This window comes from Taudactylus pleione, unplaced genomic scaffold, assembly GCF_031769625.1.
Source record: "Taudactylus pleione unplaced genomic scaffold, aTauple2 ptg000083l, whole genome shotgun sequence".
NCBI classification, from domain to species: Eukaryota; Metazoa; Chordata; class Amphibia; order Anura; family Myobatrachidae; genus Taudactylus; species Taudactylus pleione.
Window position 1 is genome coordinate 1,372,770 of NW_028284485.1, and position 288,358 is coordinate 1,661,127.

Below are 288,358 nucleotides of genomic sequence, written 5' to 3' on the forward strand. Positions count from 1 at the left end.
TTGAGAGATACTGTAACGAGTCAGGAGGTGGGATGCTATCATAACTGTTTCAATTGCAGGAAACCAGTATGCATTGCAAACAGGTATAGAAGAAGGGTTAAATGAGTTCAGAGGATGGACCTCAGTTACTGGAGCCAGACTATAACATTGACTATACAAGTAAAATTGTATAAGTAACAATGCAGGTAACTAGACTTAACAGAAACTGAAGTGAAGACAAAGGAAACTGGACTGGTGGATCACAAGGTATTGAGGTTGCAGATACTGTAACAGAATAGGAGTATTTGGATATACTGGTATGCAGGTAACTACGCTGTGCTGAAGTAGAAGGCTTGCACACAAATGGCAAAACAAGCCAATGTCAGGGATATACAACAGTTTTGCCCAACTCCAGTCTTTAGGAACCTCTAACAGTGCATGTTTTCCAGGTCTCCTAATTGGTGCACAGGTGTATTCATTACTGGCTGACACATTTCAAAGGATCCTTAGGTGGTGCTGATACTGGGATTGATGTACAGTATGAAGCAGTGAAAAGAGTGGACCAGTAGAAAAGTTGACCATAGCAACCAATCTGCTTCTACCTAGCATTTATAGAATGTACTTGATAAATGTTACCTTGATGCTGATTGATTGCTATGGGCAACTTCTTCACTTTCATGGCTTAATCTTTGGTTTCTTATTGGTCCTAAAATCACTCAGCGTTTTGAGGGCGTTTTAGGGGCGTATGTAAATTACCTGCTACGACCGACATAGAAGGCCGGAAGTAGTAAAACGTCACTCTGCGAGCAGGTCAGAGGGCTGGCTGATCGTACAGCTTAAGGTAGGGTAGGAGCTCCCGCAAGCCACACAGTACAATCGATAGTATCAAACGTAACTGATGTTAGGATTGATGTTTCTATTTTGAGCCACACAATGCAAGCAGCTAATAATCGATTGTTGAAGCTAATAACACTGCTAAATGGCTTGTAATTGATTCAGCTGCGTTTGCATTAGCGAATAATATGAATAAATAAATTTCATGGTGATGGCTTTCTCTATGCGTTTTTTTTTTTGTGGGCATCAACACAACACGAGCGGCCACAACCATCAGAAGAAAATTAACATACAGCGACTGACAACGATTGACTAGATCGCTAACTGCTATCACTCATTAGCTAGAGGAGGTGCATTGTTCACGTATGGGCGTCACTTTGGTTGCGACCGACCGGTCATGCGATTGCTTCCTTTTTCAGTTTCTCGGTCGTTAGGCGTACGACCGAGCGGTCGCTTACGACCGCCTCTGAATGAGGTCCTCAGACCCATGAGGAGACCACCAACCTACAATCAAATGCAAGATAGCTCCAGAACATTCAGTGAACAGTATTTGGAGAACCACTTCCTCATGAGGAACATTGAACCTGACGAATTTTAGACAAAGACTGAGACAATGGTCTACCACATAGAATCATATTTTTTCTTTTCTTTTGAGGGAAAGTGTAGACCTATCCTTTCCATGAGGAATAGAGAAAAGCATGGATGATAGAGAGTAACCCCAGGAGTGAGAAGTAGTAAAATCATCCAAATGAAGAGCACAAATGCACTAAGAAGTAAATATAAAAAATTCAGGTATTTTTAAAGAACTCACTAAAACACACGAATACCTTCTAATCAAAGGTCTGACTTTGCCCCTCCATGACTTTAATTGCTTTATAACCTGCATTGATGCTAACAAATGCATCAGAAACCTGACTTTGAAAAGACACTTAACAATTAGCTAAACACATCAAATGGGATATAGTTAGATTACCCGAGACTAAAGATAGACATCGATATCCCAATGCCTATCTTTAGCCCCATGCCGAAATCCCGATGTCCGACATCCTGAACGAAGGAAATTGGGGCTTTCTAGCTGTTAGCCGTGGGGGGGGGGAGGTTTAGGGTTAGGCACCCCCAGAGGGACTTAAGGTTAGGCACCCCCCAGGGAGGGCTAGGCACCCCACTGGGAGGGTTAGGTTTAAGGTGCGGGAAGGGGGGGTTAGGCACAGCCGGGGGGAGGTTAGTGTTAGGCACCCCTGAGGGAGGTTTAGGGGGGACAGGGGAGGGTTAGGGTACTTACCAGCCCCTGCTGGGATGTAGACTTTGGGCTTCTGGCGTCTGTATTTCATCCGGCGGCTAATGAGCCGCCGGCATTACATACCGATTCCCAGCAAACATTAGATCATCTACCACATTCACATTTGTCCATAGCAGTCTTAAACATTCAACATTCAATACCTTTTCATAAAAGGATGCTAATTAGAAATATTCCACAGCCTTATTCAGAAAGACCTGGATTTAATCAAACCAGCCAATCACAGGGAGAAAAAAAAAACCTCAGCATAAATGAACTATGAAGGAATCAAATCCTGATATTATCATGAGACCAGCTGACAAAGGAGGAGGAACAGTGGTATTTAATAAAACAATCTATGATGAAGAAATTAACTACTACAAGATAAAGGGCCTAATTCAGAGGTGGAAGCTAATGCATGCACAGCTGCAATCCCATATGCAGCCTTTGTGCAATAAAATGCAAATGGTATTTGCCGCTTGCATACACAGACACACCATCGGTCACTGCTTTGATATTGTGAGCAACCCTATGGTCCAGAGCCTAATCCATTGCATACAAATTCACAGTGGCAGGCATAGACATCCCTTTGAAACAGTTACAAGAAGCCTGCATTTGAGTCATCATCCTCTATTACTTCCCATAAACGCTCCCTGTCTGTAAATCCAACTGTGTCCAAGTCCACACTGTGACCACCATCGGTAATGAAACTCAACTGTGCAAACATCGACATTTTGTCTACCTCTGAATAAGGCACAGAGACACATACTGTATACAACTTTAGACGTTGATGCATCCAACTCCTTATGTCTCTTTTCACATATAAAACAAGCCCTCGTCAAATTAGTACTTTTAAAGATGGAATTTGAATATGTAAACACAACTCATTCAAGGATTCCACATATGTACTACCTCCTCAAGCTACACAATCACCAGATTATGCCCCCTGGCCGCCCAATCATCTCTGGCATAGAATCATTGACTACCGCTAGCAGAGAAAAGAAAATGAAGGTCTACAGGATGAGCTCAAATAGTACTGTATAATGTAGATACAGGTTGAGTCTCCCATATCCAAATATTCCGAAATCCGGAATTTTTTGGGCATGACTGTGTGTATAAGGTGTATATGAAACATAAATTAATTTCATGTATGTACACAAACTTTGTTTGAGCCACAAAATTATTGAAAATATTGTATAACATTACCTGCAGGCTAAGGCCCTCAATCAGAGCCGCTCGTAAGCGGCAGTACGCTCGTAGCGTTCCGATGTTGTGAAACCACGCATGCGCCGGTGTAACACTGCGCATGTGCGTACGGCTGATTGCGATAATTTTTTTTAGTCGTTCTTCGAATAGCGAACAGGAAGTGACATGTCAAATGTGATTGACAGAACAGGCCGTTTTTGGCCGTTGACAGGGGTGGAGATTGGAAAACGCAGGCGTGTCGAGGCGTTTTTTGGGAGTGCATAAATTATCTCATGCGAACGGCCAATGTGAACGGAACAAGTGATACGTCACTGTCTGATCCACTTTTCATTCTAACTGCTCGCTCAGCTTGTGGTCTGGTATACTCTACCACAATGACGATGGTCTCGTCCTCCTTCCCGTGCCTCTTCGATGTTTAATCGATTTATCATTTCTTGCCAGAAAAACAATCAACTAGAGAAAAATATTTGTTTATGCATTTTATTTTTGGATTTTTGTTATTGCAACAATATTGTCATCATGTTTGTGTTTTTGCAACAGTTTTAATGGGCCACGCAAAATCGCATCCATTTTGTTTTTGCAAAGTGTTCATTAAAACTCCTAAATGGTTTTTAACCCTTTGGATTCGGAATTCAAAATAATGTACATTTTTTTTTGTTATTTTTTTTTTTTTGGGGCGGGATTACCTATGAACCATTTTTAGAATAATGTCACAATACAATGGAGCAGATTTTCAATTTTTTAGACACATTTTTTTTTGGTTATGTGTATTTGCCAGATTTAAGCTCTGGCTAACGTAAATAATTTTGAAATAAAATAAAAAAAAACACAATAGTGGCATTTGCCATAAACAAAATAACACACATTAAAAACAATTCACAAGAAAGGAGAGGGAAGTTTTGGCCCTTAAGGAATATGGGGCAAGCACAGAAGGAATGTGGGAAAATTAGCCAGTGCTGTCATCGCCTTTTGGCCCGTTTGGCCGGGGTAGGGTGGGAGCCTGACCGGGTCCGGGATGTCCTTGGCTGGCCTGTCCAGAGGCAGATGTTGTGGCCTCTGGACTAGACAGAGGGCTAGGTGCATTTGGAGGGATGGATGTTGTTGTGCCAGAGGTGGAGGATCCTGATGTTCCGGCAGGAAGGGAGGCCGGCTCCACCATGTGCTGGCGAATGGGCTGCTCCAGGTCATTGGCAATTCTGATGTTGGCCCCGGTATTTTTGGCCAGGGCCTGAGCAATGGTCACGTTGGCCGCAGCATTTTGCTCCATGGCCTCCGCCACCCGTAGCAGACTGGTGTCCATCCTCAGCAGAATCTCTGTGTGGTGATCCGATTTAAAATTGAGATCTGTGAGGAGGGCCACTGCCTGCGAGGGGGATTGCCCTGGACTGGCTTCTGCAGGGTCCCCAGCCAGATCTACTGCTTCCTCCCCTGCAGAGCCAGCAGAAATTCTGCTGCCAAGGCTCCCCTCTGGAGCAGACTCATCCGCCTGTGTCTCTGTGAGAAAAATGAGAAAAGAGTAACATTAGAATCTACATATTGTCACAAACAGATTTGAGAGTTGGTAACATAACAACATTTACCTGGGACAACATGAGGAGCTGCAAAGTCTGGCATGTCCGTATCCATGTTGGACACGCCAAACACCTCCTCATCCTGCACACACCCCTGTGCCAGCTCTTCCAAGTCATTAAGCTCCAATGACACAGGGGTGGGACCCCCACCTGTCCCCCTTGCATGCCTAGCCCTCTCAGCCAGTTTTTGTTTCAGCCAATATTTAAAATCGGTCCATCTTTGGGTGAAAAAGTTGGCATTATTCCTGCAGTATTTGGCCCTGTAACCACTTTTTATTAAAATGTAGTTTTTACGTACCGGCGTTTGACATCCCGGGTTGCACGGTCAAACTCACCCACCCTATTGACAGCACTGGCTATATCATCCCACATTTTCCACTTCTGGCTTGCACCCATATTCCTTTCTGCCTGTGGCAGGTTGTCAACACACATTTGGACCAAAACCCCCATCTCCTTTCTTGTGAATTGTGGCTGCCTTTTTTTTTTGGTCTGTTTTTTCGGCTGACTAGGCCCAGCAGCCTCTGACATGGCATCCTCCACTCCTTTTGTTAAAAACATTGTTTAAATTTTGATGTCAAACGTTCTCAAAATTCTTGTTATAAATAATCCTTTAATACAAAAGAGACAATTACTTACCGGGCGCCTCTTGGCCATTGTTTTGCTGTTCTGCAGCCATTATGATCTCCTCAACTTGAACTACAGCAGACCGTTTGTGAATGTCCGTGACGTATTTATACATGCGTCCTCATTATTTGTCTGCATCATTGATTGTGCGCTCTTATGATCCGTCCTTAATTTGACCGGGAAAATAAAGACTATTTATGGCTTGTTGCGACTCGAGTCGAGGTGGCGGGTGATGAATGTTGGAGGTTTAGCTTGGAGGAGTGGATTGTTGGCATGATTAGTGGTTTGAGGCGGTTTTTGGGAGTTGGTTATTGTTTTTCTGAGTTTTGGAATTTCCGTTCGCTTTTTTTGGGGGGGGTTATTTTCTTCTTTGGTTATTTTTTGAGTAAGTGTTTTTAAAAACTCCTTTAAAAAAAATGGATCTACTAACCAAATGTTAGTACTTATTTTTTTATTTTTATAGTTATTTTGGCATTGCCCAATTGAAGTTTTTGGACTGTGACTTATTTGTCGCTTTGCGGTAAGTTTTTTTTGGTTCATGAAGTTACAATTTTGATATGTTGGTCTTCGCATATGTTTTGCCAAGTAATAATCATGTCTTAACACGAAATACGCTTATCCCCGTATTCAATATAAAATTAACGAAAACGGGAAACTCCGAAGTTGGATTGGCGTAAAGTTACAAAGTTTTCATTTAAATAATTGTAAGTCCCCCCTAAAGTTGTAAAAACATGGGGAAACACTGTGGGTACCCCCGTTTTAGCCTTTAATTGAAAGTCGGGTATTTAAATAGCCACAGCAGGTGTTTTTTTACCGACATTGAACAAGTGATGCAGAAGAGCACTTAGGATAGTTTTTAAATTATTTTAAGTGGTCCCATCAAATTTGAGGTACATGAAAATGGGTGCTAGCATATTTTGGTGTCCCTAAAGTAAGTTTTTTAAAATTCAGCATTTGTGCACCTGCCGCTATAATTCTATTCTTCAAAACACCTGCCGCATACATGCAGAATAGCCCTGAACATATTTGGCTATTGTTTAACAATTTTTGGCCATATTTTTTTTTTTTTAGTATTTTTACACAGTTCTTTGTTAAATGTCAATCTCAGGGGTGCAGGCTATTTTTCTAAAGTCTGCACCCCTAAACCCCAATTCTGCTCTTTTTTTCGACACCTATTCAATGGTGAAAACTGATCCCCGTTTTATCACTTCGACTATTCAAAAATGCGATGTCTTTGATATTGACTACGGTGTAAAAGTAAAACCTGCGATAATGATGTCAGAATTGCGATATTAACGCAAAAAGGGACTTATCGCTCCCATATTGAATACCAATGTAAATGTAGCGTGCATTTCCTAACTAATGTGTGCTCCCTTCTATATATTTTTGCTTTAAAAAATGTGTTTAGAATACATTTTTTTGTAAAAATAAAAATAGATTTTTGTTTTTCTTTTAAAATGTAGGTTTTTCAAAAGATGACAATACCCCGGCCTGTAAGCATCTTTGGATTTATTGGAAAAGATAAGTTGGTTTTTTGGTTCACATTTGTCTCAAACAATAACTACCTGGCTTACCATTTCAGGTTGATGTTGGTCGTATTATCTTGGCCATGTTTCCAGAACCCGACCAACCTCAACTTCGTCCCAGGCGTAGGCCTCGTAGGCGTGCAAGGCCCCTGATATATAGAACACGTGTCACCCTTTTTGGAATGCCAGATGATGAGGTCTTAAGACGATACCGTCTTCCTCCAAAAATCATCCTAGACACTCTCTCATTAATAGAGAGTGATCTTGAACGGAAAATTGACAGTCCTACAGCAATACCACCACTTACGCAATTAATGTCGGTTACATTTCTGTGCCTCAGGATCCTTTCAAACCACGGTGGGAATAGTTGCTGGAATCTCCCAATCCTCCTTTTCAAGGATCCTGAGGGCAGTGATGGAGGCCATTTTTAAACACCTCCATCGTTTTATTCAAATACCAGTGGATATGGGTTCCTTTAGTGTGGCGAAGGCCAATTTTTACCAAATAGCTGGCTTCCCACACATCATAGGGGTTGTGGATGGCACTCACATACCACTTCAGCCTCCAGCAAGGCTGGAGGCTATTTATAGGAACCGCAAACACTTTCATTCACTGAATGTAATGGTGGTATGTGATGCCTCCCTCCAGATCCTGTGCCTGAATGCCAAATTCCCCGGGAGTGCACATGATTCATTTGTCATCCGGCAATCAGGGATTTGGCACAAATTAGACAACCTACAAGCTGGTGATGCGTGGCTTCTGGGTAAGTTGACACCTTCCGTGGCAACCAATGCAAAGCTTGTTACACAATTGTCCCGATGTTTGTGAGGGGTTTTTTCACAGGAGACAGTGGTTACCCTTACACGCCCTGGCTGCTCACTCCATATTTGGCTCCCACACCAGGGCCACAAAGTGAGTATAATTCCTTTTAAAAGGCCGATTCAGATGCCTCCACCGCTCTGGTGGCGAGCCCATGTATTTGCCGGATATGGTTTCAAAAATTGTGGTCCTGTGTGGGATATTTCACAACATCACCATAAGGAGTGGTGTCCCAATGCAGCCAGAGGATGCCTTGCCTGAGGATGGCCCCCCCGAGGTTGGTCGGAGGTCAGTATGTGGGGGGGCCATACACGATGATGTGGTGGCCAGATATTTTAGGTAATTTTTGCTAATAATGTCTTTAATTTACACTATGTAGACATGTAAGATTTCAATGACCAATTGTATTTTTTTTTCCTTTTTCTTTTGGGTGTCTTTTATTCCATTAAATTACCCGAACAAACGATGCCTACTACCTGATCCCAAAAAATTTCTTCATGTGTCCACATTGGCTCTAACTTCTGGAACAATAATTTTTTTCGCCTCATTTTGGAATTCATGTTGGCCTGCTACTTCTTCAAACAGTTCTTGATTGTTGTTGTTGTTTTTTTTTTTTTGGTGTTGGTTGTTTTTTGAAGTGTGTTTTCACTGTGTTAATTGCTTGTCAAAATTCACTATGTTTATTTTGTTTGTGTGGATTAAATTTTTGGCTAACCTTTTAAAGACTTTTCCTTGGTAAATTACAAGCAAGTGTAACCTGGTCCAAAAAAGGCAAACTTGCTTAATGGCTAATCCTGTAATGTATTAAATTGTAAAGTATTTTAGCATGCTTTGTGGCTAAAAACAAACACCAAAGGTATTATGGTGAATCAGTAGGTTTTCTAATCTAGGCCTAAGCAGGTTTTAGAGAATATTTACATTACCCGCCACAAAATAAAAATAATCTGTGGTAATTCGACAAACCTATTGATATTGTTAGGTGTTTAATGTGCCAGCTTACATACTTACTTGAGCTTTCTACAAACACATTTACATGACTTAAAAAAACATGCTCCAATAGTCGACTTATGTAAGGTTAAAGAATGTAATATTTACAGACAAGGAATGAGACTTTAAGAAATCCAAACATATTTTATTTATCCCAACATTTTAAGTGTGTTGAAAAAAAAAAAAACAATTAGTGCCGCAGGACTGCCACCAAGTGATCAACGACAACAAGCATGCCGATGAGATGTGACCTCAAGGTTTGTAAACCGTCCAGCATTTCTTGCAAACGCCTCTGGTCCTCTGTGTTTTAAAAACAAAAAAGGGATAACTAAACTGACACCTTAATTTATATGTTACCAAACAACTACAAATCAGACTATAGTTTAACCAAATATCTACATTTTTCATTTAAGCAAACACAAAGATTAGATAAATACTAACTTGAAAAATTAAACATTTAAAAAATTAAAAAAAAAAGGCGAAGTAGGCAAAAACAATACATTTGTTGCTCCCGTAAAATAGATAGACACAAGTATGAGTGTTTGGACATGTGTGATATGTGTAAGGGAAAAACATCCTATACATTGTTTGGCCAAGATATATATCCAAAACATTAGAAATACTTTCCAAATTGGAAATGCACAGGCAAAAGGACAACATCACCCAAAAAGCAAAAAAAAATAGTTAAAAAAAAGGCAAACATACCGGTCAGATTGATGCCTGGTCCTGTAGGCAACACATCGTCCTCCTCCGAGGTGGGCCAGTGATGGTCCGAGCTAGGAGGGGTGATTTGACTCTGTGTGGAGGGGGAGGAAAAGAAAGGGGGGGAGGGGGGTGATGAAAAGAGAGGGGGGGTGGAGGGGTGGGTGATGAAAAGAGAGGGGGGGTGGAGGGGTGGGTGAATTGGGAAGGATGGGAATAATCGGACAGGGATGGGCCTCAGGCACTGGGCGGTCTAAGTTGGAGGGGGAATTTGGTGAAGGTTGGGGAGAGGAGGATTGTGTTGGAGTGGAGGATAGGGGACGAGGGCGATGACGTTGGATTCGTCGACGTCGGACTCAGAGCTCAGCCCCTAAATGTTAGATAAAAAAATGTTAGTGTTTTTTTTAGGGTTTTATTATCAATTTACACAGTCCAAAATTTAAAATGACTTAAAAAAAAAACAGGGATAGATGGCAAACATGCACACGCAGGGAGGCTTACATTGAAAAAAAAACCAAAGAAAACTTACTGTCGCGTATTTCCACAGGCAAATTCCCCAAAAGGTGGGGGGACCTGCGGTGGAGATCTGACCACCGCCTTTCCAGCTGACCAATATTGCGGCGGTAGCCCAACGATCGCAGGCGGCGCATCACCTCCGCATAGGCGAGCCGCTTGCGTTGGTTTGTGATGGGGGCCTGCAGAATAGTGATCCTCCGGTCCATCACTTCTGTGAGGACCAGGAGTTCGCGTCTTGTAAAGGCTGCGGCTCTCATGATGGCAATGATTTGTGTGCAAAAAAAGTTTTAATAAAGGGCCCAGAAAAAATCTGATTGGCTAATGTACTTTGAAATATAACAGAACACATTGTATTGGTTATTTTATGAGACATGTGACCTACACCCTCACAAATATAATGTGAATTATTATAGGCTTGAGGCAGTGACATGCGTTAGCTAATTTAAATATTATTTATAAAGATGAAAAATCTGCATATAAACTTCCGCAAAACAATAGTAGCATTCAAAACAACTTTGAAAAACCATCCCCTTGGTACAAACGAACGTATTCAGCGGAAGGAATGACACACACGAACAATAATAAAGTTTATTGACATTGAAAAAAAAAAACGGATTGCAAAGATGTGAATAACAATTAAGCTAATTAATATACTGATTGCTAGGAATCGATTCCAGTATGTGGGCAGAATGAAATAGCAAGCAAACGATAAATGACAGGCCCACTTCCGGTTTGGACTTGTGCGAGCGTTCCCTGCAACCAAATTTGGAGATGGACGGTCGCTAATATGAACGTTCGTTAGCTAGAGGAGGGGTTGGGAGACTTTGGGGCGGCAGATTAGCTACGAGCGAACTTACGAGCGAGCGCTTGAATTTACATTTTCTCGCTTGTACGCCGAACGAGCGAGCATCCACTTGCGTCCGCCTCTGAATCAGGCCCTATGTGTATAAGGTGTATATAACACATAAATGCATTCTGTGTGTATATTTGGGTCCTATTCCCAAAACATTTCATTATGGTATGCAATTATTCCAAAATACGGAATATTCCGTTATCCAAAATACCCCTGGTCCCAAGCATTTTGGATATGGGAGACTCAACCTGTACAATGAATATAATTTCACTTTTATTAGGTTGACTGAAAACAGCAAAAATATAAAAAATTAGAATAGAGGTGAAATTAATATAAATAATGTAATAAAAAAAGGAAAACTATGTGAAATGTCCCATCACTTATGTATCTACAAATTAAATGGATTTGTCCCCAAAATATAAAGGTAAACAGGAAATTATAAACTATTATTCTCTATATATTTATTGACATCCACTCTCACTAAGTATGTGGACATCTATATTTATAAATCCATGGTTTAACTTCCCTCTTATTTAAGGAATTCTATTTAGATTAACAAAGAAATAAAAAAAGATCAATTGGGATGAAAACGCTTAGTTTTGCACTGCAGTCGTGGTTTCCTTGTACACCTATACATTACAATCCTGTTCTACAAGCATCTGACCACTATTTACACCTAGAGAATCGAGTCACAAATAAAATTTATTTTAAACAGCATAATTCTTACTTTGATTCAATACTTAGCCGTGGGTACATGCATTGTTCTGAGTTCTGCAAACCTTTTTATGGGCCACTGGGAGGACAATTTTATTTGGCATAACAATCCCTTTTAGACAGGATTATAATTTGGAAAAAGTACATAGACAAAGTAATTTTTATGTGGAAAGGAGGAAAAAGATTTGTTGAAAAATGTCCTACTGTACCTAAATAATTTAAATCTTACATGTGAATTCTGTTATAGCAAATACATGATTGTCTTATTATATCTTGAAATCTATGCCAAAGAAGGAAGCATGAACACAAGGACCCATTTTAAAATGTGGATTTTAACAACTACATGTTACCATGAAGTTGCCACAATCCAAGTTGGATCTGCAACATCCCCCAAGGGACGAAAGAATGAATTGCACTGGAGATAAGGTTTACAAATCAGTCTCTCTTCCTCGCTAAAAGATTCAAGGACAGGGGTTACCCTGAGGACTTACTAGATCAAATATAGATCCAGCTCTGAGACTATTAAACAAGAAAAAATTTAGATGATTCTACCAAACACTCTGTACAATTTTACAGACTACAGTGATCAATCAAAACAAATAAAGTTCTCAATAAACATTGGAATATTAACTTACTTTACCCCATCCTTTAACCTATTTAACCTTCCAAACTATTTGTGATCTATAAGAGAGCACCCAACCTAAAACAAAACTTGGTGTCCTTGGTCACTAAAAACAAGAAACTTTGAATCCTGAAGGTATTTCCCCTGTGCAGTCCTTTAAATGAGGACTAAAAAGTAACAATTTCAAATCAAACATTTACTAGAAAAACTACCAGATAAAGGAAAATATCACAGGTTTGTTTGGTTACATCATCTGTTTGTTAAAATATCCCTCAAGTCTTCAATACATGGGAAAAATTCTAGATCCAGCAAGACCACATACAAGAACACCTTCTGGACATTACCAAAGGCCTAATGACACAGGGCCTGATTCAGATGCTAATAACTGATAGCCTCACTGCTGCATCATTGGACAGAACAGCCATGCTAAATCATGCTAATGCCGCAGTAGGCATCTGAGGATAAAAGACGCTCCCTGGCGGAATCACGGATAAGAGTGCTGCGTCTGAAGAAGCATCGGATCACTAGTCGTATTATCTGCCATCTGAGTGAGTCTAGAGCTACAGTACTCAGAATGGCCTTCACAGCTCCCTAGCCGAGGCCAGTAATCTGCTTCGGAAGACACAGACACTGACCTCGGCACTCACAGAAAATGAGAGTGAAACACCTCCATTTTCGGAAACTTGATCATCGCCACCCATTCCCCGACCACAAACCGCTGCGGCTTAAGGGCACTGTGACCGTAGTCTCAGTAGACTTGCACATCCGCGGTGCAGATCATGCGTGGTTTGCGTTCAACTCTGAAGCAGGCCCACATAGTGAATCTAAACAGTTTTGTGAGGTTCACCAGTGACCATTCAGGACAAAAGGTGGTGACCGGCAGATTAAATTGTCCAGGAGAGAAACTCTGTATCTATCAATTGAAACTATCACCAAACGGACTGAAAATTGATATTGATCGCTCTGCCTTTTTATAATGTTACTATTTCATGTTTCATTACCAGGTGTATTAGTCATTTTATTGCTTGCATAACCTGGATTTTATTCATTTATGCAGTCGTTGTGTTATTTACACAAGTTAGCTTTCATTCCCGCTCACTGGATGTAATAAATTGGCATACTTGCACAATGTATTATTTGTTGCACGTTTGCCGTGGCTCCTACTTAATCTATTGTGCCTACTTATATTTTGGAAACAGTGGGCCTAATTCACAGATGTACATTTACATACATCTACGATGGTTAGTGATCTTCGGACACAGCTGTTGATCACATAAGCCGGCAGGAGGAATCTATTTACACAAGGCATCAGCGGTGATATTTAATCGTTTGCATTCGCTTTGCGATCGCAGCCTGACATAAGGACGCCCACTTCCCCTTATTCACATACGTATACATTGACAACATAGCGAAACTATCGGTAACATCGGACCCATACGCACAGTTTAGGCAGGTCAGACCTCACTCGGGAATTGTTAACTTCAGCGCACGCTATGAGACCTCAGGAGGCATCTGGTATTGCAGTGGCTAATTTATGCATGCATGTGAAACAGCATTGAAACTCACTGGCATGCCAGCGTTCACCCGACCACCACCCCATCACCATCCACAAATGGCACTTCCTGTTATTCACTGTCATGAGTCTGCGTAGCCTCTGTGAACGCAGCGTCTGCCTCGCGCACCTGCACATGTGATGCATACGCATGTGCCATGCAAATTAATTGACTGATTGTGTGTGTTTACGCAACTGTGTTCCTTGCTGTATCAGGCCCATAGTTTGGTCATCTTCCCAAGCTGTCAAAATAAAAAAACAGCAACATGGATGGGAATACCAGGTTATAAGGGATAAAAGTAGTATTTTTAGATGGAGCAGCATGCCCTCAATGGGGTTCAATAGGAAGGACAATGTTGATCTGCTGTTCTGAACGTGTTCTTTTTGGAAAGGTTGGTACACGATGAAATGCGCCTCGGTGGTTCTTCATTTCTGGGACTAATAATGACAGGGGTTTATACTTAACTCTGTAGTGAAAACATGACTTAATACTCAGAAATATATTTTTTCAATACAGAAAAGAGGAATATATTCTATATTTGCCATATGATTTAAACATTGAATACTTCTCAATACTTTCTTTTCATACTCCAACTCTCATTAAGATCCTGGTTTTGCTTTTTCCTTTGCTGAGAAGATCCCAACAGGAACCACAGTCAGGGAATGTCAAAAGCAGATCCAATCACCTATACTTTCAATCAAGGTTTGAATCCTCTTCAGCTCTCACTCACCAGTTGTTGTTGTTATTATTATTAATTCTTATTATTAATAAAAGCTACTTATACAGCACTATTTCATTGTACTTTACAATTGGGAATAAACAGTAATAAAACAAGACTGGGTAATAACAAACATAGAGGTAAGAGGGCCTTGCTCGCAAGCTTGCAATCTATAGAGAAATAGGCATTGATACACTAGGATATGTGCTGCCTATTACATATTGGTCCAGCAAGATTGCAAAGGTTTTTGGTGGGCTGTATGATCCAGTCCATAGGCAAACGCAGGAGGGGGAGGGGGGTTCCGGTTGCCTGGACACACCCCCCTCCGGCCCACTACCTGACCACAATAACAGTATATAATTAAAATTTACTACAGCTATATGTTTTAAAGATTTTAATATCACAAATGAAATAATTGTCACAACTAGTAATGATTACCCCTGTGCACCACCTACGAAATCTGAAAAACATGCAGTTAGGGGTAAACTACTATAAACCATCTATAAGGATAATTTTTAATACTGTATACCTTCACTATCCACTGTATACAGTATATGTCCAGGGCAGTGCTAGGTTCTTCTGCTGCTCCCCCAGACTCCAGGACTCGCTCCAATGCTCTGGAATGGTGCCCACATTTGAAATAAAAGCATTCAGCTCAGGCAGAATGGCTCTACTGCTGCGTCCAATGGTTTACAGATAGCCAGTGAAGAGAGTAGAGAATGGGTGTTATGTGGCTGGACCGGGGCTGGTTGGTTAATAGCCTGGCAGCTGCATTTTATACCATCTGCAAGCGGTGCAATTCTTTTGCTGGGAGACCAAGGTAGAGGGTGTTTAGTAGTCTAGGCATGATTATATAAATGCATGTATAACTTTAGAAAGCTCTTCTGAGGGAATTAAGTGCTTGATTCTGGCTATGTTCCTCAGATGAAAGAATGAGGATTCGGTTGTGGCTGATACCTGATGTTTAAGTGTCAAACCACTATCCAGGACACCAAGATTCTGCACATGTTCAGTGTTTTGTTGTTCTGAACCCTGAAGCATAAGTCCTGTTGGACCTATCATGAGGACATCTGTTTTATTAGGATTCAGTCGCAGCCAACTGGCACTCATCCATTCCTGGAGCTCAGTTAGACAGCCATTTAGGGTTGTTATTGGGTTCTCAGTACCTGGAGCAAAGGACAGGTACAGTTGTGTATCATCTGCATAGCAGTAGCAGACCAGGCCATGATGTCTGATTATTTCACCCAGTGGTAGCATGTATAGTGCAAAAAGCATGGGAGATAGAATAGAACCCTGTGGGACAAACATGGAAGTGACACTGGTGAGGAAGAGTTTGCTCCAGAAGAAACGCTCTGTGACCTGACGGTAAGAAATGACTTGAACCAGCTAAGGACTGTGCATCCAATCCACAAAAATGTTTCAAGCGCTCAATTAGAATCCTGTGGTCCACAGTATCAAATGCTGCAGAGAGATCCAGAAGGATTAAGATTGAACACCTCTGTCTCGTGCCATCAGGACACATACCAAAGCTGTTTCAGTGCTATGTCTTCTCCTGAATCCTGGCTGGAATGGATCCCCACTTTCTCAATAACCTTTCCTAGAAAGGAAGGTTTGATACCAGGCTGTAGTTGGTCATGCAGTCGGGGTCTAAATTAGGTTTTTTAAGAAGTGGTCTAACAATTGCTTCCTTTAGTGATTCAGGAAAAATGCCTGTCTGCAAAGAGCATTGAACTATTTGTACCAATGCTGCACTTACTGTATATTGAATATTGAATAATGTAAATATACTAATTAGCACCTGTGCTGTAGGTTCCTTCTTTTCCCCTACCCTTCCTATTTAGTAGATATGGCCAATGCCAATACTAGTGGCGGCTCCACAGGTGGGGCTGCAGCAGAGTCCTAAATTCAAATAGGGGAGCTACACCAACTGCCCTTCCGAAAGCTGCCAAACATCGCCAGCTGGGACTCCCTGGCAGTTGGTGTGGCTCCCCTATTTGAATTTTGGACTGCGCTGCAGCCCAACCTCTAGGGCCGCCACTGGCCAAGACTGTTTGCCATAAATATTAAACAATCTATTAGAACCCATGGGTAGTGTAGTGAAAATGGAAGCACCACTGTAACCCCTACTGCTTCTTTTTTGATCTTCTATAGAGTGCAATCATTTGGGGAATACTCTAGATGACAATATTATGAAACTTACAGAGCATATATTCCCTTTATTCTGGGACCCCTGTGAATAGAACTGTATTGAAGGAAATTTAACCATTAGACCTATTTGAGGGAACTTGTGTACTTGAAGTTAGAAAACATTTGTGTGTAAGGCCCATCATCCTGGATGGACTTAATATAGACTGAAATAATTTGCTATCCTGTGGTCTTTGCTTGCAACATGAAATGCAGATATAAAATTTTGTCCTGTTCATGACTGGACTTTTGACACATCTGTCATCAAAGTCCTGCTTTTTGTACCACTTTAGTGATTTAGAAATACAACTATTGTATGTTTGGTGGAAAGGTTGATAGTGCTGAATTGTATGCCATACTGCCCTCATTTCTAGAATATTTCTATGAAGTCATCACTTGCTATAAACCCACGCTCTTTGTACCACTTCTGCAAGTAGATGAGAGCCCCACACTTTGGGGCTGGAGTTGGAGGGGCTGTAAATCCATTCAGGTTGTGAGAAGGCTACTCCATTATCTTTTAGTCTTAGAAGCTGCCGCCATTTAAATTGATTTCCTTGTACATACCTATAGTGCATGAGACAGAAACAAATCCTTATGGTCCCTATTTGCTGATACTGAGGTTGGTATACTAGATGATGTTGGTAATCTAGACATTGTTTTTTACTGTGTCTATCTGTACCCCTAAGAATTGTAGCTATTGAGAAGGCACTAGATGACCTTTCACTATCTTGGCTTTCCAACAATGTGCCTATAGGCACATTATCTGCGTCATACTCGGATATTCCTGATACTAGAAAGTCATACAGATAAGGCCACATTTTAATTACTTGTTTCCAGTTGGACCTTTGTGGTATTTTGATATGTGAAGCTCTAAATGGGAGACCCATGAACTCAATGTGGTGACCAAGCACAAAGAAGCTAAGAAACTGGTGATATTGATCTATAATAGGAATGTGGAGATAAGCATTTGTACATCTATGGAGCTAATAAAATCTAATTTTACCTCATTAAGAATGGAATGCACTGACTCCATGTGTAAATTAATTGATTGATCTGCCTCAGATCTAGAATGGTTCAGAAGTTCCCTGATTTGTATCTTTCATTTATGATTTTGGGTATCCAGTGATCTAGTGGTCTATTTACTAAGCTGTGTTAGGAGATAAAGTGAACGGTGATAAGGTACCAGCCAATTAGCTCCTAACTGTCAAGTCACAGGCTGTGTATGACAGTTAGGAGCTGATTGGCTGATACCTTATCTCCGTTCACTTTATCTCCTAACAAAGCTTAGTAAGTAGACCCCTAGAGTGGTAAGTATGTACGTTTCTGCATAGATACATTGCAAGTCATTTAGCTCCTTTCCTTAATCTTGAAGCAAAAAGGCTGCTTAAATGTGGTACCAATAAAAGTACTGTTTCCCTGTTCAATAGTTTGTGCTTCTCTTAAATGCTGGTAAAGAGGAAGATAAATGCAGAATTTTACTGTCATGTGGCAAAAGATGGAACTTACCTTAACTTTGAGACATGGAATTCAGTTTGTCAACTGACACAAAAAACTTACCAACAAATGCACGTGTAGATAAAGGTCTTAAATTGTGGGTCTGTCACTCATGGGCACAGTTGTAACACTCTATTCACAACTACCGCTAAGGCCACTGTTATGATGAGAAGGGATTGTATCCAGTGAAGCTTACCAAAGAAAATAAATCTCCTTTGATTTCACTCCAAAGCATGATAAATGGGTCCCCAGTATTTTACCTTTTCTCTTGTGTATCTTTGAATTGTCTATATATACCCATATATGCTAAGCACCCTGAACACTGAAGCAATAGCCAAAACATTGTACTAGAGCAAACTTGAAGGATCTTAAATAAACTTTCCCTTTTCCTACCTATAGGATTCATCAGTGCTCTTCCATTTTCCATTGGAATCGTGGTCCTCATAGGCTGACTGGTTACAGCTGCATCAATTGTCAGCTCCAAATACCATTTAGAAGCTTCTTCATAAAGAACAGGATATATACAGTTAAATCTCTTAAATTTGTTCCCATTCTTTATCTCTTTATCTGGCTCATTGCTAGATGACTAATTAAGCTCATTAAGAGAATGCAGGTACCCAGCAGCACAAGAGGGACCAGGCTGTAAATCCTCTCTCTCTATATTGTGGTCTTTATCTCTGAAGCAGTTACATTTATAAGCCGCTGCTTCCCGGGCTGAAGAGATATGGGGCATTATGTTTCCCTGAGGGTTGAAGGTGAAAGATTAAAACTGCACCCACAGGCAGTGGAAAGCACACCAGGCTTTACACTGACTGTGGGTGCCATTTTACATCTTCTCCTGCAACCCACCAGGAAGAATAAAGCCCCATAGCTCTTCTACCCTTGAATATTATAGAAATCATCTTTAATGACAAAAGCATCCTGCATTCATATCACCAAGATTTAATACAATTTTAAAGCATAAAAATAAATGTTAATAAACTTGTTCAGTAGAGTGAGTTGTGGTTTCTTTGTTCTGAGGTATACAAGCCACATATAATGACCATTCATAATCTTCAAATAAAATCTTATAAACGCTGCAAACAAAATTATGAGATTGCTGTTTTTCACCCTTCCACAGGCTCTAAATGCTGACACAGAAGGAAAGGGTTACATAGTAAACAATCGAAAAAATTTGGAGCAGGCACTTCTAAAAAGGGTCTTATTTAGAACTGGTGCCCTTCTGCTCTTTGGGGATGGGTCCATGCTCCATGTTGTAAAAACTTCTTTGAAACTGTATTTCTTACATATAAGTTCTAAGTGTTGTATCCAGCTTCATTGCCAATCAGCACAGAGTGTGACCTTGGAAGTGATGTTAAATAGGCAGCAGGGACCTCCCGATGAGTTCACCTAACACGGAAGAAGGGAGTCAAATCTATAAACTTGTATTGGCAATTAGTGTACCCGGGGAGTCAAAGTTGGCCCTGCTTGCACTCCCACAGGTGCATTGCAGAGGCCAACCAAACTTGCCAGGAGCAGGTAAGCCTCTTAGCTCAGAAAACATTGAAACACTCTACACTCACATAAACACACATTTCACACTTGTCAGCTGAGAGACAGCAAAGAACAGAAATAGGGAAGGAAAAGCAACTTTGCAGAAGTCTTCTTTATCTATTTAGCTGATTAACTAGTTAACCCATATATTATAGCTGCTATACAGCAGGGTGGTTTTGCATAGTATGCATTTAGGAAGCTTCGACATTTTCATTCGTTGGGCCTGATTCTAAGTTGGATGTATTGCTGATATTCACGGTTGATTTTTCAACTGCAAATGCATCTAAGCTGCTAAAAAGTTGCATAGCGCATGCGTCCCATGGTGTGTATGTACAGAGTCACAATAGCGTTTGAAATGCACGTCTCAGAAATGTATTGTATATGTATTTGGTGTTCCTGGGCTGTGGCAATTCAGACGCATAGAGATGCACTGCCTGATGGCCGTCTTATGGGAGTGTCGAGGGTGTGTCACATAACGGGTCGTGATCTCCAGCCTAATTGGCACACCGGAGGCCATACTCTGACGGAGATTCTGCACCTAGCATGGGGCTGATGCAAGTTTCCATAGATGCACAAAGTGGGAGCCCCAGTCCTTGCACATGAAATGATTTTGAAACATTACATTTTTGGAGTTTTCTTCAATAAGTTTTAAATGTAGGTGATATCCCCCTTTTAAATAATATGCATATTTTCTCATTTATACTGTAAGTGGGTTTGTACAAGTGAGGTATCATACTTTTGTGAGTTTGGGGGTCATGGGACTTTGAATATCATTTCAAAAATATGATTTTTACCATTTAATGAAACTTTTCTGGACATACAAATTTATAGTCAAAGAAAAAAGAAAAAAAATCTTTAAATATCTGAAATTGTATTTAAGTTTATTGGCTGTATTTTTAAAGGCTAATTTTTAAAATCTAATATATAAATTGACTGAATATTAGAAGTTACTTTAAAACAGTCCCAAATTGGTATACTGTCTGCAAATATTTACAATTTAGCAGGAAAGAGAGTTTTGACATTGTACGAAATCTTGGGGTGTATTTACTCATCAGTGGTAGATCACCAGTGGCTCTGATAGTTGGAAACAAATGCTGAATAAGCCTGATTTAGCATGTATTTCAATTGCAGTCTTAAATCTATAGGTCAAAGCCAGTGATAATTGGCGGCTTTAATAACTCACTCATTAGTAAACATACGGTAAACAATTGCCTTCTGTTGTCACCCAAAAAGGGTTCCTGTCATGTCTTCAGTAGGATTACTGAAATTATTCGCCACACCCCAATCAATTTGTTGCCTGAAAAATACTGTACAGTATTTATAATAAACTGCTAAAAGCTTCATGTATAGTGAATATGATTGCTACATTTTTATTTTCTATAATCAGTTTACTGTACATGAATTTGTTAGGTTTGATGGTCCTTTAAGTTTCCAAAAGCATAAAATGCTAATTTGCAAGTAAGTAAATTTTGAGACTTTAGATTGTTAATCCCAAATAGCGTCCAATAGATTTATTGGACATGAACAGAGCACCGGCTCAAGCACGTTAAATATATGTAACGGGTTCATTTCTCATCGTAAAAAATTTACTAAAAAATGGTCAGAAGAGAAAGCTTCAGTTGCATAGCAATAGTACAATTGTAAATCACGTGAGTAATAGATCACCTTCATAAAGGTTTGGGGGAAAGACTTATTTATAAGCTTGTCTCTTCACACACTCTAACTGGGACATTGTAATGCCGGTCATCTTCAGTTATAAGAGTTACAACTGGCCAGTTTGCCTGGTCATCAGGATATTGTGTAATAAATTCATCTGTTCCATATTTGTACAGTCTGTACACTTTGATGGTATACTGCAATGCGTATCCAAGAAGAAACATTTCTACCTAAAAAAGAAAAAAAAAATTGATTGGGTTAGTACTGTATAATGCAGTATGTCAAATAAATCTGCCATTTACTCATATATGAGGCTCTCTGAATAGGAGAGCGCAAGATAAAAAGTAAAATATCAGTGTATAGAGAAAATTGGCTTGCACAGTTGCTGAAATGCATGGCATGAAAGCTGAGATTTGGTTAAGATGACCACTATTACATGCACTGTTGTAGTGAGTGATACCTTACATGCTGCTTGTCAATTGGCAAATACTGTATAAGAACTATAATGTATTGTGAAATTGTATACAATAAAAAAAAATATCTATGTGCCAATATTTCCCTTCATTTAGTGTTCTCCTATCTAATAAAAACTGTTTTCACCAGTAGTGTTATGTAACCTGGGAGACTGAATCCCCTTTGGACGTGCAGATTAACAATTCTACCAAATCAAGGTAAACTCATTATTCCTTGAATGGAAAACTACTATTTTAATAACCATCACAGTTTATAATTAGCAGATACGTTGTGTATAATTGGGGGAAGTGTGGAGAATAACATGACATAGATATAATAAAGGAAGCAATAAACAGTCATCTGTCTGAGAAAAGAGCTTGAGTATGCATGAACTGAGGCAAAGGCAGACACCTAGGAGTATATTTACCAAAGTACGGGTTTTTAGAAGTAAAGATGTTGCCCATAGAGCAGCTAGTCAGATTCTACTTAACAGTTATCTAGCACCTTCTGGAATATAATAGCTAGAATGTGATTGGTTGCTACGAGCAACATCTCCACTTCTAAAAACCCGCACTTTAGTAAATATACCCCTAACATAGTTATGAGCAGATTACATATTAAAAAGGAAATACATATTTTATCTATAGTACTAAAATGTCAGATCCGTCTGCTCTAAAAAGGTGCGTCCTCACAATAGCATTACACCAGTGTATGTATATAATATATCCACTGAATACTCTGCTCTATCTCAATAGCACTGCTGGGATTTAGTTCTTACATACATGTTATTCCTATTACGTCATCCAAAACTGCAGCAGCCAATGAATCCCAAGATGTGACATAAGCTTCACTTCCATTTAGATAATTTTCAGATGTCTCAAATGTTTTGGTGACACACGGTAAAAGCCAGCCAGTCTAAGCTTAATGCTACTAGTATACACACTAACTATTTTGATTTTTATTAGTTGACTATAGCCAATATTTTGTTAAATGATCTGAGGTGTAATGAGATGGAACTGAGTAGTCCAATTTCAAACAAAATGTACAAATTATTACCATACTTATAAAAGTTACATTCCATAGAATTTTGTTTTTCTGTTAGGTATAAACAAGGAAAAATAACAAAAATAAACTATCACACTATGAAGAGACTTTAATCAGATCTAGGATTTTAGTGTGGGCTATACAGCACTAGCAAGAAACAGCTGATACAACCCGAAAGTATGTGGTGAGATGCAATCAGCCGCAAGATTAATCTATAGAAAAACAGTAGCTGTTGTAGAAACCTTATGACTTATGAAGTTGTGCTGTTCAACCTGCAATACCTAATATCCCAGGGCTGCCTGGTGCAATACCTAATATCCCATGGCTGCCTGGTGCAATACCTAATATCTCAGGGATGCCTGGTGCAATACCTAATATCCCAGGGCTGCGTGGTGCAATACCTAATACCCCAGGTCTGTCTGGTGCAATACCTAATATCCCAGGGCTGCATGGTGCAATACCTAATATCCCATGACTGCCTGGTGCAATACCTAATATCTCAGGGATGCCTGGTGCAATACCTAATATCCCAGGGCTGCGTGGTGCAATACCTAATACCCCAGGTCTGTCTGGTGCAATACCTAATATCCCAGGGCTGCATGGTGCAATACCTAATATCCCAGGGCTGCCTGGTGCAATACCTAATATCTCAGGGCTGCCTAGAGCAATACCTAATATACCAGGGTTGCCTGGTGCAATATCTAATATCCCAGGGCTGCCTGGTGCAATACCTAATATTCAAGGGCTGCCTGGTGCAATACCTAATATCCCAGGGCTGCCTGGTGCAATACATAATATGCAGGGGCTGCTTAGTGCAATACCTAATATCCCAGGGCTACCTGGTGCAATACCTAATATTCCACGTCTGCATGGTGCAATAGGGTGTAAAGAACCTGATAGTAAGATGTTGAGATAAGTTGGTGGGTGTATTCCAGTTATAAAGACCATTAGTTCAATGTTATGTCTGTCTGCCCAGATGAAAGAGTGATTCTCTGTGATCACTCTACTATTCTAAGTGTGGTTGAGCCTGCTGATTGTACACTGTGTACTGTTTTCCCAGTCTCCTCCAAATAGTGACTCAACACTGCCCAGTACAAGAGGTATCCCACAGCTGAAAAAGGGATCTTCCCAAAATTCAACCTAATGATGTTGTATTAAAATTGCCGCATCTTAAAAATGTATCACTTTGAGAGCTGACTGCTTAGTCATTGTCATATTATTCATTTGATGAAGGGCGCAAACAAAGTAGCTTCCACTCCAAATTATGGGGGCCATAACTACTTCCTTCTGGTGCTAGTTAAAGGGTTAAGGCAGGGTGCTGAGCAACTGTCTAGGTGTACACGTCTTACTCAGTATCTGGTTAAAGGCATTCTTTTCAGTTTTTTTTTTCCATTAAAAACTAAAAGTCTATAACAAATCCCTTTTTACTACCAACCTTCATTCTGTGTGTAGTTAAAAGCCTCAACCTCAATCTTCATTTCCACAGCATATTGTAATTAGTATAAATAAAGAATAGTGGCATAGGACTTGAATTTAAGAAAATTGCATAGACAGTGCCCTGATCCACACCATTTCAAATGGAGCTGGGAAGAAAAACAGTTCCCTAAAAAAGCCAGACTTTCCCACCTATTCCTAAAGACTATCCTTATTCTGTGTGGAGACAGTTACACTTGCCAATACTGCACCATTCAGTGATCATCAAGAACTACAATGACTAATCCAGAAAGCACCCTAACCACTCAGGTATGGGGGCATTACAGTAACCCGTACAGCATGCAACATGTGGCTGTTTTATCCCTGTACAAAGAGTGGCTGGCTAAGGTTGCCCTCACTCTTGTGCAATGTGTGGCTGGGAAGCACTGGTTTAGTCTGTGTGTGGCTGCACAAAAGGATGATGTATACTGTATATACAGTATATAGATCATAGATCTATTGTCTACTGAAGTAGGTTTAGGTTAATTACTAACCACTCACTCTTCTATCTCTGAAGTGTTTAGTACAATGTTTGATAGTTTATGTTCAATTTACATGTAATATGTTTATCTGTATACTGAATTGACGTGCTGATTCACTGAGCCCACACTAAGGCCTAGATTTATCTGGGCCTTAATCCTCCAACCAATTAGCTCCTTACTGTCATTTTTCAAACACATGACAGTTAGGAGCTGATTGGTTGGAGGCGGAGCACCGTTTAAGATTAGTAATGAGTAATAATAAGAATATCACTCGTTGATAAATCTGAGCCTAACTGTTAAAACAAATCTGTTACTGCTCTAGGTTTTCTAATCTTACCCTTTATGATTAGTACCAAATAGCTATCAATGGGCACCACGTTCTGTACTACAATGTATGCTGGCACATCATTCTAAGCTAACTATCCCTCTTAGGAAGGCCCACATTGTAAACTGTGTACAGTAAGTGTACAGATGTGTCCTCATACACATATTCCTTTTCCGCCATGTGGAACAAGAAGCCTGGCATGATTCCTGTGCTGCTTACTTCTTACTCAATGTTTCTACTTTTTCCTCAACTTTGCTACTTTTTTCTTTATTGTGCTAGTTTTTCCACAATCTTGAATCTACATCTACAAATAGTATACTCATTTATTTATTGCAAATAAACTGATATAAAGTCACAGATTAAACATAATGTTGCATTTGCTACTTTTTCCCCAACCTTGCTACACCCACCCAATCTTGCAACTTAGGGCCTGATTCAGAGCCGCTCGGAAGCGGCCGCTCGTTCGCTCCGAGCGATGTTCGCACAACTGCATATGCGTATGGGTCATAATGCGCATGCACCAACCAGTCAGTGCGATCGGAAATCGAGCACTCGCAAAATAGCGAGTGCTTGCTAATTTGAGTGACAGGATGAGGCGTTTGTGGGTGGTAACAGGGGAAGGTGCTTGAAAACGGGGAGTGGAGATCCAAACACAGGCGTGCCAAACTGTCAAAACGGGCGTTTTAAGGGTGTGCATAATTAACAAAGCAGCGTCATCGACCACGTCACTTGGTTGTTTCTTAGCCTGAACTGTTCGCATGATTGCGGTAGGATAAACCTACCACAAGCACTGCGAGCAGTTCAGATGCCTTTCGATGTACTCGATTAATCAAATAAATAGCGGAGATGGCGTAGGATGCGAGCGGCCAGGGGGCGTCTTTACAAAATAGCGAGCGCATGTTTCGTTCGCTCGCTCAGACATAGAGGCGTCAACAGACCTCAAAGAGCGAGCGCTCAATTTAAATAGCCGGCCCCTTTTTCTGACCAAGCGAGCGCAAATAGCGTGCGGCTCTGAATCAGGCCCTCAGTTCACAAATAGTACAGGAATTGGTATAAAGTCACATATTAAGCATAGTTATGCATGGTGTGGGTCATTGGTATTAAGCCCTCTTTGTGTACTTTTTCCTAAACTTTGCTACTTTTCCTGCTGTGTAAATTGTGGCCATATTAGAGAACAACCAGCAAAGCAAAGCCAAGCTATTTCTTGCAGTTTAACTATATTTAAAAGGAAAATATAAACAAAACAAAAATAAAATATAGTATTCAGCTAACTATATGGATGAATGGGGTAGGGATCTTCTAATAATCTTCACGCAGTTTGGAAAATAAACGTGCCTAAAACAGAAGCTCATCATCTCAGACTGTTATGAGAACTTGATGAATTGGAGGTAAGCGAGAAGGCTCTTTCCCACACACAGTAATTCTAGACAAAACAAAAGTCTAAGGTTTCCGGAGTACACCTTCCATTTTAAACATTTAAAGAATAAAAAGTTCTTTTTGTTGCATTTTTTGTTTACTTGGTTTCCATATTTCTTATAAAATGCTATAACCTTATAAATAATGGTCAATAATAATTTACAACATGAAGCAAAATGTAAACCATTAGTACATTAGTAAATCACTTGAGTAGAAAAGCAAATCATTATGTGTCACCCATTATATTTTATCTGGAATCCGTGTGGGTTTCCGTTTGTCAAGCTTTAGACAACAGTATATCACGAATGCCAGTATAGATTTTTTCATCATATAACTATTGCTCTTAACACTTCATACCTGTTCAAGGCCTCCAGAGTGCCCAACTTGATTTAAATGATTCTTCATAAAATCACAGGGATTACTAGATGTGTCCCTAGCAAACATCAGCCAAGAGAAGACAGGCACTTCCTGGCCATCCACATTGGCATCATATAAGTCAATAGCAGTTTTCAGCATTAAAAACTTAACTGCCTCATACAAAGAGTACTCCTCTTCACTCTGGAAGATCTCATCACAAGCGGCCTGCTTTTTATCTGGGATCTTCATTTCACTCAATGCAGCCCACTGTATAACAGAGACAGAAGATCATAACAGGACTGCACAGAATACAAGCACTGCTCTTCTCATAGGAAGAGAATGCTGCAATGTTCTTTTCATATCAAACACAACATTTCTGTTCTTTACAAGACTGAACACAATAGTAAACCAGTATTTATGCAATGATAAGATGAAGTGACTGCTACTAACTGCTACTATATATCTCAGCTCACAGAAGTAATCTGAATTTATTTGCTGATGACACTACTGCGCATTTTATCAGACTTCACTTCAAGCATTTCAACTATTTGATTCCAGGTTTTGTTCAACTTTGGTTCTCATGATATATATATATATATATAAATATATATAAAAGAAGGCAATTAGAGCGGCACTCGCTGGTCTTATTCAATGTCAATAAATAAGGACACACAGTCCGTGATGCTGCAATGTTTTGAGATTTAATCCTCGTCCTCAGGCAGTAGATACAAATATGAGAAAATGAAAAACTTACCTAAATAGATACCTCGTGCAGGTAAAAACGCCGGTCATCTGCCCAGGTGTTGGTGTCAGACGGATTTCCGGATAGCATCCAGCCCCGTTCAGTCAAAGACACTCCCACTGTTGCTATGGCATCGCGGTGTACACAAACAGTGACAGGAACCACCACCAACAATAGATCTAAAAGTGCTAAGACGTAAATGGGATATACTGTATATTCCAAACATATTAGTGACTATATCATGACCAATAGTATAATAGATACTATAATCAACAAAACTATTAGCTACAATGAAGAGAGATAATCAAAATGACTCTAACATTAAATATGACAACATGATTTTAAAGGGATATTGCTAAAATATCCAATAATTCAAAGAAAAATGTTCCAATTAAGGTGATCATTCAATCCTCGTGGCTTCAATGTATCCAAAGTGTAGATCCACTTGGATTCCAATCTGAGAAGTATTTTATGCCTATCACCCCCTCTAACATCCTCCGGGACATGATCGATAATTATGTGTTTAAAGCTAGATAGACTGTGCCGAAATTCAGAGAAATGTCGTGCTACTGGTTGCTCTGAGGTCTTGCCACCCAGTGCAGCTCTGATAGAGGACCTGTGTAACGCCACCCGCTCTTTAAAAGAGCGCATGGTTTTCCCCACGTAACATAATCCACAGGGGCATTTTATTAAGTACACTACAAAAGTACTAGTGCACGTCAGTACATGTCGTATATGATATTTGCGCCCATTATGGGGATGGTAAAAAATTTTGTTGTTAATCATGTGGCGACATGTGGTACACCCCGTGCATTTATAACAGCCACCTGCTTTTTTCTTTTTCCCGCCATCAAGACTTAGATGTTCCGTTACATCCGGGTGCACAGTCCAATCCCGTATATTTTTTCCTCTTTTGTAGCAAGGTCTTATTCTGGTATTCTTAAGACATCTTAACTCTTTGTCTGTTTGTATAATCGGCCACAGGGTTTTAGTTATCGAACATACAGTTCCTGACGAGGAACTGTTGTACTGCTGAACCCAATTTAATTTATCCTCTTTATGTTCTACCGAGTTCTTCTTAATCAGAGTTTTCTCCCTCGGGATCTTATCCACCTTACTCCTGGCTGTCAATAGTGTCAAATTTTTATAACCCCGTGCCTTAAATTTCTGAGTCATTTCATCTAGACTTGATTCCAATTGATCTTTCTCACTAGTTATTCTCTTTACTCTTAAATATTGTGAAAAAGGAAGTCCTGTTTTAGTTGTCACTGGGTGATGGCTTTCCGCTCTTAAAAGGGTATTTCTATCTGTTGGCTTTGAAAACAAAGATGTGATAATCTTATTATTTTGATTAGTAATTTTAGCATCTAATTATGTGATTGATTCCACACTCAGGGAGTAAGTGAATTTAATGGGACAGTCCCGTTTATTAATACATTCCATCATATCCTGGAATTCTCCAAAACTACCACTCCAGAACAGGATCACATCATGGATGTATCGTTTGTAGAAAAAATGTTTGTCCCTGAACTCTCTGGTGAAAAATAAGTCCTTCTCAACATAAAACATGTATGTTTTTGCATATGTAGGGGCTACATGAGAGCCCATTGCACATCCATAGCACTGTAAATAATAATCTCCATTATAAAAAAAATAATTTCTTGTAAGAACCATCTTCAAAAGTGTAAGGAAAAGATCAACGTCTGGTCCAGTATATAATGAGTTGTTCACTATCAAATTTCTAGCGGCCCAAATGCCCCCCTCATGTGGTATATTTGTGTATAGGCTAATGATGTCTAATGTGCACATCCAAATATTATCCGGCAGCTCTCCCAGTGCTTTCAATTGATTAATTAAATCTGTAGTGTCCTTAAGATACACAGATTCGGCCTGTACACATGGCTGTAGATGAAAATCAAGAAATTTTGAAATATTGCTAAATAATGAGCCACGAGCCGATATTATGGGCCTCCCAGGCAGATTAATGGGGTTCTCATGGATTTTCGGCAAACTGTATAGGAGGGGAACAATCGGAAAATCACATTTCAGGAAATCACATGTATCCGAATCCAGTAAACCTTCACGTACTGACATATCCAAAATCTCATCTAATTCAGTTTTGAAATTGATGGTCGGATCAGATGTTAGTTTACTGTAGACCTTGATATCATTTAATTGTGATAAAATCTCCATATGATATTGGGTTATATCCTGAACCACCACTCCCCCCCCCTTGTCCGCCGGACGACTCACAATATCCTTGTAATCTCTTAGATTTTTTAAAGCATCCCATTCATCTTTAGATAAATTATTATGAAAAGATTTAGAGTTTTTTTGTTTGTGAATTACCAGTAATGGAGGGATTATTTGTCACTGGGTCAAAATTCGATTTCTTTCTAAATATTTTATTAATTCCCATTTGCTGATTTATATCATCCTTGTTTTTAAAATAATCCCTCAAGTTCAACTGTCGGTATAAATGGCACTGGTCTATTTTCCATTGAAATTCGTCATATTTTGTAGTAGGCACGAAGCCCAATCCTTTATTAAGGACCGAAATTTCTGACCGTTAAAATCCTATTAGACAAATTGAATACTAGGTTCATTTCCTCCGACCCTTGGTCATTCTTGATGTTCCGGCGGCACTGTCCCCCCCGCCTCGTGCATTTATTGATTTTCCTCTGCCTGCTCGTGTCCTTACCCCTAAAGGGGACCTCTGTGTGGAAGTGGAAGTGGCAGAAGTTTCTTGCGGGGAATCCTCTCCCGAGGTAGTCACTACTTCACTTGAGGATTGAACATTGCGATTAAATCTATGCATACGGTACTGTGATCTAGTATCATTAGAGAACCTCTCATTGGGACCAGAAACCCATCTATAGACCCGCTGCTCAGCGTAATGGATTAAACCTCGAAACGTTGCAGCATCACGGACTGTGCGTCCTTATTTATTGACATTGAATAAGACCAGCGAGTGCCGCTCTAATTGCCTTCTTGTAAATTTTCTGGGGGTGAGCACCGTGGCTGTTTTGTGTATCATTGGAGAGTGCCGGCTACAAGGGATTTATTGCATGTGGACTGTATGTATATTGCCTGGTGGCTTCTACGAGCAGTATTAAAGCCTGCAGCACCTTCTGTTATTTATATCTAAAAGGAACCTCTGTGACAGTGTTATAACGTGCACCCACCTGGATTACAACTTGTCTGTGCAATATATACTTTCATTTATATGCACTTATATGCAGCACAGTTGCGGTGGTTTTAAATTGCAGATGTCTTTGGAATTATCTGTACACAATCAATATGTCTCAAGCTACAAGTATGGATGAAGTTGGAGGATTTAATTGGCTCAATTTAACCCCAGGGGAAATATTAAGTTTTTCTGAGAGTGAATCTGAGGCTGCTTTATTCAAGGAAAGATTTACTGATACAGAGGAAAGTGCAACACCGGATGATTTGTTTAATATCTTATTGAGATTTACGAAAAAGGAGACTGACTTTTTATTACATGGCATAACACTTTGAGTATTATAGGGAAAGAAAAATCCCAAGGGGTTTCCGAGTAAGGAATGTCCCAACAATCGGAAGGTTTAATAAGGAATTTTGCCGCCGCTGGATAGCGGTTTTAAATAAATGCTCCCTAGATTTCATGACCCTTGTAATCGAGGAATCTGCTCGCGAGTTAACTCTAATAAGAACGAAGATCACGGAGTTTGAAGAATTAAATAAACCAATATTATTGCAAGATCAGTCCAAGAATTGGATTGAACGCTTAAATCATCAAATTGCGGTTTATAAGGAGGAGTTAATATTTTTTAAAAAACAAAAATTTGAGAAGGTGAATAAAGATTACGCTGAGCAGTGGTCTATAGATGGGTTTCTGGTCCCAATGAGAGGTTCTCTAATGATACTAGATCACAGTACCGTATGCATAGATTTAATCGCAATGTTCAATCCTCAAGTGAAGTAGTGACTACCTCGGGAGAGGATTCCCCGCAAGAAACTTCTGCCGCTTCCACTTCCACACAGAGGCCCCCTTTAGGGGTAAGGACACGTGCAGGCAGAGGAAAATCAATAAATGCACGAGGCGGGGGGGACAGTGCCGCCGGAACATCAAGAATGACCAAGGGTCGGAGGAAATGAACCTAGTATTCAATTTGTCTAATAGGATTTTAACGAAGTCAGAAATTTTGGTCCTTAATAAAGGATTGGGCTTCGTGCCTACTACAAAATATGACGAATTTCAATGGAAAATAGACCAGTGCCATTTATACCGATAGTTGAAATTGAGGGATTATTTTAAAAACAAGGATGATATAAATCAGCGAACGGGAATTAATAAAATATTTAGAAATAAATCGAAGTTTGACCCAGTGACAAATAATCCCTCCATTACTGGTTTTATGAAGGCTTTGGATGCACAAGTAATTCACAAACAAAAAAACTCTAAATCTTTTCATAATAATTTATCTAAAGATGAATGGGATGCTTTAAAAAATCTAAGAGATTACAAGGATATTGTGATTCGTCCGGCGGACAAGGGGGGGGGGAGTGGTGGTTCAGGATATAACCCAAATATCATACGGAGATTTTATCACAATTAAATGATATAAAGGTCTACAGTAAACTAACATCTGATCCGACCATCAATTTCAAAACTGAATTAGATGAGATTTTGGATATGTCAGTACGTGAAGGTTTACTGGATTCAGATACATGTGATTTCCTGAAATGTGATTTTCCGATTGTTTCCTCCTATACAGTTTACCGAAAATGCATAAGAACCCCATTAATCCGCCTGGGAGGCCCATAATATCGGCTCGTGGCTCATTATTTAGCAATATTTCAAAATTTCTTGATTTTCATCTACAGCCATGTGTACAGGCCGAATCTGTGTATCTTAAGTACACTACAGATTTAATTAATCAATTGAAAGCACTGGGAGAGCTGCCAGATAATATTTGGATGTGCACATTAGACATCATTAGCCTATACACAAATATACCACATGAGGGGGGCATTTGGGCCGCTAGAAATTTGATAGTGAACAACTCATTATATACTGGACCAGACGTTGATCTTTTCCTTACACTTTTGAAGATGGTTCTTACAAGAAATTATTTTTATTATAATGGAGATTATTATTTACAGTGCAATGGATGTGCAATGGGCTCTCATGTAGCCCCTACATATGCAAAAACATACATGTTTTATGTTGAGAAGGACTTATTTTTCACCAGAGAGTTCAGGGACAAACATTTTTTTCTACAAACGATACATCCATGATGTGATCCTGTTCTGGAGTGGTAGTTTTGGAGAATTCCAGGATATGATGGAATGTATTAATAAACGGGACTATCCCATTAAATTCACTTACTCCCTGAGTGTGGAATCAATCACATATTTAGATGTAAAAATTACTAATCAAAATAATAAGATTATCACATCTTTGTTTTCAAAGCCAACAGATAGAAATACCCTTTTAAGAGCGGAAAGCCATCACCCAGTGACAACTAAAACAGGACTTCCTTTTTCACAATATTTAAGAGTAAAGAGAATAACTAGTGAGAAAGATCAATTGCAATCAAGTCTAGATGAAATGACTCAGAAATTTAAGGCACGGGGTTATAAAAATTTGACACTATTGACAGCCAGGAGTAAGGTGGATAAGATCCCGAGGGAGAAAACTCTGATTAAGAAGAACTCGGTAGAACATAAAGAGGATAAATTAAATTGGGTTCAGCAGTACAACAGTTCCTCGTCAGGAACTGTATGTTCGATAACTAAAACCCTGTGGCCGATTATACAAACAGACAAAGAGTTAAGATGTCTTAAGAATACCAGAATAAGACCTTGCTACAAAAGAGGAAAAAATATACGGGATTGGACTCTGCACCCGGATGTAACGGAACATCTAAGTCTTGATGGCGGGAAAAAGAAAAAAGCAGGTGGCTGTTATAAATGCACGGGGTGTACCACATGTCGCCACATGATTGACAACAACATTTTTTACCATCCCCATAATGGGCGCAAATATCATATACGACATGTACTGACGTGCACTAGTACTTTTGTAGTGTACTTAGTAAAATGCCCCTGTGGATTATGTTACGTGGGGAAAACCATGCGCTCTTTTAAAGAGCGGGTGGCGTTACACAGGTCCTCTATCAGAGCTGCACTGGGTGGCAAGACCTCAGAGCAACCAGTAGCGCGACATTTCTCTGAATTTCGGCACAGTCTATCTAGCTTTAAACACATAATTATCGATCATGTCCCGGAGGATGTTAGAGGGGGTGATAGGCATAAAATACTTCTCAGATTGGAATCCAAGTGGATCTGCACTTTGGATACATTGAAGCCACGAGGATTGAATGATCACCTTAATTGGAACATTTTTCTTTGGATATTTTAGCAATATCCCTTTAAAATCATGTTGTCATATTTAATGTTAGAGTCATTTTGATTATCTCTCTTCATTGTAGCTAATAGTTTTGTTGATTATAGTATCTATTATACTATTGGTTATGATATAGCCACTAATATGTTTGGAATATACAGTATATCCCATTTACGTCTTAGCTCTTTTAGATCTATTGTTGGTGGTGGTTCCTGTCACTGTTTGTGTACACCGCGATGCCATAGCAACAGTGGGAGTGTCTTTGACTGGACGGGGCTGGATGCTAGCCGGAAATCCGTCTGACACCAACACCTGGGCAGATGACCGGCGTTTTTACCTGCAGGAGGTGTCTATTTAGGTAAGTTTTTCATTTTCTCACATTTGTATCTACTGCCTAAGGACGAGGATTAAACCTCAAAACATTGCAGCATCACGGACTGTGTCCTTATTTATTGACATTGAATAAGACCAGCGAGTGCCGCTCTAATTGCCTTCTTGTAAATTTTCTGGGGGTGAGCACCGTGGCTGTTTTGTGTATCATTGGAGAGTGCCGGCTACAAGGGAGTTATTATATATAGTCCTTCAAATATTGCACATGAAGACCATAATTCAATTGTACAGTCAAAAAACACTCCCCTATATAGGGCAATGTTAATATTGTCAACAAAAGATTTCACTAAAACAATCGTCTACTACAGTTTTTTTTAGGACTATATTGCAACGATAACGAAAATCTAAACATTTTAATAACGAAAATTACGACGATTTCTGTGTCCAATTTGAAATAATGGACTAAGACTAAAACTACATTTAAAATCCTTGTCAAAATTAGCATTGGTTATAACAAAGTTAAGGCATTAATCTGTATAAAACATTCTCACTCAGCCTCGATCACTAAACACACTAAGTGGTCTATATACTAAGCAGTGTTAGGAGACAGAGTGAAAAGTGATAATGTACCAGCCAATCAGCTCCCAACTGTCATTTTTCAAACACAGCCTGAGAGATGACAGTTGGGAGCTGATTGGCTGGCACCTTATCACTTTCACTCTGTCTCCTAACACGGCATAGTAAACAGACCCCTAAATACTAAATACTAAAGCTGCATACACACACGATTTAGTAAATGAACGATTTTAGTAAACAATTTTCATTAATTTTTTCAAGGGAAAAATTAATGAAAATCGTTTTCTAAAATCGTTCATTTACTAAATGTAATGAACGATTTTTTTTTAACTACAAATGATTTTTGCATATTCCATTACTGAAAATCGTTGAGTTGGTCAGTCTGACTGAACTACAAACGTGAACGCGCATGAACGATAATCGTTCATCGTTTTAACTCAGAAAGTGAACGATTTTTTCAACGATTGAACGATAAACGATATCGTTAAAAAAAAATCGTTGTGTGTGTATGCACCTTACAGTTTTGCTGACAGCCCCCTTAACATCACAGTGCCTCTCAAGGGAATTTTAAAGAAAAGTTCTTCAGTAAAATGCATTACAGTATCATTACAACTAAAACTTTGACTTAATTTAGACTAAAATTTAAAATGGAGGTCCACTGACTACATCTTGACTACAACAAAGCAAAAAAGAAAGACTAAAATGGGACTAACTAAAATCTTTGTAAAAATTAATAGTTATATAGGGTGGCTGCTGTTCTCCAAACAACCATGGTTCAGCTGGTCCCAAATAATTCAGAAAAAAAAAGATGAGAGATAGCACCTCCTAATGTAGTATGATCTGATAATAAGTTTTCCCATAACCAGGTAATATCACTCATGAAATTAAGTTGTACCCAATTCATTGGTTTCCAACCACTTTAAATACGCATGTGAGAGCTTCCTTTCAAGTAGGCCTGTATTCAATTAGACATGAAAAGTCAGAATCCGCGGAAAAGTATCGTGGATGACGTCATTTCGCCAGGCATAAAGTTTCCACCGTATTCAATTCCAAAGACTTTTTGCGTATGCGAAAGTCAATGCAATGTAATCAGCGGAAAAGTTTTGCCTATGAATAGCAGGCGGAAAAAAGTGGAGAATTGCGATTAAGTGGTGCAAACTTCGGGAAACCCTCCTGCACCCTTTGGACAGTCCCATAAAGATAAACTGTGTGAAAAAATAAAATAAAAATACTTTAGAACACCCTAAAAAAGTACTTTCATTTTGGGGCAAAAAAGTTCAAAGTTGGGGGACAAACTTCAAAACTAGCTAAATAGACTTCTGAGGGGTCCCCAAGTATGGGGTAGGTGTTTTTATGATTGCAGGTGCTTGTGGCAGGTGGATTTTTTACGTAATTTAAAACTTTACTTTGGCAACTTAAAAATTTGCTAGCACCCTTTTTCAAGTACCCCAAATTTGCTTGGAGTAGTTCTTTTCACAAAAAAATACTGCTTAATGCTATTCTTCACCACTTGTGTTAATGTGCTAATTGGCACCAATTGACACCACTTCGGGAGTATCTATAGTGGTCCCCAATGTTAGTGCATCTTTTGGGGGGTGTCAGGCTGAGTTCCCCATTTTTAACAGGACTTTTCGCCTGTTTCAGTTTTGCTGGGTGCCATTTTCGCCTCCTTTCTAATTGAATACGGCGAATAGCGGGAGCATACCCGATACTTTTCCGCATGCAAAACTCGAGATGTAGGCGAAAAGCCCGGCAGGCAAAAAAGTATCGTGGGTGCAAAACTAATTGAATATGGCCCTTAGTCGTTTCAAACTCCATTGTGGTACCAATCTGGGATATTGTCTTTATAGGGTGATATTATCTGGTATCAGATCATAATACACTAAGAGGCGCTATTTCTCATCTTTTTTTCAGATATACTGTATTATTTATATATATATATATATACATACATACACATCTATATATCTATATATATCTATATACGAGGGTGAGTCAAAAATTATCCGCACTCCACTTATATTAAAACTTATGTTGGCCGCACTGTCTTATCAATGCTTTCCGTACTAGGTCGCTGTCTCCCCAGTCTCTACTGTGCAGGATTGAATGTGTTACATCAGTTCATTTGTGACTGCAGTGCAAGAAAATATGGCAGCCCCTCTTGTGATTTGCACGAAAGAGCATTTGTGACGAAGTTTCAAAGCTGATTAAGAGAAGAATGTATTATTCTTTCAAAATAAACCTACATGTTCCCTTCACCAACAGATCTTTATTACGTAATATACAGTAGACTTAGGGCCGTATTCAATATGAGGCAAAAAGTCAGTTTCCGCGATACTTTTTCGCCGATGACGTCATTTTCGCCTGTTTTGAATTACCTCCGTATTCAATTTGGAAGACTTTTCGCCTAGGCGGAAAGTCAATGCAATGTAATAGGCGAAAAAGTTTCGCCTATGAATAGCTGGCAGAAACAAGTGCAGAATTGTGGTTTTGGGGTACAGCAGTGCGGGAACCCTCATGCAGCCTTAAGACAGTTTTAAAAAGTTTTAAAATATTCGGGACAACCCAAAAATATAATGTTTAATTTTGGGGGTTAAAAAAAAATAGGGGAACAAAGTGCCAAACTATCTAAATTAATTCAGGTCGGGTTCCCATGTATGCGGCAGGTGTTTTCTTCATTGCGGGGACAAGCGTTAGGTGCAATATTGCAGATTTTTTTTAAAAAAAAATGCTTACCCCTATTTTCATGTACCCCGAATTTGATAGGAATAGTTATTATCCCCCAAAAAATAATCTAAGTGCTATTCTTTACCACTTCTTCATAGCCGCAAAATTGCATCTTGCGTGGCTATTACAAACCCCGACTTCCTTCAGCAGGCAAAAATGGGGGTACCCATAGTGATCCCCATGTCTGGACATCTTTAGGGGTGTTCCAGGCATATTTCCAGAAAATTCCCGTTTTTTTTCGTAAATGGAGTGAAAGGTCATTTAAAAAAAAAAAACAGGGATCATTTTTCAGTTATCTATAGCAGGTGAAAAAAAGTGCAGATTTGGGGTTTAAGGGTGCAGGCTTAAAAAAAATAGCCTGCACCCTTGGGAATGCCCCCTTAAAACGAAATGTGCCAGAAAAAAAAAAAGTTTTAAATTTAGGGGTGAAAAAAAAAAAAAAGTGAAAACAAAATGCTAAACTAACGAAATTAATTGTGGTGGTGTCCCCAAGTATGTGGCAGGTGTTTTTTTCATTGCGCAGAGTAGCGGCAGGTGTATTTTTGAAGAATTTTAAAAATTACCTTTAGGGACTTAAAAATATGCTTACCCCAATTTTCATGTACCCCAAATTTAATGGGACCACTTTTAAAATTAAAACAAAAAAACCTAAGTGCTCTTCTGCATCACTTCTTCAATGTCGGGAAAAATAACCACCTGCCGCATCTATTTAGAAAGCCGACTTTCTTCTGCAGGCAAAAACGGGGGTACCCATAGTGATCCCCGAGGTCTGGACATCTTTAGGGGGGTCTTACAATTATTACCCAAAAATTCTCGTATTTTTTCGCCGATCCAAGTTTTTCCTGTTCCCGATTTCGCGTACTTTAGAATTGAATACGGGGAATAGCGGGCACGCGCGCAATACTTTTTCGCCTAGAAAACAGGCGAAGGAGGCGAAAAGTCCAGCAGGCGAAAAGTCTGGACTTTTTGCCTCAAATTGAATACGGGCCTTAATATGAAAGTATGTGCTAAAATATAAAAGCAAAATAAATTCAATATATTCCAAGCCTGCATTATACAAAAAATATGTTCTCTCTGACAAAATTAATATTAGTTACAATAAAACCAAGAGGCCTACTTGAAAATTAGACACATACAAAGTGGCAGAGCATAATTTAACACAAATAAATATATATATATATATATATATATATATAAATAATGTGCTATAGGTGCCACTCCAAGGTCTTGTAATGTTCAAGTTAACAGAAATTCTTATTAACGCACACATATAATACTTGTGACACACTCACTCACTCACTTGTCAGTGCCTGCCTATGGAGCTGCTGAGGTTGAACCACAGACACTCACCTTGGGCACAGGCACTCCTCCTCCAGCCTCTCCTCCGAGCTCCGGGACCTGGCCGCCACCAAACTGAACAGAGCTGCTCTCCGCGCCAGACCAGCTCCCCCATCACTCCCCCTCCTGGATGTCTTACTCTCCGCGGCTCCCAACATGCAGGGTTGAAAGGGGGAGGGATCCGCCGCTTCTGCCATAGCCGCTGATGCTGGAGAAAAAAAGACACTATATAGTGTCTTCAAGCCTGCCCTGCCGTGCACTCACAGGCTCTGCTGGACGGCCGACGCTGCCTGCCCAAAAACCCGCGGTGCGTGGCCTGGACTCTTCTACATGCTTACACCATGCTCTGCCAGTCGCGGCCTTGCTCACTCATGTGCAGTGCGAATTTCAGACGGGGCTTCTGGATCCCGATTGGAAGGGATATGCGGGGCAGCGGGAGGCTGGTGGGTAAAACGGGAGCCTCCCGCCAGATGCGGGAGTGTTGGCAAGCATGCTCTGCTTCTACCAAAAGATTTTCTTTTCTCCCAAAAATGCGTTTTACTAGCGATGTGATGTGACCTAGGGGTCTATTTACTAAGCTGTGTTGAACGGAGATAAGGTACCAGCCAATCAGATCCTAACTGCCATGTCACAGGCTGTGTTTGAAAAATGGCAGTAAGGAGCTGATTGGCTGGTACCTTATCACCGGTCACTTATCTCCTAACACAGCTTAGTAAATAGACCCCTAAGATACACCAGGAGACTGCTTTGATTAATTTGATATGCGTCAATTGTTTATCTGTGTGTGACAGAGTCTGAAACTGTATGCGAAGTGCTACAATGTAGTGGGCACAGCTTAATTCCACGCCAAGTTCTGTTTTGGTTCATTTACAACCACTTGCACACAGATGTACAAGTGTCACATATCACATTAATCAGTGCTGTCTCCTGGTGCATCCTACCAGGGGCAGATCTAGACTGTTCTATTAGGAGGGGCGATTTAATGATTAATTATGACTCCTCTTTTCTGGATTGGCCTCCCCTTTCTGGTCCCAACATCTCCCCTTTCCATTTTTTTTTTGTGGCCACATTGATTATTACTATGTATAAATTTATGTATTCACTATGTCTGTCTGAATACACAGTTATAGCACCAGCCGCCATCTCCCTGCACCCCTCCCCTAACCATCTCCCTGCAACCTCCATTCCTGTTCTAGAGCAGAAGCCATTCTCCCCTTTGTGCAGGGGCAGAGTCAGCCATCCCCCTGCTCCCCCAGCCATCTCCCTGCCCCCCACTCCCCCAGCCATCTCCCTGCTCCCCACTCCCCCAGCCATCTCCCTGCTCCCCACTCCCCCAGCCATCTCCCTGCTCCCCACTCCCCCAGCCATCCCCCTGCTCCCCCAGCCATCTCCCTGCCCCCCACTCCCCCAGCCATCTCCCTGCTCCCCACTCCCCCAGCCATCTCACTGCTCCCCACTCCCCCAGCCATCTCCCTGCTCCTCACTCCCCCAGCCATCCCCCCGCTCCCCCAGCCATCTCCCTGCCCCCCACTCCCCCAGCCATCTCCCTGCCCCCACTCCCCCAGCCATCTCCCTGCCCCCCACTCCCCCAGCCATCTCCCTGCTCCCCCAGCCATCTCCCTGCTCCCTACTCCCCCAGCCATCCCCCTGCTCCCCCAGCCATCTCCCTGCCCCCCACTCCCCCAGCCATCTCCCTGCTCCACACTCCCCCAGCCATCTCCCTGCTCCCCACTCCCCCAGCCATCTCCCTGCCCCCCACTCCCCCAGCCATCTCCCTGCTCCCCACTCCCCCAGCCATCTCCCTGCTCCCCACTCCCCCAGCCATCTCCCTGCTCCCCACTCCCCCAGCCATCCCCCTGCTCCCCCAACCATCTCCCTGCCCCCCACTACCCCAGCCATCTCCCTGCTCCCCACTCCCCCAGCCATCTCCCTGCTCCCCACTCCCCCAGCCATCTCCCTGCTCCCCACTCCCCCAGCCATCTCCCTGCTCCCCACTCCCCCAGCCATCTCCCTGCTCCCCACTCCCCCAGCCATCCCCCTGCTCCCCCAACCATCTCCCTGCCCCCCACTCCCCCAGCCATCCCCCTGCTCCCCCAACCATCTCCCTGCCCCCACTACCCCAGCCATCTCCCTGCTCCCCACTCCCCCAGCCATCTCCCTGCTCCCCACTCCCCCAGCCATCTCCCTGCTCCCCACTCCCCCAGCCATCTCCCTGCTCCCCACTCCCCCAGCCATCTCCCTGCTCCCCACTCCCCCAGCCATCTCCCTGCTCCCCACTCCCCCAGCCATCTCTCTGCTCCCCACTCCCCCAGCCATCTCTCTGCTCCCCACTCCCCCAGCCATCTCTCTGCTCCCCACTCCCCCAGCCATCTCCCTGCTCTCCTCTTCTCCAGCCAAATTCCTGCTTCCCCTCTTCCTCTTCCCGAGGGCAGCAGGAGCCATCCTCCCTCTCCTCTGTGTGGGGGCAGTATAGCAGCAGTGTAGGATCATGGAGCCTGTAACGTCTCCCTGCACAGTGTCAATAGTGCACAGACCGTGCCACTGTGCAGGGTTGACAGTCTACTCTCCGGTCAGTCCTGCAGCAGCAGCAGCAGGGTGCGGGAGCTGTGCTCTCTTCCCTCCTCAGCCTGTCACTGACACCCCCCACCCCCGGATCATGCACTGAGGTGAGCAGGGTGTGTTCAGCCTGTGCTGTGATTGGAGCCTGTGTAATGCACTCTCCATGCAATTCACAGTGCATGATGCGGACTGTGCTAAGGGGGGACGATCACTTCAATCGCCCCCCTGGATCCGCCAATGCGTCCTACTAAGTTGCATTTTTAACTGAAAAAGACTCTGGGCGCTAGTAGACTCACATTGGGCCAGGCATCTCGCTAGGTGTATGAGGACACATCTGCATATGGGTATTATGTCTGCTGATGCAGCAATGTTTATAAACCTTGTCCATGTCCTGCAATGTTCGGTACTGTAAGCCACTTTATTGTTGTTTTGTTCATAATGTTTCTGTTTATGTACTTTTAAAGTGCTGCAGACCCCCTGTGGCGTCATATAGATAAAGGATAATAATAAATAGTAATTTCATAAACCATAGCAACTGCAACGCATACAAAAGCACCAGGGGCAGAACTATGGGAGACAATGGAGGCGCCTGCCGCCGGGCTCCAGCTCTGAAGGGGCACCTCCTCCATTGTCCACAACATATTCACCCCACTTAGGGCTGTTACTATGTACCCGGAGTGTAACGTCATGGCTGCCCAATACATGGCACCTCTTCCCGGCACCTGAGAAGCCACCATACACTAGTGGAGATCTCCATGTCAGACCATCAGCTGCTGCCTTCATCTATCTATAGCCTGTCTGCATGCGAATTGCTACATTACAGTGTCAGCGGCTGTGACGGGGGGCACAAAATTATAACTTGCGTCTGGGATGAACTTACGCCACTGCACATGTGCATGCATAGAAAAATAAGATTCATACATAATAAATAGCAAACAAATGCAAAAGGTGCATAGACAACAAGGGCAGACAAGATGGTAATATATTATTATAGATTTAGAAGTAACCTAACCTTATACAGTATGTGGAACCTTTGCACATATAAATGAAATACTTTGTGACAATTTACTTCATTATTTATATCAGGCTATAATCAAGACCTCATATAAAAGAGTAACATAGAAAAAGAACATAGTACAAATGTGTCCACATACATCTTACTTCCTAGTCGTGCCATGACGTGGCGTGACTTGGTACCGCCGAGCATCTTTTTGTGCAACTTTTTATCTTGAAATACATCTTATTCGCAAAGTGATGCGAATAGGATGCACAAGCAGCTTCAACTGATTAAAATGATATGCGGCATGCCTATATACTATGTGCGACTGCGAGGGTATCTGTATGCGAAACGCTACGTTACAGTGCCACAGCCGTATGTAAACACATCTGTAGTACATGTAAATGACTACATAGTACATTAACAATGGTGGGAAGTGTACAGTGCACAGGTATGATGCTCAGGAGAGCGAATGGGAGGTATTTACTACAAATGTGTCCTCATTTACAAATAGATTTTAGCAAGGGTTTTCAACCCATGGCCGTAGGCCATGCATGCTCCGCAGAGCTGTTCCCCGTGTCCCGCTGATCAGGGCGCCCGTGGTCTCCCACAGCAGCTGGCATTACAATAAGTCACACTGTATGCTACTGCACTGCCCACCGCCATTGTTGGTGATTGACAGTCAATGCACGGCTGGAGGGGGAGAGGGACAGCTCTTTTCTCCTCAACTCCTCCCCCCAGAGTGACAGAGCCTTACTGGAGTCCGTGCCCAGCTGGAGGGGGAGAAGGGGCTGCGCTCTCCCCTCCTCAGCTCCTCCCCGTTCCCCCTTATGTTCCCTGGCAACCTCCCCTCCCTGATAGGCTGTGCTTGGGCGCCGGGAATCTGACGTTTCGATCTTGTGACCGTCCCCGGCATTACGTCCAACGATTAGCCACCATCCACCTGCTGCACTGAAGTTCTGGGCCCAGATAAAAAATAATGTAAATACTGTACAGTATATTAGTCATCCACTGTCACCCTTTGCCTGTCACCCACTGGTTTCACCCTCTCCCTGTCACCCATTGCTGTCATTCTCCCCCTGTCACCCACTGTTTTCACCCTCTTCTGGCATCACCCTCTACCTGCCACCCAGTGCTGTTACCCTCTGCCTGTTGTCACCGTATCCCTGTCACCCATTGCTGTCATCTCACCCTGTCACCCTCTCCCCGTCACCCACTGCAGTCACCCTCTCCATCATAGCCCTTTCTCTGTCATCACCCTTTCCATCACCCACTGCTGTCACCCTCTCCCTGCCACCCACTGCTGTCTCCTTCTCCCTGTTGTCACCCTGTCACCCATTGTGGTCACCCTCTATGTCACCCAGTGCTATCACCCAGTGCTGTCAACCTCTCTCTGAATATGTATTTTTTATTATTTTCATGACGGGGCCTATGTGTGTGTTTTTTATTTATAATGTGGGGCCCCCCGCTGTGGGGGTTAATGTGTGTGTATGTTTTTTTTTCCCTTTTGGGGCCATTGTATATTATTACTAAGGATTCTGTATGGTCTGTAGCAGGAGAGGGTTCATGTAGTGGAAACCATGAGTTACTGCACTTGGTTACCCTAGTGACGCCACTGAGTATAGTATTAAAGTATAACCATATGTAGGACTTTTTCAGGGGTATTCAATATGAAACCTTAACTTCACTGTCGAAGTTAACGTTTCATATCGGAGTTTTTTCCTGCGTTAAAGTCTGGTGCGCGCTCCCGCTTATCCCCGTATTCAATATAAAATTAACGAAAACGGGAAACTCCGAAGTTGGATTTGCGTAAAGTTACGAATTTTTCCTTAAAATAATTGTAAGACCCCCCTAAAGTTGTAAAAACAGGGGGGAACACTAAGGGTACCCCCGTTTTAGCCTTTAATTGAAAGTCGGGGATTTAAATAGCCGCAGCAGGTGTTTTTTTCCCGACTTTGAAGAAGTGATGCAGAAGAGCACTTAGGTTATTTTTTTCGTTTTTTAAGTGGTCCCATCAAATTTGGGGTACATGAAAATGGGTACTAGCATATTTTGGTGTCCCTAAAGTAATTTTTTTAAAATTCTGCATTTGTGTACCTGCCGCTATAATTCTATTCTAGAAAACATCTGCCGCATACTTGCAGAATAGCCCTGAACCTATTTCCCTATTGTTTAACAATTTTTTCCACCCCAATTTTTAAATTTATTTTTTGGGGTGTCCCTATTTTTTTTTTTGACACAGTTCTTTTTTAAATGTCATTCTCAGGTGTGCAGGCTATTTTTTTTCAGCCTGCAGCCCTAAACCCCAATATTGCACTTTTTTTCGACACCTATTCAATGGTGAAAAGTTATCACCGTTTTTTATCAAAACTGCGATAAGTCTTTGAAATTGAATAGGGTGTAAAAGTAAAACCTGCGATAATGACGTCATAATTGCGATATTAACACAAAAACGATGTTATCGCACCCATATTAAATACCCCTGTTAATCTCCAGGTTCCCTTTTGTAATTGTTACATTATTACATGTACATAAATACCGCAGTATAGCTTAGTGGTCCTTGGACTTCGTTTAATTTTTTAATGTGGCCCACACTGTCTTAAAGGTTGAAGCCCCCTGTCTTAGAGGCTCGGCAGGACACAGGGGGTCATTCAGACCCGGTCATTAGCGCAGATGCGCTCGGACTGGGTCAATGGCCCCCCACAGAGTTTGCGCATGACGGCGCCGGCGCCGTCGTGCGCATGCGTGAGACCCGCTACGACCGACAGCGCCGGTCTTAGCGGGTCTCGATCCAAAGGGGGCGAGCTGTCGATGTTGATTGACAGCTCGCCCCATTTGGAAGGCGGGCCGGGGGGTGGTAGCCATGGGAACGCCTACCGTTTGGGGGCGGCCCCACTGACAGTGGAGAGCTTCCGGCTCAGACAGAGCTGAAAGCTCTCCGTGGCCTACGACAAGGGAGACCCTACCCTAGGGTCTCGTCGTAAGCCCCGACACAGCCTTACCACCGCAAAGGAGGACGTCTTGAAAATTCAAGAGGTCCTCCCCTCGTTCAGACCGACCGCACGCTCTGTGCGACCGGCTCTGAATGAGGTCCTCAATCTCTTGTATTAAGTCAATATACAATGTAAAACCAGTTTTCAGACTCCAGTAAATTCCAACTTCTCAGGTGTTCAATTCGTGACAGAGGCCGGGATGTACTAAATGGAAAATACGGTAAAAACCCTGTTTTCGGGGTTTTACCGCATTTTCCGTATGTACCATCACCTGGCTGCCGGCTCTCCGATGCGGAGGGTAACGACAGCTTTTGCTGGCATTACCCTATAGAAGCCTATGGGCTTCTACCGCACCGTGCTGGTATGAGGGATCCAATCGGATACCTCCCTCCCAGCATGCCCCGCGACCGTCGCGTCAGTCTGTGCATGCGCAGATGGACTCCCGGGTCATAAACCCGGAAGTCCACGTCGAAGAGCGGGTCGCAAAGGACAGCTCTTATCGGAAGAGCTATTCTTTGCAGTACTGATCGCATATGTTAGTACATATGCGATCAGTAGGGACGCGGTGTCTGGCGGTAAGTAGCACCACTGTTAGTACATCCCGGCCAGTGCCAGCAATAAATAACACTGCTTGTTAACAACAGCTAATTGTCAAACCAGCTTTCTATGATTACAAAGATATTGCTTAAAGCAAAAGAGTCTCCAAGACTGTAAAAACCTACACACAATAGTACAATTGTGTAAAAAAAAAAAGTGCCATATGAAGTGAATCTGGCTGCAAACACAATATGGTAGTTCAGCTCCAGTACCACATCTGCCTGCAACATGGGTAACTATGAAAGATACCTACAGTAGAAAGGACACTGTTGAAGGCTTTCTGCTCATCTACTACTGGTGGTGTCCCTTTATCTCTTTCTGCTCAGTCACAAGGAGTCTAATGAAACCCTAAAGAATACTAAACTTGGTGTAAAATAAAAACACCTTGAAGGAGTCTCTGGGGAAGAACAAACACAAAACATATCTATTGTATGACAGTACACAGACTATCTGCTCCTGGTTAAACATGTCACTCGATTTTATGATGTAATTTTATAATCATTATAACTTAATATCATCCTAGCACTTGCAAACCCTGGAATACATTTAGTAACCTGATATGATTGCACCTATTTTATGGCTTCTAAAATACACTATCTCCAATAATAAAATCTCATTTTCTTTGCACGTACCTTTTTCTTAAGCAACTCCAGAAATGTCTTTATCCGCATCCAGGATTTTTTGCTCCCATGGGAATGCCAGAATCTCCACAACATAATCCATTCATACTTCTTAACAAGCTTTTCAGGCAACTGTGAATAAATTGTAATTAATAAATCCTAAGTTTCATAAATGTATATTAAATTAATTCATAAAAAACATCACACTGGGCTTGTATACTGGAGTTAGATTTCATAATATACATTCAGTAATGGTAAAGCTAGACTTTAGTTTCATTAAGCAAGGCAAAGTAAATCCAGAAAATGTACATATTTTAAAACTTCATGTGATAATAATCAGTTCATACATATAAAGATTGCTAAATGAGTATTTTACACAGAGTTTCACTAATTGTAAATGTTTAAGATCTGATAGGAGTCAATTACAGAGTGATACAGAGCAGTGTATAGCAATGAACCAATGAACACAGGGCCTGATTCATAGATGGACGCTGCGGCTGTATTTATAAATGCAAAAGCCGCAGGATGTGTCTTAAGTAAAAAGACACAGACGACTCTGATCTGCTGCTGCATCCGAAGACACAGCATCGGATCAACTGAGTGAATGTTGGACATCTGAGTAATGCTAATGTTACCCTGGATGCCTGGCAAAATCATGTTACCGGGGTCAGTGAAGCAGTGTCCAAAGACGCGACCACTGGCTTTGCACCCCAGAAACCGGGGAAGACACGTCCCTGTATTCTGAATGCTCCCTGTCGAAGCCCCCATATGCCAGAAGCTTGTCAATCACAAAAGGGTTGGGTACGGAATGCCGGCGCTCGGGTTTCCGATGCCGGCATCCCGACTGGATCACAATGCCTACAGATGGAGGTAAGCTTATTACCCTTCTTATGCTTAATCCTAACCCTCCCTCCCTGCAGCATAAACTTAACCCTTCCCCCCCATAGCCTAAACCTAACCCTTCCTCCTGCACATGGGCAATGCGGCTCCTGCACATGTCCAATGCGGCTCCTGCACATGGACAACGCGGCTCCTGCACATGGACAACGCGGCTCCTGCACATGGACAACGCGGCTCCTGCACATGGACAATGCGGCTCCTGCACATGGGCAATGCGGCTCCTGCACATGGGCAATGCGGCTCCTGCACATGTCCAATGCGGCTCCTGCACATGTCCAATGCGGCTCCTGCACATGTCCAATGCGGCTCCTGCACATGCCCAATGCGGCTCCTGCACATGCCCAATGCGGCTCCTGCACATGCCCAATGCGGCTCCTGCACATGGGCAATGCGGCTCCTGCACATGGGCAACGCGGCTCCTGCGCATGCCCAATGCGGCTCCTGCGCATGCCCAACGCGGCTCCTGCGCATGGACAACGCGGCTCCTGCTCATGCACAACGCGGCTCCTGCTCATGCACAACGCGGCTCCTGCGCATGCCCAATGCGGCTCCTGCGCATGCCCAATGCGGCTCCAGCGCATGCCCAACGCGGCTCCTGCGCATGGACAACGCGGCTCCTGCGCATGGACAATGCGGCTCCTGCGCATGGACAATGCTTATCCTGCACATGCCCAATGCGGCTCCTGCACATGGGCAATGCGGCTCCTGCACAAGCCCAATGTGGCTCCTGCACATGCCCAATGCGGCTCCTGCACATGGGCAGATCTGGAAACTGAGAAGATTTAAGTAAATATGAAAATGTACAGAAATCTCTGAAGTAGGCTCACATTTACTGAAATTGCAGGTGCAAATTATGCCAGCATGGATCTATTAATAATGGGTCTATAGAATAAAGGGATATTTTCCCAGCAAAGACTCAGGTCTGCATAGAAGTTACTCTCTACTGATGTCTCTGAGTCACTAGACAATGTGTACCCAGCCCGACATCGGCAGTGACCGTACCCGGCGGGGAGCCGGCATCGGCAAGTTCATACACACTGAGTGATGGCGGTGACCATGCTGCATTCGGCGGCATGGCCCTCGTTAACTACATCCCCCGTCGGACCTGCATGTAGGGCCAACGAAGGATGTTGCTGACGACCCACAGGAGCGCGCATCATCAGCAAGTCAGCGACATAGTGCGTACACACTTGATGATTTGAACAATTTGTCAATCCAATGCGTCGGAATCTGCCAAATCATTAAAAAAAATGTCTAGTGTGTACGGTGCTTAACTCTGCAATGTGGTTCTCAATTGTGCAAACAGAGCCCAGATTTGAACACTACTTGTAAATATTGTAGAACCAGAGACCTACTTGAATAGTTTATGGCACAATGTGTTAACATGCTTTGCCAATTACTTAGTAGCGGTAAGATAAAACACTATTAAATTGATATAAAAAAAGACAAATAATTAAGTAAAATTGAAGAAACACATACATAAAAGCATAGTAATAAATAAAACTGACTTATTCTAGTTTTGTAAAGTTCAGAAAAAATGTGTTTCAATCAATCCTACACAGCCAATAACAAAAACTGAAAGGTGCAATGCTGATCTCGTCTATATTTTAGAAAATGTAATGCCCAGCAGTGAACTTCTAAATAACTCTACTAGCTACTTAGTGCCATCTGGTGTTTCTAAAAGTGCAGTACAGACCAGCTTTACTGTATGATGAAATTATTATTTTTTCTAACCAGTGTGGGAGTTTTAAACTCTATTGTAAACACTGGCATTTGGCACACTAGTTTAAGATAAGAAAGTAATAGAAGAAAAAGCTTGTTAGACAGTACACAGTAATGACACTTCAAATAAAAACCAGTCACTAGCATCGTTTGCCCTTCCTTTAAAGTTCTCCATATAAAACGCCATATTACTACGATCTTTAAATGTTTAGCTGTGCTTTTATTGGAGACGAGCAAACATTTTACAGAGAACTGCATAAGACCACAACAATTGCTAGTAACTATAAATATACTTTCAGTATATTCTGCACACATATAGGCAGGGCTGCCATCAGAAATTGTGGGGCGCAGGACTGAAAAACAGGCAGGGCCCCCCTCCCCCGATATTTATGAAACTCCAGCCCGCAGCATCTTTCCAGTACCAGCCAGGCCCCCTTCCGTCTCTGCTAGCCTGCCCCCCCTTATGTCTCTGCCAGCCAGTCCACCCATTGTCTCTGGCAGCCAGCCTCAACCTTATGTCTCTGCCAGCCAGCCCTCTCTTATGTTTTAAAAAAAGTAGAATAAATCCAATGTGCTTCCAAAGGAACAATCTAGAAATCTACCAAATCCAAGACAGACTGCCGCAGATCTATTAAACCTCCTGCGGGGATTAAGAGATACACAATACACACTAAGTATGATCTGCGCTGGGTGTCTATGGAAAAGATGGTGTAAACCACAATTATAACATATTAAAAAATCCATAAATTGTAAACATAAAATATTTGTAATAATAAGTAGTATATAATCGCCTGCACAATTGTACTAAAATAGCAATATAATGTATAATCTATTAAAAGAATAAAAAATGAAAAAGGAAACAGCGGCATAGAATTACTGCACTAGTCTACATATAATACAATGAGACAGGGTGTGAACATGCCATAGACAATGGATACAATATAAGCTATATATAACAATATTGTTGCAATATGTAACTGCTTATTCCAGATAGAATGCCTTCTTTTACAAAAATACACGGTGGAAATGATTCAGTGATATTGCAAACTGTATCAGTCAGTTTCCAAGTGAGAATCAACTTTTGTATAATTGGTGTAATCCCATATATATATATATATATATATATATAAATATATATATATATATATAAATATATATATATATATATATATATATATAAATATATATATATATATATATATATATATATGGGATCTCTGTTAATAGCACACAATCAGCACAATGGCAAAATCAGTGGCAAGGTAGATCCTGAAAGCTTACAGTACGTTCACATAAATGGGCTGCGTGAAAGGAACTTGCTGGACTGTTGTAAATAAGGATAATCCAATTAAGCAGTAGCAAGGAACTTACAGTCAGGTACATAAATATTCGGACATTGACAGAATTTTCATATTTTGGCCTCTATTCACCACCACAATGGCTTTGAAATGAAACAAACAAGATGTGCTTTAACTGCAGACTTTCAGATTTAATTTGAGGGTAATTACATCCAAATCAGGTGAACGGTGTAGGAATTACAACGGTTTCTATATGTGCCTCCCACTTTTTAAGGGGCCAAAAGTAATGGGACAAACTAAACAATCCTAAATCTAACTTTCACTTTTTAATACTTTGTTGCAAATCCTTTGCAGGCAATTACAGCCTGAAGTCTGGAACGCATAGACATCAACAGACGTTGGGTTTCATCCCTGGTGATGCTCTGCCAGGCCTCTACTGCAAATGTCTTCAGTTCCTGCTTGTTCTTGGGGCATTTTCCCTCCAGTTTTGTCTTCATCAAGTGAAATGCATACTCAATCGGATTCAGGTCAGGGGATTGACTTGGCCATTGCATAACATTCCACTTTTTAGCCTTAAAAAACTCTTTAGTTGCTTTTGCAGTATGCTTCGGGTCATTGTCCATCTGCACTGTGAAGCGCCGTCCAATGAGTTTTGAAGCATTTGACTGAATATGAGCATATAATATTGCCCGAAACACTTCAGAAGTCATTCTGCTGCTTTTGTCAGCAGTCACATCATCAATAAGGACAAAGGAACCAGTTCCATTGGCAGCCATACAGGTCCATGCCATGACACTACCACCACCATGCTTCACTGATGAGGTGGTATGTTTTGGATCATGAGCAGTTCCTTTCCTTCTTCATACTCTTCTCTTCTCATCACTCTGGTACAAGTTGATCTGTGTCTCATCTGTCCATAGGATGTTGTTCCAGAACTGTAATGGCTTTTTTAGATGTTGTTTGGCAAACTCTAATCTGGTCTTCCTATTTTTGTGGCTCACCAATGGTTTACATGTTTTGGTGAACCCTCTATATTCACTCTTGTGAAGTCTTCTCTTGATTGTTGACTTTGACACATATACACCTACGTCCTGGAGAGTGTTCTTGATTTGGCCAACTGTTGTGAAAGGGGTTTTCTTCACCAGGGAAATAATTCTTCTGTCGTTCACCACAGTTGTTTTCCGTGGTCTTCCGGGTCTTTTGGTGTTGCTGAGCTCTCCGATGCATTCTTTCTTTTTAAGAATGTTCCAAACAGTTGATTTGGCCACACCTAATATTTTTGATATCTCTCTGATGGATTTGTTTTGATTTTTCAGCCTAATGATGGCTTGCTTCACTAATAGTGACAGCTCTTTGGATCTCATATTGAGAGTCGACAGCAACTGATTCCAAATGCAAATGTCACACCTAGAATCAACTCCAGACCTTTTACCCGCTTAATTGATAATGAAATAACCCAGAGAATAGCCCACACCTGTCCATGAAATAGCTTTTGAGTTGATAGTCCCATTACATTTGGCCCCTTAAAAAGTGGGAGGCACATATAGAAACTGTTGTAATTCCTACACCGTTCACCTGATTTGGATGTAATTACCCTCAAATTAAATCTGAAAGTCTGCAGTTAAAGCACATCTTGTTTGTTTCATTTCAAAGCCATTGTGGTGGTGAATAGAGGCCAAAATATGAAAATTCTGTCAATGTCCCAATATTTATGCACCTGACTGTATATATCCAGATTGAATAAACCAGCATGAATATGCATAGTCCCATCCACAATAAACCGCTTAGTTATAATGCCCACTTAGAATGAGGAATCACAATGGATGTAAAATTTTATGCACAATCAGGCATTTGTGCCATAAGCGACTAACTTTCCTGTCGCATTAGAGTGTTTGAGCCCTCCGTCCAAGCGTCCTCAGAGTTTTCAGGGAGCGATCCTCCTGATGGTAGCTATATTGGTCCTGGCGGTTGCGATATACTGGGCTATTTTTCAGCAGGAACAAGCAGGAACTCTCATTAACTATGATGTAATATCCTGGGCCAAACTGTATTTTCCATAAGATAAGTCTCTTTTGTATGCCTTCTTTTCTAAATACTATATATATGTGCATATATAATGTATACAGTATGTATGTGTATATATATATATATATATATATATTTATATATGTTTTCCTATAGCTCCATTCCCAATAGCTTCACCAACGGTTCCTGAACCTATTTTTCCAGGTAGATATTTTACCAGATAGAAAAATAACCCTGGATATATGCAATGCACTGATTGTTTGGGTAGATTAGCCATATGTAATCAAGCGTTGATAGCTCCATCTCCTATAAAGCAACACAGGGCCTGATTCAGCTTGGATTGCTATTGCGATCGCAGCTGCGATTTGGCACGCAGTTCAACTGCGATAGTATGCTAATTCATTGTGATCGCTATGCCATACATACTAGGGATGAGCGGGTTCGGATGTTCTAAAATCCAAACCCCCCGAGCTCCCCCAATCCGAACCGGATCCGGCTCGGGTTTTCCCGCCAGACTCGGTTCCCAAAACGAGGCAAAACGTCATCATCCTGGTGTCGGAGTCTCGCGAGACCCAGACTTTGCACATTTCATGCCTCCACTCCATAAAAATAATGCATTCCATAAAAATAATGGAGGACAAAAATTTGGAGGATAAAATAGGGAAAGATCAAGGACCACTTCCTCCTAGTACTGAAGCTGCTGTCACTAATGTTGATATAGATGATGAAATGCCATCAACGTCATCTGCCAAGGCGGATGCCCAATGTCATAGTAGAGGGCATGTAAAATCCAAAAAGCCAAAGTTCAGTAAAATGACCTTAAAAAATAAATTTAAATCGTCTGAGGAGAAACGGAAACTTGCCAATATGCCATTTATGACACGGCGTGGCAAGGAACGGCTAAGGTCCTTCCCTATGTTCATGACTAGTGGTTCAACTTCACATGATGATGCAAGCCCTCCTCCTCCCACTAGAAGAATGAAAAGAGTTAAGCTAGCAAAAGCACAGCAAAGAACTGTGTGTTCTAAGAAGATATCACAAATCCCCAAGGAGAGTCGAAGTGTGTAGGCGGTTGCGATGCCTGACCTTCCCAACACTGGACGGGAAGCGGTGGCTCCTTCCACCATTTGCACGCCCCCTGCAAGTGCTGAAAGGAGCACCCACAGTCCAGTTACTGATATTCAAATGGGAGATGTCACTGTTGAAGCACAACAGGATGAGGATATTGGTGTAGCAGGCGCTGACATGGAAGTTGACGAGGAGGATTCTGATGGTGATGTGGTTTGTTTAAATCAGGCACCAGGGGAGACAGTTGTTGTCAGTGAGATGAAAAAGCCCATCATCATGCCTGGGCAGAAGACCAAAAAATACACCTCTTTGGTCTGGAATTATTTCTATTCAAATCGGGACAACAACTGTCTTGCCATATGTAACTTTTGTAAAGGTGTAATAAGTAAGGGTAAGGACATTAACCACCTAAAAACATCCACCCTTATATGTCACCTGCAGCGCGTTCATAAAAAGTCACTGTCAAATTCAGAAACTGTGTCTAAGACCGAAAGCAGTCCAGGGACACCTAAATCCCTTTGTCCTGTTGTATCCAAGCACCTGCAAACCACACCAGCAACTCCCTCCTTGTCAATTTTCTCCTCAATCAGGATCAGAAGTAGTTCTGCAGGCCATGTCACTGGCATGACTAACTCCTCTCCTATCTGGGATTCCTCCAGAGGATCCTGCATTGCCACGCCTACTGCTGCTGCTGCTGCTGTTGCTGCTGGGAGTCGTTCATCATCCCAGAGAGGAAATTGGAACACCACTACTTCTTTTACTAAGCAATTGACCGTCCAACAGTCCTTTGCAAGAAGGATGAAGTACGACAGCAGTCATCCTGTTGCAAAGCGGATAACTGAAGCCTTGACAGCTATGTTGGTGTTAGATGTGTGTCCGGTATCTGCCATTATTGCAGTGGAAATTAGACAATTGAAGGAGATAGTGTGTCCCCGGTACCAAATCCCATCTAGATTCCACTTAACTAGGCAGGCGATACCGAGAATGTACAGAAACATCAGAAAAAGTGTCCTCAGTGTCCTAAAAAATGCAGTTGTGTCCCATGTCTACTTAACCACGGACATGTGGACAAGTGGAACAGGGCAGACTAAGGACTATATGACTGTGACAACCCACTAGGTAGATGTATCGCCATACACAGCAACAACAGCAGCGTCACCAGCAGCAGCATCTCTGAAACGCCAGCTTGTTCCAAGGCAGGCTACGCTGTGTATCACCGGTTTCAGTAAGAGGCACACCGCCGACAACCTCTTAGAGAAACTGAGAGAAATCATCGCCCAATGGCCTACCCCACTTAGACGCTCCTGGGAATTTGTGATGTCTGACAACGCCACCAAAACTGTGCGGGCATTACATCTGGGCAAATTCCAGCACGTCCCATGTTTTGCTCACACAATAAATTTGGTGGTGCAGAAATTTTTTAAAACCAACAGGGTCATGCAGGAGACGCTTTGGGTGGGCCAAAAAATTTCGAGCCACTTTCGCCATTCAGTGACTGCGTGCCAAAGACTGGAGTGCCAGCAAACACTCTTGAACCTGCCCTGCCATCACCTGAAGCAAGCGGTTGTAATGCGGTGGAACTCAACCCTCTATATGCTTCAGAGGATGGAGGAGCAGCAAAAGGCCATACAAGCCTATACATCCACCTATGACATAGGCAAAGGAGTGGGTTTGCAGCTGACTCAAGTGCAGTGGAGAATGACGTCCGTGTTATGCAAGGTTCTCCAGCCCTTTGAACTTGCGGATGAAGCCCTTCATTCGCTTTGCCAGGATTCGAGGGTGGTCAATCTGTTGAAATCAGACCACTACATTTTGGCCACTGTGCTTGATCCTAGGTTTAAAGCCTACGTGATGTCTCTCTTTCCGGCGGACACAAGCCTGCAAAGATGCAAAGACCTGCTGGTGAAAACACTGTCAGCTGAAGCGGAATGTGACATGGCAACAGCTCCTTCTTCATTTTCTCCCGCAACTGGACCTGCCAGGAAACAACTTAGATATCCTAACCAACCCGCTGGTGGTGATGCAGGGAACACAGGACCAAGCTTGAAAATCTGGTCCGGACTGAAGGACCTGCCAACAATTTCTGACATATATACTGTCACTGCATATGATGCTGTCTCCATTGACTGAATAGTGGAGGATTACATTGGTAACAGCATCCAAGAGGCATGTCAGACAGTCCGTACCTGTACTGGCAGGAAAAAGAGGCAATTTGGAGGCCCCTGTACAAACTGGCTCTATTTTACCTAAGTTGCCCCCCTCCAGTGTGTACTCTGAAAGAGTTTTTAGTGCAGCCAGGAACCTTGTCAGCGAAAGGCGTAGAAGGTTACTTCCACAAAATCTGGAGAAGATGATGTCCATTAAAATGAATGATCAATTCTTCCGGGAAGACCAGCCTCGAGAAAATACAGAGGAACCTGTGGTGGTAGATTCCAGTGGGGATGAATTAATACTCTGTGAGGATGAGGATGTACACAACCCTGAAGAGGGTGAGGAATTGGTGGATGAGGATGAGGACGACATCTTGCCTCTGTAGAGCCAGTTTGTGCAGGGACAGATTAATAGCCAGCTTGTTTTGTATGCCTGGCGTTGAAATGGTTGGTTTGTCAAAGTGTGCATGTCCTGTTTATACAACATAAGAGTGGGTGCGAGGACCCAAGGACAATTCCATCTTGCGCCTTTTTTTTCCCTTTGCATTATGTACTCTTTGGGGCCTAGTTTTTCAAACTGCCATCCTGTCTGCCAGTGCAGTGTCACTCCTAGATGGGCCACGTGTTTGTGCCACCCACTTGTGTCGCTTAGCATAGTCATCCAGCTACCACACTGCATAGACCCCCCCTATGCAGTGCTCCCAGTAGTAGTCCCCCCTATGCATTGCCCCAGTAGTAGTCCCCCCCATGCAGTGCCCTCAGTAGTAGCCTGCCCTATGCATTGTCCCCAGTAGTAGCCCGCCTATGCATTAACCCCAGTAGTAGCCCCCCTATGCATTGCCCCAGTAGTAATCCCCCCTATGCATTTCTCCCAGTAGTAATCCCCCCTATGCATTGTCCCCAGTAGCAGTCCCCCTATGCATTGCCCCTGAGCAGTAGTCCCCCATATACAGTGCCCCCAGTAGCGGTCACCCCCCATACAGTATCCCCAGTAGCGCCCCCCTATAAAGTGCCCCTAGTAGCGACCACCCACCCTATATAGTGCCCCCAGTAGTAATCCCCCCTATGCATTGCCCCCAGTAGTAATCCCCCCTATGCATTGCCCCCAGTAGTAGTCCCCCCTATGCATTGCCCCCCAGTAGTAATCCCCCTATACATTTCCCCAAGTAGTAGTCCCTCCTATGCAGTGTTCCCAGTACTAGCCCCCCCCTATGCATTGCAGCCAATAGTAGTCCCTCATATACAGTGCCGCCAGTAGCGGCCACCCCGTCCATACAGTATCCCCCAGTAGCACCCGCTTTATACAGTGCCCCTAGTAGCGGCCACCCCCCTTATACAGTGCCCCCAGTAGCGCCCCACCTATGCTGTGCCCCCAATAGTGCCCCCTATGCTGTTCCAGTTCCCATGCCCCCTTACACACACAAAAAAATCCCCACAGCTTACTTGAATCCCCGCTCCTGCCGCGACCGCCGCAGTCTGCTGCTCCTGGCCCGCTATGCACTATGAGAGACGTCATGACGTCTCTCCCATTACCCGCTGCGGGGGCAGCCAGAAGTGGGACACTAGTGGCAGGTGCAGCGGCGGCTGTGGGCCCCTGCACCACAGCGGGCCCCTGGTTGGATCCCAAGTTGCCAACTTGCACAAAGTGACTGGCACCCTGAACCAAAAGAGCTACCATAGCATTTTGCAGTGCCAAACAATACCCTCTAGTCTATGCCTAGTTAGGCAAAGATTCCTCCTACAGCAAGATAATAACCCAAACATACCTCCAGAACAGGGGTTAAGGTGACCCAAAACAGGGCGGAACTGCGTTCTGACAGTTCTATTTAGAGGCAAAATGAGTTCAACCTCCTCCAGCTCACTTTACTCGGCAAGCCAAGGTGCCAGGCTGGAGAGGTGCCGGGCGTCCACTGAGATTTTGTTACCAGTGGGTGTCTGGCTCCTTCCCTACAGCAGCAGCCAGATGCTGGAACTCACTCCTGAGCTCCGCCTTGCGGCTCCCACAGTGGTTGAAGGGAGAGAAGCATAGTTCCAAGGAGTAGTCGGATTGGATGGCAGCGGACGCAGGAGTGGGGCTTAAGGTAAGTAATGTGTGTTTGTTTCTGTGCTAATGGGGGCATTACCACTGGGTGCACTAATAATGGGGGCATTACCACTGGGGGCACTACTAATGGGGGCTTAACTACTGAGAGCACTACTAAAGGAAGCATTACTACTTGGGGCATCACTCCTGGGGGCACTGCAAAAGGAGCACCACTACTGTGGGCTCTGCATAAAGGGCACCACTACAGGGGGTACTGCATAAGGGGCACCACTACTGTGGGCTCTGCATAAAGGGCACCACTACAGGGGGCACTGCATGAGGGGCACCACTACTGTGGGCTCTGCATAAGGGGCATTACTAATGTGGGTACTGCATGAGGGGCACCACAAATGGGGGTACTGCATAAGGGGCACCACTACTGTGGGCACTGCATAAGGGGCATCACTACTGTGGGCACTGCATAAGGGGCATCACTACTGTGGCCTCTGCATAAGTGGCACCACTACTGGGAGAATTGCATAAGGGGCACAACTACAGTGGGCGTTGCATAAGGGGCCCGACTGTTGTGGGCATTATGTGTAAGGTGCCACTAGCGCATGCAGGGGGGGTTTCTGAGTACCCAGAAACTCCCCCTGACCAACTAATTTTTTTTATTTTCAGAGACAGAGACAGCCTTGTCTCCGTCTATACACAATCATCCGGCCACCCTTGGAACAGCCCAGCCGCTGCCTGTTCAGCAGTCAGCGCTTCTGCGTCAGGTGGCTTTCATACCACCTGATGCGGAAGCGCTGAAGGCTGAATCAACAGTGGCCAGGCAGTGCGCAGTGATCACTAGGGCCGCCATCAGGGACTAGACTCGAGGCCCGGATAGAGAGGGGGGCCCGCTCGGCCAGCACTGCTGCCACCGACCCCTGCGCCTGCTATGCTGCAGTGGAGAGAGAGTGAGACCCGGTGGCTGGCGTGCATGACGTCACGCTGCCCCACTGAGAGCAGAGGAGGACTCAGAACCGCGGATTTTGACTGAGCTGAGGAGCTACAAGCACCAGGTAAGTGTGGGGTTGGGGCAGGGGCTGGCAGGCTCGCTGTCTGGAACAGAGGCTGGCTGTGTGGGGCAGGAGCTGGTTGGCTGGGGTGGCTATCTGTTTGGAACAGAGGCTGAGTGGTGCAGGGGCTAGCTTGGACTGGCTGTTTGGGGCTGACACATCTGGGGAATATATATATATATATATATATATATACATACATATACAGTCAGGTCCATAAATATTGGGACATTGACAGAATTTTCATATTTTGGCCTCTATTCACCACCACAATGGCTTTGAAATGAAACAAACAAGACGTACTTTAACTGCAGACTTTCAGATTTAATTTGAGGGTAATTACATCCAAATCACGTGAACGGTGTAGGAATTACAACAGTTTCTATATGTGCCTCCCACTTTTTAAGGGGCCAAAAGTAATGGGACTATCAACTCAAAAGCTATTTCATGGACAGGTGTGTGCTATTCCCTCGTTATTTCATTATCAATTAAGCAGGTAAAAGGTCTGGAGTTGATTCTAGGTGTGGCATTTGCATTTGGAATCAGTTGCTGTCGACTCTCAATATGAGATCCAAAGAGCTGTCACTATCAGTGAAGCAAGCCATCAATAGGCTGAAAAATCAAAACAAACCCATCAGAGAGATAGCAAAAACATTAGGTGTGGCCAAATCAACTGTTTGGAACATTCTTAAAAAGAAAGAACGCACCGGAGAGCTCAGCAACACCAAAAGTCCCGGAAGACCACGGAAAACAACTGTGATGGATGACAGAAGAATTATTTCCCTGGTGAAGAAAAATCCCTTCACAACAGTTGGCCAAATCAAGAACACTCTCCAGGAGGTAGGTGTATATGTGTCAAAGTCAACAATCAAGAGAAGACTTCACAAGAGTGAATATAGAGGGTTCACCACAAGATGTAAACCATTGGTTCTGGAACAACATCCTATGGACAGATGGGACAAAGATCAACTTGTACCACAGTGATGGGAAGAGAAGAGTATGGAGAAGGAAAAGAACTGCTCATGATCCAAAACATACCACCTCATCAGTGAAGCATGGTGGTGGTAGTGTCATGGCGTGGGCATGTATGGCTGCCAATGGAACTGGTTCCCTTGTATTTATTGATGATGTGACTTCTGACAAAAGCAGCATAATCAATTCTGAAGTGTTTTGGGCAATATTATATGCTCATATTCAGTCAAATGCTTCAGAACTCATTGGACAGTGCTTCACAGTGCAGATGGACATGACCCGAAGCATACTGTAAAAGCAACCAAGAGTTTTTTAAGGCTAAAAAGTGGAATATTATGCAATGGCCAAGTCAATCCCCTGACCTGAATCCGACTGAGCATGCATTTCACTTACTGAAGACAAAACTGAAGGGAAAATGCCCCAAGAACAAGCAGGAACTGAATACATTTGCAGTAGAGGACTGGCAGAGCATCACCAGGGATGAAACCCAGCGTCTGGTGATGTCTATGCGTTCCAGACTTCAGGCTGTAATTGCCTGCAAAGGATTTGCAACAAAGTATTAAAAAGTGAAAGTTAGATTTAGGATTGTTTAGTTTGTCCCATTACTTTTGGCCCCTTAAAAAGTGGGAGGCACATATAGAAACTGTTGTAATTCCTACACCGTTCACCTGATTTGGATGTAATTACCCTCAAATTAAATCTGAAAGTCTGCAGTTAAAGCACATCTTGTTTGTTTCATTTCAAAGCCATTGTGGTAGTGAATAGAGGCCAAAATATGAAAATTATGTCAATGTCCCAATAATTATGGACCTGACTGTATATATATATATCTATATATATATATATAGATATATATATATATAATATGGAACCCCCCCTTAAAAATCCTGCGTTTGCCCCTGGGTGCACTGCTGCTGTGGGCATTGTATAAGGGACACTACTACTGTGGGAATTATGTGTATTAGGGGCACTACTACTATAGGCATTGTGTATAAGGGGCACTAATGTGTACATGGTGTAAAAGGGGCACTACTGTGCATCATAACATGAATAAGGCACACTACTATGCGATGTGAAACAGGGGCACTATGTGTGGTGTATTGTGAAATCTTCTAAAACATATGTACAGTATAATTTCTAAAGAATGGTTACCTATTCGTCTCCAGGGATGTTTTAAATGTGAGAAAAACAAATCTATCACATGCGGGTTTATAATGAAACAGTTTGGAGATTTCTGGCTTGATTAAGCTTTGGGAATGCTGGGGGAGATGTAAGAAGCTCAGAAGCGGTATCAGCGCACGTTATGTGCTCTGATACCGCTTCTACCCGATGTATGATCGAGGGTTTGGCGGTAAATGACAGGGACGCCGATGTCATTATTGGCACTGCTATCTACAAGATAGCAGCACTAATAGCCTGGGCCATGTATGAACGTTCAGATCGCCTGACTGATCGGCCCGCTGTAGCTGTCGCTATCGACACACTCCGCCAAAATCGAAGTCTCTCTAAATCTCTCTGCACATTTTACATCTGCCCCACCTGCAGTGCAGCATGGTTTCACCAAGATTACCAGTTAAGTGCTGTTTATCACTCTATTCCCAAAGCAGAATCAGGCCCTGTGTGCAGGGGCCACAGGGGGAGGTAGTTACTTACAACGGCGGCCGGTGAGGGGGGCCGAACGAACACCAGCTGGTCAGCGGTGGCCAGAACAGACACCTGCGGCAGCAGTGGGGAGGCATACAGCGGTGGCGGGTGGTCTAGAATTCTGAAGGAGTGTGTCTGGATTGGAAGACAGCGGCGGAATAGAGAGGGAGAGGAGGGGGGTGGCAGATGCAGTGAGGAAATCCTTATGAATACCTCAGCTGCTTGGGGAAAGTATCACTTTTCCAAAAATCTGACTCCGCAAAAATAGCAGTTTCTCGGAAGTGATACTTTAGGCAAGGAGGCATGATGAATTCCTCCTTTTAGTTTTTTAAACTCGCAGCAAGTTTAAAACATATTTATCACTAGTGATGATTATGTAATGATGAATAGGCCCCTAAACGAGTCAATAAATCTCAACATTATATAGGTCATAGTACATACACCATGTTAGAGAATACTTTATAATATACACTTACAGTATTGAAGGTTTTGCTATATTTATTTTGTTAAGTTTATTTTTATTATCTATAATTGTTCACTTTATGTTATATACAGTCAGGTGCATAAATATTGGGACATTGACAGAATTTTCATATTTTGGCCTCTATTCACCACCACAATGGCTTTGAAATGAAACAAACAAGACGTGCTTTAACTGCAGACTTTCAGATTTAATTTGAGGGTAATTACATCCAAATCAGGTGAACGGTGTAGGAATTACAACGGTTTCTATATGTGCCTCCCACTTTTTAAGGGGCCAAAAGTAATGGGACAAACTAAACAATCCTAAATCTAACTTTCACTTTTTAATACTTTGTTGCAAATCCTTTACAGGCAGCCTGAAGTCTGGAACGCATAGACATCACCAGACGCTGGGTTTCACCCTGGTGATGCTCTGCCAGGCCTCTACTGGTAATGTCTTCAGTTCCTGCTTGTTCCTGTGGCATTTTCCCTTCATCAAGTGAAATGCATGCTCAATCAGATTCAGGTCAGGGGATTTACTTGGCCATTGCATAACATTCCACTTTTTAGCCTTAAAAAACTCTTTGGTTGCTTTTGCAGTATGCTTCGGGTCATTGTCCATCTGCACTGTGAAGCGCCGTCCAATGAGTTCTGAAGCATTTGACTGAATATGAGCATATAATATTGCCCGAAACACTTCAGAATTCATTATGCTGCTTTTGTCAGCAGTCACATCATCAATAAATACAAGGGAACCAGTTCCATTGGCAGCCATACATGCCCACGCCATGACATTACCACCACCATGCTTCACTGATGAGGTGGTATGTTTTGGATCATGAGCAGTTCCTATCCTTCTCCATACTCTTCTCTTCCCATCACTCTGGTACAAGTTGATCTGTGTCTCATCTGTCCATAGGATGTTGTTCCAGAACTGTGATGGCTTTTTTAGATGTTGTTTGGCAACCTCTAATCTGGTCTTCCTGTTTTTGTGGCTCACCAATGGTTTACATCTTGTGGTGAGCCCTCTATATTCACTCTTGTGAAGTCTTCTCTTGATTGTTGACTTTGACACATATACACCTACCTCCTGGAGAGTGTTCTTGATTTTGCCAACTGTTGTGAAGGGGTTTTTCTTCACCAGGGAAATTATTCTTCTGTCATCCACCACAATTGTTTTCCATGGTCTTCCGGGTCTATTGGGTGTTGCTGAGCTCTCCGGTGCGTTCTTTCTTTTTAAGAATGTTCCAAACAGTTGATTTGGCCACACCTAATGTTTTTGCTATCTCTCTGATGGGTTTGTTTTGATTTTTCAGCCTCATGATGGCTTGCTTCACTGATAGTGACAGCTCTTTGGATCTCATATTGAGAGTCGACAGCAACTGATTCCAAATGCAAATGTCACACCTAGAATCAACTCCAGACCTTTTACCTGCTTAATTGATAATGAAATAACAAGGGAATAGCCCACACCTGTCCATGAAATAGCTTTTGAGTTGATAGTCCCATTGCAGCTGCGAAAATATGCTATCCAAAGAGCACCTGAGCATAAGGATGCCCACTGCTGCCTTCTCACATGCATACTATGTCACTTAACTGCGTAAATATCAGTAACATTGCACATCAAGCAGCCATCTTACCCTTGTGGCAGGTCAGACCTGCCGCAGCCTTGGGAGCTCTTCTGGCATGCAGAGCTGCGTATTCAATCGCAGTGGCTAAGTGAAGCAAGCCCATGAAATGGCAGTCAAATATTTTATTTTTACGAGGGCGGTTGAATAAGTAACGTAACAAGACCTCTCATGTGTCTAATGTTCTCTATTTCAATCTAATTTCCAGTCAGACCAGAGCAGATAGACCACTGTTTCCCCTCATGGCCATTAGACTGTGCCTCATATCATCAGTTATAACATGGCGGGGCTGGCAGAAATATGGTCAAACATTGAGTTGCGTATTGTGATCAGATTTCTATGTCTAAAGAGCAGCTAAAATTTATCACCAACTTGTCAAGGGGTACGGTGATAACATCATGCCATGGAAACCGGTTTGGGTTTGTGCACTGCCTTTGATAATTAAACAGATGTTTAAGATAAGCAGCTATCCAGCCGGCCTAGCACATCCACCACAGAAGACAATTTGCGCCACATTGAAGGTCATATGGACAGACACATTTGAGTTAGCGATATTGTTGACGAGCTGAACATCTCAGTGGGTACTGTGCACACCATCGGTGAAGTTCATCAAGCAGTCATGTCCTGCCTTCAGGCACTCGTAGCTGCCGATGGTTCACATTGTGCGCACGCGTATGCATCGCAGTGCGCGTACCAGTGCGAAATATCAAGAAGCATTCTCTCGTCGAGCATAGACAGCCCAGCAGAGTGAGTGACACGAGAAGCCATTTGTGGGTGGTTACAGGGGCAGGGCACTAGAAATGGGGGAGTGGAGGTGGAGAACTCAGGCGTGCCTGAGCGTCTTAATGGCGTTTCAGAGGCGTGCATATTTAACAGGCAGCGTCATTGTACACGTCACCTGGTTGAATTTCACACTGAAGTGCTCGCAGTGCTTGAGGTAGGGTATAGTCAACCTCAAGCTCTGCGTTCGCTGCCGATGGTACCCGATGTACTGATTGTTGCATATACTTTCTGTAGATGACTTGTGCAAGTGGGCATCTTAAGACAGGCTGGTGGGCGTCTACATACACAAAGCGACCACAAGCCAAGAAATAGTGTGCATGCTTATGCCTTGCTGTGCAATCGTCTGCCATGCTGTCACTGAGCCAAATTTGCATACGCTGAGGACTATGTGGAAAAATAATCTGTATCAAGGCCATACTGTTCATTACACGTATATGTACAAATAAATGTATACAATGAGAGGTCTTGTTACCTTATTTATTAACCACCCTCGCATGTTTATTGTTTTTTTTACATTTTGGGTATATAATATTATTATCCATTACTATGTAAGGTATACAGTATAGGAGAATAATTACACAATTCACAGAATAAGGAGGATCTGATACAAATTTTTCAAAGTATTGAACCCTTACATACATTTCCTAAGAGACATTTACATAGAAGGGGTCCCTTAATTTTAGGGCTAGTATTTTGTATACATTTGTAAAGAGGGTGTATATGCCATATTTATTTATATATATATATATATATATATATATATATATATATATTATATATATAAAGAATTTGAGAAATACAGCACTCACATCCCTTAGTAAAGTCATTCAGCAGGGTGCACCACTAGGGAGAAAGGCCAAACAGGTACTCCAATAAATATCCAAGGAGGCTAAAAAAATAGCCAAATTAAAGCACTCACCGCACTAAAGAATAATTATTCAATCGGATTTATTCAAATAATGATATTCCACCATCAATATAGTCGACGTTTCGACCCCTAAGGGTCATTATCAAGACACATCAGCACTGAAAAATATCCAGCATGTTGACAAAAGGCCTTTTGTGAACATGCTGGATATTTGTCAGTGCTGATGTGTACTTGCTAATTAGTACTTGCATCTGTAAGAGGCTAATAAAATTGTGTTTTATTCAGTGTCTCACTACTTGGGGAAAGAGGCAGCAGGCCTGTTAAGAGTCATTGTGATTTACTGACCATGAGTACTGTGTTTGTGGTAGGGGCACTAGGTCTTACCATTTATGACAGAGGGAACCACTGTACTTAGTTATAGCCCTGATGGGTTAGGATTTTATTTTATGTTTTCTTTTTGTGCACAGTAAACTAGCTTTGGCTAAGTTCATGGAAACCCTGGACTGGTGTGCTGTTTCCTGGCTGCTGTGTGTTTGGAAGTGCCCATCGACACCCAGGAGAGGGCGCCAATAACTTGATCTTATGACTATATATTGTGATAAGGTCAAGGTAGCAGGTCCCTCTCCTGGGGTAGATGGACACCACCTTACACACAGCAGCCAGGAAACAGCACTCCAGTCATGGATTTTTGTGCAAGCTGGACGGTGCCAGTTTTTATTGTGCAATTTCAACAATCAAATAAACAAAACATAAAATAAACCCTAGCCTGGCTGGGCACTAACTAGACAGTAAGTTCCCCATCTAACAGAACACTAAACAAAATCCCCGTCCACAGTACCTTCTGGTTTACAGTCAACAGTGTCTCAGAGCAAGCTAACCTGCGTCCTGCTCTCCCAGGTATGAGACACTCAGCTACAACTGAACACAGCTTAAATCAGCCAGTTCCAGGTGCAAGTCCTAATGAGCCTGCTCCAGGCTGAAAGGTCCAAAACCTGGAGTGGCCTGTGGATGGAGCCCTCCCTCTCCTCACATCCACACCCCCAGGACCCAAACCAGCTTTTCCAAAAGCCGACACTCTGGTCTGTTTACAAAACAGACTCCAGTCCACGCCGTCAGCTCCCCGTGTAGATGGCACTGCTGACTGGATCTGACTAGATCCAGCAGCAGGCGCAGGCTCCTCACATCAAGGGTGACGTCAAGACATCAACCGCACATCTGCGCATTGCATCACTGGCAATGCTGGCCTCTGAAGCGATCAGAGGTGTCTTTAATCTCCTAGTTCCTAGTTGCATCAGCAACTTGGCTGGCCGTGCTACAGAGGGTGCAGGAGGAAGCTTGCTGGGCTGGCGGGTACACTAAACCATCGGGCCCCATAGCAAGCACACCCTCAGCATCCTCTATAGTTACGCCACTGGGAGAGGGCTTTTAGAACTTGTATCAAAACACTGAAAAATGAGACGTGGCCTGATGGAGTTCCTGAACAGACTTGTCTTCAGCAGCTCTCCCCCATTCTCATATATTATAAGCATAATTTGGGGTTCCCTTTATATATCCTTACCGGTGCCTGCACCACTTGTACAGAGCTGCTGCCTCCCATTGGACCGTTGCTGGCACTGTGGTATGCTGATTTACCTCCGGACTAGATTTCTGCACTGCGTCACAGGGGAGCCCTGCTGTTGGCTGTTGGTGGTCGGCGCTGGCTGCTGTGTGACCCGATTGCCACCTGAGACCAGCCTTACTTCTGCTGGACCCCTCTACTGATCTGGGAGTGCTTGTAGTGCGGCTACTGAGTGGCTCTGTGATAGGGGTCCACGCTGATAGGAGAAGTCGCATCCTGGATTTACAGTGAGCAGAAGTTGCTGCTGAAGCTGGCATGGCTGCAGCTGTGTACCCTGCAACTTTATATTCAGATTGCAGTAATTTCTACTTTAGTTTGTCTTCACTTTAATGTTGGCCCCAAATGTCAGTGGGCTACCAATGTGGTACCACCTTTTAGTTTCTTTAAACATTCACCAGCCAGAGGAGCTGCAGGATCCACGCCCATCAGTGCTGGAAAGGTTCTGGTTCTGCATCTAAAGCTTCTTCACTAATCATCCCATCTCTGTATTCCACCTCTCAATTTGGAGATGATTCACCTCTGACGGTGGGCTCAATGAAACCAATTTTGGTGTCCTTTAACCACTTAACCAATGAATTTGTTCGGCAAAAACAGTCAAAAATTGCCGGGACTACAGGAGAGTCCGGAGAGTCAGAGGAGATCTGTTCTGCAGAAGAATAGAATAGATTTTGTCTTCAAAAACACAGCAGGGCGGTGCGGTCGCACAGTTGGCTGTATTCGCATACCATGCAACCACATCAGTTAAGTGGTTAAGGAAAATACCACCTTGGAATTCTGTACAGCTTTTGAGCCCTGCCGGTTGATGATCTGGGAGGTCAATACTGACCATCTGAAGACTAAGGGCCGTATTCAATTAGAAGCGAAAAGCCGTTTTCCGCTGAAATAAGAGACAGAGTGAAAAGTGACAAGTCAGTGATAAGGTGCCAGCCAGTCAGCTCCCAACTGCCATCTCACAGGTTGTGTTTGAAAAATGACAGTTGGGAGCTGACTGGCTGGCACCTTATCACTGACTTATCACTTTTCACTCTGTTTCTTATTTCAGCGGAAACCGGCTTTTCACTTCTAATTGAATCGTACATAGACCCCTTAGAGACCTCTTAGAGAGCAAAGAATCCCCCGGTTTGGGATTATACTTATTATTCACATGTAGACAAGTCACATTCCTGGATTGATTTTGTCCTAAAGGACATATGGACCCTGCAACAGGTCCAGAAAGCCTCTATACTTTATATGACATGGTCCAATCACACACCTCTTAGCCTAGAATGGGCTGTAGGGATCCCTGTATGCCCCCTAGACCATAGCGAGACAAGCCTTTTCTCACACTCTTACCACATACTTAGATACTAATGCACCTGTAGATACCTCCACTTTTAATTGCTGTTGTGCTCTAAAAGCAGTAGTTAGAGGTACTGCTATTCTTAAAAGCACTAACTTAAAATGCCGAGTTGAATTGGAAGCTTGCATAGTTAATTTAGAAGAGTGATATAAATATCCTCTACAAGATGAGGCTAAAGGAAAGGCTGCACATTTTCCACAGACAGACAGCAAATCACATTTTCATTAGCCCTCCCCCTGTCTTTTGTTACTACTCATTAATGTTGTCCTTTGTGTATTGAGACACTTTTCTCATGGCCTCAGTCGCAGAGCTGAGATCACGCAAATGCAGCAAGGAGGTGTGCAACACCTCCTTCTGCATTTGCAATGGCCAGAATTGCACAGCCACTTGTGTGCGCTTATGTGCGGTTCTGCAATTCCATCCAGGCCCTTTGTGTCCTTTATTTACCTCAAAATTATGAGAACAAAAGGAAACCATCAAAGGCCCCCCATTTATTAACGAGTTTTATCACCAAAATGAGTGATAAATGTCACTGTGTATGAAAAATGTTGCTCAAGCCAATCAGCTCCCAACTGTCACTTTTCTAACAGTTGTCAGTTGGGAGCTGATTGGCTGGAGCACCAGTTATCATATACAAGGAAGGTATCACTCGTTTTGGTGATAAAACTCGTTAATAAATGATGCCCATAGTGTAGTATTTTAAAATGAATGGGACACCGATGATGATGATAACATGAAGAGGACACCGTTAGCAACCCCCGCACTTCTGACACAGCCACTAAACCTGCACCAAGGACACCACTGGCACCCCCGCACTGCCGACACTGCCGGTACCTTTCACTGAGGACACTGCCAGCACCACAGCACTGCCATTCCAGAAAACCTGCTCTGAGGACACTACTGGCACCCCCGCTCTGCCGACATTGCCAGCACCCTGCATTGAGAACACCCCTGCACTGCCAACACAGTCAGCAAACCTGCACTGAGGACACTGCTGGCACCCCCACAATGCCAACATCGCTGGTACCCTTCACTGAGGACACTGCCAGCACCGCAGCACAGCCAATCCAAATGCTGAGGACACTGTCAGCAACCCCTGCAATGCTGATGCAGCCAGCAAACCTGCACTAAAGACACCACTGGCACTGCCGACATCACCAGTACCCTTCACTGAGGACACTACCAACACCAATGCACTGCCATTCCATGTACTGAGGACACCAACAGAAACCCTGCTATGCCAACACTGCTGTCACAGTATGTGCACTATAGGTGTATCCAACCCACACTGTATAACACACTGTATCCATATTGGAAATTGGAAGATGAACTGCCACATGTTAGTGTCGCCCACTGTGTCACTTAGCTTAGTCAGCCAGCTAGCTGGATGCAACCTTTTGGCCTTAACTAGATGAAAAAAATAATATTGTGAGGTGGTCAAAATTGATTTGAAATGACTGTAAATAAATGTTATTGAGGGTAATAATACTGTAGGATCAAAAACAAGCCCATTTTGTGATTTTAACTGTTTTTTATGATATTTTAAGAAAATATCCAGAACCAAAACACCAAGGAAAAAAATCCAAAGCCAAATTCAGATCCAAAACCAGGGGAGCTCCTGATCCAAAACACGAGGGTGGCCGACCATCCATCTATATATATATATATATATATATATATATCTATATATCTCTCTCTCTCTCTCTATATATATATATAGCAACTGACATACTGTGTATACTTTACTGTAATAACAGTGTGGAAAACAAAACATTGTGCTTCCAGCTACATTACTGGTCAATGAATGTACAATATAACCATGGAAAATGAGTACAGTTTTGGGAGGAACCGAATGTATAAAAGTGTCTCTAGACACAAAGGGCAACATTAATGAGTAGTAACAAAATATAGGGGGAGGGCTAATGAAAACTTGATTTATTGTCTGTTTAAATTGTGCAGCCATTACAAATGAATTCCTCCTCCCTCCCCCTCTGTGTTGAGGCAAACAATGGGTAGGGTTATTCTGAAAAAGGACATGAACACACTGTAAATTACTGATGGCCAGTTTTTGAATTATAATGTATATCTAGAACCAGTACTGTATATGAAATAAGGAGCCATATTTACAGGCATTATTTTCTTTGTTTATCTAAAATGTGAATTTATGTCTCAGTATGTGAAATATGAAACCATATTTTCAAGGGGAAATTTCTGCACTAAGAAATCACTACACACACATGCCGTGTTCACACCCTCTAAATGAAACATAATATCATTCTAAAAAGTTTTATTGTTATTACAATAATATTATATTATTGAATTATATAAATTTATTTTTGGAGCAAAAAAAAATGTTTACACTGGGATTCAAACTCTAACTGCCAAGTGTGATGTGCAGTGACTTTACCAGTACGCCACAATAGCAGTGGATGGGAAGTATAGAATCTGTCTTTTCAGGAACTAATGACAGTTTCCTAGTGACAGTTTTTTTGGTGCTAGTACAGTGTTTCAGCTGCTACTAGCACCAAATGCACCAAATGCATTTAGCCGCAAATGCATATAAGCCCATTTAATATGCACACAGGAAGCAAAAGAAGATGGCGCTCGCCATCCCCCGCTGCATGACACCGCCTGCACCCCCACTGCTGACACCACTGGAACCCCACTGGCAGCATCCCTGCTGCTGACACCACCACTGCTGACACTGCTGGCACCCCTGCACTGCTGCCCCACCTACTGAGGGCACCATCAGCGACCGCCACACTGCCGACACTCCCACACTGAGGACACCACCAGCACCCCTGCACTGCAGACACTGTCAGCACACATGCACTGAGGACACCGCTGGCTCCCTTGCTCTGCCGACACCACCGGAACCTTGCATTGAGAACACACCTGCACTGCCGACACAGTCAGCAAACCTGCACTGAGGACACCACTGGCACCTCCACTCTGCCAACATTGCCGGCACCCTGCATTGAGAATACCCCTACACTGCCAACACAGTCAGCAAACCTGTACTGAGGACACTGCTGGCACCCCTGCACTGCCAACATCGCCGGTACCCTTCACTAAGGACACTGTCAGCACCACAGCACTGCCATTCCATGTACTGAGGACACCGCCAGCAACCCTCGCACTGCCGACACAGCCAGCAAACCTACAATGAGGACACCACTGGCATCCCCACTCGGCCGACAACGCCGGCACCCTGCATTGAGAACACCCCAGCACTGCCAACACAGTCAGCAAACCTGCACTAAGGACACTGCTGGCACCCCTGCACTGCTGACATTGCCGGTACCCTTCACTGAGGACACTGCCAGCACCACAGCAAGGCCAATCCACATACTGAGGACACCGTCAGCAACCCCTGCACTGCCGACACAGCCAGAAAACCTGCACTGAAGACATCACTGGCACTGACAAAATCTCCAGTACCCTTCACTGAGGACACTTAGGGACTTCTCATGGACCAGCTCAGTCCGGGGTTGCAAGAGTTGGCATAGAGTTTCCTGTTTCCAGCAGACAGGTGAGCACCACAACCCCCCACGTGACAATTGCTGGCTGTGTCGGCAGTGCAGGGGTTGCTGTTGGTGTCTTCAGTACATGGAATGGCAGCAGTGGCGTAACTAGGGTATTTGGGGCTCAGGCCAAATGTTTAAATGGCGCACCCCCCAATATGCGCGTGCCAAAGGCGTGCGGCAAAAAAATGGGCGTGGTCACAAGGGGCAGGGTTACTTGACAATGGGGCATGTCAACAGGACACATAAACCCTTTCTCGTCACTCTTAACATTCCTTTCCATATGCACCTTAACCCCTAGTGCTCCTTATACAGTCCGCCCTATGCAGTGCCCCCAGTAGTGGTCCTTCTTATGCAGGCACCCAGTTATGCCCCTTGCACAGTGCCCCCAGTAGTAGTGCCCCTTGTGCAGCTCCCCATTAGTTCCCCTTATACAGTACCCCCAGTAGTGGTCCCCCTTGTGCAGCTCCCCTTTAGTTCCCCTTATACAGTGCCCCCAGTAGTGGTCCCCCTTATGCAGGCCCCCAGTTGTGCCCCTTATACAGTGCCCCCAGTAGTAATCCCCCTTATGCAGCCCCCCAGTAGTGGTCCCCTCTATCCAGTGCCCATTGTAGTGGTCCTCCCTATTTAGTGCCCCCAGTGCAGTGTACCTTGTGCCTCCAGTAGTAAGCCCCTTATATAATGCCCCCAGTAGTAGACCCCCCCTTATGCAGTGCCCATTATATAGTGCCCCCAGTAGTAGACCCCCCCTTATGCAGTGCCCAATATATAGTCCCTCCAGTAGCAGTCCCCCCATGCAGTGCCCCCAGTAGTAGTCTTCCCCTATGCAGTGCCCTTTATATAGTGCCCCCAGTAGTAGTCTCCCCAGTAGTGGCCCCCAAATTAGTGACCCCAGTAGTGGTCCCCCCAGTGGTGCCCCCAATTACTGCCACCAGTAGTAGTCCCCCCAATTAGTGCCCCAAGTAGAGGTCCCCACAATTACTGTCCCTAGTAGTAGTCCCCCCAATTACTGCCCCCAGTAGAGGTTCCCCTCAGTGGTGCCCCCAATTAGTGCCCCCAGTAGAGGTTCCCCCCAGTGGTGCCCCTAATTACTGCCCTCAGTAGTAGTCCCAATTACTGCCCCCAGTAGTAGTCCCCCCAATTTGTGCCCCCAGTAGGTGTTCCCCCCAGTGGTGCCCCCCAATTACTGCCCCCAGTAGATGTTCCCCCCAGTGGTGCCCTCAATTACTGCCCCTAGTATAGGGTGCCCCCAATTACTGCCTCCAGTAGAGGTACTCCCCCTCCCAATACATAGCAAAAAAATAAAACATTTATAAAAAACTTACCTGCATCCACACTCCTGCTCCGGCTCCCGGCACCGCAACGTCCGCACGTCAGCCCTCCCGGCTCTTGCAGTGGGTGCTGCAGCAGCCAATGAGAGTCTGTCTGACTCTCATTGGCTGCTGTTTACACACACATCTCTGCCAGCACTGGCGGAGATGTGTGTGCAACAGCAGCAGCCAATGAGATGAGATGGGATGGCAGTGCTGCATTGCTGGCAGTGTCCTCAGTTAAGGATACTGGCAGTGTCAGCAGTGCAGGGGTGCCATTGATGTTCCAGAACCAATGTTTAGGTTAAAACGATCTTTGTAGTCAATGTTAAAAACATTGGTACTTCCGGTCCAATGTTTTCTTTTGATATCCTATATCTAGTGCACACACTCAAAGCAGCTATCCTCCCCCATCCCCATAATTGGCTCTGTTTGCTCCCCTCCCCCAGCCACAGCAATGTGACAGCACCAGCTCTCCCCCTTTCTGACCATAGCTCTGGTGGCTCTGCGTGCCTCCTCCCTTACCCAAAACACAGCAACAGCCTTTCTACACACACTCCACTCCCCCGCACCCTGTCACCAACCCTTGGTCATACCTTGCTCAAAAGTATATCATTTTCCTGCTGCTGAACATCTTATAGAGTTCTAGTTCCAACTAGAAATTGATATTATTGATATTATATTACTGAATCATATAAATTTATTTTTGTAGCAAAAAAAAAAAGTGCTTACACCAAGAATGCTTGAAACCCTGAACACCTGGTGGTCAGTCACCTTACCCCTATGCTATAACACCTACAGGTAGAAGCTGCTGTCTTTTTACCTCTTATATAGTGAAGATTAACTGAAACTAAAAGCTTCTATTATAGAGTTCTAGTATCCAGCTAGAAATATAGCAACAGGTTTTTTTTCAGCATATGAAATATGGTGCTATATTTCCAAGCACTAATTTCTATGTCATTTATCTAAAATGTGATTTTATGGCTCCAATATATGAAATACAGTATGGTGCTATATTTCCAAACACTAATTTCTATGTCATTTATCTAAAATGTGATTTTATTATTTATTTATTTATTTATTAACAGTTTCTTATATAGCACAGCATATTCCGTTGCGCTTTACAATTGGAACATTAATAGGCCAAAATTGGGTAATAACAGACCGATATATAGGTAGGAAGGCCCTGCTCGCAAGCTTACAATCTATAGGGAAATAGGCATTGATACACAAGGATAGGTGCTATATATTGCAATAGACTGCAGAGTTTCTTGGTGGGCTGTATAATCCAATCACACAGGAATGTCTGCCAAATGTTAGGATGATGTGAAAGAAAGACAGTGTGTGAGGTTATGTGTGGACTGTGAGAGGGGATGTAATTAGGACATTTTATGGCTCCAGTATATGAAATACAGTATGTTGCTATATTTCCAAGTGGTAATTTCTACAGTACAGTATGTATCTATAAAATACACACACACCATCCTCACTGACTCTGATCTACACATACTGCACTGTACACACTGTTCACACCCTCTAGATTAAATATTATTTTATTCTAAAAAGTTTTATAATTAAAATTATAGTATTGATAATATTATATTATTGAATTATATAAAATATGAGATATGGTAAGAACTTACCCTTGTTATCTCTATTTCTACGAAGTCCATAGGGTTCCACAGGATACCTTGGGGTATAGGTGTGACGTCAGTCGCAGGGCACCAAAGAGTTAAGCTTTCAGCCTCCCAGGATGCACTAGGTCCCCCTCCTATACCCCGCCCCCAGGCCAAGGCACCTCAGTTAGTTACCAAGCCATAGGCCGGAGGAGGAGAAGGAAGAGAGAGAACAAAGATCTGGACACATACAAGAATCACATTCTCACCAGAGGGAGACGGAAAACCGGTGACCAGAGCAAAGCCCATCTGCAGCACAGGTGCGACAGGGCGGGAGTCCTGTGGAACCCTATGGACTTCGTAGAAATAGAGATAACAAGGGTAAGTTCTTACCATATCTCATATTTTCTACTTCAGGGTCCATAGGGTATCCACAGGATACCTTGGGGATGTCCCAAAGCAGTATCCTTTAAGGGTGGGGACGCTCCTGTGCAGAAAGGAGAATCCGCCGCCCGAAGGAAGCATCCTGAGAGGCGAAGGTGTCAAACCTGTAATACCTCACGAAGGTATGGACAGAAGACCACGTAGCAGCCTTGCAGATCTGAACTGCCGAGGCACCACGTCAAGCTGCCCACGAAGGACCCACAGACCTAGTGGAATGAGCCTTCAGAGAAGGAGGGACCGGTAGGCCTTCATGAAGATAAGCTTCAGAAATAGCCATACGGATCCAGGCTGCCAAAGTTTGCTTTGAAGCAGGCCAACCCTTTTTACAGAAGCCATAGAGGACAACAAAGCGTCCGACTTCCTAAACAAAGAAGTCCGGTCCACATAAGTCCTTAAGGCCCGCACAACATCCAAAGAGGCCTCACCCACGGAAAGACCCGGTGAGTTAAAGGCCGGAACAACTATTTCCTCGTTAACCTGAAACTGGGAAACAACTTTGGGGAGAAACTCGGGCCGAGTGCGGAGCACTGCCCTGTTCCCATGAAAAAAACCAAGAAAGGGGGTCTACAAGAAAGAGCCCCTAACTCAGAAACACGTCTGGCTGAAGCAACGGCCAGAAGGAAAACAGTCTTAGCTGTTAGCCATTTAATATCCACTGAGCCCAGTGGTTCAAACGGCGGTCCTTGGAGAGTCCTCAGGACCACAGCCAAATCCCAAGGCGCCACAGGTGGAACAAAGGGCGGCTGAATACGGAGAACACCTTGCATAAAGGTGCGCACATCCGGGATTGTAGCAATCCTACGGTGAAACCAGACAGATAGGGCCGAAACCTGTACCTTCAAAGAAGCAAGGCGAAGCCCATGATCTAGTCCCGCTTGCAGGAAGGCGAGAATCCGAGACAGACGAAACTCCCGCGGTGCATAACCTCTCGGTCGACACCACTGGAAGAACGTATGCCACACGCGATGGTATATCCTCGCGGAAGACGGTTTCCGAGCTCGTAACATGGTACACAGCATAGAGCTGGCAAACCCCCAGGACCTCAGCATGGCCGTCTCAACAGCCACGCCGCCAAAGACAGCCGAGTCAGGTCCGGGTGAAGACAAGGACCCTGAGACAGAAGGTCCGGTCGTAGCGGCAACCGCAGAGGACTGTCCACGGACAGACCCTGAAGGTCTGAGAACCAGTGCCGTCTGGGCCACGCGGGAGCTATCAACAGGAGCGTCCCTCCTTCCTGTTTGAATTTCCGGATTACCCGTGGAAGAAGGGAGACCGGAGGGAACAGGTATGCGAACCTGAACGTCCACCGGACGGACAGAGCATCCACCAGAGACGCCCCTTCGTCTCTTGTGCGAGACCCGTACACCGGCAACTTGTTGTTGTGCCGGGACGCCATGAGGTCGATTTCTGGAAGACCCCACCTGTCCACCAGTAGTTGAAAAACGTCCGGGTGCAGGGACCACTCCCCTGGATGAACGTCCTGGCGACTTAGAAAGTCCGCCTCCCAATTTAGCACTCCCGGGATGAAGACCGCTGATATGGCCGGAAGATTGCGCTCCGCCCAAACCAGGATCCGAGAGACCTCTACGAGAGCCGCCCGACTGCGAGTTCCTCCTTGCCTGTTTATGTAGGCCACGGTGGTAGCATTGTCCGACTGGACCTGCACCGGGTGACCCTGGAGAAACCGCTGTGCCTGCAGGAGAGCATTGAAGACCGCACGGAGTTCCAAGATATTTATTGGAAGCTCCGCTTCTGTCGGTGTCCACCTGCCCTGGAACAAGTGTGGACCCGAAACTGCTCCCCAGCCTCGAAGACTGGCGTCCGTTGTCAACAGGACCCAATTTGGAACCCAGAACGGACGTCCCTTGTTGAGGTGGGTCATCTTTAACCACCACGCAAGGGACAGGCGAACCTCCGGGGTGAGCACAATCGTCTGGAACTTCAGAGACTGAGGCAGCCCGTTCCACTTGGACAGGATCAGGTGCTGCAGAGGTCTAGAGTGAAACTGGGCGTATTCCACCATGTCGAACACCGACACCATGGAGCCCAGTAACCTCATCGCCGAGTGTAAGGACACCCGGCGGCTGTGCAGACAACTGCGCACCCTTGACTGTAAAGCAGAGATCTTGTCCTCCGTCACGAAGATCCTTTGCTGTCCCGAGTCCAATAAGGCTCCAAGATGCAGAATCCTCCGAGACGGGATTAGAGTGGACTTCTGCCAGTTAATTAGCCAGCCGTGCCGTTGCAGCAGTGCAATGGTCAGGTCCAAGTGGTGTAACAGGAGCTCTGGAGATCCTGCCACCAATAACAGGTCGTCCAAGTACGGCAACATGCGGACTCCTTGCAGCCGCAGAGAAGCCGCCATGACCGCCATAGCGTCCTGTATGTCCAATGACACCATGTAGTCCCCAGGTTCCAGCGCCAGAATGATGGACCGTAGGGTCTCCATCCGAAACTTCGGGACCCGCAAAGACTTGTTGAGTGCTTTGAGGTTGAGAATCGGACGATATGACCCATTGGGTTTCTGTACCAAAAATAGATTTGAATAGAAACCCTGGCCCCTCTGGGAGAATGGAACAGGCACTATAACTCCAGCCTGGAGCATAGTGTGCAATACCTTCCGCAGCTCCGTAGCCTTGTTCCGGTCTGATGGTAGACCCGTGGTGAAGAATCGAGCCGGGGGTCTGTGCCGGAAGGAGAGGGCGTACCCGTGAGAGACCACCTCCAGAACCCAAGTGTCTGTCGTAGTGAACGACCAACACCGGGAGAACTGCAGCAGGCGGCCTCCCACCCTGGGATCCCCCAAGGGGAGACCCGGACCGTCAGGCCGCAAGCTTGTCATCTGGCTTGGGGGCCGGACGTCTGGTACTCCATGCCTGTTTCCGGGGCTTGCCCGATTTCTTAGGGCCAGCCTGTCGAGGAAACGACTGTGGTTTGGGCCTGCCCTGGGCCCTAGATGACCGAAAGGACGATGGTCCAGAACCAGAAGGAGCAGCGGCCGACGGGAGACAAGCAGATTTGGCTGCCGCCAGCGTGGCCACAATCTTATCCAGATCCGGACCGAAGAGAACTTCTCCGGTAAACGGCAACGCTTCCAGACCTTTCTTGGATCTGCGTCCGCCTTCCAGGATCGCAGCCACAAGGTGCGACGAGCAGCTACCGCTGCTGAAGAAATTCTAGACACCAGAGTACTAATGTCTAGAGCCGCCTCGTTGATGTAGGTGGCCGAATCACGGAGATTGCCAATCAACTCCGCTTGTTCGGCCGGACAGTCGGATTCAAAAGAAGCCTCTAATGAATCCGCCCAGCGCTCCATCGCTCTGGCAACCCAGCAAATGGCCATAGCCGGCCGTGCTGCCCCCCCTGCAAGGGAATAAGCGGACTTCAGGCAGATTTCTACCTTGCGGTCCGTAGCATCCTTAAGGGAGGACATGGATGGCATCGGCAATGTGGCACTACGGACAAGACGGGTCACGTGAGAATCCACCTGTGGAGGGGATTCACACTTAGCAAAATAATTATCCGCGAACGGATAAGCCACCGCCAGGCGTCTCTGCGGCTGGTATCTTTTGCCAGGTTGTTTCCACGCCTCCTCTAAATGGTCCACCAACTGACCCGAAAGAGGAAAGACTGTGGCATCGCCCTTCACATCTTTGAAAAAGGCATACTTAGATTTAGCCGCTGGGGGAACTTCGTCCTCAATCACCAAGGCTGTGCGGACCGCCCGAATAAGTCCAGGAATATATACTTTGGACTTAGCATCAGCGTCCTTAGTATGGAAAGGTTCCTGATCGTAAGGATCCAGAATCTCCCCATCATCAGACGTCCCTTCGTCATCCTCATAAGGAGCGGACAGAGACGCCACCGGCCTTTTATGAGGCCGCATCACAGACTCCCCTTGCAATACATCCGACAAGTGCTGTAAAGAACTCGTCAGGGAGTTAACCCACGCTGGCTCCTGAGAACCCGGGAGCGGGGAAATAGGGAGACTGTGGGGTACCACCAATTGTCGTGGGAACCCCTGCATGGGTGACGACACCACAGACTGCTGGGACAAACCCATCGGAGTAAACGCGGGCTGCGGAGCTAACTGGCCCACTAAAGCTGTTAACGCCTGAGCGAAACAAGCCCAGGGCGGCTCCTGTACCGGTGCTGTAACCGTAATAGGCCGCGCCATGGACAACACTGCCGGCAAAGGCCCTCCGCGCTACCCTCCCCCTCCGCTAACGGTACTTTGCACGTGGTACACTGTAGCCGGAGGGGAAAATCACTTTCAGACATGATGGCACCACGTATGTGACCTCTCTCACCAATTAAGTATTAAATAGGCGAGAGACCACCCTGCAGCACCGCACCGCAAGGGCTTTAGCAGAAAGAACAGGGACAGTAATAAAGCTGACAGTTTAGTGAAGAATAGTTACAGGCAGCGCTAGCACAGTCACATACAATGCAGAGAAATAACAATTCCTGCACTAACAGCGCTGATCACTCAACTACACAGACACAGGGCCTGGTAGGACACAGCGCTGCATACACAGACCTGAGCCACAGCGGAGGAGAGGTATGCGGGGGGACCCAGACCACGATGCTTCCTTCCAGACTTCCAGCAGCGTTCACCATGCGTTGCAGAGAAGATGGCCGCCGAGGAGCAGAGAGAAGCTGGCCTGGGGGAGGAGCGCTGACACAGGACCAGTCAGCACAGTGCAGAGAGGGCTGTGTGCAGCGGGGGAGGCGCCGGCTGTGAGACAGGGAAGGCGCGCTCCCCTGGCATGCATTTAACCCCTGGGACGCCGCAGCGCTACCGCTCTGCTGCGGTCCGCTGTCCCAGGGGGTAGTGGAAGCGCAGGTTGGTCGCCTGGCTCCACGCTGCAGCCAGTCCCCAGGGAGCCCCCTGCCTGGGGACTTAGGACCATGTGATCAGCGGGGACCCACCGCGGGACCCCGCTGCTTACCTCTGTCCCCCTTGAATCCGGCCATGGTCCGGAGCATCTGGGGTCACCGCTAGCTGTGACCCCAGACGCCCACCAGCATCCCCGGATCAGTACCGGCGTTCTGGTACCGGCGGGGTGTAGGGAAGACAGCATGGACGTCAGGACTGACTGTCCATGCTGTTCATCCAGTTGTGCAGCCACAGCTGCATGAAGAATAAGCTTCAGGGGCTCTTCTAGCCCCCACTCCAACAGGTGCACCCGACTCCGGCCGGGCACCAAACTAAACTGAGGTGCCTTGGCCTGGGGGCGGGGTATAGGAGGGGGACCTAGTGCATCCTGGGAGGCTGAAAGCTTAACTCTTTGGTGCCCTGCGACTGACGTCACACCTATACCCCAAGGTATCCTGTGGATACCCTATGGACCCTGAAGTAGAAATTTATTTTTGGAGCTGGGATTTAAATTCTTACTGCCAAGTATGACGTGCAGTGACTCTACCACTATGCCACAATACAGGTGGATGAGAAGTACATAATCTGTCTTTTCAAGAACTGAACACAGTTTCCTAGTGACAGTGTTTTTGGTGCTAGTACAGTGATTTAGCCGTAAATGCATATTGCACCTTTAAAAAATGAAACACTCCTCAACACCCCTCATTTGCCCTCTATTAAAAATACAAAGCAGACACTACTGTATACTTGCTACATACTGTAGGTGGAACACTATTAAGTTCTACATTACATGATACACTGGCCACCCAGTGTTGAAAGTATGAATTGCAGGGGAGTGTAAAATCAAATAGTAGTAGCGTGCACTTATGCGGGAGGGGTGGGTTAGGTCTAGGGTAAGGGCTGAGATTTGGGTTAAAATACCAAAATCCATCACGATTTTGACCATCGGCATTCTGACCATTGGGATCCCGTACTCAACCCATTATGAATAGTCAAAGAAATGACTATGAAGAATAAAGAATTAAATTTGTTTTGTCAAAGTAAGTAACACATTATTCAGATATGAATATCACAAATGTTTACATGTTCATTAATCATACCTTCTGCCAAGGGGTACTTTGACCTAGCAACATACAGTAGTGGTCATTTGGTACTAAACAGTGGCAGCTCCAACCCTCTTAGATGAGGGGGGCTGCCGCCACTGAAAACGAGAGGGAGCAGGGAGGGTACAATCACTCACCCGCCGCTGCTCCTCCTGGACGGGTCCCTGCACAATTGATCTGTTAGGCGCTGGGACTGGCACATGCACACTAGCAATGGGGAGCCGTGCATGTTACTGGCCTCCAAAAGGCTGCATCGTCATCAGCAGCCCCTAGGAGCCGGTTAGGGCTGGAGAAAAGGCAGAGTAGTGGCTTCCTCCTGGAAGCTGCTCTCTGCTAATAGCAGCCCGGATTGGCAGTCCCAGGGAGGAGACACCTCCCCCTGGGGCTGCCTGTGGTATATGTGACAGGCAGGTAGCGCTTCCAATAGTAAAGCCACTGCCAGTCACACAGTGTAGCCAGTGCAGTCATGTACTGCACTGACTACACAGACTACACAGAGGTGGTGGATTTTACTGGGGTGCTGCAGCCCCTAGGCAAAATCCGCCACTGGTACTCAACAAATTACAGTTAAGAACTCCTACTTTATATAGTTGCACCTCAAAGATTTCTGACAAAATTTGCCACACACTTTAGCCAATATCAGACAGTACTTCTGGACCAAAAACAATCATGGTGACAATCATGACTGGACTTGAATGCTGGTGGCCTGTGTGCTTTCAAGTTCTGACAACTTACTGGAAGTAATCTCTACATCTATATAATGTATCACAAATACATTTCCATGCAGCTAGACCCTATTCACAGGCATACCGGCATTTTTTTTTTAAACACCGGTATGCAACAATACTTACTTGCTGGGACAGCTCTGAAGAAATGATTTCCAGATGCATGGCCCGGGAGTCCTAGTGTGCATGCACAGTCATCAGCCAGCACAATGGCAAAGTGCGGGGAACAGAGAGGGATCCTTGAGATCCCTCTGCAAGGACTACTGTGACAAGAAGCTTTTCTAGGCAACATCATCTATTAATTTCATTGTCTATTAGACACAAGCTCTGGAAAATTATGTTTTCCAGAGCAAAAAGTTACAAAGACTATAATAAAGTTAAAAAGAATCACGCCGTTACTTACAATTTCCAGAAAACCAAATAAAATAATAAAATTGAGAAACAAACCATTGGATCATGTTGGATTAAATGGTTCTGGGATGAGGCCTTCCCAGTGATGAATTAGGGATCATCTGTATCCTTCGATAGCCTCGTGCAGAATGAACAATGGGCCTGGGTTGACTCACATATTTATGACTGCTTTTCCAGGCACCTCCCTCATCCCCTCCCTGGGGTGATTTTCAGCTCAGAGTGGAGTGTCTCCCTGGGTAAACAACTACTTTTTTGATCACTGTTCACAAACCGAACACAGGGCTCTTAATGACTGTTTTTATCAAGGGTCTGACCAGCTGTTCTATAATTACCACAGACATATTTCTTTTATGCCATCTACATTACGACAGGTTTATGGCTGACTCAGGAAGACAGACCTTCCTATAACCATTCTTTCCCAGCTTCAAAAGACTTGTCACCTTTCCACACACAAAGGATGCTACATATAAATGTACAAGGGAAAATTACATGTTATTACTAATACAATATCATGTGCAGTTATGTCCATGCTGATGTGAAATTAGCTTTTCCGCTACAGGCACATCACAGCCCTATAGAATTCTGAGGCTCGTTGTGCCATTTGTGATAAAAAGTTCAGCAGTAGATATTGGAGATATATGCTGCAGAAATTTTTAACACAAACAAATGGCCATATTTATTGCAGCAAACTTCTGAAAGCAGCAATTTTCTGCAATTTTATTGCATTTTACACTGATACATCCCATCAATTGTGTACTGACAAACTGAACAGTGATTCAATTATGTGTTTCTGGCTTAACACAGACAAAAGTGTGACCATAGATAGAAGTAATAAGTTAAGACAAAACAGTACATACTTCAATTAGATGGTCATCATCCAGCCACTGAGGAAGTTTTGTAGTCTGACTAAGGCACTGGAATAACGTGGCTCTTAAGGCACAGTAATTATCTCCTCTGACTCTTCTTATGGAACAAAAACAGTGGGACACTTCTTCATAACCCTGTAAGAGTTTATAAAAAATATTACATAAATATAAAATTATATAGATAGATTGATCGATAAATGAAAAATACTCAAAAAGTATCAGAATAGCTTTAACAACATTCCAAAAATATGTTAAATATACTTGACCAATAAAGACATGTAAAAAATTAAAACAACTCTTAGATTACTTCTATTAACAAGCAAAAGGCCAGTGGGTATTTTTACTTTTATGTTACTACTTCTTCATTGCCCACAGACTATTCCAACTGCCTGCAACACTACATGTAAAGAAGAGACTTGTGATAAATATGTTCTACCTTTTATAACATTTTGCACAATTGCAACTCCTTCAGCAACACAATCACAGTGCATGTCATAAACTGACTATAGAAACTGTGGCAGCAGGCCTTCATAGCCGTATATTTAGGAATTAAATGTATCTATGCAATACGTGTTCCATAAGAATAAAATAAAAAAAAAGATAAGAAAATAAAAGCTTAAGGGGCATATTTACAACAATCCGCATTTAAAATGCAGTTGTGGTGTGATATTTTCGCATTGCGAATTTAGGAAATATAATTTGCACACAGGGACAGAGCTTGTAAGAAAGTTCTCCGTTTTCGCAAAAAATATAGTGACCTTGCATGCGCCGATGACTACTGCTATACTCCGCCCCGACAGGGCCGGCTCTAGGGGTGTTCAACCTGAGCAGTCGAACAGGGGCGCCATCCATAGAGTGCGCACCCTTCCCCAGCATCCCGATTTCAGGTAGACAGCACTGTCCTGATGTTCCACCCGTGGGCCGAAGTGGCCCGGGGGTGGTCAAATCGGGGAGTTGGGGACCCTTACAGCTGTGTGGCGGTGCCGGGACCCCCAAGTCTGAATGGATGCTGCGCGCATGCGCGCTCCATCTATTCAGTGCCATGAGAGAGCTGGGGGAAGCCCAGCTGGTGAGGCTCCCCCCAGCCTGACGTTATTTGGAGGCGTGCCCCTCAGATAATGTCATGCAATGAGGTGTGGACTATGGTAATTAGACCATGCCCCCAATTCCGGTGCCCCACGCCCAAATTTAGACCATGCCCCCAATAAGCAGTGCTGAGCACTAGGCCGGCACAGGGCGCTATTAGCCCTGGAGCCGGCCCTGCTAATAGAAACATAGAATTTGATGGCAGATAAGAGCCACTTGGTCCATCTAGTCTGCCCCATTTTTAAACATATTGTTACCTCAACCCTTATTGATCCTTACTTCTTCTGAAGGACATTCTTATATCTATCCCATGCATGTTTAAATTGCTCTACTGTCTTAGCCTCTACCGCCTCTGATGGGAGGCTATTCCACTTGTCCACTACCTTTTCTGTGAAGTGATTTTTCCTCAAATTTCCCCTGAACCTAACACCCTCCAGTTTTAGAACATGTTCTCTTGTTCTAATGCTTCTCTTTCTTTGAAGAATGTCTCCTTCCTTTACCATGTTAAAACTCTTTATATATTTGAATGTTTCTATCATGTCCACCCTTTCCCTTCTCTGCTCCAAACTATACGTATTAAGATCTTTTAGTCTTTCCTGGTACGTTTTGTGGTATAGACCTTGCACCATTTTATTTGCCCTTCTTTGTACAGTCTCTAATGTATTAATATCCTTCTGGAGATGTGGCCTCCAGAACTGAACACAGTATTCGAGATGAGGATGTACCAATGACCTATACAGTGGTATTATCACTTCTTTCTTTCTACTACTGATTCCTCTCCCTATGCAACCAAGCATCTGACTTGCCTTCCTCATTTCTTTGTTACAATGTTTGCTTGCCTTTAAGTCACTTGAAATAGTGGCTCCTAGATCCCTTTCCTCTTCAGTAGTTTCCAGTATAGTGCCATTAATACTATATTTAGCCTTTGGATTTTTGATCTTGCATTTTTTGGCATTAAACTGTAGCTGTCACATTCTTGACCATTCAAATAGTCTACCTAAATCATCAATCATTTGTTTTACCCCTCAAGCTGTGTCTACCCTGTTGCATACCTTTGAGTCATCTGTAAAAAGGCATAGTATCCCTTCAATACCATTTGCAATATCACAAATAAAGATATTAAAAAGCACTGGTTCAATGAACAGATCATCTACACAAAAATAAAAACAACTTGAACAAATGGGAAAATCAAGAAATTCGGAAATTAATGGAGGACACAAACATAATAATAAAGGAGGCGGACAAAGGAGGTGGTTTAGTTATTCAAATTTGGCCAACCCCTGATCCTCTATGGCCGTTATATAGATGATCTTTTTATTATTTGGGATGGGTCTTAGAACACTGCCACTGATTTTGTTTCTCACCTTATTTCCAACCCCTTTAATTTACAGTTCACCCACACATATCACCCCACCATGATCAATTTCTTAGATATAACCCTGGAAATTAAAGATGGAAAAAAGATTTACTCATAGATAGAGTGCATCATCTACCTAAGCCAAGAGTGAGTACTAACAGTTTCCCTAGAGACACTCTGATGAGGATACATTTCTTTCACATCAAACAACTTATCCTGAAAGCTGCCAGACAAGCCGAAGGATCAGACACTCTGGGAGACCTACAGATATTTCCAGACCTATCAGCACACACATTGGCCAAGAGACATTCCTTTCATGCAATCACGGCAGCACTTCGGGACTCTGAGATACCCTACCATTGGGGAATCCCGGTTAAGCTGCTAGTACACTACGAATCCTCCTCATATGTTATCTCATCAGTGGAAGCTGGTATTAAAACTACTAGCGGAATGGGACATTCATGTGACCATAGGCACATCTAGATCTTCAAGGAACACGGTTCCCGATTGATCTTATCCACGTGTGTTTTTCTGTATATTTTCTTGAAGCCTTGATAGATATGGTTTCCCTGCTGAGATGAGTGTTTTTTCTAGGTCTGTGGATCTTTCCCTCGTTTATTTACACTATGTAGTTATAGTATTACATTTATTGTTTATATACAATGTTTCCTGGAAAAAAAATTTTTTTAAATAACTATTTTAATATAATTACTGTTTATATGTTTTTTTAATATATAAGGGTATATCTATTCTTGTCTACAAGACTCTATGAGGCTCCTAGTACGTAGGGATGATTCTTAAACCTAAGAAATAGAATACCTCTAAATTAGCTGACTATTTATACTGTAAGCTGTAGTGATTATTTTAAGATTTTATAAACTGGGGTTTTTTGAGTTTCATATAATTGATATTCTTCTCTCACCCAGTTTTGTGAAAAAAAAAAAAAATTCTAAGTAGCTGCATGGGTGAGTGGCTTTCATGCTAGGCCACTTTTCCCCGATGTTTTTTGTTTTGCCGACACTTTTTCCTTGTGGAAAACATTCTGGCCCCGATTTTTGGGCTAATTCAGTTAATTCCCCTTTAATGTATGTTTTCCTGAGTGGTTTTTTTTTTGTTGTTTCTATCTCCCTTTTCCTTTCCTTTGTTATTAATCCCTAGGAATCTAGATATGCTGTCATATAAGCTCTATACAACAGAGAGGCCTTTCCTAACCCCAAATGGTTACATTTTACTCATTAAATACCCATGGTCTCAATTCCCCTAATAAGAGATGTTTAGCACTGGCTACTTTTCATAGGGAAAAGGCGAAAGTGGTGGCTCTTCAAGAGACACATTTTTCTTCATTGGCGCCTGCGGTGATTAAAGATGCTAGATACCCAGTAAATTATTACGCTAACGGTCCTTTTAAGCGCAATGGAGTAGCTATTATGTTCCATTGCTCGTTACGATTTGAATTATCCTGTAAGATTGCAGATAGAGATGGCAGATATCTGATATTAGTGGGAAAACTAGATGATAGAGAAATTACTTTAGTCTCCCTGTATGCTCCTAATACGAGACAAATTCCTTTTCTAAAAAAGATGTCAGAGGCCCTTCGTGGAGTCCAAAAGGGTACTACCAGATATTAAAGTAGACAAGTCAAATGTAGGGGGTACCCCTAGAACCTACACAGACTCATCCTCTACGCTGAGCAGTTTACTGAAAGAGTTTGATATGTATGACATGTGGTGAATTCACTCCCCAAGAGTGAGAGACTATACATATTTCTCACATGTTCATAATTCATATTCTCTGATAGACCTGATTCTTTTAGACAAATGGACTTTACAACACACTAGACAGTCCAAAATTGTTCCTGTAGTTTGGTCTGACCATGCAGCTGTGACCTGTTCATGGAATTGCGATTGCTCTCAATTTCCCCCTAGACAATGGAGATTCCCGGAATATCTGCTACACACACCCGAAGCAGCCACTCCTCTATTGGATGCTTTCTCAGCATATAAGGCTACTAAGTTCCCAGAGGACACATCTATAACTACTTACTGGTGTGCTCTAGAGGCAGTCCTTAGAGGAGTCGCTATTCAGACGGGTTCTAGACTCCGTAAGGAATACCTACAACAACAAACTGACTTGGAAACCTGCCTGACACAAGTAGACTCCTTAAATCGAGCTCACCCATGCGTCTCCTTAAAAGGAAGTTGGTGTCTATTAGAAACCAACTTCAAAAATTGTTTATGGAACGTATGAAAAGCACCTTGTCTAAATTACAACAGAAATTTTATACATTAGGTAACAAAGCGGGCAAATTCTTAGCGCGTAACTTACGCTTACGCCAAACGAGAAATAGAATTAAAGGTATCACTATGTCAGATGGACAGAGATTGCTTAATCCCTCGTCCATTGCTGAGGCATTTGCTAAATATTATGAAAAACTGTATAATTTACATAACGATTCTAACACCCCTCAGCCCACCCACAACCTTATTTCCTTGTTTTTAGATAAATTACATCTACTCGAATTGAAGGCAGACGAACTGGAGTCCCTAAATGCACCTTGGTCAGAGAGTGAGATTGTTGATGTTATTAATACCCTCCCTCTGGGCAAATCACCTGGCCCGGATGGATTTTCCAACTCCTTTTATAAACATTTTTTACTTGAGGTTGCCCCTATTCTCACTTCGCTCTATAACTCAGCCACTAAACAAGGATCCTTTCCAACTGAGATGTTGGAAGCACGGATCATTACTATCCCTAAGCCTGGGAAAGATCCCTCTTTCTGTCAAAATTACAGACCAATTGCCCTGCTTAACTCTGATGTGAAGATTTTTTCTAAAATAATTGCCAATCGCCTTTCCCCACTGGTCCCGCAGCTTATACATCCTGACCAGGTGGGTTTTGTTAGGGGCCGCCAAGCCTCAGACAATACCCGTAGGGTCTTTAATCTAGCTGAATTGTTAGTTAAAAGAAAACGGGAAGCGCTTCTGCTGTTTCCTTTGGACGCCGAAAAGGCGTTTGATCGCCTACATTGGGAATTTCTTAGCTACCCTAACTAAATTCGGATTTCAGGGAGCAATACTCTCGTCAATAACTGCTCTATATAGTAACCCGACTGCCAAAGTCTTGAGCAATGGTTTTTTATCATCTCCATTTGTTATTTCAAACGGTACAAGACAGGGTTGCCCCCTCTCACCTTTGATGTATGTATTAGCTATAGAGCCATTTGCCACTTCTATTAGAGCTATGCCAGGTTTCCCGGGAATCACTGTAGCAGCAACGTCACACAAATTATGTTTATTTGCAGACGACGTTTTATTATTTATTACCAACTCGGAGACTTCTTTGCCGGTTTTACATGAGGTTATAGATAAATACAGCAGGGCATCCCTATATAAATTAAATACTTCCAAGACTGAGGCCTTACCTTTTCATATATCCAATAGGATGCTTGCACATCTTCAAATTCAGTATAAATATCAGTGGAAGAAAGAATCCATTTTATACCTTGGTATACATATTCCAAATAATGTTACTAATATTGTTGGGATTAATTTTTCTCCTATTATATTACATGTTGCGAATCTTCTTAAAAATTGGTTGAGTTTTGAAGTCTCCTGGCTGGGTAGATTGGCAGCTTTCAAAATGATGGTTCTACCCAAGCTAATGTATCTGTTCCGCACAATTCCCTATTTGATACCACAGCGCTTTATAGCTCAAACACATAGACTTATTTTGCAGTATATATGGAAGGGTAAAAAGCCACGAATTGCCTACAGCCGATTAACGTGTCATAGAAGCCGAGGAGGTTTAGAGGTTCCTGACCTATTGGCATATCACCACGCATGTTTGGTAGCCCAGATTAGTGACTGGGCTCTGCCTGTCGGCACAAAACCTTGGGTCGATTTGGAAAGATCTCTATTCCCGCATTTCCCCTTAATAGAACTGATTTGGACCCCTAAGCAATTTTGCCCATCTTCACCAGACTCCCCTAAAACGATACTGGATTCTCTTGACGCATGGGACTCTATTATAGGTGTCTCTTGATGTATGATTCTACCAACCCGTAATATCTCTCTCTTGGCCGTTTCTCATTTAATTCCAGACTTGCGTATTTCAAATTGGGGCTCCAGAGGTATAAATAAAATGGCCGAAATATTGAGTAATAATTCTATATGTCCCTTTTCGTTTTTACAGACTCAGGTAAAAAATTAACTTGAGGGAAGATTATACTATTTACGTATCAGCCATTGGGTTTCTGACGTGTTTCCAATCACGGGCTCTTTGGCTTTACTGCCCTCTACTATCTTAGCCAAAATATCATCAGGCAATGCTAGAGGTGCTCTCAGATTTTGGTACTCCCTATATATAGAGGACAAGACCCCCACAAAATCCTCTGCACAACTACGGTGGGAAACAGATTTACAAATTGTATTCACTATTCAACAATGGGAAGAAATATATCTAACAGCCCACAGGTTTTCTAGATGTTCTAATCATTTAGAGATGCAATTTAAGCTATTACATAGATTATATTTTACACCTGAAAAGCTTCACAAGATATGGCCCTCTCAATCAAAATTTTGTTGGCGGAACTGTTCAGAGCAGGGAGATATCTTTCATATATTTTTTTAACTGTCCAATCATCCGTGGCCTTTGGCATGAACTATTTATTTTAGCATATAAAGTTCTAAATGCCCAGGTTCAGGAGTCACCTTCTATAGCCCTTTTTCATATATATATCCTCCAGAGCTGTCCAACCCTGATAAATATATTCTAGGTCATATATTGATTGCAACTAGAGCAGCTATAGCACAAAATTGGAAGAGTCCGTTCCCACCATCTTTACAAAAATTTTTAGGTAAAATTCACTATGCTTTCCAAATGGAAACCTTAGGTACCCCATACTCCTCAGCGGCCTCCTCCCCCATGGTAAAATGGCTCAAGTGGCAGGAGTTTGTCACAAAGGGAGAGGGAGCCACGCTGCTTCTGGATGCTAACTGAACTCTATGCACGAGCTGGTTCTTATGTAAATCTTTATTTATTTATTTTTTTTATGCTGTGTGTGTTAATATTATTCTTCTACTGAGTAAAGTGTTGATAATAGGGGCTTAATGCCTAAGTGCCTCACTGCCTTACTGCCAGTCTTATTATTATTATTATGTTATTTTATAAATTTGTCTGCGGTGTCTAATTATGTTTTTATATGAGGTATTATGGATATGTTAAAGTTTTTTCTTTCTCAAATACCATATATTGTAACCAAGATGTTTATTATATTGACAGTATTGTCTGATTCCTTCTCCCATCCCTGTGTTTGTTTTCGTTTTGTGTAACTTTTTTTCTGTATCCCTCCCTTTCCATATTGTTAATGGAATTAAACTTTAATAAAAATTATTGATGATAAAAAAAAAGATATTAAGAAAATAATCTATAAAAATAATATTTTAAAATAGGAAAATATTCTAAGCACACAAAAAAAACCAAAACCCAAGTTATCTTCAGAAAGAATACATTTTTGAAAAATATATTAGCTCCAAGCCATTTAAAAACTGTATCAGTAAAATCATCTTTGAATAAAGAACTATTATGGTTACAACCCAAACCTAAAGGATCCTATAAATCTGGGGTCACTAGATGCACCACCTGTAATCACATGGATAGAAAGGTTATACATGTCCCAGGAGGAAATGGAGACAATCCTTACAAAATAAAAAGCTTTATTAACTGTAATTCTTCTTTTGTGATCTATCTCCTAACTTGCAGTTGTGATATACGATATGTTGGAAGGACAACGAGAACCCTGAAATTAAGGTTCATGGAAGATCATAGGAATGTCTTTAATCATGTTATGAAACACAGTGTATCTAAACAGTTTCATAATTTCCATGACGGAGATCCAAAATCTCTCAAAGTATTAGGTATAGAACAAATTCCAACAACTCTTAGAGTGGGAGATCGCTTTAAATTACTTTGCAAACAAGAGATATATTGGATGTTCAAATTAGATAGGGTGTATCCCAAAGGGATAAACAAAGCTAAATATGGTGCTATAATTATGCTGTTTATATATACTCTGGCTATTTACTAATTACTAATTCTTAACCTTTTCCTATTACTATTTCTCTACCTACTCACTCCACAGCGTAATATTTTATATGACTGATTTTATACTAGTTATTATATTTACATTGTTATAACTTTCTGTATTCTATTATATGTTTTGATAAAAATACATCAAATATATACATAGTTTTATTTACCGTATTATAGGTCCATATACAAATGGCCCTGTATAATTGGCTCCTTATGCTCACGTGACCAGTACACCCTCTGAATTACTTCAGAGAGGTATACAACGTCACTTCAATAAGGGCGTTGGGTGGATATTATTATCACATTATACATGACTGACTTAAATCTATATATGTTCTATCATGTATCCCTAGATACACACTGCTATTATTATTTTAGAAACTAATACATTACTGTTCCAGCTGGCGCTATCATGTGATCTAAGATGTGTGCCGCATTGACTTATGCAAGAATGCCTTTGCTCCCTAAAGATCGGTCCAACAAGGGTGATCTCGTGATCTGTGATGCCTGCTGTTTAGATTGGTGGATTTTCATCCCCAGATTAGAACTCCTCCTGTATGAGCAATCTCCCTTTATACAACTCAGTGAGTGCTCTCACGTGACTAAGGACGCGCATCATTGTGCTCACGTGACTGACGGCGTGCTCACATGACTAAGGATACGCACTACCAGTTCTAAAGATAATAGACTAAAAGCCTTTTACATTTCCAATTATTATCAGACAAATAGCTCGTCTAGATTCAGGAATACTGTGCATAAAATTTACACTTTTTTATGTTTTGCCTTCTTTTAAAATATATATTTTTATTATCATTTTATACTTTCTCTGTAAATAGAATGGATTACACTACACAGGTGTCTTAATTAGAAGCCATATTGGTTAGGGTATAAAGAACCCCATTAGAAGTATAGATCATTATCCTTTGAAAAAGCTGTGGGACACACAGGGAAATGCGTCAGAAAGCCTCTATACTGGACTTTACCTTTCATTGAGACTTTAGTCTTACCGTGGAACACCTGAACCAAGCCCCAGATTTCTTACTACCCACTGTATATAATATGGTGATTTTTTTTGTCACTAACAACACACACAGTAATTCCATCCACAAAGTTCCATCTCCACTAAGGGACTACCAGCTTGCAGGACATCTCAGCTAAAGACCCCTCTATTTTGGATCATAGTGGTAACTAATCGAGACTGTGTCTAGATATTAATGTTACATCAACCAACCAATTCCAGCACTTTAAGAGGCCTTACTAGGAACAGGTATCTTCTACTTTTATTATATGTCAATTGCCCCATATGCCTATCACATTTTAATATCATTTTTATATTTACTCATGTGCAATATGTAAATTTTTTTCTACCAAGATATGAATATTAAACATTATACCCATTAAATATTTATTGTCTATTCCATTCCATCCTGTATATGCATTTAGGGCCTGATTCAGACCCACTCGCAAGCGGCTGTCCGCTCGCAAGTGGGTCGATGTTGTGCACTGCGCATGCGCACGACGGCGGGAGCTCCGTCGTGCGCATGCGCCAGACGCGACGAGTGAAGGACTTTCCTTCGCTCGTTGTGTCTGATCAAAGGGGGCGTGCTGTCGATGTTGATTGACAGCACGCCCCCTTTGGTGGGTGTGCCGGGGGCGTGCCTCCCTGACGGGGGCGTTCCCAAGGGAACGCCTACCGTCAGAAGCCGGCCCACTGACATCACTAGTGATGTCAGTGGGAGTGATTTTGGCTCTGATAGAGCCAAAATCACTCCGGGCCTTGCGGTTGAAAAACTCAACCGCAGGCTCCGGCTCGCAGTGGCGATGGTCGCGATGGTCAAGACCATCGCGGCAATCAAACTGCACGCTCATATAGGCTGTGGGTGGTGACCCACAGCTATACGAGCGTCCAGGAGGACGCTCCATAATTATGGAGGGCGGCCCTCATTCAGAGCGTGCGCTCTGCTCAGAGTGTACGGCTCTGAATGAGGGCCTTAGTTGTTAAATTTTAGTGCTGATTATACCCTTCCATTAAACGGGGAAAAGCCTTAATAACACCATCTCCAGGTGGCATTATTATCGCAAGGCTTCCCTCGTTATTTTTTCACTTTTAGAATTTAGTAAATTTGAGCTCTTCACACTTCCCATTACAAGTATGGGCAAGGCCGGCTCAAGGCATGTTCGACCAGTGCGGTCGAACAGGGACGCCACCCCATAGAAGGTGCACCCCTCCCGGCCATTCCCAATTTCAGCGGGACAGCCACTTTCTTCAGGCACTGCCCTGCGGTTCCACCCACGGGATGAAGTGTCCTGTGGGCGGGCGGGATGTTGGGCACCTCCACCGCCGCAGGTGTGCGACGGAGTGCAGGGCCGGCCCCTCGGAACAAGAATGCATGCCACGCACATTCAGTGCAGGGAGAGAGCTTGGGGCAGCGTTATACAATAGGGAAGCCGGCAGTCTTAATCCCAGCAGCCAGCTTCCAGACTGTCATATCCAGGCGAGGGTGAAATGCCGGGCATCTAGATGTAGACGCCTGACATTTCCCCGATGCTGGGAGACAGGCGCCCGGCATCCCGATCAAAGGGATGCCGTGCGCCATGAGCAGACAGCCGCAGGGGGGGGGGGGAGTTAGGTTTAGGGCACCAGGGGGGGACTTAGGGTTAGGCACCCCCCCGGGAGGGTTAGGGTTAGGCTAGGGGGAGGGAAGGTTAGGGTTAGCACCCCCGGCGGAGACTTAGGGCTAGGCATCCCCCCCGGGGGACTTAGATTTAGGCAGCGGGGAAGGGGGGGTTAGGGTTAAGCACTTGGGGGGGGAGGTTAGGGTTAGGCACCCCTAAGGAGGGTTAGGTTAGAGAATACTTACCTATCGACGATCGGTATTTCCAGCGCTGTCGGGCTTCCGCTGCCGGGAACTCTGCTGTGGTCGGCCAGGCACTGCCATGCGGCCGGCGGTATTTCATACCGATTCCGGGGCATCCCAGCTTCTGACGTAGTGCTGGACTCGCCCCAAGTCTGACGTTAAATTGAAGGCGTGCCATGTGGGCACGCCCCCAAATAGCATCATATAGGGTATGTGGCCTATGGTAATTAGGCCACACACCTTATTGGACATTTGGGACGTTTAGGTCCCTTGCCACGCAGGGCACGGCTCATGCTGGAGCCAGCCCTGAGTATCGGAAATATGATTTGCTTACTAAAAAAATGGGCTTGGATACAATTAGCGCAATGGTTCACAAACTCTGTCCTCAGGACCTCACACAGTTCACTTTTTCCAGATCAACCAGCAGGTGTACAGTGTGTTCATTACTCACTGACACATTTTAAGATTCACAGGTGGAACAAAATATTTCACTTGTGATTCTTTGAGGAGACATGGAAAACATGCACTGTTTGGGGTCCTGAAGACCGAGTTTGAGAACCTGTGATTTAGGGGATACAAAAATAATGGGAAAAGGGTGTGAAAACATCCGTTTTCACATTTTGTTAGTAGAAAAATTTTGATAAATATGCCTGTAAGTGAGATGATAATATTTGTACTTTTTTGTTAGATGGAAGACTGGAAGGGTAATAAACACCTCTGATAGATTAGAGATATCATGGTATGAAGCCTAAAGAACATGGGGAGGTGTTGCAGCACCATATGACATTTGTAAATAACCATTTACAATAAGTACAAAATATTAACTATTTGATATTTTTTTGTGATCTGGTAAAGCTGGGACTGGACAAGTAGTGCACCGCAGTGCATACACAAATTGTCAAAGCAGATCATACCTCCATAATTTTTTTTGCTGCTGTAGTTGTGCCTCTCCACTCCCTTTTACAATATTCTATAATGTCAACTTCTGGTCCGACTCCTAGTTTAAGAGCATCTATGGAAACAAATATTGTATAATGTTGTTAAAATATGACAAAATAAGCTTTGTATGTGAACTAAACAATACAAATGTAAATGTGTATAACGTATTATAATTTTGCACATAGGCATAGTGATTAGTCTACTATGCAATCTACAAGGAAATCCTATGATCAGAAAGAAAACGAAATAACTGGTTCATGTAAAGTTTCCAACTCACTTAATATCAGTCGCTTAATTGTAAAGAAACACTTAAATAAATTAATGGGAGAAGTAAATCAAATAAAACAAATTTTATGAGTCAACTTAGTAGTTGTTCAAAATTGACAAGCAACTTTAGCAAAACCTAAAATGCTACCTAGATGTTGTATCAAACTTTAAAAAAATGGCTATGATCGAGAAGGATTATATTTTTTTAGTACAATTCACCACCTTTTCAGATGTATTCAACATGTAGTTGCAGAGTGGTTAGCATTGTTGCTTCCTATCATTGTCATCATGAAGTGGATTCCCAACCTTGGCCTGTAAGACCCTATCTTATCTGTTCTCAAGTCATCCTCCAGGGTTTCCTCCCACACACAAAACATTGATGGTTAGATTAAATGGTTGCTGACTAAAATATGTATGTGTGTGTGTGTGTGTGTGTGTGTGTGTGTGTGTGTGTGTGTGTGTGTGTGTGTGTGTGTGTGTGTGTGTGTGTGTGTGTGTGTGTGTGTGTGTGTGTGTGTGTGTGTGTGTGTGTGTGTGTGTGTGTGTGTGAGCAAGGACTGCTGTGATTGACAGATATTCTCTAGACAGCGCTGAGAATTTGGTTGCTATAAATATTAGAGTTGTGTGCGGAATCTTGTGTTTTGATTTTGGCAAAACCACCCTCAAGTATTTTAGTTTTGAATTTCATTAAGCAATTTTTTTTAGAAAAACTGCTAAAATCATGTAATTTGGACCTGTTTTTCTTATAGTATTAATATCAATAACATTCATTTCTAGTGAATTCTGACCACCTCACAGCACCTGAAATCACAAGGGAGGGACTTAAAAGCAATCCAAAATAAGCCAATCTGGTTTTTAGATCCGAGATCCGACTTACAGGACTCTGTTCAACTCGGAACCCAAAAACTCTTCTATGTTCGGTTTTTAAATATATTAATAATGTAGCCAGCAACACAATGGTACAATCCAAAGGTGTGAATTGTAAATCCTAGACAGTTTCTATTGAATAACAGGACGTTCATTAGCTCTGGTCATAAGCTTTACTTTACATAAAACGAGTTCAATATGTACATTTATTGTAGCGGTTCTCAAATATAGCAAATTTTGGCACAGGATATTGCTCTTCGTTAAAGTGCCTGATGAAAGGCAATATCCTGTCTAAAAAAAAGTTGCTGTATTTTGGCACTGCTACAATGAGTAGGTGCATTTACAATTAAATTGAATAATGCCACCTTAAATTTATGATTTGTGCAATTCACAGTATCCATTAAAAGTCTGTTTTCATATGGGACAAGTTAGTTAAATTTGAACCGCACTCATGAACTCTTCCATGTGATTGGCTGCTGTGTGTTACAGTACATTTGTACTATTTTCACCACTTTATTAAAGCTATAATAAATAAAATCAAAACTATATAAAAATAGAATCTGTCTGCATGGAAACACTTTGATCTTTGATAAAATAAAAACTGCATAGTCCAATAGACTGTACAGAACTAGGCAACAAGGATACCAATTAAAAACAGCTTAATATCATTTTTTAACAGATTATTTTAAATATTTTTGAAAAGTAATACAAAATTAATTGGTGCCCAAATATACTGTTTTCATTATAAATCAGAACTCAATATACTAATACACATTATTAAGCACACACAAGCAGAAATTATTTTGTAGTTCTCTTGATAGCAAGAAAATTTTATTCTTTCCAAACTCTGGAGATTGTCACATGCATATTATTATTATCAGTTATTTATATAGCGCACACATATTTTGCAGCACTTTACAGAGAATATCTTATCATTCACATGTGTCCCTGCCCCAATGGAGCTTACAATCTATATTCCCTTCCACATGCTCACACACTAGGGTCAATTATGTGGGGAGCCAATTAACCTACCAGTATATTTTTGGAGTGTGGGAGGAAACCGGAGTACCTGGAGGAAACCCACGCAAACACAGGAAGAATATACAAACTCCACACAGTTAGCGCCATAGTGGGAATCGAACCCATGACCTCAGTGCTGTGAGGCAGTAATGCTAACCATTACACCGTCTGTGCTATCATTATGAATGCTACAAGAAGCCTTCTTATTATGGGACAACAGGACTGTGACCTATGACCTTTAATATAAAGTGCATTAATTCTGCTGCTAAATACAATCTGGCTTAGCTATATTTCCCTACTGGGTGTTTTTATACCAAAATTGTGCACAGTGTAAAAAATGGAGGGTAAAAGACGTAGCATAAATACGGCAGGCCTGAAGAGAATGTGTTGACAAGACAAGAGGGAAAAGCAAACAAACAAACACAATCCATTATACCTTTTGGTTCTTTTTCAATTGTTGCAGCTACTTTCTTTATCTTTTCTTTTTCAATTTCCTCTTCGTCACGATAAAGGTCTTCATCACTATAATCATCATACGTTTAAGGGAATATATTATAAGGACAATAATAAATTTACAGAATACTTTTTCCTCCTTATCCCATCCTATCTGTTTTACATGTACACATGCATATACTGTAGCACTTGCCTCAGTAACAATCTTACTATGGAGCGGCCGTACTATACCCTGTCTGCAGCCTGCTCTCTGCTGCATTATAAGCTTTACATTAACAGCTGTGAACAGAATTGTACAAGAATAAGCTTTACCCAGTTAAACATTGGAGGAGGTAAACTACAGACAGAAGGTTCAATATTGATGGCTCAGTGAAGCTGGCAGGTAAATGTTAAACACAAATTATAGACATAGGACTTGGCCTTTACATGGCAATACTTGCATACACGTCAACATAGATTATCTGGCTATACGCCTAATGATAAACTAATAGTGCTGTTTATATACACACAAAGTCCGTATATATATATATATATATATATATATATATATATATATATACACACACACACACAAATCTGCCCCGGCACTCACCAGTCCTGATGGCTGAATAGTCGCTCTGGTGCCCTGGTGCCCTTGTCTAAAATACTAGGTACCAAAGTTGCAATGGGTTGGCGGAGATCTAGAAACCTACGTGACCATCTTGTCCAAAGCCACTACATCAAATTCCCTAAGAAGGACAATATCATACATGGTTCATTCCCATGTGGGTCATGTAAAGCATGCCAGTACATGGTGAAACGTGATAGGGTCCAAGATAAATATGGCAATACATGTCGGATTAAAGATTTTATCAACTGTAGTACCATGGGAGTAGTGTATTGCCTGACGTGTAGCTGCAATATGAAATATGTAGGGATTACAACTAGAAATTTCAGACAACGCACCCTGGAACACGTTGGCACCATTAGGAACGCTCGATCTGACCTTGCGAAATTTAAGAAATTGACCTCAGTTGTGAGACATTTTCATCTGCACCATAATGATAATCCTAATGACTTATGTATTTTTGGTTTGGAGAAAGTATCATTGGGAATTCGTGGTGGTGATCTCATGCAGCAACTAATGAAACGAGAGAGCTACTGGACATTCAAATTAGGTGCGCTATCTCCTAGAGGAATGAACGAATATATTAATTACAGTGTATTTTTATAAATATAAAATTTTTGCATCCTTTTTAATTTCTTTCAATTTCCTGTTTCTCCAATATGTCACTTTGTGATTTTAAATCCAATAATTTATACTCACTTCACTTCACACTCAATAATTCGTATTATATAATTCACTTTCTAATTTTTTGATTAATACATGGAATATCCATTCACATAGTCTATGGTGATCGATATTACATCAGGCACTATTAGACTATGTCCAATTATTTTTCACGTTTTTCTATTTTTATCTTCACGCTATTGGTACATCTTATTTATTTATAGTGGTTTTGTACCATCTTATTTGTTTCGCTAATGTTTTATGCACATAATAGTCGACACGGTGCACTTAATAATTTTATTACCACTTATAGTAGTTGTGCTTAATAACTAGTGGCTTTTTAATATTAGAATTTTCCTTGTGGATCTAAATGTTTGCAATTTATGACAAATCATTTGTAATTAGCAATACTAGCAGGTGGTGCATGATCCAGCTTCTCTAATTGATGATCTAATACTATGTCTGGGTTATCTTATACCCTATCCCTTTTGAATATTTATGAATACGTATCTACTAAGATTCCTAGGCATAATTCCGTCTAGGTGTGATTTGCATGAAGTATGACCTTATGCAATAGTAGGTGGATTGATTATGACATCGGGAATGAATTTACGTTGCCCAATACATCAGGTTATAATATATATGTTTATTTTATTTATTCCTGATCACCGGGGGCTCTTTTCTCCTTCCCCTTTTTTCCTTTTATTTACTGTAATTGGCTTTGAACTACACAATCTATTGGACATTGCGTCCACTTGATACCACTTGAGGGGTTAATTAATTTTTTGTGTGGTTTTTATATATAATTATAATGTGATTCTATACACTAGTAGGTGTACTCATTATGACACCTGGATTAGACTTACATTACCTTATACATTCGGATCATATATTAATGGTTATTGTATTCATTTGTGATTATTATCGGTTCCTTTCATCTACTGTACTGCCATTGGCTCTGAACTATACATTCCACGAAGTATTGCGTCCACTTGATGGGACGCCACCTCCGCTGTGGGCGAGTGACGTGTACTTTATACACGCTTCAATCGATTTCCATTTGCCCAATATATCAGGATTATATATAAATGTCATTCTATTAATTCCTGGTAGCTAGCGGTTTCTTCCATTTACTCACTGCTATTATTTTGAACTACATATCCCATCAGGCATTGCGTCCACCCGACACCACCTGATTGGCCAATTTACATGAGCTTAACAGTTAACCAATAGGAGTGGAATGGGAGGATGCACTACACTATGACTACTGTTACAGCGGTGAGCCGCGACTTTTGTTGCGGGTGAGTGACGTGTACTTTGTACACGCTTAAATTGACTTCCATTGGCGGTGTTACTTTATGAGGTGATCAAGCCTCGATGCGGGCGAAACGCGCGTCCTCTTACTACATGACTAACTGCTGATATTCAGGATCACCCAGCCAGTGCACGGACTGGGCTCCATTGTATCCCACACTGGTAACGTATAAGGCTGACAGAATATGTCTGTACAGCCTGTTAGACTTATGAAGTCTTAGCCTGCTTAACAATCTAATCTCGCTTTGCATTATTTTTTTCCCCCCTCCCTTTTCTTTACTATTGTGAATTGGATAATCTATTCCTGTGACACAGTACGCTTCCTATACATGGCTAATACTCTCTAAGCACCTTCTGAGATGTTGTGTGTGACATATACCAGAATATGAAGGGTGTATGTTATTTTGCTTAATGCAACATCACATGGAAATTTCAGATATTCACTAGACATTGCGTTTACTTGATACCACTTTAGTGGTTAATTTAAAAAAAATGTGTGTGATGTTCTAGCTGAGGCAGTACTGTTTACAGTTATTTATTTGTTACAGGGGATTTTCCTGGACTGGGAAATAGTACATGTGTACGTTATGTGTTTTGTCAGGCTTTGTTTCTTTGTGTATCATATGTAGAGTTCCTATCTCATGCACATACTCAGTCTAACTAATACAGTTACTTATGTGTTTTCTATAAGCTACAATCTTAATGTTTATGGTGCATATGTCAATTGATTGCAGCACAAGTAAGGCATGCCTATGCATCACCTGCCTTGACAGCAACGAATCACCAATTGGACCTCTCTGTTGAGAATAGTCCTACATTTTATAATAGGCTCAGACCGTGTGCAAAGGTGAAACCCCATATAATTTCAGTAACGATAGTTTACAGTCATACTTCACTGATTATGCCCAAACCCGTCTGATCTTGGAAGCGATCCAGTGGTAGGCCTGGTTAGTACTAATGTGGGAGACCACTTAAGAATACCAGGTTCTGTAAACACATATTGTACTGTTTAATGGGGATCATAGGACTGCATACTGTGTAGCCTATATACCAATTTCTATGGTATCTGTTGCTATAAATAAGCACATCCAATATAATTTATATTTTGGTGTGTGGGATACTTAGCAGAATTGTCTTTTATATTTCCCCATTATATGTATGTACCTTGGTGAGTTTTATATAATAAATAAAAGTTATGTTTTACTTTATTTATAAGAATTCATATATGTGTGCTCCAAGAATAGCCTTACTTTTTCTCGTTGGTCAAAGCCCTCCCAAGGGGTGTTGAGCCCCCACGATAGATACAGCAAACAAGCAGGCGGCACTCAGAGACTTAGACAATCCATAAATCAAGCACCCACAAAGGGCAACTTTATTGCAACATCATGCAAAGTCTTTAGCTTAAGTAATTCCCTAAAATTATCTGCATTGGAATCAATTGGGGCATCCAACAGAATTGGTTCCTTATGTAAAATATGTTCCGCATCCTGGTCTGAAAAACTGAGGGTCTCATAGTTATTGCACTGTAATAAAAATGAGGAAAAATCTCCTTCCAAATCACTGGTAGCCATAGTACATGCAAAAGCGCTTCATATAGTGCAATTAATACGTGTAGGTAATAATCCAATTGTAAAAAGTGCAAATGCCGCAAACAAAAATGAACAAGAAAAATTTTCTATGTGGTTCACGTTTTTTTAGTCACAGCTGTGTGTGATTTTTTTTCTTGTTCATTTTTGTTTGCGGCATTTGCACTTTTTACAATTGGATTATTACCTACACGTATTGATAATACATACATAATACATGCAAAAGCGCTTCATATAGTGCAATCAAGACTGCTACAGTCTATAGGGGAATTTTGGGAAGGCATAACTCAGGGTAGGGGTGGAATTTAGACTTGGGGTTTGTTTTATTAGGTAGATATTGTGCCAGGGTATGTGCTTTTGTGGTTCAGGTAATTAGAAAGTTACAGTTTTTAAACTATTACCTCAAGATGCGCCATTGTAGAGATAGGACTTTTCAACTTGTTGCGCAGCCATAGTAGAAGCCTCCAGCAGGTGTAATAACTGTGGCTTCACTTGGGTGCACCAAGATGGCCGTCGTTTGCGAGCTTTAGCGGTGGTGGACTCGGGGGAAAGAAGCTTGCATTAGCTACAGCGGGAGGCGGCGGAAAGGCGCTGGAGGGGTAGAAGGCGTCAGCTGCGGCCAGAAAGCAGGGACAGTAGCGGGCTTTAGCGGCGGCAGTGTGGGCAGCGGTAGTACAGGCTCGGAACTGGTAGATCCATGATACCTGCTTCTGTGTTTAATAAAAAAAAATGGCGTGGCCCCGCCCCCCAAAAAACAACCAGCACAGGGCTTTGGAGCCCCAGTACTGGTTGTGCTAATTACAGGGGACAATTAAGCACAACCAGCACCAGGCTTTTCAGAACCTGTCCTGGTTACCAAAATATGGGGCCCAAATTACGTAGGGGTCCCCCGTATTTAGCGCAACCAGCAGAGGGCTCCGAGCCGGTCCTGGTTCTGGAAATACAGGGGGAAAATATGCGCAGGATCCCCCTATATTTACCAGAACCAGCACTGCACTCCTTCTAGCAGGGGGGGGGGGGGGGTGATTCCACAGCCAGGGGAGCCCTTTCACTGGGCCCCCCAGCCGCAGCATCACCCCTGACCGCTACTTAGCCCAGGCCGGGGAACCCTGGGGAGTTGGAGACCCCCCCAAATAAAGGGGTCCCCCTCCTCAGGGCACCCCAGGCCCTGGCTGACAGCCCGGGGCTATCCCCTGCACCCCTGGGCAGTGCGTGCCGGGTTGATTGTGTCAAGTGTGGTGCATATGAAAATAGAAATATTGTCTTTTGCTGTGGAACTACAGTTCCCAGCAAGCCTCCCCCGCATGCTGGTACTTGGAGAACCACAAGTATCAGCATGTGGGGCATTACGGGCTTGCTGGTACTTTTAGTTCCACAACAAAAGCAATATTAAAAAAAACAGTAGAAAAGTACATTTTTATTAAAACATACATGCACACACATGTACTCACACATGCACACACTATCTCACATACTCACCTAGTATCCCTGATTCCAAACTGTCCTCTTCTTCAGTAGATAATCCAATGGGGAGTACATGTAAAAAAAAATCCATACTCGCCTCCTCCTATGCATAGATCAGGTCCTCTTCACACAATCCAGGGTCTTGGCAAAAAAAAAAAAAAACAGATACCCGGACCCTCGCACATTAGTAGTGTTCTCTAAGAACACTACTGCCCGAATGACAGCTCTGCCCAGGATTTCAGTACAGAAATCCCAGTGCGGAGCGCTCATTGGCAGAGAGGCGAGCCTTCCGCCTCTCAGCCAATGAGCTGTTCTCACCATTGACTTCAATGGTGAGAACCGAGCGTGCCCTTTTCGAAAATGGCACAAAATTCAAAGATGGCCACCGCGAGCCAATCATGGCTCACAACGTCATCGTCCCTCCCCCTTGGCTGGCTTAAATATAGCCGGCGCGAGACCCCGTCCATTCAGTCGACGGCCGGGGAGCTGGAGAGACCAGCTGAAGAAAGAAGATGCCGCGGAAGCCCTGGATGGGCAGCGGCCGCACAAAAGAGCTTAATGGCCGCCGTGCTTCAGGTGAAGACGCCATAGAAGTCCTGGGGCAGCGGCAGCCATGTAAAAGAGCTTAAAGGCTGCCGCCCCACAGGAGAAGGTGCAGCTAAATAAAATACTTTAAAAAATGGTGACTGTTTTATTTTAATATTTCTTTTGCAGGGATACTATAGGTGCCAGCAGGCCCTTAATGCCCTGCCTGCTGGTACTTGTGGTTCTCCAAGTACCGGTATGCGGGGACGCCTGCTGCGACCTGTAGTACTACTCCAAAAGACAATATTTATATTTTCATATGCACTACACTTTACATAATCAACCTGGCACCCACAGCCCAGGGGTGCTGGGGATAGCCCCGGGCTATCAGCCTGGGCCTGGGGTGCCCTGAGGAGGGGGACCCCTTTATTGGGGGAGTCCCCTTTTCTCCGCAGGGATCCCTGGCCTGGGCTGACTAGCGGTCAGGGGTGATGCAGCGGCTGGGGGGCCCGGTGAAAGAGCTCCCCTGGCTGTGGCATCACCCCCCCGCTAGAAGGAGTCCGGTGCTGTTTCTGGTAAATACAGGGGGACCCTACACATTTTTTCCCCCCTCTATTTCCAGAACCAGGACCTCAAAGCCCTCTGCTGGTTGCGCTAAATCCGGGGGACCCCTACGTCATTTGTCCCCTGTATTTTGGCAACCAGGACTGGTTCTGAAAAGCCTGGTGCTGGTTGTGATTAATACGGGGGACCCTCACGTCATTTGTCCCCTGTATTTAGCACAACCAGTACTGGGGCTCTAAAGCCCGGTGCTGGATGTGCTCTAGGGGGCGGGGCTATGCCTTTTTTTTTTCCACATCCAATTTTTAACATATGTGTAGATGGATCTCACTGCTGCATTCGTGCATCTGTGACTTATTGATTTGATTTTCTCAGGTGCATACGTACTACCAGTGAGCCCTCTGTCACCCACTGATGCCCCCTTTTGCACTGCACCGCTGCCATTGCTCTGCACCACTGCTGCTGCCACTACCCCACATGCCTACAGCTGTCTTGCACTCTGCACCTCCCAAACCAACCTCCTGTGTGCTGTCCCCTCTTCCACCTGCGTTAGTGTACCATTTTGTTGCCCTTCTCCCCTGCAGGTGGCCCGGTTTGCTCATCCAAACTCTGATAGTTAATAAATTTTAAAAAAGCTATGAAATTCCATAGACAAAAAACCTTACAATTTCACATGTCCCATTAAGGCTGCTTAGACATGATCTGAAATTTCGCAAACCCTATTGATTTTCTGCCACTCAAACTTCAAAAAGCAATGAAATTACGATCATTAAGGCTTGCGCAATACAGATATGGTATGCCTTCACACCCTGTGGTTAACCGCAGATTCAGCACTCTCACAGAATGAGATTGCTGTCACTCACAGAATGATGGAGCTGCTAATTCACAGAGGCGTCACTAGGGTTGATGTCACCCGGTGCTGTAAAGCACGGTGACACCACCTCTCCTCCACCAAAAACAAAAGAATCGGGATCAAGATGCACTTTTCTGCAAACTTTCCCTCCTTACCAGTCCAGCAGTCACACTGTGCTCCTCCCAGCATTCTGGGTAGACAAGACAGTCCGATGGACTGGACCAAAATACTGCCGCTGCCAGTCAATCCGCACTCCCCCCCTCCCACGTAAGTTCATACCAGGTGCCTGGAGGCAAGATAATGGTTGGTGTCCCCTACCAACAAGTCAACCACCACAGCACCACCACCACAGCAAACAGAGACACATTCCCTCCACCACTAGCATCCCAACCTCAGCAACACCCGGCGACAAACTGCCCCTCTAACACCCAAACCTCAGCAGCAACTATAGTTACTCTCACCTCAATCTAAGCTGTACTTAGGGGCCCATTTATGAATGACAGCATTTGCAATGCGATCTGGGCATGACATTACCGCCCATGATCGCATTGCAAGATGCGATCATAGCGCTGGGATGCATCTTCTGGCACATGCAGGGACAGGGGGAGCCTGTCACTTTGATGTGCCCTGAGAGCTGTCAGGGATACTGTGCATGGCAATGGCACAGCTGCCATTGCCAGGGCAGGGTTCCCCTGGTAAGTTTTGCGATGTGTTACGCCATCTTCAGATGGCGTTAGTTGCAGGGGCCAATCTCCAGAATGCATTGCATTCTGCAAGTTGTTAAATTTAGGAACATTGCATCCCTCATAGAGACCTAAGGAGGAAGCGGTTGCCAGCGGGAATGGAGGATTGCAGCAGGTGTCAGAGATATCTGCTGCATTCTCTCCTGTATACATCTGAGGGAAACTTAATATTTGCAGTTGACCCCCGAAAACTGGTGTTTTGTGGATTAAGCCACAAATATACAATGATAAATGGGCCTTCTAGAGTTAAGGCCCCCATACAAGGTTCTATATAGCAGCCGATGCAATGGATTGGTATGATATAGCTGCTATACTGTACCGTGTGTGGGGTCGTACATCGCACCTCCAGATCTTACTGCATGTTTACTTGATCTGGGGATGCGATGTACAATCCCAAGCAGTGCTATGCGGGTGGGGGAGGGGGGGTGCTGCGGGGAAGGGGGGTGCTGGCATAGTGAGCGGTCGGCCATCCAATCGGTCCATGTGTGGGGACCACCCGATATGTCAGCCATCGGATCGCAAGTCACATAGGAAGGTACATATTGCACTGTGTAAGGGGGCCTTTACACTCAGCTCCCAACCAACACCCCAGCAGCAAACTGAAACACACTCTCCCCGCTTAACACCCCAAACTCAGCAGGACCTAGATACACCTTTACCAGCCCTACCCACACCCCAGCAGCACCCAGAATTACATTCCCATCCCGACCCACACCAGCAGAACCCAGAGACACATTTGCACCCTCTACCAACACCCCAACCCCAGCCACAGTTACCCTCTCCCACTTGACCAACACCCAAATACCAGCAGCAGTTACAACTCTCCCCCACTTAACTCCAGCAGCAGTTACACACTCCCCCACCCTCCCTTACCTAACACCAGTAGCAGTTACACCCTCCTCCACCCTCCCTTACCTAACACCAGCAGCAGTTACACACTCCCCCACCCTCCCTTACCTAACACCAGTAGCAGTTACACCCTCCCCAACCCTCCCTTACCTAACACCAATAGCAGTTACACTCCCCCACCCTCCCTTAGCTAACACCAGCAGCAGTTACACTCCCCCACCCTCCCTTACCTAACATTAGCAGCAGTTACACCCTCCCTTACCTACCACCAGCAGCGGTATGCAGTCCCCCATACCAACACCCCATCACCAGCAGCACTTCCAAACCTCCCCCCTTACCAGCAGCACCAAGAATATGACAGTAACACCTATTTAAAAAATAAAAACTTCCTTCTTCCTTACCTGATGCTTGTGACTGCTGATCTTCCAACCAAGTTAGCTCTGTAGTCTGTACTGCTCTCAGCATCTCATAGACTTGACACAACAAGTAGCCATGCCCAGGAAGCTGACAGAGCAGAGCTCAGGGAGGTGGAGCTTCTTAGGCTCAGCCTCCGAGCACACTGATGCTGCTGCTGCTGCATATGCGGCTGCCCATAGCAGCAGCTAACACAGGAGCAATTACAATTTAAAAAAAAAATGCCCCGGGGGAGGGGGGTTGGACGTGCTCTGGTGCTCCCCCCCGAAATCCGGCAGCGCATGCTAAAGGGTGCAGGCAGGAGTGTGGTGGCGGGGGAGGGGTGCGCGCATGAGTGTGCTGCTCTTGGTGTCACCCCCTTGTGACGCCACTGTATATATTTATATACTAATATAATACGAATGTTGTGTTTGTCTGTTTGTTCCAAGTTGGCACAAAGACTTCTGAAACAATTTTCATGAAAACTGCATATTTTTGCAGTTAGAGCTGAACATCAAGTTAAAGCTGAACACTAACATAAACAAAAGTTATTCACATCATCAATGCAAGAGATAGGTGTAGCACCATACATGCACCCAGTAAGGGGGAGGGGAAGAGATGCTTTTGGCCCGCGTTCACTTGAATATGACAGGCTACATAGCTGTCTGTGCACAGGGCACACAGTGACATTGGTGTTAGTGGTGGGTGAAGGCGCTGCTGTCACCAGTCTGTACAGCGCTGCTGGACATGTGGGCTACTCCCTCGACAGGGCCCCTATGCAAAGCAATACAACTATAATACCTCAAATTAAAAAAAAAGTTTGCAGAAGTGATTTCATTGTGAGCGAATCACATATATATATATATATACATATATATATATATATATATATATATATATATATATATATGTACATACATACATACAAATGTCAAATTCTACAGCTATATTTACAATTTATATTAGGAGATTTAGTAACCTGCCACAATGAAAATAGGACGAAGAGCTATTGTTATTTCTATGGTAAAAAAAGTAGTCACTACACTTAATAAATGCCTAGCAGACAAAATGATTTATGTACTAAAATAGCCATCTACAATGATTACAAAGTCAATACAAATGTACAAATGGGACTCTGTGCGAGACCTATTGGGGTAAGCAGTTAAATGTTCAACAGCCGTTGAAGCAACCTGGGTCCCTTCCCAGTTAACAAGATAAGAGCTAGAAAAAGCTAGAGACTAAGCTATAGCCATGCTTATGGCGCTAAAACATTTTAAGATTAGATAGAAGGAAGGAAGATAATTAAAACAAAGATAGTATAAGGAAGAAAAGTAAAAAGAATGAGAGAATTTCCCGCTCTGAGTAAATGGCTAAAATATATATGTATTTATTCTATAGCAAAGTATTAATAAAATTGTTTCACAAATAACAATAAATACAAGGTACCTGAAAATATATAAACCACAATATATAATAAAAAGCACAATTGCAATCAGTGATAAAATAGTATATAATGTGTCTGTGTGTATATATTCACACAACACACAAGGTGCATCTGCTTGTGATGCAAAGAATTGAGCCTGACCGGCTTAGATATTGTCCAGGGACCTGTAATCCTTTTAAAACAGAAAATAGCATATATATATATATATATATATATATATATATATATATAAATAATGGTGCTATCTCTGCACTCTTGTTTTGCTGCTGAGCAGATCATTATGCATCAAGCGCAAAACACTCTTGAACTTACCATAAGTGGTCAATTCAATACACCACAAGTATCACAATGTGCCCTTGCAATGATGTATAAGAACCAACAATGGCACGTCAACTGGCCCCCATTTTGTCCTGAGCTCACAGATTATTGTATGCAGACCAAAAATAAAGGACTTCAGGGCTACCGTATCTGCGGCAAATGCGAGTATAGGTTGAGTCTCCCATATCCAAATTGCTTGGGACTAGGGGTATTTTGGATATCGGAATATTCCGTATTTTGGAATAATTGCATACTATAATGAAATATATTGGGAATGGGACCCAAATCTAAACCCAGAATGCATTTATGTGTTATATACACCTTATATTACAGCCTGCAGATCATTTTATATAATATTTTTAATAATTTTGTGGCTCAAACAAAGTTTGTGTACATACATGAAATTGATGTATGTTTAATTCATATACACCTTATACACACTACCTAAAGGTTATTTTATACTAGATTTTTAATAATTTGGTGCCTTAAACAAAGTTTATGTACATTGAACCATCAAAAAACAAAAGGTGTCATGCTAAAAATATTCCGTAATTCGGAATATTCCGTATTTCGGAATATTTGGATATAGGAGACTCAACCTGTACTTAATCATGAGGAACGTTGCATCACTGCTAACTGAACACCCACTACTGATAATTGAAAGCATATAACTATGTTTTTTTTCCACAAACATTTTAAACACTAGTAAAATGGATTTAAGTGGTTCTGATACTAGAATGCACATGCGCTCTCTTTGTTTCCAGCTTTTGCCTGGTTTCATTCAACTTACTGTCTTTGGTATGCTTCATGTTCTATCACCTTGGGAAGTCTACAAGGAATTTCAATGAACTTCTAAACTTTATTAACTAAGGCATAATGATACCAATACAATGTCAGTAGGTATGTGGCCATGGTGTTACATAAGTTTCATGAAGAGGAAAGAAGTTCAATATTTAATCAGGAAAAATGTTGCGTAAAGTTTTTTTTTATAGCAAATCAAGAAGTTCCTCAAAAGCAATTTAATGGCCAGTGTGACAGATGCAGGAGGAATATCACAGCTGCGTGCAGCAATTTCTGCAGCAGGAAAGCTCTAATGTCACGCCAGTCTTACAGACCAAAATCACAGGATTTCTGTAAAAAGATATTTATGACAAAAATAAAATACAAGAAACGGGTACTAAAGCAGGATATGTGAAAATTTTTAAATGTAACTAAAAAGAAAAATCACTGACCTACAGTAATTGACAATCTAATAATGATTTAGGTGCATGAATAACAGCATTTGCTAAACTCATCATGAAAATATAAATACTCACATGTCCAGCGACAAATCTTTTTCTAATGCACATGACACAATTTCCCTGGTACTTGTTCTCTGAGAAAAGCTGATCTCATCAGTGACATTTGGATTTGAAGTCCCTGTGGGGTTATATTCCGGTTCCTGTGACAAATGACTTGGTGCATAAGTCATTTTATTTATTTCAATATCATCATCTCTGGAGTCTATACAGGTGTTTACGGTCACCGGAACCTCTGACAAATGTGCTTGTTCACTTATGGAATCATGGCCACTTACAGTTCCATCACTAAAACAAAAGTATATAGATTAATAGGGTATGTGAAGCACAGAAGGTGTGTATATAAAGAATGATGGGAGTGTTGTCTGAGTGCTGTATTATGTATATTACCTTTTCACAAGCTTCCACTATATGAAAGAGCAAAATAATGTACAAGACAGAGTGAGTCGGCCAGATTTAGAGCCATCTGCAGCACTAATTTAATCCTAGTAGCTGATCTCATAATGGTCACTATTAACTAATTCATAAGCTTGTTGTGATGTTAACAGTTCACCTTGCATCTGTTGTCTTTGGTGTTAACACAAGAACAGTATTAGCAATAATGTCATGAAAAGCAGTGTCCACTTTATTTTGTAGATCACCTTTAATTTGCTATGCTCTTTAAGATCTCTCTCTCTCTTATGACTATATCACTGTAATTAGTTTTGGTACACCTTACTGTCACGGTTGGACATGAACCCTAGGATTACTGACTGGATTTCTTCCTCTTCCTGTGCTTGTCAGAGAGGCAGGACAATTACCCAATTTAGGGCCGAATTCAATTAGGTGCGAAAAGTTGCAATCAGCGAAAAGCGTTTGTCGATGTGAAGGAATTCAATTAGGTACGAAAAGTTACGATCGGCGAAAAGCATTTGTCGATGCAAAGTTTTTGTGTCATTCGCCAGTTTAGATGAGATCTCTTCGCCTACTTTCACAATGCGTGCTCCCGCTTTTCACCCTCTTCAATAGAAAACATGCAAAAAGGCATATGTGCGAAAACTGCAAAGGCGGCACTAGCGAAAAGTACAGCATATTTTAGGAAAATCAGTCTGCACCCTATAAAATCAATATAGAAGTGTATTAATAGCCCTAATAAAAGTTTTCTGGGTTCTTAAATTGAGTCAAATGGCTGTTATATGCATTTTTGCATAAGTGCTGAAAAATGATTTAAAGCAATTGAAAAACAAAAAACAAAATAATAGTTGTAGTTAAATTGGGGGTACATTAAAACGGTTGTTAGTATATTTTTATGGCTATAACGTGCAGTTTTAAAAAAATGCTAAAAATATACCTGCTACAGCCACCTGCAAATCTAAAAACACCTGTCACATTCATACAGCCCCCAAAAATACTTTAAACCCATTTCCGTACACTTTTAACATTTTCAACCCAAAATGACATGTCATTTTTAGGGGGAATTAAGATAATTTTTTTTTTTTGCCTAATTAGCTATTAGGAAGGGGGGGTGTCCAAAGGGTTCTGAACCAAGTCCCCACGTTTTAAGACAAAAATAGGGATTTTTTTCACATGTCTCTTAGGTGGTGAAAACTTTTGCCAGTTTCTGCCTATGGAGTTTTTGCACATTGAAAAAACTCAGGAAATTGAATAGCACGAAACGCTGGTATGCGCAAAAAGATCGCATCAGCGAACGCTTTTCGCCAAATGCGACTTTTTGCACCTAGTTGAATTTGGCCCTTAACCTGACACAATCGGGGGAATTCAATTAGGTGCAAGTTTGGTCCCGTAAGGCAAATTCACGGCAAATTTGCATTGAGAATTACACTTGCAATTCAATTCCAAATTCGCAATTCTTTTTTAAAGTAAATTCGCCTGTTTTTGTTTGCACCCCCCTGAGCAGGTGAAAAGATAGGGAAAATCTTTATTTTATTTTAAGGTAAAAATTTTGGGACTTGCTTCAGGACCCCTTGGACACCACCCTAATGACTAATTAGGCATTTGGAAGTTTTCAATTAACTTAATTGGGCCAAAAATAACATGTCCTTTTTGGGGTGAAAAAAGATAAATAACCTCAAATTACCCCAAAATAAGCTGTTAAGCTACATGATGTACCCCAAATTCAAAGAAAGAATTTATGTCACCGAAAAATAATTGCTTTTAATTATTTTTAAAAAATTTTAGTCACCTCAAATTACCCCAAAAGCATCTTTTTCTACTTTATTTGCATTTTTGAATTTAAATGAAATTCTACAGCTTTTTCCATTATTATTATTATTTTTTAAATGCACAAATCTGCTATTTGAAACCTTTTAAAAGTGTGCAGTACTTTCCTTACTACTTTACCACAATAGCCAAGTACACACTGAGATGACCGGCAATCGTGATGATGTTCAGAGTGATTTACCTTCACCCTGGACATTGCTGTAACACACTGCAGCAATTAATGAATGTTTTTTATTTTTCAGGAACAGGTTTTAAAGACAAGTATTATTCTGGATTGCACAAACAATGCAGAGTTTTACACTAAGCAATTGTTATTGAATTAAAAATTATCAATTTAAACAAACCATTTGCAGCGCTCACAAATTTGTACAACAGGCACTACATGAAATTATGCGAGGAGATCATACAATTTATCCAATTCTAACACTATTAACAACTATAACAAGTATAACCAGTACAGACTTTCTATCTAAAGTTTATGCTGCAGTATAAAACTGGTTTGCAATTATAAGTCTCTAAGGGTTTAACCCTAGGTCGACCTCGGTGGTGCACAGCTTTCCATCTCTCACTTTTTTGCGATGAATCCTAATTGTTTAGCTAGTGGTCAGTCACAACTGAAAAGTCCTAGCTTTAGTTGGGCTGGGAGGCATTACAGGTTGAGTCTCACATATCCAAATATTCCAAAATACGGAATAATTTTGGCATGACTGAGATAATAAAACCTTTGATTGTTGATGGTTCAATGTACACAAACTTTGTCTAAGGCACAAATTATTAAAAATAATGTATAAAATTACCTACAGGCTGTGTGTATAAGGTGTATATGAAACATAAATGAATTTCATTTCTATACATAAACTCTGTTTGAGCCACAAAATTATTGAAAACATTGTGTAAAATTACCTGCAGGCTGTGTGTATAAGGGGTATACGACACATAAATGCATTCTGTGTGTATATTTGGGTCCAATTCCCAAGATATTTTATTATTAAATGTAAATATTCCAAAATACGGAATATTCCGTTATCCAAAATACCCCTGGTCCCAAGCATTTGGGAGACTAAACCTGTACTGAGTTTCTTAAAAGGGGAGATGAAGTTCAGGCCAATGAGAAGACATTGCTCAGCTGCATATCTGTAGCAGCTGTCCAATCGCCGTGCTACAATGTGGTAGTTATAAAACTGGGCACTGAGCCAGCAAGCAGCCACCTGGTATTGTAAATATCCCCCTCCTGCAATGAATCAGCTTAGCTACAATGCTGCTATCACTTTGCAAAGTTCAACTAACTATTTGCTCCTGCCTTCCTCTTTCTATTTTGAGTCACGTTCTCTAATAAGCAATTTGAGCAGTGCTTAGTGATACTGCTGCATTGGTGGTGGTTAATTTGTAACCGGCAATAAGGGATATGAAGCTCTGTCTTTCTTCCTGAGTTCACTTTCTGTTTTGGGGTGGAAAAAGTATTTAGGAAATTCCTAGGCTAGGCTTATGTATAGTGAAACTGTCACTGCAGTTGTCAGTTAACCAGCCACACCACCTTGGTGTGAGCTGACATAGACTGGCCCTTCCTCAGCTAATGGCATTGTTGAAATCAGGACTGTCTTTTGGAAGAAAGTTATGCTATTGAAGTACCTGGGTGCAGTGGGTTACTCCTGCAGCTCCAACCCTGAGCACCCTTGGCAGGTTCTGGCTTCTCAAGGCAGCTCTCAGTACCAGGAGTTGTCTTCTACCTTCTCAGCTGCTCTCCTCTATGCTGTGCTGGAAAGCTGGGGGGCATACTTTCCCGATGATCTCTACATTCATGCTGTTGACCTCACAGCCTGTCACCCCTGCAGCTGCTCCTCCCAGGAGACACTCTGCAACACTCCTTATCCAGAGCAAGAAGCTGTACCAGTCCCTCACTCTCCCAATTGCTAGCTCCACCTCCAGAGTCCCGGCTGTGGACCTGACTCAGTTTCTGAGCTCTGCTGAGGTAAAGGGAATGCTGTGGGACACAGAGCTCTCACTTAGGTAACTCCAGGAACTGCCACCCCAATGTTTAGTACCGCCTCCTTTTATCAACTTAGTGGTGTATGTTTCCAAAGTGAAACTAGCCATTTTGTTGCCCTGGGTCAGAAAGACCATTGGTGCCCCACCCCAACTTTTTTTAAATAGTGACATTAGGTGTGTGCTCGGAAAAGGGGGGTGGCCTTATGGGGAATGGAGTGGACTCATGGCACCCCCCATTTTCTTCACTCTGGGGGTGTGCCTAGCACTCCCGATAATCTGGGCTGTCCCCTGGCTCTCCCCAGTACTAATCCATATATACAGCCTGCATCCCTCCCTGTACCCAATATACAGCCTGGATGTCCCCCTTGAACCTGTGAAAGGGGGCAAAGACAGCTAGGAGCTGTGTGGAATAGAATGAGACAGGCACGATAGTGAGAGGGGGCATAGACAGGTAGGAGCTGTGTAGTGTAATGAGACATACAGGATTGTGAGAGGGGGCAGAAACAAGTCGGGTCTGTGCAGAGAGGGATGAGAGAGACAATAGCAAGGTGCTGTAGATGGAGCTGTGCTGGTAGTTGACAGCAGGATAATTACAGAAGAGCTGGGCAGGAGGAATGGAGTCCATCTGCACTGTTCCAGGGGTCAGAGAAGCGTGAGCTGACTTAGCTCCTCCAATCATGGCTTCTCCAATCACGATGTGCTGAGCTCTTCCAATCAGGGTTCAACACATGCTCTTCTGACTCCTGTCACTAGAGAGAAGGAAGCGGATAGATTTCAGTTTCTGTACCCTGACGTCATCAGTTCCTGTCCAACGTAATTCCCTACCATCCACGTGGACATAGAGGGGGAAATAATCTTGAGGCAAGTGAAGCGAGCCACTGTGCCCAAAGCGTGTCGAGCGAAGCGAGCCCGAGAGGGGACAAGTTTCTTTTTTTGATGGATTGTATCAGCTAGGGAACTGCACTTCCGTCCTCACTGCACATCACTTCACAGTACAAAAACTGAAGGGGAAATATACCTTTCCCTAGAGAGAAGTGCAGTAGGAAGGATGGTATGCCCTGCTGCACTCTGAGAATACCCTAGACATGCTGGCCTGACGTCTTTCCCTACACACAGTGAGGGAGCTGGGAGACGAAGCTTCTGAGTGAGCTCCATAGTGCTTAGAAGGAGCCGAGTGCACTGCTAGTAACAACATTGCTGCAAACTCCCAGCATGGGCATATAGGGATTGTTGCTGCAGCCGGTTCCACCCCCAATGGTAATGGCCACACCATCCAGGGGCGCCAAGAGGCGGGGGGAGCGGGTACAGATTACCCGGGCCCAGGCTTCCTGATGGGCCCGGGTCCGGCGCCACTCCCCCCCCTCACAGCAGCCCAGCTGCAGTTGGAGACTGCTCGTGGCTGCTGAGCAGCAGCCACAGCAGTCTCCTATTCCTGTGCGGGGGAGCAATCACACTGATTGTGCCCCCCCTGGCTTTGCGCCGGGCTGAGGGGGCTCAGAGCGCCCCCCTCCCCAGCGCACAGCGCCGCTTCGCGGGGCTGCAAATCTTTTTTATATTTTCGGCAAGGGGGTGTGGCCATGCCTCCTGCGATTAGGCCACGCCCCCTATTACTGGGGCCTGCCACGGCTCTTGGTGGGCCTGGCACCACCCTGGTTATGGCCCTGTCCGTTTTTTTTCCCAACTGCCACACGTGGCAGCTCCAGCACTTTCTGCCGGCCACAAACGGCTCCACCCCTCAGCAAGTCACATCATAGTGCCACAAGAACAATAGACCACTAAATAATAAAGAGCACCCACATACACAGTCCCTTTTGTGGGGTATCACATTGCTACAGTAAGTTCAGAGAACAGAATAATTTCAGAGACAGAAATGTAAGCCCTGTGACTTCACCAGTTCTTCACCATGATGCACAGAACTCAACTTAGACTTACTGAGAATTTAGGGCATATTTAGAGCCACTATATGCTAATGGTGTGAAGAGTTTAAATAAAAACAGACACACTGCACAAATATTCTGTTTTTTATTTTTTACATTTCCACCTATGAAATTAAATAACATTTTGTTTCCCATCAAATTATTAGGGTAATTCTACACTATTTAAAATGTTACCCACTAATCAACCACCTAATGTCCCCTATAGCAAAGGACCAAATAGGGCAGGCTGATGTAGAGCTCAGTTTAATAACTTCTGATAGTATCATTGCAGAACTTTAGGAATTCCCAGTGGGACATTGGGACGAATGCGATTGGTTTGACATGACATGATTACAAGAACATTAGCATGGATGACACAGATGCATTGTACACTGCACTATTAATCCACGTAAGAGGAGTGGATAACATCCCTATTATAAAGGTGGAAATGACCTTTAAAACTTTGAAAGGTTACTGATATAAAAATATGAAATATTCTGAAGAAGAAAAATTGAAGGTAGCAATTCAGCAAATTTATAGGCACCTCAGTCCGGTTACTATTTGTAGAGTTTAAAGAGATAAGGTCCTGTTATGTGATTAAAAACTCCATTCAACTAACTAATAGCACGTCACCACACTGCTGAAACACTCGTCTTATACTACAGTAGCTTTAGGCCAGTGAGTTGGATTGGGAGGGGGCTATTATAAAGATATAAAGTTGTTATAAAATTTCTCAAACAGTATAATAGTTTCATTTTCTGGAACATTATTAACACCGTTTTTTATTTTTAGAATAGGCCACATATACTTCAGCAGAATACACTTGCACATTTTGATAATATAAAAAACAGGATTTTTATATTTAACATTTCTCCAGGTCCATCAAAGTACACTGCTACAAAGGGGTTGTGTTAGGCACGCAGGAGCTGGCACTTAATAGATTAAATTAAAAGCATAAAGCTCTTCTTATATCAATAACTTATCTGTACTTAATTTACAAAAACATAAAGGATTGGAAAACCTAAAGGATTGGGTGTAAACAAGAGAGAATAACACAAAATTTATAATGGAGGTGATGCAGTTTACCCCCAGATGTACTTAAAGAAATGGATGTAACAGGAAGTACTGAAAATCCTGTTTTATCTTCTTCCATCTATGGGGGTCAGTATGGGAACATTCCAAAGCTATCCTTAGGAAAGGCTATGCCCAGACTTAGCAGAAGCTCTGTGCCTAACTGCCCAAGTACTGTCGTACCAACTGGTCTGGAGGAGACTGAAATTTGGGCCAGAATGGACTGCCCAGCCCCAAGGAAATGTGGATGTAATCCATTTGCCCATTATCTGCCCATTATCTGCTTGGATGCTGGCCAACCCTTTTGTGAACATTGTACTGGATGAGTAAATGGTCAGCAACTGGATGTTCTATCTATGTGCACCTTGATAGCTCTAGCTACATCCAAAAGACCAAGCCATCTATGTTCTTATGAGGAACTGGAGCCCTTCAAAAACGAAATTTCTAAATCCAGATTAAGGAAGAAATGAGATACCACTTTGGGCTAAAAACCTGGAATAGGACTGATCACAGTGCTGTAATCATGAAATATTAGAAAGGGAGAGCTTCAGGATAGAGCCCCTAGTTATGAAAGTCTTCTAGCTGAAGCAATAGATAAAAGACACTGGGCTTGATTCACTGCGGATCGCTATTGTGATTGCAGCTGCGATAACACACATGCAGGTCTGCTATGATAACATGCTAATCGCTGCAATCACAAAGCTATTAGAGAGACGCCCAAAGCCAGCATAGAAACGCCCACTACCGCTTTCGCACATCCGTAATATTTTGTAATCCTGCGTATACATCAGGAACATCGAGTAACATCGGCCCCTCACGCACAATTACAACAGGTCTGACCTTACTCAGAAATTGCTAACCTCGTCGCACGCAGTGAGTACACAAGCTGCATATGCCATCACAGTGGCTAATTTATGCACGCCCAAGTAATGACGTTCAAACGGACAGAAAAGTCTAAGTTTCTCCGACCACTCCACTGTAACAACCCCTAAAAGCTGACCTTTGTATTTGCGTAGGTGAACTCGGGGCATACGCATGGGCAGTACGCAACAATCGTCCGTCTGCGTACGCTATCACAATAGCGATCCATGCTGAATCAGGCCCACTTTCCACGTCAAGAAGCACGAGTGTATAGACTCTATTGGCTTAAACAGAGGACTCTGAAGAGTTGATGATACAAAATTAAAATCCCATGGCTCTAAGGGATGAAGATGAAGATGTACAGGTTGACTATGCTGAAATCCCTGTAGAAAAATGTAAACTAGTTGTTTCTGAAAATAAACTGATAAAGCAGAAACCTGTATATTTAAAAAAGTTATGTGGAGATCCAGCTTTACTCCAGACTGTACAAAAATAGAAAAAATGAGACAACTGAAAACTAGAATAGTGTACACCAGTACACAGTCACACAGCATCTGACATGAGAATTTTGTGCAGATACTTTCTCTAGTCTTAAATCATGATATCTGCAATTGGGCTGGACCAATTTGCAATATGTAGCACCTCTCCTTGGGTATCAACACCTATTTCCTTATAGAATGTAAGCTTGCGAGCAGGGCCCTCTTACCCTAATGTATGTCATGTATGTATGTATGTCTTTTACAACCCAGTATAATGATAATGTTGATTCAAATTGTAAAGCGCAACGGAATTTGCTGCGCTATATAAGAAACTGTTAATAAATAAATAATGATATAAAAATCTGAAATATTTTGAAGAAGAAAAATTAAAGGTAGCAATTCAGCAAATTTAGAGGCACCTCAATCCGGTAACTTTTTGTAGAGATTTGTAGAATTTTGTGCAGATACTTTTTCTAGTCTTAAATCATGATTTGAATAACTGGCTTCAGTCGCCAGGCTGTTCAAGCCAGTCGTTGAAGGTCCTGATGTTGAAATAGAACCTGGGTGAGCAGATGTTCCCGCTGAGGTAGCCACATGGCACCTTCTGTAATGCTTATTAAGTCTGAGTACCAGGTTCTCCTTAGCCAATTTGGGGTAATGAGAATGACCTAGTGCGGGATGCATGATGCATCGCATTTGGGATAAGATGCATCCCGCCACTCTTCGGAAGCATGCCGGCATTAGTAATGCCATTATGCATGAAGAAAATCACAAATGACAGCTCTCTCGGTGAGTGGTGTCATTCTGCACATGCACAGATTGAAACGTGCTGCAGGGTGCTTGGAGGGATCCAATTGGATTAATATTTTCACCTACTTGTAGAAATTAAGGATCGGGACCATTCATTATAAAGGTAATGCAGGAGATATCATTGATATCTCCAGCTTACCTTTCAGCCACGATCTGTCCCGCAATCCCCATACACTAGTACACTAAGTTTCACTGCTCCGAAAGGAGCAAGAAAGGGGATCGCGGAGACAGATGATTTTTCGGATCAGCCTTCTTTGCACTGGAGCAATGTTGAATTACCCCGATGAACTTGTATCAACCACTGCTACTCACAGCAAGTTGGATACTTAATTACCGGCCCCCGATAATTAACATAATGAATGTACCTCTTAAACTTTAGCTGGTGGAACTACTTTAAGACATACTTGGCAACTGTCCCTGATTGTCAGGGAGACTGCCTGAAATAGCAATCTCCCTGACTCCCTGAAGAGTCCAGCAATCTCCCTGATTTCACCTTACCCCCATTATGAAGATGTTTTATAATAGAGATATATACATTTATATGGGATCATTAGTAAACTTTCCCTGCATTGGTTATAAGGTACAATGGCAATGGCTACATGCATTTTCTGAAAAGTATCAGTGTGTTTTCATTAACAAAAAAATCTTACTAACTGCTTTGGGACGCATTTATATTTGGATTGATGTCAATTTTATGACACGTCACTTAGATGTAGCAGTACACGTCCACATTACTGCTGCGCTCATAGGTGTTGCTTTCACAATCTCCCTGAAATGCTTTTCCAAGTAGGCAAGTATGCTTTAAGAACGTAATGTGTGAAAATTAGGAAATGGCAGTACTAAGTTCATCCTCATAGGCTCCAGTGTCTGTTTTGTTTACTAAACATGCCTAATACTGTAGCTTGCAAACTTACAAGAGCTCCTTGCGAAGGAGAGGGAATGGAAGCAAAGTAATAAAACTGGCAATACTGTCATAATCCCAGTTCTATGTAGATTCCATTCAAAACAAATATGTTTTTTATTTTATTTTATATGAATTACAGATTTAGATTTTTTTTTTAATTTAATTGTCAATACCTTACGATTAGATTGATAACTCCTAATTTTAACAGTATCCAAAGTAATCTCTTTATAATATATATCTTTAACCACTACAGACTATTTACAAACATTTTAAAAACGAAGAATTATATTGTATACTCTTAATGCTCCATTTCAGTATTCACTAGCCTTGTACAGTAGGTTCTTCAAAGAGATCTCCAAGTTACATCACACCTACAGTAGATGATAGTAGCACTGCACTGTGTTTAGAGGGCATTTAGCACTCATAGGGGGACATACATCATGCCTTTTAAAGAGTGGAGAAGTGGAGAAGTTGCCCATAGAAATAAAATCAGCTAGCAGTTATTCTAAAAAATAATAGGGAGAAGCTGATTGGTTGCTATGGTCAACTAGGCAAAATGTAAGATAGCAACTTAAAAAGTGTTACCCATCAATCACTTGGGGGTGGGAATTCTGACGCAACTTGGACCTCTTGCTGCAGTCAGTTAGGCTTCCCATGTCTGTGTTCCCATCACCTGTAGTGGTCCATTCTCCTGATGACCTTTTTGTAATCTGATTCACAACAGCAGAATTCAGGGGCTCAGATGCCATTATTCCTTGTTGAAGGTGGTCAATAGAAATCTCTCCTGTGTCCAGGAAATCGTCAGGGTTTTCTCTAAATGTTAATGAATACAATACATAGATGATTTGCTTGTAAGGAAATTCATTCTGTAGTAAAGAAAGGCTTCCATAAACTACAGCAATTGTCATTGCTCATCCCTACACTCCCACAGGTTGCAAGCTAGTAGTACAGGAAAGTCTGATAGAACTAGAAAAACAAGACATAAGCAATATATAAGCTGTACCCTACCAAAAACAGGCATTTAATAGTATAGGAATTGTTTATCCTGCCTGCAAATGTATTTTTTCCAACACCTGATTCATTCAAAGATACACTTCTTATCAGGTTTCTGACACACAGCTCTGGACAATACCAGCACAGTGTGATATAACACTGTGCATGTAATCACCAGACAACAGGCTCCTGACATACAGTTTATACTGGTGACTTAGATGTTATTCCAGAGAGCACATAAGAAGTACAAACTTATGGCCTGGAATGCATGTGCAAAGATTTGTATTCTGCCATGCATTCTTGGCGCTTCCTCACCAGTCACAGTACTGTGATCCAGAAGCTATATGCTTGAAGCTGGCCAAGTTGCGGCTTTAGCATACCCAGTACAACGTTATTTCAAATAAACAAGGGTTGTTGATTGTTTGTTTGGTTTTTTTAAATCCCTCTTCCTGGCATAATATTGGGACATACAAGGCTCTATGCAAAGTATAAATGAAATGCCAATCCAGAGTCAGGTCACACATTTTGTCTAATCTCTTACATGTGCCCCTCCTGCAACTTTTACTAAACACAAGGCTTTATCTTTCTAGCTTCTTCCTACACTTTCCAGTCATGCTTTTACTTGTCATAGCAACTTTATTACCATTGTCCTGGGATAGAACATTTCAGTTGTGCCTTGTGCAATGAATACATTTGTATCCTGACAGTAGCACAAACAAGAGAAAGTAAAACGTTTGTCAAGCTGATCAAATGAGCAGCGGAACTTATCGTGCGACTGCAGCTCTGCCCGCAGCAGTGATGTGCGGTGAGGTTAATGGCCGGGAGGCACACATGGAGATAGGTCTGTGTGCTGGGAGCCTGTCTCACCCCCTACTCACTGTAACTCTCCCCGCATTACACTAAGCTTCAGTGTCCATTGATTCTCCTACCTGCATCACTGTATCTTCTCTTGCTGCTCTAAAGGTGTCCATCACTGCTCAAGGCACGCACCCCCATGCGCAGAGGCATGCCTCTATTAGCTCTCTTTCTGTGCAGCTTACTGCCCGTGGTGTGGCCCCACCCCCAGCTCTGCAAGCAGTGTCTGATTATACAGAAGCAAGGATGAGCTGTTGCTGCCTCATTTCTGGTCTCCAGTGGTGTAACTAGGGTTTTTGGCGCCCATGTCAAGATGAAAAATGGCGCACCCAAACTGTGTGCGCACATCGAAGACGTGCGTGCCAAAAATGGGCGCTTATGCAGTGCCCTCCAGTAGTAGTGCCTCTTATGCAATACCCCCTGTAGTAGTGCCCCTGCACATGCCGCTGTCCTACTGCTCATCCCGCTCGGTACTATGGGAGAGACGTCATGACATCTCTCCTTTCAACCACTGCATGAGCCGGAAAGTATAGCTTAGGAGTGAGCTCCAGTCTCTGGCTCCTGCTGCAGGGAAGGAGCTGGTGGACACCCTCTGGCAACAAAATCTCAGCAGGTGCCCGGCAAATGGAGTAGGCAGCAGCGGCGCCTCTTCAGCCCAGCACTGGCCCTGTCAGTATTCTAATCCTAATGGGGGTGGCGTCGGGATTCTGACCCCCGGGATCTTGAACGCCGACATCCAGAACCCCAGCATCCCATATGTATTCCTACAGAATACCATGCATCCTAAACTGCGATTCCTTTCTCTTAAATAGACAAGACAGTGAAGGCTGAGGGGTATATTTACTAAATTGAGAGTTTTTAGAAATGGAGATATTGCCAACGTTGTTAACATTTGACTAGCAGCTTCTAGAAGATAATAGCTAGAATCTGATTGGTTGCTATTGGCAACATCTTCAGTTCTAAAAAACTCTCACTTTAGTAAATATACGTCTAAGTGTAGACTATGTACAGTAAAGACATGTTCCCATAAATGCTGCTGATTCTAACCTGAACATAACTACAATATGCCTTTTTTTTCTCCATATCTATTGAGGCTGCTGAAGGGCTTGTGCAAGACCTATGTTGATAATGATCATCTACCTTGCTAATTGTGACTGGATGATCTCGTTCTGCCAGGCATGCACAGATTTTTTTATGTTGCAAGAATAGTGTTGTTTTGTCCTTGGGTAACCTGAGTAGGCTAACTTAATCACTCATAGAGATTCCCTATCATCATTAGTAACCATCTCTTACATACTCCTTCCACTGCATAGTGGGCAGGTAACTAGCTGCCATAACAAGACTCCTACAACGGCACCTGGAACTGCTCATTTCACACAGGCTCCTACCACACACCTAATTCTGGTGTGGACATGCTGCTAAAACACCTAGTGGTTGGTGTTGGCTAATTCCCACTGGTCCCTCGCTTTGGGCTAGTATGCACTAGTTATCTGGTAAAGGGCTTGACCTTGGGGAAACTTTGCTCAATCTAGAACAGCCAGAAAATGGAGTAGTGTTTGGCACGGGTGTAGTAGGTATTACCGCCGGCCGCAAATCCCGACAGCGGCAGCCCGACAAGGGTGAAGATCCCGATCGTCCCTAAGGTAAGTATTGCTAACCTAATTCCACCCCCTAATCCTAACCCTCCCTTAGGGGTGCCTAACCCTAACCTCCCCCCAAGTGCCTAACCCTAATCCCCCTCTAAGTGCCTAAACCTAACCCCCCTTCCCCGCAGCCTAAACCTAAGTCCCCTGGGGGGGTGCCTAACCCTAACCTCCCTCCCGGGGGTGCCTAACCCCCCCCTTCCCCTAGCCTGAACCTAACCCTCCCGGGGGGTGCCTAAGCCTAAGTCCCCCAGGGAGCCCTAAACCTAACCCTCCCCCCACACGGCTGTCCACGCCCGGCTTACCTTCGTTCGGTATGCCGGGTGTCGGTTTTCCAGCGTCTGGTTAATGACAGGTGTCGAGTTTTCGACACCTGTCATTAGTACCATGCCAGGATTAGAAAGTCTGGCATTTAGACCGTCGGCTTCCAAACTACATCCCTTTGGCACTACTCTGATAGTCACAAGATACATGCAGATGCAGGCATCTTAGGGCAAGATGTTTATTGCTGAAATGTCTTTAAAAAGACTAGCCTTTTGCTGCAGATGTTTGGGACAATCACAGCATACAGATGACACAGAAGTACAATCCTGATGTTGAGATGATACACACTCTCGGGGTTCGCAAGCCCTCCTTTTATCCCGTTCTAACACACAGTACCACAGGGGATAATCCCGCCCTGGGTCCCTTAACCAATCAAGCTATGTGGATGGGCTGTGCATGCACACATTTGATATTGTCCCTAATGGACAGTGAGGAGTGGTGACTCCTCTTTCCCTGAAATCACCTGGACAGGTAACCACAACCTAGGTGCCAGCAAGTCTGGAGTGGGGGATGGCTTGCTCTAAGACTTAGGATACTGTTGGGAGACCTTATCCTCTATTCTGGCCAAATTTTAGCTCCAGAGGCTGGGAGAATAGAACCCCAGGCACCAAGTGAAAGCTCTTTGGAGCTCTAGTAAACAATTAACTGGTTGTGCTAGCCAGTTCTCCCTGAACCTGCTGACCTCACTTTGGGGGGAATTCAAATGTTTAGCCGACGGCTTGTTTTATTAGACGCCCGACAGAGCAATTGAATTGTTGCTCTGTCGGGGCGTGATAGCCGCCGGCGCCAGCGTTTCTGCACGCACTCAGGAGTGCGCAAGCAGAAATGTGACAGAAACATCCTGGTTAGGGTGCACTAACTGCAGATAGCGCGCCCTAACCAGAAATTAAGACGGGTTTATCTGTTTTAGACGGCTAAATCTCGTCAGTCTGAAAGAGGGCAAAAATGAACGAGCGCCCAGAACATTTGAATAGCAAACTGGGCGCTCATTAATTAGCACGCCCAAAAAAAAATGTAATCGCCCCCCCCCCCTGAGTCATGAGGCTGCAGGTAAAGTCATTCAGATTCCTTGGGAGGCAGGCTGTGGGAACCAGCAGCCCATGGAGGGCTCCAGATCCCCCTAGAAATCCAATGAAAATGTAAGTGCACTTTTACTTTTAAATACATTTAACATAATTTTTCTTTAAATATAAATATATTTAAAGCATGTTAAACATATTGTGAAATATATATATTCTCTGTGCCTAGTGCTTTACATGTCAGGACACTGCAGCACATCTGCAGTCCTTTACAAAACAATATTTGAATGCAGTTAATTTTAAACATATATACAGTATTTTTACACAGACTGCCTAAATACTAGTCCTAGTGCCCAGTATTGGAACTTAACCATTTCAATGCTGGCTGTACCATGAGCTACACCCCTGGTCCCCAACACACATCGAGTGCCCCTCCCGCAACCTGGGACTTTGTAGGGAACTCTCCCCTGGTGCAGCACCACAGCCGCTGGACTCAAAACTGCCACGCTCTGTGTACAGCCCCCTGGAACAGCGCAGCCAGGGAAAACCCACTGTGTAGCTGCAGCACATAAATTAATGCAAAAAATCTACATTTTTTAAACAGTTGAAATTGGTGCCTAGCACCAATATTCTTGAAAATGGCACCTAGCAACGATTGGTCCCTTCAAAAATGGGACCCAGCAAGAGTTTTTACCTCTTCAGTGCTGAGGCCGCCATCTCAGCCATGGGTGGTGGTGACATTAGGTACACACTATATGATATTTTGAATAATTTGGACGATTCTGATGCACGGAATGTCAAATAGTTCAAATTGCATAGTGTGTACCTACTATCACGAAACCGATGCGCGCTCCCGCGGGGCGCCCGTCGCATCTTCAGATCTTTTGTGCATGCAGAAAGATCTGAGGATGTCGCTAGCAATGCCATGCTGCCGAATGCAGCATGGCTCCCGCTACCCAGTGTGGATGCACTTACCGATGCCAGCAGTATTAAACAAAAAAAACAAAAACACGCAATGTTTTCTCCATTTCAGCTTCTAATCAAGAATTCATTCAATGTAGCAAAGCAATTCATAGTGGTGTAGCCACTGCTAATCAATACACAGCAGCTTTCCAATGCTCTTACCAATCACATTGAAGCTGCTCTGAATTGTTTAGAAGCCAGGTTACAAGGACATGATGACATTTGTAGTTCTACAGCATACCCAAACCGGTTAGACTGGCAGGGCTTGCTGGTACAAGTAGTACTCCAGAAAAAAAATGCTAATGTGTCTTTTTTCCTCCCCAATTCAGCTAGGGGATTCAGTTACAGATGTGTCCTTGTACATCTAGCATCAATACACCATAAGGTTCTAGATGCGTAGTAATTTTGCATCTTATTTGCATTGCAGACACTGCAAAACACCACTTAAAGTCTACAAGATGCTGGACTGTGACTTTGATCGCACAAGAATCAGTTTTAAACATGATCAAAGTTGCAGATGAAGCACAGCTAAACTTGGTGTGAGAAAAAGCCATGGCCGCTGCATCGTGGCACTTTGTATACAGATTGAGGCTCATTCTCACACATAAGTGTTGCACATCGAATTGATCAGTGTACTCTAGCAAAGTAGTTTTTTTGCTTACCCGTTTTATTTAAGCAAATAAGACGCACATTTAGAGCTAGAATATCGTTTGGTGTGGCCGAGTCGCCCATTACCTGGCGCTCCAAGAGGGGCTGTTTGGCGCGACTGAAGCCACAGTGTATGAGGACACATCTGTACCATGCTGAACAAGGCTATGGCTGAGTGATGTTAAGGTTTCCTGTTTTCCCAGTTTCACCAGCTATTCACTAGTTACTGTATTGTTTTCTAACGTACATTTCTTGCTTATCTATCATATTTAGCCTATTTTCACACTGCACATGCTCCAGACCTGATTGCATGTAAATACAGGCAATGCACTTACAGTATAGGCATTTCCATAGCATCTACAGATGTGTCCTCATACACTATTGGCACAGTCCCACCAAAGAGCCATTCTGGTCAGGTACTGTGGGACACGGCTTGCACCGAGCGGCTTTTTGGCACGAATGTGTGTCTTAGTCGCAACACAATATGACAAAACTGCTTCACAATACTGCACTAATTTCTGTGATTAGATATGCAATACATGTGTGCGAGTGAGTCTGAATCTGTATAAGAAATGCTACAATGCAGGGTTTTTTCACATTAAGTTCCATTGTGCTTTGTATACAGTTTCATACTTAAGCACAACATTTAAGTACTGAAACATAGTAATGGAGACTTGGAATTAGGATTTATTAGCTCTTTAAATGCTAGGTCCAATTCTCCATTTATCTATAAAATTGTGTGATTTAGTGATTACACCAGTGTTTCCCAACCTTGGTCCTCAAGGCACACTAATAGTCCAGGTTTTAGTGATATCTACGCATGAGCACAGATGTTAAGTCAAAATAACTAAGGTACTAATTAATACACCTGTGCTCAAGTAAGGCTATCTGTAAAACATGAACTGTTAGCGTGCCTTGAGGACTGTGGTTGGGAATCCATGGGTTACAAGTTGCATTTAAAAACAGACCCGTGTGACATTATCCTTGTCCACGAAAGTGAAGTTTTGGATACAGGGAGGAAGACATGGCACTACAGAGTCCTGTTTAAGACTCCTCACCGTCACTCAAGCCCATTGTAAATCTTTCTCCTCATCTCAATCAACATACCCTTGCTCTCTCTACTACTCTTGAGTATCTCCTTGTCTCTGCATTGATTGCTTGCTCCGACTCCCACATCCATGACTTCTCCCGTACAAATCCCCTCCTCTGGAACTCCCACAACATATGAGAATGTCTACCGACCTGTAGGGATTCACACATGCCCTAAAAATACATCCATTAAAGCCTACAAGCCTTCCTCACACTCTTAACACACATCCACTTTATGTACTACCTACTTATTTCTCCCTAATTCACCACTCAGTTTTACCCCAACTCTTTAGACTGTAAGCTCTCACAAGCAGGGCCCTTCACCCTCTTGGCTCTCACACTGCACTAGCCTAAGCAAGAGTGCTACCATTATAACTAAAGATGTGTCCTCTTACACCTAGCCTCATATGTCTCCGATGCAAGTGAGCCACCAGGTCCCGGGCAACATGGCTTGCACTGAGCATCTTTTTCACCCCAAAATATGTCTTAGTAGCAAACAGATGCAGCTAACTGCTTCACTGTACTGATTAATTTCATATGCAACAATTGTATATCTGTGTGTGACTCATATTTGCTTTTATTGTTTAACTTGCACTAGACAGATTATTATTATTAGTATTATTTTTATTTACAAGGTGCCACAAAAATATGCTGCATATGTTCCAGTCATACAAGCACACTAATATAAATGATAAAAGAGACATCAAATGTTAAAGAACAAATAGAATGAAATAGTTCCAAAGCAAATATATATTATTACATATAATCTTAAAATATTCTCTGTAAAGCGCTGCGGAATATGTGTGCGCTATATAAATAACTGGTAATAATAATAAATAAATTGGTGCTGTAAAAGACATTAACTCGTTTAAGTAAAAAATGAATAATTAAGAAACAGCAATTCATTAACAGAATTGTAATACTTTATGAGAAAATGAAAACTCACCCATTTTCTATAACCATTCCATTGTTACTACCAGAAAGTAAGGTATTAGTCTTTTTATACAACGACAAATCTGCAGCACAGTTTAGAATCTCCGGTTCCAGCTGCTGCGAGCTTTCAGGGGAACAATCCTCTTCCTCAGTCAGTGGTACTTGTGTCTCTTGTTTGCTGCAATGGAAACACGATTAAAATTGTACGATTACAAAGTTGGTCAGTTCAATAAAAAGTTCAATGAAGGTGTCTCTATTGAAGATTTCCCATATGACATATAAGTTTCATATAACAGGTCAGAACACAGAAAGCAGGGTCCAACAGATATCTGTAAAGTGCAAGTGGCTCAAACAATAGTGACAGCAAGCAGAGTATTTACATTTTACAAAAGAGGAACTAGGTTGTAACTAGGTCGTAAATTTATGTGCAACCGAACACTGAACACTAATAAAAGTAGTGTCATTTAACCAGTATGCAAAACCAAACTATACATACATATATATATATAACAGCCTAGGTTGATAGTGTTTTTGTATTTAATACTATGGAATGGCCCTGCCTAACTATGAATGCAAGTTCAATTTGTTAAAGTCAAAGATAATTGTAGTTGCACTTTGCTTTTACTACTGTAGTCTGTGTCTACTGGGTCTAAGTGATGATCTATAAGAAAGGAGACATACAGAAACCTTTATATGCTAAAATATACTAGGAAGTTAAGTATATACAAATGTGCTATCACAATAACTTAATATTTGACAGCCCTAACTGTGTTGCCAGTTGCATGCCCTTAATCTCAAATGAGGGCTATACAATGTATTTCTAATAAGAACAATTATAAATGGAGGTCCTGGAATTTCTAATAAGAACAATTATAAATGGAGGTCCTGGAATTTCTAATGAGAACAATAATAAATGGAGGTCCTGGTATTTCTAATGAGAACAATTATAAATGGAGGTCCTGGTATTTCTAATGAGAACAATTATAAATGGAGGTCCTGGAATTTCTAATAAGAACAATTATAAATGGAGGTCCTGGTATTTCTAATGAGAACAATTATAAATGGAGGTCCTGGTATTTCTAATGAGAACAATTATAAATGGAGGTCCTGGAATTTCTAATAAGAACAATTATAAATGGAGGTCCTGGAATTTCTAATAAGAACAATTATAAATGGAGGTCCTGGAATTTCTAATAAGAACAATTATAAATGGAGGTCCTGGAATATCTAATAAGAACAATTATAAATGGAGGTCCTGGTATTTCTAATGAGAACAATTATAAATGGAGGTCTTGGTATTTTTAATGAGAACAATTATAAATGGAGGTCCTGGTATTTCTAATGAGAACAATTATAAATGGAGGTCCTGGTTGGATGTAAACATAGGTGCCAGTTCTCTGGGTGCTTGAGCATCACCACATTTGTGCTGCTGTTGCTGTTTGCAGATACTTTTTGCTTATGTCTCCCTGGTGCCTGGACAAGCAATCGTTTAGTGCTCATTTCACTATACAGTTGTAAGGGACATTACTGTGGCATGATGTGTTATAAGGGTCATTAATGTGTGGCATAATGTGTTATAAGGGGCATTACTGTGTCACAAAACCACACACTCTTTTCGTCCTCTATGTTGTAATTTTTGGGGGGGCGCCAAATTATGGCCTTGCCCCGGGAGAGAAAAATCCTAGTTCTGGCTCTGATAAAGGGCATTACATGTGTGTGGCATAATGTGTTATAAATGGCATTACTGCGTGTGGCATAATGTATTATAAAGGGCATTACTGCATGTGGCATAATGTAGTATAAAGGGCATTACATGTGTGTGGCATAATGTGTTAGAAAGGGAATTACTGTATGTGGCATAAAATATTATAAAGGGTGATGAATTGGGGGTGTTTCACAAGGACACGCCCTCTCCCCAATCGGCCACGCCGCCTTTCCGGAAGCATGCGCACAGAGAGACACCATCTGTAAAGAGTTTTTTTTAGGTGGGGGGGGGGGGGGGGGGGGGGGTGCAACAGGGAACTTCCGCCCTGAGCTCCACAATGTCTAGAACCTGCCCTGTAGGTGACAAGGAAATACGTACCTTAAAAAATGTGTGTCTTCAGTTGTCTCTCCCATTTGTCCCAGCCGAACTGAGTCACTGAAATCAATTGTGTTAGATTTCCTTTTTGTGCAACAAGACAAAACAGAGCTCCTTCTTAGCCGTTTTCCAGTATGTTTATTCCAACAAGAAAAGCGATTACAGGGGCAGACAGAGCATAAGCATCCCATTATTCCTGGTGACTTGTTGCCAAGGTTATATATACACAGAAGATGATGGTACTCCTTTATGTTTATTCACAGCAGTCCACATAGTTTAAATTTAGAGCACTAAAAGCTTGGGTAGCAACCTGTAAAGAGGAATACACTTGTTATCATTCTGCAGACACCCTATAAAACAATAAGCCATTACATAATTTATTATATTAATCCAATGCAGACATACAATAAAAGGCAATATACTGTAATGCCAATACTAAAAATTAAGCATAAATTACTCGCTGCACATGAGAAATATGTATACACGGCTAGAAAAGCAAGATGGCTAGACTCGGCCTATAATTGCCAAGTGGGGTGAGAGTCACTGGTTCTAATTTATCTATAGTCTCTGGTGTAAGATAAGTAGGAATATGTTTTCTTCTTTGTGTATTGAAATACTATATACTGTTTTACAACTAGATGTTTTCATTTTGTACTGTAGTTGTAAGTCACACTTTTCTGCCTTTATGTATATACATAGACCCAAACTGTTTTTACTAACGTACCATCTTTACATTGATCGGCTCTGTAATTATTGAGACCACATAGGTAACTATTTTAATTCGTATTCATAACAAACTGTATATTATTATTATATTTTTATAATATGTAGGGATGTGCACCGACCCCAGTGTTTTGTTTTTAATTTTGGTTTTGGATCTGTATCTCATTTTGTTTCAGATTTGAATTTAACTTTGGCAAAACTGCCCTTGCGTGTTTTGGTTTTGGATCTGTTTTTTTTTTTTTTTAACATAATAACAGGCCTGTTTTTGTTCCTACAGTATTATTAACCTCAATAACATTAATTTACACTACTTTCCAGTAAATTTTGACCACCTCACAGCTCACAATAATGTTTTCATCCAGTTTAGTCCCATAATTTACTGTATTTGTGATTTTAGCTGAAATAAATACAGTATGAAACTATATAAAAAAGTAAGCATCAGAGCAGAGGCTCAAAAGCACAGCTGTTTAAAAAATATAGGACATCTATTAAACTTTGCCACACAACAATGGCAGACAGGATGTCAGTTTCATAAACTATAAATTTAAAAATGTCAGACAGCAATGCCCCAAGCAGCACATATTAAATAAAAGAGGTGCAAGATGGAATTGTCCTTGGGCCCTTCCACCAACCCTTATGTTGTATATAGAACATGCACAGTTTAACAAACCAATTACCTCAGCGACAGGAACTGCCAATTGTGGCTGTAATGATTGGTTTGTTTGGGCCCCCACAAACCAGGCTACCAAGGGGCAGCTGACAATGCTGGCAATGATCTCTCCATGTACAAACTGGCTTTTTGAGGCAAGATGTTGTTGCCATCATCATCCGATTCCTCATCAGTGTGTACATCATCTTCACACAATATTAAATTAGTTCCCGCTGGAATTCACCATTACAGCCTTAGGTGCCTCTGTGTTATTTGGATGTAATTGGCGGTAAAGGTTTTCCTCATGAAATTTGTAGTTAATTTTGATGAACATAATTTTTTCCACATTTTGAGGAAGTACCCTCCTACGCCGATCGCTGACAAGGTTCCTGGCTGTGCTGAAAACTCTTTCTGAGTATACACTGGAGGGTGGGCACAGGGGCGTATCTATCCATTGGCCAGGATGGCACTTGCCAGGGGCGGCGGCCAAAGGGGGGCGCCGCCCGGTGGTGTCACCTGCAGCTACAAGGTAGATACGACCCTGTAGCCGCCCGCCTGCACCGGCCAGAGGGAGGCTCGTCTGGGGCACTGAGGATGCTAGGCCAGGCCCACGATGCTGCGGCTGCATCCAAGGGGGACAGAGCAGAGACGGAGGTGTTTTCAGGCAAGGGAGCCTGTGTGGGTATGCTGCAGGACCCGGAGATCGGATGCCCGGGGAGGGAGTGTTGGGAGGAGGGCAGCGGCATGGCTCTGATCCGAGACTCTGATAGCTTGAGCCCCATTGTGTGCCAGGGGCTGGAGCTCCTCCATTGCAGAGCTGCGTCCTTCTATTCCTCGTCCTCTGTGGAGGCGCAGAGCAGCTGACTAATACAGTTTTTCTTTACACAAGGCGCGCGTGACGTCATGACGCCATGCGCGCCGCATTGCTGTACTCACTGAGGAGCCTGCCGCAGCCATACCACAGCAGGAAGATACGGTAAGTATCTGTGTGGGCTGCGGGGGCTGGATATGGGGGGAGGAGTAGAAGGGGGATGCCTGGGGACACAAAAGAGAGTAGGCTGGGGAGAGAGAAGGGGAAAGGCTGTGGAGAATGAAGGGGATGCCTGGGGACACTGAAAAGAGATGGCTGGGGAGAGAGAAGGGGAAAGGCTGTGGAGAATGAAGGGGGATGCCTGGGGACATAGAAGGGGTTGGCAGGGGACACAGAAAAGAGCATTCTGGGGACACAGAAAGTGGAAGGCTAATGGCTGGGGACACTGAAGGGGGATGTTGAGGAGAGAGAAGGGGGAAAGGCTGTGGAGAACGAAGGGGGATGGCTGGGGAGACAGAATATTATTATTCAGAGAATTTGAAGGGAGGGGGGCGCTAGTCCATTATTTTGCCAGGGGCGCACAGACCCCTAGATACACCACTGGGTGGGCAGCTCAAGTAAAGCAAGCCAGTTTGTGCAAGAGCCTCCAAATTGCCTTTTCATCCTGCCAGTAGTGAAATGGACTGTCTGACATGCCTATTTGGATGCTATAATTAAAATAGTCCTTAACCATTCTTCGAATGATGACCGTATCAGATGGAGTCATGGTAGAGGTCTCATTAATTGTAGGCAATTTTTTTTAGACCCGACCAGATGTTAAAACTTGGTTGTGCTGACTCATCTGCATCACCAGTGGGTCTTTTTTTGGGAAAGTTTAGTTTTTTCCTGGCAGCCGCACTTGCTGGAGAAACTCGCCATCACTGCATCACGTGCCACTTGAGATGACAATTTGCTTACCAACAGCTCTTTGCATCTCTTCAGACCTGTGTCCTTTGGGAAGAAAGACACAACATATGACTTTAACCTAGGATCCAGCACGGTTGCCAAACTGTATTGCTCCGATTGGAAGATCCTGACTACCTTTGGATCCTGGCATAGCGAATAAAGGACTTAATTTACAAGTCCGACATGCTTAGCGGAATCGCCTAATTTCAGCTTTTCCTTCAGGTTCTCAAGCTGCTTTTCCAACAGTCTAATGAGGGGAATTATCTGGCTCAAGCTGGCAGTGTCTGAACTCACTTCACAGGTGACTACTTCGAAGGGTTTCAGGACTCTGCACAACAAGGAAAGTATTTTCCACTGAGCTTGAGTAAGGTATAGTCCCCCTCCTCTTCCTATGTCATACTTCGGTGTGTAGCTTTGGATGGCTTTTTGCTGTTCCTCCATCCGCTCAAGCATATAAAGGGTGGAGTTCCACCTCATAACTACCTCTTGCTTCAGCTGGTTTCAGGGTAAATTCAACACTTCTTTCAGGTGCTGCAATCTACCACATTCACCTGCTGAAAGACGAAAATGCAGAGAAAATTTGTGGGCCATGGAGAGCATCTCCTGCACGGCCCTGTCATTTAAAAAAAAAAAATTGCACCATCAAGTTAATAGTGTGAGCAAAACATGGGACGTGTTGGAATTCACCCATCTGTAATGCTCTCAAAATATTGGTGGCGTTGTCAGAAATCACAAGTCCCAAGGAGAGTCCAAGCGGAGTAAGCCATTTTGAAATGACTTCCCTGAGTTTTTCTAAGAGGTTGTCAGCAGTATGTATTTTAGTGAAACCGGTTATACACAGAGTAGCCTGCCTCTGAATAAACTACTTTTTCTGAGATGCTGCTGTTGGTGCCGCTGAAGGAAATACACCCACCCAGTGGGCTGTTACAGTCATGTAATCTTGTGTTTGCCCTGTTCCACTTGTCCACATATCTGTGGTTAAGTGGACAGTGGGTACAATGGCATTTTGGAGGACACTAATTAAGTTTTTTTTAACGCCCCTGTACAGGCTGGGAATTGCTTTTCTAGTGAAGTGGAACTTAGATGGGATTTGGTAGCAGGGACAGAGGACCTCAATTAACTGTCTAAAACCCACTGCACTAATGGCAGATATCGGATGCACATCTAATACCAGCATAGATGTAATGGCGTCAGTGATCTGTTGTGCAACTGGGTGACTGCTGTAATACTTGCTCCCCCTTGCAAAGGATTGTTTAACAGTCAATTGTTTTTCAGAACTACTACTAGTAGTCTTCCTGGTCCCCTTCTGGAATGAAGAACTGCTCCCATCAGCAGCAGGCGTAGCGCTCAAGGATTCTTCTGAGGAATCCAGGGTAGGAGAGGACTGAGTCAGCCTTATAAAATTGAATGCAGGACTGCTTCCGATCATGATTGAGGATATTGTTGATGAAAGTGTTGGTGGTGAAGATGCCACATGTTTGGATCTAGCAGAGAGAAGGGAGCTAGCTGATGTTGGACTACTTGTTTCGATGGATGCGCTGTAGATGATGTAACATGGAGGAGGTTCCTGGATGGTAAGGGTCTCTATCTCTACTTACTCTGGCATGGCAATAGGTATAGATGGCTTGACAATTATTGTCCGGATTTGGGTAGAAATTTTTCCACACATAAGAAGTAGATTTTTTGTTTTATGCCCAGGCATGACAATGGGCTTTTTCTTATCATGGGCAACAACTATTTCTACTGGGGCCTGGTTTACACAAACAACATCCTCATCAACAACATCCTCATCATCAGCATCCTCATCATCAACATCCTTATTAGCATCAGCTACACAAATATCCTCCTCCTGGTGCACAGAAGCAACCTCAATCTCTATGTCAGCATGTTGACAAATGCTGCTCATCCCCACATTTGCAGAGGATGCTCAAGTTGTGGAAGGAGGCTCCTCTTTGAGTAAAGTTTTGGAAAGGTCAGGCTCACACATAGCTCCCACCGTCAAACTTAGGGGTGAATTTACTAAGATGGGAGTTCTACTAAGAAGTGATGTTGCCCATAGCAACCAATTCAACTTCTAGAAGATAATACCTGGAATCTGATTGGTCGATATGGGCAATAGCACTTCTTAATAGAACTCCCATCTTAGTAAATTTACCCCTTAGACTCTCCTCAGGGATTTGTGTCATTTCTGAGCTCACAGTTGGTTCCTGTGCCTTAACGATTTTAATTTTTTTCAAATATCTACAGGGAGAAAGGCTTACATCTTCATAAGAGGCAGAACCACCAGTCATAAATAAAGGTCAAGGCCTTAGCCTTTCCTTGCCACGTTGTGTGGTGAAAGGCATATTACCAATACTTACGTCTTTCTGAAGCTTACTTTCCCTTTGATGTTTTTTCTTTACCAATGTAAAATATTGGTTCTTGATTTCAGATGCCCTGACTTAAGCCATGAATGCCCTTGGGCATCGGCTTTAGTAGATGACGTAGACGGACTAGTATCTTGACTGGTGGCACTGGCGGCAGCTCCAGCCCTAGTACGTGGTTACTGCTCTACTCTCAACTGATCGTTCTCCATATCAACAAACATGAATGAAGTGGGTTACAGCACACACATCGATTTGTACCAATTTTAAATATTACACTACGGTATCAATGACCTACAGTGTCACAATATTTTTTATGAATAAGAAAAGAATAAAACACTTTGCTTCCACTTAGTGTCACAAGATTTTTTTATGAATAAGAAAAGAATAACACACTGTGCTACCACTTACAGTATCACAAGATTTTTTTATGAGTAAAACACTGTGCTACCACGTACAGTGTCACAAGAATTTTTCTGAATAAGAAAAGAACACACTGTGCTACCACTTACAGTGTCACAATATTTTTTATGAATAAGAAAAGAATAACACACTGTGCTACCACTTACAGTATCACAAGATTTTTTTGAGTAAAACACTGTGCTACCACTTAGTTTCATAAGAATTTTTCTGAATAAGAAAAGAATAACACACTGTGCTACCACTTACAGTGTCACAAGATATTTTCTGAATAAGAAAAGAATAACACACTGTGCTACCACTTATAGTATCACTTATAGTATCACAAGATTTTTTTATGAGTAAAACACTGTGCTACCACTTACAGTGTCACAAGAATTTTTCTGAATAAGAAAAGAATAACACACTGTGCTACTACTTACAATGTCACAAGATTTTTCAGGAGTTAAACACTGCGCTAACACTTACAGTGTCACAAGAATTGTTATGACTAAACTGTTACCGCTTGCAGTGTTTTGCTCAAAAAATCTTTTGACACTAAGTGGTAGCGCAATGTTTTACTCAAAAAATATTTTGACACTGTGCTACCACTTACAGTGTCAGAAGATTTTTTATGAATAAGAAAAGAATAACACACTTCGCTACCACTTACAGTGTCACAATTTTTTTATGAATAAGAATAACACACTGCGCTACCACTTATTGTGTCACAATACATGGACGATAAACTGTGGTCTGGCTGGCAGTGTCACCGAACAATAATTTTTTTTTACACTGGGGAAGAGCACCTCTGGACGAGGTAGCAGCCCCTTGATTAACACCACAGTACCCCTTTATGGACAACAAAGCACCCCTTCGGAGTGCGGACATACCACCTGCAAAGTCACAAATATGTGGATGATAAACTGAGGTCTGGCTGGCAGTGTCACCGAACAATAATTTTGGTTACACTGGGGAAGAGCACCCCTGGACGAGACAGCAGCCCCTTGATGAACAACACAGCACCCCGGTCTGGCCGGCAGTGTCACCAAAATTTAATAGCGTAGCTTGCAAATGAAGAAAAAAAAAAAGATCTTTTTTTTTTATTGTTTGTGAAATGATAATTATTAATTTTAATTAACTTTTTATTTTTTTTTACATGGGGAAGAGCACCCCTAGATTGGCATAGCACCCCTGGACGACACAGCACCCCTTTTTGTACTGCAGCCCTAGCCCTATGATGGACAGGACAACACAGCAGTACCACTTTATGTACTGCTGCCCCCACACTTTATGTACTGCAGCCCCAGCCCCTTTATGGACAACACAGCAGCAGCCCATTATTTACTGTAGCCACCCCAGCTCCTTGATTGACAGGACAGCAGTGACACAGCAGCACCCCCCTTTATGTACTGCAGCCCCAGCCCGACAACACTGCACCCTTGAACAGACAGAACAGCACAGAGCCCGTCTGTTCTCTGTACACGATTCACAGCCAGAGTGAAAATGGCGCCGATCACCGGGACCTTTATAGAATCCAAAACCCACGAGAAACCGACAGCGGGATGATGACATTTTGCCCCGTTTTGGATTCCGAGTTAGGCGGGAAAACCCGGGCTGGATTCGGATCAGACTCTGAAATTGCGATGTTCAGGCTCATCTCTAATAATATGATAGTTGTTGATTTATATATTTAAATAACAATGTATTGAATTTTAAAAAAAGCATAAATTGTTTGTCAAAGTAAAAATTGTCTCTTTAATTGATGCGTATCTCTTTCATTGGGGCAAAGTTCAATTACATATATAAACTAGCGACCTGCCCTGGCTTCGCACGGGAGTCATTTTTTAATTCACGGTGATAGTCTTTTTTAACCTAAGATTTATAAGATTGCCTTTTAGACGACATTAGTAATTTTCCCTCCAGAAGCCAACACGAAAAGATCTATTTTGATGTGACACACAAAAGGGCCACATCAAGTTGTCCAGGGGTTAACGTGGGCAGGAACGGGGTGGAACTGAGGAGCTCATTCATTTCAGACCCGCTTGCTAAGATGCATACTCTCGCTGTTGCCAATGGTATGCAGTGTGTGTGCATTGTGCACATGCGTATGCATCGCAGTGCGCATCCGCATACCTTAGCGAAAGTTCACAATGCATTCACTCGCTGCAAATAGACAGGCCAGCAGAGTGAGTGACAGGGGAAGCCGTTTGTAGGTGGTAACAGGGGCTGGCCATTAAAAACGGGGGAGTGGAGGTGCAAACGCAGACGTGCCTGAGCATCTCATCAGCGTTTTAGAGGTGTGCATAATTAAATGATAGCATCATAGTACACGTCACCTGCCTTATTTTTACACTGAAGTGCTTGCAGTGCTTCATGCTGGGTATGGTCAACCACAAGCGCTGCGATAGCTTCCGATGTTATCCGATGGTACAGATGGTTGCATACACTTCCTGGACATGACGTGCACAAGTGGGCCTCTTAAAACAGGCTGGTGAGTGTCTGGTTACACTATGTGATCACTCTATAAGAAATACTGGGAGTGCTAATGCATTGCTGTGCAATAGTACTGCCTACGCAATTTACATGCACGTTGTGCGAGTGATCGCATCTAGCGAGCGGCTCTGAATCAGGCCCTGAATTCCGTCACCTCTAATGGTAGGTGGAACTAGTTCCACCTCCCCCAAGCCCCTGCACAGAAGTCCCAGAGACAAAGAGCCACTGTCTGTCTGCCTAGGGAGTCTCAATTTCTTCAGAGGTCTCTCATTTCAGAGAAACCAGCATATAGGTAAGGAAAGAATAAAGCAAAGGCTATACATAGGGGTTGCAAAAAAACATTAGGCATCCAAGTGACATAGAATAGTTTGTGGGGACCCCATAAAAAAACTCAGAGGCACGGCAGAAAATAACACTGATGATATAGAACTTTTTTTTTCTTTTTAAGTGATCTAACATTGTAGTCTCAGCTGATGGCAGGAGTGCTAAAAAAGCATCCAAAATGTATTTCACACTGTCATAGCCCCAAAAGCTACAGGGGACCCTCAGCCATTCACTTTACCGTTTCCTATACACAATAGTGTGTGTGTGAAGAACAGTTTTCACATTTGTTTTGGCCTGTCAGACTAGCGTGGCGTTGGTGAGTAGATGGCAGGGGAGATGAGTTCCACCACCTCTCCAGGACGACTTTAAGCCCTGAAGTTGTCCATGAGAAAAACAGTTTCCACTTAGGTCAACTCCAGCCACGTTAAGTGTTTGTCCCTGTGCTTTATTTATTGCAGACTCTTACCAGAATTGGACTCATTTGAATTTAATGAATCGTTTTTCAAATAAATGAGATAGGAATGGTGAAAAAAGGGAAAACTTAAATTTTGTATTAGTAAACTAAACAGGGCTTACATAAATTTTTCTGGAGAAAAGGATAATAAGTATCAATCTCTACGTGGTATAAAACAAAGCCCATCGTTGTGATATATCTTTAACGGTTTAGACAGCATAAGCCAAGAAAGTGCATGGACGTCTTATTTTATTCATTGACTTGCTTTACTAACATTGTCACTGTTCAGCTCCCTTTTGTCATACATTAATGTTTCACCTCCTTAACCTTCCTCAACAAATGCTCTATAGAATAGTGATAACTGCATCAAAATCCGACCAGTGGTTCTCGAGATTAGCCCGAACAAACAGACAGATGCCTACTATGTATAGATTATATTACTAAGGTGATGCCAATTATTTTCCTTTTTCTGTGATTTTTCTGGTGGGTTTGAAACTGTCCAATTTACAAAAGGCAAAACCCCTGAAAAAGGCAAAAACCTCAAACAAAGGTTATCAATAGTTGTCGCTGTTCTATTTTTTTTACGTTAAAAATACAAAATGTTTACTTTATAAAAAATTTTGAGAAAGGAAAGTGAGCTGCAACTGCATGCTGTTTGTGCAGGATCTGTACTGCGCATATGCAGATTCTCTTTTGCGAGCTTGCTTGAAGTGCCCGGATGTTTGGGGGCGGAGTCAGGCAGCATTCCAGAAAATGGGGACATGTTGTCCCATTTGCTGGACGTCCTGAAACCAGTGGCTGCGTCCTTGTATGCAGCTTCACTGGCTTCAGCTGCGTGGAAACACCGCCCATTTTGAGTGACTTTCAGGTTGCTCAGATGACCAATGTTCATGCAGAGTGATCCTATGCTGAGTCCTCGGACACAGCAGCGGATCACAGAATTCGTCAAGAAGCGTCTATTTACACAAAGCGCCTCTTGTGGCATTAGCATATCTTAGCAAAGCAGCTGCGTCCAAAACCTCAGCAGCTTTGGTAATAGCATACACCTCTGAATCAGGCTCAGTGTGCAGCAGTTTTAAACACAATAGTTCCTCGGGATGGTTATGGGATGCCGGCGCTCGGGATTCAGGCGACAGGGTTAGAATACCGACACATGTCGGTCAGTATGCTAACCCTACTCTTCTCCCTACCCTAACTCTCTCTCCCCGATGCCTGACCCTAACCTTCCCCCCTAGTGCCTAACCCTAACCCTCCCCCTTCTGCCTAACCCCTAATGCTAACCCTCCCCCAACCCTGCTACTTACCTTTGGGAATCCGGCGGTCGGGATGCCGGCACCAGGATTTTGAAAAGTGTCGGGATTCCGGCTCCTCCATTCTGAGCGCTGGAATACCCACAGTCGGAATATTGACCACATCCCTAGTTCCTTCCTTATGCTTAATGACATTGCCTGTTCCTACCTCTTGCCGCCTAACTTTACTTAACTTGACATTGATTTTATCCTGCTGATTCAGTTCTGTAGTTGCCTGTTCCAGTTTTGACCAGCCTTGTTATTTGAACAGTCAATAGACCTGACTGTACACAAGCTGTAAGCAAAAGTTGTCTGTTACGAATAGCATTTAAAGTAATTACAGTTATTATTAGAGTTTTTGAACAGGTCTGTCTGGTTATATATCATTATATAGATCAGTAGTAGAATTGTACTTCTAATACAGGGTTTTTAATCCAAAATGTGCTTCTGCAGTATCTGTGCTGGAAGATGACCACTTTGCTCACATTTTTATGAACACAGCATAAATTTGTCTGCTGTAAGTTACTATACCATGATCAACCAGGTGCTGATCACGTGTAACACCAATGGGTGTAACAGACTAGTGTTTATTTGAAGAATAATTTGCAATTCTTTAATATAATGCACACGTGATTTTAAGTAGTACATGAAGAAGTAGCTCCATACCATTAAGAAAAAATTTTCAACATTTTGTAACCTTACACACATTTCCGTTTTCCACCACTGCTTGTTTGCACTTATTAAGTACAGTAGAAGATAATCTTCCAATTACAAGTTAGCTGTATCCATTGATATTTACGCACTTGGGGCTTGATTCAGAGTTGCCCGCTATTCCGATGTTCATGCATTTGAGCGATTATCGGTGGTCTGCCCACGTGTCGCAGCCGCATGCACGCCAATTGAATTGTGATTACAGTGCAGTGAGGTTTCAATTGCAAGTGATTGACAGGAAGCAAATGTTTTCTGGGAGGTAACGGGGGGGTCCATCCATTATCGGTGCGTGTAGCTGGCAAAGTCTTAGATCCTGTATGCAGAGAATATGGCTACAGGGTCTCAGGTACTGCGGCAATGCTTCGTGACGATAGACTCACTGAAGGAGTTGATGTTTACCTGACCTGCATCCGATTGCGTATGAAGTTGCGGGCAGCTACGAAGGAGACGGTTAGCGCCTCAGTACAAGTCCCGGCCACTGTTACATTAACATATTTTCACACATCCACAGCAGCAAAAATCGCAGCTGTGGCAGCATTAGTGTACAACTCTAAATCAGGCTCTTGTTTTCTATCTTGCCAAATTGTGGATTGTACTGATTTTAGCACTTTGTATTTGGATTCCCAAATATTTTTCAGGTGCTTACTGTAGTTCAAAGTATTTTGAGACTTGTTCTTAACTTGCTACCCTTAATCTATATGGATGAGTGAGACTGGCGCCAATTTCCCTGTTAGTTCCTTCTACAGTATATATCAAGATCATTACGATATTGATCTATCTTATCTACCAATCAAGCTGATATTTAGCTCCTTATTGCTTTGTGGTTCAGTGGTGTCCCTACCTGTTCTGACATCCGGTGTCAGTAAGGTGGGCTGCCTTGTAGGCTTCGCCATGCGCCAACAAAACAGGACGTGGCCTCGTGGGTGGGCGTGGCTTTGTGGGTGGGGCGTGGTCTAGCGGCCTGAACCCCCATTATTGTCACTCTGGTGATGCCAGAAATGCGGACTGCCCCCGGGGGCCAGCCTGTTTTGCAGTGCCGGCTCCCTCACTGTGTCAGGAGCAGAGTGCTGCACGCAATGCTACAGTGCAACACCCAGCAGGTGCCTCCCAGGTGCGGTCCACACCCCCTGCACCCCCTTTACGATGCCCCTGTTGGCGTCAGGGGCGTATTTATAATGAGTGCAGAGTGTGCAGTCCAGGGGGACCTACATCCCACACCCTGCACCCATATTTTCTAATACTTATATCTCCGTGGTCTTGCGCTGGGTGTCTCAGCCCTGCGCAAAATGCTGGAAAATGGCCGCCGCGGCCGTTTTCTCAGCATTTTGCGCATGCATAGTGAAGAAATTGCCAGGAAAATGGCGGCACCTCCATTTTCCCGGTGAGCTGCACATGTGCAGTAGACTCTGGGCACAGACTAGTGCCCAGAGTCTACTGCTGTTGTGGTCAGCCATCAGTCTGCTGCCGGCCGCTGGGAACAGAGGAGGGGACCCCAGATGGGAAATGCACACTGGCCCCCTCTTCTCCTATTATGCCCCTGGTTGGGATTCTTCGGTTTTAGACATCAATTCTCAGTTTAGCTGTTACAATTAATCCGTGATTATATAATACTTCTTTAAGAGTGGTAATCTTTTCTTGAATGAATGTGATTGAAGTCCAATAAGCAATTTAGGGGGGAGATGTACTAAGCTCAGGAAAATTATAAATTGGAAAGATATAAACTGCCAACCACTCAGCTCCTAAATGTCATGTTACAGGCTGTGTTAAAAAAATGACAGGAGCTGAGTGGTTGATAAATTGGAAAGTTATAAACTATCACTTCTCAAAGCTTAGCACATCTGCCCCAATGTGTTTTTCTCTATAATACATTTTTTTTTTTTAACTTCGTCGTTGTTCTGAATACCTGTTGTTAACAGTTAAGCATCACTAAAAAAAATAAATAAATACAAAAATAAAGACTACTTTTATAATTTAGAAAGCACAGCAAATATGAAAAGTTATTGCGAATAAGGTATGCACAGTTGGTTGTTATTGAAAAATAGGCACTGTCTCTGGTGGTTTTGGCAATTCTGAAACAAATACAGGATTGGTAACTGTAAACTAATATTTGCGTCAGCAAAATAGGGATGGGTATGGGATCCTGGTGGTCAGGATGCCGGCACCGGGATTCTGACAGGTGTCGGTATTCTGGTGCCGGCATTCTGAGCGCTGGCATCCCAACTATCAATATATTGACTGCATCCCAAACAGACACATTGGGAAACAATGGTGGAATTTATCTATGCTGATCTAAACATCAAATCAGTGATGTACTTTTAATGGGTGTGTGGTGCACACAAACTTCTGAGTCTAGGGCGGCCCAAACTGCACATTTTGCCCTCAGAGATATGGTGCATGCGCAGAAAACTCTGTCACCATGCCAGAGTCTTAGTTATATTTTGCACATGTGCCATTTTGTCAGGGGAAAGGTGGTTCAAGGAAATCAGTCCCCTTTTATCTTAAAACACCCCTGCACCACACCCAAAATGGGGACAGTGTTCTAAAAGAGGAATATTTGGAAGATATATCTTAGGAAACAATTCTGTTATCTCCAAAACTGGTTATCTTATCTTCACATGCTACACATGCAAATTTACTTGTTTAATATGTGAACATTTACAAACATAAATGTGGGACGAATTAAGGATCTGCTCGCTAGATGCATTCGCTCACTCAATGCGTATGCAAATTCGGGAAGGCAGGCGATCGCATGGCAAGGCACTAGCACACCCACTATGTCTTGGCGTGCGATCGCTTTGTGTATGCAGACACCCACTTGTATACGTCATCTCCAGGAAGTGTATGCAACCATCGGTAAATTGGGTACCATCGGAAGCGAACGCAGCTCTTGTGGTTGACTATATCCTACTGCAAGCACTTCAGTGTGAACTACAATCTGGTAACGTGTACTATGACGCTGCCTGTTAATTATGCACACCTCTGAAACGGCATTAAGACCCTCAGACACGCCTGCGTTTGCACCTCCACTCCCCCGTTTCTAGTGGTCTACCCCTGTCACCACCCACAAACGGCTTCTCCTGTCACTCATTCAGCCGGGCAGTCTATGCGCAATGAGCGAACACTTCCTGATCTCTCGCACTGGTTCACGCAATGCGATGCATACACATGCACACACTGCGAAACATCGCCAGCTACGAGCGAACTCTTCCTAGCGAGTGGGTCTGAATCAGGTCCTAATCCCCATCCACAGGCCACCAAAGCCACTTAAGATTGATATGTAACATTTGCCTATGTGTGCAATCATTTATAGAGCCACACCAAATTTACAGCAGGTCTCATCCCTTTCTGAGTTAAAAAAATCTGGACTATCTCACTAAAATCTGGACTGTTGTATGGTCTGTATTTTTTTATTGAGTGGCAGGCTCAATCTGGGTAGATGAGAATAAGAAGGGATAGTTGAAATTGTAGGGTGCTTATTCATCATAACCTATGGCCTAAGGAAAGAGATAGACAGCTATTTAAATAAAAATCTCAGCACAACAAGAGAAATAGTTTATTACAGTATCCTCCTCTGAGATTAAATTTAACAGGTGCAGCCACAATAAGGTTTAAGGTATTACAGAGCTTAACAAGAAAGGAATCCTAGTGCTTACATACCACACTAATAACTCAATCTAAAAATGAACCTGCAGCGGTATAGCAAACAAGGGGAACAAATTGCAACCCCACAAGCACTGAGTCAAAAATAGTAAAACACACATACCGCGCTGGTAGGCAATTTAGAATAAGGTGATATGAACTTAATAATAAAATTAAAATAATGAAAAAATAAGACAATGCATATATAAATCAATAGGACATAGAATCAATAGTAAAAACATATATTCCACAGTAAAAGTAAAAAACGTATGAATAAAGGAATATTGTATTAACTAGCTGGTGTATAAATAATGGTACTAATGTGCTGGGTAATGGTGCATACACATGATCAGATTTTTCCTTCAGATATGAACGATAACGATTTAAAAATCGTTCAGTCGTTCATATCTGAAGGAAAATCGTTCATATCTGACATGCCTGAACGATGGACGATCAACGATGCGCGTTCCCGTTTGTCAGATAACGATATCTGACATCTGATGGGTTTGCAGTCAGACTTGGACGATTCCATTCATTTTAATGCAGTCAAAAATCGTTCAATCGTTCAAAACTTTGGTAAAATCGTTCAAATCATTCAGTCGTTCAGTGGTTCATCTGACAAATCTGACAAGTCTGACAAATCTGACCGTGTGTATGCTCCATTAGTCACAAAATAACAGTTCCTGCATGGAAAGATTCCAGATGCTTCAGATGAAAAGCGTTTGAACACACTTTGCTAGTTAATAGGTTTTGTAATATTGTAGCCGCTATCCTGCAAATACTGTATCCGTTGAGATATTCACAATAGACAATCTGAAGCTTGTATAGCAAAGACAGTTAGTAACTTTTGGGATACTCAAAGTGTTCCCCCGTCAGGCACACAATAATAGGAACAAGGTAGGAGTACTGACCGGTCTCAAGATCTCAGACGACTACAAAATAGAGGTAGCGTTGTTCTCTCACCAGCTGTACTGTGGAGAATGCTGGTCATGTCAGAAAACAGTCTCAGAGTCACGCAGCTGATCCAGTGTTATGGCTCTCCGTCCAGCTGCACAGTGATGATTGCCTGCCTGAGACCAGGGCCCAGGAGAAGCCGGGAGGATTTTCCGGATGAGGGGATGTGCGCTCCCGCGACTTGCAGGATATCTTCGCACTGGGAGTAGAGACTGCGGACACTGACGACACTTGCAGGAGCGGGTTATAGGACAGGACACAATGGACAGGTACGGGCAGCAACGCGTTTCGTCCCATTCCTGGGACTTTTTCAAGTTCCTATTAGTGTGTGCCCGATGGGGTAACACTTTGAGTATCCCAAAAGCTACTAACTGTCTTTGCTATACAAGCTTCAGATTGTCTATTGTGGCTATCTCAACGGATACAGTACTTGCAGGATAGCGGCTACAATATAACAAAATCAAGCTATTAATTAGCAAAGTGTGTTCAAACGCTTTTCATCTGAAGCATCTGGAAACTTTCCATGCAGGAACTGTTATTTTGTGACTCTAACCCAGCACATTAGTACCATTATTTATACAACAGCTAGTTAATACAATATTCCTTTATTCATACGTTTTTTACTTTTACTGTGGAATATATGTTTTTACTATTGATTCTATGTCCTATTGATGTATATATGTATTGTCTTATTTTTTATTATTTTAGTTTTATTATTAAATTCATATTACCTTATTCTAAATTGCCTACCAGCGCGGTATGTGTGTTTTACTATTTTTGTCTCATTACAGAGCTTAAGCCTTAGCTGCATTTTGTTCTAGTGTTACTTACAACCAAACAGTGAAAAGTTTGAGTATACCTCTACATGTTTTGTATGAACTTTAATACAAACATTCAACAAATGTAAGTATCTGAAGGAATTAGTGAATATTAAATGAGCATGCATTAGTAAATATTTTAAGTGTTGTTTAAATTATGTTCTGAATTATTACTATTGTACCAATGTTTGGAATGTTTCTGGGGTCTCTTTGCTATCACAACAAACACACTGCAAAGGCTGGAACACAATATGGACTTTAAATGGATTTAAGTAAGCCCTATGAGATCCTGTAACTATATTTAGTCTTATTATGTTTGTGGTATATGTGTTCCCTTGCTGTCTGATCTGTTTATAGAAGTGCAAACCAATAAACCTCATAGAAACTTTATGTTCATTTATTAACTGAAAATAACTGTGTTTGAAATAATGTAATGCAGGGCCGGTTTTTAGGTGGGGTGAACGGGGCGGTCATTCAGAGGCCCCCACACATTGGGGACCCCCACACTCTGCAAACATTGTCCTGAACTGGGCCACTGTGGACCATCACTGTTCCGGCTCCTGGCAGCATCACAGTCTGTCATTCACCAGGTGGATTTTTGATGAAAGTTTTTCAAACGAAGATAGCATTTATCCGCCTCTACACTACTGTGGGTGGCCAGGCAATGACTGACAAACTCTAAGCCCCGCCCCCCATACTGATAATGCAGTGATATGCCGGTGTATGGGTAGGGGTGGAGCCTAATGTCAAGACATGCTCACCCTGTCCCCTGTCAGGAACATCAACATAATGAAGCTGAAACAGGAAGTGTGTATGCTTGCGGTCTCACTCTCTGTCTCCCTCCTTCATTCCCTCTTTCTCCGCCCTCTCTCTCTCCCTCCAATCTCCATCTCTGTCCCCCTCTCTCTTTTCCCTCCCCCCCTCTCTATATATATTCCTCTCTCTCTCCCTCTTCCCCTCACTCTCCATAGGTAAAGTATATAGTAGTGGCTACGGGGGGACAGTGGACATTTTTATTTAGTCCAAAGGGAAAGTCTTCCCGATGAGACCCCCCCCAAAAAAAAATTAAAAACAGAAAACAACACCAACCCGTAACAGACAATGCTAGACAACATTCACTGAGAGTGCCTACAATTATTTATTATATTGATACAGTTTAAAAATTTCAACCATGAGGCAAGCTTAATGGGTAGATTTATTTTTATATTAGCACTGAAATTACCTACCTCAGGGAACTACTGAGTTAATTAAATAGCGGAAAATCCCGACAAGCACTCAAGTAAAAGACTGCACAAGAATGATGTGTGTAGACTCCCTTACAAAGGTTCGATTTTAATCGATTGTGATCAATGTGTTTCTGGGGCTTACTAATGTGTTACCAATACTTAAAAATAAAATAAAAAATTGTCTGTTACTAAATGTGTGATTTAGATCCAGAAACATAACGTCAATGTTGATCGATCTCAATCATTTTTTAATCAACCAAAATCGACCTTTAGTAAATATACAGCTAAAGATAGACAGGCACATTGCATTCAAATTATCAAGCTTATCTATCTTATCTATTTTAATTAATAATAAGGAATTGTGGGCATCAAAAGGTCTAATGTAATGAAATGTAATGTCCAAAAACAATTGATTATCAATTTGATATAGATGGAACATTTTATTTTAAAAGGATTAGATCAAAGCTATATATTGCAATTGTACAATTACATTCTAACAATACTGCAACCTGTCTGCTTTGAACTAAAAATGTCTTTCGGTTCATTAAAATTAATGTAATTATGTATCCTCGAAACAAACTTGTTTTGTTGCTTATAAACTTATATCTATTTAACTATTGATTTATCATATCTCTTTTCTATATGTCTGTCTCATAGTCATCTGTCTCATACAGTATGTATTTACAATATAACTATCACATTGTTGAAATAGAGAGTTTATGATTTACCTTTATAAATCAGTCTTCAGCTCATTCCTATAGCTGTATGTGTTCTCTAGGATCCATGCCCACAGTGATTTCATTAAACTATCCCAGGCAATCTGTCAAACACTTGACGGGAGTTGCTAGATTCTCTTACACAATGGACAATCCTTTTTAGTTGCTGGTTGGAAAAGTAAATCTGTGTCCTATTTTTAAACAAGTTAGACAGTGAACTAAAAATAATGATTCCACTATTTTCTAACCAAATCATCCTAGAGATTCTGAGTGATTTGAAACAAACCACAATAGGAATTATTCATAGATTAAGGGATGAAGGAGGTTCTCTCCCGCATCCTCGTTTTAAAGAAAGAAGTCTTGAGGATTTGGCCTCAATCCTTATAGTTCTGCTCTTCTCTACATTTTATACTTTTCATTCTTTGCAGCTTTAGGCCTCCTATTATTATGACCTGGACAGGGTAGAGTTGGCATCCCTGAATGGTGTTTTGTAGGTGGTTCGCCAATGGTGAATAGAACGGCTTGGCCCTCCAGATGAGGCTTATCTGAGCAATGACTTTAAGTCACAACTGGGAGTTGGCCCATTATCTAGAAAAGATGTAGGATTTTGTCCTTATATTGAATACAGAGACCTAAACAAGATAACGTTCAAAAACATGTGCCGTCATCTGCTAATACCGGAAATATTTGAAAAACTGAAAATGGCAACTATCTTCCCTAAGATTGATCTAAATCCACAATAGTGATGAATGGAAAACCATGGTCAATGGTTATATGGGACTTATTATTATCTGGATATGCCATTTGAATTTAGCAACAAATCTGACGTCTTTTAAGACCTTATAAATTATTTTCTCAGAGACTTTTTTAGAAAACTGCATTTGTGTGCCTGGACAATATAGTAATCTACATTTTATCCTCGATACACCAGGATCATATCTTTAGATCTTGGTGTAGAAACTGAGATGGTTTGCTATGGATTCAGTTAAAGTGCAAGCCATACAGAAGTGATGAACTTAACATGTTGAAGGCTCTTCAAAAGTTTACTGGCTTCACTAATTATTGTTGGATACTTACAGTATCTGCTCTTTCTCCATAATTGCCACTCCTCTCACTGTTATGATGAGAAAAGGGGCAGACCCAGCCATTTGGTCTACAGAGGACTTTATGGACCTTAAAAAAGATTTTTGTAGTGCACCTGTACATTGCCATCCTAATGTAGACTGCCCTTTATGAGGGAAATAGATGCCTATGACATGTGAGTTGAAACCATTGGATAAAAAGCTTTACTCTTCTAGCTTCTTGATACAAAAGTATTCTTACACAAAGATGAACTATTATGTAGACAATAGAGAACATTTAGTTATAGTATTGGCGTTGGCTGGAAGAGACCAAATGTAGAGCACAGTGTTTACTGTCAAAAAGAACCTTCAGAACACTGAAACTGCCAAAAGGTTAAAACCAAAACAAGTTTGTTCGTCTTTCTTTTTCTCCAGATTTAACTTTGTTTGCAAGTCCAATTCCAAATGCCTTAAAGCAGATACTCTCTCTTTTTGGCAGCAATAGTTATAATGTCTTCCTCAGACTCTGATACTTTCTTTTGCTAATATTATGGTAGTCCACACAAGAGACAAAGCCAAGTTCCCACTGACATAGGGGGTCATTCAGACCCGCTCGCGAGCACAGGACGCTCGCAAGCGGGTCGATGTTCCCCCACTGCGCATGCGCACGATGGAGGGAGCTCCGTCGTGCGCATGCGCGAGACCCGGTGAGCGACAGGCTCTCCATCGCTCCTGGTCTCGCACCAAAGGGGGCGTGCTGTCGATGTTGATTGACAGTACGCCCCCTTTGGTGGGCGTGCCTGCCAGATGGAGGCATCCCCATGGGAACGCCTACCGTCTGAAGCCGGCCCCACTGACATCACTAGTGATGTCAGTGGGAGTGATTTTGGCTCTGATAGAGCCAAAATCACTCCAGGGCTTGCGGCAGCGAGACCCTACTGCAGGGTCTCCGTCGCAAGCACGATGGTCGCGATGGTCAAGACCATCGCGACCATCATCATGGACGCTCGCATATGCTGTGGGTGGTAACCCACAGCTAAGCGAGCGGCCAGGAGGCCGCTCCATTTTCATGGAGGAGGGCACTGATTCAGAGCGAGCGCTGTGGTCAGAGCGTTCGGCTCTGAATCAGGCCCTTAGCTCCAAATGGCAAATTACAAGTTTGGGTGATCCTGGTATCTATGAGACCATAAATATCCAAATATCTAAAGAAAAAAAATACCAGGGAATTTTTGATGACTTGTTAAAGCTGTGCCCGCATTCTAATGGTCAAACACATAGGCTTCTCATGCCTTTTTCTATTCCAACTAAGCCATTATGCCACTTTTCAATGGAATTTATTGTGACCAGCACCTGGAACCACATGAACTGCTCCTGTCTGCCTCCTTCAGTGCTTCATCCACCAAGTTCTTTCTGCAATACTGAGATAATAAGTCCCTACTATTTAAAGCTTACAAACCTGGGGTCATTCAAATACTGGTAAGCATATTGATCTCTATTGAGATAGGCTGCTTGTTATATGGAAAGACCTCTAGGGATTCTGGGGATCTTATTATATCTCCACAGGTATTGCCCCATGAGGAATTCCAGAGATGGGGTTCCAATGCCCCCATCTCTGGTTTTGTATCAATATAGGGCATTTACTATACATTGCCATGCCGCTGGTACCATGTATAATATGAGATCTATTGAGATATGACATTTATTTTCTGTTTGTATTTCAAAATACTGCCTAATGTTGTCTTAGCTTCTGTCTTACAAGTTCTATTTTGGGTGTGGAGGTGAGTGCATTGTGATTTTAACTGCATTTGTTACCCATGACACAGGACCTGATTCTGAGGCCCTGATTTAGAGGTGTACACAGAATCAATGTTTGTGCAGGTAAGAGATTATTTGCAACTTCGTATGCATGAAAAGTCCTGGAAATCCCTACAGCGCATACGTACCACTGAGTGTACACAGAGACCATTGCTGAGTATGGAATCGCTCCCATTTGAGCTGATGGTGGAAAGCCACGGGCAGTTCTGGAAATTGACTAGGAGACGGCTTGAAGAGATTGCAAAAAAACCCATCTCATGGGCGTGTCAGCATATGCAGCTGCATCCTTTAATGCATAGCTGCAGCCACATAGGCCATGATGCCATAGGGCATTGTAAATGTCAGTAGTGATCGCAATGGCACACCGATAGAGTAGTGTTGAGCCCACCGGTGGATTTCCATTGTTTACAGACATTGAAAATGGGCATCTCAGGGCTTGCAATGTCCGGTGCTCTCAAGCACACAAGGGTAAGGCTAAAACTAGCATTTGCATATTATCTCAGCAAGTAACTTTGCACCTGGACAAACCACGTTCCAGTCACCCTGCAGCCAGATGCAGGGACCATGGGGCAGCAGCGGTGCCACCCAGGGGCACAGAGAGGGGGGGAGAGAGGGTACTATTTACCTGGACCTGTTGGAGGGGACCGGTGGTGGCTGTGTCCTTTGGCCCAAACCCCCGCCACCTGCTGGTACTATTCTCGGGCAAGGAGAGAGAGAGGACTGACTGCTGCTGTCACACTGTGTGCTGGGCTAGGGAGAGAGGCTGCTGCAGCAGCAATCAGTCCTCTCTCTTATTGCGTTATGTGGGAGGGTGCGATTGCGCCCCCACCCACATACACCAACGCCCCCTGTGCGGCACGCATGGCCGCAAACTTGTTACTTTTTTTGTAAGGAGGCCTTCTGGCCACACCTCCCTGGGTTGGAAACGCCCCTCCCTGTACCTGGGGCCACCAGAGCTGTTGGCAGCCCTGGTGCTGCCCACAGGTCCCTGCACTCTGTGTGGTGTCAACGGTCACACACCCCTAGTTATGGGCCTGTTCAATGGCCTCAGCAGCTTAGTTGAGGTGGACATTCTGGTCAACCTTATGGTAGCTCAGATGTCGAATGACCAACAAAATGTTTCCGGAGGTGATCTGACGCTGTGTCTTCGGACACATGCAATGCATCTAAGAATGCACCTCAATTCAAAAGACAACCCCTGCATCATTTACATACCTACTCAGATCCGCTGCTAACTAAGAAGCAGCATAGATCACTCCTGCACTGGTACAGAGCAGCAAGGAAGAGCAACAGAAGGTTGCCAGGGGAAAGAAATAAATAGGGGGAGGTGAAATAGTTAGCAGTGAGAATTAACGTGAGCTAATAGAATAGCTGGGAAAAGCATTCTTTGAGGTATCCTGTCACCCCTGTTGTTTTAGGCTTGCCCTGTTAGATTTTATTCTTTCATTATTAGGGCTATTCTTCATGTTTTCTTGTTTGTTACCACCTTGTACACCTTTACATTCTTGTATTATGACTCCGTACAAAACCCTGTTTAAGTTATATACCATAACTTACCTAATGCTACACCTTATGGTCCATGGTCTATTTCCACACAATTGCATAACTTTGCAGAATCATAATAATAATAATAAAAAATATCTCATACAATTCCCCTTTTACCGATACAGTTATTATACACCCCAAAAGGAAAGAAGAAACTGCCCATCATTGCACTTGAATTTCACCTTTCTTTTCCTTCCAACATACCACATGGGACACATGGGGGTATATGTATGAATGCCTGATATGGGGGAGAGGTGGTATCAGCGCACGTTATGTGCGCTGATACCGCTTCTCCCCCATGTATTGTTGTGGGGTTCGGTGTGATGCACCCCTTTCATTATCTGCGCTATCTACAAGATAGCAGCACCGATGTGCTGGGCTACACATTCAATGCCACTGACAATTCTGACAGCTGCAGCTATCATTGCCCTACCACCACAACAGGGACAGCACTATACCTGCTGCAGCGGCTGCCGACTCCGGGCTGTGCGCGAGATCTCGCAATTCCAGTGGAGCTGGCTGGGAGTGTGACACAGTGCATCAGCACTAGGCTGATGCGCTGTGGACGCGAGGGGGGGAGTTATCACTCCCCCAGTATGGCAGATGATATGTTCATCATTAGTGCTTCCTGCATCGCCTCGGTAAAGAGGCGAAGCAGGAAGAGTTATAGCGGCACAATCCGTGTCGCTATAATACATGCTCTCCGTGGAGAGGGTGTTATAAACCGCAGTATATTACACTGTACATATAAAGCAGGAGTTATACCAGGCATTGCAACAGAAATCTTGGGACCTAGTACACACATGATTTTTAGAACCTCCATGGTAGGTATAGAGTTGAATTAAGGAAAAAATACATTTATCGAGGCTAAAATACAAACATTGATTAATGTGCTCACTTAACATTGCAAATTCTAAGGCTCTTTTTAAATTCACAGGGCCAAAATTATAGTATTATATGCCACACTGTACATCCAGTGCACATTGTATGCTACTCTGTGTCGCCAAGTCACAATGTATTCAACACTGTGCCCCTTCCCCTCATCTCTCTCTGCAGGCTGCAGCAGTCTCCAATACACACTTACCACTTACCTGCTTTCCTTTTTCCCTCTGCTTCTCGACTTCTACATATTTTTCTTTCTTAACTCTTTTGTCCTCGGTTCTGAGCCTTCTCTAGCCATAATAACCATTGTCATGCATCTGTCCCCTCCATATTCTTCTTGCTGCTCCTGACAGCTCCTCTTCACGGTCTACGATGAGAAAGCCGGAAGTGATGATCAGACAAGAGGACAGTAGGAATGGTCAGCCCCCACCACCAATTATTTTGATCGTGCCCCGCCCTCTGAATATGTCACAGGGTGTGTCCCCTTAGAAGCTCAGCTACCATACATGCTTCCTCCTGTCACTGGGCCTGAGTTGGATAAGTATAAGATGAAAGTGTATTCTGACGTCAAAATCCTCACATCGTCGAGTCCAGGGACAGGTAAGTGTGGTCTTCAGCTGTGCTTGGCCACCACGTCACATGTGCACAGTGAGAAAACATGTAAGATACTGTGGCCCTCATTCAGAGGCGATCGCAAGAAGCGAGCGCTCGCTCTGAATGAGGGCGGCCGCTTGACTTTTCAAGTGCTTCCTCCTGGTCGCTAGCTAAGCTGTGGGTTACCACCCTCAGCTTTAGCGACCGACCAGGTTGATGGTCGCGATGGTCGAGACCATCACGACCATCGGGGCTTGCGACGAGACCCTAAGGTTGGGTCTCGGCAACCGCAATCCCCAGGGAGCTTCCTGCTCTGATTGAGCAGGAAACTCCCCACTGACATCACTGCTGATGTCAGTGCGGCCGCCCACAAAACGCAGGCTTAAGGAACGCCTCTGTTTGTGAAACCACCCCCCGCTACGCCTACAAAACGGGTCGAGCTGTCGATCAGTATCGACAGCCGCCCCTTTTGTAGTGAGCTCTGTAGCGAGAGAATTTCTCTCTCGCTCCGGGGCTTGCGCACGCATAGTGCAGCCGCTGCGCATGCGCAGGGCCTAAACATCGACCCGGTTGCGAGCACTCAGTGCTTGCGAACGGGTCTGAATGAGGTCCTGTATGTGTACAAATATGTGTACACTTCACTCTGCATAAGTATGATAAAAAAAAAATGTTTTAACTCTGCGCATGTGTCCGAAATATACCGTTGGTGACACAGATCAAAATTGCATGGAGATCTGCAAGAACTAAATTTTCGGGAGATTTCCTGCAGAATGTATTATTGAATATGCGCCTATATAATGCCAAATATTGTTTCCATTTTAGATTTCTGCACAAATAAGATTTCTAATACCTAAAGTGACTTTCTGTACAAATTAACTAGTTACTGTTCAGTACATAATAAAATCATAATATTCTGGTGTCTCTTGGCACTCAGGTGCCTGTTTCTCTTTGCAGCTCTACTGTATGTCCAGCAGCTAGCATATTAATGTGCTGCTTGAACAACAATCTATTTTTGTCCAGCTACTGTATAATATAGAGGTGTGCACCGACCCCCGTGTTTTGGTTTTGGTTGTAATTCATCATTGGGTTTTGTTTTTGGTTTTGCCAAAACTGCCCGCACGTGTTTTAGTTTTGGATCTGTGTTTTTTTCAAACAGTTATAAAAAAAACCCTAAAGTAACATAATTTGGGCCTGCTTTTCTTCCTACAGTATTACTAACCTCAATAACATAAATTTCCAGTCAATTTTAAACACCTCACAGCCCACAATTTTGTTTTCATCCAGTCTAGGCCAAAAGGTTGCACCGATAAGCTAAGCTAAGTGACGGCAGTCGGTGTTACAAACACGTGGCAGTTCAACTTCAAACATGGCACATCTAGGAAACACAGTGGCAGTGCAGTGGCAGACAGGATGGCAGTTTAATATAAATTATATGATTAAAAACTAGATCAGAGGCCTGAGGGTAGTACAGGGAAATGGAGGTGAAGAATGTAGTGGAAGAGAGATTAGTAATTAATTGATTAAGCATTATTTTATTACTATAAAAAAAGCAGAGAAGTGGAAAATGCTATTAAAAACAAGCACCCAAAATGGATGAAAGTGGTACATTAATTAATTGATTAATTATAATTGATTGATGATTAAGAAAATTAATTCATGGCCATAAAAGATGACATTGTCAATAGTCAAGGATTTATCACAAGGGTTGAAAGAGAAGCCAAGAAACTTAATAGTTGCACTTCAGAGCAGCTAACTGCAAATCAGCCTATCTTATTCTAACAAATATTAGGAGGCTGAGCTGCTGGCCATACTACCCCCCTAATATGGTAATATACCCCTATAGTACATTTATGAGGTGCACCAGAGAAGATTAATGATTTTGATAAAAGACAAATAAAAAACCCTGGCCACCAACTGCAACACACTGTGAACCTACTGACCATTAGAGTTCTTAAATACTATCATGGCCTGAATTTGTTTTAAATGCACAAAAACAATTTGATTTTGATAAAAAACAAATAAAAAAATTGGCCATCAACTGCAACACACTCAGCTCACACTGCGTGGAAACACAGCGCTTTTCTATGTACAATGAACAAACGCACTGGGGGACAGCGCACAGACGTAGTACAAACAATAGAAGAAAATATCTTCTTTCTATTTTTTTTTTAATTCGCAGCTCAGCTCACACTGCATGCACTAATTATCCCACTTTCTGCATTTGCATTTTAAATGGCCGGAACTGCACAGCCGCTTGTGTGCAGCTCTGCAATTCTGTCCATCTCTGACTCAGTCCCATAGTACATACAGTAGTCACATATTTCAGCATAAAGAACAATGAGCATTTGTCAAAGATCAGGGACATCTAAAAATAATGCTGTTTTCTGGCTATACCTTGGCAAACAATAAGTATCTCAATTGCTGCAAGTGGTCTGGACTTTGAATGGGTAACTAAAGGCATTCACCTCGTATTACTAAGTCAAATGAGATCATTGACAGGCTGAATGTTACATTTCTTTCCGAGCATTAGACTTTTGGCAGTTTTCCCTGTGCTTTGCTCTTTTTATTTTCCTATTAAATATAAACTAATTCCCATCCCTGTCATTATAAAAGAATTCCCATTCCCTGCTAACAAGCATACTAATGGCACTACCTCACTTCATTGTACGACTGGACAGTACTGTACGTATATTACTGTATTTCTTGTCTGTCTGCTTGTTACAGTATATATCAGCATATGATGTAGTATAATGATTTATTGTTTTCTATGAAAATAGTGACTTGCAGTTTAGTTTCTTATACACTCACTGTATCTTCATGCCGCTGGCTTTCTCCCTGTCCCAGCATTTCCTTCTGCTTCCTCTTACGTCACAGTCCTTGCCTGACCTGTGTTACGAACACTTAAAGATACAGTAACCTCATTTCTAACTCTCTGTGATATACATACTGAATACACTCCAGCAGTGGTTCTCAACCTCAGCACTCAAGTTTCCATAGTTAATGTTTCGAGGATTTCTGTCTGTGGATGCAGGTGGCATAAGTACTAACCCAGCAAAATAGATCATGTTGGTGATACTTGAGGCTGCACTACAGCATTTCTTGAATGGCCCGCACATAGCACTTTCAGTTTTGTCTGAAAAGATCGATCTTGTCGTGTCACCTGACAAGCAAACCTTTAACAAAATATTTTTTTTTATTGAAAGTCTTAAGAATAAATAATAACCCCCAGTAATTCCTAAATGGAGGGGTTATTTGAGTCCTGATTTTAATTCGTAAACACTTAACTGGAAATTTTTTTGTTTACAAAAACTGCTCAGAAATTGTTGTTTTTATGATTGAATTGGGTCAACAAGTATTTAAAACTGGGAGGGGGCTCCTGCTTTGCTGACTTATGAGCAGCAGGGCTGGTTCTGCCGTTAAGCAGCTTGCTTGCTGTGAAAATTCTGCAGAGGGTGATCCGATGCTGTGTCTTAAGACGCATGCAGCAGATCTGAGAAGGCACATGTTGGGGTCTCAATTCAGTCTAAATATGAATGAGCATTATTTATTTTTCCTCCATATTTCTCTTTCAACAATAAGATTTCTTGCTGGCTCTATCTACTTCTACTTTTTGTATATGCTATCAATATACAGATACTTTAGAAACCCATATCCGCAGTTTTGGGCCTGATTCATTACGGATCACAACTGCGATTGCAATAGCGATTACACACGCAGTCTCACTGCTATGATATGCTAATCCACTGCGATTGCTATGCCGTCGCAGCACAACATTAGGACGCCCACTTTACCTTACACACATCCGTAATCCTTAGCAAGACTGGAAAGTGATCGGAGCCTCACGCACTCTTGCACAAGCTCTGACCTTACTCAGTAATTGCTAACCTCGTCGTATGCTCTGAGTACTCAAGCTGCATATGGCATCGCAGTGGTTAATTTTTGCATGCCCATGCAAGAGAGTTCAAACACACTGGCACGCCTACATTTCATTGACCACCCCCCGTCACCTCCCACAAATGGCACTACCTGTCAATCACTCTGTGATGGGTGGCGATCACAGTGGCTGGTTTGTGCACACGCACTGTGAGGCATACGCATGCGCAGAACGCAACAATCAGTCTATTGCATGCGTAATCGAAGTTGTGATCAGTAATGAATCAGGCCCTTTATACATTAATCATTGCAGATGGGGGTGGTATATATGTCAACATTCAACATGTCAACATTCACAATGTCGACACTGACAGAATGTTGACACTTTGAACGTTGACAGGTAGAATGTCAACAATGGAAGTTTCAATGTAAACCGAACCCTAATCTAATCCTAATACTAATCTAATCCTAACCCTAGAATCTGATGTTGACATTCTGGCTGTTGACATTCACAATAAATGTTGATTTGTTGTATGTCGACATTCTGAACATATCGATATTCAGACAATGTTGACGTGATGACTGCATAGCTTGTAGATACATATACTGGACCTGATTCAGTGGTGGAAGTTAATCCCTTTATCACTATCTGTACTAATTGGTACTGCAGAATATACAAATGCCAGAGCCAGTAGGGTTTGTACCTCTGTCCACCGGTGACATAATCTGATCCGCTATTTGCGTACAACGATGCAACATCAAACATCTGAGCAATCCTATTGCTGATTAGAATGTCCATAGAAAGAAAGTCATCCGAGCCATTGCAACTACATAAACAGATGCAGTTGCTGACAAAGAACGCCAATGAAAGGCTTGGGAAACACCTGGGTTTTTCTAGCTCGAAACGCTCACTGACTGTTACTCATTCTGCCTCTAGATTCCCACTGCGACAATCATCGGTAATCAATCCCAGCACACAGTGCTTCTCACGTGCAGTACAAAGTATACTCATCAACTTCGCAAACATTAGCATTGTATCCACCTCTGACTCAGACCCAGTGTCACAAACCGCTAAACCGTCAATCGTCAGAGGGGTGCATTGTGTAACACTATGCAATAAAACACCTTCTTAATAAATTTTATGAAATAAAGATTCGGAGACATGAAATTTGCCAGAAAAATTAGTTTGCAATTTATTAAAATAATCTAAACTGATCAAAAGTATGGTGGCAAAGAAAGGACAGCAACATTCTGCTTACTCCAGACTAGGGGTGAGCGGGTTCGGATTTCTGAAATCCGAACCCCCCCGAGCCCCCCCCGATCCGAGGCCGATCCGAGTCAGGCTCGACTTTTCCCGCCTGACTCTGATCTGAAATCGAGGCAAAACGTCATCATCCCGCCTTCCGGGTCTCGTGGGTTTTGGATCCTATATAAGGTACCTGCGTCGGCGCCATTTTCTCACTCGGCTGTGGACAGTGAAGAGGGAGGGTGGGAGTTAGGGCTGGCTGGGCTGTGTAGTGTAGTGTAGTGCAGTGTAGTGTTGTGCTGTGCTGCGCTGTGCTGCTGTTGTCCATAGGGGCTGTGTCCACTACTTCAAAGCCCATAGGGGCTGGCTGGACTGTGTTGTGCAGTCAGTTGTCCATAGGGGCTGTGTCCACTCCAAAGTCCTGTGCAGTGTCCCAGTCCTAAAGGGGTGCTGTAGTGTTGTCCAGGGGGTGCTCTGTCCGTCAGGGGTGCTCCCCCCAAGTGCTAAAAAAAATTATATTTTTTCTGTGTTTGTGAATTGTGTGCACTGTGGCTGCACGTGCATCAACAAAGGAGCAGCGCCAAGCGTGCGCCTGTGTCCCATTAGTAAAGGGCCGGCTGGCTTGTCCGTTAAAGGGTGCTGTAACCCCCAAAGTATACTCCAAATAAAAAAAATATATACATTTTCTGTGTTTGTGAATTGTGTGCGCAGTAGCCGCACGTGCATCAACAAAGTAGTGCCAAGCGTGCGCCTGTGTCATAAGTAAAGGGCCGGCTGGCTTGACCGTTAAAGGGTGCTGTAAACCCCAAAGTACACTCCAAACCAAATTAAAAAATATTTTCTGTGTTTGGGAATTGTGTGCGCAGTAGCCGCACATGCATCAACAAAGTAGTGCCAAACGTGCGCTTGTGTCATAAGTAAAGGGCCAGCTGGCTTGACCGTTAAAGGGTGCTGTAACCCCCAAAGTACACTTCAAACCAAATAAAAAAATATTTTCTGTGTTTGTGAATTGTGTGCGCAGTAGCCGCACGTGCATCAGCAAAGTAGTGCCAAACGTGCGCCTGTGTCATAAGTAAAGGGCCGGCTGGCTTGACCGTTAAAGGGTGCTGTAACCCCCAAAGTACACTACAAACCAAATAAAAAATATTTTCTGTGTTTGTGAATTGTGTGCGCAGTAGCCGCACGTACATCAACAAAGTAGTGCCAAGCGTGCACCTGTGTCATAAGTAAAGGGCCGGCTGGCTTGACCGTTAAAGGGTGCTGTAACCCCCAAAGTACACTCCAAACCAAATAAAAAAATATTTTCTGTGTTTGTGAATTGTGTGCCAGGAAGCCGCACGTGCATCAACAAAGTAGTGCCAAGCGTGCGCCTGTGTCATAAGTAAAGGGCCGGCTGGCTTGACCGTTAAAGGGTGCTGTAACCCCCAAAGTACACTCCAAACCAAATAAAAAAATATTTTCTGTGTTTGTGAATTGTGTGCGCAGTAGCTGCACGTGCATCAACAAAGGAGCAGCGCCAAGCGTGCGCCTGTGTCCCATTAGTAAAGGGCAGGCTGGCTTGTCCGTTAAAGGGTGCTGTAACCCCCAAAGTACACTCCAAATAAAAAAAATATATATTTTCTGTGTTTGTGAATTGTGTGCGCAGTAGCCGCACGTGCATCAGCAAAGTAGTGCCAAGCGTGCGCCTGTGTCATAAGTAAAGGGCCGGCTGGCTTGACCGTTAAAGGGTGCTGTAACCCCCAAAGTACACTCCAAACAAAATAAAAAAATATTTTCTGTGTTTGTGAATTGTGTGCGCAGTAGCCGCACGTACATCAACAAAGTAGTGCCAAGCGTGCACCTGTGTCATAAGTAAAGGGCCGGCTGGCTTGACCGTTAAAGGGTGCTGTAACCCCCAAAGTACACTCCAAACCAAATAAAAAAATATTTTCTGTGTTTGTGAATTGTGTGCGCAGAAGCCGCACGTGCATCAACAAAGTAGTGCCAAGCGTGCGCCTGTGTCATAAGTAAAGGGCCGGCTGGCTTGACCGTTAAAGGGTGCTGTAACCCCCAAAGTACACTCCAAACCAAATAAAAAAATATTTTCTGTGTTTGTGAATTGTGTGCGCAGTAGCTGCACGTGCATCAACAAAGGAGCAGCGCCAAGCGTGCGCCTGTGTCCCATTAGTAAAGGGCAGGCTGGCTTGTCCGTTAAAGGGTGCTGTAACCCCCAAAGTACACTCCAAATAAAAAAAATATATATTTTCTGTGTTTGTGAATTGTGTGCGCAGTAGCCGCACGTGCATCAGCAAAGTAGTGCCAAGCGTGCGCCTGTGTCATAAGTAAAGGGCCGGCTGGCTTGACCGTTAAAGGGTGCTGTAACCCCCAAAGTACACTCCAAACAAAATAAAAAAATATTTTCTGTGTTTGTGAATTGTGTGCGCAGTAGCCGCACATGCATCAACAAAGTAGTGCCAAACGTGCGCCTGTGTCATAAGTAAAGGGCCGGCTGGCTTGACCGTTAAAGGGTGCTGTAACCCCCAAAGTACACTCCAAACCAAATAAAAAAATATTTTCTGTGTTTGTGAATTGTGTGCGCAGTAGCCGCACGTGCATCAACAAAGTAGTGCCAAGCGTGCGCCTGTGTCATAAGTAAAGGGCCTGCTGGCTTGACCGTTAAAGGGTGCTGTAACCCCCAAAGTACACTCCAAACCAAATAAAAAAATATTTTCTGTGTTTGTGAATTGTGTGCGCAGTAGCCGCACGTGCATCAACAAAGTAGTGCCAAGCGTGCGCCTGTGTCATAAGTAAAGGGCCGGCTGACTTGACCGTTAAAGGGTGCTGTAACCCCCAAAGTACACTCCAAACAAAATAAAAAAATATTTTCTGTGTTTGTGAATTGTGTGCACTGTGGTTGCACGTGTATCAACAAAGGAGCAGCGCCAAGTGTGCGCCTGTGTCCCATAAGTAAAGGGCCGGCTGGCACATTTCTTAAAGGGTGGTGTAACCCACAAAGTGCACTACTCTCCAGCAAAAATAAAAAAAAAATTTCTGTGTTTGTGTGCGCCTTAGCCGCACGTATATATCAATATAACATAAATGGAGGACCAAACTTTCTCCGATAAAAATAAAATAGGGAAAGATCAAGAACAACTTCCTCCTAGTGCTGTTGCTGCTGCTGGGAGTTGTTCATCATCCCAGAGAGGCAGTAGGAACACCACTACTTTTACTAAACAATTGACCCTCCAACAGTCCCTAGCGAGGAGGATGAAGTACGACAGCAGTCATCCTGAAGCAAAACGTATAACTGAGGCCTTGACTGCTATGTTGGTGTTAGACGTGCATCCGGTATCCGCCATTAGTGCAGTGGGATTTAGACAATTGATGGAGGTAGTGTGTCCCCGGTTCCAAATCCGTCTAGATTCCACCTGCATCCTCAAAGCAGCAGCGACAAGCGTGCGTCTGTCTGTCTGTCTGCAGCGACAAGCGTGCGTCTGTAACCCTCAAAGTGTGCTCCACAAACAATAAAAAAATTCTTTTTTTTTCTGTCTTTGTGAAATGTGTGGGCTGTAGCCGCACCTGCATCCTTAAAGCAGCAGCGACAAGCGTGCATCTGTCTGTTAAAGGGTGATGTAACCCTCAAAGTGCGCTCCACAAACAATAAAAAAATTCTTTTTTTTTTCTCTTTGTGAAATGTGTGGGCTGTAGCCGCACCTGCATCCTTAAAGCAGCAGCGACAAGCGTGCGTCTGTCTGTTAAAGGGTGGTGTAACCCTCAAAGTGCACTCCACAAACAATAAAAAATTCTTCTTTTTTTTCTGTCTTTGTGAAATGTGTGGGCTGTAGCCGCACCTGCATCCTTAAAGCAGCAGCGACAAGCGTGCGTCTGTCTGTTAAATGGTGGTGACACCCTCAAAGTGTGCTCCACAAGCAATAAAAAAATTCTTCTTTTTTTTTCTGTCTTTGTGAAATGTGTGGGCTGTAGCCGCACCTGCATCCTTAAAGCAGCAGCGACAAGCGTGCGTCTGTCTGTTAAAGGGTGATGTAACCCTCAAAGTGCACTCCACAAACAATAAAACATTTTTTTTTTTTTCCTCTTTGTGAAATGTGTGGGCTGTAGCCGCACATGCATCCTTAAAGCAGCAGCGACAAGCGTGCGTCTGTCTGTTATAGGGTGATGTAACCCTCAATGTGCGCTCCACAAACAATAAAAAAATTCTTTTTTTTTCTGTCTTTGTGAAATGTGTGGGCTGTAGCCGCACCTGCATCCTTAAAGCAGCAGCGACAAGCGTGCATCTGTCTGTTAAAGGGTGGTGACACCCTCAAAGTGTGCTCCACAAACAATAAAAAAATTCTTCTTTTTTTTCTGTCTTTGTGAAATGTGTGGGCTGTAGCCGCACCTGCATCCTTAAAGAAGCAGCGACAAGCGTGCATCTGTCTGTTAAAGGGTGATGTAACCCTCAAAGGCCCTCATTCAGAGCCGGACGCTCTGAGCAGAGCGCTCGCTCTGAATGAGGGCCGTCCTCCATAAAAGTGTAGCGTCCTCCTGGATGCTCATATAGCTGTGGGTCACCACCCACAGCACATACGAGCGTGCAGGATGATGGTCGCGATGGTCTTGACCATCGCGACCATCGCCAGTGCGACCAGAAGCCTGTGGTCGGGGTTTTCGACCACAAGCCCTGGAGTGATTTTGGCTCTATCAGAGCCAAAATCACTCCCACTGACATCACTAGTGATGTCAGTGGGGCCGGCTTCTGACGGTAGGCGTTCCCTTGGGAATGCCTCCGTCTGGCAGGCACGCCCCTGGCACGCCCACCAAAAGGGGCGTGCTGTCAATCAACATCGACAGCATGCCCCCTTTGATCAGACACAACGAGCGAAGGAAAGTCCTTCGCTCGTCGCGTCTGGCACATGCGCACGACGGAGCTCCCTCCGTCATGCGCATGCGCAGTGCACACCATCGACCCACTTGCGAGCGGACAGCCGCTTGCGAGTGGGTCTGAATGAGGCCCAAAGTGCGCTCCACAAACAATAAAAAAATTCTTCTTTTTTTTTCTGTCTTTGTGAAATGTGTGGGCTGTAGCCACACCTGCATCCTTAAAGCAGCAGCAACAAGCATGTGTCTGTCTGTTAAAGGGTGGTGTAACCCTCAAAGTGCGCTCCACAAACAATAAAAAAATTCTTCTTTTTTTTCCTGTCTTTGTGAATTGTGTGGGCTGTAGCCGCACCTGCATCCTCAAAGCAGCAGCGACAAGCGTACGTCTGTCTGTTAAAGGATTACATCGGTGACAGCATCCAAGTAGGCATGTCAGACAGTCCGTACATGTACTGGCAGGAAAAAGAGGAAATTTGGAGGCCCCTGTACAAACTGGCTCTATTTTACCTGAGTTGCCCCCCCTCCAGTGTGCACTCCGAAAGAGTGTTTAGTGTAGCCGGGAACCTTGTAAGCAAAAGGCGTAGGAGGTTGCTTCCACAAAATGTGGAGAAGATGATGTTCATAAAAATGAATTATCAACTTTTCCAGGGAGACCAGCCTCCAGAACGTACAGAGGGACCTGTGGTGGTGGATTCCAGCGGGGACGAAGTAATACTCTGTGAGGATGAGGATGTACACAACACTGAAGAGGGTGAGGAATCGGTGAATGAGGAGGATGAGGACGACATCTTGCCTCCGTAGAGCCAGTTTGTGCAAGGCCAGATTAATTGCCAGCTTGTTTTGTGGGGGCCCAAACGAACCAATAATTTCAGCCACAGTTGTGTGGCAGACCCTGGCGCTGAAATGATTGGTTTGTTAAAGTGTGCATGTCCTGTTTATACAACATAAGGGTGGGTGGGAGGGCCCAAGGACAATTCCATCTTGCACCTCTTTTTTTTCTTTGCATTATGTAGTGTTTGGGGCCTAGTTTTTCAAACTGCCATCCTGTCTGCCACTGCAGTGTCACTCCTAGATGGGCCACGTGTTTGTGCCGCCCACTCGTGTCGCTTAGCATAGTCATCCATCTACCTCGGTGCAACCTTTTGGACATAAAAACACTATTGTGAGGTGTGAGGTGTTCAGAATAAACTGGAAATGAGTGGAAATTAAGGTTTTTGAGGTTAATAATAGCATAGGAGCAGAAAAATCAACACATTCTGTGATTTTAGCTGTTTTTATGCTTTTTTTAAAAAAAATACAGATCCAAAACCCAGAACCCAAAACACGGAAGGGTGGTTTTGGCAAAACCAATCCAGATCCAAAACACGAAGAAAGATCCAGATCCAAAACCAAAACACAAAACACGAAAAGTGGCCGGTGCACACCCCTATAGGCCGAATGTAGCGCCTATAACTAAAGGATTTCCAGTGGCCTAAAGCCTTAATTTCAGATACAGAAAATCCTGCCAAAGCGGCGGAAGTTGCTTCCCCGATACGAAACGAATGCATACCGAAATCCTGTAGGGAAAGGCCGACACAAGAGACACTGGGCCTGATTCAGAGCCGCTCGTAAGCGGCCGCTCATTCGCTCTGAGCGATGTTCGCACATCTGTGCATGCGTATGGGTTTTAGTACGCATGCGCGAACCAGTCAGTGCGGCCGAAAATCGTGTTCTCGCAAAATAGCGAATGCCTGCTAATTTGAGTTGACAGGATGAGGCGTTTTTGGGTGGTAACAGGGGAAGGTGCTTGAAAACGGGGGGTGGAGATCCGAACGCAGGCATGCCAAAAGGTCAAAACGGGTGTTTTAAGGGTGTGCATAATTAACAAAGCAGCGTCATCGACCACGTCAGTTGGGTGTCTTTTAGCCAGAACTGCTCGCTTGATTGCGGTAGGAAAATGCAACCACATGAATAGCGAGCAGTTCATTCGATGTACTCGATTAATCTAATAAATAGCGGAGATGACGTATGATGCGAGCGGCCAGGGGGCGTTTTTTACAAAAAAACGTCCGCATGTTTTGTTCGCTCATTCAGACATAGAGGCGTCAACAGAGCGCAAAGAGCGAACTGTCAATTTAAATAGCCAGAACCTTTTTCAGGGCGAGTGAGCGCAAATAGCATCCGGCTCTGAATCAGGCCCACAGCGCTTTAAAACCCATCCAAACTAATATTTTGTCAAAGGAGAGCTATCGGCATGCAAAAGCTAAGAGCCCGCAGTAGCAGGCCTGACTTCCAGATAATGTGTGGCCAGGGCAATGGGGCAAATTCGCAAGTCCTCGGAAGGCACTAGCGAAATCCAACGGCCCCTACCCAGCTGATCAGTTTTGGAGCGCCTAATCCTACAAAGCAACGACCTCTCCCCCACCAGGACATACATCCAGAGTAGAGCAGCATCAACTCATTTAGAGGCTGCCACCAACTCTGAAATCCGAAAAGCTCCATGAAAGGCCATAAAGAAAGCTAATTTAAACAATTTAGTTTTGAAAACCGAATCTACAACATCTGCTACAGCCACAAGGAATAAAGGAAGGAGGGAAACATCAATAGGACGTCTCTTGTCGGGTGCTACCGGAACCGAATGAGCCCAACCTTTCAAGGCCTTCTGAATCAGAGAGCTCTTGGTAAAGTCTGGAAGGCTTTTTAATTTACAGAAAAATGAAATACCAGCTAAATAACGAGATACCACTGCTCTGGATCTGCCAGAGACATAGAGATGCCAAATAAAAGAAAGCATCAACTGATGCCTGCTCTTACCTCCATGTCTGTGGCTATGGGAATACTCTTCCCACTCTTGCCAAGCATGGCGGTAAACTCTCAGAGTACCCGGGGCGAGAGACCTCTCTGCTAAGCCCTCCATGCTGGCTTGATGACCTGCCAAACATAAGAGGGGCAAAGCACACCAGTAGTATCAGCCTCAGGGGACAAAGATCGAAACCTAGGCCACTGAAACTGAGGCAACACATCAGCTATCTCGTTCTCTGCCCCGGGAATATGCTGCGCCATAAATGAAATGTTGCAGGGCAAGCAAGTTAATATAAACTGCACCAAAACTTGCAACACTAGCAATGATTTAGCATGCTGCTGGTTAATCGCATTCCCAATGCCAAGTTTGTCACACCTGAGCACTATACTGTGATTACACAAACGCTCGCCCCACACTTCCAATGCAGCCATGATTGGAAAGAGTTTAAGAAGCAAAAGATCCCTTGTGAAACCCAAACGTACCCATTCCTCAGGCCAAGGTGCCGCACACCAGGAAGGTAGCAACCAAAACCAGACGAACCTGCCGCATCGGTGAAAAGCTGCAACTGAAAACTGTGGACAGCTGGGGCCATCCAAATTAGCACACCATTAAATTTCTTGAGAAAAGATGCCTAAACGGACTAATCCCTCTTGATCTCAGACGACAAGTGAACCAAATGGTGCAGTCTGGACGCCCCAGCTGTGTACCGCTCCAGATTTCGACAAAAAAAAATGCCCATCGGGATAACCCTACAGGCAAAGTTCAACAGACCCAACAGCAATTGCGCTTGTCACAAAGCAATGCTACGAGCAGCCAAACATGCAGCAATAGCGTCACGCAATATCCCCACCTTGTCCTGAGGAAGCCTGCAAACCCCTGCCAGGGTATCGATCTCGATACCCAAAAATGATAAACAAGTGAGAGGATCCTCCGTCTTCTCGTCGGCAACTGACACCCCAAAATGGAAAAACAAAGCTCGCATGGAAAACGAAAGAAACGCACAACGCTCCGAATTGCCAGGACCCACACACAGGAAATCATCGAGATAGTGAGCCATCCCATGACCCCCCCATGACCCCCGCAAGAAGGCTCCATGCACCAATGAAGAAAGGTGCTACAGATAATAGGCTTACCTTAACAAAAAGGGACCTTACTCATTTTGAGAAATTATGTGTCACCCCACTATCCCCCTCACATACAATATCTGCTCTTTATCAAATATTATTATCCAATCAAGTGTCTAGTATTCCACCTTGGGCTAAGGCTTGGGAGAAAGATTTAGGTCTAGCTCTCTCTGATTTGGACTGGCAGACTATCTTTCTTAAAACCCACACTTGCTCTATTTATATCACTGTTAGGAAAACACAATATAAAATCTTAATGCGATGGTATCGTCATCCTGTTATATTACATTCCATGTTCCCATCAGTTCCCAATACTTGTTGGAGATGTTCTACCGCTGTGGGCTCTCTCCGACATATTTGGTTGGATTGTCCCTTACTATCAAATTTTTGGTCCGATGTTATCTCTATCTCCCAACAAATTCTAGGCTTTCCCGTCCCACAGGCCCTGAATTCTGGTTAATTAACCATTCGTCAATCCCAATATCCCAGTTCAAGAAATCCCTGCTTCGCCATCTTAGTAACGCAGCTCGTGATGTGATACCTGTACTCTGGAGATCTACAACTCCCCCTACATGTAAAGACTGGTTTTGTAGGCTTGATTATTTTATGTCAATGGAAGACATTTTATATTCCTCACTAGATAAGTCTTCTGAATTTACCAGTACCTGGTTTCCTTGGCTGGATTATAAATCTTCAGATATATACTGGAATTATATGTCTTCCACCTCATCTACCATATAAATTATGATCCTCAGAATAATAACTACTATTACTCTTATGCACACGATAGTCCCTCCTCTTCTCCTTTCTTCTCTTCCCTTCCCTTCTCTTCTTTACTATCCTTGTTCTTCTCTATCTCACAGTTTTTCTACTTTTCTTATTGTTTGTCTTTCTATTTGTTTTCCTTTTAAGGATCTATTTTTGTTTGTTGTGTGTTTTTTCTGTTTTGATATATTATATATCTGATATAGATTGTGTTATTTGTGCCATTAAGCCTGATCTTTTTAAGAAAATGGGTTTTTAATTATTATCTGTTTCGGGTTTATCAGATGTGAAATGTTTATAACAACTGTATTTTTTTCTAAATATTCTAATAAAAACAGAATATACAAAAAAAAGAAGTAAGGTGCTACATTTTTCAAAAAAGTCACAAGAAACAGAGCATCCCATAGGCAAGCACTTGTCTATAAAATATCCATTCTCAATGCAAAAACCCATGGACTCAGGATGTAGGGGCAGTAGATGGAAAACCGATTCCACATCTATCTTAGCCATGAGAGCACCGGGGCCATATGATCTTACCAACTCCAAAGCCTCGTCAAAAGACTGATACACCACTGAACAAAATTCCGGTGGTATAGCATCGTTCACCAAGGACCCTGATGGATAGGATAGATGCTGAATGAGCCTAAATCTACCAGGAGACTTCTTGGGAACCACTCCCATGGGAGAAAGGATCAAATCCTCCAGTGGAGGTCATTCAAATGGGCCTGCCATTCGCCCAAAGCTCACTTCCTTTTGAACTTTAGCTTTAAGGACAGCAGGCAATTGTCGCGCTGACCGCAGATTCCTTGGGGACTGACACTGACCTCGCTCCTAACGGGCAGCCAAAAACCAAGAGCGAAACCTGAATATAAAAATCGCGCATCCTCAAGGTTTGAAAAGCAACCCAACCATTTGGCCATATCATCCAAAAACACTGGGGGCGGTATTCCCTGCTTGCTTAGAAAATTGCTGTCCAGCCGGCCGGGACAATTGAAAATGGGATGGGTTCTGCCAAAATGCAAACAGAGGTATCGAAAATGACACCGCTGCCCCTGTGTACAAGTGGCATTGTTAAAAGCAAAACATTTGCCTTTATTCTGAGACTGAGTTGAAAGATAGCCTGTGCCCGGCAGCCGACGAACAGGAGGAGCGTCAACTGGAAGACGCTCCTCTAGCCACACTTCAACATCCTTACCTCCAAACTCGATAACAGTCCTACCATTCTGCTTCCGATTAAATTCTTCATCGTAAGCCCGCCAGGCAAACCCCCGGGAACTGCACTGCATGCTATTAATAAGGTGCAGGTACCTGATTACTTTAAATGTTCCTGAGGACGAGTTATCAAATAGCATGATGTAAACATGCAGAAACCCGCAATCCAATTACTAAAGGACTTGAAAGCGTCCAGGCCAACTCCTCCCTTTTTCTTGGCCGCCTTAAAGTGCTTTTTTGTTTTGTCGGTGAGCACAAAAATGTCCACATATATACCCTTAGTAATCTTGCGCTTACAGCATGGGCGCAAGCCACACAAGACTGCCGTATTATTGCAGCGGACCCCCAGTGACCATTTAGAATGTTTGAAAGAGGCGTCGCTCGAGCGCAAGGGCTTGCGCATAGATGACTTATCACGTTGGTCGGCTTCGTGTCTAGCATATTTAGCAACCCACTAGCATGCCCTGGCAGAGCTGCTGGCGTCTGACACCAGCGATGAAGAGGAACAACAGCTGCTACTGTCATCATCATCTACGCAAGGAGACCCACCTGATGTACTTGGCTGCTCGCCACACAAAGAATCGTCCGAAGTCGCTTCCTTGTCCACAGCTGCATCCTCATGACTGTCGCTGGCATCGCCGTCTGAAAAAGAAGGTAACACAGCATCTGGACCTGCAGCCGCCGATGCAGTCAAAGGTGCAGAAGAAAGTGTAGCTGAATTGGCTGATCCCGGGGAAGGGACCACTCCTGAGGTACCTTGCGCTACTAAGGACCCGAATGCACGCACCGCTGACAAAAATTGTTCGGGCATGATCGCTGGTAACTGCGAGGTAGGAACTGCAGGGGGCATTCCAGCTGAAAACCCAGGCCCAGATAGTTGTGAGAAAGCAGCTACAAAAGGGGCAAATAAAGTGGCCATGGATGACATAATGTTTATAACCCCTGCAGGATCTCCAGAGCCTGTGGGCATAGCAATGGCATTTAAGCTGGCCTCACACTGTGACTAGCCCCCTGGGACTGTGGCCCTACACTCTGACTAGCCCCCTGAGCTTGACTATTCATCATACCAAACCTGCAGCAAGCTCTGATGCTGATCATTAAAATCGCTGATAAGCCCCGCCCCCTGAGCAGACTCAGGGAGCTGAGCAGAGCCACCGTTTGCAGTTTGGGCCTGTGCACCTCTGCGCCTTCTACCGGCACTTCAGACACGAGCCAGGGTTTGAAACCAGACTGGTCTCAAAACCGCGACCACCCCTTCACTACCCGCGGGTGTCCTAGCCGGGATCCACGTGGGGACATGCGCATGTGCGTGTACGCAGCTCGCAGCACTGCCGTGAGCTGTGACATGCGGGCGGGCAGGCACAGCAGCAGAAGTTTGCTGACCCGCCCACTAATGAGAGGCAGTAGCCATGGCCCCCAGAGGAGAACTACACCGGACCCTCCGGCGTCAGAGAACGGCATAGCCGCGGTGGGCACGCGTGCCCATGCTCCACGCCCTCCTGGGTGTTCCAAAACACCTGATGAGACAGCGGATGGCCTAGCAGGGGACCCGGCTCCATCAAGGTAACGCCAGGGGAGATTCTAAGAGCGGCGCGGGCGGGACATGAGGCCAGGGGAAAGAAGACAGGAAAAAAAGAGGCTTTGTCTCAGCCCACACAGCCTCACATTCCGAGCTAAAACACACACACACCTATCCTAATAGGACAAACTAAGTCACATGATGTTACCCAAGCCAGGCCACAGACGAGGTTTAACCCACTCCGTTCTCATTCAATCACTCTGTTTGTCTTACCCTACCTACTCCATATTACATTAGGATCATCCCATCCTACCCTTACAGCATTTAGATACAGTAATGCTTACTTTCCCTTTTAAAGTTAATGACCACAGTGGATCTGGGAAAATTATCACGGATCGCAATTGCAACAGCGTATATAGATCGGCCGATGGTGCATACTGCGCATGCGTATGCACTACATTGTGCGTGTGCAGGCCAGTATTGTGATCGCACTGCGATCACATATGCAGATACAAAGCCATTGCAGAGTGAGCGACGGGATGTCAATGTTTGGGGGCGGTGACGGGGGAGTGGTCAAACAAATGCAGGCTTACCTGTCTGTTTGAACGCCGTTTCCTCAGCGTGCATACATTAGCCACTGTGACAGCATACGCATCTTGAGTACTCACTGCGTGCGACCAGAGTTGCAATTTCTGAGACAGGTCAGAGCTGCTGTAATTCTGGCCCTGATTCAGAGCCGGACGCTCTGACAGAGCGCTCGCTCTGAATCAGGGCCGTCCTTCTCTTTTTTTAAAGATGCCTCCTGGCCACTCGCATAGCTGTGGGTGACCACCCACAGCTATAGCGAGCGGCCAAAAAGATGGTCGCGATGGTCAAGACCATCGCGACCATCTGGCTTGCGAGGAGACCCTTGTGGTAGGGTCTCATTGCCGCAAGCACTGGAGTGATTTTGGCTCTATCAGAACCGAGAGCACTCCCATGCGCACTGGCCCAACATCCACCCGCTTGCGAGCACTCAGCGCTCGCGAGTGGGTCTGAATCAGGCCCTCTGTGTGAGGGTCCGATGTTACTCGATGTTACCGATGTATATGCAGGACTGCGAGGTATTACGGATGTGAGAAAGAGGTAGCGGATGTCTCTATGCTGGATGAGCAGTTGGAAACATTAGCATTTTTTCATAGCAGAAATGCGTGCATACTCGCAGCTGCGATCGCAGTAGCAATCCGTAATGAATCAGGCCCAGAGTTATTAGCAGCATAACACCTGGTATTGATGGAATAAGAAGAAAGCACAGTTCTCTTCACCAGCAATATATGAGACCCGATGCAAACACTGGGCAAACACTGTACTGGAATGGAAGTCTAGTATGTACACCCAGACAGTGCAGATGCCCAGTGCATGGATAATGGATATCAATAAATGGCAACAATGAGAAAGTCGGAGCAGATAGCAAATAACATAAACCATGGAAACCATGTTGGACTGAGGCATGGAGGGCCCACAGGGGAATGTAATGGCATTTGCCTGTTGAAGGGGCATGACCAGTCATTGGGTAGTTGTGGCCATCAGTTTTAGAGACCTGGTCATCGCATATTATTACTATTATTATTTTATTATTATATCAATAGTTGGTGCTGCATTTTATTAAAAAGTAATAAAACTAATAATAACCTGTGCCCCTTCATTAAAATATTAATTTGTGCCCCCTTTTTCAATATAGTAATAATTTGCAGTTTTTAAATATAAAGTGTGTCGTCAACAGTATAATAATAATAATAATAATAATAATAATAATAATAAAAAATGTCAGGTCCCCTATAATTTATATTTATCTACATAATCTGTGTCACCTTTTATGTTATTTTTTTATATGATAATAATAATAATACACCTCCCCCTATTTTCTATATTATATTGTATAGTGATTCCTCGCCCCCCTCCCACCAAAACCCCTAGGGTACTTTACATACCTTTCCAAAGTCCTATCTCCTGCACGCTGCAACTCGCTCACCCCTGAGTCCAGTCTTCAGTCACTGTAGTCCGCATCTGCTTTGCCTACCAGGCTCCAGCTGACAGCGAGAACTTTGCATGTGCAGTACAGAAGTCGTTTCAGTAGTCACAGCACAGACTGCCGAGCAAAGTGGCTATTGCTGCACTGAGCAATCTATGTGAGGATCTGTTCTGGGGGGCCCCTGTCTGGCCAGTTTGACCCTTTAAATTGAAAAAACAATAGCTTATTGTGTTTAGCAGTCTGCAGCCGTTTGGGGGAGGGGGAGTATTGCAGAAACTGGGGGCATGTTAGCACTGCTTTCTGGGCTTGCTCAAGATAGTGGTTGTGTCCTTGGATGCAGTATCACTGGCCCCGGCAGTGTAGTTTTGCTGGACATCCCAAGTAACCTGAGGGTTTATCAGTTGTCCAATGGTCACCCGCTGTTCACGCAGTGGATCTGAGGAAGCCAACAGTGGGTGTCTTCTTACAAAAGATTGCAGCTGCTACATTAGCATATATATTCAGATCTGCTGCGCCTGAATTTGCAGCACCGATCCTTACTGCATCCACCTCTGAATCATCCCCATAAAACTGTACTACAGTTTCTTAGCAGCTTCTAGTGCTTCAGGTGACCTTTTTTGGTCATAGCCAGAATTAGCACCACAATGCAATAACACACAAAGGGATTTCATTTCAACTTCATCAAAGAAGAAAAAAGTTTAAACCTATGTCTATGAATTTACCAAAGAAGTAAAAGACACTTGTTTGGACTCTGTGGGTGCGCCATTGTGGGACATATCAATTGTACTACATATGGCAACATTTTTAACTTATCAAAATGTTGGTATTAATAATTTAGGCACATCTATATTTCTCATGTCCACTTTTTGATAGGATCAAAAAATATCGACATGCAAAATATAGACATGATTGTATTGTCAACATTTTGAATGTCTATGTATTGGTAGTCTCAAAATATTAACATTCAAAATATACAGATGTGTTCTCTTGTATCTTTGCCGCTTGTGCAGCAGCAAAACCCGTGATCCATAGGTTTGCATGGTGCGAATGCTGCCTCGGCCTAGCATACCGTGGTGCACGCATGTGCAGCAAGTCACATGGCGTGATGTGTGCGCACGTTTGCCACACAAGCGGCAAAGACACATCTGTAGATATGCCTATACAGGGGCATACTGGGACTAAAAATAGGCCCTGGCAATTAAAACACACAGGTCCACAACGTGTCAGCATCTGGCTCCTGGCACAGACTCCTCCCCTTACTATTTCTGACTCCTCCCACTACTTAGTCTATGCTGAGCAAATATAATATTAGAACAACATGCAAGTGTATATAATTCTCTGTATTAAAATACACACAACAGAGCACATCTTGCAGCGGATTCAAACATGTACCATAATCAGACATTTGGTATTTGGTTGCTTCTGTTAGGTAAAGCTGGCAATTATTTTATGTAGGTCACACACAAAGAAAAGGGAAGGCATTTTCAAAATTGACCAAGCCCTAGCTTAGCAGTTGTATAGGATTAGATAGTGTTCACTGTAGGGATTGTTTAGAGTAGGGGTGCTGAACACAGATGACACATCTGTGCACACCAAAGCAGAGCCATAACTACACATTTTGGTGCCCTGTGTACATAAAGAGCATGGTGTCCGCATCCATAAATGGAGCAGGGTGAGCGCATGCCTTCATAGAAAAAAACAGGTGTGGTCTCGCTGTGAGGGGGCGTGACCACATAAGAGTACCCCCAATTCAAATTATTCCACACAGTAGTGCCCCTTAGTTACATTACAACACACAGTAGTGCCCCTTTGTCACATTACACTGCACAGTAGTATCCCTTAGTCACTTTACACCACACAGTAATGCTGCGTATTCAAAAATGTCACACAGTAGTGCCCCTTAATCACATTACACCACACAGTAGTGCCCCTTATTCATGTTTCACCACACAGTAGAGCCCATTCACATTACGGCACACAGTAGAGCCCATTCATGTCAAACAGCTTGTTCACGTTATGCCACACAGTAGTACTCCAGTCCTCATACACCTTATGCCACACAGTAGTAGTGCCCTTTATAACACATTATGCCATGCAGTAGTAGAGCCCCTTAAACATTATGCCACACAGTAATGTTCCTTACACATTATGCCACACACAGTAATGCCCCAACACATTATGGCACACACAGTAATTCCCCTTGCACATTATGCCACACAGTAAAGCACCTTTACACATTATGCCACACAGTAATGTCCCTTACACATTATGCCACACAGTAATACCCCTTACACATTATGCCACACAGTAATGCTCCTTACACATTATGCCCCCCAGCTACTCACCTTCCACTGTGCCTATCCAACAGTTTCTCATCTCCTGTGGATTTGATGCCAGGCCACCAGTGCAGGCAGCCACAGCCATGGAGATACAGTGCCACTAGCATTTCAAATCCGGTGCCCATCACAGGCCAATCAGAGCTTGCGAACCGGTACCAAATCTACACTGCTACCACCTGACCTGGCATTTGCCAGAACTGCCAGATGGCCAGTCAGGACCTGTGCCTAAATTATGAATGTCTATAAGACCATAAATAGGTAAATGTAAGAAAAAAATGAGTGCCCCTCCCCCCCCTAAAATCATGACCAACCCCTGACTTCTAAGCCTGGGCTGGTATTGGTAAATTAAGAGGGGCAGCATGAGGTTTCCCCTATTTTTGAATAACCAGCAATGGAGTGATCAAGCTGGGGGGATAATGCTATAGCAGCGAGACACACAAAAGTTAACCAGTCCGAAACTGGTCAGCCCAGAGCTGGAATCTCTCAGAAGGTCACATCCCTCCCCCCCAAAAAAAGGGATTCCCTTACCAAGAGACAACCGGTCTGTTTCATTATATTTTATATTTTTCTTCAGTTTTCTTTATTAACTAGAACGAAGTGCAGTCAGGAAGCCGATGGTCAAAATGCCGACCCCCGGCTTCCCGACTGTCATATCCCAGCAAGATACTAATGATAGGCATCGAAATCCTGATGCCTATCATTAGTTCTACGCTGCGAGACCGATGCCCGGCATACTGAATGAAGGTAACCCGGGTGGTGGCAGCGGACAGCCATGGGGGGACTCCTGGGGGGGACTTAGGGTTAGGCACTCCCCCAGGGGAAGGTTAGGGTCAGGTTAGGGGAAGGGAGGGTTAGGCACCTTTGGGAGGATTTTAGGTTTAGGCACCCCCCCGGGAGGGTGAGGTTTAGGGTCAAGGGAGGGGTGGTTAGGTTTATGCACCCCTGGGGGGCGGTTAGGGTTAGCCACTTGGGGGGGAGGTTAGGGTTAGGCATCCCTAAGGGAGGGTTAGGGTTGGGGGGGAAGGTTAGTGATAGATTAGATACTTACCCTGTCGGGATCTGGTCCTTTCTGGCTTCCGGCGTTGGTATTACATCCGCCGGGCTGACGTCCGGCGGGATATAATACCGATCCCGGTCTTACTGGACAATGTATTATTAAAAACCTGGGACTCTGGGGTATATGTAGTAGGCTGCATATTTCAAGCATCAACAAGTCCCGTGCAAGCCTGCCCGATGTTTTAAAGTAGCGTTATTTAAAAGTCAAAAACAACTTAATTTTGCTTGTTAAATGACTGCTATTTTAAAACATTGGGCAGACTTGCACGGGACTCGCTGATGCTTGAAATCCATAGTCTATTACATTTACCCCTCTATCTTCATGCAATCGTCCAATTGTTGCGTACTGCACATGCATATGCATCTCTGTGCGCATGCACGAACCACCCACTGCAATTGGGACAGCAGTGACTACACAGACCCATCGCAGAGTGATTGACAGGAAGTAACGTTTGTGGGTGGTGAAGAAGGGGTGGTCGGGGAAACGCAGACGTGCCAGTGCATTTGAACGCTTTTGCATGGGCATCCAAAAATTATCCCCTGTGATGCACTACGCAGCCTGAGACCTCATAGCATGCGCTGAAGTTAGCAATTTCTGAGTAAGGTCAGGGCTTGTGCAAGTGTGCGTGAGGCTGTGATAGTACTCGATTGTACCGATGTTTTCGCAGTTTAACTAAACATTATGGATGTGTGTAACGTGAAGTGGGCGTCCTTGTGTAATGCAGCGGCGGCATAGCGATTGCAATGAATTAGCATGTTATTGCAGTTGAACTGTATGCATAATCGTAGCTGCGATCGCAATAGCAATCCAAGCTGAATCAAGCCCATAGTTCTTTATATTGTTTTGAGATTCTCTGGCACTAGATTTAGAGGGAAGAAACCCCGAAGGCTGACATTTAAGCATGAGGGACATTAAACCACAAGTGTTTTGAGTGTTGCCAGTTTATTAACTTGTTGGCTATTGGCCCTTTTACATTTAGCTGGTCTTATGCAGCCAATGAATGTTTATGGGGAGTGGTCTAGGGGTATTTAATGTAGTGACGTAAGGAAATCTGGAGCTCATTCAGACCCAATTGCTAAGCAGCAGCCGCTCGCTTGCAGGGCCGGGTATGCAAATCAAGCACTTTGCGGTGTAAGGACGCCCTCTATGTCCTAGAGAGCGATGGCAGTGAACATACGCAGGACTATAAAACCTCCCACCTGTCACTCGCTCCACACGTCATCTCCAGGAAGTGTGTATTTAATTGGGAACCCTCCCACAAGCACTGCGAACATTTCAGGCTAAAAAATATCCAAGTGACATGTTCAATGACGCTACTTTGCTAATTATGCCCACCCATTAAACACCGTCCTGACGGCCAGACATGCCTGTGTTCGCACATCCACACCCCTGTTCACAAGCACCTTCCACTCTTACCACCCACAAACGGTGCTATCTGTCACTCAAAGCAGCGGCCTGTGGATGCTCCGGGGAGCTGTAAGGGCAGCGTTGTGACCATCTAAAGCATCCTATAGATGCTCCAGGTGGCACTGCTGCATAAATTCTGGCTGCAGGGTGCCATTCTAACAAACTCCCACCACGGCTCTAACTGTGCGGAGTTTGTATATTCTCCCTGTGCTTGCGTGGGTTTCCTCTGGGTACTCCGGTTTCCTCCCACACTCCAAAAAATATACTGGTAGGTTAATTGGCTCCCAACAAAAATTAACCCTAGTGTGTATGTGTGAGCATGTGATAGGGAACGTAGATTGTAAGCTCCACTGGGGCAGGGACTGATGTGAATGGCCAACTATTCTCTGTAAAGCGCTGCGGAATAGGTGTGTGCTATATAAATAACTGGTAATAAATAATAAATAAATTAATAGATTCTGGCTGCAGGGTCCCATTCTAGGTACATTGCTATCCAGATGAGGCTAGCAGAAAAAAACTCCAAGGGCCAGACCAAATGATTCCGCTGGCCTTATACGGCCCCCGGGCCTGAGGTTCCCCATCCCTGCCCTATTTGGTGGTTTTATGTTTTTGTGGTAATGTTAATAAATAACAAGTTTACGCTATGAGAGGATATACCTTGTTTTTTTGAGGAGGAGAGCAAAGGAAGCTCCGGTGTACATTTGGAGGAAAGTGAGGATTATTCATCATCTTTGTTGCTGATATATTGGCCAAAATCAGGCCTTATAAGGGTACGCAGTATACAGTATACTGTACGTCGATTTCAGGTGTGTGAACTTGGTAATCCATAGATCTGCACTATGAGAAGTGGTTTTATGTTTTGTGTTTGAGGTATTGTGAGAAACATTTTCTGAAAAGGAACTTCGGTTAGAAGAGGATTGAAGAAAAATATTGTTTGGAAATTCCCTCATTTGAACATACACATCCCATAAAGTATAAATAACACTCAGGAGACTTTTGGGGGGATTTATTTGAAAATCTCCCACGGTCATCCTAAGTTTAGAAGCGTAAAATTCTGTATTGTTTGTTTTGCATTTATGTTTTTCCCGTAGTTATTGTGGTCACTACTAAGAATTTTAGCTGCATCTTATTTTGAAATGCAGATAATCCAAATATTTTGTTCATTATGTGGCCTTCGACCCTGCCCGTGCCTCATTGCTAGAGAGGCGGACGGTGCTTCCCACCGCTCCTGCCTCACTCTCTTCTACCCAGCGCGGCCTCGGTACCCCAGGCAGTAATAGGCCTGGGGTCGCGACCTTGGCTATGCCGGTGGGCGGAGCAGCGGCTGAGCAGCTTGCCACTAGCTCCGCCTCCGTGTTTGCGGATCAGCAGCAGGCAGCGGTCACTGCCGCCGCTGGTCCCAGTCATACTAGGCTCCGCCATACACCGGCCAGTGTCAGGCCTGTGGTCGCGGTCCTTGTTATACTGGGAGCCGGAGCGGTGGCTGAGCAGCTTGCCACAGGCTCTGTCCCCTTGTCTCAGTGGCTGGCAGCGGTCACTGCCGCCACTGCTCAAGTACTAAATAGGCTGTGTGCGGGACTGGTATTGGGCTTGGTCTTGCCGCAACTCGTGGCAAACAAGTGTATGAGGGGAGGGCTGCTGCTGCACATGCTAGGTGTGGTAGACAGCCCCCCTCAGTGACCCCGTTGACCCAACATTGTCTGGGTGGTGATCCTGTGGAGGTGTTCCCTCAGGCCCCCACTGTCACTCCTCTCAGCCAGGCAGTATCGCTGACTGTGGCCATGCATACTGCAGTCCCTACATCCATGGCTGTCCCCACGAATTTGGCTTTAGGACATGGGGGTGCGCATGTGTCTGACAGGGTTAGGCCCCCAAAGTCCATGTGAGTTGCTGCATTGTGCCGAGGGGTTGGTCCATCGCCAACTGGGTTGGCGATCGGGCTCCCCCCCTGCGTAGAGCCAGGCGGTCCTCTTTACAGCGGGCTTGGTTGCTCCCTAGGCGGCTGTACACCCAGGCCATCTTGGTTTCACCTATGTCACCCACAGTAACCCTAGCATTGTTGGCTGGTTCCTCTGACTCTAACGTGGCCATGACTGCACTACGTTTGCTGGCATCTTTGGCAGGCATACTGACTCCTTTGTTATCATTAGCATCAGTCTCTCCTAGTGCTCCTGCAATACTGTACACATCTCCACCCCCTCAGGTTCCTGCGCAGATCGGTCCTTTGGCTGTCCAGCTCCTCTCTGCTTTGGGCATCCAGGCCCCAATTCTCACATTTCCTCTCATTTTTTTCTACACCAGTACATGTTATATCTATTGCAGCCCTATATCTGCTGGTGTTGCTGCTGTTCCCGCAGGTACCCCTTCTACATCCATGTCGAACTATCCTGTTGCAGAGACCATTGTATCAGCTGCTGGTGCCTGTTCCAGTCCTCCAGGTGAGTCAGTAAAGGTGGTAAGCGGGCATGTACTTCATCCTCTTCGTTCATCTGGGTCACTGATAGCTCAGGGGATAGTGGCGAGAAGTGGTCACGTAGATGCCGCCTCCGTTCCGGCTGTCGGTCTAGGAGGTCACACTCCTCTAGCAAGGATGGTTTGGTTTCCCCCGAGGCGTCTAAGGGTGGTGTGGTGCTCTGTGCCAATACGGCTGTGCTTAGAGGGCTGCATAAGAGGATCCATGTCAAGATTCATAGGTAAAATATGTCAATGTTTTTACCCTTACGAAAAAAGCTAGGAAGGATTTTAGGGTGGCTAAATGCTGTGGGGGTATGGGGGAGGAGGCGTATTGCTCACACTATAATTGCCAGGCAGGTTTCTTTATATTTGCAGCATGCTATCTAGAATCCCACTCCAGGAACACATTAATGTCATCCGTTATCTTCCCTTGATACATTCTGTGTTTCGTTCTATGAGTAACTCCTCCTGGAGAATATAAGGACGAGTACTTCTGATGTAAGCAGTCGGGATCCTCGGTCATTGATTTTGTTTGCAAGTACGTTGTAGGTTTGGCTGGAAGTAACTCAACCTGCCCCCAGCCCCTTCAGTCACTGCTCCTAGGCGTCCACAAAATCCTCCTCCCCCCGTTTTCCACCTCCTCTTCCTCTCCTGTGGATGTCGTCCTCTAGTAGGAACCAGGTAAAATTTAGGCTCATTCAGCACCTGTCTTGCCCACATGGATCATCGGTCAATGACGCTATTCCTTCAGAATTGTGTCATATGCAGTTTCAGTCCTTTGACCAGGCTTTGTAACTGGTTCAAGCATCTGGCCGGGGATCCTTGTTGGCTAGGATTGATGTGGAACTGGCTTTTCGCCTATTGCCTCTACACCCAGATTCTTTTAGATACATGATTTTTCACCTGCAGGATAGTTTCTACACAAAAATGTTTGCCTGTAGGCTGTTCCATATCATGCGCCTTTTTTGAGAATTTTTTATCTGCACAGTCCTGCATTGATGTGTCGTTGCTGGCACAGGGCAGGCCGGGGTGTGGCTCATTACTTTAAAAAAAATCCTGTGCATTGGTTCAGCTGATTCCCCTTGCTGCTGTAACCTACTTTCGATGCAGCCATTGTTTTTTCTTTTTTCAGGGTCCCCGTTGCATCACAGACTCCTCCTATGTGGGGGCCTGTGACGCAGCTCTCCTTCCAGGGTATCGTGATTCGCTACCTTGGCGGGTTGCTGCGTCTCTCTCAGGACAAATTGGACAAGTTGCCCGGGTCGATTGTGGTTGCATTAGGCTTGTAAACTCCGAGCTGTAATTTTTCCATTTTGCCTGCAGGGTCATTCCCATGGGGAATTGTAAGGGTCTATTGCAGGCGTCCTCCTCCCCCAGTTTTTTTTGTACATTTGATGGCCCAGAGCACCACTTGCGAGTTTGGAAGGTGTTCCTTCCCCAGTTCAATGGAGTGTATCTCTATCCTGCCCCATCCTGCAGTAACACTCTGCCGCAAATTTTTACTGATGCTGCTAGATGCGCTGCACCTTGACCATTGATGTCAGCTGCATAGGGGCTCACTAAGAACATGCTGTTGATTGAGATGTTCCCCATTGTGCTTGCTTTAGAACTCTAGAAGGACCATTTGAGAAATGCTAGTATAATTTTGGTGTGACAACCTGGGTGTAGTGCATACGATTCCCTGTCTGAGTTCGTCCTCTCTTCCGATTGTTCATTTGCTAGTGAGACCTGTTTTTTTTTATTGTATTAGCCCCTCAGGCCGATCTGTCTGGTGACCAGTGTCCTCCTTCTGTTTGGAGGGTCATCAGGCCAGCATGGAGGAATTACTGTAGCTTTGAGCATCTCATTCGGGACATAACAACCATCCTGGTTGTTATGTGTTGCGTGGATCGGGTAATGTCGTATTTTTGTTTTAAGAAGACCTTAGATGCCTACTTTGGACAAGACGACCACTCCTGGTAATGTAGGTGAGTATGTGTATGTGTGTGTATGTATGTAATAAAACTGTACTTTCACGGTGTGTGTGTTTTGAGTTTTTTTACACATTTCTTTATAGGTGAACTACAGGTACCAGTGGGCCCTTAATGGCCACTCACGAGGTGACCACCCACAGCTTGTGCGAGCGGCCTGGCGATGGTCGCGACCATCAGGCTTGCGACGAGACCCTGTGGTAGGGTCTTGACTCCCGCAAGCCTGAGTGAACTTCCTGCTCTAATAGAGCACAAAGTCCACTACTGACATCACAAGTAATGTCAGTAGGGCTGCCCACAAATGCCAGGCATTTGTGCAGCCACCCCCCCTCTCCGCCTACAAAACGGGGTGAGCTGTCAATCAACATCGACAGCTGCCCTGTCTTGTAGCGAGCCCCGGAGCGACTGAACTTCAGTCGCTTGCTGGGGCTCGTGCATGCATACGCCAGAGGCAGCGCATGCGCACGGGCCAAACATTGACCTGCTTGCAAACGCTATGCGCTCTCGAGCGGGTCTGAATCAGGCCCTGTGTCTTTATTTTAGAACTTAAGTTACATTGTATTTAAGAACTTTGTTAACACGATAATACACTTTAGTGATATTAATATATCAAACCTTTTAAAGAGAACTGTTGGAGACGTTGCCATAGCAATCAATCATCTTCTAGATATTATTTTATAGAATGTACTTGATAAATTACAGCTAGGAGCTGATTGGTTGTTATGGCGAACTTTAGAAGGTTTGATACACCTCACCTTTGGTCTCAAATATCTGTAACCCAAGAAGTTATGCAGTGGACCTACAAATAATCCAGATAAGATGTTACTTGTCTTCAATTGCTGCAAATTTACCTTAGCATCTAAGCTGTGCACTTCATTGTGAAGTTTGTCACTACTTGGCCCCATTCTCATTTTTATATTATTCATAGTATCTCATAGTTGTACACACTTTTATATTCATCCCAAAAACCTTGTTACTTAATTAATACAGTAGTTGCATTTGATATCTATGCACACAATATTATCAAGGACAAATGCTATATACGAGGTGCCACACATCCATACATTTCAGGGAAACTACATACAGACTAGCACAGAGTAAAGAGCCAAAGGTTTTGCCCAACTTTGTGACAGGGCATGACCTGCAAAAAAGTGGGCATTACTTTGCAGCAATATGGGTAAAAGCTAGAAGATTATGGGCAGGTTGTAGTAGAAAATGCCAACATTCAGATTGTCAACAATGACATAATGTTTACGAAGCCAGTCGGCATGTCTGCAATGCAGTTTTCTATAGAATAATCAATTAACCCTAAATTCTGCAAAAAATTTCGATATTTACAATGTTGACATTATGACAATGTGTTACAAGCCGCCAGATTGCGAATGCCAGGTGATCATTCACTGAACTCCTCCCACCAGCTGTCTGTCCGAATTGGCTCCTGTGGCTTTTTCTTGCTTGTGCAGAGGTTGCTCAGATGCCGGTGATAGCGTGTTACGTGTCTCCGGTTCTGGTTGAATCCTCTCTAGTCGAGAATCTTGTACCTCAGCCTTCTCAAGTGTCTCTGCCACTTGTGTCAACTCGGCGGCACAGGCCACTATCCAGTGGCTCCTGCCTATGCACTCCAGTGTCTCCTGCCATTTGTGTCATCTCGGCAGCACAAGCCGCACTCCAGAGTCTCATGCCATTTGTGTCATCTCGATGGCACAAGCCACACTCTAGCATCCACTGCTGCTTGTGTCAACTCGGCGGCACAAGTCGGTGGCACAAGCCGCACTCCAGTGTCTCCTGCCGCTTGTGTCATTTCGGCACCACAGGCCACTATCCAGCGACTCCTGCCTATGCACTCCAGTGTCTCCTGCCATTTGTGTCATCTCGGCGGCACAAGCCACACTCCAGTGTCTCCTGCCGCTTGTATCATCTCGGCGGCACAGGCCACTATCCAGCAACTCCTGTCTATGCACTCCAGTGTCTCCTGCCATTTGTGTCATCTCGGCGGCACAAGCCGCACTCCAGTGTCTCCTGCCATTTGTGTCATCTCGATGGCACAAGCCACACTCTAGCATCCACTGCCGCTTGTATTATCTCGGCGGCACAAATGGCACTCCAGTGTCTTCCTGCCACTTGTGTCATCTTGGCGGCATTTCTGCATCTTTTTGCTGATGCAACTCCACGTCCTACTTCACGACACAAAAGGCTGCATCTTGTCAAGCACTATCAGCCCGCAAGGCTGCTCCATGGTCCAAAGGCTGCATCTTGTCAAACACTACCAGCCCTCATGGCTGCTTCACGGCCCAAAGGCCGCATCTTGTCAAACACTACCAGCCCTCAAGGCTGCTTCATGGCCCAAAGCCTGCACCTTGCCAAGCACTACCAGCCCTCAAGGCTGCTCCATGGCCCAAAGGCCGCATCTTGTCAAACACTACCAGCCCTCAAGGCTGCTTCATGGCCCAAAGGCTGCACCTTGCCAAGTGCCACCAGCCCCCAAGGCTGCTACTCGGTCAAAGCCGAATCTTGTTCACATTGATACCTAGTCCTCAGCACCATTGGATCCCATAGTATATTTGTGTGAACCACTACTACCCTGAGTACTAAGACCACACAGCCACCTAAGTACCGGTGATCATTTATAGCTCTAATAGAACAATGGGTGGCTGTTAGTGGTGGAAGACGTCGCTAGCCTGGATTCTAGGGGGTTCACATGGAATGAGCTCTGTGATTCATTACATTATCACTGGCCATAAAAATTAGAAATGTGTGGGGTTTGTGATTATGGAACCCATCCAGAACCCGGCTCAAATCCTCGCAGCACAGATCCAGGCCTTGACCCAGAAGGTTCAGGAACTATCTTTTTGGGTCGAGGAATCATGAGCTGCCCCTGCTCCAGCAGGTCCTCGGGAGCCCAAATTAAATTTGCCGGACCGATTTTCTGGGAAGCGCAAGGACTTTCTGAATTTTAAAGAAGGCTGTAAGTTATACTTTAGACTACAACCTGGGTCATCTGGCTCTGAAACCCAACATCTAGGTATTGTAATCTCGTTACTTCAAGGTGATCCACAGACCTGGGCCTTTGGTCTTCCTCCCACACACAGTGCACTTCAGACTGTGGATGCATTCTTCTCCACCTTAGGTCTCCTCTATGATGATCCGGAAAAGTTTGCATTGGTGGAATCTATCCTTAGATCCTTAAAACAGGGATTGAGAGCTGCGGAGGATTACTACACCAAGTTCTGCAAGTGGTTTAATAACTCTGGATGGAATGATCTGGCACTACAGAGTCAATTTTGCTTAGGCCTTCCAGACCAGATCAAGGACATTCTTGTACAGCTCTCTGTTCCTGAGACATTGGATGACCTTATGCATCAAGCCATCTGCATTGATCATCTACTTCAGGAACAAAGGTTGGAAAAGGAGCTTCATACATCCTCTCATCAATCGCCAGTGTGGGTGACTCCACCGGACCCAGGAGAACCCATGCAGTTAGGAGCTTTCCACCTATCTGCTGAAGAAATGCACAGAAGGTGGTTTTAAGGTCTTTGCCTCTACTGTGGAGGAAAAGGACATACCACAAATGCTTGTCCAGTTAAATCAGGAAAAGGCAAGGTCTAGGTGTACAGGGAGAGTTACATATAGGCCTTGCATCTGTCTCTCCCTCTAATTCAGTCCTTATTCCCACAGTAATTCAGCTATCTGGTCAGCAAATTTCCATCTCTGCATTCATAGATAGTGGCTCCACCGGCAACTTTATGGACATTATGTTCTTCAATACCCTGGGACTGGCATCCGAGCCATTACCACAGCCCGTCTCAGTTGTTGGCCTTAATGGCAAGGACCTGTCCAGAGTTGCAATTCTTTCTCAGATGCCTCCCATTCCACTATCCATTGAAGCCCTACATTCCGAGGAAATAACTTTCCTGCTGCTTCAGTGTCCGTTAGCACCATTGGTTTTGGGCCTACCATGGCTTAGGTAGCATAACCCCATTATCCATTGGCAAACTGGAGAGATTCTTCAATGGGGAACTACTTGCTCTTCTCACTGCATCACCCTTCCTATTCGCCTAGCTGCCACCATCCAGTCCGAATTTACTTCCAAGATTCCGCCTCCATATCAATACTTGGCAGAGGTTATTTTTTTTTAAAAATGTCGACAATCTCTCTCCTCATCATTCTTATGACTGTGCCATTGACCTACTTCCTGGAACGAGACTTCCTTAAGGCAGACTGTATGCACTGTCTCTTCCAGAAAGCAAGGCGATGCTGGAGTATATCCAGGATGCCTTAGAGACGGTCTTTATTCAACCATCTAAGTCTCCAGTCTGAACAGGTTTCTTTTTTGTGCAGAAAAAAGACGGGTCTCTCCGACCATGTATTGATTTTCGGGTCTTGAACATCACCCTGAAAAACTCCTACCCACTGCCTCTTATCTCAGTCCTGTTTGACCAACTTCGGGAAGCTTCTATTTTTGCCAAAATTGATTTGAGAGGAGCATATAATCTTGTTCGTATCAGGAAGGGTAAACGAATGGAAGATTACCTTCAACACTCACTCCGGCCACCACTTTTATTTTGTGATGCCATTTGGCCTGTCTAACATCCCAGCCATCTTCCAGGATTTCATCAATGATGTATTAAGGGAATACCTTGGAGTTTTTGAAGTTGTCTTTCTTGATGACATCTTAATTTATTCTAACTCTCTGGAACAACACCATCAGCACGTGAGGCAGGTGCTATTGAAACTTTTGGAGAACAACTTGTATGCTAAACTTGAGAAGTGTGAGTTTGAGATCCAAGAGGTGTCCTTCCTGGAATATATCATATCTTCTATAGGGTTACAATGGACCCAGACAAAGTCGAGGTCATCCTGGACTGGGTTCAGCCTATTAATTTGAAAGCTGTGCAATGCTTCCTTGGTTTTGGCAATTATTACAGGAGATTTATTAGGTCCTTCTTGTCCATTGTTGCTCCTATCATGGAGCTTACTAAAAAAGGCATACGGCTCCAGCAGAGCGGTTTTGCCGTGACATCTCCTCCTGTCAGACAGTAGCGTTCACATCAGCACGCGCTGCCGGTGTTTGCCTGTTCACTCAGGCACACGACTGGCACTGTGGCGGCTAGCGACTTACGCTCTGCTAGGAGCTAACCTCCGCTGCATCGGGTTCACCCTATTCCTAGCCCCGAGAAGAACCTCCCGGGCATCTCATCGTAGCGCATCATCCCAGCATTCTAATGCCAGTGGGACGCCACTGGCATTAACTAACTCTTTTTTGAGACTATGGACCTCATTCAGAGTCGGTAGTAAGCGGCCGCTCGGTCGTACGCTTAACGATTGAGAATCAGAAAAAAAAACAATCGCACGGCCGGGCGATCGCAACCTCAGTGATGCCCATACATGAACAAAGCACATCCTCTAGCTAATGAGTGATAGCAGCTAGCGATCGAGTCGATCGTTGCCAGTCATTGTCTGTCGCTGTAAGTCAATTTTCTTCTGATGGTTGCGGCCGCTTGTGTTGTGCGCGAGTCGATCGTTGCCAGTCATTGTCTGTCGCTGTAAGTCAATTTTCTTCTGATGGTTGCGGCCGCTTGTGTTGTGTGCAAATGACACCAAATATTAACAAAAAAACGCATAGTACAAGCCATCCCCATGAAATTTATTTATTCTTATTATTCGCTAATGCAAACGCAACTGAATCAATTACAAGCCAATTAGCTGTGTTATTAGCAACAACAAACGATTATTAGCTGCTTGCATTGTCTGGCACAAAATAGAAACATCAAACATAACATCAGTCACATTTGATATTATCGATTGTACTCTGGAGCTTGAGAGAGCACATACCCAACCTCAAGCTGTACGACAAGCCAGGCCTCTAACCTGCTCGCAGAGTGACGTTTTACTACTTCCGGCCTTCTATGTCGTTTGTAGCAGGAAATTTATGTACGCCCCTGAAACGCCCTGAAAACGGTGAGGAATGCCTGCGTTTTTAGGTCACCACCCCGTCAACACCCACAAACGGCCTTTCATGTCAATCAACTCTCGGAAGCCACTTCCTGCTCATAAGCCGTACAATCGACAGCATTTTGGATAGCAAGATCTCGTACGCACATGCGCACAACTAACTGTATGCATGCGTGGTTTGGAAACATCGGATGCGTACGACCTAGCGGCCGCTTACGACCGACTCTGAATGAGGTCCAATATCCATGTTATCGAGACTATATCCACGTCATCTACCCTGGTCCTTGGACATAAAAACCATAGCTTTCTCTTCCACCAACTATTGGATCTCACCCATCCCCATTAAATTAGTTATTATTATTCTACACAAGCACTGATAATCAACACTGATCAAGTTGGTGCATGTGCATGGTTTCAGTTTACTATGGTTCAAGCACATATCATGTGCAGGTTTTTCAGTTGTCCTATGGTTTAGCATTTTTTTACATACTAATAAATATCTCCATTTATCTGTACTTTTGTTTTGGTGCAATTTATACATGGTTACCATTTACAGTCTTTGGGCCTGATTCAGACCCACTCGCGAGCGGCTGTCTGCTCGCAAGTGGGTCGATGTTCTGGACTGAGCATGCGCACGACGGAGGGAGCTCCGTCGTGCGCATGCGCCAGACACGACGAGCGAAGGAAAGTCCTTCGCTCGTTGTGTCTGATCAAAGGGGGCGTGCTGTCGATGTTGATTGACAGCACGCCCCCTTTGGTAGGCGTGCCGGGGGCGTGCCTCCCTGACGGGGGCGTTCCCACGGGAACGCCTCCCGTCAGAAGCCGGCCCACTGACATCACTAGTGATGCCAGTGGGAGTGATTTTGGCTCTGATAGAGCCAAAATCACTCCGGAGCTTGCGGTTGAAAACCTCAACCGCAGGCTCCGGCTCGCAGATTCGATGGTCGCGATGGTCACGACCATCGCGGCCATCAAAATGCACGCTCGTATAGCCTGTGGGTGGTGACCCACAGCTATACGAGCGTCCAGGAGGACGCTCCATTTTCATGGAGGCCGGCCCTCATTCAGAGCGTGCGCTCTGCTCAGAGCGTACGGCTCTGAATGAGGGCCCTTATCTGTTATAAGGGATTTGTTTGCAACAGTTTAATACATTTATTATATTAAGATTTTATTTGTGGACCACCATTTTTCACCTAGGTACATTTTCATCATTTATTACTAACACTATTTGAATATTAGTTTGTCTGATCTTAAACGGTACACTTATCAGCTGAGCGCAGTATATTTATTTCCGTTATTGTATTCTGTTAGGATAGAGTCAGCTATCCCATACGGTAGCTCGCTTAGTCATACCTACTTCTTTCTGTCTCAGTGCGCTATTACATATCTGCTTTACTTACTAAAAAAGGAGCTGATGTTGCAAACTGGCCAGTCAGAGCTCTTCAAGCTTTCAACTCTCTGAAATCCACCTTCACTTCTGCTCTGGTTCTCCGTCATCCCAATCCGGACCTCCCATTTATTGTTGAGGTGGATGCATTCGAGATAGGCGTGGGTGCTATCCTGTTACAGAAGGATCCTGAGGATAGTAAATTGCATCCCTGAGCATTCATCTCTTGGAAGGTCGCCTCAGCCGAGAGGAATTATGATGTTGGGAATCGAGAACTCCTGGCCATCAAGTGGGCATTTGACGATTGGCGGCACTGGCTGGAAGGAGCGAACCATGTTATTACGGTGCTTACTGACCATAAGAATCTGTCATATATTGAGACCGCCAAGAGATTGCATGCCAGACAGGCTTGGTGGGCGTTGTTTTTCACCTGCTTTAATTACATCATCTCTTTCCAGCCCGGCTCCAAGAACCTCAAAGTGGATGCATTATCACAAAGCTTCCAACCTGTGCAGCCTCGTGTGGTTCTAGAGGAGGCCATTGTTCCCACTTCTAACATCCATTTCACCTTGACCAGGAGTCTAGCGGATGTCAATCTGAAGCTCCATCTGAGAAATCACAAGGAATGCTGTTTGTGCCTGAGAGATTCCGGAAGGCAGTTCTGTTGGAATTTCATTCTTCCAAGGTGATTGTTTATCGAGGTATCTCCAAAACAGCTGAGTTACTATCTCTCTCAGTGTGGTGACAATCCATGGTTCAAGACAATAGTGAGTTTGTGTTGGCCTGTGACACTTGTGCCCAAAATAAATCTCCTCGCACCGCTCTCTCTGGTCTCCTGCTTCCTCTTTCTACTCCTTCTAAGCCCTGGACCCATATCGCCATGGATTTCATTGTGGATCTTCCATCTTCCACCGGTTGTTCAATTATACCATTTTAGCAAGGTGGTTCATTTCGTTCCACTAACCAAACTGCCTCATGCTAAGGAATTATCTTCTCTGTTTATTTTACACATTTTCAGACTCCATGGCTTGTCTGTCGATACTGTTTATGACCGAGGGACTCAGTTTGTGGCACGATTCTGGCAGAATTTTTGCTCTGCCTTAGGCAACAACATCAGTCTATCCACCAGGTACCATCCACAGGCTAACGGACAGACGGAATGGGTGAATCAGTCTTTGGAGCAGTATCTCCAAAGTTTCATTTCCAAGTATCAGAATGATTGGATTCCCCTTCTTCCCATTGCGGAATTTACTTTCAACAATTCCTGCCACTCATCGTCCTCTGTTTCTCCTTTCTTTTGTAACTCTGGGCTGCACCCTAGAGTTAATTCTTTTGATGCGGTCTCAACTGGTACTCCTTCCTTTACATCAGTGTCTAGATTTCGGTCTGTCTGGAAGAAAGTTCGCCAATGTCTCTTCAAGGCTTCTTTTTGCTCCAAGACCTGGGCAGATAAACGTTGGAGACCATGCAACTTCAAGGTGGGAGATCTGGTCTGGTTGTCTTCCAAGAACATTAACATCCACCATCGATCACAAAAGTTGGGTCCCAGATTCATTGGGCCCTGTAGAATTATCTCCCAGATCAATCCAGTTTCTTTTCATCTTAATTTGCCTAATACCTTCAAGATCAATAACACGTTTCACTGCTCCTTGCTTAAGGAGGTCTTCAGTTCTTGGTCCATTGGAAGGGGTATGGACCGGAAAAGCACTCCTGGGTTTCTGAAAGATTTCTGCATGCTCCAACTTTGAAGAAAAAGTTTTTTGAGGATTTTCCTGACAAACCAGGAGGGGGTACTGTTACAAGCAGCCATGTTGTGAACACCGGGCGATCGATCACTATACTCCTCCAACCGGCTGTCTGTCCAAATTGGTTCCTGTGGCTTTTTCCTGCTTGTGCAGAGGCTGCTCATATGCCAGTGATAGCAGCTCACGTGTTTCCGGTTCTGGTTGAATCCTGTCTAGTCGAGAGTCTTGTACTTCAGTCTGTCTCCAGTGTCTCTGCCGCTTGTGTCATCTTGGCGGCACAGGCCACTATCCAGCAACTCCTGCCTATGCACTCCAGTGTCTCCTGCCATTTGTGTCATCTCGGCGGCTCAAGCTGCACTCCAGTGTCTCCTGCCACTTGTGTCATCTCGGCGGCACAAGCCACACTCCAGTGTCTCCTGCCATTTGTGTCATCTCTGTGGCATAAGCCACACTCCAGCATCCACTGCCATTTGTGTCAACTCGTTGGCACAGGCCACTATCCAGTGACTCCTGCCTATGAACTTCAGTGTCTTCTGCCATTTGTGTCATTTCGGCGGCACAAGCTGCACTCCAGCGTCCACTAATGCTTGTGTCATCTCGGGGGCACAAGCCACACTTCAGTGTCTCCTGCCATGTCTTCTGTCTGAGGAAGCTGCTGAGGTATACCACAAAGCGGGGAAATGCGTTACAGGCTGTACAGGCTCTTTACTCCACATCTCCATGTACCAAACAGGGCGCTCTGTTGGATAACCACACAGTATGAAACTGCACTGAGAACTTTTAGTGAGTATCGCAATCTGATTGGTGATAGGATTTCTGTCAAAGATCCTATATTTGAAAAGGCTGGTGTAAGGACATTGAGATATCTGTATCTGGCTGAGATTCCATACCCCATTCAAACAGATTGGTAAGATCTATATTATCTGCTGAGAAGCTTTTTTACTGAATGCGGATAAAACAACTGAAAACCTTGTGAATTCACATAAGCCTATGACCAAATCCTTCTAAAAAGAATAATGAATGGAAAGTGCTGCTTTATAAAACTCTCTGCCGGCCAAACCAAATGGTCGATAATACAAGCAGATTGTGACTCTATATATGTGGTCTGGATGCAATACGGAGAAACATCCAGAGGAGTGTGGAGCATTTTTTATTTCTTCATTGTACAGCTATTTTTGTGTAGCTTTAGATTGTCTGCAGATTTGCTGCTACATACTAAATGTTGAGATAGCTAATTGATACCATCAGGGTATTTCTAATCTATTGTCATTGAGATTTTATGGTGTCTTATTTGAATGTATTTTACTTATGGCCATATCTATATGTAATATTAAACCATATTGAAAATAATTGAGGTTCATAGTCTTCCTGGTAGCAGCGCTTCCTATATACATTATACATTTACTCTCCCGCCGTTTGTGTCATCTCGGCAGCACAAGCAACACTCCAGCATCCACTGACGCTTGTGTCATCTCGATGGCACAAGTCGCACTCCAGTGTCTCCTGCCATTTGTGTCATCTCGGCAGCACAAGCCGCACTCCAATGTCTCCTGCTATTTGTGTCATCTCGGTGGCATAAGCTGCACTCCAGTGTCTCCAGCTGCTTGTGTCATCTCAGCTGCACAAGCCGCACTCCAGTGTCTCCTGCTGTTTGTGTCATCTCGGCGGCACAAGCCGCACTCCAGTGTCCACTGCCATTTGTGTCATCTCGATGGCACAAGCCGCACTCCAGTGTCTCCTGCCATTTGTGTCATCTCGATGGCACAAGCCACACTCTAGCATCCACTGCCGCAACTTGGCGGCACAAGTCGGCAGCACAAGCCACACTCCAGTGTCTCCTGCCGCTTGTGTCATCTCGGCGACACAAGCCACACTCCAGCGTCCACTGCCACTTGTATTATCTCGGAGGCACAATTGGCACTCCAGTGTCTCCTGCCGCTTGTGTCATCTCAGCGGCACAAGTCACACTCCAGTGTCTTCCTGCCGCTTGTGTCATTTCGGCACCACAGGTTACTATCCAGCGACCCCTGCCTATGCACTACAGTGTCTCCTGCTATTTGTGTCATCTCGTTGTCACAGGCCACTATCCAGTGACTCCTGCCTATGAACTCCAGTGTCTCCTGCCATTTGTGTCATTTCGGCGGCACAAGCTGCACTCCAGTGTCCCATGTTGCTTGTGTCATCTCGGCGGCACAGGCCACTATCCTTCAACTCCTGCCTACGCAATCCATTGTCATCTCAGTGGCACAAGCCGCACTCCAGCGTCCACGGCCGCTTGTGTCATCACGGCAGCACAAGTCGCACTCCAGTGTCTCCTGTCGTTTGTGTAATCTTGACGGCACAAGCCGCACTCCAGTGTCTCCTGTTCCTTGTGTCATCTCAGTGGCACAAGTCGCAGTCCAGTGTCCACTGCCGCTTGTACCATCTCGGTGGCACAAGTCGCACTTCTGCGTCCTTTTGTCGATGCAACTCCACATCCTGCTACACAGCCCAATCAATCACGACCAGCCCTCAAGGCTGCTTCATGGACCAAAGGCCGCATCTTGTCAAGCACTACCAGCCCTCAAACATATAGAGATATAATTCTTGCACCACTAAATGGGGTCAACGAGTGTACCCACGGTACCAGTCACACACCAACGCGTTTCGACTCACAAATGATAAGAGTCTTCCTCAGGGTCCTGAGGAAGACTCTTATCATTTGTGACCCTGAGGAAGACTCTTATCATTTGTGAGTCGAAACGCGTTTGTGTGTGACTGGTACCGTGGGGGGACGTCTCCAAAACTGAAGCAAGTCCACAAGTCATTCCCGGGAGACCAGTGGGGTTTTACCATCTTATGCTTGTTTGGGTGTTTGGAGACTACACCCCTACAACACGGTACACGGCTATTTTTTACCCTATCCTGTGGATTGTGTTTTATATGTTGATGTTGTAATAAAGCTTTTTTGGAAGTACTTCACCATACAGAAATTCTATTTCTTCTCGTTCACATGGTCTTTGGAAATATTCATGAAAGTGTTATCCTGGGTCATAAGAAGGTCTGAGACAGTAGAATTATACAAGGAACATTGGTGACTGACATTATCGGATTTATTCCCTATATTGTACAAAGGAACACTCGTTGACCCCATTTAGTGGCACAAGAATTATATCTCTATATGTTTGTGTGACTTTTATTTGGAGGAATAGAGACCTCTCCTATGTAGTTCTTTGCTGCCTGAATAATTTTTGAAGCGCTGGTGTATTTTCTATTTTTTTAAGTACTACCAGCCCTCAAGGCTGCTTAATGGCCCAAAGGCCGCACCTTGCCAAGCACTACCAGCCCTCATGGCTGCTCCACGGTGACCCAAAGGCCGCATCTTGTCAAACACTACCAGCCAAGCGCCACCAGCCCCCAAGGCTGTTACTCGGTCAAAGCTGAATCTTGTTCACATTGCTACCTAATGCTCACCACAATTGGATCCCATAGTATATTTGTGTGAACCGCTACTATCCCGAGTACTAAAACCAGGAGGCTACCTAAGTACCGGTGATCATTTATAGATCTAAGGGAACAATGGGTGGCTGTTAGTGGTGGAAGACCTCGCTAGTCTGGGTTCTAGGGGGTTCACACGGAACGAGCTCTGGAATTCATTACACAATCTTGACATTCTGTCATGGTTTAAATTGTGAATGTCAACATGCTGAACATATACCAACTGTCAATTGCTCGAAAAATCATTAACTCTGTATAAGCAGTCTAAAGGTGGGAAGCACTTTCTGAGAAAATGTTCACAGAATTTGTTTCATTGGATAATGCAGAACAATTAAATAATTAATCATTACTGGCTCTGCTTCTCTCCAACAACTGGCAAAGCCTACTGTTACAAATGTAACTTATTGCATACAGAGAAGAGTAATACCCCTTTCAAACTGTATTCCCAGTTCGCACCCAGGATTTTGTGGATGGTTCCATCCCGGGTGAGACCCCTTTCAGATTGGTAGACCGAATCTGTATTCATTTTGGAAAAGTGTGCTAAATGTAATTAAAGTTGACCAAGCTATGACAAAAAAGAATACTGTAGCTTGGATACTGGCGAAAGCTTCTCATGTATGCTGTGAGAACGTCACATTTATTGCTGAGCAAGGATTGGCTTTTCAATATATAGATGAAGTCATAGGATCACCAACATGGAAATTATCTTGGAAATTTGGAATTGCTTTTAGAGTATGACCCATTTCAGCTTTTAAATCAGATAATTGCAAAGATAAAGGAAAGAAAGTCTTATTCAATATCACTTGATTCAACCCTGAATGAGTCTAGCAATGACCAGTTGACTTTGGTTATATGCTACATAGAGTACACATCTCCAAAGGAAAGGTTCTTTCACTTTTGTGCCCAAACATTTCACAAAGATGCTACTGTAGCTAATGAGCTACTGTACTTGAATTTTTGGCCTGTCGCAACAATGATATAAAGTAAATGATTGTTGTATGCATCCTAATGATAATGCTGCAAACATGAGTGACAAGTACAGAGGAATGCAAGTCCTCATTAGAAAAAAATAGTTTGTCATTTCGTGTACTATGTTGTGGACATTCTCTTAATTTAATTGGAAAATTGGTACCCAATACATGCTTTGCAGCTATATGTTACTTTGATTTTGTATAGCAAACATATGCATTTTTCACTATATCTATAACACATTATACAATTCCAAAGGAAAAGTTGTCCCAGGCAGATGCACAGTTGTATATTCCAAAAAGGCTGGTTGTTACTTGTTGATCTTGTTAGACTGATGCAACAAAAGCCATTCAAAGCATATTAAATTATAAGAGAGGTACTAGATGTAGTTCAAAATGAAGCTGACAGGACCCTACATTGGTTCTTAGTTCTGCGGTAATGGCACTGAAGTCTCTAAAACATTTGTAGTGTCAAAGAGTGGTCTGTTGAATATGAGGATACAGAAGAGGGATTGTCTGGAACAGCAGATTGTACTCAGATTCATTATTGCATGAGAAATACAGTCAAGTCACATTATTATGACCACCAGCTAATAGCCAGTGTAACCACCCTGTGTACTGTAGCACGAACAACGGCTAGATGGGCTGGGAGTGACTCAATAAGGTGCTTGTAGGTTGGCACAGGTATCTGGAGCCATGCTGACTGCAGTGCATCCCACAGCTGCTGGAGGGTGCAAGGTGGAGTATCCATAGAGCGAACACAACGATGTGGATGGTCCCACAGATGTTCATTTGGGTTCAATTAGGGGGCTGAGGAATTAGGGGGCCAGACAAGTACTTGGAAGTCTTGTCATGCTCATCCAACCACTGTCGGACATTTCTAGCCATGTGAGATGTCACATTGTCTTGCTGGAAGATCCCATCTGCCTCAGGGAAGACAATCAGCATGTATGGGTGTATGTGCTCTGCAAGGATAGATTCATAACCAAATCGATTGAGGGTGCCTGCCCCATGGATGAGTGGGCCCAGAGAATGCCATGAAAACATTCCACAGACCATAACACTGCCACCAACAGCTTGTGTTCTTCCAGCAATGGTTGCAGGGTGTTTGTTCTCTGATGATTCTTGCCTGACAGGCCAACGTCCATCCGTTCAATGAAGCAGAAAACATGACTCATCGGAGAAGGCAACCCTTTGCCAATTAGCAGAGGTCCAATTCCGATACAGGCATGAAAATGTAAGTCTTTTCCACTGATGCACCTTCTTTAGCATAGGTGCAGTGACCATCCATTTGCTTCGGAGCCCCATGCGCAGCAGGGTTCACTTAACTGATGACTTAGACACACATTTGGTGGCCCCCATGTTCATTTTGATGGTGAGCTGCTCCACTGTAGAGTGTCGGTCGGCACTCACGCATCTTCATAGCCGATGGTCACCTCTCACATCAATGGCATGTGGTACTCCACAGTTTCCACGTCGGTTATCTTGCCATTTGTCCAGTCACAATACACCTTCACCACAGCAGCACGCAAACAGTTCACAAACTGCGCTGTTTCAGAGACATTTCCAGCCTTGGCCCGAAAGCCAATAATCGCCCCTTTTACCCATGACAGCAATGAGTGATATGTGTGCAGATGGCCTATCGCACTCCTTATATTCCCACCAAGCCAGTTTATGGCACTGGACATACTTCATGGGCTACGCGCTGCCGACGTCAAATGTAGGAGGTGGTCATAATAATGTAACTCGACTGTATAATGCTCAACCCAATAGATTATGTAAAGCAGAGTTCACCCAGATGACACCCTGGGAGAAGTTTTGCACTGAAAGCTCCATTCCAGTTGTTAACCAATTGATTCCATCCTTAACTGAGCGAATAGCTGCTTATGATATGGGCTGTGAGTGGTGCGGGTTCCTGAAACAATTAGGAGAGTTGAATCTTTCTGAGCCATACTTGCTGACATCTGAATTCTCCTCTTGGGAGATGCCCTGAAGAGGATGCAGCTGAGCACTGCGGGGGCGGAGAATGGGCCTGATTCAGAGCCGCTCACAAAAAGCGAGCGCTCGCTCTGAATCAGGGTGGCCGCATGTTTTTTTTGTTCAGCCTCCAGGCCGCTTGTTAAGCTGTGGGTGACCACCCACAGCTTTAGCGAACGGCCAGGTGATGGTCGCGATGGTCATGACCATCGCGACCATTGGGCTTGCGACGAGACCCTTGTGGTAGGGTCTCGTCCATCGTAAGCCCCAGTGAGCTTCCAGAAGCTGGAAGCTCACCAATGACATCACTCGTGATGTCAGTGGGGCCACCCCCAAATGGGAGGCATTCCTTTAGGAATGCCTCCATTTGGCCAGCCACCCCCCGACACGCCTACCAAATGGGGCGACCTGTCGATCAACATAGACAGCCGTCCCTTTTGGATGCAAGCTCTGGAGATAGTGGTTTCTCGCTTACTCCGGGGCTCGCGCACGCGAAGTGCGCGCACCGCACATGCATTCTGCCCAGCCATCGACCCGCTTGTGAGCGCATAGCACTTGTGAGCGGGTCTGAATCAGGCCTAATATACATAATTATGACCAACCCCCATCATGGCAAAATGCCAAGATTCGCTGAAATTACTTGATTAGTGTAATTTTATCCCTGCCTCTTATTACAGACCCGCAATTCCCGGCAATTATCTCCCCATCCATTCAATTGAAAGTGGGCAGGATGCGAGAGATCTACATACTCTTCCAGGGCTGCGGGAGATTACCTGAAAAAACGTGAGTCTCCCACAACTTCTAGGAGAGTAGGTAAGTATGTTCTATGCTTTGTTCAGCTGCATTGTTGTCAGCATACAGTATGTCAGACTGACCTAGAGCACAGACTTGGTAATACGTAAGCAGGGATCTGCAAATGGGATGTAGTCAAGAAGCCAATGGTCTAAATGCCAACCGCTGGCTTCCCGACTGTCTAATCCCGGCAGGGGTCTAATGACAGGCATTGAGTTCCTGACACCTGTTATTTTATTTACGCCGGGAGCCTGACACCCGGCATACAGATCGAAGGTAAGCTGGGCGCCGGGCGTGGACAGCCACTGGTGGGGGAGGGTTAGGCTATGGGCTCCTGGGAGGGACTTAGGGTTAGACACCCCCCTGGAAGGGTTAGGGTTAGGCTTGGGGAAGGGGGGTTAGCATTAGGCACCCTTGAGAGGAGGTTAGGGTTAGGCACCCCCTGGGAGACTTACTTTTAGGCTGTGGGGAAGGGGGGTTAGGTTTAGGCACTTACAGGGGGGTTAGGGTTAGGCACTTGGGGGGAGGTTAGGGTTAGGCACCCCTAAGGGAGGGTTAGGGTTAGGGGGGGTTAGGTTAGTAAATACTTTAAATACTTACCTGTCGGGATCTTCACTGCTGGTCTTCCAGCATAGGGATTTGAACTGTCTGACGCATTTCATACCGATCCCCTGCCAATGATCCCGATGCAGATAAGCGCTGTAGGACTCTGGGAATAGTGTGTGAGAGTTGTTCGGCTACCTGAAGTGCACAGGAGAGGAAGTAATGATTAGTGTGTCAGTGGACAGTGACAGCAGGAAAACGCATGGTTAAAGGTGGAATTACAAGACAAGGAAGATCCAAGGGACATGGAAGGGGAGGCAACTTGAAAGGACAAAAGGCTGATGCACGGAATCATCGTCCTCTTTTACAAGTAATCTTTCCAGAAACAGGATCACGTGGGATAAGTACCAGTCACTGGGGCTTTGTTTGGGTTGATTGTTTAAATATCCCCTGTGAGCTTACACTGTTTTCTATATGGGTTTAATCCTTACCTCTGCGGATCAGCATTCTAAGCTGCCCTACCCCATACCTTCCAGCTCTCACCCCTGTCCAAAAAAAACAAAAAAAACATTTACACATATTTATTCTTTTTTTCTACTTTTCATCCTCTCAGCTCAGCCCCTAACCACAGTCTCTTTCTTCATAATTATTGCATACTGTCTTACCTTATCTGGGTCATTTGCATCTTGTAACATCAATTGCTGTTGTTTCATAATTGTTGGGGATTGCATTTTAAATTGTTATAGATAAGGGTTTGCATTTTGTAACATCAATTGCTGTATGCTTGTTATATAATCGCTGTGTATTGTAGTTTAAACTGTTAAACTAAGGTTTGCATTGTGTAACAGCAATTGCTGCAGGTATGTTCGAGAATAGCTGTGTATCATAGTAAATTGTTAAACTAAGGGTCAGATTCAGACCCGATTCAGACCCGCTCGCTAGGCTGCGTTCGCACGTAGCCTGCCGATGTTTGCAATCTGCGCAAGCATATAAGATGCAGTGCGCGTGTGCGAACCAGTCCATGCGATTGCAAAGTGCCTCACTAGATTGAGTGATAGGGCGAGCCTTTTGTTGGTGGTGACAGGGGTTGGTCAATGGAAATGGGGGCGTGGTGGTGCTAATGCAGGCGTGTCTGTGCGTCTGAACACCATTTCAGAGGTGTGCATAATTAAGATGCAGCATCAGCATACACATCACAAGGTTGAATTACACACTGAAGCACTTGCAGTGCTTGCGGTAGGGTATGGTCAGTCATAAGTGCTGCGTATGGGTCCAATGTTACTCGATGTTACCGATTGTTCAATACACTTCCTGGAGCTGACGTGCGCTACAAGGGAAAGTGGATGTCTTAAGACAGGCTGGTGGGTGTCTAAATTAGAAATGAGAGGGTTCGGATTCCAGAGATCCAAACCCACCCAAATTTAGCATAACAGAGTCAGATCCAAGCAGGCTCATAGTTTCCTGCCTGGTCGGATCTCGAAACCGAGGTAAAATGATAGAGTTTGAAATCTCGCAGTTCGCGAGGTTTCATCTGTATGATCAATGTAGTATATAAGGGACCACGTGACGGACGCCATTTCACTCCAGCTGTGGAGACTGAACAGGGAGGGCGAGTAGTGTAGAGCTGGGAGAGGTGCTGGTGCTATCTGCTGTGTCCTGGGCTGGTGACTGCTAATCCATTCTGGTCTCTGGTCACGGTGCTGTCACTGTCACTGTGCTGTCTGCTGATCCATCTGGGCTGTCTGCTGTGTCCTGGGCTTGTGCTGTGTCCATCTCTGGGCCCAAGTTCTGGACTCCAAAAAAAAATGAAAAAAAAAAATCAATCAAAGTGTCTTTTATATTTTTCTGTGAGTGGGTGTTAGGCTTAACTGCAGTACTGCACAAGATCTAGCCCAACTCCAGTCGTGCTAAAAACAAAATAAAATCAATCAAAGTGTCTTTTATACTTTTCTGTATGTGCGTGCGTGTTAGGCTTAACCACAGTACCGCACAACATCCAGCCCAACTCCGGTCATGCTAAAACCAAAAAAAAACAATCAATCAATCAAAGTGTCTTTTATATTTTTCTGTGTGTGCATACGTGTTAGGCTTAACCGCAGTTGCGCACAAGACCCAGCCCAACTCCAGTCATGCTAAAAGTAAAAAAAATCAATCAATCAAAGTGTCTTTTATATTTTCCTGTGTGTGCATGTGTGTTAGGCTTAACCGCGGTAGCGCACAAGATCCAGCCCAAATCCAGTCGTGCTAAAAACAAAAAATATCAATCATTCAAAGTGTCTTTTATATTTTTCTGTGTGTGCGTGTTAGGCTTAACTGCAGTACACACAAGGTGTCTGATTCAGACCCGCTCGCAAGCATATAGCGCTCGCAAGCGGGTCGATGGCCGGGCAGTGCGCACGCGCGAGCCCCGGAGCGAGTGAGAAATTACTCATGCGCGAGCTCCGGGGCTCGCAGAAAAACGGGGTGGTTGTTGATATTGATTGACAGCTCACCCCATTTTGTAGGCAAGGAGGGGGAGTGGCTGGCCAAATGGAGGCATTCCCGAAGGAACGCCTGCCGGTTGAGGGTGGCCCTACTGACATCACCAGTGATGTCAGTAGTGAGCTTCTAGCTCTAGCTCTATTAGAGCCGGAAGCTCACTGGGGCTTGCAGCAGACGAGACCCTACCACAAGGGTCTCGTTGCAAGCCCGATGGTCACGACCATCGCGACCATCACCTGGCCACTCTCAAAAGCTGTGGGTGGTAACCCACAGCTTAGTGAGTGGCCAGAAGGCCAGACCTAAAAAAAAAAAACGCCCTTCAGACCTGCTTGCGAGCGCTATGTGCTTGCGAGTGGGTCTGAATCAGGCCCAACATCCAGCCAGCAACGCAAGTTGCAACCTTGTGCTGCCCGACTCCAGTTGTTCTAAAAAAAACAATAAAAGTGTCTTATATTTTTTTCCTTCTGTGTGTGCTCGTGGGTTGTAGCTACCGCCAGCAGTGCAAGGCCGTCAACTTCCTCGTCCTCTATGAAGTCCCATGCCCCAGGGCTAAAGTCACGCCATCGATACGGTAAAGCAAGTTTTACTGAAGTTGAGAAAAAAAAAATTTAAAGGATATTTGCCTTTAGATAAACAAAAAATTGGCAATATGCCATTCACTACACAAAGTGGCAAGGAAAGGATAAGGCCTTGGCCTTTCTTTATGGGCTGATAGCCCTTCTGCTTGTAGTAGTAGTGGTGGTGGTCCAATTAAAAATGTGAAAGTTGTTAAGACAGCTCCGGAAAAAACAACTGTGTGCCCTGAGAAATCAAAATCACAAATCCCCGAGGAGAGTGCAAGTGTGTCCATGGTTCCCATGTGTGAGCCTGAACTAAATTCTAGTGTACTTTAGGATCCTCCAAGTTCCAACATTTGTGTGCCCTCTGTAAAAGTGATTAATTGAGGATGCTTCTGTGGAATTGCACATGGAGGAGGAGGATATTTTGGTAGTTGAAGGTGCTAAGGATGATGAGAATGTTGATGATGAAGATGTTAGTGATGAGGATGTCCTTTGTGTAAGTAAGGCAACAGCTGTTGCCCATGGTTTGAAAAAGCCAAAGCCCATTGTTGTCATGCCGGGACAAAAGACAAAAAAATCTACTTCTCACGTGTGGAATTATTTCCATCCCGATCCGGACAACAGTTGTCAAGCCATATGTGCCCATTGCCATGCAAGAGTGAGTAGAGGGAGGGACCTAAACCACCTAGGAACCTCCTCCTTGTTACGTCACTTGGAGCGCATTCATCAAATATCAAAGTGTACATCACCAAGTTCCAAAACTCAAAACGTAACAAGTCCAGTGTCACCTACCTGCTCCCTCTCTGTGAGATCCAAACGCCTTCGATCTCCAACACCAACACCTGCATCATCAACATCCTCATTCGTCATCGGAAGTAGTCCTGCTGCATCCAATGTTGGTATTCGAAGCATGATTGACTCCTCTCCTATCCGTGATTCCACAGAAGGATCCTTGATGACTATGCCTGTTGCTGCTGCTGTTGCTGTGAGTGGATCTTCATCCCAGAAGTGGACCATGAAGAAGACTACTTGTAGCGTATCCTCCAAAAAACAATTAACTGTCAAACAATCGTTTGCAAGGGCAAACAAGTATGACAGCAATCACCCATTTGCACAGCATATTACTGATGCCATAACAGATGTGCATCCTGTATCTGCTATTACTGCAGTGGGTTTTCAACAGTTAATTAAAGTCCTGTGTCCTCGCTACCAGATCCCTTCTAGATTCCACTTCGCTAGAACAGCAATTCCAAGTCTGTACAAGGACATTAAAAAAAACCTTATTAATGTCCTCCGAAATGCCATTGTACCCACTGTCCACTTGACCACTGATATGTGGACAAGTGGAACAGGGCAAACTAAGGATTACATGACTGTGACAGCCCACTGGGTTGGTGTATTGCCTACAACAGCAACAGCAGCAGCAACATCTCCCAAAAGACAGCTGATACAGAGGCAGGCTACTCTTTGTATAACTGGTTTCACTAAGAGGCATACCGCTGAGAACCTCTTAGAAAAACTCAGGGAAATCATTGTTAAATGGCTTACCCCACTTGGACTCTCCTCGGGATTTGTGATTTCAGACAATGCCACCAATATTGTTAGAGCATTACATGTTGGCGAATTCTAACATGTCCCTTGTTTTGCTCACACAATTAATTTGGTGGTACAACGTTTTTTAAAAAGTGACACGGTCGTGCAAGAGATGCTCTCGGCCCGCAAAATATCCAGACATTTTAGACATTCCGTGACCACTTGTCGAAGATTGCATGACCAGCAGGTACTGTTAAATTTGCCTTTCCATCAGCTGAAGCAAGAGGTAGTAACTTGATGGAATTCTACCCTCTATATGCTTCAGTGGATGGAGGAACAGCAAAAGACCATCCAGGCCTACACTCAAGTGCAGTGGAGAATCATTTCCGTGTTGTGCAAGGTTCTCAAACCCTTAGAACTTGCCACATGTGAAGTTAGTTCAGACACTGCCAGCTTGAGTCAGGTCTTTTCCCCTCATCAGACTTTTGCAAAAACAGCTGGAGAAACTGAAGGAGGAGCTGAAACGGAGCGATTGCACAAATTATGTCAGACTGGTGGATCAAGCCCTTGATTCACTTCACCAGGATCCAAGAGTTGTCAATCTATTGAAATCTGAAAAATATATTTTGGCCACCATTCTGGATCCTAGGTTTAAGTCCTACCTTGTGAGTTTTTTTTCCGAGTCCAAAATCTAAAACTGTGCAAAGAGCTGTTGGTCAAAAAATTGTCAGCTGCAGCTGCATGTGAAATGCCATCAACTCCTCCTTCAGTTTCAACAGCTGCCAGGAAAAAACTAAATTTTCCTTATAGAATGCCTGCTGGTCATGCAGATCGTTCACCAAAAAATGACATCTGGTCGGGCTAGAGAGAACTGCCTAATAGTGACATGTCTTCTACCGTGACTATGTGTGATACAGTTTCCATTCACAGAATGGTGGAGGACTAATTCAGAGATAACATCCTAATAGACATGTCAGACAGTCCCTTTCAGTACTGGCAGGAAAAAGAGGCAATTTGGAGTCCCATACACAAACTGGCTTTGCATTACTTAAGTTGCCCACCCTCCAGTGTGTACTCCGAAAAAGAGTTTTCAGTGCAGCTGGCAACCTTGTCAGTGAAATGTGCAAAATATGATGTTCATTAAAATGAATTACAAATTCCACGAGGAAGACCTCTACCAACAATTAAATCAAAAATTACAGAGGCACCTATGGTGGATTCCAGTGGGGATGAATTAATATTGTGTGAAGGAGAGGATGTATACACTGATGGGGATGACGAGGATGAGGACAACTTGTAATGCAAAGCCAGTTTGTGTATGGGATCAGCTTGTTTTATGGAGGGTCCAAACAAACCAATCATTTCAGCCACAATTGGCAGTCCTTGTCGCTGAATTGATTGGTTTGTTAAACTGTCCTGTTTCATATACAACATAAGGGTAGGTGGGAGGGCTCAAGTACTATTCCATCTTGCACCTTTTTCCTTTCCATTATGTGCTGTTTGGGGCATTGCTGCCTGACATTTTAAATTAATGTTATGGTTGGTTTAGGAACCAATGATGTATTTTTAAATTAATTTATGATCAATTTAACAGCCAGGGGCTGCACCCAATGAATTGTTTTTAGATTAATTTATGATCAATTTAACAGCCAAGGGCTGCACCCAATGAATTTTTTTAAATTAATTTATTATCAATTTTACAACTGGCTGTCACTGTCATCGGTGTAGCTGCGCAGGGGTGCTGTGCTCCTGTCTGTTGAGGCTGCTGCCCAAAATAATAAATAAACAATTTATTTTGTGCGCGTGTCAGCCACACCTGTCATCGGCATATCTGCGCAGGGGTGCTGTGCTGCTGTCTGTCAAGGGGCTGCATGAATATTGCAATGCAAACTTTTTTTTTAAAGTTATTGCGTTACAATAAGTTTTTTTTTAATCTTAAACATAGCAGATATGTTATCCTAAAAGCTTATAAAGTTATATGCTCTAAAAAACTAAAGCCTATATTTGTAATAATCTAAAGCCTAATTCTGCCAAAAGAGAGACTGACACCATGGCTAAACATAAATATCACCTTCTAGATGTGAATTGTCTTATCTGCATGGGGAAAACCCAACCCTCAGATGAAATGGATCTCAGCCAGTGGACAACATTGAAATCACCATTAAAAAGTCACAATGGAAGACTACGGTGTGGAGAATCTTTCTTCATAGTCAGGAGAGGCCTCAGAGAACATGAAAAAAGATGCTCTAGGTGCTGAACTTCAAGGGATTTCTCCATCATGTTCTGGAGTGTGGAAAGGTTTCATTCACATGTTTTCTATAAAGCAGTTCAAAATAACAGCCTTCAAAGTGTCTGGCTATAACACCCACCTTTGCCAGGAATTACCAAAGATTATTACAAACAAAGTATTCATCTGTCCGGAATCTGTCTGGGAATTCATGGATCGTATTTGACCTGAATGCACTAAGACATACAGTGATTCTGTCACTATGTTCTGTAGCCGACTTTATTCCTACCTGAATCGCAAACTGAAATACGGAATAGTAAGCACAGACAACATGGAGGCCTTTGTTATTCCGCTGCCTGCATGCCAAGTTGCCAACCAATACCTCCCAGACTACACCCACTGGGGGGACCAGGTCTTGATAATGACCATCCCCATCTGTTGCTAGGCCTTCTTCTTCCAAACCATCCATCCTGGACTTCCTGTCCAAAAAGGGTAAGCAGAGTACAGAAAGAGGAGCTAGATGTCCCCAATGACATTTGTTTTCTTCTATCATAGATGATCTGGAGAGATAAGAGCTTCAGATGTTGGAAGTACAGGGGCTCCTGCCTATTTGGCTTCCCACCAGAGTACAGAGCTCTGTTCCGCAGGAAGTGTCTATGCCTGAGCTGATAGGTAGGTAATCTCTATCTGTTGGTAAACACCCTTCAGGAGATGGCAACCCAGAATAACAAAAACTATAATAAATAATAATGTGTCCACTGATAACCAGTCTGATCCCTTAACAGCAACATACCCCATATGGCCAACTCATCATAACATGACACCCAGTTTGCAGCCTCACCTTCCTTATGACACTAATCCAGTCACCATAGTTGATCAATCAGCCATGTGTGGTCCACCCAATTTTTGTCATTCTACATTCTAAGTTTCTAACATTCACATATCTAAGAGAAGTGGACAGTGGGAACAATGGCAATTTGAAGGCCACTAACTAACTCTGTTTTTTTTAATGTCCCTGTACAGGTTGGGAAATTCCGTTACAGAACAGAAGGTTTGTGAAGGATTATGTAAGTCAATTGTCTATTTATTTTTGGAAAGCACGCTTCCTGGTCCCCTTCTGGGATGAAAATGAAAATGGCTCGTGGTGCAGCAGCCAATATGAGGCAGATACGATAAGGCAATTGTGGCTTGCCGCGTCATAACCCCGCCCACTTGCTGCATCTTTTATTAGATGCCGCTGAGCGGGAAAAGTCAGTCCGGCGGCGGAGGGGGAGGAGAAAAGACCCAGGGCCATCGCCACCATTAGGCGACTTTAGGCAGCTAAAAAAGGGGGAAGTCAGGAAATTTTTTTTGGGCGCTTCAAGTCTAACGAGCTGTAGCCCTTTCAACAAAGATCTTTTCCCTGAGGATCTAATACAGTATCTGGTTTATAAAAAGGATTGAAAGAATGGCGCTGCTTGCCGTGTCACACTATGTAAATGGTGAGGCAAGAATAAATATTGATATACTTATTCATATTGGTAGAACTTTATGTGCCCCTTCTATGGTTCTCTCTTTCCCTCCAACATATAGGACTCTGTGAACATAGAGAAAAGGAGTATATATGACAGCAATGTGTAGTACTTTCTTTAGATATTGGTACAAATAAATTTACTTCAAAAGTGATGGGAAAAATGGTGAGGTGCACCCCTACTCACTCAGTCAAAGGTGGGTACGCGTCTATAATGGTATCTTTACCAAAAGGTCTGTCAAAAGATGTGTGTACACACCTAAACTTACGCTTATATAAGCAGAGCAGGGTGTATAAAGGTATCTTTACCACAGGAAGAAAGGTACTATAGTACAGGATGCGTACCAGTACTCACAGAACTTCTGATGGTGTCCAACATACAAAGGTATCATTCATTCCTCCGATGGTAACCAATGGTGATTCAGTTTTTCATTAAATGGATTTTAATATAACAACAATAAAATGGTGTCAGACAAATGATCGTCCTACTTTTATATATCGAAAATCAAAGAATTTAAAGATCCTTTTAGTTAAAAGCATGTTACCTCTACCATCAAAAAATCTCATGAAAACAAAAGGTTTCCATCGTTGTGGGATGTGCATGTTAAAGACAACAACACTAAATATACAGAAATACAGATCAATGGCGTTGATTTTAAAATACATGACTTTTTGACGTGCAACACCTAAAACGTAATTTACCTTGTGGAATGTACATGCGGCTTGACTTATGTGGGACGGACTACAAGACCTTTAAAAATGAGATTGTCCGAACACATAAGGAACATTAAAAAAGGACTTATCACTCATTCCTTATCCAATCATTTTAAAGTTGAACATGGTTGCTCAATCCAACATGTAAAAACACATCTTTTGACAGACCTTTTGGTAAAGATACCGTTATAAACACGTACCCACCTTTGACTAAGTGAGTTGGGTACGCCTCACCATTTTTCCCATCACTTTTGAAGTAAATTTATTTGTACCAATACCTAAAGAAAGTACTACACAATGCTGTCAAATATACTCCTTTTCTCTAGGAACTTTAGGCAGCTGTGTATGGGCCCTGGCTCCTGGAGGGCGCCACTGAGTCAGTTAACCTGAAAAAATGCCTTTAACATTTTGCAAGCGGCTACAGGTCTATCCAGCCACAGCTGTCGCTGTCACTTGCCCTCACATGTCCTCAGGCTGGGCATTGCCAAAGAGGTCTCCCTGGGTTTCCCTGCCGCATCCGCCTGGGTTGTCACTCAACCACACAGGTAGCGCTGTTTACTAGTGTGGGCGCCCACCTCCGGCCTGGCCTGCTCTCTTATTCCCTTGCTGCAACTCCTCCTCTTCCTTTGCAGTAGAGGAGGTGCAGACTGCTGGGCTTCTGTGATCTGCGTGGTGGGCGATCTAGAGCCGCCCGCAGCTGAATGTGTACGGAGGCAGAGAGGACACGGCAGGCCAGGCAGTGGATGTTCGCTACTGCCGGTTGCTCTGTGCTATACACCACATTCAGAGCAGCCGGGTGCCTCTGCCTCCCTGGAAGGGGGAATGTGCTAAGAGAGCTGGCCATTGAAGTGACTGAGGAAGGTGTAGGGGTGCTGTGGGAGCTGGGCATTGAAGTGGCTGAGGGAGGGGGGATGAGGGGTAGGAGTGATGGGCATGAAAGTAGCTGGGAATAGAAGTGGCTGAGGGAGGAGGACTGAGGGGTAGGAGTGCTGTTAGAGCTGGGCATTGAAGTGGCTGGGGGGATGTGTAGGAGTGCTGGGCATTGAAGTGGCTGAGGGAGGAGGATGATGGGGTATGAGTGCTGTGAGAGCAGGGCATTGAAGTGGCTGAGGGAAGGGGGTGAGTGGTAGTAGTGCTGGGCATTGAAGTGGCTGAGTGAGGGGGTTTAGGGGTAGAAGTGCTGGGCATTGAAGTGGTTGGGCATTGAAGTGGCTGAGGGGTAGGAATGCTGTGAGAGCTGGGCATTGAAGTGGCTGAGGGAAGGGGGTGAGGGGTAGTAGTGCTGGGCATTGAAGTGGCTGAGTGAGGGGGTTTAGGGGTAGAAGTGCTGGGCATTGAAGTGGCTGGGCATTGAAGTGGCTGAGGGGTAGGAATGCTGTGAGAGCTGGGCATTGAATTGGCTGAGGGAAGGGGGTGAGGGGTAGTAGTGCTGGGCATTGAAGTGGCTGAGTGAGGGGGTTTAGGGGTAGAAGTGCTGGGCATTGAAGTGGCTGGGCATTGAAGTGGCTGAGAGGTAGGAATGCTGTGAGAGCTGGGCATTTTAGTGGCTGAGGGAGGGGGGTGAGAGGGTAGAAGTGCTGTGTGAGATGGACAATAAAGTGGATTTAGGTGGGGTTGGAGTTCTGTGAGAGGAGGACACTGAAGTGGCCGTGGGTAGGTGTGTTGTCAGAGGTGATAATTGTAGAGGGGTTGTCCCGTGACCAGATCTGTCACCACAGACTCTTACCCTGTCACACACCACACCTGTCCCTTCAGACACTAAGGGGTCTATTTACTAAGCAGTGTTAGGAGAAAAAGTGAAATTAGATAAGGTACCAGCCAATCAGCTCCTAACTGCCATGTCACAGGCTGTTTGAAAAATGACAGTTGGGACCTGACTGGCTGGTACCTTATCACCTTTCACTTTGTCTCCTAACACTGCTTAGTAAATATACCACTAAGGCTGCTGGTGGTGGTGCCACCAGTGGCTGATGAAGGGACTGGGAGCTCCTCTATTCTGCTACTGACAGGTCAGATCGTTCTTCTGTTGTGGGCTGGGGCAATTAAAGTGTGTTTAAATTTTTTTCTCTTGGGAGCAAATGTGTGTGTTTTTTTTTCCTGTGGTGGGCATTGTTTTGTTTCTGTCAGGGCCAATGACTTTTTTTCTGTCTGTGGGGGCCAATGTGTGTTTTTACCTGTGGAGGCCAGTGTGTGTTATTTTCTTCTGTGGGAGCCAAAGTGTTTGGTTATTTTCCTGTGGGGGCCAATATGTTTTTTTTTCCTGTGGGGGGCCTATGTGTTTTTTTTAATTTTCCTCTGGGGGCCTATGTGTTTCATTATTTTGCTTTCGAAACTAAATGTGTTTTATTATTTTCCTGTGAGGGCATGTGTGTTTTATTGTTTCCCTATAGAGGCCAATGTGTTTATTTGTTTTTTTTTTAAATTGGATGCCATTAAGGCTGCTTTTAGAAATTTCCCAGGTTGGTATCCCATCACAATCCGCCCTGCCCACAGTATTACTGTGAGAAAAATACATTTTGCTGAAATGCATCCAGAAGGGCATGTGAAGGTAAAACTGGTGGGCAGGTGCCATGTAGAGTGTAGGGAGCTGGGTAAATGGTGGTATTTATATAATGAAACAAAGACAAGATCTCAAACAAATAATAATGAAAAGTTAATTTTTTGTTTGCTCTAAAATCCCCCCAGAACCCTTGTGTTTGCCTCTAGACAATAGTTAAACCTGGACAGCATAAGCAGCATCAGTTATCAGTGCTTCTGTACAGCTTCTATGCCAGATGATCAGAAAAAGTTTATTATTTAAAGAATTATTATTTTGGTTTAAAAAAAAATAAACTGTGAGGGGCTGCACAATAGGCATTGGGGGGAGGAGGGGCTGTAGGCCAGAGCTTTGCCTAGGGTGACGAGAAACCTTGCACCGGTCCTGACAAGACCTCCAGAAGAGAGGAGTATTGCGACAACAGTTCCAGCGGCCGCGGATCTGGCCAGAAGATGCCGTGATCAAGAGGGAAGATCGACGGTGCCTAGATGAAGAGAGGAATAAGAGCTGGACTGAGGGGAGGCAGACACATATGGAGTGGGGGCTGATGACACTGCTATGGGAGGGGGGAGACAGATACATATGGGGAGTGGGGGCTGATGACCCTGCTATGGGGGAATAGGAGACAAATACATATGGTGAGTGGGGGCTGATGACACTGCTATGGGAGGGAGAGACAAAGACATATGGGGAGTAGGGGCTCAGGTAGGTGATGATAGTTACTGCTATGGGACAATGGGAGACAGATACATATGGGGAGTGGGGGCTGATGACTCTGGTATGGGAGGGGGAGACAAAGACATATGGGGAGTAGAGGCTCAGGGAGTTGATGATAGTTACTGCTATGGGGCAATGGGAGACAGATACATATGGGGAGTGGGGCTGATGACACTGCTATGGGGGAATAGGAGACAAATACATATGGTGAGTGGGGGCTGATGACACTGCTATGGGAGGGGGGAGACAAAGACATATGGGGAGTAGGTGGGATGTGGGGGTATGCCTGTGCTGTGAGTGATGGATGCTGACTGTGCCGTGATGGGTGAGGGGTGATGGGTGTTGTGCTGTGATCTGTTCTGCGAGGGGTGCTGGGTGAGGAGTACTGTACTGGGTGAGGGATGATAGGTGTTGTACTGTAATCTGTGCTGTGAGGGGTGCTGTGCTGGGCTGTAATCTGTGACGGGTGCTGGGAACGGGGTACTGGACTGGGTGAGGGGTGATGTGTGCTGTGCTGTAATCTGTGCTGGGCAAGAGGTGCTGTACTATAATCTGTGCTTCGAGGGGTGCTGTACTGGGAGAGGGGTACTGTACCGGGTGAGAGGTGATGGGTGCTGGTACTCTAATCTGTGCTGGGCGAGGGGTGCTGTGCTGTAATCTGTTGTGGGCGACAGGTGTTGTGATGGGTGAGGGGTGCTGTGCAATGAGGGAAAAGGAGTGCTATGAGGGGAGAATTTGCCCTGTAGAATGCCTTCTGAGGTGAGGGTATAATGAACTTTCACCTAAAATCTGCCCCTTTTCTCTTTAGTTACAACAGTGTGCTGCAAGAGGAAAATTTGGGATTTTCTACTGGGGGCACCAGACAAAATCTTGTCTAGGGCACCAAATTGGTTAGGGCCGGCTCTGAGGACCAGAGAAGTGCTGCAGTGGTGGGAAGCAAAAGAGCTAACGAAGCTCCGCACTGCAACATCTTCCAATGTACTGGAAGGCGGCTTTGGGCTACCGGTATTAATTAACCCCTCCCTAGACCACAAGGGCTGTCGGGCACTAGGCCCGTGGGGCACAGGCATTAGGCCTGTGGGCATATAGGTAGGTGCTAGGCCCGAGCACTGTAAGCGGGCATTAGGCCCTATAGGGATTAATTGTCCCTATTAGGTGCAAGTGACCTGGGTATTAGACCCAAGTCACGTATCAAGAAAGTAGGCGGGCACTAGGCCCATGGCCATCAGTTAGGGTTTAGGCCTGTACACATATAGGAGGGCACCAGGCCCAGTTCATTAAGCCCCACGGTTAGGCAGGCCCATAGTCCTGAGCCCTGTATAAAGTGGCCCTGGACATTATGCCTAGGCCACTACCACAGGAGGGCACCAGGCCCAATTCATTAAGCCCCACGGTTAGGCAGGCTCATAGTCCTGAGCCCTGTATAAAGTGGCCGTGGACATTAGGCCCAGGCCACTACCTGAACCCAACATTAAGCAGGCCCATAGGCCTGAGGCCACAGTATGGAAAGGGACTTTGGGCATTAGGCCCAAGCCCCTTTGTGCCCCTGTGTAAATGTGCAAGAGAGATGTGAGTTGCTGTACGGCACTCACCCTCCAAATACCCCGTGGAGAGCTGTCAGGCTCCCACCAAAAGGTATTGTTTCCCCAGTCATCTAGAAGCCAGCTCTTGATACGCAGGTAACAAACATTTAAAAGGACAGCACCGTGTTTTGCTCTTGTGTAATTACTGTTACTGTGATTGTTGTTCAGTGCAGGGCAAAAGTTTAATAGTTTGTTGTTATACATGCCACACTACACACACTAGGTTGAGGGTGATATTGTCATAATATGTGTAGTAGTGTGACACAGGTTTAGTCCCTGCACGGCTGTGGTGTTTGACTTTCTCCTTACAGGGACCTGTAGGCTAGTGAGCAGATGAAGAACATGAGTTGACACGGTGAGTAATATCTATGCGTACTGTCTCTCACTGTCTGCTTGTCTCTTTCTGTCTATCTTCCTTCTGGACAGACAGTGGGCCTTGCACGCTGGTGCAAGGTCGAGTCTTCACGTGGTGCAAACTGTAGGTGAAACTCGGGATCTGAGGCCAAAAGTGCCAGTGATGATCCTCACTTAAAACCTGATTCTCTATTTGTGTAGTCCTCGGTCTGATAGGGCATATCGGTTGACGTTGAGGAAGGACGGTTCTCACATCATCTCCTTCCTCCTAGGTGTCATGTCCGTGTTCAGTTTGGAATTGCAGGACCGCCTGATCAACATACAGTATGGCCTGTACCGTCTGTACACTAAAACAAATGACCTGGCAGCCAGGTCAATGCTTCACAGCATCTGGCCCCTCCTGCCAGCCTCAGACTGGGCTGCGTGTATAAGCCCAGCCTTCCTCTGCCTGCTGCTCATTTGTCACTGGACTTTCTGCAAGTGCTGCCTCCTTTCATCACACTGTGACTGTCCTGGGCCAGCGCCCTGCTCTTCACAGGAAGAATCAATAAATCCAGGTGGGGGCTGTGTTAGAGGGTTAATTCCAGGTGGGGGCTATGCTAGAGGTTAATATGGGGGAGGGGAGCCAGTGTTTAATACAATCTAATATAGGGTGCTGTGTATACTGGGTGTAGTATGGGGGAGAGGCACTGTGCATAATGAAATATAATATGGGTGCTGTGTACTGGGGGTAAAATGGGGGAGGGGGCTGTGCATAATGAAATGTAATATGGGTGCTGTGTACTTGGGGTAATATGAGTTAGGGGGACTGTGCACAATGTAATATGGGTGCTGTGTGCTTGGGGTAATATTAGAGAGGGGGACTAATGTAATATTGGTGCTGTGTACTGGGAGTAATATGGGGGAGGGGGGTCTGTGCATAATGAAATGTAATATGGGTGCAGTATGTACTGGGGGTAATATGGGGGAGGGGGACCTGTGTATAGTGCAATGTAATATGGGTGCTGTGTGTACTTGTGGTAATATGGGGGAGGGAAGCCTGTGTATAATGCATTGCGTACTAAGGGGTGTCCAGGGATATAACTATAATGGGGCCCAGGAGCTTAGCAGGCATAAATGAGCACAACCGTTTTTAAACCAGAACCAACTTCTAATATCCTCTGGATGCACTTTCTACTAAGAGGCTTGTTTACACCTGATATGGTGGAGTATAAAGACGCACAAAGATTGGTTGCAGCGTCTGTAGACACTGAAAGTGGGCATCTCAATCCTTGTATATTCGGATGCATGAATGTACAGCAGGGAAGCGCTTTGTAGCAGCATTAGCACTATGGGGTCTATTTACTAAGCGCTGTTAGGAGACAGAGTGAAACGTGATTAGGTGCCAGCCAATCAGCTCCCAACTGTCATTTATCAAACACAGCCTGCGAGATAGCAGTTAGGAGCTGATTGGCTGGCACCTTATCACTTTTAACTCTGTCTCCTAACACTGCTTAGTAAATAGACCCCAAAGTATCAGATGCCAGGAAGGCCGCAACTGCCTCTGACTCAGAATTTGTACTGTGTGGCATAATGTATAGCGGGGGGATTTGTACTGTGTGGCATAATGTATAGGGGGGATTTGTACTGTGTGGCATAATGTATAGGGGAGGATTTGTACTGTGTGGCATAATGTATAGCGGGGGGATTTGTACTGTGTGGCACAATGTATAGGGGGGATTTGTACTGTGTGGCATAATGTATAGGGGAGGATTTGTACTGTGTGGCATAATGTATAGGGGGGGATTTGTACTGTGTGGCATAATGTATAGGGGGGGGATTTGTACTGTGTGGCATAATGTATAGGGGGGGATTTGTACTGTGTGGCATAATGTATAGGGGGGATTTGTACTGTGTGGCATAATGTATAGGGGGGGATTTGAGCATGGGCGTTACAGCGCGATCGCGTCATCGCGGCCCCACCCCCTCTTCACAATGCTGAGATTAATGGCATTGTTAGGCAGGGGGTGGGGCAACGATGAGGCAATTCAGCACGAATCACGCGAGGGGATCATACTGTAGTCACAGGGGGGGGGGCAGATGGGGGGCTTGCCTGCCTTTCCATGGGGCTGGAAGCGGCCCCCGATTTTCAGTAGGCTCCCAACTCCAAGGCTCCCAACCGCATCGGGAGGGTAGGCAAGTATGCTGTGTGGTCATTCTATGTAATGGGCATTACTACTGTGTAACGTAATCTGTAAAGAGCATTACTACTGTGTGGTCATTATGTGTAAGGGGCATTTCTACCATTTAGCGTAATGAGTATAAGGGACACTACTATGTAGTGTACTGTGAATAAGGGGCACTACTTTGTCACGTAATGTGAATTGGCATTACTATAGTGTGGCCACGCCCTTTCCCTATGAGAACACACCCTTTTTTTGACAGCGCACCTGTGACGCACACTTTCCCTGTTTACAACATGTGGGGTTGGTGGGGGCACCAATACTCTTTCTTGCACAGGGCACCAAAATGTCTTGTTACGGCTCTGGTAGGGATTGTAAACAAGCACAATGCTGATTGACACACTATACTTTTAATAACTTCACCATTATATTACTTTGACAATTTTATTTTCAAATTTGTTGTGTAAGGTGCAGACTAACCTTAATATGGGCCCTCACTGCTCTTTGAGTTCATGTCTGCACTTATTTTATATTCTTTGTTTGTTCCTCTTTATGTACAGTATGTCCTGTTTTCCATGATATCTGACACTGCAGAGAACTTTTGTCAGCCTACAAATCAATGATAATAACAATAATACCTGTCCTGCCTCTTCTTACTGTCTGCACCTGGGGCAAAGTACTTCCATTGCCTCAAGGGAGAAATACCTTGAGGTTGGCCAATACTGTAGCACTCTCTTTAGAAACTAGCTCTTGCGAGCAGGGCCCTCTACCCTCTTGTGCTTCTCTCTACTTTATTTTCATCGACTTCTTACTCCCCACTAGGGCACCAAACACTTGGTTGCTTTGCTCTGTTGCTTATTTGGGTGTTATGGTCACCAAAGGAGGAAAGTATATTATACCTGTCCTTATCCTGCATTGTATTGTATATTGTATTGTACTGTTAGTCACTTTTTTGGTTATGTATTTTGTGAGGTTCTGCGGAACACTTGTGGCGCCATATAAATAAACGATAAATATAATAAACTATTCTGTTGCTAAGTGATTAATTTGGGAAATGATCGAAATGAATGTGTTTCATTCATATGTCTCAGCTTTAGTTTAAATTTTTTAGTAGTCTCCATATATATGTCTTGACTAATGCATGCAATTCCATTGAGTAAATAAGTTAACATGTTTTCTGCACAGACCAACAATCTAGCCTGCTCTCTGCAAAAGCTCCTGGCAAAGACATGCTCCATATTTATCTAGGTGATTTCCCTTTTCTCATTGACAGAATTATCCCATTTACAGTATCAACCAGTTTTATCATATGCAACGAGTTTTAAAACTTGTTGCATATGATAATGGTGCTCCAGCGAATCAGCTCCTAACTGTCATCTGTTTGAAATATTACAGTTAGGAGCTGATTGGCTGAAACACCATTTATCTTACGCAACAAGTTTTAAAACTTGTTGCGTCTGATAAAACTCATTGATAAATATGCTACTTTTTACTGAATTATAACACTTAAATCAAGTTATATGTTTACAATATGAGTATTCAGGTAAAAGGGTTCTCCCTACTAATCCAGATTTTGTATTGACTGTTCTGATACATGGATCCCAAAAGTGGTGTGACTTATAAGATAGTGGTCATGACTTAACATAAATATGAGTGTGACTGGAGGCATTTGGGAGATCAGGGAAGCCTATATTGTTCATATGAATGTTGAAAGGCATGGTATACTGATATATCACTCAATGATTATACCATTGTCCTGTATTATTCTGGTTAGACAAATTATTCTAGTTCCCCTTGATTTTCTTGTCTCCAAATATATTGAACTAACCAACCCTTCAGTAACTTGAGTGATTCAGTTACTTTAACTTTGTCATGGGTAATGTACCAGCATATTTCTAGGTGAGTCACATGATCTTCAATACCTTACTGATGTCACAATATCCAAGGCTACCTCACAAAGACCTGATTAATGTAAATGCAACTGCTCCTACATTTAGTGCTCAGTTTTCTGAAGTCAGTATAAGGGCACACTCTTTTATCCAGAGCGGAAAATACCTCCTTCAGGGTAAGTAGGACACTTATTGCCTTCCAAACTATGAATAATTTGTACTATACTGTTTGTGAACACACTTTGGACTACTAATTGCTATTGCAATCAGTATGATTTAGGCCGGCGGTTCAAATCCCGACAGTGGAAGCCCAGCAGTGAAGATCCCGACAGGTGAGTACTTTTTCTATTTACTAACCTAACCTGCCCCCCATAACCCTCTCTTAGGGGTGCCTAACCCTAACCTCCCCACAAGTGCCTAACCCTATCCCCCCTCTAACCCCCTAAACCTAACCCCCCCTTCCCTGCAGCCTAACCCTTAGTCTCCCGGGGGGGTGCCTAACCCTAACCTCCCCTCGGGGGTGACTAACCCTAACCCCTCTTCCTCTAGCCTAACCCTAACCTCCGGGGGTGGTAACCATAAGTCCCCCCCAGGAGCCCCTAACCTAACCCCCCCTGCAGCTGTCTGCGCCCAGCATACCTTCAATCGGTAAGCCGGGTGTCGGTCTCCCACCGTACGTCTAACAACAGGCATTAACAGGAGTTAACAGAGTTACAGTACTTTTTGACAGGCTCACCGCCTCCTGTAGGCTGGGATCTCACTGACTGCTGTAATACAATGCTGTTGCATAGCATACCTCAAGCCTGCCTCCTCCCCGGCTGGTCTACTCAGTCTCTGGGGTGTGTCATGACAGTCCGCCCTCCTCAGCTGACTGAGGGTTTTCACTGCTCACCAAGCACAGCCATGCTCCCCCGACAGCCGTTCGGACCGTTGCCGAGACCGCACACAGCAGCTCCACTCCTCTGCAGGTACCCTCCTCACTGGGGTCTCCCTGCTCCACTCAGCTGGCTCCTCTAATCCAGCCTCACAGCTGCTACTGCCGCTCTCATTAGGTTACCTCAGCGCAGCACTGCGGCTTTAGATCAGAGGGCTCACGAGGGGAAACTCCAGTCTGCCAACTGACACTAGCTCTCTCCTATTTATAGCCTTCCCCTCAGCTTGCCACAAGACCCTTCCCTCTGTACTTAGTGCATGCCACTTCTGGAACCTTCCAGGATCCTTGTGTTTGGGGCCCACTTCTCCACAATTACTTATGTGTCCGTGTGGTGACATGAACATTTATATAGGAGAATTGCCTTCACTCATAGATTTAACAACCCCATATACATTTTCATTATATCAAGGGTGTCCAGGATCACTATTGCCTTCCATAATGGTGTATTCATAAACCTATCGTAATCACAATCATATATTACATTTCAACACACATAGGTTATTATTACTTAAACTTTATAGTATATATATATATGTGTGTGTGTGTGTGTGTGTGTGGGTCTTCTTTGTTTTGTAAAATATTTAATTATTTACCACAGGGTGTTACATAGATAATATGTAAGCAGGGCCGGTGCAACTTTTCTAGACACCCTACAGGGGCAGAACTATGGGAGACAATGGAGGCAACTGCCGCAGGGCTCCATCTCTGAAGGGGCACCTCCTCCATTGTCCACGATATATTCATCCCACTTAGGGCTGTAACTATGTACCCGGAGTGTACCGTCATGGCCGCCCAATACATGGCACACCTTTCCGGCACCTGAGAAGCCACCATACACTAGTGGAGAGCTCCATGTTAGACTATCAGCTGCTGACTTCGACTATCTATAGCAGGGGTGGGGAACCTTTTTTTTGTCAATGGCCATTTTGCTATACAGTATATATAACACTATTTGCAGGCCTGGTGCAGGCCACACCCCTCCGTGTGACTTCACATGGGGGTGGGGCCACAATCGCCGGTGATTACAGCAATGCCCGAAGCATCCTGAGGATGCTCTGGGGAACTGTAAGAGCAGCAGAGCGACCATCTGAAGTGTCCTAAGGACGCTCCAGGCAGCACTGCTGCAAAGATTCTGGCTGCAGTGTGCCATTCTAGGCACCCTGCTAGCCAGATGAGGCTAGCAGAAAAAAGCTCAGATGGCCATGCCAAATGATTCCTGGGGCCTTATATTGCCCCCCTGAGGTTTCCCATCCCTGATCTATAGCCTATTTGCATTCAAATTGCTACATTACACTGTCAGCAGCTGTGACGGGACACACACAAACACCAAATTATAACTTGCATCCGGGCGTCTGGGATGAACTTATGCCACTGGCAGCCTTAGCAACATTTCACCCACGGCACCTGCTCCCTCCAATTCATAATATGCCATGTATCAGTGTCTCCAATTTATAATATTCCGCACAGCAATTTCCCATATTCATAATATACTAGGTAGAAATGCCTTAACTAATTTTCCACACAGCAGAGCCCCAAAATCATACTGTACCTCATAACACTTACCAATTCATATTATGCCACATATCTGTATCAAAAATTCATTATATGCCACACAGCTGTGTCCCCACTTCAAAATTATGCCCCACATCAATGCCCTAGATACATGTCACACATTTGGATGCTGGCACTGAGATTCTGACTGGTGTTGGGATTCCGGCACCAGCATTCTCAGTGCTGGCATCCTGACCACCGGGATATAGACTACATCTAGTCAGCACCCATTACCTCCCCACACACACACACTTACTCTGCCAGCTCTCATTAGCACACACACTGTTAGCACTCATTAACCCACACACACTGCCAGCACTCACTAACCAACACACACTCACTCTGCCAGCACTCTCAAATATATACACTAACCCTGTCAGTACTCATTAACACGCACACACATGCCTGCACGCACATACATGCACAAAATGCCATCCCTCAGTAAACACCCCCACACACACTAATCCTGCCAGCACTCATTATCACACATGCAGGCCCCCACCCCCTATATATACACTCACCCAACCAACCATTAATCATTGTCCGCAGCAAAAATAATAGATATGCCTTACTAGCCTTTATTCAGCAGTAGCAGCTCTTTGTGTTGTCTACCGGGGCTGAACTTCTTATTTGAGTAACAGGCTGGCACCCAGAGGAAAGAGAGGACTGGAGGAGAGGGAAGGGGTGGCCACCACTGCTGCTGACTCTGATGCACTGACAGGTGACAGTGCAGTGACAGAGCTGGGGGAGTGACGGATGCTTGCCACTTTAGCAGCATTGACCCTGGTCATCAGTAGTCCCGGCTTGGACGGAAACACATTCTTCTTTTTTTGGGGGGGTGAACCCGGCGCCAGTGCCAGTTCTGCACAAAAGTAAGATGTAGGTTCAGTAAATGCAACTATGTCATCCAAACAATGGGCAGAGATACATACTATATATAATATTATTTAATATATTCAGTCTAACAGGTAAGTTTACTAAGCTGTGGATTTTGTAAACCGCAGCTTCTTGGCATGTTTAAGCACAACATTTTAAATTGTAATAATTTTAAAAGCGTGTTTTGCTTTATAATGTCATTGCTGCTTTAAATTAATAAATTTACCCATAAGGGATAGATTTACTAAAACTTTTAAAATACACAAGTGATGTTTCCTATAGCAACCAATCAAATTGTACTTATAATTTTTCTATTGAATTTAAAAAAAATATAGAATCTGATTGTTGCTAAGGGCAACACCTCCACTTGTCTGTTGTAGAAGCTTTAGTATATCTACCCCTAAATATTTAAATAGCAATATGTGTGTTTCATGTATTCCTTAATTTTCCTTTATAGATTCACAACTGATGGGAGACTATTTCATGGATATAATCACACTATCTGTAAAAAAAAAAATCAAATAATCTTCCTTATGCTACCTTTAGCATTAGATCAACTAGTACATATGATCATTTATACTAGAGATGTGCTCCGACCCCCGTGTTCCTGTTTTGGTTTTGGATCTGTATCTCTTCTTGTTTTGGATCTGGATTGGTTTCGCCCTTGCTTGTTTTGTTTTTTGGTTTTAGTTTTGGATCTGTATTTTTTCTAAAAAAAAAAATCATAAAAACAGCTAAAATCACATTATTTGGGCCTGTTTTTGTTCCTACAGTATTATTAACCTCAATTACATTTATTTCCACTCATTTCCAGTGAATTTTGACCACCTCACAGCTCACAATATTGTTTTCATCTAGCTTAGGCCCAAAATTTGCACCAAGCTAACTGGCTGATTAAGCTAAGGGGGCAGCAGTGGGCAGCACAAACACGTGGCAGTTCAACTTCAAACATGGCACATCAGGAAACAAATATTTTTATTATTCAAGAGGCCTGAGGGAGTTGGAGTATGTATGTAGTTGAAGGCAGGGACAGGAAGGGTTGATTGGTAGTAAAATTAATTTCATTTTTTGATTCTGAAGTAAATTTATGAGGGAGAAGGGGAGGAGAGGAGGGGAGGCATTTCCAAAGAATATTTTACTCATTCACATCAGTCCTTGCCCCAGAAGAATCCTCGAGCGCCATGCCTGTTGCTGCTGGGAGTGGAATTTCATCCTAGAAGTTGACCAGGAAGACTTTTAGTAGTGCTTTCGAAAACAATTGACTGTTAAATAATCATTTGCAAAAATTCCACTTGAAAAGCATTTCCCAACCTGTACAGGGACATAAAAAAACACAGTTAGTTAACGGCCTCCAAACTGCCGTTGTACCCACTGTCCACTTAACCTGCACAGATGGACAAGCGGAACAGATCAAATGCAACATTTCAGATTTAAAGTCTTACATTATGTCTTTTTTTGAGAATCCTGCGACTGCTTCTGCTGCTAGGAGTGGACTATCTGGTCTACCTTATTGTATTTTTAAAGCTTAATGCAGGAGAGATGGCATACTTTTCAATCTTAATATTAGTTACCTATAACAATTTAATTCACAAAAACAAAGTTAGTAAAATAGCAAAGTGACGAGGAATATTTTAATTTGCATTGCTTATGTATCTATGTTTACATTGATGTATTGTTAGTTTAAATTTGTCACATGACAAGTACAATGATAAGGGTAAATATCATAACATGCCATTGGAAAAGTATGCATAAACATGTCAGGTCTTTATTCTTATGTCACATGTCTAAAGGTGCGTATCCACTAGCAGATAGTGTAACGACAGTACGATTACAACATTGAAATCGTACAGTCATTCCTCTTCCCCTGCAGTGCCTACACTGAACGATCAGTTGTTCAGTGTAGGCACCCTCCCTCATCCCTGAACATGGTCAATCTGTCGTTATCAGCAGATTGACCAGCATGTTCAGGCGATGATTGATGTTGAAAACGACAAGCAGGAGCGCACATCGCTGGTCGTTTTCTACATTTTCATGCCCGATTCATACACGATTAATGAGTGATTGCATGATTACGATGTCGTAATCGTGCAATCGCTCATTAATATCTGCTAGTGGATACGTGGCTTTATAGCAGTTCAACAATTTTAAGAATCTTTATGTTCAGTCCTATACTGACATCTTGTGGACAAGTTGCATTAATACAAGTTGTAATTCTGTTGGTTATAGACAATGAACATTAAACAGAAATAATTAAAAACAGTATAAAAGTTGAAACTTTTTAAAAGAAAGCTGCAATTAACATTTTGTGTTGTGTGTGATTTGCATCAGTAGCCTCCCTAATATCTTCTAGCAATCCAAAGCAGCAAATGAAATTGCAATACATACTGTTATATTACCTTGAACAGTGGTGAACACTTATTATTAATAGTAATAACAATAATAATAATAGTGATATGGCGCCAGCATATTCTGCTATGTTTTACATTTAGGAACAAACAGTGATAAAACAAGACTGGGTAATGACAGGCAGAGAGATAAGAGGGCCCTGCTTGCAAGCTTACAAAAGACCTGATTAATGCCCTGTTTATTCTTCTAATAATACCAATCTGTAATAAACCATTACTACCCAAGCTAAAGTCCTTGCAGCATCCAAATACTGATGACCTTTAATGGAATAGTGATTGTTATTGGCAAAATATTGGGTTCTGGTTCTAAGGGTTTATTCATGGGGTTCAGCACTCATTACTTTGATGTCTGAATAGACGTGCAAGACCTACAGTACCCCCCTTTCTTCATCCTCAGAATGCTGGTTTGTGGCATTATCTTGCACCTGGGTCTGTTATAGAAGCTGCTGAGTGAACCCGTGTACTCGGCCAGTGTGTAGGGCATGGGTAGGAGGATTTGGTAGACCACCCTGGTTGTATTGGAGCTGGGGCAGGGGTTAAAGTGGACCAGAATGAGGTGGAACTGTGTTCTGTCACTTCTATTTGGAGACGAAACCACTGCAGTTCCGCCTCCTCCTACCAACCTAACCCTGGGCTGCAGGGAGGCTCCATTTGTCGGGCGCCCACTAAGATTTTGTTACCAGTGGGTGCCCGGCTCCCGAACAAGCAGTGACAGTGGCAGCCAGAGGCTGGAGCTCACTCATGAGCTCCGGCTTCCGGGTACCGCTGTGTGCAGTGCACTATGGGAGAGGCATCTTGACCACTGTGGGCACTGCATAAGGGTCACTACCACTACTGGGGGCACATCATAAGGGGCATCACTACTGGGGGCACTGCACAAGGGGTACCACTACAGTGGGCATTATGTGTAAGGGACACCACTACAGTGGGCATTATATGTAAGGGGCACTACTGCTGTGGGCATTGGCCCTGATTCAGAGCCGGACGCTCTGAAAGAGTGCTCGCTCTGAATCAGGGCATTTTTTTTTTTTTCTAGGAGCGGCCTCCTGGCCATTCGCATAGCTGTGGGTGACCACCCACAGCTATTGCGAGCGGCCAGGATGATGGTCGCGATGGTCAAGACCATCGCGGCCATCGGGCTTGCGATGAGACCCTTGTGGTAGGGTCTCGTGGTCGCAAGCCCCAGAGAGCTTCCGGCTCTAATAGAGCCGGAAACTCTCCCACTGACATCACTGGTGATGTCAGTGGGGACGGCCACAAACGGCAGGCCTACAAAACGGGGTGAGCTGTCGATCAACATCGACAGCCACCTCTTTTGTAGTGAGCCACATAGCGAGTGCTTTTTGTGCTCGCTCCGGGGCTCGCACACGCGCAGTGTACACTCCGCACGTGCGCACTGGGCCATCATCGACCCGCTTTCGAGCGCTATGCGCTTGCGAGTGGGTCTGAGTCAGGCCCATTGTTTATAAGGAGCACAAATGTGGGCATTGTGTAAAAGGGGCACTGCTGTGTGACATACATAAATAAGAGGCACTACTATATGGTGTAATGTGAATCAAGAAGGTGCTACTGTGTGGCGTAAGTTGTAACGGGAATCCTAGCAATCCAAAGCAGCAAATGAAATTGCAATACATACTGTTATATTACCTTGAACAGTGGTGAACACTTATTATTAATAGTAATAACAATAATAATAATAATAGTGATATGGCGCCAGCATATTCTGCTATGTTTTACATTTAGGAACAAACAGTGATAAAACAAGGCTGGGTAATGACAGACAGAGAGATAAGAGGGCCCTGCTTGCAAGCTTACAATAGACCTGATTAATGCCCTGTTTATTATTCTAATAATACCAATCTGTAATAAACCATTACTACCCAAACTAAAGTCCTTACAGCATCCAAATACTGATGACCTTTAATGGAATAGTGATTGTTATTGGCATTGTTATTATGTGACCATGCTACTTTCTTTTGAGACCATGCCCCTTTTTTCAGCACGCGCACACTGTCCCTTTATTGACATTGCACTGAGGGGGGTGGGGGGGGTTGTTCTGAGTTCCACCACTTCTCTAGGCTCACTTCAAGCGCTGGCTAGGGGAGTATGGGCTGGGATCAGTATATAAGTAGATCAGAAGAAATAGCTAGAAATAGCATTGTGCAGATCGGAAGGAGAAGCCTTTTTCTCGGGACAAGAGCCTTGTATTCATTGGGACTTCACATCACTTAGCATCACCATCCAGGAACCTACTCTTTCCACTAGAGTATTGCTCTTTACACATTAATTCTCGATATACACTAGATACCTTGCAGCCGCACAATGCAACTATGCCCTCACATAACTTCCAGCTTCAGATACATCTGAAGCCCAATAGTAAAATCCAATATCCAGGGTGTCTATACGCAGACAAGATCATCAGAGATCTCTGCAGTCCTCCAGGTTTTTAGCTCAGTTTCTCACTGATAAGGACTCCTATAGATCCTAATGCATGCTAGTGATACACTGTGCCTGACTTCAACTAATTGTCAAAAAACCAGATGCATTGCTGGCGGATATTGGATGCAGATCTAATGCTAACATAGCCATCATGTCTTCAGTTGTCCGCTGCACCAGGGCCAGATTAAGGCTTGTTGGGGTCCCGGGCAGGGGCGCCGAGAGGGGGGGCCGGGTGCAGGGGTCCGGCGCCCCTCCCTCCCCCTCACAGCAGCCCAGCACACAGCGTGTGCTGAGCTACAGTGGGGACTGCTCGTGGCTGCTGAGCAGCAGTCTCCTATGCCTGTGGGGGGGAGCAATCACATTGATCATGCCCCCCTGGCTTTGAGCAGGGCTGAGGGGACTCAGAGCGCCCCCCCTCCCCAGCGCACAGCGCCACTTCACGGTGCTGCAAAACTTTTTTTCTTTGCCAGGAAGGTGGTGTGGCCACGCCTCCTATGATTAGGCCACGCCCCCTATTACCTGGGCCCACCACGGCTCTCAGCGGGCCTAGTCCCGGGGCAACTAAGTTGTGGGCCCCCCTCCAATAAATTGGCTCCTAACATTTTCCCCCTCCAATATAGCCACAGTGCCCCCATGGTGGCCCCGTCATGGACCACTGCTTCCCAAACTGCCCAGTGTTTCCCAATAACAGTGTCTCCCCAGCATCCAGCCCCCACACTTACCTTCTATGTTTTCCAGCTGCTCCCTGTGGCTCCTTTACTGCTTGCTCTGTCTTTCAGAGGCCAGGTGCAGTGCTGCGTAATGTCATGACATCAAGTGCGCTGCACCAATTTAACAAATAAACTTTATTGCACCGACTGGTACCTGCCTGCACCTTGCTGATTATGCAGCAGCACAGGCAGTGGTACACCTGTGCCCCTAGACCCTCCATCATCAGGCCTCTGTGTGGAATCCCACCTGTGTGTGGGGGCCCCTGGGTGCCCGCTCCTGTCACCCCCCCTTAATCCGGCCCTGCGCTGTGCAACAGGATGGCAGCTGTCATGCTTGATTCCTATTGCAAATGCTTGTTTCAAAGTCAATTGTTGTTTGAAACTACATGTACTAGTCTTGTTGGTTCCCTTCCGTGATGAAGATTCACCTCCAGCAGCAGCTCTAGTGTATAATGATTCTTCTTGGAATCCTGTATAGGAGAGAAGTGGGTTAGCCTTTACAATTTGGATGCAGGAGGACTACTTCTGAACATTAATGAGAAGATTGCTGATGAAGGTGTTGGTGGTTGATCTTGCATGTGCTGGGATCTATCCATGCTCCTGGTAACTGATCCTGGACTGATTTTTTTACATGATTTTTCAGATTTCGATAAAAAATTAGCATGAGATCACTGCAAATGGCGTAATAGGGAGGAAGCTCCTAAATGGTTAATGTCCCTACCCCTACTTACTTTGGGATCTCAAATGCTACAGATGCATTGACAAATGTCAGGATTTGGGAAAAAATATTCCTCATGGGAGAGGTGGCCTATTTGGTTTTATGCCCAGGCATGACAATGTCCTTCTTCTCACTGGCAAGAGCTGCTGCCATTGGTGACTGACTTATGTTCACACAAACAATATCCTCCTCCTGATTTGTATCAATGTTTTCTTGTCTAACACAATTATCATCAACATCCTCATTACAGCCTTATACACAAATATACCCCTCACTTCCAAAGTAGCATCCTCAATTTCTATGTCATCATCATTATTTTTGCAACTACTCATCCTCACATTTGCAGAGGGTAAAGAAATGGTGGGATAAGGCTTATTTACAATTACAGTGTCAGAAATGTCAGACTCACACACAATACTCAAGGACACCATTAGGCTATTCTCAGGGATCTGTACAGTCTGTGTGAATACAGTTTGTTCCTCAGTCTTGATGGTAAATTTACTAAGGTGCCAATTTCTATTCGATGTCATCCAAGATCAATCTTGGATGACATCATCCGGATTCATGTGTTTCATTTTTCGAACAGGTTACTGAATTTACTAAGCTGCCGAGTTCCTGTCAATCATGTTGTTTGATGTTGTAATCATTCGTTGTCATTGGTATTATTCATTTCTATTTAGCATTCGGTTTTCACTAGCTCGAATTAACAGATTCATGCACGGATCAAGGAGATCCGTGATACATGCATCTGTGTGTAAATAAATAAACACAGTAGCATGGACCAGATCAGTGAGATTCGTCTGTGCTTCTGTGTCAAAAAAATTAAAACCAGTGTACAATTAGAAATAAAATATGGCATGGCCCCCTCCCCAAAAGAACAACCAGTGTTGGGCTTTGGATATCCAGTACTGGTTGTGCTAAATACAGGGGACAAATGATGTAGGGGTCCCCTGTATTAAGCACAACCAGCACTAGGCTAATCAGAACCAGCCATGGTTACCAAAATACAGAGGACAAAAGATGTAGGTATCCCCTGTATTTAGTGCAACCAGCACTGGGCTCTGAGCAGATCCTGGTTCTGGAAACACAGGGGAAAAATGTGTAGGGTTCCCCTGTTAATTCCAGAACCAGCACCAAACTGTTTCTAGTGGGTGGGGTAATGCCACAGCCAGTGAAACCCTTTCTCTGTGTCCCCCAGCCAAAGCATTACCCCTGACCACTAGCCAGCCCAGGCCGGAGATCCCTGGGGAGCTGGAGACCTCCCAATAATGGGGTCCCCCTCTCAACGGCACCCCAGGCCTAGGCTGATAGCCGGGGCTGTCCCCAGCACCCCTGGCCGGGGGGTGCCAGGTTGATAGTGTAGTGTGGTGTAAAAAATAGATGAGATAATATTGTCTTTTGCATGCTGGTACCTGTAGTTCCACAGCAAAAGAAATAAAAAAAAACACAGAACACACACAATGTGACAGTACAAGGTTAATAACACATACATGCACACAACCATGTACACGCACACTCTCTAATACACATTCTCACCCAATGTATCCCTGAAGCCATCACATCCACTTCTCCAAGTAGATAATCCATAGGGTACCTGTAATATAAAATCCATACTCACCTCCTCCTAGGTTATGCATGGATCATGTCCACTTCTGTCCATGTAGGCATCCATGGGCTTGGCAAAACAAAAAAACAAAAAAGTCACAAACCCACAGAGTTAGTACTGTCCTCTAAGTTGCAACTGGGGGGGCTAAGGGGCATGTGACCCAGGTGCTGGACTTGAGGGGGTATCAGGGAGAGGCTGCCAGGAAGCTATGTTACTGCTCTTCTGGGTTTTGAGCCGCATCCCGGCCTTGAGAGGCACAGAGACACCGTCAGTCTAATATGGTGCCAGTCGTAAGCCAATCAGTGTTCGCGGACCGGCAGCCAATCAGCAGAGGCTGCCGGTCTCTCCTAAAGTTAGAGGAAAGACACTAAGCAGCGGAGTGCTGCTGTCTTCACCTACAAGCCTGCACGGGAGGACCAGTGCAGTGTGTATATAAAGACTGAGTTATCACACCACATTAAGAACTTTGTGATCTGAACCAATGTATACAGGCTGATTAGCACATTGTATCTACCTCTTAAACATGCAGGAGACTGTAATTAGCCTCACTGATTTGTGAGATGACAGACTTGGACTTTTATGGGTAACTATTTACTAATACTACAAAATTGAATATTGCAGCCAAAATGGTATTATTTTAAGCTATTTTCATGTAACATTTTTTTGTTATAATACATTTGCATACTTGCTATATGATATGTGTGTTTTAGATATGTTAAGTGTCTATATCTATTTAATATGTATTTTTATTGAGAGAAGCCTTGTTGAATTCAATTTGAGTCAAGTGAAACAGGGGGCCTGATTCAGACACGCTCGCGAGCGCTGAGCGCTCACAAGCTGGTCGATGTTGCCTTAGTGCGCATGGGCGAGTCCCGAATAGCGATGGCCAAGCCGTCGCTGTGGGTCTCGCACCAAAGGGGGCGTGCTGTCGATGGTGTTGTCGATGGTGATGGACAGCACGCCCCCTTTGGTGGGCGTGCAGGGGGCGTGGCTGCCCAGGGAGGCGTTCCCATGGGAACGCCTACCGTCTGGGGCCGGCCCAACTGACATCACAGAGCCAAAAGCACTCCAGGGCTTGCGGCAACAAGACCCTACCGCAAGGCTCTCATCGCAAGCCCGATGGTCGCGATGGTCTTGACCATCGCGACCATCTTTTTGGCCTCTCGCATAAGCTGTGGGTGGTCACCCACAGCTATGGGAGTGGCCAGGAGGCTGCTCCAATAATAGGTAGGACGGCCCTGATTCAGAGCGAGCGCTCTTGTCAGAGCGTCCGGCTCTGAATCAGGCCCAGTATACGGTATACTATTTTATACATAAAATCCATGTATGGACACAATCCATTTTTTTTAGTTTTTTTTGCCTCCAGTAGTGCACCTTTATTCAGTGCCCTTTAAACAGTGTCTCCAGTAGTGCCCCTTATACAGTGCCCCCAGTAGTGGTCCTCCTTATGCAGTGCCCCCAGTGGTGCCTCTTATACAGTCCCCCCTATGTAGTACCCCCAATAGTGGTCTTCCTTATGCAGGCCCCCAGAAGTGCCCCTTATACAGCACCCCCAGTATGCAGTGCTCTTAGTAGTGGTCACTCTTATGCAGGCCCCCAGTAGTGCCACTTATACAGTTTCCCCAGTAGTGGTCCTTCTTATGCAGGCCCCCAGTAGGGCCCCTTATACAGTGCCCCCAGTAGTGGTCCCCCTTATGCAGGCCCCCAGTAGTGCCCCTTATACAGTATCCCCAGTATGCAGTGCCCCCAGTAGTGGTCCCTCTTTTGCAGGACCTCAGTAGTGCCCTCAGTAGTGATCCCCCTATGCAATGCCCCTTATTCAGTGCCCCCAGTAGTGATACAGTGCCCCCTATACAGTGCCCCCGGCCAGTAGTGCCCCTTACATATATAACACACACAGACATACATATACAAAACACTTACCTGAATGCCTGCTCTTGCCACACCCGCCGCTCTCTGCTCCTCCGTCCTCCTGCTTGGTACTATGTGAGAGACGTCATGACATCTCTCCCATCACCCACTGCAGGAGCCGGAAGGCAGAGCTCATGAGTGAGCTATAACCCGGCTCCAGCAGTGGGTGCAGCAGGCAATGAGAGTCTGTCTGACTCTAATTGGCTGCTGCTGAAACACACACACTACCGCCGGGTACTATGAGTGTACTACCCAGCGCCGATGGTGGTGTGTGTTACTGTGTAGTACGGTCCGCATCACCCACTGCAGGAGCCGGAAGGCGGAGCTCATGAGTGAGCTACAACCCGGCTCCAGCAGTGGGTGCAGCAGGCAATGAGAGTCTGTCTGACTCTAATTGGCTGCTGCTGAAACACACACACTGCCGCCGGGTACTACGAGTGTACTACCCAGTGCCGATGGTGGTGTGTGTTACTGTGTAGTATGGTCCGCACTACACTGAATTTACTGGACCACGGCTGGAGGCACCCACCCCACGCCGCCGGTCCAATGGCACCCAGGGCACGAGCCCCGGGCAACCTGCCCTGGTTACGTCACTGCCGTTTAGTGTACTTTATGTGCCCTGATTTGCCAGTTGGAGCATGCCTGGAGCCAGACCTGTGGCTTCCTGCTCCTGCTCTTCTATCGACTGATCCATGATTGGATATATTTAGTACACCTGGGCCTCCTAACTGCTACCTCACAAATGCTGGGCATACATTATACACTTATCTGTCAGATATCTCTCCAATCTGGCTAGTTGGAATGACAATTTGGTAATGTATGGGAGCAAACGGCAATCTACCATTTGCTGACAAACACTGGAAAGCAGACAAAAATGGTCATTCTCAGACAAATTGGTTAAATCAAATGAATTTAACCAATTTGAACAACCATTTTTGTCCATTTTCCAGTGTTTAAGATCATAGAAACTGAATGATTAGCATAAGAAAAGAGGTGTTTTTAAACCTTTAGGATGGGGGGCTGGCATGTATGTAAATCACTGGTTTTAGGTAGCCTATAGCAAGCAGGGGCGGGATTTTAATAGGGATATTATATAAGGGGCTAGAAGTGTGGGCCAAAGCCTCTTTGTTTCCAGTTTTGCCCAGAAACAGAGCTACTGAGCTAAGTTATATTACATTGTGATTCTGTGCTGTTTCCTGTATAGAGTACTGTATTTTTCTTTCTTCTAACTGTATTTCTTGATTTCCTTCTATTGTTGGTCATCTTCCTTCTAACTGTACCCCTCTTTACTCTTACTTTACCCCTCTTTACTCTTACTTTACCCCTCTTTCCTCTTACTGTATCTCTCTTCCCCTCACATTCTTCAACCTTTCCTTATTCTTGCTAAGGAAAGGTCATTGCCCCTGTCAGCTGCTTGCCATGCCTCGTCTCCACTCGCTTCCTTACAAGCGGTGCTTCCACAGCTGAGATTGCAGATCAGGGGGTGGAGAGTCTGCATCGGTGCACAGCTGTGGTGAGTCTGGGCCCGGCCACGGATGCCGCTACTCCGCAGTGCAGCAAAGTGCCTCCGGTAGGTCCCGTCGGGGACATAGAGTGCCTTCCAGGGTGCATTGCCCAGGCTATACCTCCCTCCCAGCGGGCCGCCCGCCATGTTAGAGGGAGGGGGGTGGGGCTTAGCCGCCGTCTTGCAGGGCGCACCCTTCAAAATGACAATGTTATGCAGGGGGGCCCTGTTCCTGCCCCTGTAGTGCATTCTGGTAGGGGGTGAGCATCCACCAGGTCAGCAGGGACAAGGTTCCCTGCTCAAGCTGGGGGTCAGATTATAAAGGCACAAGCCCTTGCAACCCCATGCAGTGCCTGTTTTTCAGGTACCTTCTGCCCCTTCCCCCATTGCTATGCAGCCAGAGCCTTTAACAATTGTTGCTGCCCTATCTACTTTGGCTGCAGCATTTGGTCCTTCCTTGTTGGCCTTGCCGGCAGGCTCCACCCCAAGCCCCTCATTAGCACCTGTTAATGATAATTCTGGGGGAGGACAAGGGGGGTTAGGCATGGCTCAGTTGGGGCAGGCTTTGAGAATCTTAGCTCAGAGCCTGGTGCAGCGGGGCATTGAAGGTAGTCAGGCCAACAGGTGTGAGTCGCAATGCTGCGGATGCGGCACCTGATGTCCTTCCGTCTTTTTCAGATCATGAGGCCGAGGACCGTGCACTGGATGATGAGGACTCTAGGGATGGGCCATCCAGGGTCGCTTCTGGCACCAATACATCGGGTGCATCAGGGGGGTCTAGCTCAGACTCTAGTTCATTGACATCTTCTTTTTCCTTCTCTGTGTCCAATGTGGATAGTGCTAGCAGAGTATGCAGGCGAGCTGCAAAATATGCTAAACTGGAGGTGCGGCGGCACTCCAGATGGAGGCATAGCGATCATAGGTGCAAATCAATTCAGAAAGGGAAGGAAGGTTCGGCTGGTGTGCATTGTGACAACACGATGGTATTGGACGGCTTGAAGGTGACTTGTTGCACTAAAATCCGAAAAAGGGGATTATGTAGATATGTTTGCCCTGACAGAGAAAGCGAAGAAGGTTTTTAAAGTGGCTAGGGTGAAAGGGGGTATTGGTTTGAAATCATTCAAATCATACAATAACTGGTTTGCTGGTTTTTGCATTTTCTCTGTTTGTTACCTGGAGAAGCATCTGGAGGAGCACCTAACTGTCATCAGGTATCTGCATTTAATTCACAGCATGCAGCTCTCCTCCAGGGACATGGCTTGGTGCGCTTACGTTGAAGAATTTAGTCACAAGCAAGATGGCAAGCATGTAATGGTCCTAGGGTGGAAGGATGTGGAGGTGTGGTTGGAGGTCACACCTCCTTCGCGTCCTACCTATGAGGTGCACAACGCGAGCAAAGCGCCTAATGTGGTGCGCCAGGGACCACAGAAGGTGTCTGGGGGCAAATGTTTCGCATTCAATAATGCTTCCTGTGCGCAGGGACAAAAATGACGTTTTCGTCACCTCTGCTTGCGATGTGGTGGCAACCACCCAGTTTCCAAGTGTTTCAAGCTGGGTGCCCAGGAGCAGCCTGCACACCCAGCAAACGGTGCAAGTGCTAAGTAAAGCCCCATCCCCTGTCTGTGTTGAGGCAGTGGCAAAATGGTTGAGTTGGTATCCGAATATGCAGAATGCTAAATTTTGTTAGAGGGTTTCAGTTTTGGTTTTCATTTACCATTTACAGGGCTGTCGACACAGGTTTGCCAAGAAATTTGAAGTCTGCATTTGAGTTGCCTCACATTGTGAGAGATAATGTGGCTGGTGAGGGATCTTGTTATTTCCCTGGTGGGGGTGGTTCCCAAGAAATTTCCCGGAAAATACAGACTCATTCAACATCTGTCTTATCTGACAGGCTCGTCAGTAAATGATGCCATCCCAGTTGAGGATGCCTCAGTGGTGTACCAGTCTTTTGACAATGCTTTGGACGTGATTAGGTTTTATGGTCCGGCGCACTGATGGCTAAGATAGATGTTGAGTCAGCATTTTGTCTACTCCCATTGCACCCTGAATCATTCCGGTTTATGGGTTTTCACCTAGACAACGGATATTACATAGACAAATGTTTGCCTATGGGGTGTTCTGTGTCCTGTGCATTTTTTGAGCGATTTAGAACCTTCCTACACTGGTGTGTGGAATTTTCTTGCGGTGGTCATGGGATAGCTCACTATCTCGATGACTTTCTGAGTGTTGGTCCTTCCGGTTCAGACAGATGCAGTTATCTTTTGTTTTCATTGCAAGCACTGATTTCTCATTTTGGAGTTCCCGCTGCTGCAGATAAAACTGAGGGGCCTTCCTCTTGCTTGTCATTCCTTGGTATAAAGATTGATACCTCTGTGGGTTCTTGTCGCCTTCCGCATGATAAGGTGGACAAGTTGCGCAATGCCATAGCAGAGTGCACGGCTTCCAGTAAAATTACCGTGCGGCAGGCTCAATCCCTCCTGGGACTTTTAAACTTTGCCTGTAAAGTTATACCAATGGGCAGAGTTTTTTCACATAAGTTGCAAAGTGCAATGGCTGGAGTCAATAAGTCGAGACATTTGCTACATTTATCCTCCAAGATTAAGCGGGACCTGTCTGTTTGGGTCTCATTTCTATAGGATTTTAATGGTATCCGGTTGTGGATGTCTCCAGCCGCTGTCAATTTTCAACTGCAGCTGTTTACCGATGTAGCAGGTGACACGGGGTTCGGGTGCTACCTCGATGGTGCCTGGTTTGTTGGGAATTGGCCGGAGAAATGGGTGGGGAAGGGTTTCACTAAGGATTTGCTCCTTCTCAAACTTTTTCCCATAATGGCTTCCCTGGAAATCTGGGGGGAACTGTTGCACTATCGCAGCATTGTGATCAGGTGTGACAACCTGGGCGTGGTGCTCGCAATCAATCGGCAATATGCTGCTTCCCTGCTGGTTTTGCACTTGCTAGTGCAGCTGGTTTTGACATGTTGGCACCGTAACATCATGTTTTAGGCAAGACATGTGCTGGGGGTGGAGAATGAGATAGCCGATGCGTTATCACGTTTCCAGTGGGCTAGATTTTGATCTTTGGTTCCTGGTGCTGATGCTGACACTGTGCTTTGCCCCTCTTATGTTTGGCAGGTGTCCGAGCCGGCATTGAGGGCTTAGCAGAACAGTCTTTAGCCCTCGCAACGCTGCGAGCATACCGTCAGGCATGGAATGAATGGGAAGTTTATTCCCATAGCAACAGCCAGGCAGCTAAGAGTTGGCATCGTGCAATGCTTTATTTTAATTGGAGTCTCCATTTGGCTGGCAGATCCAGGGCTTCTGTTGCGCGCTCTTTGGCGGGCATTGCATTTTATTGTAAATTGAAAGGCCTCCCGGACTTTGCTAAAAGTTTTCTGATTATGAAGGCTTTAAAGGGTTGGGCACAGGTCTCCCAGCCAGTAGCTGACTGTAGGAGACCTGTGGACGCGCATCTGCTTCCAGCAGTATTAGGGGAAGTTCAAGGTGTGGCTTTCACTGTGTATGAGTTGGTTCTGATTCAAGTGGCATTTGTAGTTGTATTTCACGGCACCTTGCGGGTTTCAGAGCTGGTGGTATCTTTCAAATGGGTTGATGCAACCATGCTCCACTTGGATGTCCTCGTGGGCGAGAGGTCTGTTCTCTGTAGGATACGACGTTCGAAGACTGACCAAGCTGGTAGGGGTAGGTGGATCTCGTAGCGTCCATCTAGGGATGAACGGATCTGCCCTGTGGCACTAGCTACGCATTACGCTTTATTGCAGCTGGATGTTCCTGGTTCATGGCTCATGCATATGGACAGGACTCCGCTTACAAAGTACCAGTTTGGTTGGTTTTTGAAGCAGTGTGTGGCACGTTTAGGCCTTTCACCTCAGGACTTTGGAACACACTCTTTTAGGATCGGCGCTGCAACTTCAGCAGCAGTTGCGAGTTTCTTGGCATTGGAAATTAAGGCCCTAGGACGATGGAAATCGAATAGCTATAAAAGTTACATTAGGCCTGGTCGTTAAAGGGCACTTGTTTAAAGTCATGTCACAGTATGACATTGTTATGTTTATGGTCATGTTCATGGTCTACTGTTCAAATTTTTGTCGTATCCTGTCTCATGTCTTGTTTTGTCTTGTCTGTTACCCTTGTCCATCCTACTCGGGATTAGCTACTCGGCATTGCTGGCAATGGGAGTCAAGGGATTTTACAATTTTTGCCTAAACTGACAGACTAATTTGGCCATTTTCATTCAATTAATTAAGTTCTAGTCTATCCCTCAGCAGGTTTTTATTTTACCTCTTGCCGAGTTCACCTGTTTTTTCCCAATTCCCCCCCACCCATTCTTTACCTTTGTGTCTTTTTCTTTGTCTTAGCCACTTTAATTAGTCAAGTTGGCAACCAATAGCAAATTTTTCTTTTTTGGCAGATACTCATTAATTTACTATCAGATCCTCACTAAGTCACCATAAATGTTATTGTTTTTACGACATTTACTAATGTTTTTTCTTTATTGCTTTTCCTCCACTTTTAGGGTTGCTCTTTGACGTACAGGACATTTGGGTAATAGGCCACTCATATATTTTTAGGGCTTCTAGATTTATGGCTTCAGATCGAGCACCAGTCGTTGCGCATTCAGCTAGGGTTTGTTGGATAGGTTTCAGAGGTATGAGGTGACATTCCTTTTGTCCTAGATTGTTGGAGTATGCAAGACGTTTTGGTATACCACATATTTTGATGGCCCATTTAGGAGGCAACGACTTGAGGCAGAGATCCACTGTGGAATTGCGAGTCGATATAATTAATTATTTGGTGTGGGTGCTGTCAGCCTGGCCCTTGTGTAGATTCCATTGGTCTTTCATTGTACCTTGCCAAGTGTGGCATGGGGTTAGGAATTTTCCTGCTATAGACGAGGCTCGGAAAACACTTAATTCTGCAGTAGCTAAATTTGTGGTGGCCAATGATGGCCATGTCGTTCCCCATATGGGTATTATTATTATTATTACCAGTTATTTATATAGCGCACATCTATTCCGCAGCGCTTTACAGAGAATATTTGGCCATTCACACCAGTCCCTGCCCCAGTTGAGCTTACACTCTATATTCCCTATCACACACACACATACACACTAGGCGTAATTTTGTTAGGAGCCAATTAACCTACCAGTATATTTTTGGAGTGTGGGAGGAAACCGGAGTACCTGGAGGAAACCCACGCAAGCACAGGGAGAATATACAAACTCCACACAGTTAGGGCCGTAGTGGGTATCGAACCAATGACCTCAGTGCTGTGAGGCAGTAATGCTAACCATTACACCGTCTGTACTGTATTCAATTTAATTTCAGTTACTTATTTTTATTTATGAACAGTTTCTTATATAGCGCAGCATATTCCGTTGCGCTTTACAGTTATCTATATAGGGCTGACAAGGTCCATTTAACGGAGGAGGGTTTGTCATTGTTTGTCGAGGATCTATTTAGGGAGTTGCTGTTATTGGGGTAGTGCTTTGTATGGTGGCGGTGTGGCAGTTCTATGAGCAGAACCTTGCTGTGGCGGGAAAGAACGGCAGGTCACCAGTCCAGGTGCAATTATTTAGTTGAGGTGCACTCCCTTCGTTGACTGGTAGTTGGCTGTACCAGCCTAACGGGGGGCAGTATCATCATCCAAACGGGTGGGTAGTCAAGGTGGAGGGTGAGTGATACCTTTTGTTGCTTATATGGTTTATATTGTTATGTTCATGTACTCTGGGTGATATACGTCTGCTATGCATGTTGTTGTTTGTGTGTGGGCATTGGAGAATTGGCTGATTTCTGGCCGTCCTTTCTTTGCCACCATACATCCTTAAATAAATAATATATAATTATTGCTCCAATAAATCGCCATCAAGTTATCTGCCAAATCTACATCTCAGTGTCTTTATTTACTTTAGTTAAGGGTAAGTGGTTTGCACACATGACACACCTCATCCTATAGACGGTTTATATGGTTGATTGCCATTTGCTCCCATACATTACCAGGTTTTCACTCCAACCAGCCAGATTGGACAGATAATTGTATAGTGTATGCCAAGCAAAAGTGAACATACAATGAGATAGGGAAAGGAGGGATTTTTGGAGTGTGGATGATGTAGGGGGGGAGATACCACCACTCACAGTAACTTCCATTGGAAAACACACTATATAATTTTGTTACAATTTCTTTACAAATCACTGACAATTGTTTTCACACACCAGGAACAGAATAGGTCTCCTTTGTGAGAATTGTTTTGGTGTGCAGGTGATCGCTTTGGGGGTTTCTAGTGTTACTGAGAGGGCTCCTGGCCGTATCGGGATGGTAGGTAAGTATGTTTTAAATCTTCCCCACCTGCAGTGCAACATGGTTTTACCAAGATGCACAGTTACTTTCTATATCTCACTCTATTCCCTAAGCTGAATCAGGCCGCAGTACAGTACCCTGTTTGTTTGCAGTGTATGTGAGTGTGCATGTGCATGTGCCGTGAGTGTGAATGTGCAGTGTGTGAGTGTGCAGTGTGTGTGTGTGCATGTGCAGTGTATGTGAGTGTGCATGTGCAGTATGTGAGTGTGCATGTGCCGTGAGTGTGAATGTGCAGTGTGTGAGTGTGCACAGGGCCGGATTAAGTCCCACATGGGCCTGGAGCTGAAAATGTTCAAGGGCCTATACTGAGAAGGGGAGGAGCTGGTATCTGTGCTGTGTGGGTGTGGTCAGAATCACCTTGGTGGGTACACCCCCTACACTATGAACACAATGTCTCCCTAACTACATAGAAATAGAAAAATTGAATTCTTTTTTTCTATTTTGGGGGGGGGGACTAGAAAACCTATTTAAATTCTTAAAATTTATGGTCAGTTAGGCAGCTGGTAATCATTCTGTCATGTTGAGGGGCCTATTTTTATGTGGAGGCCTGGAGCTGTAGCTCCATCCGCCCCATTGTTAATCTGGCCCTGAGTGTGCATGTGCAGTGTATGTCAGTGTGCATGTGCAGTGTGTGTGAGTGTGCATGTGCAGTGTATGTGAGTGTGCATGTGCAGTGTGTGTGTCCATGTGCATGTGCAGTTTGTGTGAGTGTGCATGTGCAGTGTATGTGAGTGTGCATGTGCAGCAGGGCCGTAGCTAGGGTAGTGCGGCCGATGCCATCGCACAGGGCACCACAGGTCTGGGGGCACTGTTTGGGCCTGTCAAATTTCTGTTTATTATCATTCTTGCTTGTAGCTTCCTCTTATTTCATCCCCAGCATCTCCTGGCCTCTCCTATCTCTTCCCTGGCCCTTCCCCGTGAAGCCATGGCCCTTTTTTGGGTGCATTATGTCCCTTTGAAAAATGAGGGGGGCGCCAATGCTCTTTCTGGCACAGGGCACCAAAAAGTCTAGCTATGGCTCTGATGTGCAGTGTATATGAGTGTGCATGTACAGTGTGTGAGTGTGCACGTACAGTGTGTATGTGCATGTACAGTGTGTCAGTGTGCAAGTGCAGTGTGTTTGTGTCCATGTGCATGTGCAGTGTATGTGAGTGTGTATGTGCAGTATGTGAGTGTGTATGTGCAGTGTGTGTCCCTATGCTCTGTTGTGTGAAATTGCACTCAATCAAGAGGTTGGGACTTTGATATACAATCCAAAACATATAAGAACCGACTGAAGGAAAATTAAGTTTTACCTCATTCTGGGATGCAAACTTTGGTGAAAGATCGGATGTGTTTGGTTTCTGTAAACGTTTCTGTAAATGTTTTAGAGCAGTTGTACAATTTTGAGAACATTTATTAGATTCTGTACTGTAGTGACATCTTGTGGAATATTTGCATTAATACAAGTTGTAATTATTTTGGTTACAAACAAGGGACTTTGGGCTCGATTCAGACCCGCTCGCTGGATGCGTTTGCACACACCCAGGATATGCAAATCTGGCAAAGGCAGGCGATCACACGGCAAGGCATTAGCACGCCCATTATGTCTTAGTGTGCGATCGCTCTGTGTATGCAGACGCCCACCAGCCTGTTTTAAGACGCCCACTAATGCACGTCATCTCCAGGAAGTGCATGCAACCATCGCAGCACTTGTGGTTGACCTGCCGCAAGCACTGCGAGTGATTCAGTGTGATTTTCAACCATGTGACGTGTACTATGATGCTACGTCTTAATTATGCATGCCTCTGAAATAGTGTTGAGACGCTCAGGCACGCCTACGTTCACACCACCACTCCCCCGTTATCATGGACCATCCCCTGTCACCACCCACAAATGAATTGTTCTGTCACTCTAGCGAGTAGTCTATGCTCAGCGAGTGAACGCTTCTCGATCACATGGACTAGTTTTCGCATACGCACTACGATGCGTATGCATGCGCAGATTGCAAAAATTGGCTGGCATGTGAACGCAGCCTAGTGAGCGGATCTGAATTGGGCCCTTTGAACAAAGATAACTAAAAATCAGCTTCTCTTTACTAGGAGCTGGTGTGATGACATTACTTAAGCTGGGCATACACGCTACAAATATCGGGGTGATCCGCCCGATAATTGCAGAATGCCCCGATAATTGTAGCATGTGTGCAGGCGACCGAGGGTTAAATATCGCTTCGGCATTCCGGATCGACCAGCATGTGATATTTCTGAGTTAAAATGTCGCCGGCATTGGGCAGTGTATGCCCAACCGCAGCTGACAGACATTTCCTGTGTTCCTCCCATATAGACCACAAGCTGATCATTAAAAAAAAAAAAAAACCTTACCTGCATCTAGGGACCAATGATTGGTGCTCTGGCGAGGTCCTCTGGGGCTCCGGTTAGATGGGCTCTGGGCTCTGGCACTGTGACCCTGGTCAGATTCTGCATAGAGCAGCTGACCGGGGTCACAGTGCAGGACCCCGGAGATCAGCTGACCGGAGTCCCAGAGAGAGGACCTCACCGGAGCACTGATCACCGGGCAGATAAGTGTAAGCTAGGGGGGATGATCGCGGGGGGAAGCGATCACAGGGGTGGGGGCAGTTGCGCGGGGGGGGGGTACACAAGGGAGGCACATGCGTGGACACATACGCACTGTATTCTTTGCGAAAAATACAGTGAAAGTCTATCACAATTTTGACTGATGATTGGTCAATGTTTACTACTAAATACTCATCTATAATATTATTCATAAGGCAGAATTAAAATACAGAAACAAAGTTATTGTTTTTTTTTTTTTTTTACCTGAAAAGGTGGCAAACACAATCACAGTAGTTAACAAAACACACACACACACAAAAAAGTTGTAATATGTATGGTGGAAGGGACATATGAAATAAAATGACATGAATAAATATTTGACACAAACTAAAGGAAGAAATACAGTACATCTTTGTAATGACTAGTACACTGCTTATAAAAGTTATAATTAAACCTGTAGAACTAGCCTCAGATATTCACATAGAGCATCTCTTTTTCCTTTAGAGTCTGTTGTCCTCACCAGTATGCTGTTGTCTCCAGGACTGCTGGTTTTGTTTGGTGTGTTTTTGTTTTTTTTTGCAAATTTATTAAAGGCATAATGCAGGAAAATAGCTATTTTCATATCCAGCACACTACTACTCACATCCCAATTTTTTACATTAAGAATAGAAATTGTAGTTCGTTAAGCTGCATGAAATTTAGCAACAAAAAGTAGTGGCTCTTGCAGGTGAGATTGCTGAATTCACACACCATTAACCTATGAGGGCCTAGGAAGCCTTTAAAAAAAGTGACCTTACTGTAATTCTATGCAGATTTCACTGTGGCAATATGACAGAGGTGGGGAATCTTCAAGAAGGCCTTATTATGGAGTATTATAGCTCTATTGGACCTTGATTGCCTCTCATGTGATGCAAATGAGCAGGTGTGACATGAGTTAAACCAGTGCCCCGGTGTGCCTCAGGGACTTGCACAAATGCCATGGTTTGGTAGAATGGTCCCAAATGAAATGATTTTGGCAGGAATGTTTGTTGGTTGGGCTCAGGGTTGTCTTTACAGCAGTGTGGGCCCTGGGCAAAGCAATGCACTTGCACCCCTACCCACCCATTCACGGTAAAAAAATGCTTCGGGCCCTTGGGCAACTGCCCAATGGAAGAGATGGCCCTGGTTGGGCCACATGCTATCTGTTACCTTAGAGAGGTCACCCACAGCATTCACATAGACTGCACTCTGTAGTGTGTGATTGCATCCTCACCATCTCTTGCACTTTCCCTCCATTCTGCTCCTCCTCTGCACAACTTCCTACACATAGAGGACCTCATTCAGAGTCGATCGTTGCGGCCGCTCGGTCGTATGCCACCGATGTTCGCTAAACTGCGCATGCGTAAAATTCGCAATGCGTGTGCGCAAACTAGCTATTGCGATCAGAAATTGCTCTCTCCTTCAACTTGGCCAGGTCGTTAGTTTGAGTGACAGGATGAGGCGTTTGTGGATGGTAACAGGGGAAGGTGCTTGTGAACGGGGCAGTGGAGATCCAAATGCAGGCGTGCCTGACTATGCAAACGGAGTGCATAATTAACTAAGTAGTGTCATTTACCTTACGACCATGCGGCCGCAACGACCGACTCTGAATGAGATCCAGAGTACCTGATTCTGAGTCACTTGCTTTTCTCTATGGCTGTAGCATTGTACTTCCTTTCCAATTCTAATGCAAGAATTGTCTGAACTAAATGGCAAATCTGTGCATCTGAAAGTGCTAGCATCCACAGGCACAACAATTACCATTAGTCCCAAGCTATGTGCAAGAGATCCGTCAAGAGATCCATCAAAACAGGCATCCCTTTCCCATATGCATGACTCAGAATAGCATGGAGATGTATATACATGCCTACGACACACCCATGACTATCAGAAATAGCTACTCCATGTGTCTTGATGTTGATGCTCAGAAATGCCTATTTCACACACACCATTTTTTGCTATTCAGATACATGCACTGTCAGCCCGAGAACTCTTAATCAGGCCCTGAGTACCGGCAGAGTCCCGGGAGTCCTCTCCTCCCCTGTCCACCCTAGACTCCATTCTCCTCCAACCTCCATGTTTGCCCCATACTCTGTCTGTGTTTCTGCAACCCTAATGGTGTCTGTAATATTTGTAGTAGTCGCTCTTTCTCCTACGTGCATGTCTCTTTGTATTTGTACCTGTCTCTCCATCTCCCCATGTGTGCTTTTCTGTCCCCCTCTTTGTGTGCCTGTCTCCAAATGTCCCATTCAACTGTTTTCTCCAATCTGCTCCCGCAACCTAACTACTTGCACGGCATCTTCTCCCCCCTCGCCTTCCACTTTTCCCCTCTTGGGTGCTTTCATTCCTGCTCTGCTGGCCAATGTGATAGGCAATACCAGTGAGTGCTGGTGGCTGGCAATCAGAGGTTATTTTTTCAAACAGAAGCATGACACTGTCTACCACCACATAACTGAAACCTTTTTTTTTATTATTATTATTATTATTATTATTATTTTTGTTAATTATCTCAATTGGAAACGTTTGGCCTAATGGTGCCGTTAAAAGAATGTTACAGTGGTGTAACCAGGGGAAGTTGAGTGGGGCACGTGCATTGGGCACTGTGTCGGACCCTGCAGAGGGTGCCGCTGGCCGCCGTCCAGGTCAGTGTGATCTGGTCCAGAGTAGTGTAGTGTATGCACTACACAGTAAAACAAACATACTTCCGGCGCTTGGTAGTACATTCACTGACAGTGCAGGGGTGGCCAAACGTCGATCGCGGACATGCAACTGGTCAACCACAATGGACGTCCGGGAGCTGCCAACAGCAGCCAATAAGAGTCAGGCAGATTCTTATTGGCTGCTGCACTGGCGCCGGACTGAAGAGGCTGAGATTTTGTTATCAGTGGGTGCCTGGCAGCACTACTGGGGGCACTGCATAAGGGGCACTACTACTGCATGCATTGCATAAGGGGCACTACTACTGGGGGCATTGCATAAGGGACACTACTACTGGGGGCATTAAGGTGCATATGGAGTGGAAAGGAATGTCCCCAGAGTGACGAGAAATGGTGGCGTTTCATGTTGACACACCCCAGTGGCCATGCCCCATGCGGGCATATGGCCATGTCCATTTTTGCACACGCTTGGGGGAAGGCATTTTTCACCTCCTCCTAGGCGCCAAAGACCCTAGTTATGCCACTACTAGGGCATCATGATTTCAGAGTTTCAGAACCACTGATTTAGAGCCTTTAAAATTAGGAACCTAGGCCCTCACTCAGAGCCGCTCGTAAGCAGCAGTACGCTCGTAGCGTTCCGATGTTGTGAAACCACGCATGCGCCGGTGTTACACAGCGCATGTGCGCACGGCTGATTGCCATCTTTTTTTAAGTAGTTCGTCAAATAGCGAACAGGAAGTGACCTGTCAAATGTGATTGACACAACAGGCCGTTTTTGGGCGGTGACGGGGGTGGAGATGGGAAAACGCAGACGTGTCGAGGCATTTTGTGGGCGGCCCTAAATTATCTCATGCGAACGGCAAATGTGATCGAAACGAGTCATACGTCACTGTCTGATCCACTTTCCGTTCAAACTGCTCGCACAGCTTGGTGTCTGGTGTACTCTACCACAATGTCGATGGTCTCGTTCCCCTCCCCGTGCCTCTTCGATGTTTTATCGATGTTTTATTTTTAACCAGACAAGCAATCAACTTTGATTACAAAACTTGCTTGTAATGTGTTTAGCAACTAGTTTTTTTTGGAAGCACAAAACCGTACGCAGGTGAAATACTCAGCTGCTAATTTCAGGATTAGACAATCAATTAGCGTACCATTTTTTAAGTCCCAATTTTTGGCAGATTTTTGATTTTGTGTTTATGTTATTGCAACAATATTGTCATCATGTTTGTGTTTTTTCTACATTTTTAATGTTCACGGAAATTTCACAAACATTTTTGAATGGAAAAGTGTGCCTTTAAACTCCGAAATGGTTTTTAACCGTTTAGATATTTTTTTATTTTTATTTTTGGAGCCGGATTACCTAAAAACCATTTTTGGAATAATGTCACAATACAATGGTGAAGATTTTTAATGTTTTTATTTTTTTAAACACATTTTTTGTTTTTCCAGGCCATTTGCCAGTTTGCAGGTCTGGATAACGTCACAAAAAATGACATAATGAAATAAAAAACAAGAATGGCATGTGGCCAAAATAAAAAAACACACATTAAAAACAATTCACAAGAAAGGAGAGGGAAGTTTTGGCCCTTAAGGAATATGGGTCAAGCACAGAAGGATTGTGGGAGAATTAGCCAGAGCTGTCATCGCTTTTTGCCCCGATTGGCTGGTGTAGGGTGGGAGCCTGACCGGGTCCGGGATGTCCTTTGGCTTGCCTCTCCAGAGGCAGATGTTGTGGCCTCTGGACTAGGCAGAGGGCTAGGCACATTTGAAGGGATGGCTGTTGTTGTGCCAGAGGTGGAGGATCCTGATGTTCCGGCAGGAAGGGAGGCCGGCTCCACCATGTGCTGGCGAACGAGCTGCTCCAGGGCATTGGCAATTCGGATGTTGGCCCTGGTATTTTCCGCCAGGGCCTGACCAATGGTCACGTTGGCTGCAGCATTTTGCTCCATGGCCTCCGCCACCTGTAGCAGACTGGCGTCCATCCTCAGCAGAATCTCTGTGTGGTGATCCGATTTAAAATTGAGATCTGTGAGGATCCGTGAAGAGGGCCACTGCCTGCGAGGGGGATTGCCTGGACTGGCTTCTGCAGGGTCCCCAGCCGGATCTACTGCTTCCTCCCCTGCAGAGCCAGCAGAAATTCTGCGGCCAAGGCTCCCCTCTGGAGCAGACTCATCCGCCTGTGTCTCTGTGAGAAAAATGAGAAAAGAGGAACATTACATATCTACATATTGTCACAAACACATTTCAGAGTTGGTAAAATAACAACATTTACCTGGGACAACATGAGGAGCCGCAAAGTCTGGCATGTCCGTATCCATGTTGGACACGCCAAACACCTCCTCATACTGCACACACCCCTGTGCCAGCTCTTCCAAGTCATTCAGCTCCAATGACACAGCGGTGGGACCCCCACCTGTCCCCCTTGCATGCCTAGCCCTCTCTGCCAGTTTTTGTTTCAGCCGATATTTATAATCGGTCCATCTGTGAGTAAAAAAAAAAGCATTATTCCTGCAGTATTTGGGCCTGTAACCACTTATATTAAAAATCTAGTTTTTACGTACCGGCGTTTGACATCCCGGGCTAGACGTTCAAACTCACCCACCCTATTGACAGCACTGGCTATCTCCTCCCACATTTTCCACTTCTGGCTTGAACCCATATTCCGATCTGCCTGTGGCAGGGTGTCAACACACATTTGAACCAAAACCTCCATCTCCTTTCTTGTGAATTGTGGCTGCCTTTTTTTTTGGTTTCTTTGGTTGGCATACTCGGCCCAGCAACCTCTTCCATGGCATCCTCCACACCTTTTATAACCAAAAATATTTTCATTTACATGTCCAACTGTCTCTAAATTCGGGGTCTAACTAATCCTTTAATCAGAAAGAGAGAAGTACTTACTGGGCGCCTCTTGGCCATCGTTTTGCTGGTCTGTAGACATTTTGATCAAAACAACTTGAACTACACCAGACCGTTTTGGCTTTTCCGTGACGTATTTATACATGCGTCCTTATTTTTGGCTCGCATCATTGATTGTGCGCTCCTATGATCCGTCCTTAATTTGAGCGGGAAAAAAAAGACTATTTATGGATATGGGCGACTTGAGTCGAGGTGGCGGGTGTTGATTGTTGGAGGTATCGTGTGTAGTCGTGGATTGTTGGCGGGATTAGTGGTTGTGAGGCGTTTTTTTGGAGGTGGAGTTGGTGCTTTATTTTTTTGGGATATTTTGCGTTCTTTTTTTTTTAGTGCGGATATTTTGTTTGTTGGTTTGTTTGGGAGTAAGTATTTTTTTCATGTCCTTTAAAAAATAAGGGATCTACAAGCCGAACTTCTTCATTATAATATTTTTAACTTTTTTTTCCAGTTATTTTGGCTTGGCCCCAGAGAAGTTTTTGGACTGTGACTTATTGTTCGACTTTTGGTAAGTTTGTATTTAACATTATTTGAAGAATTTGATGTGTGGGTCTTCGCATATATTTGGAACATTAATGTCTTATTTTATTTTTATCCTATCATGTATTAACACTAAATATAGCGTCAGTTATTGGCAAATATTTTTCCTTGGTTTTTCCATGTCCAAATGCGAACTATTTAGCGCACTAATGTTTCCTTATTCTCCTTCGTCAAATGCGAACTATTTAGCGCACTAATGTTACCTTATTCTCCTTCGCCAAATGCAAACTATTTAGCGCACTAATGTTTCCTTATTCTCCTTCGCCAAATGCGAACTATTTAGCGCACTAATGTTTCCTTATTCTCCTTCGCCAAATGCGAACTATTTAGCGCACTAATGTTTCCTTATTCTCCTTCGCCAAATGCGAACTATTTAGCGCACTGTTTCCTTATTCTCTTTTGCCAAATGTGAACTATTTAGCGCACTAATGTTTCCTTATTCTCCTTCGCCAAATGCGAACTATTTAGCGCACTAATGTTTCCTTATTCTCCTTCGCCAAATGCGAACTATTTAGCACACTAATGTTTGTTTGGGTTTAATTGTGCCCATTTTTTTTTGGCCTCTCAATGTAGGTTTCATTTTCTAAAAAATGTGTTCTCCCCCCTATCTTTTAACGCATTTTTTTTGGGGTTAAAGAATCAAATATGTCCAACTAAAAAACTAACCGGAATTTCAATTTTGGAAATGTAGGTTGTTGCACTCATGACCATACCCCGGCATGTAAGCATCTTTGGATTTGTAACCTAAGATAAGTATATTTTTTGCTTTACATTTTTAAAAAAAAAATAACTCCCTGGCTTCCCATTTCAGGTTGATGTTGGTCATATTGTTTTGGCCATGCTTCCAGAACCCGACCAACCTCAATCTCGTCCCAGGCGTAGGCATCGTAGGCGTGCAAGGCCCAAGATATTTAGAACACGTGTCACCCTTTTTGTAATGCCTGATGATGAGGTTTTACGATGATACCGTCTTCCTCCAAAAATCATCATAGACACTCTCTCATTAATAGAGAGTGATCTTGAGCGGCAAATTGACAGTCCTACAGCAATACCACCACTTACGCAATTAATGGCGGTGTTACATTTCTGTGCCTCAGGATCCTTTCAAACCACGGTGGGAATAGTGGCCAGAATCTCGCAATCCTCATTTTCAAGGGTCCTGAGGGCAGTGATGGAGACCCTTTTCAAGCACCTACATCATTTTATTAACATGCCATTGGATATGGGTTCCCTTAGTGTGGCGAAGGCCAATTTTTACCAAATAGCTGGCTTCCCACACATCATAGGGGTTGTGGATGGTACTCATATACCACTTCAGTGTCCAGCACGGCTGGAGGCAATTTTTAGGAACCAAAAGCACTATCACTCCCTTAATGTAATGGTGGTATGTGATGCCTCCCTCCAGATCCTGTCCCTGAATGCAAAATTACCCGGGAGTGCACATGACTCATTCGTCATCCGGCAATCAGGGATTTGGCATAAATTAAACAACCTACAAGCTGGTGATGCGTGGCTTCTGGGTAAGTGGAGACCTTTAGTTGTAACCAATGCAAAGCTTGATACACAGTGATCCTGATTGTTTGTTTTGTTTTTTCACAGGAGACAGTGGCTACCCTTGCACACCCTGGCTGCTCACTCCTTATTTGGCTCCCACACCAGGGCCACAAAGTGAGTATAATTCCACACTTACAGCCACCAGGCAGGTGGTGGAGCGCTGTATCGGCCTTTTAAAAGGCCGATTCAGATGCCTCCACCGCTCTGGTGGTGAACTCATGTATTTGCCGGCTATGGTTTCGAAAATTGTGGTCCTGTGTGGGATCTTTCACAACATCGCCATAAGGAGTAGTGACCCAATGCAGCCAGAGGATGCCTTACATGAGGATGCCCCCCCGAGGTTGGTCGGAGGTCAGTATGTGGGGGGGCCATACGCGATGATGTGGTGGCCCGATTTTTCAGGTAATTATTGTCAAGCATTTACTTAATTGTCCCAATGTCTACATGTACGATTGTAATGTGCCTTTTTAATCTTGTTTTTCATTTTTTGTTCTTGTCTTCCTTTTCAAACCATGTAAAAACGATGCCTACTACCTGATCCACTAAATTGTCTACATGTGGCCACATTGGAACTAACTTGTTGAAAAATTATTTAATCGCCTCATTTGTGGATTCATGTTGGCCTGCTACTTATTTCAACAGTTCTTGAGTGTTGTTTGTTTTTTTTGCGTTTGGTGTAGGTTGTTTTTTGTAGTGTGTTTTCACTGTGTGAATTGCTTGTCACAATTCACTTTCTGTTTGTGTTTGCTGTGTATTAAAGTTTTGTTTTACGTTAAAAAGACTGTTTATTTGCACATTACAAGCACGTATAACCTGTCTCCAAAAGTGCCACCTTTCATAATGCTGAATCCTGTAATGTGTGAAATTGTAAAGTCTTTGAACATGCTTTGTGGCTTAGACAAAACAACAATGGTCTTAGGGTGAATCAGTAGTTTGATAAAAAAGAGGCCTAAGCAGGTTTCAGTTTCTATTTACATTACCCACCACAAGAAAAACCACAAACTGTTGGTTTTGCCACAAACCTATTGGTATGGTGAGGTGTTTAATGTGGCAGCTTACATACTTTCTAGTGCTTTGTACAATCTAATTTACCTTACTTTAAAGAACATGACCAAATAGTGGACTTCTGGAAGGTTAAACAATGAAATATTTTCAGACAAGAAATGAGACTCGTTAACATACAACGCTATTTTATTTGGATAAAAAAACAAAAACAAAAAACAAACAAACAAAAAATCAGCTCCGAAGGAGCGCCGACATGTGTTTGAGGACCACGAGCATAGAAATGATGTGGCCTCGCAAGGCGGCCAAGCCCTCCTGCATAGCATGCATCCGCCTCTGGTCCGCTGTTGGTATAAAAAAAAAAGGGATCCTTAATGAAATGACACCATACATTATAAGTGTAAAAAACAAACTAAACAAATAAATCTAGTTGCAAACAAGATCCAGTTTGGTGTTAAAAACAAAGTCCAGGCAAATGCTAAGATGGTATCAATAATAATTTATAAATGAACACACAAAAAGGCAAACCAAAAAGGACACAGTAGCCTTGTTAGGGTAAAGCACAAAATCCAAAGAATGAGTGTTTTCACATGTGTGATATGTATCAGTGGAAAATATCCCAGACATTGTATATCCAATTCAAAATGATTTATTACAACAAAAGAAAGGTAAACATACCGGTCATTGGGCTGGATGGTCTTGGTTGAACTCCATCCTCCTCCTCGGAGGTGGGCCAGTGCTGGTGGGTTGAGGGAGGGGAGAGGGCTGAAATTGTGGAGGGGTCGGAAAATCGAGGGGGTGGTGGAGGGGAGGGTGAAGAAAAGAGAGGGAGGGTTGGAGGGGAGGGCGAAGAAAAGAGAGGGGGGGTTGGAGGGGAGGGTGAATTTTGGGGGTGGGGCAAATTGGGAGAGGGAGGGGCCTCAACTATTGGCCGGGCCGGGGTGGAGGGGGAATTGGGGGAAGGTTGGGGAGATGGGCTCGGACTGGTCCATCGGTGGCAGGAACCGAGCCCGGCGCCGAACCCTGCGGCGAGCCAGGATTCTGCGTTCAGCCCCTAAATGATTAATGAAAATTTGATAATTTTTTTAGGAAAGGGGGGGTGTGGAAGCCAAATTTCCAACACCCCAAAAATAACAAACATTCGAAAACAGGAAAACATGCACACACAGACATGTCCAAAAAAAAAACACAGGGCTAGACTGAAAACAAACATGCACACACAGACATGTCAAAAAACAGGGCTAGACTGAAAACAAACATGCACATGCAGATAGGGCCGCAACAAACAAACAGGGCGAGACTGGAAACAAACATGCACACGCAGATAGGGCCGCAAAAAACAAACAGGGCTATACTGTAAACAAGCACACGCAGATAGGGCAGAAAACAAATCCGACAAACCAAAAAAAAAACTTACTTGCAGCGATCCGCTGCCGAAAACATGCCAGCAAGCGGGGGGTGCGGCACCGCAGATCAGACCACCTACGCTCTAATTGGCCTATATTACGGCGTGAGCCGAAGGAGCGCAGGTGGTGGCGAACCTCCGCATAGGCCGATCACTTGGCCCGGTTGGTGATGGGGGGAAGCTGGTTGGTGATCCTCCGGTCCATAACCTCTGTGAGGACCAACAGCTCCCGTCTTGTAAATGCGGAGGCTCTCATGATGGCAATGATTTTTTTTACAACTAACAGTTTTAATAAAGGCCAGAGAAAACTTTTGATTGGCTAATGTACTTTGTAAATTAACAGGAACCATTGTATTGGTTCTTGTATGAGTCATGTGTCCTACAGGCTCCAAAATCTAATGTGAATTATGATAGGCTTCATGCAGTGACATGCGTAAGCTAATTTAAATAAAGAAATTTATATCTGAAAATAGGAATATCCTAAACACACGAAAACAAAAGGATAATTGGTTACAACATGTTTTTATGAAAAAGTAAACCTATTTTTGGAAACCGTACGTATTCTGCGGGTAAAATGACACACACGGACAACAATAAAGTTTATTGAAATACAAAAAAAAACGGATTGCAAACATGTGAAGAGCAATTAAGCTAATTAATATATTGATTGGCATGATACGATTAAAGTATGTATGCAGAATGAACGAGCAGGTAATCGAAATCTGACAGGCCCACTTCCGGTTTGTACTTGTGCGAGATGGCCGGTCGCAATTTTGCTCGCTCGTTAGCTAGAAGAGGGGTTGGGAGACTTTGGGGCGGAAGATTAGATACGAGCGAACTTTCGAGCGAGCACAGGAATTAACATTTTCTCGCTCGTTCGGTGAACGAGCGTATTGCCGCTAACGAGCGGCTCTGAATCAGGCCCCTAGTGCAGTGGTTCCCAAACTGGGTGCCCTGGAGTGTCTCAGGGCACTTGCAGGGGTGCCTCGGGTTGGTGGTACAGTACCAAGTAAAATGATTTTTAGTCATTGTGATAGGCAAACCAGTGCTAATGACTGCAAATCAACAAAAATGTGGACAAAAAGACTGGCAGTCCTGTCAATCACCACATAACTGTACCTAAGGGTGACATATAGGCACAATTTACTTCATTTAATTTTTGCTGAATGTATCAATAAGAAACTTTTGGCCCAGGGGTGCCATGGATAAAATGCTGATACTCTAGGGTGCCGTGATTTGAAAAAGTTTGGGAACCACTGTTTAGTGTATTCAGTGCCTGGACTGCAGAAATTATTATGTCCCACACACTTAATGGCAATAGACTCTTTTCAGTCTATGCACTAAGCATTACATAGTGCTAAGCATTACATAGCCAACATTTTCAAGTCAATAAATTTAGTGTCCTTATTAAATTGTGACACACATATATAGATTACAGGATCTCAAGTTAGCCTTCTTTAGAATCAAGGCTACCTAATGTCTTGCGAGCCATAGATTCCACTCATAGAGGGAGATATATCAAACCTTGGAGAAGATAAAGTGGAGAGAGATTAAGTACCAACCAATCAGCTTTTAACTGTCATGTTACAGACTGTGTTTGGAAAATAACAGAAGCTGATTGGTTGGTAATTTTATCTCTCACCACTTTATCTCTCTCCAAGGCAGGGCCGAAACTAGGATATCTGTCACCCGGTGCAAGGTAGCAATTTTGCGCCCCCTCTCTTCCTGTACCTGGAGCTTGTCCTTGCTCCTTCATAAGGCAGTGCACTAGTCAGACGTCCCTGGTGTAGTGACTTACATTATTCCCCACACCATAATGCCCATTACACATTATGCCACACACTGTAATGCCTATTACCAAAGTGCCACTTACATATTTGCCCGACACCATTTTATGCCCCACAGTAAGGCTTCTAATTACTTTAAAATTACCTGCTCATTACCAGGGGTTCCATGCTCGTTGCCAGGGGCTTTCATGCTCGTTGTTATGGGGTTTTTGCTCGTTGCCAGGGCTTACATGCTCATTGCCATGGGGTTTATGCTCGTTGCCAGGGGGTTTTCTGCTCATTGCCAGGGGGTTTCACGGGAGAAGATGCAGCTTTCAGCATCTTCTCCTGGCCCTTGCGCTGGCCTAACAGACACTAGAGGTCCATTTTTGGATGGCCGTTTTCTGAATCTGCAGCCCCCAAGCCACCGTGAGTCAGCCCTTTTTCACCCCCCTGCATTCCGGCACCCGGTGCACGTGCACCTCTAGCCCCCCCCTAGTTGCGGCCCTGTCCAAGGTTTGATGCATCTCCCCCACTGAGTCTGATTCTGAGTTGCATGCTCTGTCAATGTTGGCTGTAGTTGTGCAATTTTTTTTTTTTTGCGCATGCGTCAAAGTTGTGTTCATACAGAGTCACAGTTGGGATTTCAGATGCACACACAGACATGTACTGTACATTGAAAATATACAGTATTGGGCATTCCTGGGCAGTGACTGGGAATGTGGCTATTCAGATACATGGAGATGGTCCATCTTATAGGTGTGTTACCGGTTTGTCGTAGACACTTCGCTGATGTTTTTGCGTACACAAACACTTAATCGCTCACTTAGGAGGCCATACTCAGAGAATCTGCACTTGTCATAGAGATTGTGCAAGTTTTGATGGTGTACCCAGCAGTATCTCAGCATCTACAGAGGATGAAAGAGAGCGTCTCACTACTTGCACATTTCAACTCATGGATGTACACCAGGGGGCCCACACATAAGAGACCCCCACACCCACTAGGGGTTAAGTGGGCAGGAACGGGAGACGGAACCAGTTCCACCTCCTCCGGCCCACCTAACCCCGGCGCAGCAGGGAGGCTCCATGTGCTGGGCGTGCACTGAGATTTTGTTACCAGCAGATGTCCAGCTCCCTCCCTGCAGCGCCAGTGCCAGCTGGAGGCTGGAGCCCACAACTGAACTCCGGCTTCTGGCTCCCACAGTGTTCAGTGCACTATGGGAGAGACGTCAAAATGTGTCTCCCATAGTTCCGAGGAGCGGCCAGCCAGATGGACGCGGAGGTGAGAGCAGGGCTTAAGGTAAGTATTGTGGTTTTGTTTTCATGTAAGCGGCCTCCCTACAGGGGGCATTGCTACTGGGGGCAAAACTACTGGGGGCACTACTATTGGGGGCACAAATTCTGGGGGCACTACTACAGGGGGCATTACTGCTGGGGCACTACTACACTATTACAGGGGGCATTACTATTGGGGGCACTACTAATGGTGGTTCTACTATAGGGGGCACTACTACAGGGGGCATAACTACTGGGGGCACTACTACTGGGGGGCACTACTAGAGGGAGCATTAGTATTGGGGGCACTACTACAGGGGACATTACCACTGGGGGAATTTCTACAGGGGGCAGAAAGTCCACTCGGCCTTGTGGCAGCCTAGACCCTACCGTAGGGTCTCATAGCAAGGCCAATGGTCACGATTATCGCTATAGTCTCCTGGCCGCTCGCACAAGCTGTGGATGGTCTCCCACAGCTTTGCAAGTGGCTGGAAAAAAAAAACGTCCACAAACCCAGCCAACGGCCAGCGGCAGCGAGCGGGTCTGAATAAGGGCCATTGTGTATAAGGGGCACTACTGTGGGCATTGTGTAAAAGGGGCACTACTGTGTGTCATAACATGAATAAGGGACACTACTATGTGGTGTAATGTGAATTAGGGGCAGTATGTGAGGTGTAATGTGGATAAGATTGTGTAACTGGTGAGTAATATTTCATATGGGTGCCTATATGTGTTTTATTTTCCTATGGGTGTATATTGTGTGTTTTTTACAGTACTTGATCAATCATGCCAGATATATGTGGGTGTCACTTGATAACCCCTAGGGACCTAGAGCGAAACCTGATTACCCCAATCACCTTGTCAATTCACACCAATTTACATCCAAATACTACATAACTAGGGGCCTGATTCAGACCCACTCGCGAGCGGCTGTCCGCTCGCAAGTGGGTCGATGTTATGCACTGAGCATGCGCACGACGGAGGGAGCTCCGTCGTGCGCATGCGCCAGACGCGACGAGCGAAGGAAAGTCCTTCGCTCGTTGTGTCCGATCAAAGGGGGCATGCTGTCAATGTTGATTGACAGCACGCCCCCTTTGGTGGGCGTGCCGGGGGCGTGCCTCCCTGACGGGGGCGTTCCCACGGGAACGCCTCCCATCAGAAGCCGGCCCACTGACATCACTAGTGATGTCAGTGGGAGTGATTTTGGCTCTGATAGAGCCAAAATCACTCCGGAGCTTGCGGTTGAAAACCTCAACCGCAGGCTCCGGCTCGCAATTTCGATGGTCGCGATGGTCTCGACCATCGCGGCCATCAAAAAGCACGCTCGTATAGCCTGTGGGTGGTGACCCACAGCTATACGAGCGTCCAGGAGGACGCTCCATGAAAATGGAGCCCGGCCCTCATTCAGAGCGTGCGCTCTGCTCAGAGCGTACGGCTCTGAATGAGGGCCTAGGTTCTGAAGTTTTGGAAGGGTAGCGCTGCACAGGTGTAGGTGGGGGATGGTGGTGATTGGGGAAAGGTGGGGGAGGAGGGATGAGGGTGAACGGGGGCGGGAGGGGGGGGGCGAGTGGATGGGGAGATGGGGGAAGCCCGTGAGGTGTGGTGGCTGTGTGTGGTAATCTATACTGGTGGTGGGTGGTGTGTGATGCTGGCATGAATAAATACTGGACAGTGAATACAGCGTGAACAGGTGTTTATGTACAAATAAGAGACACGGGGCCTGATTCAGAGCCGGACGCTATTTGCACTCGCTCGTTCAGAAAAAAGGGGTGGCTATTCAAATGAACCGTTCGCTCTTTGTGGTCTGTTCACACCTCTAGGTCTGAACGAGCGAACAAAACATGCGGTCGTTTTTTGGAAAACTACGCCCCCTGGCCGCTCGCATCCTACGTCATGTCCGCTATTTATTAGATTAATCGAGTACATCGACCAGCGTATGAACTGCTCGCTATTCTTGTGGTTGGTTTTTCCTACCGCAATCATGCGAGCAGTTCTGACTATAAAATAACCCAGTAACGTGGTCAATGATGCTGCTGTATTAATTATGCACACCCTTAAAACGCCCGTTTTGACCTTTAAGCACGCCTGCGTTCTGATCTCCACTCCCCATTTTCAAGCACCTTCCCCCGTTACCACCTACATTTATGCCTCCCCCTGTCACTCAAAATAGCAGGCATTCGCTATTTAGCGAACAAACGATTTTCGGCCGCACTGACTGGTTCGCGCATGCGTATTACGATCCGTACGCATGCACAGTTGGGCAAACATCGCTTGGAACGAATGAGCGGCCGCTTACGAGCGGCTCTGAATCAGGCCCACAGTGCGCAAAGTAATTGTGCAAGTCCCTCTTGGACTCAGAACCATATGAAGCTCATTACAGTCCAAGGGGAAAGTCCATACCATGTTGGTGAGGGGGGGTGGTTGAATAGTTCCAAGGTGGGGGCAGCCTGGCTGGCTCCGTGGATGCACAGTCTGGTGTGCTCCAGTGCTAGAGCGGTATCCCGCTTAGACTTTATCACTTACCAGTAAGTGTAGTGGGTGGGGCTGGGGTCCAGCTGGAGCCTCATGTCCCTGTCGCTTGGGGGCACTGGTGTTGGACCGGAGGAATGGTGCTATGGTGCCCGTGTGGTCCTGGCTTCTCAAGGTAGGATCACGAATGTGGGTGTTTCACCGGTGGTTTATCTCACACGTACTGGTGCACAGCATCACCTTGGTGGTGGTGTGGGAGGGGTGGTGGTTACCTTAGCAGTAACTTTCGATGTCTTGGCAATGGGTCAGGACCCTTCTTGGGGGGCAATCCTGCGGCTCTCTTAGCTGATATAGACACCCATGTGTCCGCATGTTCCTCACTGTGTGCTGGTGACAGGCTGGGAATGTGATGTTCAGCGTTTATCTTAGCCCTAACTTCCAGCTCCAGGGGCAGACGGGTTTGGCTTTCATGGTGTTGGCTCTGGTTTCAGCTGGAGATTGATATGCCGAGTAAGCGGGTAGTGTTGATGTGTGACAGCTGGTGTAGCTGTGTGTAGCTTTGTCCTGGTAGGTCTAAAGCGTTTCAGCACAGCGTGCCTTTGTCAAAGATTTCCAGACATGGGTGTGTACTGTTTAAATCACTTCCTGATTTACCGTCATTGGATGGTGGAGGTGTGACGCCCTAATGGCTTGTGCTGTGAGTGGCTGAGGTAATGGAGGTAATCAGGTTGCTCTAGTAACCAGGATGTGTGTGTTGATGATAATCTACGATCAGCTGAGTCACTTCCTGAAGCCCAGAATCAGGTTGCTATAGTAACCAGAGAGTGTCTGGTTACTATAACCAGAGAGTGTCTGGTTACTGATTTGCCATCATTGGATGGTGAAGGTGTGACGCCCTAATGGCTCGTGCTGTGATTGGCTGAGGTAATGGAGGTAATCAGGTTGCTATAGTAACCAGGGGGTGTGTGTGTGTGTGTTGATGATAAACTCCAATCAGCTGAGTGTATGGGGTAATCATGATGACTTAGGTGTGTGTGTGATCATGATCTCTATTGCTAAATATCTTGGTGTGTGGGGAAATAGAGATGGAGGATCAAATTGGAAATTTTCAGGTATTGCAATCGTAGTGGAGGAGAATTCTAGGTTGCAGTATAGCTGGTGGAATTGTGGGAGTGGTTGGGACAGGTTCCTAGATCACATGAGAGGCTATCGGCAGTTAAGGGTATAAAGGCTGCAAAACCTGTTGTAGGGTCTCTATGTAAGTGTTGTCCGGACACTGATATAGTAACTATAATAATGATCCTGTGTGGGAATGGGTACTGAGGATCAGTTGTTCGCGCATGAGTGTGTAGTAATTTGGGGTGGGTGACTGTGGTTACAATGGGTGGGGCATGGTGGTGTGGTTGGGGTGATTGGTGTTTTATGTTTGTGTTGATAGTGAGGGGAGGGGGGATAGGGGGTAATTGGGGATTGTAGGGGTGTAAGTTATATTAGTGTGGGGACCGATGTTTGTATGTGTTATATGATGGATAGAATGTTGAAGTCAATATTGAGCCCTTTTGGTGCTAGAGTTTTCATCACATAGATCCATTTGAGTTCTGCCTTATTTATTTTCTTAATGTAATCTCCCCCCCCTCCAATCCCTTAGTATTTGTTGAATGACTGCAAAATTGAGGGTGGAGGGGTCTTGTTCATGTACCTCTTTGTTGTGTTATGACAGGCTGTGTTTATCATAGCCAATTTTGACGTTCCGTATGTGTTCGTCCATCCTAGTTTTAAAAGGCCTAATGGTTCTGCCTATGTACTGCAGATGGTAAGAACAAGAGAATATGTATATGACTCCTTTTGTATGACAGGTTAGTTCTTGTTTAATTGTGTGCGTGTGTCCTTTTGTGTTTGATATGACTTCTGTGGTGAGTGTCTTCCCTATGTTGCCTGTTGTTTTGCAGCCAGTGCAAGTGCCGCAGTGATGGAATCCATGTTTTTTGGTTGTGTCATTCTATGTTGTCTGTACAAGAGTGGTTGGTGGTACGTGACTGTGTACCAGTGCGGTCTTGATGTCGGGTGCCTTTCTATATACCACTTTGGGCTTCCTGGGAAGAACTGAGGCTGGTGTTTCATCTTGCATTAGGATGTCCCATTGCTTATTGATGATGGTTTTAATTTTGTTGGCCGATGAGTTAAATTGTGTGACAAAGAATATATCTTTGTTGTTTGTTTTCTGTTTGTAGTCTAGACGATGATCTCTGCTTTTTTGAATGCAGTGTCTACTGTTCCTCTGTTATAGTTTTTTCTTTGAATTTTTGTTTGAGTTTTTTACCTTGTTGTGTATATGTCTCAATGTTGGTGCAGTTCCTCCTGAGTCTAGTGAATTGTCCCAAGGGGATGCTGTCTATCCAGTTGGGGTGACGGCTACTGGTTGAAAGTATATAGCTGTTGACATCCACACTTTTGTGGAATGTCTTGTCTCTATTCGTTTGTTGTTAATGCGTATGTCCAAATCGAGGAATTCAATTCTTTCTTGGCTGTATGTGGTAGTGAAGTTGAGGTTGTATCTGTTGTTCTGTAGGTGTTCAATGAAGTGAAGGAGTGGAGTGTTCATGCCCTTTCCAGATGAATATAATGTTGTCTATATATCTTCGCAGGAGGACCAGGTTCTCTCCGAAGCTGTGCCCTCTCCATATCTTGTCCTCCTCCCACTTGCTCAAGAAGAGATGAAGAATATTTGATAGATAGTGAATTAAATACTTGACAACCCTATTCCTAAAATCAGATATTATTAAGTTCCACCGTATCATTTAAACCATAGGAGATCAGAGAATTTAGTCTACAAATAAAAAAGGGCTTCCTTTTTACATAATATTTGGAACCTATCACCACCTCTATTTGTGATCTTAATCTGTTTTATTGCTTTTGCCTTCAGATTCTTAGAACCTCCTTGTGGGCAATGTGAAAAATGTCTGGGAATGCTATGTGTTTGAAGGCCTTTAAGTATACCTCGTCTATGTTCCAGAAACCTTGTGTTTAGTGTGCGAATCGTGTGGCATACTTATTGTAGATCACACCCACAATTGATTACATAAATCAAAAATTCTGATTGATGGTTCATAAAACTCTCTATTTGAAAAACTTCTTTGTTGGAATGTGAGATAATCGAGGAGTTTCTATGATCTGCATGATCGCAAGTCCTATAGTTATTTCTTCCACATTTATAGAAACCCTTGAGTTTTGGTAGTAGACAGGTTAGGTTAGGTTCTTTAAATTGATCTCCTTCTCTCTGTCTTATACTGCTGGGAGCTAGAAAATGTTTGCACCTGTGCCGACTATAGCGTGTCTGTGGACTTTATCAGCATAGCTGCATGGGCAGCTTTTGTTCTTTCCATGATATTGCTTCCATTCGGCTTCCCAGCCAACACCAAGCAGCTCCCGTGCAGCCACCAATCTCCAAACGGCTTCCTAGCCACATCTAGCAGCTCCTGTGCTGCCAACGTTCACCATAAGGCTTCCTAGCTGCACCAAGTAGCTCCCATGCTACCACCAATCTCCAAACGGCTTCCTAGCCACATCTAGCAGCTTCCGTGCTGCCAACGTTCACCATACGGCTTCCTAGCCGCACCTAGTAGCTCCTGTGCTACCACCACTCTTAATTTGGCTTCTTAGCCACTTCAAGCAGCTCCCATGCTGCAACATCTGCACCATCACTGCAACATAGGCACACTTGCCACACCATTGGCTCTCAAAGCCATTTTCATACCCTAGACTGTTTATCTAAGGCAATTGCCACAACATCGGCACCATCGCCGCAACATCGGCACACTTGCCGCACCATCGGCTCTCAAAGCCATTTCCAAACTCTGGACTGTTTATCTACAGCTATTGCCACAACATCGGCACCATCGCAGCAACATCGACACAATTGCAGCACCTTCGGCACACTTGCCACACCATTGGTATCATTGCCATATCATCGATGCAATTGCCAACTCATCAGAACCATTACCTGTATCAGCTCTAACTGTACACTTCATCTCTTGGATTCCCTTGTACCTCCGTGTGAACCTCTACTACCCCGAGCATAAGTCCAGGCGGCTGCCTAAGTACCGGTGAACGTATCATAGTTCAAAGGGAACAATGGGTGGTGACAGATATTTCTTCCCTTTCTGGAGTGCATACACATTTGTGTTGTTGACAATTTCATCAATTATGGTATCAAAAATGATTGCATAATGATGTGTTTGGGTTCTGTACCCTCAACATATACTTTGTGCTGCCATAAAGATGTGGGCAAGACTCCTTCAAAATCAGTGTCTCTGGTTTTCCACAATGTACTGTGTATTTGTTTCCCTTTTGCTACCTCAACTACATGATCATCATCATCATTGTAGCTATGTATCCTGCTAGGACCCAGCAGGATGAGACTTTCCATGGGGCTATGCATGCTGGCAGGGAGTTCCTGTTTGTGCTCAGTTCAGTTACTAATGTTATTCTAAGTAAATGTGTTATTCTGCACTCCTGAGTCCATGAGTCTTATCTTATATACAACACATCTACAATCATCGTCGGTTGTTTTACTGCAATTTTCCCTGCAGCTACTAAAGCTCCCTGCTCCTTCTCCCTTCGGGTCTGGCTGCCATTCACCATCATCACTGTCAGTGTCAGTAACACTGGAATTTGATGGAATCTCTGTACCTAACCCTGTTGCTAGATGCTTTTGATGTCTGGAGAAAATGAAAACAATACTAATAAAGGGCCTGATTCAGACCCACTCGCGAGCGGCTGACCGCTCGCAAGTGGGTCGATGTTCTGCACTGAGCATGTGCACGACGGAGGGAGCTCCGTCGTGCGCATGCGCCAGACGCGACAAGCGAAGGACTTTCCTTCGCTCGTTGTGTCTGATCAAAGGGGGCGTGCTGTCTATGTTGATTGACAGCACGCCCCCTTTGGTGGGCGTGCCTCCCTGACGGGGGCGTTCCTAAGGGAACGCCTACCGTCAGAAGCCGGCCCACTGACATCACTAGTGACATCACTGATAAAGCCAAAATCACTCCGGGCCTTGCGGTTGAAAACCTCAACCGCAGGCTCCGGCTCGCAGTTTCGATGTTCGCGATGGTCAAGACCATCGCGGCCATCAAACTGCATGCTCGTATAGGCTGTGGGTGGTGACCCACAGCTATACGAGCGTCCAGGAGGACGCTCCAGAGTTATGGAGGACGACCCTCATTCAGAGCGTGCGCTCTGCTCAGAGCGTACGGCTCTGAATGAGGGCCAAAGTGTCTTGCTACCACAGCTGCTACTAATGATATTAATTTGAAATCACATACAATTTTAAAAAGTTAAGATAACATATAATGATACATATAAGACTATCAGCTGTCAAAGCTGGTATAAACAGCTATTATATGAAGAAAAAAAATTGTTAGGCCTAAATGCCAGGATAATCCTTGTACAACAAGGTATGGAACTTTGTATTGCACCAAGTCCACTGAAGTGGACATATGATTGTACATCAACTGTGATATAACAAATTGATTATTACTTTCCTTGATTTTTCTTTTACCTGCTCTGCTAACTTTGAGTAAAATTATTTTACAGACATCACTGAAGTGCTCAGTGCTGATAAACTTTTCTCATCCCTTTTATTTGGACCTTATTGTTTTGTAGGAATTAAAAGCTGTCACTAGGTGGTATGCCTTATAAGATTGGTAGAGGTCCAAAGAAGAGGTCACCATGCACTAGTGATGTCAAAAGAGTTTCTATACGAGATAATGACTTAAAAACAGCTGTCCACTGTAGTGGCCTATATGCATGAAAGGGTTGAACAGGATTGCTAAACCAAATTATATAAACATTTCAAAATTAACAGTATATTTCTTTAAGTTAGAGAGCGCTACTGCACACACTCCTTATTTGGCTCCTTTAGGGAGGCTTAAACCCCAACCAAGATAGCAACCATCTGTACTTCATCTTATCACAGTGTTAGAGTGCTGCAGTGGGACACTGTTGTGTCCCAGTTAGCTCCAGAGAGACTGCTATAACTATGTGGTCCATCCTGCTACAACTGCTGATACTGTTTGTATCCTGCACCGTCACCCACATGTAGTCACCAGCTGGTGACCTGTATACTCTGCTCAAGCTATGGTCCATGCAGATCACCAGTAACAATATCAGTTCATGGATACAATTTTTACAAATATCATCATGGACAGTACATACATTTGGATAGGTAGTCCATTTGTTTAGCATTTATAGCTGCAATTAGCATATTTCAACCCTGCAATGATAATCTTTGTTACCATACTGTACCATATTTCAAAGAAATTGGATAAGCAGTCTTTTTTCTGTTAACTGGTAATCTTGGTTATTAGTACAAATTTATTTACACGCATCTGAAAATAATTATAGTTCCCCTGAAGATGTTTATTATAGGGAATATTTGCAAAGGTGTATAGCCTGATAGATAGCAGCAGAGCTATGGCTTAGTACAGTACTATCTTTGGATATTTGTTTATGATTCCTTTTAGGCTCTCTTCTTTTTCCAGGACTGGCCAATTTCTTCTTAGGATTTTCACAAATTCCTTGTACTAGCTATTCAACTGTATAATGAAGAGAATTTCCTTCATTGCATTAGTCTTCTCTTTATATTTTAGCAGATCTTTTCTTTCTATTTTGTTGGCTTCTGTTAGTGCCATGTTTACTTCATTTTCATTGTAATTTCTTAGTAGGAATTTCTATTTTAGTGCCAGTGTTTGTTATATTAAATCTTCTTGTCATGTGCAGTTCCTTTTGAGTCGCTTAAATTGACCGCTTGGTATTCCCTATATCCAAATTCTGTGGTGGTTACTGTTGGCTGGTATATAGTTATTGCAGTCAACTGGTTTTGTGTATGTTTTCATCATGATTTGTCCTTCTTCAAAGAAAATGGTTAGAGCTATGAAATAAATAGTATTCTTGTGATTTGTGCCAGTATATTCTAGGTTAATTGTGTTGTTATTGATGTATTTAGTAAATTTGTAGAGTTCCTCTGTGTTGCCATTCCAGAAAACTATTACATATAGATGTATCTTCTCCAAATTATGATCTTATCAAGAAATGGATTGTTGTTCCATATATGTTTTTTCTCACACTCAGCCATAAACAGGTTTGCATAACTAGGGGCAAATTCCATCCCCAAAGCTGTACCGCGAACCTGTCTATAGTTGGAGTCCCCATACCAGAAAGTATTGTGGTTTAGGATGAATTTTATTCCTTTTACCACAAATTCTATCTAGTCTTCTGAAAGGTCTGACTGGAATTCCAAGATATTTGTAATGGCTTTAGATCCTGCTTCATGGTCTATGCATGTATATAGTGATTTCACATCATACGTGGCTAGGATTAGATTCTCATTCAGGGAAGTATGTTTGTATCTTTCCGTCTGTTTCCTTGATGGGATTCATATTTCTTAATATTTGTTTTGAATAACTTTTTAAGTGTCGCTTTCCTCACAAATTTTTGTAGGTCTATGTAAATCTGAAATTTATTTAATTTATTTGATGGTGCGAATTTTAAGCCTTTATTTAACACTTTGATTTGTACATCTGTGAGTTCATATTTACTAAGATTAAATATCCCTACTAATTCTTTTTTTTTCTTTTGATTTGTCATTACCTCTTTTCTTGTTCCTAATTGTTTTTCCTCCTCTAGTGCCTCTTCTCATTCATCTGTGTCCATTAAGGGATATTTTCTACATTGACTTGACCTCCATGGACTACATTGACTTGACCTCCATGCACTTTATTGTTTAATGCTTATTTAATGCTGTTTTTACATGTCTTAATTTGATCAGATGATTTATTTATAATTTATTTATCTCATGTTATCTGTTCCATCAATTTTATTCAACACTTGTGACATTTTATGAACTAATATTACAAAAATTCATAAGCACTGATTGTTAAAAATAAATACATTTTTTAGACATATGAAATTCCTTTTAATGCATCGGTAAACCCCCCATTTTCCGCACCATTTACTATATGTGACACACCAGAAAGGGTCACATTTTCACTTTGCTGGCAGCAGGGAGGTTTCTTACAATCACAAAGAAACACAGGGAGCGCAGAACAGACTTAAACTTTGTATCTTTGCATTTGCTCAACTCAGCTTAGCCTATAATTCCGCATACACCTCTTGATCCTCCCTGAGAACATTTAGCTTATTTGCGAACAAAATGTGACTGAGAGGGGATACAATTCTGAATCAACTGAAGCTGCTCATAGTTGTGTGTCCGCGGCCATTGAGCATGTGCAGTAGTAAAAATTGAAAGAGCCATTTTAGCACCCCACTATAAAATGTAGTTGCATGCAACTCTGAATCAGGCACTCTTTTTTCACCTTATGACTATGCCTATATCCAGGAGCCACAAATCTAAATTGCAGCGTAAAAATAAAGCTATTCAGAATTTGTGGGCTATATGAAAAAGTAGCCAGTATTTACCCTGTATGCAAAATCATGTATTTGTACCCTTTGCAGTGCAATATGGTTTACCCAGGTGCAAAGTTACTTTTTTGCTCTGCTCCCAAATCTTAATGAGCCCCATAATGCTATGTGCACAACTGTAATTCAACCAATAGTAGCCAATCATAAGGTTTAATCGGTACAGTGTGATACAAAAACAGCAGCTATAATCTAATTGGTTGCTATGGTTTGTACTTTGATTTTGATTGCTCTTATTAACTATTGTAATACTTACTATTATTATTAGTATTATTATTTACTTTTTTATATGTAGTTTTAGGCAAAAATGTAAATAAACTAAAAATATTAGCTCTTTTTTATGACTGTAAAACTGGCCTTATAGATACAGAATTTCCAGAGGTTTTATCTAGACAAGTGTCAGACAAGGGTTCATTTTAGAATTTTCTTCACAGCGAAATAGTCTAGTATTCTTTTACATTTGAAAATAAAATGTCAATCTAAATCTTCTAGAACTATTGCATGCACAGCAAGATTTACAGTATTTGACAAGCCGTCTTCTATATGTGAAAATGTCAAGGTAATTACCAGGGAGCTGTAAATAGGAATGACCATTTTATCTGGATTTGCCACGGAATGCAACCTCCCCAGAAGAATCTATTAATGTGCAATTACCAGAAAATATTGTGAAAAATGCTTTGTAGAGTGAAGAAAGTGGCTTTTAAAATTGTAAATGGTTTATTTCCATAAAGGTCATAGATGGAAATAGCTTCTAGAAGAACAAAATGTACTTTTTAATTACACAGCTAACCCACGCTGAGCATATTATTCTCTCATATTCAAACAATGCTTGTTTTGCAGTCTGACCTGCAACGTCTGCATTTTACACATAATGTATGTGTTATGATGACATTTGCTTTGATTAGTGGGCTACAGTTCATAAAGACCTTTACATGATGAAAAATGTGGATATTTTTGACTGTTGCTGACATCGTTCTATGTATTTATCTGTGTATTTCCTTATGCAGAAAGCATTGTCAGAATTTGGCTAATCTGCTTGTTTGTCCATTTTTACTGAATTTTGAAGATTTCTTAAAAGTGTTTAATTCATTTAAAAAAATGTGTATTGCATAGTCATGTCTAACCAAATTAATTAAAGCAATGTAAAATGTATAGAAGCAGAATTAAATTACCATAGTTTACTATACTCTCTAATTTCCAGGATTAGACAAGGTTGTATTTAGAATTTCTTTGTCCCTGGAGATGATCTTATTTTTCAGAATTTACTGATTGCACAATACAATCCTTGGTGTTCTCTATATTAATTGCAGCAACTGATTATAATCATCAGGAAATGGTCAGGTTGCATCAATTTAGAGGTGGGCTTGAGTACTTTTCAAGCCAGGATCCCACCCGATTATTTCTGAAACTCCCAGAGCAGTCAAATTCATGAAACAGCTTTTTGCAGCTGACATAATTTTTTTTTTCATTTGGCAGGGTTGTGGATCTTGAATAGACACTAGCAGGTTGTACTGTGTGCACATGCTATGTCCTAATCTGGGGACTTTGGCTACCAGTTTCCTGGTGCCTTTATTTTGATTGATTTGAACTCACATGTGAATAACTGAAGATAGTGCCATAGGAATAGAGTACAATCGGTTAAAGTAGAATAGGCTGCGCTCATTCACTGATAAGTTACTGATAGCTGCTAGGGTAAACTGGGATACTCCATCCCTGGTGATAGAACTTGGAAACAAATACAATGTATCACCCAGCTCTCACCTTGTAACTAATTTGGATCTGAGGTGTATATGATTAATAATATTAGTAATAATAATAAAACGTATCAAGTCACTTTATAAATATATATATATATATATATATATATATATATATATGTGTGTTTATTCGGTCTACTCACTTGTAGTGTATTGGCAAAAATGTTAAAAAGGCCATATACAGTAGATAGATATATATATAGAGTGATGCACTGATGGCAAGAGTCTTGTAGCACTGGGCGCTGATCCTGAGCTGTGGGTCTAGAAGCAAAGCATCTGCCAGCATAAGGCCTACAGCTGTACACTGTAGTTTTAGGCAGGAGCTCCTAGTGACAAGGTGTCATCGATGCCTCCGCAATCAACATGTTTTGCTTGATGAGGCAGGCTACACTAGGAGGAGCTCCTGCATAAGGACTAAAGCATACAGCAGTCTTCTGGTGGATGCTTTGCTTCCGGATCCACAGCTCACTGAGGGCCCATTTATCAAAGTATATTTGAGGTATAATCCTGGAAAACACCCGTTTTTGGCGGTTTACCTAAAATATTTAGTATCCCCAGTATGTATTAAGGAGGGACCGCAGCAGGTATCTCCGATAACTGCTGTGATCCCTCCATTACCGCTGGCAGCCGCATCCCCCTTAGGTTTCTATGGGGGATGCGATGATGCCAGATCTACCAATATCCAGAATGCAATGCATTCCTGATATTGGCCCCTGCAGCTAACACCATCTGTAGGTGGCTTTAGCCGCTGTAGCCTATGGGCTACACCACGCCTAATTAGCCGGCGGAGGGATCAACCGGAACCCTCCCCTGCATGTCCCGGATGATACATCCGGCTGGTATGATCGCATTTTGCAATACGATCATGGGCTGTACTGACATGCCCTGATCACGTTGTAAAAACGATCATAAATAGGGGCCTGAGGATCAGTGTATAGCACTGCAAGACTCTTACCGTCATCAATGCATCATGCTGTGGTTCACAGAAGAGCCCCATCCAATCATGATACACTCGTACAGCAACAAAAGTGAGTAAAACACAAGGTCATGTGTCCCCTTTATTGCTTATATTGTGGACAAACATCACCAAGTCCACACAGTATAGCATAGGAATTATACTTCGGATGAACTATACAATTGCATATGATTATACTTATGACTTTTAATCCCATATATGAAGGTTTTACCCTATAGCGAGAAAAGGCATTTCATTTGTTTTATGTGTGTCTATATGTTGTGATATAACATGGCTATTTTGAATTAAAATGTAATTAGCCAATATATCTACATGGCCTTTTTAACATATTTGCCAATACACTAAAAGGTTGTGGATTGAATAAACAGATATATATTTATAAAGTAGGGGTGTGCACCGGCCACTTTTCGTGTTTTGTGTTTTGGTTTTGGATCTGGATCTTTCTTTGTGTTTTGGATCTGGATTGGTTTTGCCAAAACCACCCTTCCGTGTTTTGGGTTCTGGGTTTTGTGTTTTGGATCTGTATTTTTTTTTAAAAAAGCATAAAAACAGCTAAAATCACAGAATTTGTAGGTTTTTCTGCTCCTATGCTATTATTAACCTCAATAACCTTAATTTCCACTCATTTCCAGTCTATTCTGAACACCTCACACCTCACAATAGTGTTTTTATGTCCAAAACGTTGCACCGAGGTAGCTGGATGACTATGCTAAGCGACACGAGTGGGCGGCACAAACACGTGACCCATCTAGGCATGAAACTGCAGTGGCAGACAGGATGGCAGTTTGAAAAACTAGGCCCCAAACTGTACATAATGCAAAGAAAAAAAAGAGGTGCAAGATGGAATTGTCCTTGGGCCCTCCCACCCACCCTTATGTTGTATAAACAGGACATGCACACTTTAACAAACCAATCATTTCAGCGCCAGGGTCTGCCACACAACTGTGGCTGAAATGATTGGTTCGTTTGGGCCCCCACAAAACAAGCTGGCAATTAATGTGTCCCTGCACAAACTGGCTCTATGGAGGCAAGATGTCATCCTCATCCTCCTCATCCACCGATTCCTCACCCTCTTCAGTGTGTACATCCTCATCCTCACAAAGTATTAACTCGTCCCCACTTGAATCCACCACCACAGGTCCCTCTGTACCTTCTGGAGGCTGGTCTCCCTGGAAGAGCTGATAATTCATTTTGATGAACATCATCTTCTCCACATTCTGTGGAAGCAACCTCCTACGCCTTTCGCTGACAAGGTTCCCGGCTGCACTAAACACTCTTTCGGAGTACACACTGGAGGGGGGGCAACTCAGGTAAAATAGAGCCAGTTTGTACAGGGGCCTCCAAATTGCCTCTTTTTCCTGCCAGTACAGGTATGGACTGTCTGCCATGCCTACTTGGATGCTGTCACCGATGTAATCCTCCACCATTCTGTCAATGGTGACAGTATCATATGCAGTGACAGTAGACATGTCAGAAATTGTTGCCAGGTCCTTCAGTCCGGACCAGATGTCCAAACTTGGTCCTGCCTGCCCTGCATCACCGCCAGCGGGTTGCTTAGGATACCTAAGTTTTTTCCTGGCAGCCCCAGTTGCAGGAGAAAATGAAGAAGGAGCCGTTGACGTGTCACGTTCCGCTTCAGCTGACAGTGTGTTCACCAGCAGGTCTTTGCACCTCTGCAGGCTTGTGTCGGCCGGAAAGAGAGACACCACATAGGCTTTAAACCTAGGATCGAGCACGGTGGCCAAAACGTAGTGGTCTGATTTCAACAGATTGACCACCCTGGAATCCTGGCAAAGCGAATGAAGGTCTTCATCCACAAGTCCCACATGCCGAGCGGAATCGCTCCGTCTTAGCTCCTCCTTCACTTTCTCCAGCTGCTTCTGCAAAAGCCTGATGAGGGGAATGACCTGACTCAAGCTGGCAGTGTCTGAACTGACTTCACGTGTGGCAAGTTCGAAGGGCTGGAGAACCTTGCACAACACGGAAATCATTCTCCACTGCGCTTGAGTCAGGTGCATACCCCCTCCTTTGCCTATGTCATAGGTGGATGTATAGGCTTGTATGGCCTTTTGCTGCTCCTCCATCCTCTGAAGCATATAGAGGGTTGAGTTCCACCGCGTCACAACCTCTTGCTTCAGGTGATGGCGGGGCAGGTTCAAGAGTGTTTGCTGGCGCTCCAGTCTTCGGCACGCAGTCGCTGAATGGCGAAAGTGGCCAGAAATTTTTCGGGCCACCCAAAGCGTCTCCTGCACGCCCCTGTCGCTTTTCAGAAAATTCTGCACCACCAAGTTTATTGTGTGAGCAAAACATGGGACGTGCTGGAATTTGCCCAGATGTAATGCCCGCACAATATTGGTGGCGTTGTCAGATATCACAAATCCCCAGGAGAGTCTAAGTGGGGTAAGCCACTGGGCGATGATTTCCCTCAGTTTCTCTAAGAGGTTGTCGGCGGTGTGCCTCTTACTGAAACCGGTGATACACAGCGTAGCCTGCCTTGTAACGAGCTGGCATTTCTGAGATGCTGCTACTGGTGACGCTGCTGCTGTTGCTGCGTAAGGTGATACATCTACCCAGTGGGCTGTCACAGTCATATAGTCCTTAGTCTGCCCTGTTCCACTTGTCCACATGTCCGTGGTTAAGTGGACATTGTGTACAACGGCATTTTTCAGGACACTGAGGACACTTTTTCTGACGTTTCTGTACAGTCTCGGTATCGCCTGCCTAGTGAAGTGGAATCTAGACGGGATTTGGAACCGGGGACACACTACCTCCATCAATTGTCTAAATCCCACTGCACTAATGGCGGATACCGGACGCACGTCTAACACCAACATAGCAGTCAAGGCCTCAGTTATACGTTTTGCTTCAGGATGACTGCTGTCGTACTTCATCCTCCTCGCTAAGGACTGTTGGAGGGTCAATTGTTTAGTAAAAGTAGTGGTGTTCCTACTTCCTCTCTGGGATGATGAACGACTCCCAGCAGCAGCAACAGCAGCAGCGGCAGCAGTAGGCGTAGCAATGCAGGATCCTCCAGAGGAATCCCGGATAGGAGAGTCAGTCATGCCAGTGACATGGCCTGCAGGACTACTTCCGATCCTGACTAAGGAGGAAATTGACGAGGAGGGAGTTGACGGTGTGGTTTGCAGGCGCTTGGATACAACAGGACAACGGGATTTAGGTGTCCCTGGACTGCTTACGGTCTTAGCCAAAGTTTCTGAACTTGACAGTAACTTTTTATGAACGCGCTGCAGGTGCCGTATAAGGGAGGATGTTCCTAGGTGGTTGACGTCCCTACCCCTACTTATTTCACCTTTACATATGGTACATATGGCAAGACAGTTGTTGTCCGGATTTGGATAGAAATATTGCCAGACCAAAGAGGTGGAATGTTTGGTCTTCTGCCCAGGCATGACCGTGATGGGCTTTTTCATCCCACGGACAACAACTGTCTCCCCCGGAGCCTGATTTAAACAAACCACATCACCATCAGAATCCTCCTCGCCAACTTCCTCCTCAGCGCCAGCTACACCAGTATCCTCATCCTGTTGTACTTCAACAGTGACATCTTCAATTTGCATATCAGCAAGTGGACTGTGGGTGCTCCTTTCAGCACTTGCAGGGGGCGTGCAAATGGTGGAAAGAGCCACCTCTTCCCGTCCAGTGCTGGGAAGGTCAGGCATCGCAACCACCACCACACTTGGACTCTCCTTGGGGATTTGTGATATCTTCTTAGAAAGCACAGTTCTTCGCTGTGCTTTTGCCAGCTTAACTCTTTTGATTTTTTTAGTGGGAGGAGGGCTTCCATCGTCATGTGAAGCTGAACCACTAGTCATGAACATACTAGGGATCGACCTTAGCCGTTCCTTGCCACTCCGTGTCGTAAATGGCATATTGGCAAGTTTACGTTTCTCTTCAGCTGATTTAAATGTCTTTTTCAAGGTCATTTTCCTGAACTTTGCCATTTGGGATTGTATGTGCCCTCTACTATGACATTGGGCATCGGCCTTGGCAGACGACGTTGATGGCATGTTATCGTCTATGTCATGACTAGTGGCAGCAGCTTCAGCACTAGGAGGAAGTGGTTCTTGATCTTTCTCTATTTTATTTTTATCGGAGAAAGTTTGGTCCTCCATTTATGTTATATCGATTTGATATATACGTGCGGCTAAACACAGAAAATAATTTTTTTTTTGGTTTGGACTGGAGTGTACTTTGTGGGTTACAGCACCCTTTAACGGTCAAGCCAGCCGGCCCTTTACTTATGACACAGGCGCACGCTTGGCACTACTTTGTTGATGCACGTGCGGCTACTGCGCACACAATTCACAAACACAGAAAATAATTTTTTTTTGGTTTGGACTGGAGTGTACTTTCGGGGGTTACAGCACCCTTTAACGGTCAAGCCAGCCGGCCCTTTACTTATGACACAGGCGCACGCTTGGCACTACTTTGTTGATGCACGTGCGGCTACTGCGCACACAATTCACAAACACAGAAAATAATTTTTTTTTGGTTTGGACTGGAGTGTACTTTCGGGGGTTACAGCACCCTTTAACGGTCAAGCCAGCCGGCCCTTTACTTATGACACAGGCGCACGCTTGGCACTACTTTGTTGATGCACGTGCGGCTACTGCGCACACAATTCACAAACACAGAAAATAATTTTTTTTTGGTTTGGACTGGAGTGTACTTTCGGGGGTTACAGCACCCTTTAACGGTCAAGCCAGCCGGCCCTTTACTTATGACACAGGCGCACGCTTGGCACTACTTTGTTGATGCACGTGCGGCTACTGCGCACACAATTCACAAACACAGAAAATAATTTTTTTTTTGGTTTGGACTGGAGTGTACTTTCGGGGGTTACAGCACCCTTAACGGTCAAGCCAGCCGGCCCTTTACTTATGACACAGGCGCACGCTTGGCACTACTTTGTTGATGCACGTGCGGCTACTGCGCACACAATTCACAAACACAGAAAATAATTTTTTTTTTGGTTTGGACTGGAGTGTACTTTCGGGGGTTACAGCACCCTTAACGGTCAAGCCAGCCGGCCCTTTACTTATGACACAGGCGCACGCTTGGCACTACTTTGTTGATGCACGTGCGGCTACTGCGCACACAATTCACAAACACAGAAAATAATTTTTTTTTGGGTTTGGACTGGAGTGTACTTTCGGGGGTTACAGCACCCTTAACGGTCAAGCCAGCCGGCCCTTTACTTATGACACAGGCGCACGCTTGGCACTACTTTGTTGATGCACGTGCGGCTACTGCGCACACAATTCACAAACACAGAAAATAATTTTTTTTTTGGTTTGGACTGGAGTGTACTTTCGGGGGTTACAGCACCCTTAACGGTCAAGCCAGCCGGCCCTTTACTTATGACACAGGCGCACGCTTGGCACTACTTTGTTGATGCACGTGCGGCTACTGCGCACACAATTCACAAACACAGAAAATAATTTTTTTTTTGGTTTGGACTGGAGTGTACTTTCGGGGGTTACAGCACCCTTAACGGTCAAGCCAGCCGGCCCTTTACTTATGACACAGGCGCACGCTTGGCACTACTTTGTTGATGCACGTGCGGCTACTGCGCACACAATTCACAAACACAGAAAATAATTTTTTTTTTGGTTTGGACTGGAGTGTACTTTCGGGGGTTACAGCACCCTTAACGGTCAAGCCAGCCGGCCCTTTACTTATGACACAGGCGCACGCTTGGCACTACTTTGTTGATGCACGTGCGGCTACTGCGCACACAATTCACAAACACAGAAAATAATTTTTTTTTTGGTTTGGACTGGAGTGTACTTTCGGGGGTTACAGCACCCTTAACGGTCAAGCCAGCCGGCCCTTTACTTATGACACAGGCGCACGCTTGGCACTACTTTGTTGATGCACGTGCGGCTACTGCGCACACAATTCACAAACACAGAAAATAATTTTTTTTTTGGTTTGGACTGGAGTGTACTTTCGGGGGTTACAGCACCCTTAACGGTCAAGCCAGCCGGCCCTTTACTTATGACACAGGCGCACGCTTGGCACTACTTTGTTGATGCACGTGCGGCTACTGCGCACACAATTCACAAACACAGAAAATAATTTTTTTTTTGGTTTGGACTGGAGTGTACTTTCGGGGGTTACAGCACCCTTAACGGTCAAGCCAGCCGGCCCTTTACTTATGACACAGGCGCACGCTTGGCACTACTTTGTTGATGCACGTGCGGCTACTGCGCACACAATTCACAAACACAGAAAATAATTTTTTTTTTGGTTTGGACTGGAGTGTACTTTCGGGGGTTACAGCACCCTTAACGGTCAAGCCAGCCGGCCCTTTACTTATGACACAGGCGCACGCTTGGCACTACTTTGTTGATGCACGTGCGGCTACTGCGCACACAATTCACAAACACAGAAAATAATTTTTTTTTTGGTTTGGACTGGAGTGTACTTTCGGGGGTTACAGCACCCTTAACGGTCAAGCCAGCCGGCCCTTTACTTATGACACAGGCGCACGCTTGGCACTACTTTGTTGATGCACGTGCGGCTACTGCGCACACAATTCACAAACACAGAAAATAATTTTTTTTTTGGTTTGGACTGGAGTGTACTTTCGGGGGTTACAGCACCCTTAACGGTCAAGCCAGCCGGCCCTTTACTTATGACACAGGCGCACGCTTGGCACTACTTTGTTGATGCACGTGCGGCTACTGCGCACACAATTCACAAACACAGAAAATAATTTTTTTTTTGGTTTGGACTGGAGTGTACTTTCGGGGGTTACAGCACCCTTAACGGTCAAGCCAGCCGGCCCTTTACTTATGACACAGGCGCACGCTTGGCACTACTTTGTTAATGCACGTGCGGCTACTGCGCACACAATTCACAAACACAGAAAATAATTTTTTTTTGGGTTTGGACTGGAGTGTACTTTCGGGGGTTACAGCACCCTTAACGGTCAAGCCAGCCGGCCCTTTACTTATGACACAGGCGCACGCTTGGCACTACTTTGTTGATGCACGTGCGGCTACTGCGCACACAATTCACAAACACAGAAAATATATTATTTTTTTAGCACTTGGGGGGAGCACCCCTGATGGACAGAGCACCCCCTGGACAACACTGCAGCACTCCTTTAGGACTGGGACACTGCACAGGACTTTGGAGTGGACACAGCCCCTATGGAGAACTGACTGCACAACACAGTCCAGCCAGCCCCTATGGACTTTGAAGTAGTGGACACAGCCCCTATTAACAACAGCAGCACAGCACAACACAGCCAGCCCCTATGGACTTTGAAGTAGTGGACAACAGCAGCACTACACTACACTACACTACACAGCCCTAACTCCCACCCTCCCTCTTCACTGTCCACAGCCGAGTGAGAAAATGGCGCCGACGTGGGTACCTTATATAGGATCCAAAACCCGCGAGACTCGGAAGGCGGGATGATGACGTTTTGCCTCGATTTCAGATCTGAGTCAGGCGGGAAAAGTCGAGCCTGATTCGGATCGGACTCGGATCGGGGGGGCTCGGGGGGGTTCGGATTTCAGAAATCCGAACCCGCTCACCCCTATTATAAAGTGACTTGGTATGTTTTATTATTACTAATACTATTATTCATACAGTATACACCTCACATCCAAATTAGTTAGAAGGGGATCCATAGGAACAGAGTAGGAGCTAATAATTGGGAGCAGACTAGGGAAATAGATTGAAAAATCTGGTTAAAGAGAGAAGTTCAACCAGTTGAGAGAAAGGTGTAAATAAAATAAAAGAACATCTGCAGTAGTAGAAAAATGAAGGTAAGAGTCTGGAGTAAATGATAATAAGAATGAGCCTAAAGTAAAAAGAAAAGAGGTAGCCAGTAAGAAAGTACAAATGTAACAGGTAAAGGAAAATCACAGTGTAGTAGGCTGCTGCAGTACAAAGAGAGTAACAGAAAAGACTGGCTTAAGATGCACATGGAGAGCATACTGTATTTCCTGGACAGCCTGTGGAGTGGTGTCCAGTGAGAGCTCATTCCTGCTCCCTCCTCATCCACTCATAGGTGAGCTCTGACACAGGATACACATGGTCCTCACTTCAGAAACACATACAAGATATGACTGAATTTATTCCTGTGTGATAAAGCTGTGCTGATTATGATTTCTTGCATACTTCTATTAATACAGTACCTGGCTTAATTTTAGTGTCTCATACCAATCTATGTAGACACAATACACCAATCCCATGTCCTTACCCCGATATCTGTAGTAAGTTTTAGGCCTATCAGCATGCATAATTATAAGATCAGACAGATAACCTCACTGGTAGCTGGACAGGCATGTGCACAAGTCTTACAAATGGAAAACACCATGAGTAATCTCATATAGTTACTTGATGGTGGTTGCATGAGCCATATATAGCTTGTGATTTAAAATGTAGAGTACTTGATATGGGGTGGGTATGAGATCCCAGCGGTCGGGATGCCACTGGTCAGAATATAACAGCACCATCCTGACAGTCAGAATCCCAACACCCATAAGGAAATAAGGTAAGACTAACCCTTACCCCTACCCATAACCCTCCCTCCCCAGTGCCTAACCCTACCCCCCCTAGTGCCTAAACCTAAACTCCCCCTCCCTGCACCCTAAACCTAACACTCTCTCCCTGGTGCCTAAACCTGACCTCCCCCCAGTGCCTAGACCTAACTTCCCCCTCCCCGCACCCTAAACCTAACCCTCCCCCTTAGTGCCTAACCCTAACCCTCCCCCCTAGTTCCTAACCCTAATCCTCCCCCTAATGCCTATCCCCGCACCCTAACTCTAACCCTCCCCCTAACGCCCATTACTTACCTTTGGGATGCTAGGTGGTCGGGATTCTGGTGCCGGGATCCGGACGCTGACGGATTTCGGCACCAGTATTTCGGCCGCACACTGGGATGCTGACTACATCCCCTTTATATAACCATTTTAAATTTTAATAATTAAAATATATATTTTACTTTATACTTTAGAATTGGTCTATATATTGTCTAGTTGTTCAACAATCCATATTATGCAGTATAATCCATACCAATGACACCAATTTATTCAGTCATGCTCATTGATTGTAAGATCACAACCAGTCCCTATGTATTGATACCAGTTTTACTGCATCCCATATTATCTAAATGACAGACACTGGGATTTAAAATGGCCATCCCTAGATTTAATGTACAAAGTTCAGGTGAGAGGAGAATTGTGACAACATCTTGTCAATCACATCATTGATTCGAGTGGATTGGGTGAATCCATCTTGTACCCTTACTACCCTAGCATTACCTTACTAGTGCCCCTAGCAACTATGCACTAAATAGTTTCATTTATATATAATTTATCTTAAAAGCACAAACAATAGTTAGGAATAAATAAACAAAAATAATATGTTTATCTGGATAAAATGCAAATAGTTCATGAGGCAAGAAAAACAGAATTCCCAATGCGTTTTATCAAGGTGGTCCTGCTCCTAAGGGGTGTCTTTATATTTATACCCCAGTGAATAGGGACTGACTGAAGTCAATTAGGCACTATCATGACATCACTTCCAGTGAAAATGTTTTAACTATAGTGATATATATATATATCTGCACACCAACTTATATTTCTAATGAAGCTTCAATGATGTGATGTCCAATCTTTCTAAGCATACACAAATGTACAATAAATAATACTTAATGCTTCTTAGAAGGACAGGGCCGTCCTTTCTGGGTTGTGACACCATATCCGCCCGGCTGTGACATCCTAGACTGCAACACACCTGCGTGCCTGGATTTCTCCTTCTCTCTCCAATGCTCATGCCCGTCAGGTGTTGGTTTTCCCATTCTTCCTGCATGTGCGTCACCTGTTCACCATCTTTGATTCCCCACATATATTAGACACAGAGCTGTTTGATGACATCATGTACGCCCTTTCCTACCGATCTCCTCTGGTTGGTGGCATCTTCTTCACAATCATACGTTCTTGGATAACTAACATTATGTATATACTGTACATGAAACAAGACTTCTCTGGTTTGAAAACAGAAATCATCAGTTATCTCGCCATTATTTTATTGCATGCTTCAAACCTTTTATGGTTATTTAGATGACTATATTAAATGGGTTAAAAAACATTTGAATCCTTCAAAGGATAATACTAGATATAAAAGTAATTCAATAAATAATAACACACATGTGACCAGTTATTCAATAAATAATAACACGCAATCACCCACAGCTATGCGAGCGGCCAGGAGGCCGCTCCAAAAAGGAGGAGGGACGGCCCTGATTCAGAGCGAGCGCTCTGTCAGAGCATCTGGCTCTGAATCAGGGCCTCGGTCACTATGGGAGTATAGGCCTGACATCCCCATGCCTCGGAGCTCAGAGACACCGGCACAGGGGTAAGCAGCAACCAATCCCAGGCCGCATCCTGACAACAAGTTAGCCTATTTAGTTGTTCTGAGATTAAATTTAAGACTGTGGGGGTGTGAATGAGCTATTCAGTATTGGAATTAAAACAATTCTGGTGAGTCATAAGTTCAGATGGTGTTCCATATTTTATGTACACTGATAGTATATTGAGTTTTCATCTGTCTACTCTTTCAATTATGGTCTGGATGCCCATTTGTGCATATGTCCGATGGCATCTACAGCAACTGGTATTCCCAGGATTTCTCCTATCCAAGTACTAGCCAGGCCAAACTATGCTTAGCTTCCAAGATCAGACGAGTTTGGTCATTAACACACTGGTATGACTGTAGATGCATATCTTCAATATATACTACCTCCATCCTCGTTGTTGGTGTTCCATGAAAGGTCCTGATAAATTTGGATTGAGTGGCCATTAAAGTCAATAGCTGAAGGCTCACAAGCTTTTTGTAGGATCTCCTCTTTGATGGTAAATGAAGATGGCATATGATATCACGAGGTCTCACTGATTGTATGCCTCTAGGGCATAAGGCCTAGCGAGCTCGATCAAACTGATTGTAGGAGTCAGGGTCAGCATTTCAGAGTTCATGAAGATCTTAGTGAGAGCATCTTCAATATCAGATTGTGGGATATCCTCTGGAATACCTTGGACTCTCAAGTTGTTCTGGTGACCCTGGTTGTCGATATCATCCAGCTGCCACTGTTGCTCAATCACTTGGTGAGACTGGTGGAAGAGAAGGGTCTGGAGGTTAGCAAGTTTAGCATCCATGGCGTCAATGTGTTATGCCCACGACACCACCCTGTCTGCCACTTGCGTGAGTTAAGACCGAAGGGCGGCAACATGGGTCTAGAAGGTGTCCTGAATAATCTTTTCCAATAATTGAAGGTCCTGTTGGATATCTTGTCTGGTAGGTAGGGACCACAGGCAGGGCCGGCGCTAGGCTGTGCTGCGCCCAGCGCCGTCCTGTGTTGCCGTCCCTTCCCTCCTCCACTCCCTACCTGTGAGCTTAAATATGCACTATAGTCCTAGGAGGGAGGTGGGCATTTCCTGCACCCTCAGGAATTAGTAGCGCTCCGGGCGACGGACCGCTTGCCCGTGCCTGGAGCCGCTACTGACCGCAGGTGACGTAGACTCCCTGATGGAAGATGCTGGAGAGGTAGGGGATGTATGGGGATCAGGAGTAAAGGGACCAGTAGAGCCACCTGAAGCCATGTGTGGTGAATTGGAACAGGAAGGAGAGGGAGCTGGGGTTGAGGCAACACCAAACTAAGTATGGAAGGTTGTGTTTGAGGATAGTTTAGCAGGTGTAGCTGCAGACTTAGGAGTGCTCTTTTTCCCCATGAGGTGGAGAGTCAGGAATAACCCACAGGTAAGGCAGTTAAAATGACATCAGGCAAAGCATGGAGAAGGTGTCACAAATCAGCTTCCCCTCAATATGGCGGTAATTAAAACATAACTGCTGGACTGAGGACATAGGCCCTGATTCAGACCCACTCGCAAGCGGCTGTCCGCTCGCAAGTGGGTCGATGGTCTGCACTGAGCATGCGCACGACGGAGGGAGCTCCGTCGTGCGCATGCGCCAGACGCGACGAGCGAAGGAAAGTCCTTCGCTCGTTGTGTCTGATCAAAGGGGGCGTGCTGTCGATGTTGATTGACAGCACGCCCCCTTTGGTGGGTGTGCCGGGTCGTGCCTCCCTGACGGGGGCGTTCCCACGGGAACGACTCCCATCAGAAGCCGGCCCACTGACATCACTAGTGATGTCAGTGGGAGTGATTTTGGCTCTGATAGAGCCAAAACCTCAACCGCAGGCTCCGGCTCGCAGTTTCGATGGTCGCGGCCATCAAACTGCATGCTCATATAGGCTGTGGGTGGTGACCCACAGCTATACGAGCGTCCAGGAGGACGCTCCATTTTTATGGAGGGCGGCCCTCATTCAGAGCGTGCGCTCTGCTCAGAGCGTACGGCTCTGAATGAAGGCCATAGTGACTAGCATAAAGAGTCCGCAGGAGCTGTAACCCATAAAATTCAGTGTATTACCACAATCGACCACTGGAGGTTAGCAGACTCCAATGTGTTATGATGAACTATGAGAGTGATGGCCAACTGTGAAGGAGGTGCAATCTCTACACACACAATACTGAAATCAGCCACAGGAGGGCAGCAGACACCTACAGGTGATGTACTATGAAGATACCTGCTGACTATGTGAGAGTTGTGAATCTGGCACACACTGTGCTGCCAAACCCAAGCCCAGGGTTGCAATCAGGTAATGGAGGAGCAGCAGATCAAGAGATGCAGTGTGACTCAGCAGAGAGAGATGGTAACAGAGCAATTATGAAACAGTCCACATCTCTGCAGAGGGAAGTTAAAATTTGGCACCAGAGGCTACAGAAGAGACAGACCCCAGCATTAAGTGGTCAGAGCCCCTCCCACCAAGCACCAATGGGACAGCATCTGGGCACAGGGCAGGACTGAAAGCAGGAAAGCAGAGGTGTTGACCAGGGGAGGAACCTGCTCCTTATTTGGAGAGTGCGTAGGTGGTCAAGGGCAGCAGTGGTTTTCAGTTGCAACAGCAGGGGCACATCAAAGCAGCACCATGGAGAGACTGGCTGGGACACACACTGCGCACCTTACAGCAGTGGGCCAAGAATGCGCAGCAGTGCCGTGGGTCACAGACACCAGAAGCCCAGACTTATCTGCAGACAGAAAGTGCAGCACCAGCGGGGGATACAGATGGCAGTCAGGTAGGTAATGGCCTGGGAGGAGCATGCAGAGACTGGAGGAGTAAGCTGCAGGGAAGAGGTAAGTGGTGGGAGACTGGGTGGAAGGTGTGAATGCCTAGTAATAGTGGCAAATGCCATGTGTGGGGTCAAAGGACTCCCAGGGGACATAGCACAGCCCTAAAATAAGAAAGTGCATCAGCAGCACAGCTATTCAGGGACACCTTAGAGATCACCTGACTGCAGAGGGGAATGGGAAGAATGTAGAAATTGGCAATTATAGTGTGCTATACCAGGAGCGGGACTATCATTTGTCAACCATGTCTCATATCCAGGCCACCCCTTCCCCCTCAGCACCCATTTTAAGACCACCCAAATGCCTTTTTTCTTGGAGGTGGATACTTCTACAGCTGACATTGGGGCGGTGGTAAACTTGTGGCATCTTTTCTCATAAACTCTTGGCTCCAGAGAAGAACTATGTCATCGGGTCTAAGGAACTGTTAGCCATAAAGCTGGCCCTGCCAGAATGGTGCTACCTGCTGGAGGGGACAAAATTCCCTGTGATAGTTTATTCTGACCACAAGGGTCTTACATACCTAAAGACAGCCAACTGATTGACCTACCATCTGTCAAGATGGTCATTATTTTTTGATTGTTTCAACCTGGTCATCAAACACCACCCAGGTAACAAAATTACCAAAGCTGACGCTTTGTCCCAGGCATTTAATTCCGCCGAGAAAGAAGAAGTTCAGGAAGATAAACCCATTCTTAACCCTGCTTGCTTTGTAGTGGTAACTCCTGGGAAAACATTTATAGCACCTGAACTCTAGGCAAAGCTCCTTCAGTGGTCACATTCATCACGCTTCAGTGGTCATGCAGGTGTTAAAAGAACCTTGGAGCTAATCCTCAGGAGCTATTGGTGACTGATGGTCCATCAAGATTTCAAGGACTTTGTAGCAGCCTGTCAGCTTTAAAGACCCTATATAAGGAGGTTCCTGAGGACACTCCTGTGCCAGAGTATAGGCTCCCAAACCTAACTCCAGCATTCATACCTCAGTGATTTTGTCTGCTTGTTCCTAATCCTTGGCTTTGTTTGTATCCTGATGCAGTCTCTTCCCGGGTACTGCGCTTGATATACCAGTTTTGCCCTTGGCTCCATTCCTGACCTGATATTGCCTGATCCCTTTTACCTTCTTGTCCATTTCTGACCATGTTTGAACGCCTTAATTATTTTCTGCTCCAATCCAGAATACACCAGCACCCTTACTAGGGAACCAAGTCTGAGGGTCGCGACATGCATTTCAGACACAGATAAGTTCAAACCCCCTTGCGGGGGTCCCTGATGAATACAGCCAGCATGTTAGACTCCACGAGGTAAATTTACTAAGAATTGGGATTGACCCGATTTGCAAAGTGATTCATCTTGGTATAAATCGCCAGAACTCGGGTGAATTTTTCACTTTTTTTTTTCAAAATTTACCAATAAGCGATTTGAGGCTAAACGAGTTTGCCGATGGTGATGTAGGTCGAGAATGTCGGGTGATTTGTAAGCATGCTCGAGTGAGTTATCTTACCTGAGATTGCAGTGATTTCTCTCTGCACAACTCTCCCTAGCAAGCAGTCTGCACATGTCAGTGTAAGCTGCTTGTATTCAATTTGGAGCAAAAAGGCGTTTTCGGGGAAACTTTTTCACAGATGATGTCATTTTTGCCGATTTCAGTTATCCCCGTATTAAATTTCCCCGACTTTTCACCGGTGCGAAAAGTTTGTGTATTGTAACCAGCGGAAAAGTATCAGCAATGGATGCCTGGCGGAATAAAAGTGCAGAATTGGGGTTTTGGGCTGCAAACTTGCAGGGACCACCCTAATCCCCTTTTACACCCCCTCGATGCTAACTGCATCAAAAAATGCAAAAAATTACACAAAATACACCCCCCCCCAAAAAATCACTTTTAAAAAATTGGCGAAAAGAAAAAAAGTTGAGGTACAAATTCAAAAACTAGCGAAATAGCCTCGGGGGGGGGGGAGTCTGGAAGTGTGGGGGATGGCTTTTTTAATGCAGGTGCTTGCAAAATTGTACTTGGGTAGACAAGCCACTGATAATATAAGAGTATTTAATATCTTAGAAATTAATGCTACTAACCCAACTTCCATGGTGTTTCTTTTGGCGTAGAGAAGGCCTTTGAAATATTACACTGGTTTTATTTTTCTAAAGTCCTTGCTAAGTTTGGTTTTGAGGGTTTGTTCTGAAAAGCAATACTCACATTGAGCCTGATTCAGAGCCGCTCGTAAGCGCACAGTGGGCCTGATTCAGAGTCGGATGGTCTGACAGAGCGCCCGCTCTGAATCAGGGCCGGGCATTTTTTTTTTCAGAACGGCCTCCTGGCCGCTCACATAGCTGTGGGTGGCCACCCACAGCTATAGCAAGCGGCCATGATGATGGTCGCGATGGTCAAGACCATCATGACCATCGGGCTTGCGACGAGACCCTTTGTGGTTGGGTCTCGTTGCCGCAAGCCTCAGAGAGCTTTTGGCTCTTAACAGAGCCGAAAGCTCTCCCACTGACATCACTTGTGATGTCAGTAGGGCGAGCCCCAGACGGTAGGCGTTCCCATGGGAATGCTTCCGTCTGGGCAGCCACGCCCCCGGCCTGCCCACCAAAGGGGGCGTGCTGTCACTCCACATCGACAGCATGCCCCCTTTGGTACGAGACCCGGAGCGACGGAGTGCTCATTGCTATCCGGGTCTTGCGTATGCATGCGCACGATGGAGCCGGCTCCGTCGTGCGCATGCACACTGGTCTACCATCGACTTGGTTGTGAGCGCACAGCGCTTGCGACCAGGTCTGAATCAGGCCCAGTGCTCGCAAGCGGCTCGATGTTTGGCCACTGCACATGCACCGCATCCGGCCTGCGCATGTGCAAGCCCCGCCGAGCGACTGAACTCTCTACAAGACGGGGCGGCTGTCGATGGTGAGTGACAGCTCGCCCCGTTTTGTAGGCGGGTAAGGGGGGTGGCTGCACAAACGCAGGCGTTCCCTTAGGAACGCCTGGCATTTGTGGGAGGACCTACTGACATCACTAGTGATGTCAGTAGTGGACTTCCTGCTCTATTAAAGCAAGGAGTCCACTCGGGCTTGCGGCAGCTGAGACCCTACCCCAGGTTCTCGTCGCAAGCCTGATGGTCATGATAATCGCGACGGTCTCCAGCCCGCTTGTACAAGCTGTGGGTGCACACCCACAGCTTAGTGAGCGGCCTGGAGACAAGTATAAATTACGCATGCAGACCCTGCAAGCTGCCTGTGGCAGCGAGCGGGTCTGAATAAGGGCCATTGTACAATAATCTCTCTGCCCATAGCTTCAGTTATGGTTTTGTGTCCAGAAACTTTGTGATCACAAATGATACTCAACCGGGGTGCCCCCTGTCTCCCCTTATATGAGGGTGGTTCAATAAGAAAGGTTACAAGACCTCTCACATGTGTAATGTTCCCTATTTTCTTCTAATTTCCTGCCCGGCCAAAACAGGTAGACCACTGTTTGCCCTCACTTCCATTAGACTGCACCTCACATCAGTCATACTATCCCAACATCGGTTGTAAGATCATGGGTCTGGCAGAAACATGATTAAACATTGTGGTGCGCAGTGTGATCAGATTTCTGTGTCTCAAGGGCACATCAGCAGCTGAAACTCATCGCCAGCTTGTCGAGGTAAACAGTGATAATGTCATATCACAGGAACAGGTTTGGGATTGGTGCACTCCAGATATTCAAGATAAGCAGCAATCTGGCCAGCAAGCACGTCCACTACAGGTGACAATTTGTGCTGCATTGAAGGTCTGATTCAGGAGGACAGATGCATGGAGTTAGTGATATAGCTGACGAACTCAACATCTCAGTGGGTACTGTGCACAACATTGTTCCTGAACAACTGGGGTATAGGAATAAGTGTTCATGCTTGGCACCAAAGCAACTCACAGCAATTCAGAAAACCAATAGGATAGGATTGTCTCTTGTACACTTGGCGCGTTACCCTGAGGAGGGAGTGCAGTTGCTGCAGCTCATTGTTACAGGCAATGAAATGTGGGTGCATCATGTGATACTAGAGATGAAGTAAGCATCCATGACATGGAAACACGTATTGTCCCAACCTTCAAAGAAATTCAAAACAACTCCAGCAGCAAATAAATGCATGACAATTGTATTTTGGGACCACAAGGGTGTGCTTCTTGTTGAGTTCCTCACCAAGGGAGATACTGTGAATGCTGTCTGCTATTGTGACATATTAAGCAAAGCAATTTATCAAAAATGCTCTGCGTCAGCGGCGGAACTAGTGTCGGTGCATCCGGTGGCTTCCACCAGGGCATGCTGTGGTGCAGGGGCCCATAGCCACCGCTGCACCCGCCGCTACTGTCCCCCGGGCTCCAAAAGTGTAGTGCAGACCACAGTGAGAGCGGTCCACACTACACAGTAACAAAGACACAGCCGCCAGCGGCGGCTGTGAGTTTGTTATAGCAGCCAATGAGAGTCAGACAGAGTCTCATTGGCTGCTGCGTTCACGGAGAGAGCCGGCTGGAGCTCACTCGTGAGCTCTGCTTTCTGGCTCCTGCTGCAGCGGGTTATGTGAGTGACATCATGTCGTTTCTCCCATAGTGCAGAAGAGTGGGCTGGGAGGAGCGGACAGCGGTGGTCGCGGCAGGAGCGGGTATTCAGGTAAGTTGTGTTTTTTGTGTGTGTTAAGGGGACATGGGAACTGGCACAGCATAGGGAGGCACTACTCAAACACGCATGCAGGGAGGTTTCTGAGTACCTAGAACCCCCCTCCCCTGCCTGCCACTACATCGCAGCGCAGGTTAGCAATATATATTTTTTTGTAAAGAGATCTGAGCTGGCAACTGTTCCTGGCTGAGCTGGCTGCAGGGGGAGCTGCAGCAGTAGTGTGCAGCTCCTCCAGGGCAGTTCCCAATTCCCATAGGGCACCACATTGTGGGAGGCTGAGAGATCGGATGATTTGGATCCTCTTCAGTGACAGTGAGCATCTCTCTCTCCCAGAGCCGCAGTGCAGGGGGGTGTAATGTACTACATGTGGGGGGAGTTGGGTGGGAGGT

The 288,358-nt window shown here is 44.3% G+C and overlaps 1 protein-coding gene and 2 pseudogenes across 5 annotated transcripts; 1 reads left to right on the plus strand and 2 right to left on the minus strand.

The window, feature by feature from the left end:
* Positions 1-20,620: 20,620 nt before the first annotated feature.
* Positions 20,621-158,863, minus strand: LOC148532117 (ubiquitin thioesterase otulin-like). Of its 5 annotated transcripts, none has more exons than XM_088468259.1 (12): positions 158,804-158,863; positions 155,611-155,768; positions 131,585-131,891; positions 129,515-129,679; positions 121,620-121,847; positions 110,806-111,075; positions 98,153-98,238; positions 95,538-95,635; positions 83,224-83,367; positions 46,803-46,922; positions 26,918-27,184; positions 20,621-21,597 (listed from the first exon to the last, which is right to left on the minus strand). In XM_088468259.1, exons 3-12 carry the CDS (start codon positions 131,770-131,772, stop codon positions 21,406-21,408), a joined length of 1,758 nt encoding a protein of 585 aa, XP_088324385.1. In that variant the 5' UTR covers positions 131,773-131,891; positions 155,611-155,768; positions 158,804-158,863; the 3' UTR covers positions 20,621-21,405. The 5 variants fall into 5 exon arrangements, with proteins under 5 accessions (XP_088324385.1, XP_088324386.1, XP_088324390.1 ...); XM_088468260.1 differs by having other exon boundaries at positions 155,604-155,768; XM_088468264.1 differs by lacking the exon at positions 110,806-111,075.
* Positions 101,631-101,749, plus strand: LOC148532118 (5S ribosomal RNA; annotated as a pseudogene).
* Positions 155,643-172,665, minus strand: LOC148532119 (uncharacterized; annotated as a pseudogene).
* Between the last annotated feature and the right edge of the window lie 115,693 nt (positions 172,666-288,358).

Bases quoted from the DNA above. Each gene is read 5' to 3' on its own strand.
- LOC148532117 (XM_088468259.1), bottom strand. From the start codon at position 131,772: ATGGGATGCTTATGCTCTGTCTGCCCCTGTAATCGCTTTTCTTGTTGG. The intron at 111,076-121,619 runs GTAACACTTTTT...CTTTTGTTTTAG, and splicing joins CACCCCCAAGTGATTGATGG to TGATGGAACTGTAAGTGGCC. The intron at 27,185-46,802 runs GTACGTGCAAAG...TCTGTTATACAG, and splicing joins TGGAGTTGCTTAAGAAAAAG to TGGGCTGCATTGAGTGAAAT.